This window comes from Muscardinus avellanarius, assembly GCF_963383645.1.
Source record: "Muscardinus avellanarius genome assembly, chromosome: 11".
Classification (NCBI taxonomy): domain Eukaryota; kingdom Metazoa; phylum Chordata; class Mammalia; order Rodentia; family Gliridae; genus Muscardinus; species Muscardinus avellanarius.
This window is the reverse complement of record NC_137797.1, coordinates 3,870,165-4,124,666: the sequence shown is the minus strand read 5'-3', so window position 1 is coordinate 4,124,666 and position 254,502 is coordinate 3,870,165. Positions and strand designations below refer to the sequence as shown.

The following is a 254,502-nucleotide window of genomic DNA, read 5'->3' as shown; positions in this document are numbered from 1 at the left end:
TAGGGCAGAGGGTATAGCTCGGAGGTAGAATGCCCCTGAGTTCCATCCCCAGACCTGAAAAAAAAAAAAAAAACACCAATCATTTAAAATAATTTAAGAGAAAACAAGAAACTTGGATAGCCATAGATCTACTGAGAAAATAAAATTCATAATTAAAACTTTCACCAGAAAGAAAATAAAAGAACATGTTAAAAAAAAAAAAAAAACACTCTTCAGCCTTAGCTAGCTTGAAAAATTCTGCCAAGAACTTAAAGAATTTTTTTGTGTGTGTATGTGTGGTACTGCAGATGGAACTCAGAGGCCTTCTACCTCTGGGCTACACTCCCAGTCACCTGTTTTTTATATTTTTATTTGGAAACAGGGTCTCTTAAGCCAGCAAGGCTGGCTTTGAACCTGTGTGATCCTCCTGTCTCCACCTCCCAAGCGTGGGGATTACAAGTGTGCACCACCATGCCTGGCTAAAGAATTAATTTCAATCCTATACACCTTCCACCATTTAGAGACAAAAATACTTTCATGAGCTAAGTATTCTGTGGCTGCCAAACTGCCAGTGTTACCCTGATACCATAAGCCAGACAAAGCTATTAAAAGAAAACTACAGACTGACATTCTCATGAACATAAATACAAAAATCAATTAGCAAGCTGAATTCAATAATATATGAGGCCTAAAGCACCATACTTGCTGGGCGTGGTGGCGCTCACTTGTAATCCCCACGCTTGGGAGGCGGAGACAGGAGGATTGCGCTGGTTCAGAGCCAGCCTCACTGGCTTAAGAGACCCTGTTTCCAAATAAAAAAGTATAAAATAGGTCTGGGAGTGTAGCCCGGAGGTAGAAGAGCTTCTAGGAACCCCAATACCACAAAAAAAAAAGCACCATACTTATCTCAGGAATGCAAGGTTGAGATAATATCTGAGTTACTTATTTCAGGAATGCAAGGTTGGTTTGACATTCAAAACCCAATAGATACAATTCTTGACAGTAACAGAATAAAAGAAGAAACCCATGATCATTTCAATAGTTGTAGAAGATAGCCTGACAAAATTCCACAGGATTTTACAGAACTCAAGGCTATGGGCCTGGGGGGGGGGGTGCTTCCAGCTTTCCCACATCAAGCCCAAGAGGCTCCCTGATTAGCCAGCATGAACTCCCTTTTTTGTATCCAAGGCCAACTAGCCTGGGTGCACCTCTTGGATATTAGGCTAGTTCTAGAGACTCATTCTATCCTGAAAACACTCCCTGTACTGTCTCCTCACCTTGCCTCTGGCTGTTCTTTCCACCTAAGGGGCTCCCCCCTTCTTTACCTTTGGAATTTCTCTCTAGCTTCCCTGAGGATTCTATCTTTGGCTTTCAGCAGACTGTCTATTTTTCAGAGGTTTCTGTTGTTGCTTTTTTTTCCCAAGTTATTTACCTTGATGGTGCGTCTTTAAGCAAGTTCTGTGATTCACTACTTTGGGAAAATTCTATTATTTCCTCTGCTCCATTTTTTCTCTTTTCTGCTGAGAGCCCAGCAGTAAACATGTTGTTACATCATTTGATATTGTCCCATAGTTCTTGCATGCTCTGAGTTTTCACTCTTTCTTCTTGGTGTTTTAGTTGGGCAATTTCTATTAACCTATTTTCAAGTTCACTGGCTGTTTTCTCTTACATGTGTCAAGGTGACCACTGTGTCCTCTGAAAGCATTCTGTACCTCTGTCATTTTTTCCTAGCATTTCCATCAGATCTTTCTGTCCCTTTCTCCACTAAAATCCCCATGTGTTTATGCATTCTGCATATCTTTTTCACTAGAGCCCTTCATATACTAATCATGCTTAAATCTCTTGATGGTTCTAACATTTGAGACATATCTGATTCTTGTTCAATTTCTCCGTGTGTGTGTGTGTGTGTGTGTGTGTGTGTGTGTGTGTTACTGGGGATGGAACCCAGAGGCATTCTACCTCTGAGCTATACCCCCAGCCCTATTTTTTATTCTTTATTTTGAAACAGGGTCTCACTGAGTTGCAAAGGGCCTCACCAAGTAGCCGAAGCAGTCTGCGAACCGCGATCCTCCTGTCTCAGCCTCCCAAATGCTGGGATTATAAGTGTATGCCACCACACCCGGCAAAAAAAAAAAAAAAAGACCTTTTGTTGCTGGGACTCTAGTGCTGGAAACTGACTCAATCTAGTCCGTAAATGACGTGGGTTTGGGTTTCGTAGTTAATACTGTAATCCTCAGGGCATCCCTGGCTTCGAATTTCTTGAGCATTGCCTTGCGTAGGTGTGAGATTTATTTGTCCAGACTGTTCTTGCAATCTGCTCCCACTCTGGGCAGCGGCGTGCAGCACAGCGCCAGCCCTCAGAGTGATGTGGTGTCCTCATCTTCCCATGAGGCCTCAGGCGTGGGCAGGCCGGGCCTCAGCTTTGCCAGGAATCCTGTCCCTTCCCCAGCTATAGGTGACCTCTAACAATAGTCTCAGGAGTTTACTGCACAGGTCCCAGGGTCCATTCCGCTTGCAACAGGTTTGCAGTGGAAAGATGTCTGCCCTTCCCCGCTGATTTAAGGTTTTCTTCCTATTAGGGAGGATCCAGGCAGATGGAGTCGGAGTGGCAGCCATTTCTTCTTCTTCCCAGTCTTCAAGGCCAGGCAGGCTTTCTCACCTTGGTCTCTGCCTTCAATCTTTCCCCAGCATCCAGTGAGTGCTGGTGAAGAGCCTAGAGGGGGTGGCAAACACCCCTTGTTTGTGTGGCTCCCAGGGGCTCTACACCTTCACCCTAGTGCACACTTAGTATATCTGGTATATAGTATTTCATCAAAACTTTCAGCTGAGCCCAGCGTGGTGTGCACACTTGTAATCCCGGTACTTGAGAAGCTGAGACAGGAGGATCATGATTTGTGGACACCACATCTACCTAGTGAGGCCTTCTGCAACTTAGACCCTGTTTCAAAATAAAGAATAATTTAAAAAATATAGAGAGCTGGGGAGTGTAGCTCGGAGGTAGAATGCGCCTGGGTTCCATTCCCAGTACCGAAAAAAAAAAAAAAAAAAAAAAACTTTCAGCTGAATTTGTATCTTCTTGATGGTCCTGGATTTCCTTAGGTGGCTGGCGAGGAGATCCCCGAGACCGCGGCTGAGGGTTGAGGAAAACTTCTAACTGGTAGATCATCCAGCTGTGTCTCTACCTGTGGAATTTCTGCTCACCTTTCCCAGTTCCAATACAGCCTCGTCCGCTGGCCCCTGGCTCCGTGCTGTGACCAGCTTCGGAACCCGGGGATGTGCTGTGCACCTGCTCCTAAACTCTTGGATCTGGGCAGCCCCGATGCAAACCTCGGAAGCACGCGTTCCGAATGGCCTTTACAGAAAGAAAATTCTACTTCGGGTAAGCTGGAACCTAATTCTACTGGCACTGGCCGTCCCGGACTCGCCCAGCACTGACCGCTCGCTTCCCCGCCGCCTCGAAGGTCAGCAGGGCTCCTCCGCCCGCCCGGACAGGAGCGGGGCCCTCCCAGATCCCGAGCGTCTTAAAGCCGCTGGCCCTCGCCGCCCTCACCAGGCTGGAAAAGCACCACCCACCCCACGCGCACTCACCGCTGCCGGCCGCCGCGCGTCCCACTGCGCCTGCGCGGCTCCGCCCCGCCCCGGCTCCGCCCCGCCCCCTACAGGCCCCGCCCCCGAACCTCCGCCTGGCGCTGGCGCGAGCATGGGCGGAGCTTCGCGGGCGACTTCCGCCTGTGTCACGTCCTTCCGGTGGCCGCCGGGCGCCCGGGGGAAGGAGTCCTGAGGCCGGGCGGAAGGCCTCGGGGCTTGGGGTCGGCCTGAAGGGCGTCTGCGTGTTCCCGGCCGCCGCCGGCGCGTGGCCCGCTTGGCCGAGGGCAGCGCGGTGACCCGGCGCGGCCGCCCTCGCGCGTCCCGGCCTGGCCAGCTCGCTGCGCCTGTGGGTCCCAGGCTGCCTGCCTCGCGCCCGGGAGGCGGCCCTGTCTGCCTGGTGTGGACGGGAGGGTTCAAAGCGAGCCCTGGCGCGGCCTGCGACCTTCCCAACGCGGCTTGACCTCAACACGTCACAGCGGCTGCCACGCCCCTGCTGGTCTCCTCCTCGCCCTCCTTCTACCCTTCGGGCCTCTGCAGTGGCCCCAGCACCGGCCACACCAGCTTCCATCGGCTCCATCCCTAGGGCTTGATCAGGCTGTTCCCTAGCCCTGAGATGCTTGCCCACTCCTGGACCTCCTGTTTATAGGAGGTACCATCCTGTGGGTTAGGAGTTGCTTTCCGAAGCCAGCGGGCCTGGGTCTGTGGGCTCCACCCTTGGTCGCTGAGACCTGTGCCTTGGGAGTGAAAGGGCTTGCTGCCCTTCTTCCGCAGTGGATTAAGGCTTTGCTCCAAGGGAGAGGAGAGCTGTCTCAGCTGCAGTGACCATTCTCCACCGTTCTGTGTCACCAGCCTGCAGTTGTCTCCGCCTCCCTCCGCCCACAGGCTTCCACGTGTCCTGTATGAGTGGGTCCCCTACCCACCCCAGGCCAGAAGAGGCACGCTCCTTCACTGCCAAGAGGTGCTGTGGCCTCAAACCACAGCTCACCCTTGATCTACCAAGCTAAAGTGGCCAAGATGCGTCAGACTGAGGCCTGGGACTCAACTCTTTGGGTATTGAAAAATATTATAGGAGGCAGTTCAGCAGTAATACTGGGGACTATCCCACTTAGACCTGGGCAGGAGTCTGATTTCATTACTAGTAGACTTGCTTATAGCAATAACTTGGTGAGGGTCTCTGCAACTTAGACCCTGTTTCGAAATAAAATCGGTCTGGAGGTGTAGCCCAGAGGCAGAATCCCCCTGGATTCAATCCCCAGTAACCTACACACACACACACACACACACACACACGATTACATACTTGAGTCAAAGATTGTTTTTGTAGTTTTCTAGATCTACTCCAAGATGGAACATTTTGAGGAGACATTTCAAATTTGACGTGTAACCCTCTGATCAGTGGTGGATCCCATGAATGCTAGCCCAGTTAAGACTTTTAGTTTAGACAAGTTAGGCATGAACTATAAAAAAGTGAATAATAATACCGAAAGAACAAATCATGCTCTTAAACAGAACAAAAAGTTAATTTTAAAATTGAGCTATTTGCATTTAGAAAACGCTTACCAAAAAGCCAAAAGGATTGAAGATATTTTAAACAAAAATGGTTTCACAAAAGAAACTGCTCATGAAAGAAGCTCTAACATGAGCAGCCTACTGCAGATTTCAGGTTCTTAAAATAATATAAAAAATGAGCCGGGCGTGGTGGGCACGCTTGTAAGCCCAGCATTGGGAGGCTAAGACAAGAGGATCACGGTTCACCGACAGCCTCGGCTACTTAGGCTCTTTGAAACTCAGTGAGATCCTGTTTCAAAATAAAAAATATAAAATAGGGCTGGGAGTATAGCTCAGAGGTAGAATGCCTCTGGTTTTCATCCCCAGTACTGAAATGTAAAAGAGGAGTGAGGCCTGGTGGCAGGCTTGTAATCCCTGCGCTTGGGAGGTAGAGACAGGCGGATCGCACTGGTTCAAAGCCAGCCTCACTGTTTTAAGAGACCCTGTTTCCAAATAAAAAATATAAAATAGGTCTGGGAATGTAGCCTGGAGGTAGAAGGGTTTCCAGGAACCCCAGTACCACCAAAAATAAAAATAAAAAATAAAAGAAGCCAGACAGGGTGGTGCACGCTTGTAATCCCAGCATTTGGGAGGCTGAGACAGGAGCCTCAGCTGTCCTCGGCTACTAAGTGAGGCTCTGTGCAACTCTGCAACTCAGTGTGACTCTGTTTCAAAGTAAAGAATAAAAATTAGGGCTGAGGTATATCCTGAAGGTAGAATGTCCCTGGTTTCCATCCCTAGTACTACAAAAAAAAATATATATATATATATTTTTTTTTGAGACACTATTATAAGAACTGTTAATTGTGAAGTAATTATATAATGAAAGACAAATTTTGTAATATTTTCTGCAATCATAATTTTATATGCACCTTCCTACTAATGTTTAAATGTGATATTCATGGTCCAATTCTTTTTTTGGGGGGAGGGGTCCTTCCTGGGACCCCTTCTGGGGATTGAACAGAGAGGCCTTATACCTCCAAACTATACTCCCAGCCCTTTTTAGTTTCTGTTATAAAACAGGGTCTTGCTAGGTTGCTGGTCTCAAACATGTGAACCTCCTGTCTCACCCTCTCAAGTACTGGGATTACAGGCATGCTCCACCATGCCCGGCTTCATGGTCCAACTCTGAATCTAAAATTTCAAAGAGTCTTATTCATAATTACAGTTGTGATTCCCTCGATAGAAAAAATTTCTCTAGTTGAAATAAAAATATCTACAAAGTATAATGACTTGGCATGTTATCTAATTTGGCATTATTGTCAATAAAACACAATTTTGAGAAAATACCATAGCAACACAATTTTGTATAAAGGGGAAAAAAGTAAGATTTATGGAATAAATACATAATGTGTGGGTTACAGAGGTCTTTATTACTCGTCCAAATAGAAGCAGCCTACCAATAAAATACCCAGAGATACACAATAGCAATTAAATTCAGTTATCTTCTGTATTTTGCCAGTTTTCAGCTACATAGAAACCAGAGATAGGTACATAATTTTTTTTGTCCTTAGGAAGGTGTGTTTGTCAAGGTAAGTGGATATAACAGTTATATAACTGTGAAACTGTATAACTTTTAAATATGTAAATACATGGAGATTAGTAGTCTTGCCCTGGGCTCCCCAGATGTTAGGGGTGGGCTTGCTAGAAAAAATAATTGTCCAAATACTGTGGTGATACTTATGAAGTATTGTGTAAATTTGTTCTTAAGGATTATCACAATATTAAACAAATATTGTACATCGTCTACCATCAGTGAGACTGAGAAAGGAGACCTGAGCATCAAAAGTGACTGGACGCAGATTAAAATCTAAAGTCTAAGAACTGCCAATAACACCAAAGGAAGCACATTCGCTTTCTGTTACTATAACAGATGCCTGAGATCATCAACTTAGAAAGAGGAAAGCTTAATTTGGGCTCATAATTTTTTTTTTTTTTTTTTTTTTTTGGTGGTACTGGTGTTCCTGGAAGCCCTTCTACCTCCGGCTACACTCCCAGACCTATTTTATATCTTTTATCTGGAAACAAGGTCTCTTAAGGCAGCGCGGCTGACTTTGAACCTGCGCGATCCTCCTGTCTCCGCCTCCCAAACGCGGGGATTACAAGCGTGCGCCACCACGCCCGGCTTGGCTCATAATTTTAAAGATTTCTGTCCATGATCGTTTGGTCCCATTGCTCTGGGCCAGGCATGGGTCAGTGTGAAACCACTCACCTCCTGGCTGGCTTCCTGCTATCCTTCAAGGACTAACGTCTTTCCACTAGGACCCGCCTCTTAAAGAGTCTGCCGCCTCCCTAAAGGACAAAACACACATGGGACTTTGGGGGACATTTAAGATCCAAACTACTGCAGAACCTCCGTCTTCTTTTCAGTGCACTCAGAAGGGCCCGGAGTGTGCTCCTGACTGCTGCCGGCTGTCCGGCCTGCAGTGTGTCTACCCTGTCCCCGCAAGTAGAGTGGGAAGAAAGGAGTCTCACGCGACTCCTGCAGAAATCGTTGTCCTGTCCTGTGGATGTGGCCTTCAAATGGAACCTGAAACCTAGGATGAGGTTTGCTTGGTCTTTCTTGGGACTCTGTCTTCTCGATAATGTCATAACTGGTATCTCTCTGTTTCTTAACTGTAGAAATTCTTGTCATTCGTTGCTCAGTTTAGTTAGAAGAAAGCCAACATGTGTGGGTAAAATCCTGTGACTGACGTATTTCTCTTTTTCCCCAAGGAGTGGAGAGTCTTGTCTTGTTCAGCAGCTGCCGCCCTGGTCTTTATCCCAGCCCTCTCTGGCAGTTGCCACACTCCTTTCTGGGCTGTGCCGTCAGCTGGACCCCCTGCCCTCCAGGACCCTCCGTTTCTAACTATGGCCCTTCCTGTTCACCAGTCTCTCTCCTGTGCAGCTCCTGGTTTAGAGGTGCTGTTGGTGCTGCCACAGGAAAGACTTGCTCCTGCCTCTGGTGCCCCTTCCTGGGAAAGGAGTCTAGCCAGTGAAACCTCAAGCTGGCACTTCAGCTGACTGCTAAATCTGGGGAGAATGCCTGGGTGCACCTGCACCCAGAGATCTGCCTCACCTGCAACAGTCTTTCCGCCTCTCTGGGCAGTGTTGCCTGCAGCTGGGGCTGAAACCCCACAGCCCACTGTTCAGTCGGCAAGTGTATCTGACCACACCACAGCGGCCTCTGTCAGTGAACAGTAGTCACCTTTCCCCATGTTTACTCTTTTTTTTTTTTTTTCAGTACTGGGGATGGAACTCACAGGGTCTCAGTGAGTTGCAAAGGGCCTTGCTAAGCAGCTGAGGCTGTCCGCAAACCGCAATCCTCCTGTCTCCACCTCCCGAATGCTGGGATGACAAGCGTGCAACACCACGCCCATCCCCCACGCTTACTCTTTTTCTCAGTCTGTTCAGAGTCGGGTGGTTGCAAAAGGTGCTTTCTAATGCTCCAGGCGGGCCAGGGGCCGGCAGGGGCCAGGCCGCTCCTGCGACCTCCCCACCAGGGGTATTGACCCCGCACCCACCTCCTGATGCTCACCTTGTGAGCAGCCTTGGGTGGGTCACTGCCACACTGCGTTTGCTCACCCAGCAAAGAGGGCTAAGCCTTGGGAGGCTGTGCCAGGAGGATCGCAGGTTCAAGGCTAGCCTCAGCAACTTTGCGAGACCCTGGTTCCAAATACAAAATAAAAGGAGGTCTGGGGATGTAGCCCAGAGGAGGAGGAGGAAGAAGAAGAAGGAGAAGAAAAGAAGGAGAATGAGAAGAAGGAGGAGAAAGAGAAAGAGGAGGAGGAGAAGGAGACAGCTAAGCCTGCCCCAGTTCTCCGGAGAAAAGGAGGGAATCAGGTGAGTGCAGAGGCCACAGGGTGTCATGCTACCGGCCATTCTGGGGCAGCCCAGTGGGCTGAGAGTGGCCACCCAGGGCTTCGGCTCCCCCTCCGCTGGTGAGGGCAGGCACCACACATATATTCCCTCCACACAGAAATCACCTCAGGTCTCACAGAAGAAATCTCACATTTAATTCTAATAAAACTTTAAGTGGCATCTACATAAAGGAACACGCTTCTGAGTAAAAGCAACAGCTGCCAGCCCTGGTTTCCCCAAACGATAAACCGCACTTTCCTTGTTCCTAAATAATGCACCATGCTAGAAATAACCAAATGCCCAAATCCCGGGTGGATATATTGCTATCTTCAATACATGTACATGTTCTATATTTCAACCTGAACCCATGTGCGCTGTTTTGTTAAGAAAAGCCGTGTCCCTTGGTTGGAAAGTGGTGTTAGTTTTACGTGGACTACAGTAGCCTGCAAGAGCAGGTGGGAATTGCCAGACTTGGGAGGCCTGGCTCCCGTCCTGCATTCCAGCTCAAGGGCAAGTCCCAGAACTCCCTGCAGGGTCCAGCAGGAGTGGGCGGGGAGGGGACAGCCCTGGTCCACCTTGGGGATTCCGGGGAAGGCCCAGGAGCCTGGGGCTCTGAGCGAGCAGAAGGCTGCGGCCTGGTAAGTGGACACTACCCCACCTGTCAGGTCCAGGGTGCGGGGTGGTTAGCTCTTTCCCTCGAATCTGGTTCTCAAAACTAGTGACTAACTCCTCCCAACTGCTGCAGGCACCCAAGAAAAGAGGGTATTCCCTGAACCTGGAGTCACAGAATCCACACTTAGAGTGGTACCACAGGCCCCCACACTGCGCTGCCACTCTCTCCAGACACCCTGCTCTCACGTCTGCCTTCCCAAGAGCAGGGCCCAGAGCGTGGACTACTCCCCCACGGGGGGTGTGCATCGTGAAGGCTGTGGGTAGAAAGCACGGCTGAGCCGCAGAACGTTCCTCAGTCCCACAGACTTTGCCTCTGGGAACCTCGTTGGTGGCCCTATCAAACAACAAGGTAAACCATCTTCTTCCCGTTGATGATTCTGGTCTTCAGCCCCAGGAAGCGGCGGCTGTTCTTCTCTGGCTGCCCATATAGCATATTGATGAAGAATTCCGGCTCATCTCTGGTCCTAGATCGCAGGGGCAGAAAGCTGAACACGGCCCTTAGTTTGCGGCACAGGTAGGCCATTGCGTCTACCTCCTCTGACGGCTCCTCGTACACGGGCTGTTTCATCTCCTCGTAGGCAGACAAGATGACTGCCTGAAACAAGTTGACCAAGATGCAGATCATCACCAGCATGAAAGACGAGAGGAAGAGGACACCCAGAGCCCGGTTACTGGAGAATTCAGTGTTCTGAAAGGCCAAGGCGCAGTAGGAGAAAACCGTCTGGGTGGCATGAATCAGGTTACGATAGTTCCATTCATGCTGACCAAATACCAGGTAGCCAAATGCCACGTACACAAAGAAATACACGGACACCACAAAGGCCATGTGGCAGATGCCAGGAAGAGCAGCCTGGATGGCCCTCTGAGCCAGGCGCACATCATAGAAGAATCTGGAATACCTGAGAGTCTTTAGAATGGTCAGAAATAACAGGAAAGCCAAGATTATCCGCATGGTGTGGTCTACTTGAGAAACCGCATGGAAGGGAATGAAGTCTTCGGGGTTGGACAAGTAAGAGCGAATCATACCCGCGGCCAACAGATGCTTGCCGACAAAGAACATAATCAGCACGGTAAATATGCACTTCAAAGCAAAGTTGAGCAGATTGTACACGCTTCTCACGTACGAGGTTTTCTCTTGCATAATTATGTAGCCCTCATCAACAACGTAGGCTACGAAGAAAATGAGAATGGCCGCGTACAGATAGACTTCTGCTGACGTTTCCCTGTTGAAGTCAGAGAGCGAGAAGGAGTGCGTGGATAGGCTGGAGTGGACGGCTCCAAACTGGGACACCTCGAAGGCGATGGAGATGCTGCAGAACAGGCTGACGTCTGGGCTGAACGTGGTGAGCTCCAGAATCACAGCCCACGTCTTCTCATCAAGCCAGTTGCTGTTTTGGAGTTCTTTGAGCCTCACTGTGGAATTAAATTGCTGCTCTTCCGGGAAAAAATAGAATACGTACCCTCCGGACCCATAAGTATTTAGCCGCCCATAGGAATGATAGACCCATCTTTTTTCTGGAGGCTTATAACTAAACCCATCGGTGTGCAGACTGGGTTGCATGCCAACTTCTTTCCAAAAGCTAGAATAGTTTTGTGTGTCCTCAGGGTCAATGCCATACACCGGGCGACAATGGATTTTTTCCATGACGCTGTTCTCTGCCGAGTTTTTAGCCGGTAGACATATTTTCTCGCCCAGTCTCGCTCTCACTTGCCTCAGGAGCGGAAGGCCGAGGATTTTAGAGGAGCTGTCGTAGAGGAAGCCCGGCTTCCGGTCGTTGTGGAGCAGAGGCAGGAGCACGCGGTGGAGCCACCCGTAAATGTCTGGCAGCTCCGTCAAGGCAGCGAGGCCCACGGAGAACTGCGCGCGCAGGAACTGGTTGTGGTAGAAGCTGTGGGTGAGGCGCAGCAGGGCGACCAGCAGCCCCAGCAGGGCCAGGAAGATGCAGTGGGTCAGGAGGCAGCTGAGGAACAGGACGGCTCTCCTCCTGATCCTCTTCTTCCTCTTGAATATTTGGATTTCGTCTTCCGAGAGGGGCTGGTACATCCTGGAGCCCCGGAGGACGGTGCGCTGGTGCAGCGGCTCCATTGCCTCCAGAGGCACCTCCACCTCGCTCAGCTTGATCTCGCCGGAGTGGAACTTGGCGGCCCAGGAAAGGTTTTTAGAGTACTTCGGATTCTTTGTCCTGAGGCCCGACCCGAGTATGATCTTAAAGGGCTGCACCAGGAAAACGGACTGGCAGAATGAGCAGAAGGATGCGAAGAGCCACTCCACCGATGTGTCGTGGCCGTAGGCCAGCCCGTGGAGGACAGTGAAGAATGACGACACGCTCGAAGTGGCGAGCACCAGGAGCCACGCCAGGCGCACACACCACGGCGGCTGGGCCAGCCGGGGCTTCGTTCCCGGCTGCTCAGTGTCCTCTTGCAAAGAGGGCTCCCCCGAGTGGACCTCTTGACCATCTTGTGCGTTTCTGTTACTGGCATCCTTATTGGCCCCGTTGGTCTTTGGGGCCTTGGTCTCTGCTTCCTTACTCTGGTGCCCTTGTCTAAAGGTGGGATGAAGAGAAGTCTTTGGGCGTCCAGGCTCTCTCTTCAAGGTGGGCTTTGCCGACTTCCCGGTGGGTGCCGTCTCCCTGATGGGTGCTGGCCTCCCGGCGGGTGCTGTCTCCTGGGTGTCTGCGGTCTCCCAGGTGCGTGCCCGTGCTACTTCCTGAGCGTGCCACTTGCTCAAACGCTCCTGCCAGTGGCCGGCTTCTTCCGACATCAGGGGCTGCTTTCGAGGAGCGGCTTCATCTAAATTTGCCTGTGGTTTCTTCTGCGAGTAGGTGAAGAAAAAAGTTATCAACAATTGAATAGGGAGTGTAATTAAGACACTTTGGATTCCTATTACCATGGACCTGGCATAGCGCCCCTCTCTGGTCTCAGTGCCATCCTGTTCTAGATTAAAGAACATAACGTTGCAGAGAAGGGAGCTGAGCAGCATTGCTAGGCAACAGGACAGTCTTTGGAGCCTGTTGAAAGGTTTGGGAACAACACTGGCAAAAACAGAGAACCATAAGTGGTTCTTCCCCAGCCCATAGGTTACGTCGATTAAGAAGAAATCCTTTCGTATCAGCGGCTCATCCGGGTGGAGAACATGAAACGTCTGGTCCAGCGTGGTGTCCACGCAAAGCCACTTCCGGCACATGAACAGCCAGACGTGTCTGCTGAATAGGCTCTCCACCTTGATTCTGCTCAGATACCAGCTCGGTGCCTCCCCCTCGCTGCTGAGCCACATGCGAACGGAGTGGATGTCCCCGAGGTCGCTTTTCGTTGTAAGCAGGAAAGTGTCGATGCTTCCTCGGCAGAGACTGGGAAGATGTGGATGGCTTAAACAATGCGTGTCACTGGTACCCTCTGTTCCACTAAGTTGGACGAAGACATTGGCCCTGGTCCCAGACCCCAAACGGCTCCCGGTAAAGACAGTGACCAGATAGCACATGCTATCATAAGGATCGTTATCAGGCAGACCTATCACGTGGTCCTGGAGAAACCGGTCCATCCGGTCCCTGTGCAAGGCCCAGAAAGCTAGGACCGTATAGATCAGCATAATGAGAAGCACGGCAAAGAGGGCCACAAGGTTCTGGTTGAGCTTCGTGATGGTGTATAGGCGCAGGTCCACCGGATTGGGAACCGCGATCACCTTGGCCGACAGGTAGCGGGTGTGCAGCCGGACCGACGTCAGTTCGATCATGCTCGGCTGCCGCCTGGCCCGCGCGGCGTTCCTGCAGACACAGTGCAGCTTGTTCCAGGTCGTCTTCTCGCCCAGCACACAGGTGTCCTCCCTCCAGTCACTCTGGACCCCGTACATGTCCAGGCAGTGCGCGCTGAACAGAGAGATGCTCACTAGCTTGTCACTGGGCTCCAGGACAAAACGAGGCGCCCGCAGAACCACGGCGATGGCACACCTGAGCGAGGGGTTGCGCTGAGCCACGACGTACAGCAGGGACGCGGGCAGGCAAAGCACGCGAGCGTCCCTCACCGTGCAGGCAGGGTCAAACAGGTTGTTCCAACTGTATTTGACCACTGGAGGGCGGTCATGAGGAACCAGAAAGGTGGCGACCAGGTCCTGGGGGGCCACCCGACTTCTGGCGTACACCAGTACCTTGAACAGGGTGTTCACGTCGGTCATGATGTGAACCAGCACCTCCCTGGATTTTCTGCCATCCACCTCGAAGCTAAACCCACCTGTCGTGGTCTTCAAGGACTCCTCTGGCTCGTTGCTGGGACCCACTGTGAGATTAAAAGTCACTGAGGGCATGTTCTTTCTGACGAGGTACACTTCTGCTACGTCCGGTGTGATCTCCATCACATCACCGTTATCCATGGCTCCCGTCATTCTGAACCCAACCACCTCTGCAGATGTGTTTTCTGGAAACCACGGAAAGGGGTCCTCTGAGAACTCACAAAACATCACAGAAACCGGAGCCTTTGCGGGCAGATCAGGAACCCTGCTCACGTTCAGCGCCGCGTGGAAACAGTTCCGACAGCGCATCTCATTTCTGAAGGCTTGGGTGATGTCCCACTTTTCAACCTTCGCCACGTACATGCTGAAACTGGGGGCTCTCAGCACAGTGGTCTCCTTCCCTGGTACCTTATTGGCCAGCACTGTGTCTGATAGAGATTCTACCACTTTGAAAGGGTCTTCGACCACTTCCTGTGGAGATAGCAGCTTAAGGATGTTTGACAAACTCGTTAGAATCCCAGTGCTCAAGATTTCTACTTGCTCAGAGCGAAAGCGTTTGTCTTTGTGCCGATACTCCTGCAGGGCTTGACTTGTTTGCCATATTCTCGCTGTGGCAAGCTTCCGAGCGACAGGGGTGAGTGTGGAGGCCTTCCGAGTCAACTCGGTGACGGCCATCACCACCTGGCCGATTTCCTCCAAAGTGCTTACCGGCAGCACGAAAGACTGGTTGACCAGATGTTCCCGCAGCTTGGCCACATCGTCTTGGAAAGTCTGTTTGGTTTTGATGCTATTCAAGACGGAAGCTACGACGTACATGAGGTAACCTGCGGGTAAGAAGTCCTGTTTTTGAAGCAGGGTGGACAGCAGTGAAGTCGGTCCTTGGGTGAAATTCTCTAACTGCCGCAACACAGTCCCTGAAGAGTTTCCGTGAGTGGGAGCCTGTACGGTGGCGTACAAAGTCACCTGAGAAAAAGCTCCCAGAGAGTCGTACACCTGGACGTATATCCTCAAGGAGTACTGATGCGCCAACACACCCACGGGGAGAAAGGAAGGGGGTATGGTAGACCCTGCCCCCCAGTACAGGATGGCCCCCAGTGTGTTCTCTTTGACCGAACTGATTTCACCAACACTATCCAAATCAGAAACAATTATTTTGTAGGTAAGAGGGACGTGCGTGTCCTTAAAGTCATTACACTGGATAACAAATTTGGTGAAAACTGCAATTCCCGTGGCTGGATTAATTTGGCATGTCCCGACATCAGGGCCGTGATTGACGGTAAAGGAGTAGTTGACGTTCAAGGCTGAGCCGCTCCAACTTGTGAGAGCCACAGAAACCCAAAACAGAGCTTCCAGAAAGTGCCTGAAGGCAAAAGCTTTCACTGACAAATAGACACCATTCCTCCCCGTCACCGTGTGCCCGGTCCAATCAAATGGCACCTCGTTACCTGCCGAGGATAAGATGGACCAGCTGTACAAATCTCTGCTGACACAGCCTGTGCAGTTGAGGAACAAAGAGAACCTGTCTGACGCGGCTAGAGTCCTAGCGCAGTTCTCCAAGCAAGAGATGTGAGCAGTGGGCTGCGGCCCCGGGAGCACGGCCACTGACTTATCAGAAAACGCTGACCTGTAGCCCTTCTCCACCACCATTCTGAAATGATACCTGCGGTTCCCTTTAAGAGTTTCTGGAGAGACTGCTAGTACAGGGCCAGACGCCCACGGCCAGTTCAGGTCGGCCTGTTCTGGGTGACAGACCTCCTTGCTGGGCACTGTAATTTGATCACCTTGGTAGTTTCCGGGATTTGTGGAACAGTACCAAGAAAAGAGGAGCCCCTCTGCCGGGTTGTCCGCCTCCGGGTCAGAGGACAGGGTTCCATTGAGAACCAGCTCTTCTGAGAAACGGATGGTTACATTAGCATCTCCAAGAAGAACGGCCTTCAGGGGCCTTCGAGTAACCCGCAGGTAGAGGGAATCTGAGGCTACGTGGGTAGATATTTGGGGTTCCGAGGGGACAACGGTCACCGTGAAGTTGAACAGGTACAGCCCCCAAGGCAGAGCGTGGGCTGGGATGCTCATGATGGAGGTGCTCGGCCCTAGGCAGGTGTTGATGTCCTTAGGCTGGGCCCTGGGCTCCTCCTTCACGGGCTCACGGGGTAGTTAGTACTGCCAGGACTGGGCGATGTTCCAGATAAACTCGCAGGCCAGATGGATGGCGGCGTTGAGCGAGGTCTCTTCCTTCCAGCCAGGAGCGCGGGGTCCTGGTCTCTGTTGATACTCACCCGCACCCTCAGGGGTCCCTCTGACAGGCCGCGGACGCCCCTGCGCTCTGCATGCGCTCCTCTGCGCCGGGCACCTGGTCCCGGCGGCGGCGGCGGGGCGGCGGGGGGTCCGGGCGGGGCTGCGGGGCGCGCGCGGGGGGCGGGCCGGGGCCGGCGAGGCCTGGGGCGCCGCTGGGGACGCCGGCCGGCCAAGCCAGAGCCCCGCGGGGAAGGCGGCCGGGCCCGAGCCCAGGCCCAGGCGGCGGAGCGGGAGCGGGAGCGCGGGCCCGGCCCCATGGCGCCGTCGGGAGGCTGCGCAGCCGCAGGGCGGGCGGCCCAACGGCCTGGGGCGGCGCGAGAGCCGCTGGACACTGGGGGCTCGGGCGGGAGGCCACCGGGTCCCCCAAGGAAACGGGTCACGGGGACCAGGAAGTCCAGAGACAGGCTGGGACAGCAGAGGGCCTGGGGACGGTGGGGCGTCGGGGACAGCGCTGCCCTTATTCTCAGGAATAAGGAGCAACAACAGCAAGTCACAGGACACAGGGAGGACAGAGGTGGCCGCTGGTGTCTCTAGGAAACCCAGGGCCAGGGGAGGCTGGGGCTGGGGTCTCAGGGACAGCAGGTGGGGCGCCCATCCCCACCTCTCGGGTCTCACTGGTGTGTGGCCGGCGTCCAGCACTGCTGCCGAGAGAGGTTAAGTCTGCTTAGTTCACTACTGACCCGCCAGAAAGGCTCCTTGGCAGAAATCTCACTTGGGATTTCTCCCAGTTACAAAACAACAGTCAGAAGGCACCGTGGACTCCTAAGGCCCAGGGAGGTGGGAGCCCAGGGGCATTCTACCTCTGAGCTACACCCCTACCCTTTTTTCCTTTTTTTTTTTTTTTTTTTTTTTTGGTACTGGGGGTGGAACCCAGGGGCATTCTACCTCCACGTTACACCCCCAGCCCTATTTTTTATTCTGCTTTTTTTTTTTTTTTGGCAGTTCTGGGAATGAAACCCAGGGACATTCTACCTCCAAGCAACACCCCCATCCCTATTTTTTATTCTTTATTTTGAAACAGGGTCTTACTGAGTCGCAGAGTGCCTCGGTAAGTAGCTGAGGCTGTCTGTGAACCTGGATCCTACTGTCTCAGCTTCCCAAGTACTGGGATTACAAGCATGTGCCAACATGCCTGGCCTGGTTCCTTCCTTCCTTCCTTCCTTCCTTCCTTCCTTCCTTCCTTCCTTCCTTCCTCCTTCCTTCCTTCCTCCTTCCTTCCTTTTGTGTGTGGTACTGGGGGTTGAGCCCACAGGCATTCTACCTCTGAGCTACACCCCCAGCCCTATTTTATTTTGAAGCAAAATCTCACTGGATTGGCGAGAGTGTCACTACTTGCTGAGGCTGTCCGTGAACCTGTGATCCTTCCGTCTCAGCCTCCCGAGTGCTGGGGTGACAGGTGTGTGTCACCACCCTGGCCTGACTCCGGGTTTCTTAACCTTCCTCTGCTTGCTGCTGCTTTCCGTGTGCAAACACTAAGGACAGATGTAAAGGCTAGAAGAAGGTGGCCTTGTGCAAACCAGAGAGCGGCCTCACCCAGAACTGTTATGTCATCAACTCTGGATTGGATTTCCAGCCTCCAGAATGTGAGAAATAGATGCTTCTGCCACCTAGTGTGCCATTCGGTAATAACAGCTGAGCTGACCAAGACAAGAGTTGGTCAAGGCTGGGTCCCAGTTGGGTTAGAGGAAGCCCCTACAGAGAAGCCTGGGGTCCTCCAGGACTTCAAGGTTCAGCCAAGGCTGAGCTGGAGAAGAGGTGGCGAGCAGGGAGGTCCGAGGAGGGCGGGGAGAGTGTTCCTAGGAGGGAGCGGCCCCTGCGCGAGGGAGATGGAGTGGGGAAAGTGGCCAGGGCACTTGGGAATGGGGAAGTCTTTGGTGTTCTAGACAAGGGCTGAGTCAGAAGTGGGGGGTGTAAGTTTGAGCGGGTGCAATCAGGGAGAACAGGAAGGAGACAAAGTGTTGTTGCCAATATACAACATTTTGGGTAAATGGGGAGACCCGGTGGAGCCAAGATGTAAGGGAATAGCTGGGCGTGGTGGCACATGCCTGTAATCTTAGTGCTTGGGAGGCTGAGACAGGAGGATCACAGATTTGAGGACAGCCTCAGCAATCTAAAGAGACCTATTTCTGTGTGTGTGCGGGCGGGGGGTGGGGGTTACTGGGGATTGAACCCAAGGCCATTCTACCTCCAAGCTACACCTCTAGCCCTATTTTATTTTTTTTATTTTGAAACAGGGTATCACTAAGTTGTGGAGGGCCTCACTAAATAGCTGAGGCTGGCTGCAAATTTGCAAGCCTCCTGTCTCAGTCTCCCAAGTACTGGGATTACGAGTGTGAGCTACCATGCCTGGCTAGAGAGATTTATTTTAAAACAAAACAAAAATAAATAAAAATTAAAAAGATTTGGGTTGGAGGTTGGAGGTAGAATGCCTCTGGGTCCAATCCTCAGTACCACAAAACAAAACAAAAAAAAAGCATGTACGAAGGTACCTGAAAGGAATGGTTGAGGGACATAGCATTTAATTTAAGATTATCCAAGATGAGCCGCGCATGGTGGCACACACTTGCAATCCCAGCATCGGGGAGGCTGAGAGAGGAGGATCGCAGTTTGTGGCCAGCCTCAGCTACTTAGTGAGGCCCTCTGCAACTCAGTGAGACCCTGTTTCAAAATAAAGAACAAAACATCAGGCCGGGGGTGCAGCTCGAAGGTAGAATGCCTCTGGGTCCCATCCCCAGTACTACAAAAAATAAAATAAAATAGAATAAAATAAAATAAAGAGTATCCAACATGTACACAAAGATATAAAAGAAAATAAAAACCACCCAAGGGCTTACCCCTAGTCAAAAGCCTCAGTGAACCTTCTACAAGCAAATCCCCTCCCCGTCCCTAGGTAACCACGAAGCCAGGTCTGGTGTCTACTGCTCTCATACATTTTTTATTGTTTCCATGCACAGGGATTGATGACTTAGCAATATCTCAATTTGCATGCTGCTAAACTTTCTGCAGGGCCTCCATTGCTGCGCATACTGAATGAACGGCGTCTGACAATCACCCGCCTCCATTCATGCGGCCTTAGTTACTCCACAAGCGCGTCGCTGTCTGCTGAGGCACCGGACTCCGATCCACTCCGTTGAGGGTGCTCACAGTTCTTTTCTATGTTTTTCTGTTACAAAGAACACGGAGAGGTGTCCTCAGATGGTTCCTTCCCCAACATAACCAGCGTGCTGGGGAAGCCGGTCTCCAATTTTAAGAAACATAATTCCTATCCCCTCGCCCCACACCCGGCTCATCCTGACTCACCGCGCAGGCCGGTTCTCTCCCACCCGCTGGATAGAAAGAAAGTGCTCCATTCACCAGCAGTGTAAAAGAAGAGCTCTTTTCTGTAAGTAACACGTCAAGGGCCCTGTAATAGTCAAAACTCTGACTCCTCTCCACTGGCTCCCCCACTTCAAGCTCTGGCCTGTGTCTTCTGCGCAGGTCACCTCTGACCCCGAGGTGGACACGAGGAAAGCGCCTAGTGGGGCACCGGCGTCGCTGATGTCACTGGGCTGCACTTGTCTTCGAGGCTGACTCCGAGAGGACGCTTGGGCCCCTCTGGGGTCTCTCTCCAGTGGTCCCTCCACGAGGCAGGACCTCCCTGGCATCCTTTAGCTCCGTGTGCGCAGGGCTTTGGTGCACCCCCTACAAGTCTATAACCCCTCCTCGGCTGAGGTTTCCTTCCCTGCAAGGCCACGCCGAGGCTGGAGGGCATATGGGCACCCTCGGCTCTGCTCAGCTGGGAGTGTGGCCTTCTCCAGCACACCCTGGGCTTCCGCTCATCCCACAGAACCACTGCCGCCGGTGGACACCAGCTGCTGGGCCCTAGCCTCTCCAGGGGCGAGAGCAGGGGTCTCAGGAGGCCCCTCCATTGGGCAGGGGCGAGGGAAGGCGAGGCAAAACACACTTTATACCTGGCACCTACGGTGGTCTCCAGAGACTCCTCCTGCTTCAGCCTCCGCCCTGGCACCCTGGAGATGGTGCCTGCACGGGTGACCAGGCCCCCGCTGCCTACTTCATTTGTACCAGCCAGATGTTGCCGGATTCTTCTCCAAAGTGACCACCGGGATGCGGGGAAACAACCCTGGGGCACTCAATTCAAGTGTGAAGTTTGAGGGAGGGAGACTGCACCCAGAGCTCATTAATTAAGACAAATACTCTACTGGGGTGATGCTCATGTAAGATGAACCATTTGAAAGTGTGGACACTCGGCACAGTGGTGCGCGCCTGCAATCCCAGGGCTTGGGAGGCTGGAAAGGAGGATCGCAGGTTTGAGGGCAGCATGTGGCAGCTTAGCGAGAGCCTGTTTCAAAATAAATAAACAGAAGCCGGGCGTGGTGGCGCACGCTTATAATCCCAGTGCTTGGGAGGCTGAGACAGGAGGATCGCACGGGTTCAAAGCCAGCCTCAGCTACTTAGTGACGCTCTCAGCAACTCAGTGAGACCCTGTTTCCAAATTAAATAAAAAATAGGTCTGGGAGTATAACCTGGAGGTAGAAAAGCCCCTGGGTTCTACCCCCAGTACCACAAAATAAACAAACAAACAAACAAACAAATAGATAGGCTGGGCATGGTGGTGCATACCTATAATCCGAGTACTTTGGAGGCTGAGACAGGAAGATCATAGGTTCAAGGCCAGCCTGAGCAGTGTAGTGAGACTTTCAGCAACCTAGTGAGACTCTGTTTCAATAACAAAAAATATAAAAATAAAAAGGGCTGGGGTGTAGCTTGGTGATAGAACACCCCTGGGTTGAGTCCCCAATACCACTACATAAATAAATTAACAAACGTGTACAAGTCAGGGATACTAAGTACATTTACAATGTTGCCCAGCCATCACCTCCATCTAGTTCCCAAACATCTTCATCAGCCCAAAAGGAAACCTTGTAACCATTAGCAGCCGCCTCAGCCCCACCTCGCCCAGGCCCTGGCCACCCACTGTCGCCTTCGGTCTCTGGGGATGGCTACCGCGGACAGTTCCTAGGAACAAGCAGTCACCTCGCCCGTGGCCCCGGGCCTGGCTTTTTGCAGCCAGCGACAGCACGATTGAACCTTCAAATCACCGAGCTCCCCAAGAGTGCCTCTTCCTTGGAGAAAGTCAACCAATGCAAATCATTTGTCCCTTTCTTTCTTTCTGTCTGTCTGTCTTTCTTTTCTTTTTTCTGTCCTGGAGATGGAACCCAGGGGCATTCGACCTCCGAGCTTCACCCCCTGCCCTATTTTTTATTCTTTATTTTGAACCTGGGTCTCACTGAGTTGCAGAGGGCCTCACTAAGTAGCTGAGGCTGGCCACGAACCTCGATCCTCCAGTCTCAGCCTCCCGAATGCTGGGATTCCAAGCTGCGCCACCACGCCCGGCTTCATTTGCCCATTTCTAACTGAGCTGTTTGTTATTTGCTGTCGAGTTACGAGGATTCTCTGTATATTCTGGACTGGACTCTTATCCAATAGGTGAGCAGCAGGCTCTCTCTCCCATTCTGTCCTTTGCCCTGTCTCTTTCCCAGTGTGCCCTTCCATGCAGAAAAGGAAGCCTACTTTGTTGTGTTGTTATTGGTTGTTCTTTTTGTGGCGTAACTAAGAATTCACTGCCAGATAAGGTCATGGAGACTGGAGATTCACCTCTTTTCTTTTTTTTGTGGTACTAGAGAGCGAACCCAGGTGCATTCTATCTCTAAGCTACACCCTCGGCCCTTTTTATTTTGAAACGGTCTCCCTAGGTTCCTGAGAATCTTGCTGTTTTGTGGCTGTCCTCAGAACTACAATCGTCCCGTCTCAGCCTCCTAAGTACTTGGATTATAATTGCCGGCCACCATGCCTGGCTCAAAATATCAACATTTTAAATGAAGACAAGATCGATCTTGTAGTTGGACTAATTCGTCTGTCGTTGCTTTCTAGGAGAAAGGCGAGGAGGGGTTAAATTAAATCAGAGCGTGGCCGCCCAGGCGAAGCAGGTTTGGGGCTGATGGCTGAGCTCCCCGTATCTGGATCCGTCACGTGGACGGAGATAACAGTCTTCCCCTACAAACCCGGGAGCAGGTGGGGACTAGGCCTAGGTTGGGCCGGGGAGGAGCGGGAAAGCCGAGCCCAGAGAGGCTAGGCTGGCCACAAAGGGCCCGCGTTCGGCGGGCGCCTGGCTTTCTGACGGTGGCTACATAAAACTTGAAGGTGACAGCTGTCCCAGGTCTCCCCTGCCTCCAGGAGACTCGGCTGCAGCCCCCTCCCAGGAGGCCCCAGCAGGGAGGAGGCTCTGGCGGGTGGTGGGCTGGGTGCGCTCGGGCCCGCTGCCCCAGCGGATGCCCAGGCGGGCGCCGCCTCCGAGGCTCACACCAAGAGAGGCCGGGGTGGGGGGGTTGGATTCCCGCAGCCCTGGGCAGGAGAGTCCGAGGATGCTCAATCCACAGGGCCGACGCACCTCGGACCCGGCTGGGGCGCGACCTCGGGGCGGGCCCGGGTCCCTGGGCGGGAACAAGCCTGTCCGGGACCCACCAATGAGCGGGCCCGAGAGCCCCGCCCCGGCCCCGCCCCCAGGCCACTGCCCCTCCCGGCTCCCGGAAGGCCGGCGCGGCCCCTGACCCGGACCCTGGACCTCCGCCTCGCCCACCATGGCTGCGTCCGCGCCGCTTCGCGACTGCCAGGTACTCGGAGGCCTGTCTGGCTGGGTCCCCCTTGGGCTCCCCGGTGGCCGGCGCCGGAAAGGGCCGGACTGGGCCTGCTGGAGGCTGGGGGTCAGGGGGGTTGGCCCTAGGTGCGCCAGAGCCTCGGAGGCTGCTCGTGGAGGGGACTTCAGGACCCTCCCGTGGGGTCCCCGCCAGGAAAACAAGTGGAGCCCATGGAGTTCCCCGGGAGAGCCCAGGACCTTCTGAAACTATTGGGCCTGGCTGGCACAGCAGGGGGCCCGCCTGGAAGGGAGGGTCTCTTCCCCTTGTCTAGGGAGACATCTGGGAATGGCAGCCTGAACCCATTTTGCAGAGGAGGAAGATGAAGGCCACACAGTCACCCAGTACCTTGCCCCAGGGGGCAGCCCTCTGCTGGCCGGGGGCATTGCCTCTGCCCAGGGGCATCAAGGCGCCGTGTGTCCCGACATCCCTTAGAGTGAACAAAGCCCACGGTGTTGAGAGGTCTCCAGGGGCCATCTGGGAAGTCTGAGTCCGTCACAGCGTGGAAGTTGAAGGGGCCCGAGTTGGTGGCGGCAGGCGTGTGCCCTCCCAGCCAGGTGGAGAGCCTCTTCCAAGCTGCACTTGGGCACCAGGCTCCTTCTCTCCCGGGCAGACCCCCTCCTTGAGATCAGGGACTCCCGCTTGCTGTCTGCTCCTGCTGGACACTTCAGATGACCCCCGTGGGTCCTCCCGAGCCCATTTGCAGAGGCAGCCCAGGGTCTGAGAGGGCGGGTTCTCCTGGAGCACCCCGTCCTCCCTGTGGAAGCAGCTGGGGTCTGACTCAGCTCTTCCTGGCTGCTCTACACTCCATGAGATCCACAAGTCCACGCGTGCGGGGCAAGGCCACATCGCACAGAAGCCCGATCGCTGGGCACGAGGAGACCCGCGGTGTGTGGGGCTTGGGGTTCGTGTGTGTTTGAGTTTGGGGTGCCCTGTGGAATAAGGTTCCTGATGTTTCTTTCTTGCTACATGTAGGCATGGAAGGATGCCGGGCTCCCACTCTCCACCCCAAGCAACGAGGCCTGCAAGCTGTTTGATGCTACACTGACCCAGGTATGTCTGCTGGGAGAAACTGTGGCCTTTCTGTGGGTTTTTAAAGTTGGTGAATAGCCGGGCGTGGTGGCGCACGCTTGTAATCCCCGCGCTTGGGAGGCTGAGACAGGAGGATCGCACAGGTTCGAAGCCAGCCTCAGTTACTTAGTGAGGCTCTCAGCAACTTAGTGAGACCCTGTTTCCAAATAAAAATATGAAATAGGTCTGGGAGTATAGCCCAGAGGTAGAAGGCTTCTGGGTTCCACCGCCAGTACCACACACACAAAAAAAATTAAAGTTAGTGACTGCTTTTTTTTTTTTTTTTTGTGGTACTGGTTCCTGGAAGCCCTTCTACCTCTGGGCTACACTCCCAGACCTATTTTATACTTTTATTTGGAAACAGGGTCTCTTAAGCCAGCCAGGCTGGCTTCGAACCTGCGCGATCCTCCTGTCTCCGCCTCCCAAGCGCGGGGATGACAAGCGTGCGCCATGGCACGTTGGTGAATGCTTTTTACATTAACTGTGACTTGAGCCTTTGGCGACAGTAGGAGCCAGCACTCTGCAGTGGACTCATCTCTGCCTGCCCGCAGCATGGCCGAGGGGGCCTCTGGACTCCCCCCTTGCTGTGTCCCAGGGGCACACAGAGGAGCGCAGAGGGTGCTGAGCCTACGCAGGTATCCTGCTGTGACCTGCCGAGGGTTTGATGTGGTCTCTGCCATTTGGGGCGTGGGCCTGAGGGCAGGGCCCACCTGGAAATACATGCTCCCGTGGTGGTTAGGCCAAGATCTCCCACTGACAACTTCTGCAACAGGGAAGATCCTGTAGTTTTAGAACTAGGCAGAGGCTTAGGAGTATGGTCTAACTGGTGTGTCTGAAGAGGGGGGGGAAACAGAGGTCCCGAGAATTGAGCTGACTTGAGTTGAAGGTTGTAATCCCAGCATTTGGAGGCTGATGCCAGGATCTGTATAGCTTCTGGTTAGCCTTGTGGTAGAAAGTGGAAGGGGGGAACCAAGGAGCTGGCCCGCTTTATAATGGCCTGGCTGACTAGTCTCCAGAGAAGGACAGCAGTTCTTCATAAAGACCAAGGCTAAGAGCAAAAAATGCCAAACTGGCAACCATGTGGATACACTGGCTCCACAATGAATGCTTACTGTGGTTTTTTAAATTTAATTTTTATTTTAAATCTACTTTTATTGGTGCATCATAGTCTTACTGTGTTATTTGAATTTTTTTTGATACTAGGGATTAAACCCAGGAGCATTCTACCTCCAAGATATAACCCCAGCCCCATTATTATTATTATTATTATTATTATTATTATTATTATTATTATTTTAGTACTAGGGATGGAAACCACGGGCATTCTACCTCTGAGCTACACCCACAACCCTATTTTTTATTTCTTTATTTTGAAACAGGGTCTCATTGAGTTGCAAAGAGCCTCACTAAGTAACTAAGGCTGTTCATGAATTGCGATTCTCCTGTCTCAGCCTCCCAAATTCTGGGATTACAGGCGTGCGCCACCATGCCTGGATTCCCAGCCCTATTTTTATTCTTTATTTTGAAACAGGGTCTCACTAAGTTGCAGAAGGCCTCACTAAGTAGCTGAGGCTGGCCGCAAACCTACGATCCTCCTGTCTCACTCAGCCTCCCAAATATTGGGATTACAAGAGTGCGCCACCACGCTCAGCTTATTTTAAATGTTTTAATTGATTTATTGATTATGGTGCTGGGGATTGAACCCAGCGGCTCTCACGTGCTTGGCAAACACTCTGCCACCTGCCTACACCCTCAGCCCTCTGTGGTTATTTTTAAGAGGGATGAGAAAGAGGTAGGGATTGTGGTGAGTGGCTGCAAGGCCCCTCCGTGGGCTGGCGCATGGTGGGCCACCGGTCAGGGAGGACCTGCCTTGCCTGCTTCTGTGTTGGAAATGGTCATCAGCCAAGAAAGCTCCTGGGGTCATGTGTCTTTAACCTCTTCTTAGGGGATCAACTAAGTGATGTTTTCTAGGAATGAAAAGTTAAATAAATAAAGTCCACCCCTCCAAAAAAATAAATAAAGCCCAGTGTTCTAGAAAAAAAAAAAAAGCCTGTGTGCTGGGGGTGTGGCTCGGTGGTAGCGCATATGCTTAGCCCCCAGCACCAAAAAAAAAAAAAAAAAGAAAAAAAGAAAAACAACCTGGATTTAGCCCTTGCCTTCATTATGGATTTAGCCCTTGCCTTCATTATTATGACCTAAGAAGTCCTTGAGGACAACGTAGTTGTGCCTTTTGATTTCAGTATGTAAAGTGGACCAATGACAAGAGCCTTGGTGGCATTGAGGGATGTCTGGCAAAGCTCAGAGCAGCAGACCCCACCTTTGGTGAGTTGTGTTCTCTGGGGCGAGGGGTCCAGCGCGCAGCTCCAGTCCGCTGTCTCGGTGGGCAGGGCCCGAGTGGCGGGGTGGGGGCTGGCATCTGTACCGAGGGGCGGGGCTCTCGTATGAAGGCCAACTTCTGTAAGAGGTTCTTTGCAAAAATGTTTTCTCTAATTACCATCAGTTTGGATCCCGCTTCTCAGATGAGGTTCTGTGAGCATAAGATGCAGACCCAAAGGTGTCTGACTCCAAGCCCAGTCCCTGGGACACCAGCGATGGCCACCACAGCCTTTGCTGGGACTAGGGAGCCTTGCGAGGGGAGGGTAAGACCATGGCCGAGGGCAGGCACACCTGCGAGGGCCGAGCCCCAGGTGGGGCCCAGTGTGGGGAGTTTCAGGGACTGGGCGGGGGCTCACAGGGACAGGATGGGCAGCGGGACCCCCTCCCTGCCTTCTCACACCACCCTGGGATAGAACAGAAAAGCTGAACCCAGCCTGTAGGGGCAGCCAGCAGCTAGGGTGGGCTCAGGCTGTCTGGGACCCGGCCGGGGCAGCAGCAGGGGCCACGTGGGTGGTCTTAGCACTGCAATTGCATCCTAGGCTCCAGGCCTGGGGCGGTGATGGGGTTTCACAGGCCGGTGGACACCCTGCCTCTGTCAAGGTGGGGGCTGGGCAGCCCAGAAGGGGCCAGGACCTGTACACCTGCCACGAGTCACACCCCACCCACTGTTGGCATGGGAGGGCAGCGGGACAGGGAGACGGGATCCTGTGTCCGTGCTCCAAGCCCTGGAAGCATCAGTCCCGAGTGGCACCCGTGAGCATGCCTTGGAGGCAGGGTGCTGGTCCTAGTAATGATGTTACCAGCCTGGGAGGCCACAAGCAGCCCCATCCAACTCTCTGTGTAGCAGGAGGTGCTTTGGGCATTGACACTCACAAAGATGTCGTATTGGAAAAGTAAGTGTAGCCGGGCGTGGTGACACACGCTTGTAATCCCAGCACTTGAGATTCTGAGACCGGAGGATGGTGGTTTGTGGACAGCCTCAGCTACTTAGCGAGGCCCTCTGCAACTCCGTGAGACCAGTTTCAAAACTAAAAAGATTAAAAAATAGGGCTTAGGGTGTAGCTCAGAGCTAGAATGCCCCTGGGTTCTATCCCAAGTACCAAAAAAAAAAAAAAATTAAAAAATATAATAGAGCCAGGCATGGTGGCACATGCTTGTAATCCCAGTGCTTGGGAGGCTGAGACAGGAGGATTGCACGGGTTTGAAGCCAGCCTCAGCTACTTAATGAGGCTCTCAACAACTTAGTGAGACCCTGTTTCTAAATAAATTATAAAATAGGGCTAGAGGAGTACCCTGGAGGTAGAAAACCCCTGGGTTCCACCCTCCAGTACCACCAAAATAAATAATAATAATAATAATAATAATAATAATAATAATAACAATAATAATAATAGAGCTGGGGCTGGAGTTCAGAAGTAGAGTGCCCCTGGGTTCCATCCCCAGTACCACCAAAAAAAAGAAAAGAAAAGAAAAAAGAAAGAAAGAAAGAAGAAAAGAAAAAAAAGAAAGAAAAGAAAAAAAAGGAGCATGGCTATCTTCAGGCATCTTGGCCAGGCTATGTTCTGATTTCCCGCGGGGGCCCAGCACACAGCTCACCTGCACACAGCCCGACTCTGGGATCCAGGCTATTTTAGTCTGGGCTTAGCCAGACTGTCCAAATCACCACTTGTTTTCCAACCTTCTGCCAGCCATGGGCCATGCCATTGCAAACGGCCTCGTGCTCATTGGCACTGGAAGCTCTGTGAGGCTGGACAAAGAGCTGGACCAGGCTGTGAAGACGATGGTGGAGCTCTCAAAAACCCAGCCGCTGACGGCGCGGGAGCAGCTGCACGTGTCCGCAGTGGAGACGTTTGCCAAGGGGTGAGGACCTCCCCAGGCTGGGGCCCGGCGCTCCCAGGCGGTGTGGGTGGTCCAGTGCCCTTGGGGAGGGGCAGCCCGGGAGTGAGTCTCCTCCAGCCTCATGAGACCCCCTGATTGAAAATCATTTCTCTATCTCAATTGAGTGCCAGATGTAGAAGTGGCCAGTACTCCCAGTTTAGTGTTCAAAGTGACTTATTTTATTAATAGATCGGTATTATTTTAATTAAAAACTGATGGGAGCTGGGGCATGCCTCCAATCCCAGTATTTGGGAGGCTGAGATGGGAGGATTACAGGTTTGAAGCCAGGCTCAAAAATTTAGTGAGGCTAGGCCGGGCGTGATGGCGCACGCTTGTAATCCCCGCGCTTGGGAGGCGGAGACAGGAGGATCGCGCAGGTTCGAAGCCAGCCGCGCTGGCGTAAGAGACCCTGTTTCAAAAATATAAAATAGGTCTGGGAGTGTAGCCCGGAGGTAGAAGGGCTTCCAGGAACCCCAGTACCACCAAAAAAAAAAAAAAAATTTAGTGAGGCTCTGTTTCAAAATAAAAAAATGAGCCAAGCTTGGTGGCGCACGCTTGTAATCCCAGTACTTGGGAGGATGAGACAGGAGGATCTAAGTTCGTGAACAGCCTCAGCTACTTGGTGATGCCCTTTGCAACTCAGTGAGACCCTTTTTCAATATAAAGAATAAAAAATAGGGCTGGGGCATAGCTCAGAGGTAGAATGCCCCTGGGTTCCAACCCCAGTACTGCCAAAAAATAAAAAAATAAAAAATGAAGCCGGGCGTGGTGGCGCACGCTTGTCATCCCCACACTTGGGAGGCTGAGACAGGAGGATCGCACAGGTTTGAAGCCAGCCTCTGCTGGCGTAGGAGACTCTCTTTCCAAATAAAATATAAAATAGGTCTGGGAGTGTAGCCCGGAGGTAGAAGACCCCTGGGTTCTATCCCCAGTATCAAAGAAATGAACAAACTGAAAGGACTACATTACAGAAATATCTAGAAGAGGAAAGCAGCGGAAGCCCTCACCATGCGCCTCCTGCCCCGACACTGCCAGTCGGCTCCCCTTCCCCGTGGCAGAGTGCAGAGAACCAGCTACCAGGGGAGAGTTGCGCTTTGGTCCACAGTTTGAGGTTTCTGTTCACATTTCCTGGGGCCTGTTGCTTTGGGGCTGGGGCAGGAGTGGGCGGGGTAGAGGCTGTTGCCTCCGGCAGCCAGGACCCAGGGAGACAGGGCTCTGTCTCTGGAGCTGTGTTAAGAGAGAAGACTGAGCCGGGCGTGGTGGCACCTGCCTGTGCTCCCAGTACTTGGGAGGCTGAGACGGGAGGGGTGCAGGTTCTTAGGCCAGCTTCAACAACTTAGCAAGGCTTTGTTTCAAAATAAAAAGTAAAATTAAAATAGGGCTGGGGATTTAGGTCAGAGGTGGAATGCCTCTGGGTTCTAGCTCCAGTAACACACACACACACACACACACACACACACACACACACACACACACAACTAAAGTCCCCAGAAGAAACTCTACCTCCAGACGCCTTCAGATAAGACATGAATACAGAAGGGTCCTACCTTATTCATAGAGCCTGGGGTCCCCATGTCCCCTCATAGGCACACTCCCAGGGACCCAGCTTCCTGCCACCAGGCCCCACCTCTTAAAGGTCCCGTGGCACCAGGGGCTGAGACTGAGCTCAGTGTGCAGGCCTTTGGGGGACACTCGGGGTGCACACGGCAGCAGCACCATTGTGAGCATGCGCACACAGCCTTCCGATCACGCCGCCTCCGTCCCATCGCTGGCCTCCTCTCTCCAGGGCAGCCCCTGTGTCTGCTCAAGCACAGGAGAGGTATCCTAAGGGGCTGGGTGACCTGAGCTGACGCACAGGGGCTCAGGGTTCAGGCCCTGAGACTGAGAAAGTCCTGGTGAGCCAGTGCAGGTGTGGGGTTGTCCAGCTGCCACCAGGCAATGGGGAGAACTAACTTTGGCAATTGGTTAAACCAGGATTTCAAATTCATTTTTATTTATTTATTTGGTACTGGAGATTGAACCCAAGGGCATTATGCCTCCAAGTTATACCCCCGGTCCTATTTTTTGTTTGCTTGTTTGTTTGTTTATTTTGAAACAGGGTCTTGTAACAGTTTGAGACGTCGAAGGTGGGTTCTTGTTCTTAGCTAGTTTAGAAGAAATAGCCAGAACGCTTCTGCTGCAAGCTTAAACAAAGTGTATCATTACAAAGGTAGAAAGAAGGGACAGAGCAGCAAAGCACTATGTCAGAGAAAATGTAGTGGAGTGCCTTGAAGGTATGACACTGCGGTTTGTGAATGCACACGTTCTTTATAAAAATTTACCATCTCCCTTTTTTTACACCATCTAGCCAATAATCTCTCCCCCCCAACCCCATGCAGACTCAGGCCGCCGGTCCTCTGTGCTGTGCAAGCCCTCTCTGTTCGTCTTCTCTGTTCATCCTCATAGGGACAGACAGGGCTGACATCATTGATAAAATGTGTTACTTGGTTAACAAGGTCAGGGGCTGAACGGTAGAAGCCTGCTTTGTCTTTGATTTTAGTTTTAAAACAGGCATTGTCAAGCCGGGCGTGGTGGCGTACGCTTGTCATCCCGGCGCTTGGGAGGCTGAGACAGGAGGATCACGCAGGTTCAAAGCCAGCCTCAGCTACTTAGTGAGGCTCTCAGCAACTCAGTGAGACCCTGTTTCCAAATAAAATATAAAACAGGTCTGGGAGTATAGCCTGGAGGTAGAAAGCCCCTGGGTCCCACCCTCAGTAAAACAAACAAACAAACAAACAAACAAACAAAACATGCATTGTCTACCTGTGTCCATGATGAGTTTTCAGCCCTTTTCTTTCTCTGTCTGCTAAAAGTTGCTTATTATTATTATTATTATTATTATTATTATTATTATTATTTGTGGGTCTGGGGATGGAACCCAGAGACATTTGACCTCTGAGCTACATCCCCTATTTTTTATTCTTTACTTTGAAACAGGGTCTTATTAAGTTGCAGAGGGCCTCACTAAGTAGCTGAGGCTGTATACGAACCATGATCCTCCTGTCTCAGCCTCCCAGATGCTGGGATTACAAACGTGCGCCACCACGTCTGGCTTAAAAGTTGCTTATTATGTTGGAAAAAAAAAACTTTCTTACAATTAAACAAAAGAAAGACACAGGAATATATTCTTTTATAGTATGAAGGTTTGGGGCTCTAACTATTTTGTGTAATTAGCAGTTACTATTGGGTTAACATAGTTTGTTTTTTCTCTTTAACTTTAACCTAAACTATTGCAAAAATCCATATAATTCTAGTGCTCAGCTGGGCTGACCGCCAACTCTTAGCTAACCAAGGTCAATCCTGGCTACAGCTCTTGGCTGACAGCTTAGAGGCAAAAGAAAGAGATTTTATTGTTCTGCCTAAGTATGAAAGCTTGATCTTATTACCAATTAATACAGCTCTTATCAAACATCAATACGGGCTCAATCCCCATCAGGTCTCACTAAGTTGTGGAGGGCCTCGGTGAACAGCTGAGGCTGGCCACAAACCTGCAGTCCTCCTGTCTCAGCCTCCCAAATACTGGGATTACACGTGTGTGCAGATACACCCGGCTCACCCCTGCCCTTTTTAATTTTTATTTTGAGAATGATTCTCACTAAGTTGCTGAGGGTTTGCTAGGTTGCTGAGGCTGGCCTTGAACCTGGTGGTCCTCCTATCTCAGCCTCCCGAGTACTGAGATTACAAGTGTGCATGCTACTTTTGTCAGGGTTTTCTTTCTTTCTTTCTTTCTTTCTTTCTTTCTTTCTTTCTTTCTTTCTTTCTTTCTTTCTTTCTTTCTTTCTTTCTCCCATGGTACTGAGGATTGAACTCAGAGGCATTCTACCTCCAAAGTACACTCCCAGCCCAATATTATTTATTTGGGAACAGGGTCTCACTAGGTTGCCTAGAGTCTCACTACTTGTTGAGGCTGTCCTCAAATCTGTGGTACTCCTATCTCAGCCTCCCAAGTACTAGGATTACAGGTGTGCGCCACCATGCCTGGCTAGGTTTTTCTATAATTAAAGTTGAAATAGAAGCTGGGCATGGTGGCACATGCTTGTAATCCTAGCATTTGGGATGCTGAGACAGGAGGATTGCAGTTTGAGGCCAGCCTCATCTACTAACTAGTGAGGCCCTTTGCAATTTAGTGAGACCCTGTTTCAAAAATAAAGAATAAAGCCGGGCGTGGTGGCGCACACTTGTAATCCCAGCACTTGGGAGACTGAGACAGGAGGATCGCACAGGTTCGAAGCCAGCCTCAGCTACTTAGTGAGGCTCTCAGCAACTTAGTGAGCCCCTGTTTCCAAATAAAATATAAAATAAGGGTTGGGGGTGTAGCCTGGAGGTAGAAAGCCCCTGGGTTCCACCCCTAGTACCAAAAAAAAAAAAAAAAAAAGAATTAAAAAATAGGGCTGGGGGTGTAGTTCAGAGGTAGAATACCCCTGGGTTCCATCCTCAGTACTGGAGAAAAGTTGAAATAGAGAGTAAAATTTCTCACTGGTTTTTCAATTTTCTGAGCTGCAGCCTAACAGAAATATACATATATATACATATATACACATACATATATATATATAATTATATATGCTACATATATACACATACATATATATAATTATATATGCTATGTATTTTAATATACATATAATTTTATGTATTATATATTTGTTGTATTATATATATGTAGGTGTGAAAACAATATATATATGCATGTGTGTGGTGCTGGGGATAGACGCCAGGGCCTCACATAGGGTAGCAAGCCCCGCCTCCCCAGCCCTTCCTGTAAACTCTAGCCAATTCAGAGCACACGGACTCAAGATGTCTTTCACCCCTTTGTGCGTGGACTTCCTGTTCAGCATGGCTGATCTCTCTCTCTTGGCTTCCAGGAACTTCCCCAAAGCCTGTGACCTGTGGGAACAGATTCTCCGAGACCACCCAACAGACATGCTGGCCCTGAAATTCTCCCATGATGCCTATTTTTACCTGGGCTACCAGGAACAGATGCGAGATTCTGTTGCTCGAATATACCCGTTCTGGACGCCCGACATCCCCCTTAGCAGGTGTGCGCTGCTTGGAAAACACATTCGTTCTGTTTCTCCATCTCTCCCTTCTGTCCTAGAAATATAGTCACTCTCTTGGCCTTGCCCTAAAAATAATGGACTACGCTTGCTCTTCTCCTAGTTCTTTTTTTTTTTTTTTTTGGTGGTACTGGGGTTCCTGGAAGCCCTTCTACCTCCAGGCTACACTCCCAGACCTATTTTTTTACATTTTTTATTTGGAAACAGGGTCTCCTAAGCCAGCGCACGCGGCTGGCTTCGAACCTGCGCGATCCTCCTGTCTCCGCCTCCCAAGCGCGGGGATTACAAGCGTGCGCCACCACGCCCGGCTCTCCTAGTTCTTTAAAGGGGAAAGGTTTTTCTTACTTTTTAAAATATATGTATTTATTTATTTATTTTGGTGCTGGGGATTGAACCCAGGGGCAGTCAACCTCTGAGCCACACCCCCAGCTCTATCTTTTTTTTATTTTTATTTTGAAACAGGGAAACAGGGTCACCCTAGGTTGATGAGTCTCACTGCTCGCTCAGGCTGTCCTCGAACCTGCGATTCTCCTGTCTCAGCCTCCCAAGTACTGGGATTACAAGTGTGCGCCGCCACGCCCGGCTTTTCTTCATTTGACCTTCATCCTGTGCTGTGACTGAGGCAGAACCGTTATGTATTAGTGTTGGATCTGAAGGCGGCCTAGAGGCAAAGTTCCTTCTTCTGGGAACTTTAGTCTTTTAACATCTTCAACTGATTGGATGAGGCCCACTCACATTATGAGCGTAATCTGTTTGACTCAAAGTCTAATAATTTTTTTTGCGGTACACCCCCAGCCCTATTTTTATTTTTTATTCTTTATTTTTGAAACAGGGTCTCCCTGAGTTGCAAAAAACAGGGCCTCACTACGTAGCTGAGGCTGTCTGCAAACCCAGATCCTCCTGTCTCAGCCTCCCAAATGCTGGGATTAGAAGCATGCGCCACCACGCCTGGCTCCAAGTCTAACGATTCAAATGGTAGTCACGTCTAAAACATTAATACGTTCACAGCAACACTAAGTCTGGCATTTGATGAAACCAGTGAGTGCCATGGCCCAGCCATGCTAACAGAAAATTAACCATCATGTAAACCCTAACTTGATGCACACAGTAAGCCTTCAGTAATTTTTTTAAAAAAGACATGTATCAGTCAGGCTTGGTGTCGCACGCTTGTAATCCCAGCATTTGAGAGGCTGAGGCAGGAGGATTGCAGTTCAGGACAGCCTCAGCTACTTAGGCCCTTTGCAACTCATTGAGACTGTTTCAAAATAAAGAATAAAAAAATAGGGCCGGGCTGTAGCTCGGAGATAGAATGCCCCTGGGTTCCATCCCCAGTAAGCAAACAAAGCAAAACTAAACAAAACACCTGTATGGAGTCAGGCATGCTGGCACACATCTGTAATCCCAGTACCTGGGAGGCTGAGGCAGGAGGATTACAGGCTCAGCGTTAGCCTCAACAACTTAGTGAGGCTCTCAGCAACTTAGCAAGACCCCGATTCCAAATAAAAAACATAATAGGGCAAAGGATATAGCCTGGCGGTAGAAGGCCCCTGGGTTCCTCCCCTAGTACCACAAAAAATAAACACATAAAATAGAAGATGCATATGGAAGCTGCTGCTCTAGAAGGCTGCCTTCACAGGTGACAAGGACTCTTGGCGGTGACGCTGACACCCGAGCCTTAGATAGAAACACCACTGCTCGGTCTTGCCTTCCCTAACCTGACAAGCCACGGGAGACAACACCGCTCTGGCGTCTGATCCTCCTGGGACTCGGTGCCCATGGCTACGGGGGAGGATGCAGGAGGAGCTGCTTCAGCACAGCGTCGTCAGTCCCTCCTGGGCCTGGGCTGGGAGAGAGTGAGCTAGACACACGGGGTCCCAGTGTCCCGGAGCCTGGGCCTGGGGAGCAGGGGCTGCCCTGTGGTGCACCTGCACCAGGCAGGAGACTTCAGAAGCAAAGGGGAAGCCATCAACAGCCTACGGGTCACCGAGCATCCCAGGCAGAGGGAGGGAGAGGGCCTTGTCATCCTCGGAGGAGACCCTGTGTTGTCGTCCGACAGGGTGCATGCTATTCAAGGAGGGACCTGCTGTGCAGACAGTGCTTAGCACGGGTTGGAGTGTGTATCAGTCTCTCAGGGATGCTGTAACAACCAACCGAGTGGCTTAAAGACACAAAATTTAGCCAGGCGTGGTGGCGCACGCTTGTCATCCCCGCGCTTGGGAGGCGGAGACAGGAGGATCACGCAGATTCGAAGCCAGCCGCGCTGGCTTAGGAGACCCTGTTTCTAAATAAAAATATAAAATGGGTCTGGGAGTGTAGCCCGGAGGTAGAAGGGTTTCCAGGAATCCCAGTACCACCAAAAAAAAAAAAAAAAAAGACACAAAATTTATTTACATGACCATTCTGGAGGCCAGAGGTCTGACTCGGGATGGATGGGGTCCGCTGTCTCCAAAGGTTCTAAAGCATCCCTCTGGGCCTCCTGGGACTTCTGGTGGTGGCTGGTACCCATCAGCACCCCTCATATCTGTATCCCTCTAAGTTACACCTGCGTTTCCACTTGTTATTTCCCCGTGTGTCTCTGCGACTTCATGTGACCTTCTATTAGGATGACCGCCATTGGATTAGGACCCACCTCATCTTCACCTGATGGTGTCTGCAGAGACCCTGTCCCCAAAGGCAGCCACATTAGTAGGTCCTGGGAGTTAGGGCTTCAGCTTATTCTGGGGGTACATCGAGCCTACTTCTTGTCCCTCTCTTTGTATTTTTTTATTTTCCGGTACTAGGGATGGAACCCAGGGGCATTCTATCTTTGAGCAACACCCCCAGCCCTGTTTTTTATTCTTTATTTTGAAACAAGGTCTCACTGAGTTGCAAAGGGCCTCACTCAGTAGCTGAGGCTGGCTTTGAACCTGTGCAGTCCTCCTGTCTCAGCCTCCCAAATACAGGGATTACAAGTGTCCGCCACCACGCCCAGCTCCTCTCTTTGTATTTTGAGATTTTTTTTTTCTCCTGTTTCTAGCTATGTGAAAGGCATCTATTCTTTTGGCTTAATGGAAACCAATTTCTACAATCAGGCAGAGAAACTCGCCAAAGAGGTATGTGAATCCTTCCCGGTGTGCCTGACCCTTCAGGGAGTGGCCATCGGGTGGGCACAGCGCACCAGGGCCACTCCCTGTGTGTGACCCAGGCAAGTCCCCACTCCGGGAGTGTCCCCAGAGATTCGGGGAGGCTCGTGTTGGTGCACTCAGCTGCCGGGGCAGGGCTTCCATGGGTCTGTCACTCGGCCATCTCTCTTGAAGTCCCCAGAGCTGAGTTCCTCAGCAAACAATGAGTGCACATCTGAAGGTGAGGACCAGGGGCCCTGGGAGGCTGGAGCTGCCTCCCTTGCTCGGGGTTGCCAGTATGATGGCTCTGAGCTCCCATCAGCACGGGAGGGCAGGATCCCCTGGTGGGAAGGAAGATGGAAACACGGATTCTTCTTCCTTGAACTTCATCTCCCTAGCATCGCTAAGGACCCCGGGGGTTTGGGAGTTGAGCGGCGATTTTAAACAAGGTCAGCCTCCATCGGGGCCCTGAGTTGACTCTGCTCCTCCTCATCCTCCTCCTGCCAGCGAGTCTGCCTCCTGGTCACTGTGCTTAGCAGGCGGAGGGCAGAGCCAGTGTGGCCCCAGGGCGCTTCCTGCCAGCCCCTAGCACGCGCTCGGAGCTCTACCTGGGGCGTGCTGGCTGGCACGGAGCCTAGGGTAGGCCCGAGTGACAGGCCTGCTGGAGGGGACTCGAGCTGGGGAGCCCCACTCTGCCACTTCTCTCCCTGCAGAGTGGAACCTGAGGCCCAGGGAGGACTGCCGCGCCCAGAGGGTGACCACTGTTCCTGGTGCAGGCCGGCACTGGCACTTCTCACACACTTGCCCACATTCCCACTCCCTGCCCACATCACACCAGACTCCTCGCTGCCCAGACCTGGGCAGAGGCTCCAAGAGGGTGGCTTCTTGGCCACCTTGAGCCGTGGCCTGGCTGAGCAGGCACCATTGGCCAGGTCCCTCAGGAGCCAGCGCAGCTGGTCCCTCGGGTTGGGTGGCGTCCATCTGGGCACCTGAGGGTCAGCAGATCCATCCAGAGGATGGGCAAAAGGTGGAGGCCCGGGCATGCCTCAGCAGGAGCAGAAGTAGGGGGCTCACCCCCATGCCAGTTGCTCCTGTTATGCCCACACTACGGGCCCCACACTCTGACCTGCACCCCAGCATCCCGTAGATGATGAGCTCAGCAAGAACGCTGGACTGTGACAATGTCCACCAGGCTTGCAGGAGGGAAGGGGTGGCCAGCACTGGGCAACACTGGGCTGTAGAGGCTTCCTGGGTGGCAGGAAGAGTGAAGGGTGGCTAGCGAGCCGGGCGGGGTGGCGCACGCTTGTAATCCTAGCCTTTGGGAGGCTGAGACAGGAGGATCACAGTTCACGGACAGCCTCAGCCACTTAGGGAGGCCCTTTGCAACTCAGTGAGACCCTGTTTCAAAATCAACATCAGCCGGGCGTGGTGGCGCACGCTTGTCATCCCCGCGCTTGGGAGGCAGAGACAGGAGGATCGCCGCAGGTTCGAAGCCAGCCGCGTGCGCTGGCTTAGGAGACCCTGTTTCCAATAAAAATGTAAAAATAGGTCTGGGAATGTAGCCCGGAGGTAGAAGGGCTTCCAGGAACCCCAGTACCACCAAAAAAAAAAAAAAAAAAAAAAAAAGAGTAAAAAATAAGGCTGGGAAGCCGGGTGTGGTGGCGCAAGCTTGTAATCCTCGTGCTTGGGAGGCTGAGACAGGAGGATTGCACAGGTTTGAAGCCAGCCTCAGCTACTTAGTGAGGCTCTCAGCAGCTTAGTGAGACCCTGTTTCCAAAATAAAATATAAAAAATAGGTCTGGGAGTGTAGCATAGAGGTAGAAGGGTTCCATCCTCAGTACCACCAAAAACAAAAACAAAAAACAAAAAAATAAGGCTGGGGATGTTGCTCAAAGGTAGAATGCCCCTGGATTACATCCCCAGTACTGCAATCAATCAATCAATAAATAAATAAATAGTCAAGGAAGCCGGGGAAGGAGGCTTGGGCTCTCCTGGGAACTCTGAGAGGGCTCCATGTGAGGGAAGAAGCCAGCTGACCCCTCAGAGATGGCGGGAGCCAGCGTGGGCAGCACTCCGTTCTAGCCGCAGACCTGCTCCCCTCTGGGCGGCAGCACCCAGCCACAGCATCCCCGCAGTGCCGCCCTGAAGCCTCTGCCCCGGAGCTCTGAGCACATGCGCTCTTCCTCCCGCCTCGCCACATGCAGCGGGCAGGCCCCTGACAGCTTCGCGGCCGAAGCAGGGAGCCATGCCCTGTTGGGAATGACCTCTTGCCAATTCCCCGCAGCAGTTGCCAGGGTAGAGGTGCTCGGAGCTCCAGATACCCGTGGAAGGTGAGGGAGGACTGGGTTGGCGAGGCTGGGGCCATGGCTTGGTGTGGGGACCTGGGCACCTCCAGTCCAGGGGACTGCTGTCAGTTTCTGGGCCAGCTCCGTGCCCGGGGCTCCGGAGGCGCTCAGCAACCATGAAGCGAATGAGTGGGTGAAGGGGCACTGCTAGCATGTGCGAGCCACTGTGTCCTGCCTGCCTCGCGGGTTGCCGTGACGCGCAGGGTCGTGGGAGCCCTCTCACCGTTAACAGCTGTGACGTCACGACGGGAGCCGTCATTGCACGGGTGTCAGTGGCCGCAGCCGCAAGCCACCAAAGCGCTCGATGGTCTATATTAACAGCCCCGGGAGGAGGGCAGCGTCTGTGTCCCTCCACCGGGGGGACACTGAGGCCACGCACAGCTGGGTGGCATGTTTCCGGTGTGAGCAGCATCCCGGAGGCTGTGGGGGCAGCGGCTGAGCCCTGGCTTTGGCAAAGCGCTTAGTCTCCCGGAGCCTCAGTTTCCCCATCTGTGAGCCGTGCATGGTGCCCTCCTTGGTGGGCGTGGAGGAAATGAGGCTGATCGTTGGAATTGTGATTATTCCAAGTCGGAGCCCAGCCCCCGTTAGCCAGGCATGGTGGTGCACGCCTGTTATCCAGTACTTGGGAGGCTGAGACATGAGGATAGCAGGCCAGCCTCAGCAACTTAGACTCTCAGCAACCTAGAGAAACCCTGTTTCAAAACAAAAAATAGAATAGGGCTCAAAGTGTAGCTGGGAGGTAGAATGCCCCTGAGTTCAATTTCTAGTACCTCCTCCTCCCCCCCCAAAAAAAGAGCCCAGGCCCCATGCTTGCTCTGCCCTGTCCAGCCCAGACCCTTGTATCCTTAGAGACAAAGTGTCACCATTCCGGGCACCCCAGCTCACCCAGTCATCTCCCCTCCTTTCCCCCGCCTGCATAGGCTTTATCTATCAACCCCACGGATGCGTGGTCGGTACACACCATCGCCCACATCCACGAGATGAGAGCGGAGGTTCAGGACGGGCTGGAGTTCATGCAGCGCTCCGAAGGCCACTGGAAGGTAGGGCTCTTGTCGGTGCGTCACCTGCGGGCCGGTTCGGGCTGCCGCCACGCGGCGTCACGGCCGTGGCGTGGTTCTCGGCCACGCTCAGCTCTCATCCATCTTGGAGTATTTCTGACAGCAGCATGCCCGGAGCCTCGGGGCTCTGCAACACCCACCAGCGCTCTGCAGGCAGAGCTAGAACTGATCTGGAAGTAAGGTATTTGGTTGCCAAAAGTACGGGTCAGATTTCGCTGGGGACTCCAGGCGTGGTGGCGCACACTTGTCATCCCAGCATTTGGGAGGCTGAGACAGGAGGATTGCAGATCAAGGCCAGCCTCAGCTACTACTTAGCGAGGCCCTCAGCAACTCAGTGAGACCCTGTTTCAAAATAAAGAAAAAAAATAGGGCTAGGGCTATAGCTTGGAGGTAGAATACCCCTGGGTTCGAGCCCCAGTACCACAGAAATTAATTAATTAATTAATTAATTAATTGCTGGGGGCTAAGAGCCTGGCAAGGTGAGACCGCCAGGCCCCCAGCTGCCCTGGGTTTTTGCCAGAATGGCCTCACGGAGAGTTTTGTTGTTTGTTATTTGCTTTTATGGTACTTAAGGATTGAACCCAGGGACATTTTACTCGGGAGCTGTTCCCCAGGCCCTTCTAACTTTAATTTTAATTTTTTTGAAACAGGGTCTTACTAGGTTGCTGAGAGTCGTCTTAAGCTGATGAGGCTGACCTCAAACCTGTGATCCTCCTGCCTCAGCCTCTTAAGTACTAGGATTATAGATCTGTACCTCTCACCCGGCTTTCAGGCACTGGTTTTTTTTTTTTTTTTTTGGCATGGAACCCAGAGGAATTTTACTTCTGAACTACATTTCCAGCCCAACTTTATATTTATTTATTTATTTATTTATTTATTTATTTATTTATTTATTTATTTTTGGTGGTACTGGGGTTCCTGGAAACCCTCCTACCTCCGGGCTATACTCCCAGACCTATTTTATACATTTTAAAAAATTTGGAAACAGGTTCTCTTAAGCCAGCGCGGCTGGCTTCGAACCTGCACGATCCTCCTGTCTCTGCCTTCCAAGCGTGGGGATTACAAGAGTGTGCCACCACACCCGGCTTATTTTTTGATTTATTTATTTATTTATTTATTTATTTATTTATTTATTTTGATGGTACTGGGGTTCCTGGAAACCCTTCTACCTCTGGGCTACACTCCCAGACCTATTTTATACTTTTTAAATTTGGAAACAGGGTCTCTTAAACCAGTGTGGCTGGCTTTGAACCTGCAAGATCCTCCTGTCTCCGCCTCCCAAGCGTGAGGATTACAAGCGTGCGCCACCACGCCTTGGCTTATTTTTTATTTTAAAACAAGGTCACACATCGGGTGTAGTGGTGCACATTTGTAACCCAGCATTCAGGAGGCTGAGACCGGAGGATGGCGGTTCACAGACAGCCTCAGCTACTTAGGCCCTTTGCAACTCAGTGAGACCCTGTTTCAAAATAAATTAAAAAAAAAAGGAATAAATTGGTTGAGGGTGTGGCTTGAAGGTAGAATGCCCCTGGGTTCAATCCCAGTACCACAAAAATAAATAAATACATAAAATAGGTCTGGGGGTGTAGGTTGGAAGTAGAATGCCCCTGAGTTCAAGTTCAGTCCTTAGCAACACATGCACACACACATACACACACACACACACACACGCACACACATGCACACACACGCACACACACGCGCACACACATGCACACACATACACACACGCACACACACATGCACACACACGCACACACATGCACACACACATGTACACACGCACACACACACACACACACGCGCGCGTTGCTCCCCTCAGAGCTGAGGGGGATTAGGTGTCGTGGAAGTGTCCAGCACAGGCTGGCCTGGGGTGGGCGCCTGGCAGAGCCGGTTCCCTGTCCTTGGAGGTGACACATTTTGCCTTAGTGCAGAATGGCACTTGTTTTGTTTTTCCGAGGTCTACCAGATATTTCTTTAGTCCCCTTGTTCTTTCCACAGGACTCTGATATGCTTGCTTGTCATAATTATTGGCACTGGGCTTTATACTTGATTGAGAAGGTAAGATGACCATCTCTTCGGGCTGTCTCCCCCAATACAGAGATCCAGAGGGAGGACTGTTGTCCAGTATTTGCTGGTGTCTCCCTTCTGGGACTGCCACCTCGCGTTGGCACAGGAAACAGGGTGGGGAGTCAGACAGGTGTATCGCAGGTTCAAGGCCAGCCTCGGCAACTTAGCAAGGCCCTCCGCAATCTGTTTCAAAATAATAAATATAAGGCCGGGTGTGGTGGCACACGCTTGTAATCCCCGCGCTTGGGAGGCAGAGACAGGAGGATTGCGCAGGTTCGAAGCCAGCCGCGTGTGCTGGCTTAGGAGACCCTGTTTCCAAATAAAAAAGTATAAAAAATAGGTCTGGGAGTGTAGCCCGGAGGTAGAAGGAACCCCAGTACCACCAAAAAAAAAAAAAAAAAATATATATATATATATATATATATATATATATATATATAAAAGGCTGGGGGTGTGTGGCTTAGAGGTAGAATGACCCTGGGTTCAATTCCCAGTACACCCCATACACACACAGCCAGGCAGGGGCCGCCTAAGACTGTTGTCCTGAGCCCCCCCCTTGGAAGCATGGGCTTTGGTGTGGCTGAGCTCAGCGCGGCCCCCCGCACCACATTCTGCCTCTCCTCGGTGGTAATCACAGCAACTTTATGTTTCCAGGGCGAGCACGAGGCCGCGTTGACCATTTACGATGACCACGTAAGTGTGCGCTGGTTCCAACCACGTCCAGTTTATCACAGCAGTCTGCATCCCTGATAGGTCTCCGGCCCCATCAGCATCGTCCCAGCCAGAAGGAACGGCAAGGCAGGAACGCGGCTTGCGCAAGGCCTCACAGGGCCGGCGTTGCCAACAGCCGTGAAATACCTTGGCATGTGGCGGGTACTGCGCCGGCTCTGTGTGCCTGCGGCTCTTGGCAGGGCCACGTGGCTCTGGTGACTGTCTCTGCAATCTCTACCTTAGCTTTTAGATTATTCTTTGGTAATAGAATTGGCCTATTCGTAGGATTTTTTAAAAATTGTGATAAAATGTGCATACCCTAAAATTAAGTTCCCGTTCGTCATGCTTCTGTCCCCACCCACACCTCCAGAACTTTACCTCTTCTTAAGCTGAAACTCCACGCCTCCCCCAGCCCCTGGGGATTTTTTTTTTTTTTCCAGCACTAAGGATTGAACTCAGGGGCATTCTATCTCTCCGAGCTATTTTATTTTATTTTTTTTTATTTTGAAACAGGGTCTTACTAAGTTGCGGAGAACCTCACTAAATGGGTGAGGCTGGGGGCAAACCAGGATCCTTCTTTCTCAGCCTCTCAAGTACTGGGATTATAAGCATGTACCACTGTGCCGGGCCTGGGTGTTGTTTTAAAAGGAAAAAAATGGGCCTGGACATGGTGGCACATGCTCGTAATCCCAGCATTCAGGAGGCTGACAGGAGGATCGTAGTTTGCAGACAGCCTCAGCTACTTAGCAAGGCCTTCTATAACCGTTTCAAAACTAAAAAAAAGCTGGGCATGGTGGCGCACGCTTGTAATCCCCATGCTTGGGAGGCTGAAACAGGAGGATCGCACGGGTTCGAAGCCAGCCTCAGCTACTTAGTGAGGCTCTCAGCAACTTAGTGAGACCCTGTTTCCAAATAAAATATAAAAAAGGTCTGGGAGTATAGCCCGGAGGTAGAAAGCCTCTGGGTTCCACCCCCAGTACCACCAAAAAAAAGATAAATAATAAAAGGAAAAAAAAAGTCCCAGTGAGGGCTTAGAAATAAAGCCTGGGACTATCGACGTGGTCATGATTTGGGGGTTGAACCAGAGAGAAAAATAACATTTTTTTTGGTGGTACTGGGGATGACCAAGGGGCCTCCTACCTCCAGGCTATACTCCCAGACCTATTTTATATTTTTATTTGGAAACAGGGTCTCTTAAGCCCCTGCGTGATCCTTTGTCTCCGCCTCCCAAGCGCGGGGATTACAAGCGTGCGCCACCACGCCCAGCTAATAGCAACATTTTTTGAAGGGATTTTTTTCCACATAGTCAGGACTTGAGAGGAAGAAAGAAGCTGGCTTGTGTTGTGTGCCGTGAGGCGTACACTCCATCACCTGAGCATAGCTGAATTTAGAAACAGGACCCAGCAAGACCCCCCCCCCCGCCCACGTGGTCTTTGAGCCTCGGGGCCTGGAGCGGGCCCTCCGTGCAGTGGGCTCCTGCAGGTCTTCCTGGTGCCCCTCTGGTGCCCTCAGCCATCTGAACTTCAGCGAGGGTGGCAGTCCGGATGGTCGGGGAGGTGGGAACGGAGCTGGTGGCTCGCATTAGCTGAGGGCTTGCTCTGTGCAGGCTGCATCCAGGGTTCCCACCGGCCGAGCTCGGCCATCCCTGTGGCCCCTGTTGGTCTGTTGGCCTTCAGAGCCCAGCCATGTGGCCCTTGTCTTTCAGATCCTCCCCAGCCTACAGGCCAGTGGCGCAATGCTGGACGTGGTGGACAGCTGCTCCATGCTCTACCGGCTGCAGATGGAAGGTAGGACAGCCCTGCCCTCCCCGGGCCGTCCTCCCCCGACAGCGAGGGGCAGTTCAGGTGGCAGGCTGGCAGAGGCGCTTTAGCCGAGGTCCTTGGGAGGAGTGGGCCGGCTGCTGCCTTGGGTGCGGCCGCACTGGGTCTTTTTGTGTGTTGAGGAGGCCGCAGGCTCTGCACCAGGTGGCATCTGCCGTTCCCACGGCCTGCCCGCCAGGCCCTCGGGCTCAGATGGTACCTAGCTATGTCTCCACACCGCCTTTCTTAGACCAGGGGAGGGAGAGTTTCCCAACTCTCTGGGATTGCAGTTTCTCAACCTTGTTACCCCGTGCTCTGTAGGTGACTGGGACGGGGCTGGCTGCGGCTTGGGGCTGTGGACAGCTTGCAGCTGCCCAATGCTAGCTGCTCCCCTAGGTCCCACAGAGCCAAAGCTGTAGCGTGCGCCTGGGCTAGGCTCTAGGTCAGTGGGACCACCTGAGGAGAGAGGCCTGGGCGGGACCCAGCATGTGAGTTGTTTCTGGGCTAAAAGGCTTCCTAGCAGTGGTGAACTGTGAGCCATGAAGAGTGGGTAGGGCTTGCCAGGCGGGCACACACCAAGGGTACAGCCTGTCCAAAGCTACCAGGGCGCGGAAGCCAGCAGCCAGTGAGGACAGATGCCAGGAGGGCAGGCTTGCTGTGGCCAGGCAGGGCAAGCAGAGGCGTAGTGCTGGGAGCTGGGGCTCCGCATGCGGGAAGTTCAGGGCAAGGAGTTTGACTTTTATCTGAGATGTGGGCCAGCCTGCCCAAAGGGCTCTGGAGCGTCTTAGCCCTGCCTTCGAGAGACTCCTCCCTCCCCATGGTGGAAGGGCTGAGCTCAGCATAGAGCCGAGAGCATCGAGGAGGCTGAGGAAATGGGGAGGAGGCTGGGGTCCCCGAGGAGGCTGCTGTGTACTTCAAGGAGGCTGCCACACTGGCCCGGCCTGGCTTAGAATGACAGAATCAGGGAGCTGAGACTGGCCCACCTGGTGTAGAACTGGGGGCTTGTGGAGACTGGGGAGGGCTGAGCCTCCATCCGAAACCCTGCTGCCATTCCCCTTTGGAGGCCGAGAGCGTGAACCCCACCTGGAACTCTTCAAGGGGCTTGAAGCACGAGCTGCCTCCTCGCAGAGAGGCTAGGCGGGGGCTGCAGGGCCACAGGGGGTGAGGAAGGCCTCCTTGCCTTGCTATGGGAGACGGAGACTCAAGAATGATGTCCAGAGCCGGGCGTGGGGGCTCACGCTTGTAATCCCAGCATTCGGGAGGCTGAGACAGGAGGATTGCACAGGTTCAAAACCCATCTCAGCTGGCTTAAGAGACCGTTTCCAAATAAAATATAAAATAGGCCCGGGAGTGTAGTCCAGAGGTAGAAGGCCCTGGGTTCCATCCTCAGTACCACCAAAAATAAATACATAAAAACTTTGGCAGTTTCTAAAATTTGCTTTCCACCGTATGTGTTTATTGCTCTTATAATCGAAGTTGACTCGAGCCAGGATCCAGGGTTCCTGCTCCCCCTACTGTCTGTCCTGCTTGGAGCAGGATCCTGTGGACTTCTGAGGGGTGCATGGGCGAAGGGTGCCCCAGCTCAGGGCATGTGCCCGGCCCCACGCCAAGCCCTGGGTCTCCTTCCTGTGTCCCCAGGGGTGTCTGTGGGCCAGCGGTGGCAGGACGTCGTGCCCGTGACCCAGAAGCACAGCCGAGACCACATCCTGCTGTTCAATGACGCGCACTTCCTGATGGCCTCCCTGGGTGCCCGGGACTCCCAGACCACTCGAGAGCTGCTGAGCACTCTGCAGGAGGCCAGCGAGTAGGTACAGGGCCGCCCCTCGCTGCTAGGAGGCTGAGGGACAAGGCCCTATTTGTGAGCACAGCTTTGGGGCTGCCCATGGAGGACTGCCTCCAGGGCGTGCCCATGTAGGAATGTCTTTTTTGGGTGTGTGTGGTACTGGGGATGAAACCCAGGGGCTTTCTACGTCCAAGTGACACCCCCAGACCTATTTTTTTATCCTTTATTTTGAAACAGGGTCTCACTGAGTTGCAAAGGCCTCACTAAGTAGCTGAGGCTTACCACGAACTGCGATCCTCCTGTCTCAGCCTCCCGAATGCTGGGGTTGCAAGCATGTGCCATCATGCCTGGTGGAATGTGTCTTGCGGGTGCAGGACCCCCAGTGGTGTCCCAAGCCGTTTCCCCAGGGTGGATGTGTGAGTCTCAGTGCCATTTTAGCTTCCCCTGAGACACAGTGGGGCCCTGGAGCCAGAGCCTCCTGCTGCTCACGGCCTCTGAGGAGGCCCTGGGCAAGGCGCTTCTCTGTCTGCCTTAGTTTCCCCATCTGTAAAGTCGAGAGGCCATCTGCCAGGGCTGGTGGGCGGAGGCACAAGCTGCCACTGTGCCCTCCGGTGGCAGTGGCACTCGGCTTCTGCTTGCAGTCCTCACCCTCTTAGGTCCATTCTGTTTCCCCCTCTTTACGGATGAGCAAACTGAGGGCCGCAGACCCGAGTCCAGAGCCCTGTCCTTTCCCTGGCTAGGCTGCCCCGCCTGTCTCTTCTCTGGGCAGAGCGTCTGCCCCACAGCTGTGAACAGCCCGGCTCTCAGAACGCTCGTGCGGGGGACTCGGGCCTGGAGGGTGGCACTGAGGCTCTGTCATGGTGGCAGGTCCCCAGGAGAGAACTGCCAGCACTTGCTGGCCCGAGACTTGGGGCTGCCGCTGTGCCAGGCCCTGGTGGAGGCCGAGGGCGGGAACCCTGACCGTGTGCTGGAGCTGCTCCTCCCCGTCCGCTACCGCATTGTCCAGCTTGGGGGCAGCAACGCCCAGGTGAGCTGTGCGGCGCCTGGCAGTCCGCCTCTCTCCATGGGGCACTGTGGTGCTGGTGCCCTAGGCCAGGCGGGCGTGCCCTTGGCTCTCAGCCCTCCCTGTCGTGTGTGTGTGTGTGTGTGTGTGGTGTCGGGAGGCCCCGGGGTGGCTCGAGTGGCCGTGGGCCGTGCTGTGTGGGGCTGGGGCTCACCCCTTACTGGGGTTACGGGTTGCAGGTTACGTTATGGGGGCCTCACGTGCCTGATTGATATCGCAGAGAGACGTCTTCAACCAGCTCCTGATTCACGCCGCCTTGAACTGCACCTCGGGTGCCCACAAGAACGTGGCCCGGTGAGCGCCTCACCCCTCCCACAGTGGGCACAGAAGGGGGCCCAGCATGGGATGGCCACTGGCCTCGGCAGGCTCCCTGTGGACTGGGCGCCTGGAGGCCACCACTCCCTTGGCCTGGGGTGAAGGGCCAAGGGCAGAAGGGATTTAGTTCTCCTTCCTTAGCTAGACTTGAAGAAGGAAGCCAGCCCCAACCCGGGCCCATCCCCAGCCTCCCTGCTGGCCCCCACATTAGCCAAACACATCCCGTTCTTGGGTGCCTGGGCCTCTGCCTGGGACATGCCATCTCCCTTCTCATGGCGGTGACCCGCTGTTCCTCTCGCCTCCTGTCTACTGTGCCGCGCCTCTGCTTGCTTTCTTCGTGCTAAGCCCCCCTCCCCACCGTTTTCCTGCTCGCTCTCCTGGCCCAGGCCCACCTGTGGCCTCCGATCCCTCTGTCCCTAGCCCTGGTTGCAGCAGGAGGACGAGCTGAGGTCCTGACCTGAGCTGCTGCTTGCTCCGAGGCGGACGAGGCCACAGTACCTCCCTACCCTGAGCCTTGGTGTTGACATCACCTCTAAGGCAGAATCAAAGTGCCGCCCAGGTTCTGCTCTGCTCTGGGCGGGGCCCATGCTGTACCACAGCCCGGTCTGCCTGTGTCCCTGCCCTGATGAGGCCAAGGGACCATCGGGCCCACATTCTTCTAGAAGGTCCCACAAAGGAACCTCTGTGCCTGTCTCACAGGAGCCTTCTGATGGAGCGCGACGCCTTGAAGCCCAACTCGCCCCTGACCGAGAGGCTCATCCGCAAGGCTGCAGCCCTCCACCTCATGCAGTGAGCCCTGGCCTGAGGAAGCTCAGCGCGGCCTCCACGGCGTCCATCAGCGGCCCCGGCCAGGGTTAGGAAGCAGCTAGGGCCTGCTTGTTAGGCTGTGAGGACGTAAGATTGGGTTATAAGCACAAGTCCCCCGAGCCAGCAGTTTTATAGAAAAGGGGACGCCGATGACCTTGAGGTGTAGTTCAGAATCGTCTAGTCCCTGGTAAGGGCCAGTCTGCATTTTAAGTAGTCAGAACCAAAGTGGCGCTGCTGACTCAGCCCGCCTTGCAAGTCGACCCCACTTCTGGGCCACTCACGGACTAGAAGGCAGGTGGAGGTGACCGGCTCGGGAGCCCCACACCGGGCTGTCCCTGGGATAACCCCCTTCATTTAATCTTTCTTATATTCTAGACAGGTCCTGCCGTCCCATTTTTCAGGAGACAGTACCGATGGGGGATGTGATCTGCCTGGGGTCATAGCTAACGGGAGGCGCGTTCCTCCTTCCTGGGAGAGGGGTTTCCACCTTGCCGCCCCTGGCCGCAGCCCACACTGTCCTCCTCACAGACGAACAAGCCCACAGAGCTGCTCCTTCTGTCTCTGGAGGGTCAAGCCTCCCCGACTCAGGCTTTCCCAGCTACACAGGGCACACGGCTTCCTCCGTCAACTGATTCTACGCATATGAACGCACACATTTGTGGGCTGTGGGCCTTGTGCTCAGGGCTGCGGTGTTGTGAACAGGCTCTGATGTGGGGCCCTGACAGGACCTGAGGCAGTCCCATAAATGATGCCCCGCCCCGCTTCCCAGCTGATAACCTGGCCCTGAACGTGTGAGCAGTCGTGCTGCCCTCGCCGCCAGAGGGGAGAGCTGAGTGCAAAGGCGTTTTTAACCTCCTCTCGTCCCTGCTGAGCTTCAGTGGGGAGTCACTGGAGCAGAGTGGGCAGGTCTCTTGCAAAGGAGTGAGGCCCCCAAACCCATCAGCTCCCACAGTTTGCTCAAGCTTGGGCACATTGCTGGGATTAAAATAAATCAACTGGTTCTTTGACTAACTCTGAGCATCTCCTATGTTTCAGGTCTGGGGCTTCTCCTTGAACTTGGGATGGGTGGGGGAGAAAGTCAAGAAAATGATTAATTCCAATAGGATTTCAGGAGAAGTCCTATCTCTACACAGAGCTAGGGACATGTTCCAAGGGGACCCTCCTTCCCTCTCCTGATTCCAAGCAAAGCAAGACTGGGCCAAGGAAGGAACTCTGGTCTCTCTTCCAGGAAGATTTCCACCCTCCAGGCCCTACAGGTTGCTGAGGGCGGCTTCTCTGTGCCCGGGAGCCCGTGGCACCTGCTGCTCTGTTGGCATCCTTCTCCCCTGCTGTCACCTCAAGTCAGGGGCGGCATCTGTGTCCCCCAGCATCACCCAGCACGTGGTCTGCACTGAATACCTGTCAGTGAAAGCAGGTGAATGAATGATGTATACATAAATGGAGGGGATCCTGGCATGCCTGCATACACCTGCAATCCCACTGCTTGGGAGGCTGAGAACGGAGGATCACAGGTTCAAGACCAGCCACAGCAACTGAGTGAGGCCCTAAAATAAAAGATCAAAAGAGAAAGTGAACAAAATAAAAAGTAAAACAGGGCTGAGGGTGTCGCTCAGAGGTGGGACGCCCCTGGGTTCCATCTCCCATGCCACAAATAAGAAAAGAAATGTACCTAAAACAGACAGGCAAACGATAAAAGCGAGTCCAAGAGAAGAATGGGGATAGGGTAGCAGCAAATCATTAATCATTGGTGCTGTTTACTGAGCACCTACTATGTGCTGACAAGATACAAGAGGTGCGGTGGCTCTTGCCCCTCGCCCCCCAGCAGACATCCCCGGGGCTGCAGGCATCTGACGCCGGGAGGCAGGGCTGGAGTGGGGCCAAGCGCTCCTGAGGTCTGGACCAGAGGACCTCCTGTCGCGATCTCACTTGGCTTGAGTCGGACAAGCCTGGCTCTTGTAAGCCCAGATGTAGTACACGCATCACTACCTGGCCGCCGTCAGGGGAGGGTGGCTGGAAGCTTGGAGCTCCTGGGCTGGCAGCCTGAGGGTTAGCAAAGCCCAGGAGAGGTGGATGGGTCACGACACAACCTGGACTCTTTCCAGCCCCTTTTTCGAACTCTCTCCTCCGGGAGCCAGCTCTAAGCTGGCTGTTTCTGGCAACCCAAGGGCTTGGAGCTGCACCTGGGTCACCATCGCCCTTCTCCAGTCAAGTAAGGTCCCAAGCAAAAGAAGGTATGCAACTCAGACGAAAGTTCAAGGTCAGAGGCTCAAGGTTAAAGGGCCCAGCACATCAAAGCGCGTCGGGCAGGCTAGACTCCTTTCAGCCAAGCTGCCTGACCTCCCCGCTACCCCAAACTCTCACGGACCCTGCCCGGCGACCTGCAGTGGCGTCGGGGCCAGAAGAGAGTCAGGCGGGCCCAAAGAAGCTCAGCGTCCCGGGACCCGGACTCGGACCGACGGACTTCCGGGTGGGCGTGTGTACGCTGTGCAGAGCCAATCCGCGGCCGGGCATGGAGGCAGTGCGCGTGCGCGCTGGACTAATTCCTGTCCTCTGTCTTGACTACAATTCCCATGGTGCATCGGGGGGCATCCTATTCAAACCAGCCAATCGGCGGCCAGCGCCGCCCGGCGCCGCGTTTAAACCCTCGGCGAGGGGCCCGCAGCGTCTTCCACCCGCGGGGTGAGGGCTGAGGGCGAGGGGTCGCGCCGGCCGGGCGGGGAGGGCTTCTGTGCGGCGCGGCGCCCGCTGTCCTCGCGTGGGGAGGACGCGTGCCCGGGCGGCTCTGCGGCCGACGAGGAGTGCCCCCGCCGCCCCGCGCCGCGGCCCGGGGACCCCCACGCTGCCCCTTTCTGGCCACGCTGCGGACCTCGCCCGACACCTGCTCTCTGTCTGCCCCCTTCTCCCTGCAGCGACCTCGGGCAGCTCCCTCCCGGGAAGGCGGCGACCAGCCCTCGGCCAGCCAGGCGGGAGCAGCAGAGATGGACGTTGCTAGGAAGGAAGGTGAGGCCTCGGTCCGCGGCGCCGCGGCTCGCCCATGGCGGTCGCCGGCCAGGGGCTCCGGCCCCTGTGAGAGCTGTCCATCACTCATCAGAGCTTTTCTTGCTCTCAGCACGCAGAAACATGATGCCTGCCTCTAGTTTCTGGTGTTCTGTCTCTCAGCGCGCGCGCGCACACACATACTCAATCTCTCTCTCTCTCTCTCTCTCTCTCTCTCTCTCTCTCTCTCTCTCTCTCTCTCTCTCCCCCCTCTCTCCTCTGTTCCATCACAGCAGGGATCTTATCAGTTTTATTTTTTGCCTCCCCGGTGCTGTGCCCTCACGCAGAGCCGATGTCCGGCTTGCCCCGTGTTTGGCTTTTATCACCGTCTTTAACCCTCCATTCCAGCGTCCGTCCTTGTCCTAACTCCTCCACTTAAGCTGCTCCTGCCACTCACTGGCCACATCTCTCGTCTCCCCTCCGCCCTGTTATAGCAGTCTGTCTTCTCTCCTATAGGGAACGTCTAAGACGCTCTTTGATTTCCTCTCCTCTCTGGCTAGGGTATCTCTGGCTGGTTTTAGGCTTCTCTCTGGAAGGCGATCTTCCCCTGGGCCTGGCCTGGGATGGCTTACACTTCTGAGGGGTCGTGGGCGTTCCGTGGCCTGCCACTCCATCTGCCCTGTGGAGATGCTTGTGTTTTTGTCTTGGGCATGTCTGTCCTCTGAGCTTTGGACTTGTGTCCTCCTCACCTATTAGGACTCTTCAGATGAATGTCTCATGCCTCCAATTCGGCAGGCTCCTCTCCATACCCATCCTTAACCTGTTCTTGTTTGTTTTCCCTTCAAAGTAAATGGCCCGCCCCTCTGTTTACCCAGCTGTCCGGGCATTGAGTACCAGTTACTGCCATTTCTACCTTCAGAATGGATTTTGGATCCTCCCCCCTCTCCCCCCTTTCGGTACTGAGGATGGAACCCAGGGGCATTATACAGCCCTGGCTTTTTTCTTTTCTTTTCTTTTTTAAGTATTTTTAATTTAGTGTATTTTTAGTGTTTTATTGAGTTGCGAAGGGCCTCGCTAAGTAGCTGAGGCTGTCTGTGAACCACGATCCTCCTGTCTCAGACTCTCAAATGCTGGGATTACAAGTGTGCATCACCACGCCGGCTCCTTTCCCTTCTTTCTAACCCCATCCAGATGCTGCCAATCTGAGCCCCCAAGCACACGTGCGCCTACTTGCCTAACCCTCACTTTGGCCAGTATGTGCATCAGTGACTTCAGTGGCTGTTGCTGCTCCTTTCTGAGACACGGTCCACAGCAGCTGGTAAATTATAACACTCCTCTGCTTAGAAGCGTTCAGCTTGCATTTTGGATAAAATAAAAGCTCCTTGCGGTGGGTGCAAGCCCTTAGAGTCCAGTCTGACTTAGTTCTGTGTCTTCAGCCTTGCTGCAGCCGCTGACCTCTGGCCAGTCTGTCAGACACATACTGTGTTTTTTTCTCAGAGGCACCCCACTTCTGTGCACCTCCGAAGGTGACATCGCGTACCTTAAACCTGCCTGGCACCAGTTCCTGCTGTAGGCTCCGTGTATTTGCAGGGTAATGAATCAGCCAGCCCAGGGCCAAGTGAAGCCCGTCACAGAGCCTGGGGTAGAAGGCTGCTTCCCTGACTCCTGGTCCACGGTTCTTTTTCCCATGCCAGACAGTTGAGTTTCTGAAAGTGACCTATAAAATTGGCTTCCCAGGTGCAGATTGTAAAAAGCAGTGGGTCCCTCTCGGTCCTCCAGCCACCTCCCCGGAGCATTTATCATCTCTGGACATGGTTGGTACAAATGCCAGCCGGCATGTGGAAGTACAGCTGCTTCCCTCTTCTCGCTTAGCGTACAGAACCCTGCCCTGCAGCTGGTTATTTATACTTAGGTGATCTTGATGATTGTTGTGCATCCTCAAAGAATGTTATGGAGCCGGGTGTGGTGCTGCGCGCTTGTAATCCCAACATTTGGGAGGCTGAGACTGGAGGATGGAGGTTCACAGACAGCCTCAGCTACTTAGTGAGGCCCTTTGCAACTCAGTGAGATTCTGTTTCAAAATAAATAATAATAATAAAAAACAAACAAACATGGCTGGGGGTGTAGCTCCGAGGTAGAGTGCCCCTAGATTTCATTCCCAGTACTGAAAAAAAAAATTGTGTTTCCTATGATGGAAGTGTGTAGCGTTCCGTTGTAGGGGTGAACTGTAATTTATTTCCTCTGCTGTAGGTAAACATTAGTTTGTGCTGAGTACCTTGCTCTTACAAATGAGGCTGCAATAAATAACTGTACACACACATCTATTTGCACGTTTGTGACTGGAGGATACATTCTCAGAAACGGGCTTGCTGGGCCAGAGGACGTACTTGCTTTTATTGTGATGGGTGCTGCTGAGCACCCTCTGCAGAGCTGAGTGACCTTTTTGCCTTGCCCAGTGACAAGTTAGAAGTTAGAAGTTACCTTTCTCCTTGTAGCTTTGCCTAGCAAGTGTTTGGATTTTTGCCAATCTTATAAAAGTGAGAAATGGAGTCTTAGTGAAAACTTAATTTCTCACTACTCATTTTTGAGCGAGGCTGACCTTCTTCTTTAAGATATATTTAAGAGCATTTTGCTTTATTGTCTGTAAATTTTCTTTCTTAGTCCTCTCTGGTTTTCCATTAGTTATTTATAATTCTTTGCAGTTTGTAGGCACCCTTCGTAAGTTAGACCTTTTTGAGATATGTCATAAATATAATTTTCTCTGCTTCTTGTTTCTTTTGACTTTGTTCCTTATGATTTTTGCCATGTAGAGATTTTATCTGTCTATCTCTGTTTGTGTATGTGCTGGGAATTGAACTGAGGGGCATTTTACCTCTGAATTACACCTTCAGCCCTATTTTTATGATTTTGAAACAAGGTCTAAGTTGCTGAAAGACTTGCTAAGTTGCTGGAGTTCTTGGAACCCATTACCCTCCTGTCTCAGCCTCTGGAATAATGGTGGATTATAGGTGTGCCCCGCCATGCCCAGCTGGTCTTTTCACTTGCTTATTGAGCCAGCATTACAGGTTTTCAGTATCATTGGGCATGCTTTGTAGAAATAAGTGGGCAGGTTTATTTTCTTCTGTTCCATGGAGCAATGTAAATAGTATTGAAATTAGATGTTCTTTAAAGATTTGACAAGATTATCCTATGAAACCAACTGGGATTTATTTTGTTTTATTATTTATTTATTTTTTGCTGGTCTGGAGATGGAACCCAGGGGCATTCGACCTCCAAGCTACACCCCTGCCCTATTTTTTTTTTTTTAATTCTTTATTTTGCCGGGCGTGGTGGCGCACGCTTGTAATCCCCGCACTTAGGAGGTGGAGACAGGAGGATTGCACTGGTTCAGAGCCAGCCTCGCTGGCTTAAGAGACCCTGTTTCCAAATAAAAATATAAAATAGGTCTGGGAGTGTAGCCCGGAGATAGAAAGGCTTCCAGGAACCCCAGTACCACCAAAAAAAAAAAATTTTTTTTAAGGTTTAAGCCAGTGGAGGCTGGCTTCGGACCTGTGTGATCCTCCTGTGTCCTCCTCCCAAGCGCGGGGATTACAAGCGTGCGCCACCACGCCCAGCTGGGCTTTGTTTATTTTAAAAGAATACATTTCTCCAGTTATATTAGAATAATTGAGCTACTAGGATTTATTTTCTTCTAGACTCAGTTTTATAAATAAATTCAGATAATTTAAATTAAAAAAAACCTAAGCAATAATTTCCTAGAAAATAACCCATTTCAGTTAGGTTCATAGGTTTATTTGCATGGAGCTGAGCAAACTAGCTTATGAGCCTTTGTTTCATTTTCGGAGCCGGGCATGGCAGCACACTCCCATGTGCTACCCATGTACTTGAGAGGCTCCAGGTTCCAGTCCAGCAACTTAGGCCTTTTTTTTTTTTTTTTTTTTTTTTTTGGTGGCACTGGGGTTCCTGGAAGCCCTTCTACCTCCGGGCAACACTCCCAGACCTATTTTATAATTTGGAAACAGGGTCTCTTAAGCCAGCGAGGTTGGCTCCGAACCAGCGCGATCCTCCTGTCTCCACCTCCCAAGCGCGGGGATTACAAGCGCGCGCCACCACGCCCGGACTAACTTAGGCCTTTTTTAAACATTAATAAAGTAGGGCTGGGTGAGTAGCTCAGAGGTAGAAGGCCCCGAGTTCAGCCCATAGTCCTCTTTTCCTAATTTCTTCTTTGGTGTGTATCTCTCTTCAATTTCATGTGTGCATCGGTGCTTTCTCCCTTGTTTTCTGTTTTGGGTGCTAGAGATCCAACTAGGGCTTTGCTCATACTGAGCATGTGCTCTACCCCGGACTCTGCCCCAGCCCTTCTGTAGTTCTTCATGATTAGGTAATTCAGACTAGTCAGCCGATTAATTAGGACCTAAGTAGGATATTTGTATAATTTCAAATTCTGTGTTTTTATTAAGTATGCTGCCTTGTTTATTAAGATCAAACAAGATATGATTTGTAAAAGTGTTACATAAACTTAAGGTACTGAAGTATCAGTTCAGTGCATTTATTTATTTATTTATTTATTTATTTGCAGTCTGGGGATGGAACCCAGGGGCATTCTACCTCTGAGCTACAGCCCCAGCCCTATTTTTTTTGGTGGTACTGGGGTTCCTGGAAACCCTTCTACCTCCAGGCTACACTCCTAAACCTATTTTTTATATTTTTATTTGTAAACAAGGTCTCTTAAGCCAGCAAGGCTGGCTTCGAACCTGCGTGATCCTCCTGTCTCCACCTCCCAAGCACAGGGATTATAAGCGTGCGCCACCACTCCCGGCATCCTATTTTTTATTCTTTACTTTGAAACAGCGTCTCACTGAGTTGCAAAGGGCCTCACTCAGTCGCTGAGGCTGGCTGTGAACTGCGATCCTCCTGTCTCAGCCTCCCAAATGCTGGGATTGCAGATGTGTGCCACCATGCCTGGCTCTTCATTGCATTTTAATAACTGCTAAGTGCGGAGGTTCTTAGTTGGACACTGGGAAGTAGGGGTGTAAGTTTGACGTTTGTGTCCTGGAGGTACGTTGAAGCCTCCTGGAGCCACAGGGAGTCCTGAGGCCCTTGTGTGTCCGGCTGGAGCAGCAGAGCAGTCAGGTCCTGGGACCCTGAGGGTTGGAGGAGGGGGTAGTTGCCCTCGGTGAGGGGTCCTCTGACCCGGGCCTGGATCTGACAGGGGGATCTGGGCAAGTAGACAGGGCCAGCAAAGGCTATGGCAGGGATGTGGGCGGGTGGGGTAGAGAGCACAATTTATCTGGGGGTTCAGGAACAATTCAGAGGAGTGATGGCTGTCAACAAATACGGAGTCATTTTGCATTTGAATAATACTTGAATTCATTGTTGACAGGTGAATAGGTGTTTTGTAGTTTGTAAAGGGGGAATTTAATTCCAGGGCAGCTGAGGCAGGTGGTATTCTTGAAAACAGTCTATACCTGAAAATGACTTGGCTCTTTTTGAAAAGCAGTTGAACGAATCAGTGAATGCATTTAGATTGTCACAGAAACAAGATTTTGTGCTTTTGGGTGGCTTAGCAAACTCAGAATGGCTGGTGTCATTTATAAAGAAAATGGAAAAAAAGATGATCTAGCGCTTCCTTTGAAAATACAACTAAATTCAAATAACGATACGCCTCGCTTTGGGGCCTCGCTTTTGGGGCTGCAATTTTGTAATGCCTCTGATGACTATAGAGACAGAGCTTCATCCCAGCCCTAAAATAACAAGTTTTGTTTTTTTTCTCCCCCAGACATTCTTTTGATTGATGAAAAATTTGACTTCGATCTCTCGTTGTCTTCTTCAAGGTAAAGAAATGCGTTTCCTTGGCTAGGGCACAACCACTTCCAGTAAAACCTTTCATTTGGATGCCAACATTATTAATCATTAATTAAGAATTCTTTTTCTTGAAAAATAGTGCAAATGAAGATGATGAAGTCTTTTTTGGACCTGTTGGGCATAAAGAAAGATGTATTGCCGCCAGCTTAGAATTAAATGATCAGATTCCCCAGCCACCTCTTGTGCTGGCCCCTGAGAGCCCCTGCACCCTGAGCCCGCTCACCGGGGAGAAGTTCGTGGAAGTGTACAAAGAAGCTCACCTGCTGGCCCTGCAGATAGAAAGCCACGGCAGGAACGAGGCGGCCCAGGCTGCCTCGCCCGAGGACCCTGGGAGCCAGAGCGTGGAGAGATTCATCCAGGAATCGCGATTAAAAATGAAACTCTTTGAGAAAGGACAGGAAATAGAGAAAAGTCCCAAGTCACTCAAAAGGGAGACATACTACCTGTCAGACAGCCCCTTTGATGGACGGCCACTCTTGGGGACCCGGCCCCCCTCGGGGGAGCCCCTGCCTCCAGCTCCTTCCCCAGCCCTGCCCAGTGCCTCTGCCCCTGCGGGTCCTGCCCTGGCAGAGGGGCTGCCACACTCGTCCTGTCCTCTGCGGGGGGAGCCAAGCACTGCCCACCCCCCGAATCAGGCATTGCCTCAGAAGAGGGTCACCAGCAAGTTGAAGCCGCCTCGAGCGTCATCCGTTAGAGGGAAGCCCCTTCCCGTAGCCTTAGAGAAGGTAGGTGGAAGCAGATGGCGCCATTCTTCCTGGGACCCAGATGCCCACTTCCAGCTTCACGGCTGCGCCCCGTCACCAAGGCCATGCGGGGAGGGGCTGGAGATGTAGGTCCTCTGAGGACCCAGCACCCAGGACTGGGAGTCATGGAGAAAGATGCGACCCTCTTCCAAAAGTTCCCTCCTCTGGGATAGCCGCTGGGCCTCTTCCTTGGTGGAGGCTGGCTTTACGTGGCTTTCTTCTCGGGCATTCAGTGGAGGGTGCGCTGTCCTGTGGCAGTAGACACGTGTGCCGTTGGGTGCAGCCGGCCAACCTGGCACACTGAGGGTTCTGGGGGCCGGCCTGGCAGGGGTGGACAGGGCCGACGTCAGATCAGGACCGCAGCGCCTTCCAGGTTTGTCTGAGCTGCTCTTGCTCAGGAGCGGGGAGGCTGCTCTGTAGAGGAGGTGCCAAGAGAGCGGGCAGGTTGGAGCCACCCTGCAGCCGTCTCAGCTTGGCCCTCCTGAGGGCCGCAGTGATGGGGAGGGACACTGTGGACTTGCTTTAGGTCAGGTGCATGCTCAGTAGCCAGCCAGGGCCTGGATTCCCTTTTTCCCATCTACACACACGTCTCCTGACAAGACCGTAATCAAAGACTGGAACCTTGGGTACGGGCTGGGGTCGTTCATGTAGCACCTTGGACATGGGGCGCGGTGTGTACACAGCAGCGTTACTCAAAGTAGCCAAAAAGTGAAGCCACCCCAGGTGTCTCAGCTGATGAGTGAGTAAATACAGGGGGTGTATACAGACAGTGGAGTTGTTTTTGCCGATAAAAAGAATCGAAGTAATGATAGCTGCTGTTGCACAGATGACCTTTGAATACATGCGTGGTGTCAGGGGAAGTCCTTCTAGCCTGTGATGATGGCTCCACAGCATAGCAGAAATGCTAACATCCACTGCCTGTCTAAAGTGGTTTAATGTTATGTGGAGGGCATCTCAGTTTTCAAAGTGCTGCAAAGGAAAGGAGTGAGCCGTGCCCTCGAGACTGAGAGTCTCCTGATCCGGCCTTATTGCCCCTGGTGGTTTTTGTGACTACGGAGCAGTTCAGTGAATGCCCTTATCCCTAAATGTCAGGAATGTATTCTTTGATTTTGTGGCAGAGAAAGTGGCTTCTAGCACTAGTCCAAGAGCGTTTATTGTAGTCGCACGGCTTCTGTGGCAGAGGAATGACAGTAATGAATGCATCTTTCTGAGCAGTGTTTTAGAGTTTGCAAAGCTACAGCTGTTTTCCTCGTCTCTCTAAAGCAAGGGTCTGACCGAGGACTACCTAGCTCTAGAGGCTTTCTCTCCCGTGAACCGTCTTCGCCGGTTCATTTCACGCTGATTTGAAGGAGTATGCGAAGTCCATAGTTCTCATCTTGGCCCTTTGGCGGCGGAGGGGAGCCAGAGTCTACTCCCCACTGGCTGCTGAGCTGAGCTGAGGCGCGTGGCGGCTTTGGGAGGAGAAGCAGTGCTTGGGGTCGCTTGCAATCGAAGCCTCATATCTCTGGACCTTGTAAAGACAAGACAGTTCTCACATTTCAAATTAAAAATTTCAGCTCAAGAAAGAGGTACCAGCTAGTCCGTCCAGAGCAAAACTGCTAAGTGAAAAGGAACCCCTCGGGGGTGTGCTCCCAGTCACACCCAGCGTGGCCGTGGGCGCTGCCAGCGTGTCAGCCGGCCGAGGCCACCGGGCCCAACGCAAGCCTTCGCTCCCTGTTCCCGTCAAGGTGAGGCCGCCAGGGCTGCGACGTCCAGGTGGGAACGAGGCAGTGGCTTTGTGTACAGATGGTGTGTCTTAACCATCTGTAAAATCAAGTTAGGAAAGCTGAAAACAGTCTACTAGAGGCCGCTTGGAAAGACGCCTGCCAAGGAGACAGGCCTGGCAGTGCGCGCGGGGCCGGCCCTGCCTCTGGGAGCCGTGCCGCCGAGCAGGGTCCGCGTCTCTGCCATCATGGGCAGAGGTGCTCCCGCACAGAGGACCCAGGCTGGCGTGCTCAGACCGCAGCTCCTCCCACCTGCTGGTCACTCTGCTCTGCCTCTGGGCCAGCTGAGCGGTGTGTAAGAATCACTGGCTGTCCGTGTTAGAGTTGCCAAGAGCAGCACGGACTCGGGGTCCGGGTTGGGGCCCCAGCCTTCCCCTCCGTGTTCCTCAAATAGAGTTTGGAAGACTGCAGTCTGGGCCACACAGATCTGTGGGTACAACCAACAGCAGACTGAAAACATTCAGAAAGAAAGTTGTGTACACCGAATGTGTACTGAATGGGTATTGGCTTTTTTTTTTTTTTGTCATTTCCTAAACGACGCAGTGTTGCAACTATTTACATAGCTTTGCTTTGCAGTAGGTATCGAAAGTCACCTGGAGATGATTTAAAGTGTACGGGAGCCGGGCCTGGTGGCGCACGCTTGTAATCCCAGTACTTAGGAGGCTGAGATAGGACGATCGCAGGTTCATGGCCAGCCTCAGCCACTTAGTAAAGCCCTCAAACTTAGTGAGCCCCTGTTTCAAAATAAAGAACAAAAAATAGGATTCTGCCAGGCGTGGTGGCACATGCTTATAATCCCCGTACTTGGGAGGCTGAGAAAGGAGGATCGCACAGATTCGGACCAGCCTCAGCTATTGAGTGAGGCTCTCAGCAACTTTAGTGAGACCCTGTTTCCAAATAAAATATAAAATAGGTCTTGGAGTATAGCCTGGAGGTAGAAAAGCCCCTGGGTTCCACTCCCAGTACCACACACACACACACACACACAAGGAATAGGACTGGGGGTATAGCTCAGAGGTGGAATACCCAGTACTATTAAATAAATAAATAAATAAATAAATAAATAAATAAAACAAGCACGTGCGTGTGCGTGTGTGCGTGCGTGTGTGTGTGCGTGTGTGTGTGTGTGTGCGCGTGTGTAGATGGAGGGTGCTTGAAGCTTACATGCAAATGCTATGCCATTTTACACAAGGACTTGGACATCCATGGATTTTGCCATCTGAAAGGATCCTGGAAATAATCCCCCATGGATACTGCTACCAAATTCAAGGTGGCAATTATTAAAATATTAAAAACTCTTTTTAAAACCCTACTTTTACAGAATTAAGTATGGATGGATAATTAAATCTTTTCTGGTTTTTCTGTTTACTTTTTATCTTTAGTTGGGACTAAAGAAGACCCTGTTGAAGCCACCTCGCTGTGCTGGCAGTCTCTCAAGAAAGTCCTCTTCCTCGGGGTCTGTGTCCAGTGGAACGTCCAGTGTGTGCGCATCCCCCGCAGCAGACACAGGTGAGCGGCCAGTGGCTCCTGCTCAAACCCTCACTGGCCAGATGGGCCTGCACCGCCGCCCGCTGAGACTGTTTATACAGACCTCTTGCCTCAGCAGGATGCTGGGGCCTTGCTCGGGGCTGGATGCTGTCACCATCCCTGCCCTTGTGTTTCCCTCCAGTAAGGAGTTGGGTGGCCTCCCATCCATGTGGTCAGAAAGTATGGGCATGCCCAGTGTCCAGACCCAGAAGGACGCCTGCACCGGCCTCGTGTCCTGCCATCTGGTACAGCTGCTTAGATAGGACTGCCGGGATCCTGTCCGGCGTTTGCCTGTGACCCCAGCCTGTGTGTGAATTCCCACTGCTAAACCCATTCAGGGTCAGGCTCCTTGTTTGCTTTGCACCCCAGGGCTGCCACCTAGTGGCAATAGGAAGAATTCCTTGTAGCCTGCGGGTGTTGGCTTTTCTGCCTTAGAACTAAATCCTCTTCATATTGTTTGCTCTGTGTGCTGGCTCCAGAGTCCAGTGCAGAGTGGTGAGGGTTTTGTTTATAAGACACAAAAAGCTTGAACTCTGGGACCAGGCTGATCTGATTTAGAATGTCACTTAGTGGTTAAGAAGTCTGTGTCTGGAAGTGACACACGCCTGTGATCTCCTAGCTCAGGAGGTGGAAGCGGGAGGGTCGCAAGTTCCAGATCAGCCTGGGCAACTTGGTGAGCCCTTGTCTCAAAAGTAAAGGGCTGTGGGTGGAGCTCAGTGGCAGAGCACGTGCACACAGCCCTGATGCAGCCCCAGGACCACGAGGGAAAGGGAGATCTGTGTCCTGGCCTTTACAAACCAAGGTGACAGTGGCTGTCGTGTGGGGTTCCTGTAAGCCCAGCGCCAGGCCCTTCTGTGGCTCATGTGTGTGTTCAGAAAAGGGAAGTGCTTGGCTGCCCCAGGATTGTGGGCCGTGCCTCACACCACTGATTCGGTACATCAGCATTGCCTGCTTGGGGCTCCCGGCGTTGCGTTCCTCTGTGTGTGCAGAAGTCGTGAGGGCCGGATGAAGCTGGTGGGGGAGCCGTGTACGGCTGATAGGCATTGTGCAAGCGTGAGCTTTGGCACTGGTGTTACCTTAGCATTCTCTAAGAACCTTTTCCAGATTGACTTATATACTGAGCCAGTACTTGAGAGCTAAGCAGTTTATTATCCTAGTTTATCTGCTGTTCCATTGTAATGGACTATGAACAGACCTCCTCCTCCTCGTAATTGAAAGGAATCAACCAGCAACAATTGTGTCCTCTCTCCCCACCGCACCCCGTGACCGTGAGGGACATGTTGGACTGTCTCCTTCCCTCTCCCAGTGAGGGTGGAGTTGTGCTGACAATACGAAGCCAGGAGAGTCCGAGCTTGTTAGCTGAGGACTAAGAACGTTCAGCCACGCCGGGCAGCCCGGTCGTGCGGTGTTAATGGCCGCCCGATGGAGGTCCAGAACCCTGCTCATGTGTCACAGGTTAGGTGGATGTGCTAGAGATGGCATGCCTCGTGTGCTTGCTAAACAGTGTCATGGTTTAAAAATAATGCTCGCTCCAGTGATATCCAGACTCCATATCTCCTCTCGCAGCTAAATCCAGTGACCCTGCAGGCGTTCCTGCCAGCAACTCTCGGCTTCTGCCAAGCACCTGCAAGTTGGGCAGAACGGGGCCCGCCGTACTGCGCCCGGCTCTGCCAGCGGCCCCTGCGGAGGCTAGGAGGCCCGAGCTACCCAAGGCGTCCGCCACGGCTCTGCCTACCCAGCCCCAGACCCCGGAAAGCGGGGGCCCGGGGCTGAACCCCGACTCTGCCTTGCCAACATCTCAAATGAGTAAAACTGGAAGCGTAAGAAGACGAGATTCCTATCTGAGTTCCAAGACAAAGGTTGGGCCTACCCCTACAGATTCCTCTACATTTCCTAGGTTTTCTGTTGGTAAGTAATAGATCCATTTTAATGTGTTTAAGATAGTGAAGACGTTCCTATTTTCAGTTTTGAAAGTTATTTGTGGGGAGATTCCGCCCTTGGCTGCCTCCTCTGACAGCCCCTGGGGTGTGCTCCGCGGGCCCCCGCTCTTGTGGTTGGGGTGGCTAGCCCTGGGGTCTAATCCCGCGTTCATCCCTGGGTGGGTCAAGGCACCAGGGCTGCTTTATGGTTTCCTCAGAAACTTATTAAGCTGGGTGTGGTGGCGCACGCTTGTAATCCCAGCATTTGGGAGGCTGAGACAAGAGGATTGTGGTTCGAGGACAGCCTCAGCTACTTAGTGAGGCCCTTTGCAACTCAGTGAGACCTGGTTTCAAAATAAAGGATAAAAAATAGGGCAGGGGGTGTAGCTTGGAGGTAGAATGTGCCCCTAGGTTCCATCCCCAGTACTGAAAAAAACCTTTTTATTATTTATATTGGCTGAGGCTTTCTTTGTGTTTATACTGCTTGGGATATTCTTTGATCTGTGGGTTATTTTTCATCAAATCCGGAAAAAGCTGGCCATGGTTTTTTCAAATATTTTTTCCTGTTTCTGCTCTATTTTTGGTGACTCCGTTGTTGTTATGGCGGTAGTGGTGGTACTGGGGATTGGACCAGCTGTGTTCTACTCTGGAGCTATACCCCCTAGTCCTATTTTACTTTTACTATTTTTTCCAGTACTAGGGGTGGAACCCAGGGGCATTCTACCTCTGAGCTACACTCCCAGACCTACTTTTACTCTTTACCTTGAAACCAGGTCTCACTGAGTTGCAGAGGGCCTCACTAAGTAGCTGAGGCTGTCCACGAACTACAATCCTCCTGTCTCAGCCTCCCGAATGCTGGGATTGCAAGCGTGTGCCACCACGCCGGCTTACTTTTTATTTTGAAACAGGGTCCCTCCTGTCTCAGCCCCCGAGTGCTGGGACTCCAGGTGCCGCCACGCCCGCTCCTGTGACCCTTGACTGCCTCGGGTGCACTGAAGCTCTGTCCTGGTCTTCTCGGCCTCAGTGTTCGGCTTGGACAGTGCCTTTCGTGTGTCTTCGGTGCCCTACATCTGTTCTTTTGCAGGGTCTAATGTGCAGTTAAGCACAGCCAGTTACTTTTCACTCCAGTGTTAACAGTTTTCCATTTACTTTTCTTGTCCTTCTGTTTTCCACTGCGTCCTTGAACATTTGAAATGGTTGTGTGCAACCTGTCCCTTGAAGTTCTGTCTTCCCTTTCATGTTGGGGTCTGTGTCTATAGCCCGCCCCCGCCCCGGCTTTGGTCACATTTTCCTGCTGCTGGATATTATCGTATTACATTTTTGAGTGTCTGGTTGTGTTCTTTCTTTAAGGAGCTGAGCTTTGGTTCAGTGGGCAGCGGACATGCAGATTGCCTTGCTGTCTCCCACGCTCCTGCTGACCCCTTCTCGGGCAGGGGAGCGCCCTGGGCCGTGGAGCGGGTCAGCCCCAGCAGGAGTGGCTCTGCGCCTGTCCAGCTTGCTCTCTGCACTCGGCTGCTCAGAGTGCGGCCACTGCCAGCGCCCAGCGAGCTCCGCTCTTTCCTCCCCAGCCTGCGCTTGCTTTGCCCAGCCCTTGCGTCTGCCCGTTAACCAGCCAAAGACTCAGATTCCTGGAGCGCTTTCCCTCTGTGGCTCCTTCCTTTCCAGCCCGAGCCTCGGGGCCTCCAGCCGCCCTACCTGGGGCTCGTCCCTGTGCCCTCTGGGCAGCGGTCCTGCTGCCTGCCTTGAGGTGCTCGGTGTCCGGCAGGTAGGAGCCGGGAGCTGGGGAGGGTTCGGGGAGGTAAAGTCAGTGCAGGAAGTGGAGCGCGGTCAGCTCTGTTCTGTAGGCAGTGGCTGTCACCGCAGGCCCTGGCCAGGATCATTTTGTCAGGAGTTAAGCTTCTGCAGAAGTTTAACAAGCAACAGGGACAAAGTTTATAAAGGAAAATGCAGACCAGGACTGATCGTGGTCTGCGATAGTGTGGGCCAGGAGCCCAGGCTGTGTAAGTGCAATGAGCAGGAGGCTGGCTGGCCTGCGCGGGGCGCCTGCTGCCTCAGCGCGGGCCAGCAGGCACATCGATGCTCTCTCGTTGAGCCAGTAAGTAGAGTCGTGTTTTCATGCAGATCCTCGGGGTGGGGTGAATTAGGGCTCACCAGTACTAGTCTGCCGCTTGTCTATAACCCCAGCAGTTTGGGAGGCTGAGACAGGAGAGTGTAGGTTTGAGGCCAGCCTCAGCAACTTAGTGAGATCCTGTTTGAAAATAAAAAATAAAATTGGGCTGGGGGTGCAGCTTGGAGAGGAATGCCTCTGGGTTCAACTCCCAGTACCACAGATTTTTCTTTTTTTTCAGTACTGGGGCCTTCTACCTCCGGGCTACACTCCCAGACCTATTTTATGTTTTATTTGGAAACAGGGTCTCACTTAGTTGCTGAGAGCCTCACTAAGTAGCTGAGGCTGGCTTCGAACCTGCGCGATCCTCCTGTCTCAGCCTCCCAAGCGCGGGGATTACAAGCGTGCGCCACCAAGCCCGGCTTAATGGTTAGTTTTTAGAAAAACTTAGTTTTCTTCTAACTATCGCCAACTTATCACAACATTTCTTTCCTAAGATTTGTTCTTCCTGTGCCTTCTATGACTCGCCTCTGCGACCTGCTTAACCTATACTTCTGCCCTACAGTTTCTCCTTTCCATTCTGGAACAACCCAGTGATTCTACTTCAGTACAGAAATTTTATTCTACTACACAACGTCCTTTCTCATTCACATAAAATTCTATCGCTTTTTACTTTCCTTACCTGAAGTACATCCCCATAACTTTCTTTGCATCTCTTCTCTTCTATTTCCCAGTTCCTTTCTAAACCTTTTTTAAAATTTCATTCTTAACATTTATATTTTGAAAAAGTCCTTTAAAAGCATCTCCAAATTTAGACAAAATTATAGTTTTTACAATTAAAATTACATGTGAAAAGCAGAGCATGCTGGGTGTGGTGGTACGTGCCTGCAGTCCAGTTCTTGGGAGGCTGAGACAATAGGTTTGCAGGTTCAAGAGAGACTCGGCAATTTAGCAAGACCGGGTTTAGCGAGACCGGGTTTCAAAACAAAAAATAAAAAGGGCTAGGGATATAGCTTGGAGGTAGAATGTACACACACACACACACACACACACACACACACACACACACACACACTTATTTTCTTAATATTCTTTGCATATAGAATTACATATGTTAATTGAAATTTTTAAGTCTTTATAATCTTAATTTCTAGAGAAGACTCAGGAAGAAAGCAGTATCAAGCTGTGTGCTGTGGACCAATCACTTATAAGAACGTGTTTGATAATTTCTGAAGACATGAGCTTCGTCTTAGAGAAAATAGTTGCCGTGTGGAATCAGACATTTATTAATAGACACAAGTACATATATTGTCCATGGAATTCAAGAAGCTTGAATGAACATGAATTTATTTTTTCCTTTTTTGTGGTGCTGAGGATTCAGCCTGGAGGCATTCTATCTCTGAGCTATACCACCCTTAGCTCTATTTTTTAAATTATTATTTTGAAACAGGGTCTTGTTAGGTCGATGAGAGCTTCACTACTTGCTAAGGCTGGTCTCAAACCTGTGCTCCTCCTGTCTCAGCCTCCCAAGTACTGGGATTACAGGTATGTGCCACCATGCCTGGCTGAGTAAGCTTGAGTTTATATTTAGCACTTGATGAAATGACTCAGATGTTTTTTTGAGTCCCTCTACTTAATTGAACATAACTCAAGATTTTAAATTCATGACATTTTCTTTATGAACGTTTATCCTGTTTATGTTCACCAGTGTATTTCCTTTCAACAGTTATATGTAGATGATTTATGAAAAACCTTAAAGTTCCAGTCCTGCGCTTGGTACACAGGGAGGAAGAGATTCTGTACTGTGCCGTGCCCTGCAGGTCCTTCTTAGGTCAAACTCAACCACCTTTGCAGTCCTGACAGTGGAGCCTGCCTCGTCACTCAACCCAGACTAAACGTAGACAACTCTTTTTTTCCTGTACTGGGGATTGAACCCAGGGACGTTCTACCCTCTGACCCACTGCTCACCACCTTGCGAGGTCACATAGAGAGGTGCTTTGTCAACTATAAAACAGCACATAAATAATATATTATTATCCTAGTAGTATCACAGGCCAAGAAAAGTAAGGCGTTTACAGCCTTTGCTGGTACCACAGCCTTTTTCTTTCTTTTTTTTTTTTTTTGTGGTACTGGGGGTGGAACCCAGGGGCTTTTCTACCTCTGGGCTATACTCTCAGACCATATATATATAATTATTTGGAAACAGGGTCTCACTAAGTTGCTGAGAGCCTCACTCAGTAGCTGAGGCTGGCTTCCAACCTGTGTGATCCTCCTGTCTCAGCCTCCCAAGTGCTGGGATGACAAGCGTGCGCCACCACGCCCGGCAATGGGCATGTTTTTAACTAGACTTGGGAGAGCCTGCTGTGGCAGCCGTGCTTCCTGGAGTCAGGAGCGGCTGGGGGAGGTGAAGAAGCTCTTTCTCCTCTGCGTCGCTAGTCAGGTAAAGCCCTCCCTTAGCTGCGGTTCTGTGGGGAGAGTTCAGGTGCCCTTTCCGGTCCCTGCCACTGGAAGGTTTGCTGGTGTGACCTGCCCGCCCTTCGGTCTGTGCGTCCTGGTGTCTCGTTAGAGCTGGGAGATTGGAGGTACGCAGCAGAGAGCTGCCCGTTCCCTAGATGGTGGGCCTCGCTCGGCCAGGTGTGTGTGAGCATGGTGGTTCTGGGCCTTGAGTCCAGGGGCATTCTGCCTCTGAGCTACACGCCCCGCCTCTTTTATTTTTTATTTTGAAACAGGGTCTCACCAAGTTGCAGAGGTCTTCAAGTTGTCAGGGCTAACTGCCAATTTGTGATCCTCCTGTCTCAGGCCGCATGCCTGGCTTCCTGACCTGTTTTTAACCAAAGGTGCACACTTCTCTCGGCCTTAGGAGAAGCCTCAGACGGCGCGACGCCACGGTTCTCACGGGTGCAGCGGCTGCAGTCGTGTGTGTCCGCTAGCAGGTACTGACGTTGGTTGCCTCCTCTCTTCCGTGCTATGGTCTGCTGGCTCCTCGAGCGCCCCTCACAGTGCGCCCCCAGTGCTGAGCTCCTGAGGTGGGCCAGCGGCTGCAGACCCCCACACATTGCAAACAGTGACTCCCAGTCCCATCTGGAGGGTGCTGAAACCCCTTCTGATTTGGTGGGTCTGGGTTGGAGCCCCATGTCTGGTGCTCCGTCTCCCCAAGTCCCTCCTTTGTGCCATGGGAGGAGAAACCAGCTTGGACAGTCACTGACTTGGGTGGGAATCCACCCTCTGGGTGTGTGGCCTAGTGCAGGTCCCTGGCCATACCTGACCTTGTTCCCTCATCTGCCAGTGGGATGGTAGCAAACCCAAAGGAGCAGGTACTGTGGAGTGTAAGAAACACACACCTGGGCATGACTCCGGTCCGTGCAGGAGTTGCTCAGACAGCGGCCTGACCCAAAGAGCCGTTCCTCCTATTGTATTTCCGCTCACTCCCCGAGGAGGGGCGTGGGCACAGTCCACGTCCTCTGGCACAGCACAGACCGCACACCAAGGCTCTGCCTGCACCTCAGAATCTCCTGTGGAGGAGGGAAGGGTGGTGGGGAGACCCCGACCCCTGGGCCCGCGTGTCTGGGCAGGGTCCTGGCACCGCCTGTGGCAGGGCAGGGCACTGTGCGGCCTTGTGGGCGAGCAGAGCGAGTGCCGGGCTGCACGCCGAGGAGCCGCCCCGGCTGGCGGCCGTCCTGTGCTGCCCCAGAGCCCGCGATGACTCTGGGCTCAGGCTCCTTCACGTGTGAACGCGTTGTGCCCGGGCAGACCAGAGGCTTCCCTTACAGCGTTCCAGAGGAGAGCCAGAGCCAGGCGGCCACTGCCGCCTTGCCCACCTCCGCTCCTTGGTTCCTCACCTGAAGAATTAGACTCCCGCCGCCAGGGTGACTTGCAGGGTCACATCTATCGCCATTTTTACTCATCTTCATTGGAGTTCATGGGTCGAGCTGGCAGAGTTGGCGATGGGGGGGGGGATCCGGATTTGGACAGGACAGGAGCTTGTTTTTCAGCTAATGTTATTTAAAGTTTGTCTTTAGACTCCCCCATACATATTTTTAAATTAATGTCTTAGAGTCAGCGTGGTAGCGCATGCCTGTGATCCTAGTTCTTAGAAGGCTGAGACAGAAGGATCACAGGTTTGAGGCCAGCCTCAGCAACATAGTGGTGAGACCCCTCAGCAACCTAGTAAGACCTCGTTTTAAAAAAATGAGCCGCGGTGGGCGCGCTGGTCATCCCCGCCCTTGGGGGGCGGACAGGAGGAGCGCAGGTTCGAGGCCAGCCTCAGCTACTTAGTGAAAACCTGTCTCCAAATAAAGTATAAAATAGGTCTAGGAGTATAGCCTGGAGGTAGAAAAGCCCCTGGGTTCCATCCCAGTAACACACACACGCACACACACACACGCACACACACGCACACACACACGCACGCACACACACGCACGCACACACACGCGCACACACACGCGCACGCACATGCACACACGCGCGCACACGCGCACACACGCACGCACACACACACGCACACACACACGCACAAACACACACGCATGCCAGGTGTGGTGGCGCAGGCCTGTACTAGCACTTGGGAGTCAGGGGATGGGATACTTGCAGGTTTGAAGCTGGTCTCAGTGAGACCATTTCCAAACAAAAATAAGATAGGGCTGCGGTTGTAGCTTTGAGGTAGGACGCCCCCGAGTTCCATCCCCAGTGCCACAAATAATAATAGTGAAAATAATATTGTCTTTGGGGCTACTATACCAAAAGGGTCATAGTCTGGGAGGCTTAAAGAACAGAGACTCGTCCCTCAAAGTTCTGGAGGCCAGGTTCTGGCTCAAGGCACCGGTAGGCTGTGCCTGGGGAGGGCCCACTGCGGCCCACAGGCGGCGGCCTGTCCTGGGGTCCACCTGGCGGTGGGTGAAGTGCTCTGGGGCCTCTTTGATAAGGGGCTGATTGCATTTGTGGCGGGGTAGCCTCCCAAGGCTCGCCTCCTCATACCATCACTTGGCCGGGGGTCAGCCTCCCCTAGGGAGGGGCGCAAACTCAGCCCGGCCTCTTCCCCAAGCTGCCTTAAGCCTGGGAGTCAGTGGGTACACAGTGAGGCCTGCCCACCCGCCTGCGCTGCACACTGACCCGGTCGTGGACCTCCTTAGGAAAAGGTGCCATCAAAAACGACGTTTTAGAGCTTTTGGCCCTCGCGTGAAGTGTTTCCAGGATGCCCTCGTGGGTGTGACCACATCTGATGGTTGTCTTCTAGTGTGGCCTGTGGGCAGGGGAGGCGGCACTCAGCCAGGAGCCTAAAGTCAGGGGGGGTGTCGGGGCAGCGCCCCGGCTTTGCTGCTGGCCTCCTCTGTTCACTCTGGCACTTCGTGCTGCAGTCACATGGGCGAAGTTCGCTTCACTTTACCTGGGCCATCTCTGCTCAAGACTCCGATTTTGTCTTTGCCAGGGTCACCCTGCACAGCACTCCTGCGAGGCGCTCATCAGGGCCAGCTCCGCAGAGCCCCTTGAGCGGCAGAGGAGCCCCCCGGAGCGTGCGGCGCCTGTCCGCGCTGCCCACGCCCAGCGGTGCCCTGAGGACTCCGAAAGGCCTGCCGGGGGCGCTGGCCTCCCCGCGCTGTGCGCCTGCGCGGCGGCTGGCTTCTGAGCCGAGGAAGAGCTCCGCCGGGAGGTGAGCGGGGAGGCCCCTGCAGCCGGGGAGAGAGGGAGCTGCGCCAGGCCTGACGACCAGATAGTTAGTTGCACACAGTTGCTGTCCTGTGCCAGTAGTTACAGTGCAAGTATAGAAGCTACTTCCAGAGCCTTATGAACCCTCGAGGCGGAAGGAAGATACTCCGTGCTAATTTGTGGATGTCCTGCTTTCCTTGGTTTCCTCAAGCGATTCAGTGTGGGGGCCTGCTGGGGTCGGCTGTCAGAGGAGGGGCTGAAGGCCAGAGTGGCCAGGCCCCGCCTGCGAGGGAGGGCTGGGCCGGCCTGCAGGCCCGCAGGGGAGGTGAGGTGGGGTGCTCGCTCCGCTCCCTGCTTAGTCACTGTAAAGAGAGGGGAGCTGGCGCTCGGTGAAACTAGGTGCTCACATTTCTTAAGCTGAAAGGAGTGCTGGGAGACGTTCAGTCTTACAGAGAGACCGAGGGCTGAGAGGCGCCGTCCCCACGGTTTGGTGGCTTTGACAAGCCGGTCCGAGGACGATAGCGCTCCATCGCAGGACGCCTCTCCAGAAACGATGTGCTCCCAGCTGCAGCCCAGTGAGTGCGCGTTCTCAGAAGTCTCCTCGTATGATCTCCTTTCTCCACAGAGCTGAGCCGGCCGCAGAGGGCAGCAGCCGGGCGGCCTGTGGGCAGCCAGGCCTGTCGCCCGGCCAGAGCTTTTCTCCTCCATCCTCCGTGCCTCAAGTCCTCCACTTTTCTCCAGAAAAGAGCGACTTTCCTTCCTCACAAGACTTCACCAAGGGCACAGTTCAAGCCGACCCGAAGCCGAGGGAAGACCCCCACCCTGGGGAGGTAGGCAGAGGCAGGCGCCGTTGACCAGCTGTCTGGTGTCTGGAGGGTCGTGGGTTCCTCAAGGCTGCACAGTAACCCCAGGACCGGACTCAGGGTCCTGCAGCACTTCACCCTGTGGCCCAAGGAGAGGGGCTCAGGATTTGGTATGCAGAGAAGAAAAGCAACCCCTTCCACCTGTTTGGCCAGGAGTCAGGAGGTGGGACAGGCGAGGCTGCTGGCTGTGGGTGGCACTGTGCAGGCCCTTCTGCAGGCCCAGGCTGGTGACCAGCGCCGTGTTGAACTGGCTTCCCACCTTCTCTGCTAGGCTCTCCTCATAGACCTGGGGCTGGACGAGCTCACCATCGCCCCCCAGGGGGCAAGCCAACCCCCCGCCCCAGCTAGCCTCCCTCTCATCGACCTCGGCGGCACGCCTGAAGCCAGCCAACCCCTGATCGACCTCATGATCAACACTCCAGGCACGGGCAGGAGCGGTGTGGCCAAAGCTTCACAGGCCGAGGGACAGGTGAGAAGTGTTGGGCTTGTGGCACCCTCGGCTGCTGTTCTGGGGCTGCTGCTCCTCTTCCAGACACAGGGTTGGAAGGCTCCTGTCCCAGTTACTCTTTTGTGTGTGTGTGGTGCAGGGGATTGAACCCCGGGGGTGTTTTACCTCTGAACTACACCCCCAGGCTTTGTTTTGAAACGGAGTCTTGCTAGGTTGTTGAGGTGGTCCTGGAACCTGGGGTACTCCTGTCTCAGCCTCCCAAGTACGGGGAGTGCAGGCGTGTTCCACCATGCCGGCTGGCCCAAGCTTGTCAAAGGTCACTCACTCAGCGCTGCTGAGGGTTGGCAGGGCTGTCGCCAGCTCCTCGTGCCCCGTGCCCACTGTAGGAGGCTCGAGGGCAGTGTGCGGCCCGTCACCTTCCAGGGTCTTAGGTGGTGGTCGAGGTTTCTCAGCACACCTGAACCGTGCACAGTGTGTTCCAGCACCGCGCAGTGGCTTGGCCCATGGGCCGCCGGCCTCCAGGCGGCTGCGCTCACCACCCGCTCTCTTCCAGCTGATCGACCTGAGCTCCCCTCTGATCCAGCTGAGCCCCGAGGCTGACAAGGAGAACGTGGACTCGCCGCTTCTCAAGTTCTGAGCAGGACAGCCTTTGCTCTGAGTCTGGGTTAAAAGAAAGTTGGTCCTAAAGTGGCTTTCAACCCTTAGAAGCAAATTGTGGAAGAAACTATTTTGATTTTTAAAAAAAAGGTCGCTCAGTGTGGACTGAGGGCGCTCCCGCCGGCGGCTTCCTCCCGCCTCCCATGAGGCCAGAGCACAGCGCTCGACGTGAAGAGCGTTGTTTTGAGTCTTTTGTGTGTAAAAGAGCACGCTGCTGTTTTTAAAGTCATGTGTGTATGAAAAGTTGAATATTTTAGATTTACATTGTAAAATGAAAGTTATTAAAGCATATAGTAAGGTGTTTTTTGAGCTTATCTTGATTTTCAAACGTGTATAGCTATTTTACCCAATTACTGTGTAAGACTTTAGTGTTATTTAAAAATAATTCTCAAGAGTCAGCGTAAGTACAAATTGGTGTAAATATAGGCCCTCAGCCCACCCCGTATACTGGCCCGGCGTCTGGGGGCCTCGGGGCCTGATGTCAACGGGCCCCAGCTGGCTCAGGCTCCACAGACCACACCTGAGGAGAGGCCGCTTTGGGCAGCTGGGCGCTGAGGGGAGATGTGAGGGATGTGCGAGGAGGGCCTGCCTCAAAGCCAGTGCCGAAGGCGCCGTGCCCTGCCCGCCTGCCAGGGCCTCTGCTGGGAGCCGACCCCAAGCTGCCTTCTCAGCCGGGCACCCACGGGAGCTAAGTGAGCCCAGGGGTGTTCAACCTCCAGCCCATGTCCCCTAGCCCCTTTTTATTTTGAAACAGTGAGTTGCAAAGTTGTTGAGGCTGTTCTTGAACCTGCGATCCTCCTGTCTCAGCCTCCTTTTCTAAAAACCAGCTGACCTGCGGACCACTAATGGTGCACGTCTAACTCTATGAAGAGATTGCTGTGTCCTTTCTCTGAAGCAGACAGATGTTCAGTATCTGGGCCCCGCTGAGGTGCCCCGCATCAGTGCTATTTCCTCTGTCCAGAGTGGAGGCAAGAGAGCTGGGCTGGGCTGAGCTCTGGGCTTCACATGGTGAATTGAAAACTTGGCGCCGGGCGTGAAGGGGCATGGGACTGTGTCGCTGTTGGCTGCACTTGTCCTGCCTTGACCAGTGTGCTGAAAGCCACCCGGCGAGCTGCAGCAGAGGACCCAGTGGGCAGCAAAGACTCCCAGAACCCTGAGGACCGACAAGGGTGTTCAGATGTCCTCTGGTTTGGCCCTTGTTTCACAGGGGGGAAAACAATCTGGAATTCATTCAACAAATACTGAGTTTCTGTTGAGGGGCAGGCTACATTTCCTTCTAGGTGTGGAGTATGAGCCTGCTGCATACCTGCTCTCCTGAGGCATGTTAGGTAGGGGAGAGACAGGAAACCCAGTCACCCGTGACAAACGAGGTCTTGGCTGTCTCCACGCACGCCCTTGGCCTGCGGCCTTTGTTTCCTGGCTCTTCTCACCCAGAGCTTCCCCACTCCTGTGGCCGGGCTCCCCTGGGGCAAGGTGCTGCTACGCTACAGGTGTACCTGAGCAGGACAGCAGTCATCTGGCTTTAATTCTTTGGACAGATGGGAGCAGGTCCTGTAAGCATCCCATCTTGGGTACTGCAGTCCTCTCCTTTCTGTCTCCAACTGCCGTCCCCACCGGCGCTGGCAGGTTTGACAGCTCTGACAGCTCTGTCTCCAGCCCGTCCTGCCCGGCTCCTCCCCAGCCTCCACATAGAGGGTTCAGAGAAGGCCCGGATGCAGAGTCTAACACACTCAGCGCTCAGGGGGGCTGGTGCTGCCACTTCCTCCTCCGAAGTGCATTGGACTTAGGCACAGCTTCCTGTGGATTTTACCATACCTTACTTTTTTTTTTTTTTTTTTTTTTTTTTTTTTGCGGGTCTGGGGATGGAACCCAGGGGCATTATAGCTCCAAGCTACACCCCAGCCCTATTTTTTGTTCTTTATTTTGAAACAGAGTCTCACTAAGTAGCCGAGGCTGTCCATGAACCGCGATCCTTCTATCTCAGCCCCCCGAATGCTGGGATTACAAGCGTGCGCCCCACGTCCGGCTGCGTATCTTACAGTTCTTGTGGAGCTAATGTCTCATCTCCATTTCTGAACTCCACGTGCCTGTCCTGTGGCAGGTGGTACCCGGGATGTGCTGCCTTTGCCATGGCTGGCCTGTCTGGATTGCATACAGTAGACTCCTGGAGCTACAGAGTAGCTAAAATATGTATTTACGAAGTCACAGCGATATCCCAACCCCCACCTCCTGTGTTGACCGCAGCACAATGAGCCCTGTTGGCTTGGGCAGGAAAACTGACCTGCCCACCACCTTGCGGAATGCTGCCCCGCCCATGGGAGGGCTGGTCCTCCAGGTGGCGCCACAGAATATCAGCTCTCCTCATCTCCAGGAAACGCAACGGCACTGCCGCCTGGTGGGTGTCTGATGCTTCCTTCTGAAACAGTGGGCATCTTCTAGTTTTCCACAGGTCCCGGTGCCTCCTTTCTTCCTGTCTTTTGGGGTGTGTGTCTGTCTGTCTGTCTGTCTACTGGGGACTGAACCTGTAGGTGCTACGAGGTCAAGTCAGACAAAGGAACAGGAAAGAGAAATGCCCCTCAACCACTGCCCTGACCCATGATGACGGCCACGAGCATGCCAGCCACTGCTCCTGCGCCCACGCCCTTCCTTGCTCCATAAAAGGCCCATAGCCTGTAAGGAGGTGGGCTTTCTGACTCTCCCGGGGGTTCTCCCCCTGTTCGGATGCCTCTTTCCTAAATGAAGCCTGTACCCTGCTGTCAGACTTGGCCCCCATGTACCTCAACAGAACCCAGGGGGCATTCTGCTTCTGAGCTACACTCCCAGCCCTTTTTAAATTTTATTTTGAAATGGGGTCTTGTGCTGGGCATGGTGGCACACACTTGTAATCCCAGCATTTGGGAGGCTGAGATAGGAGGATCATGGTTCTAAGCCTCAGCTAGTACTTAGTGAGGCCCTTTGCAGCTCAGTGAGATCCTGTTTCAAAATAAAGAATAAAAAATAGGGCTGGTGGTGTAGCTCAGAGGTAAATACCCCTGGGTTTCATCCCCAGTACTGAAAAAAAAAAAAAAGAAAAGAAAAAAGAAAACAGGGTCTTGTTAGGTTGCTGAGGGACTCACTAAATTGATGAGGCTGGTCTCAAACCTGTGATTCTCCCGTCTCAGCCTCCCAAGGACTGGGATTACAGGTGTATACCACCATGCTCAGGTTCAAATCTTATTTGAAATCAATTTAGTAGATTATACCAGCAATTTTGTAAGTGAAAAAAATAGTACCTGGCACGTTCTAAAATACTGGAGGTTACCCAGAAGCATTCTACTCCTGAGCTACCCACCCAGCCCTACCTTATTTTTTATTTATTTATTTATTTTGTGTGTAGAACTGGGGATGGAACCCAGGGGCCTTCTACCTCTAGGCTACATTCCCAGAACTATTTTTATTTTATTTTATTTGGAAACAGGGTCTCACTAAGTTGCTGAGGCTGGCTTCAAACCTGCCCGATCCTCCTGCCTCAGCCTCCCAAATACTGGGATTACAAGTGTGCACCACCACACCTGGCTTTATTTTTTAATTTTAACAGGGTCTTGCTAAGTTACTCAGGGACCTCGCTAAGTTGCTGAGGTCTCAAATCCACAATCCTCCTGTCTCAGGCTCTGAGGTACTGAGATTACAGGTGAGTGCTACCATGCCTGGCTGCATTCTTTGTACTTAAATGTGTCTGTGTAGTTAGCTGGACCACCATGTTAAATTTGATCAGAAAAATTGAGTCTATTTAAAGAATGCCTGTAGAGCCAGGCGTGGTGGCGCATACTGTAATCCCAGCGCTTGGGAGACAGGATCGCACAGGTTCGAAGCCAGCCTCAGCTACTTAGTGAGGCTCTCAGCAACTTAGTGAGACCCTGTTTCCAAATAAAGTATAAAATAGGTCTGGGAAAGTAGGTGTGCGAGTATGGCCCGGAGGTAGAAAAGCCCCTGGGTTTCACCCCCAACAACACACACACACACACACACACACACACACACACACACACACACACACACATGCCTGTATTGCGCACCTGCAAGATCTCAGCCTCTTTTGAGCCGCATCATCCTTGGCCTGGGCACGTGATGGCTGACACGCCTCCTTGCCCTGTCTCCTAACTGGGCCTGTCTAGGTCTTTCGCTTTCGACCATACTCCCTTCCTTCCCCACTCTTCTAGGTCCCGCACATGTGTCCACCTTCTAGGACGCTCCACCGGCCATCGGTCACTGGCCAGGTTCCTTGCACGTGGAGCAGCGCCAGCCTGTGGTCCCAAGGGAGCCCACACGTGGAACCGCAAGCTGCGGTTCCTTCTCAGGAAACGTCCCAAGAGGCAGAGCCCCTGAGTCCCACCCCACGCCCAGTCCCCCAGCAAAGACTACAGGCTATTACAAGTGCCTCCAGCGCGTTCTCCACAGAAGGCGGGCTCGCGGGCTGCTGCCTTCCTTTCTCGCTTACACGTGCTCACTCCGTGCAGATTTTGGCGTGAATGCGCCCCGGGGCCAGCGCTGTCCCTCCCTCCTGTCACTGCGCAGAGCCAGCCGGGCACAGAACGCGCCGTCGGGCCCCAGCGCAGTACGCGAGCGTCAAACCCGAGGCGGGGCCCTTGCGAGGCAGCGAGCTCGGGCACGATCCGGCGGTAGGAAGGGCGACTATGGGCCCCGGCAGTCGGGAAGGCGCCGGCCAGCGAAGCAGGCACGCCAGGCGCGCACCTGCTGTCCACTCAGCACCAAACTCAGCCCGGAGGCGACGGGCGGAACTCTGGGTGCGGGGAGGGCGTTTCCGGGCGGGCCGCCGCGGCCAGCGGGACTTCCGGCACGGCCCGGAAGTGACCCCGGCGGCCGGCGGTGGAGGGCAGCGCGCGGATGCTGGCGGCGCGGCACGTCGTGTGCGCCCTGTCCGGCGGCGTGGACAGCGCCGTGGCCGCGCTGCTGCTGAAGCGCAGAGGTGAGGCGGCCGCCGGTCCGCGCTCTGCGGCTCCCCGCGCCGGTGCAGCTGCGCCCGGGAGCCGCCCGTCCCCGCTCGCTGGCGTCCGCGCTCCGGCCAGCCGGCTCCCCGGCCCGCGGCCTCTGCAGACCCGAGGCCCTCGCTCGCCAGGCGCCTGGCCTGGGTCCCCAGTCGCTGGATGGAGACTCCCCAAGCGCGTGCAGCTTTTCTCGGCGGCCGAGCGGGGCCGCGCGGGCCCTCGGGGGCGGCGCTGTGCTTAGCTGCCTTCCTAGACTCCTCCGTCTGCGTGGCCCCATTCACACAGCACTGATGGAGCCATCGACGGCCCCAGCCTCGCGGGGCGACTGCAAGGGCTTCCTAATTCCCTGGAAGTTACCCCAGTGCTCAATGCATGTGGTCCTCGGAAAGGGTGGTGGGTGTCAGAGGATTATCGCCAGCCATAACTATTGAGAGAGGTTCAGTAAAAAGTGAAGGGTCCGCAACCCGATCCTTGTTTTTCTTTTTTTGTGGATTAAACTCGGGGGAGGGGGGCATTCTACCTCTGGGACACTACACCGCTAGCCCTTTGGGTTTTTGTTTGTTTGTTTTGCTACTAGGAATGGAACCTAGGGGGCATTCTACCTCTGAGCTATACCCCCAACCTACTTTTTATTTTTTATTTATTTATTTATTTTTTTGTGGTACTGAGGATGGAACCCAGGGGCTTCCTACCTCCGGGCTATACTTCCAGACCTTTTTTCTATTTGGAAACAGGGTCTCACCAAGTTGCTGAGCCTCACTAAGTAGCTGAGGCCGGCTTTGAACCTGTGCGATCCTCCTGTCTCAGCCTTCCAAGCGTGGGGATTACAAGCATCAGCCACCACGTCCAGCTTTTATTCATTATTTTGAAATAGGGTCCCACTAAGTAGCTGAGGCTGGCCGCCAACCTCCATCCTCCAGTCGCAGCCTCCCAAGTACTGGGATTACAGGCGTGCACCACCATGCCAGGCTACCAGCTCTTCTTCTTCTTCTTCTTTTTTTTTTTTTTTTTTTTTTTTCCTTTTTGAAACAGGGTCTCACTAAGTTGTGGAGAGCCTCACTAAGTGGCTGGCCAAGTATTGGGATTACAGGCTGTGCCACCATGCCTGACTGTTGATCCTTATTTTAACTGGAGAACCAAGGCCACTATCCTACGGGTGGAGGTGTTTGAGCTGAGGCTGAGGAAGAGCAGTGTTTTCACTTAGCAAAGAATTGGAGGCTGGAGAGGAGCAAACCCTTGAGGCACAAGCAGAAGTGCAGAGGTGTATAAATGTTGGCTGGTCTGACCAGAGCAGTTTGCAGAGGGTTGGGCCCCAACCATGGAAACTTTTTTCATAGTAGAGACAACAGACTGTTGGGTAGGTAATTCAAAGCCCTTTAAGGCTTCTAATGAGGGGCATGATGAGGTGTTTGGGTGCTTTGGAGGGGCTCCTTGCTTTAGTGAGTTGCATGGGAGCTGAGCTGAGCCCAGTGTGCTTACTTCTGTAACAGAAGCAGGGCCCTGGACGCAGAGGAGGGACGGCCTGTGGGTGTGGCATTTTCATTTTGGCAAAGGTTTGTCGACAAATCCCTGTTTTGAGGAGTACTGCTTTAAGACCTCTTTAAGGACAGTGTCCTGCCTTTTTGTGTGTTCAGCCTACCTACATGGACATGTCAGCTGGGTGTGGTGGGACACATCTATAATCCTAGTACTGGGAAGCTGAGACTGGAGGTTCACAGATTTGAGGTCAGTCTTAGCAATTTAATGCCTTTGGCAGCTTAGTGAGACCCAGTTTCCAAACATAACAGCAAAGAGGCGAGGCGTACAGTTCGGAGGTGAAATACCCCTGGGTTCAACTCTCAGTACCACAAACAAACTAAAAGAAACACTTCTCATCCAGGGTAGGTGCCTGTGTAGTTTGCTAAGATAGCACAGGACCAGGGTCAGCCTTTTGATATTGGATGGGATATTTGTCACAAGAGAAAGGGATAAGCTGGATCATAAAGTATGTAGGTGGAAGAGCCCTTTTAATAAAATACCTAAATATTGGAGCTTAGTTTTTAGTGCTGGGATTGAAGCAGGGCCTTGTGTATACTAAGCATGAGCTCTAGACCAGTGAGGTATGTTTCCAGCTAGACAAAATGTCCTGAATTTTAATCATCTTTATATCTGAAAACTTAAAACTCAAGCTTTGGGGGCGGGCACTAGGAATTGAACCAGGGGCTCTTACCTCTGAGCTACATTCCCAGCCCCATTTTATTTTGCCAAGGGTCTTGCTAAGTTGCTGAGGCTGGCCTTCAACCTAAAATCCTCCTGTGTCAGCCTCCCAAGTAGAATGTAAGTCTTAATAACTGGGAATAACCTTTGAAATGAATTTACTTTCTGATAACTCATGATTTGTATTTTTTTTTTTTTTTTGGTGGTACTGGGGTTCCTGGAAGCCCTTCTACGTCCAGACTACACTCCCAGACCTATTTTTATATTTTTATTTGGAAACGGTCTCTTAAGCCAGCGAGGCTGGCTCCGAACCAGCGCGATCCTCCTGTCTCCGCCTCCCAAGCACAGGGATTACAAGTGTGCGCCACCACGCCTGGCCTGATGGTTTATATTTGCACTGAGAAATTTCTTTGGGTTGGGCATGGTAACATATGCCTGTAATCCCAGCATCTGAGAGGCTGAGGCATAACTCAGTGAGACCCTGTTTCAGAACAAATCAGAAGGGCTGGGTATAGCGGAGTGATAGAGTGTCCTGGATTCAATCTCTAGTACCACAAAAGGAGGGTGGGAAGGAGCGTGGGCTGATCTTCCAGCTGTTCAGCACATTTGTGCTTCGTCCGTTCTTTGTGCCAGATGTCATGCTGCTACACGGGTGGGACACAAAGATGAGGAAAGTCCATCTTCTCACCTGGAGGATTCGGGCGAGCCGGGGTGTGTCACGCTGCCGGCCTCAGCGTGCAGCAGGGGCAGGGGAGGCAGTGCCCAGAGGGCTGGCATTCAGCCATAAACAGCCCTGCAGGCCTGGTGCAAGCCGGGCCGCACACTGGGGACAGCTCGGAGCACAGGGATGGCCACGTTTTTTACCCCAGGTTGATGCTCTCTAATTTCCCTTTCTTCCTCCCCCAGGTTACCAAGTGACAGGAGTGTTTATGAAAAACTGGGACTCGCTGGATGAGCATGGCGTTTGCACTGCTGACAGGGACTGTGAAGATGCGTACAGAGTGTGCCAGATCTTAGACATCCCTTTCCACCAGGTGTCCTATGTGAAGGAATATTGGAACGACGTGTTCAGGTCAGTGCAGGTGTAGCACGGAGAAGCCTCTGGGCACGCAGAGGCCATTTGCCACACCAGTGTTGCAGTGGTGCCACGGCCGTGTGGGCGCGCGCTGCCCGGGACCCGCCTCCTCTTGTTATTTTGCCACCTGCCCGAGTCTCTTTCAGACCCTTGGAACCTTGATGTGCTCCTGCTGCTAGGTTAGGCTGGGGAGCTCGCTAGGCTGAGGTGTCCTCAGCAGGGTTAGGAGGCAGGTATTAGTGCCTGGGACCTCTGTGAGTCAGTGATGGGGGATTGGAGAGAAAAACTTGTGTGACACACAGCCTTGTGCTGCTTGAAAACAAGAAAGGACAGTCAGAAATTCATGAAACCTGATACTGTCCCCACAGTTCTTAGGCGTTTGCTGTATACTAGACCCCGCCTCCTCTGGGGACGTGCACAGCATGGCTGTTCTGTAGGAACTTGCAGTGTGGGTTATCTTCAGGAAAGGTGCTAGTACTGGTGAGTGGCGGGGCAGAGTGCCTCAGGCCGAGGAGGGAGAGATCTGCTGTGTGGAGCGTGCTCGGAGACAGCAGGGAAGAGGAGGGGTGCAAGCAAGCGCCCCAAAGGCGGGCTTAGAAGAAGCAGGGAGCAGAGAAGACCTTGCATGTGGTACAAGAGCAGCAGTGAAGACAGGTGCCCATTGCTTCTTTCAGGGACGCAGTGAGGCCTGGCCCCTTGTTCCCGCGGAGGAAGGTGCTGGGCGTCCGTGGCGAGGCTGGCTTCGCTGGCTCCTGCGTGGCCGTCTGAGATAGCAGGCTGCGCACACTGCGCGGTGCCCTCCCCCGGATCTCGACTACTTCCTACGGGACCTTGGGCAGTTTACTTGACATTTTAAGCCTGCTTTCCCATCTGTAGAATAAGAATAATGCTAATGCTTCCGCGGGGCACTGTAGGAATTGAGATTGCATACAAAATTCTAGCGCAAGGCCTCGTAGGTTTGTAAGTATTCAAAAGCGTAGTTGTCATTAATTTCATTATTGAGAAACCGAATCTCAGCCGTGTGTAGGGTGAATTGTGGGAGAAAACCAGAGGCAGAGCGTGGAAGGAGGCTGCCACCAGAGATCTGGATGTGAGGTAGTTTACAGTTTAAGGACTCGACAGTTTTTTTTTTTATGGTACTGGGGTTGGAACCCATGGCTTTCTACCCCCGGGCTACACTCCCAGACCTATATTATACTTTATTTGGAAACAGGGTCTCACTAAGTTGCTGAGAGCCTCACTAAGTAGCTGAGGCTGGCTTCGAACCCGTGCCATTGTCCTATCTCAGCCTCCCAAGCACGGGGATGACAAGCGTGCGCCACCACGCCCGGCTTTTTACTTGACAATTTTCAACAATTAAAAACAGTGGAAAGAGGATAATGTCAAGGGTTACTGCAAATCTGGAGCAGGACATGCTCATGAACTGGTGGGGAGGGTGGGAGACGGGGACCGAGGTACAAGGCCCCGTCCTCTGCAGGTTTATTTACATCACACAGCCTTTTTGATTAGCATTATTTTTTAAAGCTCTTGTTGATGAATAGAGAGCTTTAGGTTAAATGAGACATTATTACATATACAAAAAATAGACTCCATTTTAAACTGCTGCACGGGATGAGTCTCCCAGGACTGTGAGTCTGCCCACATCTGGTCAGCCTGTTAAGACAGAGATCCACCAAGCTGGGAAGGCTGGCCACTTGGGCATCAGGAGGTGGCTAGTTCTAGCAGTGAGTGTTAGTTACATTCCAAGGTTTTCTTGACATGTTGGCCCGGTGGCCCTGGTCCCCAGGCTGGGATGCCTCCTAGAGCCCTGGCTCCTAATTCTCAGTGATTTTATTCGTGCTGTGACTCAGGCATACACTCTGAGTCGTCCTGTGTCCTTCCCGGCAGGAGTGCAGTGCCCTCTCTCCCCCAGCCCACGTCCTCTGTGGGTCTGTGTGACGGCAGGTAGTATCTGAACACTGTACTCCTGGTCCAGAGCGTTAGTTGTCATAGCATTGGATGGATGCTCTGATAGCATCAGTCAGCACACTCTGAATAAGTGTCTGAGGAGAACTTGGGAAATGGCTCGGTACCAAGTTCTGTGTTGCAGAAACGTCTGCTGTGTTAAGCTGGGTGTGGTGGCGCATGCTTGTAATCCCAGCATTGGGGAGGCTGAGACAGGAGGCTCACGGTTTGAGGACAGCCTCAGCTACTCCTTAGACCCTTTGCAACTCAGTGAGACCCTGTTTCAAAATAAAGAATAAAAAATAGGGCAAGGGGTGTAGCTTGGAGGTAGAATGCCCCTGGGTTCCATCCCCAGTACCATAAAAAAAATAAGAAAAGGAAAAAAGAGATCCCTTGCTACACAAGTAAGTTAGCTAGTTTAGTTTTCAAGGAATGATTCACATTAACAAACTGAAAGCCCTTTTGCTTTTATTGCAGTGACTTTTTGAATGAGTATGAAAAGGGGAGGACCCCCAACCCCGACATAGTGTGCAACAAGCGCGTCAAGTTCGGTTGCCTTTTCCACTACGCTGTGGATAATCTTGGTAAGGAACTGATTTGTTTGTTTGCTTTTAAAAATCATAGACTTTCAGGGCTGGCCAGACACCAGAACCTTATTAGCGGTTTCATGTTTCAGAAGAAGAAGGAGCAGTGACGACAGTGGTATTTGTGTTTCACAAGCTAAGAGTTTCCTGGCAAAGTGCAGAGGTAGGGGAGAGGGGGCCTCTGTTCACAGGCCCCTTCACCGAGGACAGGCCGCACCTCCCGCAAGGAGAGAGTGTCGGGTCCCCAGCCAAAGGGCCGGGGAGGGTGACAGTGCTTCAGGAGGAGAGAGCTGGAAGGCGAGGTCCCAGTGCTGTCCTTAGTAACCTTAACGAGGTAGGATCAGGCAGAAAGGGGGAGTGTGTGAAAAACACAAGCACAAGTTACCGGAGTACCAGGGGGTTAGATCCTCAGAGAAGTGCCAAAGACAGCACAGCTTCTAAAGGCCTGGCTAGGGTCAGAACTCGAGGTGGAGCTGGCCGACTGCTCAGAGAGCACCAGGCCAGGAGCCCAGGGGCCTGAGTGTCCTCGGGTCACACTAGCGCTGACAGGAAGACTGGAATGCAGGAGCCACAGCAGGGAGTGTTACCCAGAGACCAGAGCACACCTCGCCTCTGACATGCATTTGTCTAGGTCCAGAAAAGCTACAGGCTCTCAGGGCCGGTGTGTGATCTGCACCTGGGGTATAGGGCTCCTGTGCAGCAGCCCCTCTCCTCTCCAGCAGGGGCCGCTGTGCCCCCCTGGAGTCAGCTCTGCTCAGAGCAGCCTGCTCCCAGAAGTGAGTATGCTTTGGGGAAGTCTCAGGAGCCCTCATTGGTGGCCCAGGAGACTCGGGTTTAGTCCCTTTTGTCCTAGTCCTCCTGACACCTTTGTTCTTGTCCAGAGTGAGTTCCCGCTTTGTCCTGAGTGTAGGTGGGTGGTCCACCTGGTTCTGGATCTGTGGTCCCTGCTGTGCTTGGGCTTGAAGCCGTCTTAGCGGCCTGTTTAGAAGACACTTCATGGTCGAGGCCTGCTGCCAGCTTGCCTGCCCTCTGAGGCTGCAGATCTTGTCTGCTCCTGAAGCTCCCTGTCTTGATTCTGTCTGTGTACTGGCATCCCATCCTCTCTGTTGAAACTTCCTGATGCTGAGTGGCTTGATTACACCCCCTCTGGCTGCTGCTCCTGCCCCCAGCCTTGAGGTAACCATAGTGAACTTCTGAAGTTCCCGATTCTGGGCTCTCAGCGCGCTCCGTCTCATTGTGGCTCCCGCCATCCACGGCCACGTCCCAGGACGCTCTGACGCAGCAGTCGGCGTGGTCGGTAGCAACACACGTTGCTACGTAGTATGCAGAAACAGCGTACAAGTGACTTAAAGCCGGGACTGGTGACGGGAGTGAAAGAAGAAACAAAGACAGAAACTCAGGTTTACGTTTGACGGGTGGGCTTATGCCAGAAATGTAACGTGGATCCAGGGCAGTTCGCTAACAGTGTTGAGTAATTAACCCTCCTGGCTCCAGGTTGGGAGGAGCCAGTTGGTTGCCATTCGTGCATGGAAGATCTGGGGATTTTAGGTACTTCCAGCTGACCACGCCTGTGCTCAGTGTCTGTTGTAACCAGTGCAGACTGAGCTGGCCTGTGAGCCCTCCATGGTGTGCCCTGCCTGTGCCCGGCTTTTTGTATTATATCCTGGGAAAGCGACAGACTAGTAGGATGTGGATTGATTTTGGTTCCCGGGTGACTGTTCATGTGACTTGGGTCATAGTAGCAGTGGTCAGCCTTGCTTGAGGACTGTTTGCCTCGTGTGGGCCAGAGGGTGGGGCAGGGTTTGCGGAATGGTTTCCCTGGGAGCAGACATTCACAGCTGGCTGGGAAGGAGCACCTCCTTTGTAGCTCCTTGCCAGCGCTGCATCCTAGGACCCCTGGGTGGGTAGGTGTCTCTCAGGATGCTTTGGAAGGCATTTCTACAGTGCCTGCTTCCAAGCCTGAATTAGCTGCATGAACAAACAGTGCGACTTGGACTGAAGCGTGAAGCCTCGTCTGAAATGTTAGGGCTTCTCCTGGAAGGACCCTCCACTCGCGGCACCAGTGTTTGTTTTTGAGGAAGTGCTATTTGAGGGAAACGTCCTCTCTTGGGAAACCTGTCAAGATGTAGCAGTGTGCTGCCAGGGGCCCTTATCAAGTCCATGCGCAGCCGCCCACCCTCACATGTCCCCTGCTTCACGTGAGCACAGCCAGTCTGCGGCTGAAGCGCTCGGTCAGCTATGCATCTCCCAGTGAAAGCACCCTATGATACTGGACGTCTGAAATTGTCACACTGTGGAAAGTAAGGACTAATGTGTACTTTGTAGGTTCTTTGACTTTTTGTATTATATAGACAGAAGAAATTTGTTGAATGGCCCTTTGCTGTAATAAAAATAATTTGAAAGTACTAAACAGTAAAAAAAATGCTTTTCTCCTGGTTCAGGGCCTCCCAGGCACTCTCCCCCATCAAGCCTGCCTGCCTGCTTTTACTGGAGTTAAACCCAGGGCCATTCTACTTCCGAGCTACATACCCGGTGCTTTTTATTCTTTATTTTGAAGCAGAGTGCCGCTGAGTTGCTGAGGGTCCTGCTAAATTGCTGAGGCTGTCCTTCAAACTGCAGTCCTCCTGCCTCCGCTTCCCAATGCTGGGGATCACAGGCATGTGCCGCCGCCCGGCTTCCTGCCTGCTATCTCGTGCCCATGATGACAGCCGTGGCACTGCAGCCCACTTCGGATCCCCTCGCTGTTGAGCGTTTTGCGTGTGTCCAGGTTTTCCTTAGTATCATAAGAAACTGAAATGAAAGTTTTTCCCCAGTATTGGAGATTGAGGTCAGGGCACTTTACCACTGAGGTACATCCCCAGCCCTTTTACAGTTTATTTATTTTGCAACAAGGTCTCGCTAAGTTGCTGAGGCTTAAACTTCCATCCTTCTTCCTCAGCCTCCTGACTAGCTGGGATTACTGCTGTCTGGCTGGAATGAGCTTTGTGCGTTTAAGTCTATGTATGTATCTCATTATGTCTTTGAGCTAGAATGGACAGATACCGAGTTTTGAAAGGCTCTTAAAGATAGAGTAGAGCATTGTAGCAAGGTTCTGACAGCTTAAGTTCATAACGGAAGGCAGGCGGTCCACAGGGCTCACAGGGGCCTCCATCCCGAGGTCCGTGTGGAGCGGGGTGTGCGGCCGGCGGCCTAGGACTGCAGGGCTGCCTGCTGCTTCGCCGCACAGCTCCAGCTGAGCGAGCCCTGGAGTTCACGGCTCGGATTGGATCCTTGTGTCTTACCCCACAGGGGCAGATGCGGTTGCCACTGGCCACTACGCACGGACCTCCCTGGAAGATGAAGAGGTCTTCCAGCAGAAGCAAGTGCAGAGGCCGGAAGGGCTCTTCAGAAATCGCTTTGAAGTGAGGAATCGTAAGTTTGAGTGCCCAGTCACACCCGGTTCTTTGTGAGCCCAGTAAGCGTTGCCCAGTAAGCGTTTTTGAAGGACGGCAGGAGCTGGGTCGGAGTGCACCGCCTCCCCGCTGTACATTCCACGCTGGCCTGGTGTGGGGCCACACCGGAAGGTGCAGTGGCCAGCGGGATCATCCCCGGAGGCCTGTGGGTAGGCAGTAAGAGATGTCCCACTCAGGTGCCAGGGCAAGGGCGGGGGAAACTAAACCAGTTCTAGGCATTGTATGTTGGTAATTTGAATATTCCAGAAACACTCGGAGGACATTGACAGTAATGAGTGGAGTGCTGCAGGTTTACAAGGCCTTTGTAGCATCTGGGCTTCAAGGCTTAGCTTTAGTGTGACAACCAGGGGCCTGCCTTGAGCACACAGGACTCAAGGCCAGTTCATGCCACCGCGTAGAGACACGTGTACAGAATAGTTCTCAAATGTCAAAAAGCGTGTGTGAATCCTTCCCGGAATAACGCAAATTCTGGACTGAGCTGGGAGTGCCGGCTTGTCCTGGTGTGCTTGCACATGTTAGAAGAGTGAGAAGCGGCTCAGTCCGTGCTCGTGCAGGGCTCCGCCTGCCATGGCCTCGTTGAAGTTCCGGCGGCCTGCAGCCTGCCCTCCCCGGTCACCTGGTGTCTCGGAGTTCAGGCCTTGGAGCCTTGTTCCCTCCATGCCCGACCGGAGGACGTGGTCTCCAGAGCGGGATACATGTCCACCGGGCACCTCTTTGCAGCCGACGGAGGTTGCATGCTCTCACCTCATTTTCTAGAGGAGGAAACTGAGCCGTGGGTGAGGTCACTGACCCAGGGACCCAGGAGGCAGAGCTGGCTCCCTTGTCCCCAGTGCCAGTCACAGAGCCCACGAAGGCAGCAGCGGCCCGGGGTAGTGCACACTGTCAGGGCGCCCGGCCCGGCCTTGTGGAGGGCCTCGGGCAGCCCCCGCTGTCGCCTGCCGCTGCTGGCTCTGGCTGTGCTTGGCCGCTCCCGCCTGCCTGCTCTTCCCCCGGTGCTCCCGCTCCCAGCACACTCACCTGGGAGCTCCTGTCCACAAGGATCCGGGGACTTGTGACTGACTGCACAGCCCGTGCATTGGGAGCCCCCGGGGATCTCGCTGTCAGACGGACGGTCACTTCCTGTTCTGTCTGCAGCAGGTGCCACTGGCCAGGCAGAGCGGGCAGGGGTGGAAATGAGGCTTCTGGCGCGAGCATGCGGCCAGGTGCTGGCTGCCTTCTCTCCTCCATAGTAGGGCCACCATTATTGCCAACTTCCTTTATACAAAATCATATACTTCTAGTTTTTTGTTTTTTCCAGTACTGGGGATGGAACCCAGGGGCAAGGTACCTCCAAGGTACACTCCCAGCCCTATTTTTTAGTCTTTTTATTTATTGTGTGTGTGTGTGTGTGTGTGTGTGTGTGTGTGTGTGTGGTACTGGGAACCCAGGGGCATTCTACCTCTGAGCTACACCCCCAGCCCTATTTTGTATTTGTTTTTTTATGTAGTACTGGGAATGGAAGCCAGGGGCTTTTCTACCTCCGGGCTATACTCCCAAGACCTGTTTTATATTTCATTTGAAAACAGTGTCTCACTAAGTTGCTAAGAGCCTTACTAAGTAGCTGGGGCTGGCTTTGAACCTGTGCCATCTTCCTGTCTCAGCCTCCCAAGCGCTGGGATTACAAGCATGCGGCACCACGCCCAGCCTTAGTCTTTTTATTTTTGAAACAAGGTCTCACTGGGTTGCGAAGGGCCTTGCTGAGTGGCTGAGGCTGTCCGCAAACATTGATCCTCTGGTCTCAGCCTCTCGAATTCTGGGATTACAAGTGTGCACCACCAGGCCCAGCCTACTTTTTCTTCTAAAATAATTCAGAACTAGAAGAAAATAGAATTGCTCCAATATTTGCAGACCTTTGTACTCACGTGCATTCTTTGATAGGACATTCAAGCTCTGTTTAGTTTGAAACAAAAACTTGCGTTTGGGTAGGGAGTCTGCTCCCTGCACTGCTGGCTGGGCTCGGTCTTGACCAGTGTTGGTTCACCTGCTACCGTGGGGCAGGACCGCGAGGGCCGGGCTCAGCGTCCAGCTCCGCCGTTCTCACCTGCATCATCTGCTTTGAGTCAGTTTAATTCCTGTCCATAAGGTGGGGATAATTCTGCCTCACGGAGCTGATCTGAGAAGCCCCAGGTGGACATGGTAGCCGCACTGCCCGCACATGCCCTGGGCCACACCATTCCCATGCAGTGTTGTTTGAGCCTGCCGTGTATGTGTGGCATGCGCCGTGATTCTCGGGTGTCTCTGAGTGCCGGGCACAAGGGTGGGTGGGAGAGCGGTGCTGCCGGTGTTCTGATCGCTCCACGCTCACAGGGCCTGTCCTGGAAGGTGCGCAGCGGGACCCTCAGACCAGTGCCACTCACATGTGTCCCGCTGCCAGAAGCGATTCTTAAGTCCAGTAGAGAGAATGTTAGAGCACCGCAGCGGGCAGCCTGTGGATGTCGGCTGGGACCCCACGCAAGGAAGTGTGTCTGAAAGGAGGTGTCCCGAGGAGTGAGCCCGGCAGCGCCCAGGCGGGGCCGTCTGAGCCTGCCTGCCGTCTTGCATCCGTGTGGTCACTAGGAAATGCACGCCCGACACTGGTTCGGTGGGATTTCCTTAAGTTGCTGTCTTGTCCAGTTGCCCAAATTTGGCTAGCTTTATTTTACATTTTACTAACATGTTTTTCATGTGATATTTCATCTTTGAAAATTGTACGATTAAAATTATGAATTGAGCTGGGCGTGGTGGCGCACGCTTATAATCCCCGCGCTTGGGAGGCGGAGACAGGAGGATCGCGCAGGTTTGAAGCCAGCCGTGCTGGCTCAAGAGACCCTGTTTCCAAATTAAAAAGTATAAAAAATAGGTCTGGGAGTGTAGCCCGGAGGTAGAAGGGTTTCCAGGAACCCCAGTACCACCAAAAAAAAAAAATTATGATTTGGGCAAGGTATGATGGTGCACACTTGTAATCCCAGGACTCAGGAGGCTAAGACAGGAGGATCGCAGGTTCACGGCCAGCCTCAGCAACTTAATGAGACCCAGTTTTCAAAAGCCCCTCCGTTCAATTTCTAGTGCCAAAAATTTTAAACAAGAATGAGTTGGGATAAATTTTCCTAATCATAAAATGTACCTTCCCAGTGCTTTTTTATGGCAGTTAAATTAGGGGCCGGGATTTCCCTACATGTCCCTGCTGGTCTTTTTTCAGTAGTATGCTGTTGATTCATTTTGCTCTGACAGACCAGAGTTAAGTAAGCAGAAGGACGTGGTTACGGCAAAGTGTCATTATCTTCATTCTTGCAACGTCTTTTGTTCTTTACTCTTGGCAGCGGTAAAACTTCTCCAAGCAGCTGACAGCTTTAAAGACCAGACCTTCTTTCTCAGCCAGGTTTCCCAGGATGCCCTGAGAAGAACCATCTTCCCTCTGGGGGGATTAACAAAAGATTTTGTAAAGAAAATAGCTGCTGAGAATAGACTCCATCATGTGCTTCAGAAGAAGGAGGTAGGGGCGAGGAGTTGGCCTTTCATTTGATTTCCATCCGTGGTGGCCAGGGCAGCAGGGCTGGGGCCCAGAGGCCTTCCCAGGACCCCAGTCAGGCGGAGCCTGGCCGCACAGCCGGAGCAGTTGCCGCTGCACTGATCGTCGGGCGGCGAGGCCTGTCTTCCCCCTCCTTCCTCTGCTGCCCCGGCAGCCGCGGGCCTGGCACTGGCCCCGCAGGCAGGAGTGCTGTGGCCATCGGCACAGAGCTGCCCTCATCTGGCACCAGCAGTCCTCCTGTGGTGCCTTGGTGCAAGGGCCTGTGCTGCTGCACCTGCAGAGACAGCGGCAGGCAAACAGCTCCACTCCTGCCCTCGAGAGACATCTTGTTACAACCTAGAGACACCTGGGGGTGCAGGGCCAGGGTCCTGAGAGGGAGGGTGCCAAGAAAGGCCTCTGGCTAGCTGGGCATGGTGGTATACACCTATAATCCCAGTACTTGGGAGGCTGAGACAGGAGGAGCATGAGGTCCAAGGGCAGCCTCGGCAACATAGTAACCTCTCGGCAACCTAGCAAAAAGTAAAACAGGCTACAGGTGTAGCTTGGAAGTAGAATGCTCTCTAGTTCAATCCCCAGTACCATAAAACATAAAAAAGAAAGAAAGGCCCCTGAGGCCTAAAGCCTGGATGGGTTAGTGCCAGGTCGGCCTGGAGGAGGCGTCCATGTGGAGGGCAGTGTGTGCACGGGCCCGAGCCAAGAGCCAGGGGCCTTGGCGTGACTGGGGTGAAGCCTGTGGGCAGGCTGGGCCTGCGGCAGGGTGCTGCAGGGCGGGCCTCCTGCACCCAGCAGACATGGGTGCTGCCAAAGCCCAGCCTCGTCAGTGGCTTAGCTGGAGTCACTACTGTGTATCAGCAAGTCTTCCCCGAGAGGACACCCGTCACCCCTACACTCCGCATCTCCCTTCCTTAGTTTCCGGTGCTTGCTTCTTGGTAGGGGAGGAGAGCTACTGAGACGAATGGGGCTGGTCCCTGCCCTCCTCGCCTGCACCCCGAGGGACACTGTCCTGAGAGTCCGTGCCGCAGGCCGGCCTGCTGTGCGCAGTGCAGCGGGGCCTCATTCCGTCCGGGCCTGGCTCTCCTGATTTCTGGTCCTGGCTCTTCCCCAGGGTGGAGCAGCTTTCATTTTCTTTCCTGAGGCAGGTCCACTTAGATGTCAGTGCTGCAGTGGTGGAAGCCTGTCCACAACTGTGTTCTGAGCACCTAAGCCCGGGAGAGATAGGACAGGAAGACAGTCTTTAAGTTCCTTTTGCTTGCTGGAGGGCGCAGGCCCCGGTCCAGAGTGGTGGTAGCAAGGCAGCTGGCCCTGGGTCCTCTGCGGTGCAGCCACCTCCCGGCCCAGGCCCTCCCGCCGTCCGCCTGGCTCATGGCGGCCTCCTCTTGTTTCAGAGCATGGGGATCTGCTTTGTTGGCAAACGAAATTTCGAGCACTTCATTCTTCAGGTGAGTGTTCTCTGACGTAGGGTGGGTCAAGTGTCTGCTCCAGACCTGGCTCTTCAGTACAATGTGGTGTTCGTCTTCTAGTACTTGCAGCCTCGGCCTGGCAATTTTATTTCTGTCGAAGACAACAGGATTCTGGGAACACATAAAGGTGAGTGTTGGCCCTGGCTCTACAGTCGTGGGAACTAGAGACAAGGCAGCTTAGTCCCTCCCACTCTTCCAGGGAGCCCTGCGGGGCGGGCTGGGGTGACTGCGCGGCCCAGGATACGAGCAGTCACAGAGTAGGGTCTGTGCCTGCCACAGTGCCATCTCCTTTGGACTCTGGGTTTGACAGAAAGTTTCACGGGTTCAGGTTTGACAGACCGCCTGGAGAGAGTGGAGCTACGGGACACTCTGCTGAATAGGAGGGCTGCTGTCCCTCTGGCAGGGTGCTGCCCACACTCTCACTGACGTTTACTGGGCAGGCCACTGTGGCCTGTGCTGGACACGGGAGGGCAGGGACAGTCACTGTGCTCACGGCCTGCCGCAGGGACGTTGTGGGCTGATGGGGATGTGCCTCCCAGTGTGTGACGCCAGGCGGCTCCCCGAGTACTGTGGCTCACACCTGTGCCGGAGACCTGGGACTCCTGGGCGGTCTCTGCCCTGTACCTCCTTCCAGGGGAGATGAGCGGTGGTCCTGATGTGTGTGGGGTCGGGGGAGAGCAGCCCTGGTGCAGGTGGCGTGCAACAGCAGGCGCTGGCCCTCCTTGGACAGGGATGGCCCTCGGAGCTCAGCAAGACGGCCATGGCCTGAGACAGGCCTGGGGCTGCCGCTTGTGCCAGGCTCTGCCCAGGCTCCTCGAGGGAGAGAAGGGCACAGCTTGTGTTCAGGCCTGGCTCAGGAGCCGGAGCAGCACAGCGCTCAAGCAAGCACGTGCCTCTGTAGTCTGCTTCGGACACTCGGGTCCCTGGTGCCTGGCCAACGCCTGCTGCTCCCGCCACACTTGCACATGAAGGCCGTGATGTTGGGACTTGGCCCCTAGCCTCACAGAGAAACTTCCCACAGGCTGGTTCCTGTATACCCTGGGCCAGAGAGCCAAGATAGGTGGCCTGAGAGAGCCGTGGTACGTGGTGGAGAAGGACGGTACCAAGGGTGACGTGCTCGTGGTGAGTGGGCTGTCCTCTACGTGGGCTGCTCTGTCTGGCAGAGCCATGGGGGGTGTGGGACCAGGGTCAGTCAACAGAGCACCTGGGCTGTCCTTCGCAGCTTCCTGGGACTGACCAAACTATAGATATGCTTACCTGAGATTAGAAAAGGATGAGGCTCAGATTGAGTCACTTAAAATGCCCTGTGTGGAGGAGGGCCAGGACAGAGCTGCTGGTGGGAAGGCCCCAGAAGTTCTTGGGTTGAGATAGGCAGCCGAGCCAGGACCCAGCTGGGTCCCTGGCCTATGGCCTCGCTCCAGAGCAGAGCTTCTCAGGATAGCCTGCCCTCCCCCAGGGGACATGGCAGTGTGTCCAGGTATTTTGTTGTCCTGCTCGAGTGGGGGCAGGAGCTGCAGACATCCCACCCATGCACACAGACAGCCCTGCCCCAACAGGCTCGGCACGTCCAAATCACAGCACGCCGGTTGACAAACCCTGCATCGTGCTGGCACGGACGCGGGGCCCCTAGACACACGAAGGGCCAGCGACCTCGCTGCCCAGGAGACAGCTTCTGTTGGGAGCTGTGTGAAGAGCTGGAGAGTGCAAAGTGTTTGTGTGACTTGGCTTGAGGGTCGTCATGAGGCCAGAAGGGCCTTGTACCGCCTGATCCCAGCACCTGCTGCACGCCGCAGGCCCCTGCGGGGTATGGGGGGCGCTTGGTCCCCCTGGGAGGGCCAAGGCTGTGTGGAGCAGAGGTTAGGGGACGGAGCTGGTGGAAACGAGTCCCAGAACCAGCCCTGTGGGGCGACGGAACCCCGGCCAAGCCAGCGAGCCCAGGCCTTGCTTCCCTCCCCATTCGCTGCTATGGATTCCTAGGGGAGTGGCTGGCCGTGGCCCGGGAACAGAAAGCCAGGTCCTCAGAACGGAGCTGGCAGGCAGGGCAGCCTTGCCCGGGGGAGGAGTCCCACCCTTCCTCTTGCCTGGCACTTGACAAGTTACCTGCCCTGCACCTGGGTGGCCTCATCCACAGCGCAAGGGGGCAAAGGCCCCAGGATGGCTCAGCGCATCTCCTCAGGGAACCTGAGCCTGGACAGTGTCCGAATCACTCGATCATGGCCATTAATGACGCACAGTGAGGTGGGCTTGGCACAAGGGCCCCTCTCTTGGGGCTCGGAGGCACCACGGCCTTCACGTTTCTCCTGGCAGGCCCCCCGGACAGACCACCCCGCCCTATACAGGGACCTGCTGCGGACCAACCGTGTGCACTGGATCGCCGAGGAGCCGCCCGCTGCCCTGGTCCGGGACAAGATGATGGAGTGCCACTTCCGATTCCGGCACCAGATGCCGCTAGGTGACTTGGGCAGAGGGGCCCCTTGGGGCTGAGGTCCCCAGGGGTCAGAGAGATGAGCCTCTCAGGCAGGCAAGCCCCCATTGTGAGATTAGGCAACCTTCGAAACGCCCTCGTCCTGCCTGAGGGGCGGGTGCAGCAGGGGCTCCATGACGAGGGTCAGGCACGTGAGCGGGGTCGGGTCTGAGACGCCTGTGCCCCGCTCCAAGGCCCCTCTCTTCCACAGTGCCCTGTGTGCTGACCCTCAACCAGGACGGCACTGTGTGGGTGACGGCTGTGAAGGCTGTGCGGGCCCTCACCCTGGGGCAGGTGAGTGGGGGGTGAGGCCTCGGCATGGCGGTCTGCGTGAGGTCCCTCCCTGGTCAGCTCTGTTTTGGAGGGGCTGAAACACTGAGTCCAGCCCTCCCGGCACCCTGGCTCCCGCCCTTGCGCCCACAGCACTGGTCAACTGCGCGGAGGACGTGCCCCAGCCTCACGCAGGCCCCTCCTTTCCAGTTTGCCGTGTTCTACAAAGGGGACGAGTGTCTGGGCAGCGGGAAGATCCTGCGCTTGGGGCCGTCGGCCCACACCCTCCAGAAGGGCAAGGACAGGGCCGGCGTGGCTCCCGGAGGCTCCAGGGAAGGCCCGGGCGGTGGGCCAAACCTGCGTCCACCCCCCGGCAGAGGCTGAGCAGAACCCGCCGGCCAGCTGGCGCACAGGCCACTGACGGGCCGGGCACTGCCTGCAGAGCCCGAAGCGGCCCCAGAAGGGCCCGTTGTCCCGTGGAGCTCCAGAGGGCAAGAGTCTGCAGTGCTGGGACGGTCGAGAGCTGTCTGGAGCCCCTCCACGTCCACCCCAGGAGGACCCCGTGAGCACGCTGCGGGGCCTGCCGCGCCTCGTGGGCTGCAGGGGCAGCGTTGAATAAAGGTCTGTTTGCTCAAGGCGTCTGGCCGCTGTGTCCTGGGCCCCGGGAGGCCTGGGTGGGCTCTTTCAGGGTTCCTCGCCCGCCCTCTGATTGGAAGCGCAGGCCTAAGAGAAGGACCACAGGAGCCCAGCCTGGCCTTCCCTCCTGGAGCGCCAGCCAGCCCTCCCCGCCAGTGGCCTCTAGGTGGCGCCCGCCCTGGAGAAGGCCGTGTCTCCTGGTAGGCCTGGCTGTGCGCTGAGCTAGAGCCATGCTGTGGTGTTCACCACCAGGCCTCCAAGCACACACAGGTGTACGGAGGGAGCCTTTGGTGTGGGGTGTTGTGGGGATTTCCTCTGGAGCCATATGGCAGGCCTGGGGAAGGGGCCTGTGGGCTCGAGTGAGGGATGGTGGGGTGTGTGCCACAGTGCAGGTGACTGGGACTTTGGGGGAAACCCACTTTCTGGACCAAGGAAAAGGACCCTAGGAGTTGGAGAGCGAGGTGACTCCCAGGAGTAAGGGCCAAGAGGCTGACCCTGAATTCTCCACCTGTATCAACCAGGCCCAGCCCTGTGCTGGTACAAGCCATACGTGCCCCGCTTGGTTGCATGCGCAGACCCAAGACAGCACCACCGAGGCCTGGCCACGGGAGCTGGCATTAGAACTCACCGCTCGCAGGGGAGATAGTCAGTGGTCAGAACCTAGTCGCGTTACTTGCTGCTGAAACAGACCCAATGCTTGAAGTAAGGGTGTTGACCCAGGCCTCGCAGAAGGCTGGCGGAAGAGCCTGGCTGACCTACTCAGCAGACAGGACCAGGGCAGTGCCAAGGGGGCCGGGGTGGACTCCAGCCCCAAGGTAACCCAGTGTGCGGTTACTAAGGAGGTGCAGCACCTGGTGGCTCCCCGGGAGGGGAAGGTGAACGAGGAACCCAACTTCAAACTCTAACAACAAAGAGTTTGAGCAAAACTTACCTGATGGGCCCGATAGTGGACTGGAGACGACCGAGGAAAGAATGAGCCAACTTGACGACCTCACCGGAGGAAAGAACAAGGGACTGACAAGCGCAGGCCACGGCTGCTGCCAGCAGCTCTGCGTCCTCGCAGCACCAAAGGAGGGGAGGGTGACTGGGGCGGGACAACATGGCGTGCACCTGTGACTCCAGTGCTTGGAAGCTGAGACAGCAGGGTCACAGGTTCGAGGCCAGCCTCAGCAACTTAGCAAGGCCCTGTTTCAAAATTTTAAAAAGCAATGGCTAAAATGTTCCCAAATTTGGTGGAAGATAAACAGATTTAAGGACATCAGGAGAACCTCGGTAGGGCCTCCCATCCATCTTGAGCCACTCTGAGGAGAATGGAGAGAACGTTCGGGCACATTGCTCCACAGGCCTGTCCTCGGCACCCCACAAGTACCCATGCCCTGTAAACGTCCCCTCCATACTGGCTCAGGGAGGGGCGCAGGGCAGGTGGTGTGGACAGGAAGCCGCACGACGAGGTACAAATTCAAAGGTTTAATTTATTGTCGACTTCTCACTTGTGTGCTTTCCAGTGTTGAACATTAATAAATACACATTTGTTAAAAATCTCCAGTGTCTAAGCCCTCGTAAAATCTTAAGTCATAAAATAGGTTTACATTTTTCCTGTCTTTTTGACAGTTGTTTTTTGGTAAGAGTTCCGGTTCAGTTAAGAGCTGCACCTCCAGGGCAAGACGCAGCGGCGACTGACAGCAGTGACGGGCCTGGGCGGGACCTGGCCACAACGCGAGGCCCTCGTCGGCTGGCCCGGGACAGAGGCCCGCGTCATGCAGCCTGGGAGCCTGCATCTGCGCCACCCTCCTCATACTTAAGATTTCGATATTTGGAAGCAGCTGTGCTGATTGTGTATTTGGGCACCTGGTTTGAAGAACAAAGCAAATGCTGGAATAAGACTCGTCTGGGTAATTCTGGCTCCATTCCGCAGCCCCCAGCGGGACAGGCACAGACGGTCCTTCGTGCGATTCCAAAGACAGTTTGGTAACCGTTGAAGTGCGGCCACGGCTTTGTCCCTTCGCACAATTGGCCACTTGAAGCAAAATAGCGTGACTGGTCAGACGCGGTGGCACCCCAGCCTTCTCAGAGGCCCGGAGTCCAAAAGAGCTGGAAATTGGCAGGAAGGAATGTGACACTGGAGACCTCATGGCTCGTCTGAATCAGGAACGTGTGAACATGGAGCGGGAGCTGGAGGACAAAGAATTCCCCGCCTGCAGGACCAGGCTGACTGGGCAGGGGTCCAGGGAGGCCCTGCGGGGCCTGGAGAGCGGCCAGCACCAGGGTGAGGTGGGGAGCGCTCGGAGGCCTGGGGTACGGCAGCAGCGTTCCACAGCAACCCTAGCAGACCCCTCGAGCGGGCCGGCCCAGTGGCCCGTCCATCTGCGGTGCTGAGCTGGTGGGAGCCAGGACACGTCGAGGCCAGTGGAAAATGGCAATGCCCTTGCTGGCCAGCTGAAAGTGGCTCAGGAACGTGCAAGGCCTCCGTCTTGGCACACTGAAGCACTCGGCTCTGACCTTCTGGGACACCAGCTGCACCTGCATATCCCAGGTTCAAGTAAACCGTGCTCCTCATCAGGCAGCAGGAGAGATTCTTCCGCACGCCTCCCCGCGTCAACAAAATAGTAACATGCAAGATATACACAGGGTGTTGTCTTCTCCAAGTCCAGGACATATATATATATATATATATATGTATGTATGTATGTATGTATGTATGTATGTATGTATATATAAAAACAGCATTTACACCTTTTCAACGTAGTAATTCACTTTTAGACGGGGTGCCTTTGGAAAAGGCCTGTCAGGACTGCTGGCCACGGGCCTGCACTACCGGGACGTCCACGGGGCGCTGGCCCTCAGTCTGTGCTTGCTCTGCTGGCTCGTGGCTGGAGCAGCACGTGGGCTCGGCTCTGCTGCAGTTTGAGGACCCAGCTGCTGGTCCGGAGGCATGTCTCCCTTGCAATCTGGCTGCGGCTTTGGCACGTGTCAGTCTTTGGCCCAGCCCCGGGGAGGGCCCCGGGCTTCGTGTCGGGACCACCCGTTGTAGAGCTGCTTCTACAGGCACCTTCACGCCCCGGGCCTGCTTCACTGCACAGGCAGTAGCCCCTCGGGGCTGAGATCCAGGTGCCCAACGACGTGGCGGCCTGTGTGGGGTGGCAGGCTGGCCTCACGGTTTCCTGATGGTTCAAATTGAAGTTTCGTTACTGCCTCTGCGAGTGGGAAGAAGCCATCGAGCAGGTGGAGGGTCAGTGAGGGCCCAGCTGGGCAGGATCCAAGGTCACACAGGATGGGCAGGAGGGACGCGGCGGGCCCTACCCTGGCCCCAAGGCCCCAAGGGCTGAGGCTACTTACTCAGAGTCAGAGCCTTTGGCCTGGGCGCTCCCCGTGCACACATTCATGGCCACCCCGTTTAGGTGCTCACGGGCCGGCTCCCGCCGTGGGGTCTTGACGGTGATGACGCAGTCGGGCCCGCGGACCCCATCGCCAGAGCCCAGGGAGGATGTGCGTGAGGACGCGGGGCTCCGCTCACGGTCGGCCAGCTTCTCCCGCAGCCGGCACCTGAAGGGCTGCTCTGGCAGCCGTGGAGGGTAGGTGACTTTGTTTTTCAAGATACCTGGGCAGGTGGAGATGCCACAAGGTCACACCAGGCTGGCAGACCCCGTGTGCCTGGACTCCGAGGGATGGCCCCAGCAAGCCTCGCTCAGCACTCTTCTCTGGTTCCCAGTCCAGGTGGCTGGGCCACTGTTCCCCTCTGACCTGCCAGGACCCTCCAGCACCTCGCTCCACAGGGCCCCTCCCCGCTCCCACCCCTGGACAAGGGACCGCTCCCCCGTGGGCACCCCCAGGCACCTTTCCTCTGCTCCGAGGGCTGGCTGCTGAGCACAGCCACAGCCCTGGCCAGGCCCCCGCCCCGCTCTGGAGGCGGGTCGCTGCAGTGACCGCCCAGCTCCTGCTGGTGCAGCTCCACGCTGACCTTGGTCTCCACCCTCAGGTGCGGCTCGGCGCCCGCCTCCTCACTGTCACTCCCGGCCAGGCTCTCCTCAGGCCAGCCGGCCGGGACGTGGTTGGGCAGAGCATCCCCTGGGACACAAGAGCAAGCCTCAGTGCAGCCCACTTACAGCTTCGCCCTAAGGCTCGTGTGGACCGAGAGTGGCCTCAGCCCGCCACTTTCCAGCATGCAGGCTGGCAGGAGGATGTCGCTCTCTGGATGTGAAGGCCTGGGGCCCAGAGCAAGGCCCTGGGTGGCGCCCTGGACGTGCTGCCTGCCCTAGGTTTCCTGCCTTGCTCTCAGGTGGCAAGGGCCCTTCCAGGCTGGAGGTCCCACCCGCTGCCTGAGCAGGCAGGCAGAGAATCCAGCCTCAGCTGCCGCCCACAGCCTGGCCTGCCTGCCGCATCCCCGCTGCTCACCTTTGGGGGTGCTGTGGACAGGGCCCAGGGCTGGGTCCCATTTGTCCCCCGCCTCCACGCCGTCGTCATCCTCGCTGTCCGAAGAGCGCGAGGACGCGTAGGAGCTGCTCTGCTCGTCCAGAGACAGCTCACTGTCTGAGTCCGAGTCAGGGCCTGCAGGGTGGACAGGCAGGAGGTCACACCACCAGTCCCTCTCCAGTGGCCCAGGGGTGACCCAGGTGTGCCCACCAGGGGAGCCATACCGTGGGGTTTCTTGGAGCTCCTGGGGATAAAGGAGGACTCTGGCTCCCCATGGCCGCCGCGCACCGGCCCGGAGGACACGCTGAGCTTCTGCGCCCCTTCGTCCCTAGAGGGGAGGGGTGGGCTCAGCTCTGAGGACACGATGGCCCAGGAAAGTTACTGAGCTCTCTCCGAGAGCACACAGCCTTGCCAGGGGTGTGGCAGCTGGGAACCGTCCCCACGGGGGCCCCGGCCCCCCTCGTGGGCCCTGCAGCCCACCTGGTGGTGCTGTCCAGCGAGGCGGTGGACTCGCCCAGGGCTGTGCGCAGCATGTCAGGTCCCTCGCTGTACGTGTTGTTGCAGTTGAGGGAGCGCTGGGGGGCAGGTTATCCGTGAGTAGAGGGCAGTGGTCCCCAGCCAGCCCGGGCCAGCAGCCTGGCCATGCCCTGCCCAACATGCAGGAGGGCCAGCACAGAACTGGGACCCTCTGCTGAAAACAAGCCTCTGGAGGTGGGGGGGCGCCTACACCCCCAGGCGCCCTGCTGCTTGTGGCCCCGGGGTCCTCCCCACTCTGGCCCCTTGTTCTCCCTGAGCGGGGAGGGTCGTGCTAAGACTGGACAGAGGCTCTAGCAGGCTCATTTTGTCCTTTTCCTGGGGGGCCTCAGGAGCTGCACCATGCTGCGACAGCTGTGGACGTGACGGTCGCGGAGCTCAGCTCCATGACTAGTCCTCACGGCCCAACCTGGCCCGCGGTGCTTGGCGCCCCTACCGTCAGCAGGGTGGCCCTGGTGGTGGCCGAGTCGTCCAGGTGTGGCTTCTTCCCGGCAAGCGCTGCCCTCAGGTGCTTCCGGAGCTCTCTGTTGAAGGCGCAGTGGAACAGGAGGACGAAGAGGCCCTGGAGGGAGGTGGGCGGTCAGCCCGGTGTAGCCCGCAGGGTCCCCAGTGCTGCTACCGGCATGGCTGTCTGCCACGGCCGAGTGCACAGCGAGCCAGGCCGGTTTGGCCTGGGGTGCCCCACGGCCCACACCAGGCCTCTCTGCCTGCAGTCAGGGAGCCCCAAAAGTGGCCTGGATGGGCCAGCGGCAGTGTGGCCCACCCCATGCCACAGCCTCCGGGGTCCCCTCCTACAGTCCTGTGGGTTTGGGGTCCCTAAGCTCATGAGGCAGCCCTCGGAGTGAACTTAAATGGCCACTCCTTGCTGGGGACACTGGGACTAGTGCCAGCCTGGTAGTGGCAGGGAGGGGGCGTCCCTGTCCCTAAGGCTCCTCGGCCCATCCCACTGTGGCCGGCCCAGTGGGATAGTGGCCATGGTGCAGCCCTGGGGCAGCGGCTGGCCCAAGCAGGAGACCACCAGGTGATCCCCACACCTACCTGCAGGCAGCTGAAGGCCGCGAAGAGGTAGTGGAAGCCCAGGGAGTCGCTGTTCACCGCCAGCAGCCCCAGCAGCCAGGTGGCGCTGATGAGCAGCAGCAGGAGGAAGGCCGTCCTCAGCAGGGGCCTGCAGGGGACAGCAGTGAGTCCTCGGCCCACAGCCCTCACTCCTCACACAGGAACCGGGATTGCTGTGCCCACCTCTGCCCCAGCTCCCACCTCTGCCCCAGCTCCCCGGTTGCTGCCCTGACGCCTGCTCTGCCAGCCTGGCACGCTTGTGTGCACGTCTGTGTGTGCCTGTTCCTACGCTGCTCGCCCTGAGACCCAGCACATGACTCCCTGCTCTGCCTCAGCTTCCCCACCTGTGAAACGATGTCAGTGGCAGAGTCCTCATGGCTGGGGAGGGGCTCCACTTGCTCACGTGACACCCCGCCTCTGGGCTGAGGCCCCATCGCCCTTCCCACACCTGTAGCAGGTGCTCTGCTCCCTTCTGGTGGGGGCTGCACCCCTCCTGCGCATCGCCCCTTCATGCTCCCCAGCCCGGCCCCATCTCTGCTCAGTCAGGTCCGCAGCCCCCAGGCCACCCTCGGGAGCCCTCTGCCAGCCTGCCTGCTTGACCCCAGGCTCCTGCACACACTGCCGACTCTTCCCGCCGTCCCACCTGCTGCTGTGGCGTGTCACGGGTCTCCCCGCCCCTCAACCCTGGAGCCTTGAGGGTTCCCTCCACATCTTAGGCTAAACCTCTTTCTAGGGGTTCCCCACTCCCAACACCTGGCACCACCGTCAGCACCAACCAGAACGTCCACCTGCTCACTCACCCTGCCAGCCCAGCCTGGTGTTTCCAGGTGCCCAGTATTGTGATGTGCCTGACCCGAGTGTGGGGCCCTCTCCCCTGTGCGCACCCCGCAGCCTGCTCCAGGGCTAGAGCACCCCACAGCCCCGCTCCGCTCAGCTACTTCACCCCAAGGACTGCAGCTCCTGCGTCAGAAGCCTTTCCTGAGATGCTGCCCTACCTCCTGGGCCAGGCTTCCTCCCGGGCAGGTGCGTGGCTCCAGGGCCTGAGCTGCTGCCACAGGGCTCTGCCCACACATGCGCTGGACATCAGGGTCTCAGGGCCCAGCTGGGTGAGGTGGGCGGGGCCGGCTCAGCATAAGGTCCCACCCAAACCCAGGCAGGGTCAGCTCCAACTTACACAACCCCCTTTCTTTCATAGTAATGGTGTTTTCTTTGGCAGGAAACCTTTGCAGATAGGACAAAAATGATGGTATTGATCTAGGAAAAAAAACAAAATAGAGTCAAGGGGTCAGCTTTTCTGTCTTGTCCTTGCAGACCCCCCTAAGAGCCCAACACTTCTGCAGGTCATCCGGGGCCAGGGCAGGGTGGTGGCAGAGGACATTGGGCCCCAGGCCTGCTGGCCGAGGCCTCAGCCAGCCGCTCCCAGACTGTGTGTGGGGGACCCTCCTGGGGGTTGGCCACACAGTGGTCTTCAGGGCAGGTGAAATGTTACCTGGAGTCCATGGATCGAGGACCAGGCCCCAGAGCAACGGGGAGGCCTTGATGGCCGTCACCAGGAGCCCTGGCCCACCCCCGCCACTCGGAGGAGGTGGTGACCCTCGCTAGCCCCAGCACCCCTTTTCAGCTGATGCACCTCAGGCTACCCAGGCTCTGGTGTCCCTGAGAAAGGCAGGTTCTGCAAGGCCCTGGCACTCACAATTATGACCATCCCGATGGGTCCCGCGAAGCTCCAGATCAGGGTGTCGTGAAGGGAGAGCCAGCAGAAATCGGGGTTTCCATAGCCCTGGGGGTCCAGGCCGACCGCTAGCCCTGGACACATGGGGAGACAAGGAGAGTGAGGGCCACATACCCACACGGCCTCCCACCCACCCGAGGCAGAGGGCCCCAGGAGGGAGAGCAAGGAGCCCTAAGGCACAGCCAACGAGGAGGCCCGGGGAGCCGCCCAGGGCCTGCGCCACCCAGAGGCCGGAGCAGAGCCAAGGCTGCCGGCCACCATGAAACAGCCACAGAGAGCGAGGCGGCCGGGACGCAGCCAAAGTGCATGGGAGCGCCCTGAGGCAGACCCGAGCGACAGTGTCATCTACAGTGCTGTGTCCGAGTGGGTGGGCAGACAGGTGCCACACACCTTGAGACATACCACATGTGCACACACAGCACCTATGTGTACACACGTGCCACCCACACATGTACATGTACACCTGCACACATACCACACACATACATGTCTGTACACATACCACCCACGTGTGTACACATACACCACCCACATGTGCAGAGCACCCACACACATACATACATGCACATGCCTGTACATAGCACCCACATGTATGCATGTACACACACCTGTACACACACTACCCACACATGTACATGTCGCCTGTGCACTAGTGTCTTCCTGACACTGGGCACCAGGATAGGTAAGGACTGCCTGTCCACTCAGTGTGCCCCTGGGAGTGTCCTAGGTGCACCCTGGCTGAGCAGGGTGCAGGGCGCCCCCTAGCCCTGGCCTGGGTTGTTTCTTACCCACCCTGTGTCCTCATGGAAATCATGTCTTCATCTTGGCTGGGTTTTTGGGGGGTAATAGAGATTGAACCTGGGACAATCTACCTCCAAGATATATCCCCAGTCTTTTTTATTTTTAATTTTGAAGCAGGGTCTTGCTAAGTTGCTGAGGCCAACCTCAAACCTGCGATCCTCTATCTCAGCTTCTCAAGTACCAGATCACAGGTATGTGCCACTGTGCCTGGCTTCTCCTGTAAGTCCTAAAAGATTGCGTCCCCTGCTGCTTCAGATGTTCCTATGATTCCCCACTGCTCTCAGGAGACAGGCCCCCGAGGGCCTGTCCCTTGCCAGTCCCCAGGAAGCCATGCTCCCCATTGGGGTCCCCCTCACCCACACACTGCCCCTGTTCTCTGAGAAGCCCTGAAGTCTGCTCCAGGAGGGAGCAGGTCCCCAGCCCCTGTGCCCCTGCAGTACAGGATCTGCCCATGGACCTCGACTTGGGGGCTGTCACTTAGCAGCCCTCTGCTCCGAGGGGAGAGAGGACAGAGGCTCTGCCGTCCTCCTCAAGGCCGCCCCAGGCCTGGAGTAGAACAGACACGGCCTGCTGCTGGGTTAGCAGGAAGTGTGTGTACACCCCCGGGTCCTGGAGGGCCTTGGCCGTGGAGGCCTGGCTGAGGAAAGAGACCAGGAACACGGCCTGTGAGGACCCACCTGCGCTGGACCCCAGGGTGCAGTGGGACAGCGACCCCAGCACTGAGCCCCGAGGCCCAGCGGCCTGACCACCCCAAAACAGTGCGCATCTGCCGAGGTTCCCCAAGGACCACTGGAAACCCCGTAGCAAGACACATAAATGTTTTTTTTAAAAAAACTGATTTTTTCTAGACCAAGTTAGAAATATAAAATAAATACTCAGATTTGGATTCCAAAGCCTTCTGGAAGGCAGTGGCGTTTCACACGTGCAACTCGACAGAGGCTGCGGGGGAGGTCCCTTCCATCTGAGGCACCAAGGTGGCTTAGACACAGATCTAAAAGGAATCTAAAAAGACCACTTTCTGGAACATGCTTCCTAAGGTGGCTTAGACACAGATCTAAAAGGAGTCTAAAAAGACCACTTTCTGGAACATGCTTCCTCCCGCTCTCTCAGAACACCTGCTCTGGGCATGCGTGTTACTTCTCTCACATGAGAAGGAAGTGGCCACTGGCCAGAGGTGGCACTGCCCGCAGGCCACCCTGCCCTCGCTTTGGTGCAGTGAAAACATCCCTAGTGGCCTGGAGTGGAGGGGACACCAGAAGCCCCTGTGTCCAAGGGGCTGTGGGGCCAGGGCAAGGGGCCAAGCAGCTCAGAGATAAACAGACTGTCACCGTGGACACCGGGCAGCAGGAATTCCTCTCCCCAGCACCTCTGGCCTCAGACACACACGGGGCCGGGTTCCTGGAACTACTTGGTGAAGAGGGGGCAGGCTCCTCCTACCACGAACAGAAGTGGGGAGCTCCCAACAGGAAACATGGACTTTCTGATTTGAAGTGGAGGAGGTGCTGCTGTTCATTCATTCACAGGCTCACCCACTGGTCGGTCCATCCATCCATCCATCCATCCATCCATCCATCCATCCATCCATCCACTCACTGACCTGCCCTCCCTACCCACCCACTCACCCATCCATCCACTTATCCATCCACTTATCCATCCATCCATCCATCCATCCATCCATCCATCCATCCATCCACTCACTGACCTACCCTCCCTACCCACCCACTGACCCATCCATCCATCCATCCATCTGCTCACCATCTACTGACCCACTCCTCCATCCATCTGCCCATCCTCCCTTTCCGCTCACTTCTGAATCCCCCAGTCACCCAGTTGTAGAATGGAATGTCATCTGTTAGGTGCTACCGACAGAACCCTGCAGAGACCTGGGCCCAGCTCTGGAGGAGCTCACATCTGGCCAAAGATGCATCTTCCTGGTGGGCACTGACCACCCTCGCCCATGTGTGCCGACAAACGTGTGGGTCAAGAGGGAAAAAGCAGGCAGCCTGCTCGCCCGCCCTGCCATCGGAGTGCTGGCTCCTGCCGAGCTGCAGTGGCTGGACGTCTGCATCCCGACGTGGGCCACCTCGGCACCCTCACCTGTGACGATGGCTGGGAGGCCCCAGCCCACCACGTAGTAGAACCTCATGGGCCCCGCGTCGATGTTGCGCACCTCGGTCAGCATGCGGTAGACGTGTAAGCTCTCCACCAGCGTCCAGGCAAAGGTGCTCATGTAGGTGTAGTGGAGGAGGATGGCGACCACCGTGCAGAGGAACTGTGCAGAGAAGGCACCGCTCAGTGCACGCCCCGCGGCGCTGGGGACACTGCACAGATACTGCTTGGAAAGGCAGCAGAAAAATGGTCCTGGGGAGGGGGTCACAGCACTCTGCAGATATGAGGGTCTCCAGTGTCTGCAAGAGGGCAGACACTTGGTTTCTCCACCTGATTCACCAGGAGCCACGGAGGGCCCACGATCACTGTGTGTCAGACTCCCAACATGGAACTGGGGACCCTAACCCTAACCCCCATCTGTGGGCCTGCCCAAGCAGCCCTCCTCAGCCTAGCCACCGACGAGTGCGGCTCAGGGATGAGGAATGGGCAGAGCATCTCGTTTATAAAAGTGAGATTTGGGAATAACATTTTTGAGTAATGGTTTCAAATTTTTAAATATCAGTATTGCACTTAAAGTTGGAAAAAGGACTGTGAAGCTAGTCCTGCTCAGGTGCCCAGCACTGCTGACCCCACATGGTCTCCATGGCCCAGGGGGCGTGGCCAGAGGGACGGCGGAGCTTCATACAGTGACTTCACTGGCCAAGAAGAACAAGGGCCTTATGTTTTCTGTTGAAAAGGGAATAGAACAGGGGCCAGAAGCCAGGTCAGGGGTGCATGCTGTAATCCCAGCAACTCAGGAGGCTGAGGCAAGAGGAACAGCAAGTTTAAGGCCAACGTGGGCAGCTTAGCAAGACCTGTCTAAATAAATAAATAAATAAATAGGGCTGGAGGTGCATAACGAGCCATAGAGCTCCCTTGGGTTCAGTCCACAGTATCTCAATAAATAAATATGCAACAGTGATCTGGTTTGGGTGTGGCATGTCCCCCAAAGCTCATGTGTTGGGAGCACTGCAGCAAGGCTCAGCGGTGGCCCGGCTGGAGGGGACGGTCCATGAGGCAGGGACCTGGAAACTGTGTATCCCCAGGCCCCTCCTCTCACTGTCTGCTTTCTCCTCTCAGGACTGAGAGCGACTTTCTTCTCCAGGCACCCTACCTCTGTGGTTTCTGCCTAGAAGCTGGTCAGCCCTGGGCTGTATCTCTGACTGAGCCAAATAAACTTTTGCTCCTCTAAGTTGAGCTTGTCAGGGATTTATGTCACAGTAAAGGAGATTGGGACCACTGCAACAAGAACAGCGATGAAGCAGCTGTTCTCATGTCTGAACTCAGCTGGGCAATGCCGTGTGGGGAGAGCTGGCATCCTCAAGGCGGCTGAGAGACAGCAGCCTCCTGGGAGCAGAAGGTGGGTGAGCCAGCCCTTCTGCTGGACACAGAGGTGGTGGGAGGCCACGAAGACGATGGATGGGAGGATCCAGGGACACTGGGCCCACAGGCATTCAGCCTCTGAGGCCATCAGCACAAATCGAGCCCCACATGTTCTAGAATGGGACTTGAAAGTATGGCCCAGAGCAGCTTCACATGGGCCTCTGGGAGGCCCAGTCCTGGCCATGGCCCGCAAGGCCAGCCAGCTGGGAGATGGTAGAAGGTATCCCTGGAGGTGCAGGAAGCTGGACTAGGCAGGGGAGAGAGATGAGCTCTGAAGAGAGAAGAAGTAGGAAGATGCCATACCTAAAAAAGCCCTGCCCATGGCTACATCTGCAGCTAAGCCAGGCCACTGGCCATCCACAGCCAATTCCTGCCTTAACCACACCCACACCCACAGCTAGGCACACTACTGGCCACACCCATAACCAAGCCCCATCCCAGCCACACCCATAGGTCCTTGATCACACCCACAGCCAAGCCCCACCCTGCCCACATCCATAGCTAAGCCCTGCCCATGGCCACACCCACACTCAAGGGCGGCCATGGTCACACCCACAGCTAGACACACTATTGGCCACACCCACAACCAAGCCCCGCCCTGCCCACACCCATAGCTAAGCCCTGCCCCTGGCCACACCCACAGCCGAGCCCTGCGGCTGGAACCCACATCCCAAACTCCCAGCCTCCCATCAGCCCAACTTCCTGGGGATCTGTGTTTTCCCCAAAGAGCCCCCATCTTTAACAGACACAGGAAGGTAGGAGGTTGGCACCACCCCTCGCAATGGTGGCTGTGGTCAGCAGGTCAGCGTGCCCCAAGGGGAGGTCAACAGCTCAGGCTGGTGGGGCCACAGCGGGGGGGGGGGGGGGGGGGGGGGCCTCTTCCTGCCCAGTCAGCCTCCAGGGCCAGGTGCTTTCCAGAAAGAAACCCCGGAGGTGTGGGAGGGAACCTGCTGGCACCACCGGCTGTCAGAACAGAGCAGGAAGCAACGCAGGAGAGGCTTGGGTTGGACTGGGGACTTTGCCTGTGCTGGGAAGCCGGCTGGCCATGTGGGGCAAGCCCAGGGGGGTGAGCCTCAGAGCACCCACCCCGCTTCCTGAGCTTCCTGAGTGGAAGGCGGAGCTGGCTTAGGAAGAGGAAGAGGCTCCGAAAATGGGCCGGCCCGCTGCTTCCAGTAATGCAAACAGCCCACAAAACCACCTGTGAAAAAGTGCTGGGGATAGAGTTTTTTGACTTGGGGAGGTGGTGTGTGCTCAAAACCCGCAGTATTTAGTTGCAAGGAGCGGCTGCCACTGGCTGGCTCGACTCTCCGTCTTACTCAGAAGCCCTTGAAGGGTTTGGAAACGACTCCCACAGCCTCCTGTGGGAGCTTCTGCCTGTCTGGTGCGCTGAGAACATGTACACGGTGAAGGTGAGCCTGCCCAGTGCGAAGGAGCCACGGCTGCCTCGCCGGAGCAGGGGGCGGACTCTCCCTCGGGAGCCCGCTGCAGCCCAGGCCCTTGCTCAGCATGGGGGCACATGCTTCATCCCAGCGCTTGACAGGCTGAGACAGGAGGATCATAGGTTCACGGCCAGCCTCAGCTATGCAGTGAGGCCCTCGGCAACTCAGTGAGACTCTGTTTCCAAATAAAGAATAAAAAATCAGGCTGAGGCGTGGCTCGGAGGTGGAACACCCCTGGGTTCCGTCCCCAGCACCACTAACTAACTAAATGACTAAATAAATAAATTATAGCCGTGGGAGGATGTGCCCAGTTTATATGCAAATACTGCCTCGTTTTCTATCAGGGCCTGGCCCCTCCTCTGATGACCTGGTGTCTGTGGGCTGCCGGAACCAGTCCCTGTGGATACTGAGGTGGGTCTGTGGCAGCGGCTCTAGGACCCTGGGCGGGGGTAAGACAACAGTGTGTCCACGGCAGCGTCAGCAGCTGGAAAGGCTCCTGCCTCAGACTGGACGCTGTGACGGCCGGATGGGGTCTAGGTCAGGGTGAGCGGTGTGCGTGTGTGTGTGAGCATGGCCGATACCAGGGATTGAACCCAGGGGCACGCCACCTCTGAGCCGCGCTCCCAGCCCTTTTCATTCTGAAACAAGGTCTCGCTAAGTTGCTGGCCTCAAGTCCGTGATCCTCCTGTCTCAGTCTCCCAAGAACTGGGATCACAGGTACATGCTACCGTGCCTGGCTAAGGGGCCAGATCAGGGCAACCTCTGAAATCCCTGGAGCCCACTCTGTGAGGCGCACGGGGACAGGCGTGGCGGGGTGGGGGGCGGAGGGCCTCACCGGGTTCTCCGTCTGGTTGATCCCGACCAGGAAGATGAGCTGAGAGAAGAAGAGGGCCGCGATGAGGTTCTTGTGGATGCCGTGCAGGTTGGAGCGCAGGGTCCGGGCCAGGGCGAGCAGGAGGAAGGCCAGCAGCAGGGCCGCCAGGGACAAGGACACGGCGGCGTAAGTGATGATCTTCAGGGGCAGGACCTCCCCGTGCTGCGGGCGGGTGGAAAGGGAGGAGAAGGTAAGGCCCGGCTCCGAATGCGATTCTGCGCCACAGAGACAGACAAGTGACCGAAGACCCCAGGAACCGGTGTGACCTGAGCGAGTCCCCGGGGTGGCACAGACAAGAGCAAAACCGAATGAGGTCTGCGGTGCTTGGCAAAGCGCAGGCGTGCCGGCAGGGCCACGGACCCTGGGACGTGACACCACCAAATGGTTTCGTGCTTAAATGGTCCGCTTTGTGTAATTCATATTTTGCCACGTTAGAAACAAATAAAACAAAAACAGCTGGCTGTGTTGGTACATGGCTGTAATCCCAATATCTAAAACAAGAGGATCGTAGGTTCAAGGCCCGTCTCGGCAACTTAGTGAGGCCCTCAGCAACCTAGCAAGACCTGGTTTCAAAATAAAAATAAAATACGGCTGAGGGTTTGGCAGGGCTCAATTCCCAGTATATCAAAACAACCATAAGTTGGTTTATGAGTTTTTTTTAAACCTCACACATAAGTCCTGTTGCCAGAAGACGTTAAGCTTGTCACCCCAAATCCCGAGCTGGAGAGACGTGCCTGGGATTGGTTTGTGCAAAGGGCACCCATTTCGCTGCAGGAGCCTGCAGGACCTCCTGTGTTTTTATTTTGGCGACAACCACTACCACCATAAATTCCTTCTTTTGTTTAAAACATCACTCCCTCTTTACAAAGAAAACGAGTAAGATGGGTAACTGGCATCTGCTACGTGGCAGGGATTCTCACGCACCTGCCAATGCATTATTACACAGAATGCTTACGCCGATCCTCTGAGGACGTTACCAGCCTTGTCCTCATCTGACAAGAGGAACCGCGCCTTTGAGAGGCCGGATAACCTGCCCGTGGTCACCCAGCTGGACGGGTGGGCCTCTGGGCTCCGGCGACTGGGGACCAACACGACGCTTCACGTACACAAGCGTCTTCTGGCAGGTGCACGCTTCCTACTGGCCCTGTCTGGCCGTCTGCGTGAAGCTTCTGTGATTATCAGGAGCGTTTCAGCTCGGTGCCAGCCGCTCTGGCTCTGTAAGGGCTCAGGTTACACTGACTTTTTTGGGGGGTTACTGGGGACTGAACCCAGGGAGATTCTACCTTGAGCTCCACCCCCAGCCCTGTTTTTTTTATTCTTTATTTTGAAACAGGGTCTCACTGAGTTGCAAAGGGCCTCATTAAGTAGCCGAGGCTGGTGGTGAACCATGATCTTCCCGTATCAGCCTCCCCAATGCTGGGATTACAAGCGTGCGCCACCATGTCCGGCCTACACTGACTTGTTTTTTAAATTTCCAGAGCATTATCTTCTTTCTCTCCTTTTCTGTCCCTTCCCTCCCTTCCTTACTTTCTTTTTCTTTTCTTTTTTTTATTTTCTTGGCACTGGGGATTGAACCTAAGGGCATTCTACCACTGAGCTATACTCCTAGTCCTGTTTTAATTTTACTTTTTAAATGTTGAAATAGGATCTCTCTAAGTTCCTGAGGCTGGCCTCGAACCTGCGATCCTTCTGTCTCAGTCTCCTAAGTACTGGAATTACAGGCACGGACGCCACCGTGCCCGGTTCTTGCCATTCATTTCCTGTGAGCAATGGACGTGTCTTTTTCTCTGCATTGTGGTAAAATAACACAGCTGAGACTTGTCATCCTAGCGCCCCTGAGCGCACCGCTCAGTGGTGAGTAGGCTGGCGCTGAGGTCGCCTCCTGGGCTTCTGCCTAGCACCCTGGCAGTCTCAGCATTTCAACACGAGCCCCAGCTCTCCAGCACCTTCTAGAAGGTGCTGCCTGGGATGTAGAATTGTGAGCTTGGGGCTGCCCACAGGGGTCCTGGGAAGCCGGGATGGGGCAGGCGGAGAGGCTGAGTGGTCAGAGCTGCTCCTCCATGGGCCCCAGGTCAGTCCCCCACTAGCCGGGGCTTTGAGGCCCCCGTACTGCCCAGCTCCCCGGACTGAGAGGCACCCCTAACCTCACTCCATCTAGATCAAGACAACTAATAATTACCCCAGGCCAGGCCCTAGAGCTACCTACTTAAAAGTGCCACCTGCCACAGCCACTGGGCTGTCGCTTCAGTGGCACCCCGCAGAGCCGCTGTCCCCTCGCCCCGTCACCTGAGGAAGGGTGCCTGGGGTTGACTCATGCATCCAAGATGGTGTAGCTCGCCCTTGGCAGGGATGAGGCTGGCTCCTGGGCCACGGCCCAGCCCCAGGAGGTGACAGCCGAGCGGCCCAGGGCCTCTGCCTGCTAGACGTCAGCTAGCGTCCCACAGGCACTGGCCCAGGCTGGCCTCAGACCACCTTCTTGCCTTGATAGTAGAGGCTGGGCAGGCCCTCCCAGCTGCTCCTCTCAGGACAGGGCCCCGTGGACCGCACCGCCACTGACGGCTCAGCCCCCAGCTGCTTGAGACCCACTGGCTGAGCATGGCCGCCCTCTGTCCTTGGGGCCAGAGAGTGCCCTGGGGAGCTATTCCCTGCACACCGGGCTCTCGGTCTTCCTAACACTCAGAGCACATGCAGAAATGACATCGCCTAACAGCTGGCGGTGGCCCTGCTCTAGACGGGGTGACACTCTAGGGGCCTCTGGGTCTGCTGATTGTTTTTTCTTTTTCTTCCTTGTACTGGGGATTAAACACGGGGGTGTTCTACCTCTGAGCTACACCCCGGCCCTATTTTTTAATTCTTTATTTTGAAACAGGGTCTCATTGAGTTGCAAAAGGCCTCACTGAGTAGTAGCTGAGGCTGCCCTTGAACTGCGATCCTCAGCCTCCCAAATGCTGGGATTATAAGTGTACACCCCCACACCTGGCTCATTCTTCTTCTGAGCTATGCCCATGGCCCTTTTAATTCTTTATTTTTGAAACAGGGTTTAAGTTATTGCACACTGGCCTCAAACCACTGGTCCTCCTGTCTCAGTCTCCCAAGCCTGGTATTATAGGTATGTGCCACTGAGCCCAGCTTTCAACGTAGTTTTTTGGGGTGTTTTTGGTACTGTGCATGGAACCCAGGGGTATTTTAGCTTTGAGCTATATCCCCCAGCCCTTTTTCTTTTCTGTCTTTTTTTTTTTTTTTTTTTTTTGCAGTACCAGGGATGGAACCCAGGGACATTCTACCCCTGAGCTACACCCCCAGCCCTATTTTTCATTCTTTATTTTCAAACAGGGTTTCACTGAGTTGCACAGGGCCTCACTAAGTAGTAGCTGAGGCTGTCTGCGAACCACGATCCTCCTGTCTCAGGCTCCTGAATGCTGGGATTACAAGCATGCGCCACCACGCCTGGCCTTTTTATTTCTTATATTCAAACAGGGTCTCGCTAAATTGCTGAGGCTGACCTCAAACTGGTACAGGATCCTCCTATCTCAGCTTCCCAAGTGCTGCGATTACAGGTGTGCACCACCAAGCCTGGCTCTAAAACAGTTTCATCAGTGCATTGGGCTGTCTAAGCGCTTGGACACATGGTTTGTAGGTGTGGGCTCAGGGGCTAGGCTGGTTTCGAGTTTCCACGAGACCACGTCGCGGGCACACCGGCCAGCAGGGCAGTGTGGCCCGGGAGTGCCCACCTCGCGTCTGGAGACGTCCATGAGCACCGCGCAGCTGGCCGCGTGGCTGCACTGGCACACCACGTGGCTCTGGTTCCTGGACAGGAGCTCGCAGCCCTTGGCCGACCAGCCTCCGGTCCCACCGATGCTGCGGAGAAGAGGGGAAGGGTGAGCTGGTTCCCTCCTCCCGGGAGATGGCCGCGGACAGCAGCCTTTGCCCAGCCCGAGGTCTCCACGGCCGTCCGCACCCTGCCGGGCCTTGGCGGATGCTGGGGGTCGTCGCTCAGTGCCGAGGCTCTCTACTCACCCACCTTCTGACTGCACCGCCGCCCGGCCACGAGGACCACGGCCTACAGCCACGTGGCGCCAGGTGGACACACGCTCCTACCTCTGGTGTCTGGCCAGGCTCGCCAGAACCGCTCAAGTTCAAGTTTGGCATGTAGATGAACAGAATCCCCCATGGAGGAGTGGCCGCCGCCAGAAGCCCTGTCCGTGCCAAAGCTCCAACTTCGCTCCCAGCCTTCCTGTGCGTCCTGGCACTTTCAGAACTAACATCCCACGCCCCCCACACTTTCATCTACAGATTGCGCAATGTTTTACGGGTGCTGTCGGGAAGCCAGGGCCCCATTATTTAGCCCTGCCTCACTGATGGGAAGCCCCAAATAGCGAGCTGTTACGAGAGCCTGCCTTCCCGGCTCTGGGAAAGTCGCGGAACCTCTCTGATCCTCGGTTTACTTGTCTGTAAAATGGGATGTGCTGGTTAATACGCTTGCACAGAGCGCTCAGATCTGGGAATAATAGGGGTGACTTAAAGCGGGGTTGCCAGCTAATTGTTGGATACAAACAAGTGACCAAGGACAGCCTGCCGAGCCCCATCGCCGCCGGGCCACACGGCAGACGCCAGCACCGTCTTGAAAGGGGCTCCTCACTCTCTCCTTTGTAAGCCGAGTGTTTATTATACCGCAGACACTGGGCTGGTTGCTCATTAACTAGGTGTTAAGCACAGAGCAGAGAAGCAAGCCGCGGGCTCCTGCCCAGCGGAACGCACGCCCCCGTAACGAGCCTGCTCGCCCGGCAGGCCGGCACCTGGCACCCAGCACGGCCCCCACGTGGTGGCCGTCCACTAAATCCACAGAAGCCACCATGCGAGGGGCATAGGAACTCTCTACAAGGCAGCATTCAGGTCCTGTCTCAAGCAAGGAGCAGAGGTTGGCTGTGGTCTGGACACAGGTGGCGAGGCCCTGTCCTTGGCTCTCCCCAGCCTGGGTGCAGCAGCCATGTTTTAGGTTTAAAACTGTGCCAAGCCTGATGATGAGGACCGTCCCCGCACATGCCCCATCCCTCCGGGTCCTTCTACCCGGAGACAGCGAAACTGAAGACAAGCAGAGAGAAAGCGAGGGCCCTGCGGGAGGGCCGAAGAGAGCTGCCACACCAGCGCGGCGCTGCCTCCAAGCCAGGCTCCGTGCGACAGGCAGAAAGCACGGCCCGCGCCCTCACAAGCCACACAAGAGCCTCTCCTTAGCACGCAGCAAGGCTGAGGTCCGGGACCCGTTTGGAAGTTCGCACTCTCAGGGAAGGGTCCTCGGCCAGCTGCTGAGTCCTGTCTCTGTGTTAGTGACCAGCCCTTGCCTGGCTGGCTCTAATGTCAGCCAGCCAATACCCGGCTGGCTCTAATGTCGGCTTCCTCGAGGGACCCCTGGGGGTGTGCACGGATGCATGTCTCCCAGTGTGCACATGTGCGTGTCTGTCAGCGTACATGTCTGTTTTTCTGTGTTCATGTCTGTCTCTGCGCGCACGTCTCGCGTCTCTGTCCATGCCTCGGTGTCCTGGCATATATGTCTCTGCGCCTGAGTACATGGTTCCGTGCACATGTGCACACATGTGCGGGAGGCTCTGGCTGGCTCCAGAGGCAGGGCAGGAGGAGAAGCCTCCTGTCCCTGTCACAGGGGCTGGAGGGGAGACCACAGCCCAGGAACACCAGTCCCGCCAGCAGAGCTTTGGGCCTCGCCAAGGCCCTTGCCGAGACCCGCAGGGCTGCTGCAAAACGGCAACCCCCCGCTCTGGTCACACTTACTCAAGGGAGTGGTTCCAGAACACGCAGACAGGCTTGGTTCGCTCCTCGGTTTCCAGCAGGGCAAACTCCACCAGGATGGGCCTCTCCAGGGGGCGTGGGAGCGGAGCCCCCTCGCTGTACACCACGGCGCTCACCACCGGCGTGTTGATGACAGGCCGGTTAGGCAGCCTGCGAGGGGCACAGGCTGTCAGGTGGCCTTCGTTACACCCGCGTCCCACCCACAGGCACAGGGATCCGACGGGCAACCGAGTCTCTGCCCCTGAGCACGGGCCAGGGCTTGGCCTCTGCATCCTCGGAGCACTTGGAGACGGGTCACCTCTGGGCCAAGGGGGGCTTCAGAAACTAAAAAAGCATCAGGAAAACGCTTTTGGGTTGCGGGGCAGGAGCTCAGCGTGTGGCCTGTCGGGGCTCGGAAGCCCTGGGACAACAGTCATGTTTTCCAGCCAGTACTGGCTGAGCGGCTTTGGTGCTGGGCCACAGCGGGTAGAGGCACTCACAGGGGCCATGACGGCCTGAGGCTGAGCCCACGGAGGCCAGGCTGGAGCACACTGCATCGGGGCACTGCGCCCAGGTGAGCCTACCTGAGCCCGCTGGTGCGTGGTATCCCAGGGCACCACCTGGCCAGCCCAGATCTCTGTCCAAGTGACACCACAGTGCAGGGTCTCTGTCCTCGGCCAGGGTTATGGTGTTTCATAAAGACAGAGGGTGAGCCGGGCTTGGTAGCACAGGCTTAAAATCCCAGTACTTAGGAGGCTGAGACAGGAGGGTTGCAGGTTTGCAGCCAGCCTCAGCTACTTAGCGAGGCCCTCCCAACTTAGTGAGACCTTGTTTCGAAATTAAGAATAAAAAATAGGTCTGAGGGTGTAGCTTAGGGGTAGGATAGAACGCCCCTGGGTTCAATCCCCAGTTCCGCAAAATAATAAAAAAAAAAATAAATAAAGACAGAGGGTGTGACAGGTGTGGTGGCACAGGCCTATAATTCCAGTACTTGGGACGCTGAGACAAGGAGGATCGCAAGTTCGAAGCCAGCCTCAGCAACATAATGAGACCCTATTTCCAAACAGAAAATAAAACAAGGCTGGGATGTACTTTGGAATTAGAATGCCCCTGGGCTCAATTCCCAGTATCAAAATATAAATAAAAGGCAGAAGGGCCCAGGATTTCGTGCAGAAGCGGTCCTCATCAAGCCTTACCGGAGGCTGCGGCGATCAGGGTCATAGTGCTCAGGTAGGAGCTGGCCCAGGGTCCTGTAAATGACAACCAGGGCAACAGCGAACTGGCTGGGGTCATCCGGGTGCCTCCTTCGCCTGCTGACCGGGTCCTGCCTCTCCACTGCAGGGCCTGGATGCATGGTTTGCGGGGTGGCCTTCCGGCTGGTGGGCCTCATCACAGGGCTTTCTGTAACGCAAGCACAGGGTGTGAGGACTCGAGCCACGAGCACTGCATTCCCATCGGGACACCTCCTACTCAAGTAAGTGCTACTTAAACCCAGCAGATGTCCAATGGGAAGCAGCAATGGTGGTCCCCAAAACACTAAACACACAGAATTGCGTGATAGTCCAGAGGGTCCGCTCTTGCCACATATTCAAAAGAGCTGAAAACAGGATCTCGAAGAGATTTGCTTACCCCGTTCATAGCACAACTCATAACAGCCCAAAGTGGAAGCAACCCAAGTGTCCGTCAACAGGATGGACACGCGATGTGGTCCGTCCAACCAGGGAGGACCATTCCGCCTTGAAAAGGAAGGACACCTGACGCGTGCGTGCCACACGTGGGTGAACCTGGAGGCCTTTCTGCTCCGTGAAATAAGCCTGTCGCAAAATGCCAGCCACTGTGGTCCCACTCACACGAGGGAGCCGGAGCAGTAGCGCTCAGGGGGAGTGGTGGTGCCCGGGGCAGGGCTGGAGGGCTTGGCATCTAACTGGGCTTAGCTATGGACTTGCAAGATGACCGGCGTCCTGGAGACAGCGCGCAGGCCAGCGTGAATGCCCTCAAACACCACTGGACTGGATGTTAAGAAGGTAAAGGTGGTAACTTTTTATTCTATATGCATCTCATGTCCCACGCAGGGCCTGGCTGGAGAGCTGTAGGAGGAGACGGGCGACAGTCCATGGGGTCTGAGTTCCATACTCTGATCTCAAGTGAATCATGGCCGAGTTTTCAGTTGTAAGAGGAGATGTGAGGACCTCGTGAGTAAGTACATACTTGGGGCGCACGTGCTTACGATATCGTACCACTGGCCAGAGCACTGCCAGGAGGTGCTGGAGACCCAGGCTCAAACCTGACCTTTCAGCTCCTGGGCTGGGTAGGCGGGAAGGGGACGGGAAGCTGCCCGCATGGGGAAAGGGGGGACTGTTTCCTAGGTCAGGGGGTGGCGGGAGGGTCCCCCTGTGCGCTGGGTGGACCCCTGGATAAAGTGCCACACCCCCACAGGGCTGGGGAGTCGGGCGTGTGGCCGTCCCTAGGAGGGGAAGCAAGTATTGAGTGCCCCTCAGCATCAGTGGCTCCTACCTTCATGCTTGGGGCTCAGAACCCACGGACAGGGGTGACCAGAGGCCACCGTGGGAGCGGATCCATGACAGGTCACAGAGACAGAGCCCGTGTCTAAGGGATATGCACACATACATGCACATGAGGAGAATCAGGTACCCATGTACACAGGAACACACACCTGTATACACGCACATTCACATAATCATCGCTGTTAATAGCCACGGATAAACATAAAACACATCAGGGGAGATACGAATGGATCTGAAATCGTTTGGAAGATGAGGTCAGTATCAAGTGTGGTCCTACCTCAGAGGCAGGTACTCAGTTTTTTAAGACACTTGAACTGACCGATGAAATTAGTTGCAGAACACATTTCAAACTTTCTGTGGTCTAAATGGAGAGCTCAGCTCTTCAAGTCTATCTGTGAGTGTGTGGTACTGGGGGTGGAACCCGCGGCTGCTCAGTCTCTGAGCTATACCCCCAGCCTTTTCTATTTTTTATTTTGAAACAAGGCCTCCCTAAATAACCCAGGTTGGCCCAGATCTTCCTGTCTCAGTCTCCCAAGTGCTGGGGTTACAGGCATGTACTGCTGCTCCAGACTCAATGCATACCTTTTCTTTGTACTGGGAATTGATTCCAGGGGGCACTCTACCTCCAAGCTACACCTCTATCTCATTCATTCATTCATTCATTCATTCATTCATTCATTTTTGTGGTGCTGGAATGGAACCCAGGGGCCTTCTACCTCCAAGCTACACCTCCAGCCCTTTTTTTTTTTTTTTTTTTGGTGGTACTGGGGTTCCTGGAAACCCTTCTACCTCTGGGCTACACTCCCAGACCTATTTTTTATACTTTTTTATCTTTGGAAACAGGGTCTCTTAAGCCAGCGTGGCTGGCTTCGAACCTGCGCGATCCTCCTGTCTCTGCCTCCCAAGCGTGGGGATTACAAGCGTGCGCCACCACGCCCGCTCCAGACCTATTTTTATTCTTTTATTTTTGAAACAAGGTCTCACTGAGTGGCAAAGGGCCTCACTAAGTAGCTGAGGCTGTTTGCGAACCGTGATCCTCCTGTCTCAGCCTCCCAAATGCTGGGATTACAAGTGTGTGCCACCATGCCCCACCTTCTATTTTTTATTTTGAAATAAAATTGCTGAGGGTAGCCTCAAACCTGCGATCCTCCTGTCTCAGCCTCCAGGTACTGGGATCACAGTATGTGCTGCTGCACCCGGCTCATGTGGCCTTTATTTGAGGTTTGGGTGCCGGTGTGGGTCTGTGAAGAACTTCCAGGATAACTCCAACCCATCTCATCTGCTAAACCAGGATCCTGGGACCTGGGTCTGCATGTAGGTGGCGCTCTGGATTTTGGGAAGGCTTCTGAAATCCTATCTACACACAGGCCCAGGCCTTTCCCTGCACGTGAGAGTAACCTAGCTCACACAGAGTTCCCAACGCTGTCTCGTCCACCGTAACACAAATCACAGGACCCGAGTAAGAATCCAGCTGCATGACCGGCAGGCCGGCCATGCCTGATGTTCAGTGCTGACCACGGGGGACCTGCCGGGCCTCAGGAGGCCTTCTGCTCCCTGCTCCCTTCCGGGGGCCTCTCAGCAGGCCACCTCCCTCGAGGAAAGGCAGGAGAGCCCCAAGACAATAGGTTTCTAGACAGTTTTACCTCTTTTCTCGGGTGGTTTGAAGACGTCGGCTGGGAAGGACACGGAGGACTCCAACTCCCTCGGGAACTCGTCCTGAATGTCCTGGAAGCGCGGCACCCTGGCGCCGGTGAAGTTGAACTTGTCGAAGACGTCAACTGCAAGAACTGCGGGGAACAGTCCTTTAATCATACGCGGCTCCCAGAGCCTTCTGGAACCCGCGCCGCCTTCCCAGTGACCACAGCTGTCCTTTCAACACTGACGGACCATCTCTAGGAGAAAAGCAACTTCTCCCTTCGTGTAACTTTTAAACCTGTGGAGTCACAGGCAACCTGCCAGCGGAGGCGTGGGAAGGCGGCCATCTGACACGAGGGCGACACCGGCGAAGCGTCTCATTCACGTCTCCACGGGGGAGGGCCGAGGGCCAGGCGGGGCTGCAGGCGTCATGCAGCGCCCCCAGCCCCACCCCAGGGACCCGTCATCTCCCTCCAGCCCTCCTAGGGGGCAGAGACAGAGCCCGGGCAGGCGCAGGGATACCCCTGAAGCTGCCAGGCCATCCCTCAGCCGACATTGGCCACCCCCGTGCTGAGGGGTCTGATGACAGTGAGGCCGGGTCACACCTACAAGTACCGGGGACACCCCCAGGTGACCTGCCCAGGTCAGCGCTCCCCCAGGTTGGCCCCCCTCGGCCACCTGCAGGAGCAAGGGCCAGTGAGATGCCTGGAATGTGTGCAGGGTGTAAGTGGCGCTGAGGGTCAATGGCCGCCGACCTCGCCCTGGTTCAAGGAGCCCTCCACTGGGGTGGCCGGGCTTGGGGTAGGAACGGCTTAGACCATCCTGATTCCACTATTACTCTACCTGAAGAAGCCCGACCTGTTAAGCCGCCAGCCCCACCCACAGGGCATGTCCTGGCCTTGGGCGACGTGGCCCATAGTATTGGTGCTGTGGATGCTCCGGTCCCAGCCCAGGAAGATGGGAAAGCCTGTGCCTGTCTCCCTGTGCCCTGCCTCTGCTCTCTTCTGCAGTGGGCCTGGACGGCTCTGCTCTACCCACTCCAGCCAGGGCCCGCGCTGCCCACGGGAGCCTTATACCTGGGTGTCCACAGGCCCGAAGGCCACAGAGTAACACCTCTCCCCAACAGCTCCTATGTTGGCCCCCGGCAGAGCATGCAAAGACCCACAATGGCTGGCCAGCTCCCCCCCCCCCAACAACCTGGGAGACAGCAGCCAAAGGCTGAGCTGGGCCACGGCCCCGCCTGTGGCTTTTGGGTGAGTACCCAGGCCTGCACACCCAGTGGCCAGCTCCTGCTCCACACTGGCTTACAGCTCTTTTTTTTTTTGCTGTACTAGGCATGGAATCCAGGGGCATTGTACCTGAGCTACACCCCCAGCCCTATATTTTTAGCCTTTTTTAAAAAAGCGTCTAAGTTGCAGAGGGCCTCGCTAAGTAGCTGAGGCTGACCGTAAACCATAATCCTCCGGTCTCAGCCTCCCAAATGCTGGGATTACAAGCGTGCGCACACGCCCGGCTAGCGCGCAGGTCTTACTCATGTTGTCGGTGACGATGACAAAGGGCCTCAGGTACGTCCTCCGCAGGTTGCGCGCCACGGTGCTGAAGTAGGCCTCGAAGCGCCTCAGCAGCTGTGCCGCCCCGGCCTCACTCCGCTGGATCTGCTCCCACGAGGCCCTGGTGGCCGGGGCCAGGAGGGCACTGCCCGCGTGGACAACATCCTGGTCAGACAGATGGACAACGCTCAGGAGGCTCAGCCGCGCGGAAGAAGCAGACTACCTTCCAGAAGGCTGTCAGCACGCCAGGACCAAGGTGGGTCAGAGTCGGGGGCAGTAATGGGGGATGGCCAAGCCTCAGAGGCTGGGGACTGGCAGGAGGGCGCCCTGCTGGGTTTCACGGTGTGCGCCGCCTGAGGTGCCAGGTGAGACACACAGTAACGAGCCCTGGTGCTTCAAAACCCCAGCCCCAAAGGTTAGGCTCTGCCAGGATGGGCACACGCTCAGCGGGGTGGAACACGTGCGGCTGGTTACTTGGTAACACCGTGTCCATGCATGGTGGGGCTTACAGAAACCCACGAGCGGCACGTCACAGGTCATGGGCTATGCCCAGGGCTGGCTCAGAATCCAAGGGGGAGAGAAAACTTATTTGCAAAGAATCAAAAATGGAGAGCAAGCTGGGTGCTGTGGCACCTGCCTGTGTTCCTAGTACTTGGGAAACTGAGACGAGAGGCTCTCAGGTCCAAGGCCAGCCTCAGCAACTTAGTGAAACCTGTTTTGAAATAAAAAGGATTTGGGTATAGCTCAGAGATAGAATGCCCCTGGGGGCAGTTTTCCGTATTAAAAAAAAAAAAAAAAAGGCCGGGCATGGTGGCACACACTTGTTAGCTTGCAATCCCAGCATTTGGGAGGCAGAGACAGGAGGATCGCAGTTCTTGGACAGCCTCAGCTACTTAGTGAGGCCCTCTGCAACTCAGTAAGATTCTGTTTCAAAGTAAAGAATAAAAAATAGGGCTGGGGGTGTAGCTCAGAGGTAGAATACCCCTGGGTTCCATCCCCAGTGCCACCAAAAAAAAAAAAAAAAAAAAAAAAGGAAGAAAGGAAGGAAGGAAGGAAGGAAGGAAGGAAGGAAGGAAGGAAGGAAGGAAGGAAGGAGAACCAATTCCAGTGGCCCAAGGCCAGGAGGCCTCACCTCCGTCCAGGTGCTCTGAGTGGACGGGGCCCCTGGAGGCTCAAAAGCCTGGAGAGGGGACGCCACAGCAGTTCACAGATGTCAGAACAAAGGAGCACAGCTCACCAAGTACTCCAAGCTCTGCTTACTCAAGGCAATCGCTTAAACAAAAATGCCAGAGAAGGCCCTTGCGGGCGACTGGAGCATCCTGGGCCCGCCACTTCTAAGCTGTGCCCTCAGAGGAGCCCCTAGCTCTCTGGGCCTCAGCTTCCTTTTCTGTGAAATGAGTGGATAACGGTACCACAGTGTGGGGAGAATGCTCCGAAGTCACGTAAACCACACAGGACGCTGTGCTCTGAGTGGCCCTGGCCGCCAGTGGTCGGTGCTGCTGCCACGGCCGGGGTCTGCACCTGCCCTCAGGGCGCTCCCCAACACCACAGTGCAGCCAGCCACCGGGGCCCACCTCGCACTTGGGAATGAAGTGCTACCCGGATGATACCCAACGCCTCAGACCCGGCCTCTCCTCCTACCTCGTGGAAGGTGGCTTCACGGGTGGCCGCCAGGTCGAAGCCCTGCTGCCGGCTCTCGTGCTGCAGGACCTGGGCTAGCAACTGGTAGGCCGTGCGCACGTCGTTGCCGAAGAGTGTGCCGCCGTGCCGCGTGGCGTTCCGCAGGGCCTTCACCAGCCGCAGGGACCTGTCCCCGTCCATCCGCGTCTCGTTGCGGCTCAGCTTCTCGTTCTGAAAAGGGGGAAGCAGTAACGCCATCGGCGAACCCACTCTGGCTGACTCCAGTCCTTCCTGTTATTCAAAAATTCGGGACTTTCTGGTGGAAATTTCCTTATCAGAAAGGAACTTGAAGCTGGGCGTGGTGGCGCACGCTTGGAAGGTCGCGGTATACGGACAGCCTCCGCTACTTAGTGAGGCCCTCCGCAACTCAGTGAGACCCTGTTTCAAAATAAAGAATAAAAAATAGGGCTGGAGGTGTCGCTTGGAGGTAGAATGCCCAGGGTTCCACCCCCTGTACTGCAAAAAAGAAGGAAAAAAAAGTCCCGAAGCTTGGAATGACCCTGGACTGCTAACTGTGGCATCAGGAAAATGGAGGACCTAAGAACACTTGGAGAAGACGTCACGCCAAGGTGGCCAAAGAACGAAATAATAACAAGAGGCAAGGTAAGTGGGCGTGGTGGCACACGCCTGTGTTCTCAGTACGTAGGAGGCTGAAACAGGAGGAATGCAGGTCTGAGGCCAAACTCAGCAACTTAGGCCCTCAGCAAGTTATCAAGACTGTTTTAAAATGAAAAATAAAGCCAGGCGTGGTGGTGCATACTTGTAATCCCAGCATTCGGAAGGCTGAGATGGGAGGATCGAAGTTCGCAGATAGCCTTGGCTACTTAGCGGGACCCTCCACAACTTAGTGAGACCCTGTTTCAAATAAAGAATAAAAAATAGGGCAGGAGGTATAGTTTGGAGGTTGAATGCCCCTGGGTTCCATCCCCAGACTCTCCCCCCCCCAAAAAAAAGATATAAAATGAAAAAAAAAGGGTTGGGGGTATAGCTTAGAGGTAGAAACACCCCAGGGTTCAATCTTCAGTACACACACACACACACACACACACACACACACAGAAAAAAGAAGAGGACAGGTTACGGGATGAGTAATAAACCCAGGGATTTTGCATTTCACAACCCAAAACAGAGCTGGGTCCCAAGCGCAGAGCCGGGCACTGGGGTGACCACCTCACAGGCCCCCGCACGGCTGAGTCACGTGACAGACCTGGCCACACCTGAGGCCTGCACGCCTGCCTAAGTGAGCTCACCGGGCCTCCATGACCTCTCCCTCCCCAGAACCCTGCCTGACACCAAATGTGCCCCCCACACACACTCTCACACACACACACACACACACACTCTCTCACACACATACACACACCCTGAACCTGCTCCTGAGGTCCCGGCCTACCATGACTTTGAGGTCCACGAAGGAGCCGGTGGTACAGTTGAAGAGCTCTGGGGGCAGCCAGCCCTTCTCCCCGCTGCAGTGCCGAACCGCGTTCCCTAGGGGATGAGAACGGGGTGTTAGGCAACGCGTTTAGCGCCGCAACCGGGATGAACTCCAGCCCCAGCAGCGAGGCGCGGGTCCGCCATGACACTGCCATGACGCCGACCTACTTCTTCCAAGCCGGTGTCACGTGCACAATGGCTGATACCTCACCCAGCAAATGGGAATGAACACCCGGGCAAGCCGGTGAGGAAAGAAACCAGCAGAGTCACGTGCCGAGCGCCAGCGACTGCCACCCCCACCTCCCAGGTCGAGCCGGACAGCGGGGTCACACACGATGCCACCGATGTTCTCAGTATGCCCAGCAGCTGTTTTATTGTTTGCCATTAAGGACGCAGTTGACATATTTCTCCCCAACACTTTGCCTAAAAATATTTTTTTTCAACACAAACCATTCTGAGTGTTCTGTTACCTGGAGCTGTTAGCCTGCCTCGGGCTGGCTTCCTACCCAGGGATGCCAGCGGCCAGGGCACTTACCCACAGATCCCTTGGGGCAAGGCACAGCAGCCGGCTGTCCGAACTTGGTCTGCGGCCACCAGATGCCGGCCTCGAACGCCCTGGGACAGCCGTTGTAGATCACTGGGGGATGGAGGAAGAGGCCGTTAGGCCTGGAGTGCCTGTGCCCTCCTCCCTCCAGCCAAGAACCACACCCGCACCTGCCCGCCAGCTCTGACCCACGTTCCTCCTCAAAGGCCAGGCTTCCAGAAAGAGAACGCAGCCCGAGGCCGCCAGAGCCCCCATGGCCAGGGGCGTGCAGCCCCGCCACGGCATACTCCGGCCAGCAGCCCGTCCCCGCAATCTGACTGGAAAGGGTCGAGGGCAACCCGGACCTTCACAGCCAAGCGTGGTGACCTCGGCAAAGGGGTTGTCGCAGCGGTTGCACTGGCGGCCGATGACGCCGGGCTTGCAGGCACACTGCCCGGTGTCCATGTCGCAGGCGCGGCTGTGGGAGCCGTGGGGGAAGCAGTCGCAGGGCAGGCAGGCGTCCTGGGCTGGGGGCTTATAATAATTCTCCTGAGAAAGCCAGACCCATGCAGACAAGACTCACCAGGCTGGAGAGGCCCCCGGTCCCCTCAGTGCACAGGCCAGGGACCACCACTCAGAGACCACCACCTCGACTACCAGGCCTCTGCTGCTGTCCTCTGCCTGTGCCCTCCATCAGCGTGGGCTGCCTCCCAGGGCCTCCCGGTGCCAGAGCCAAGAGCGTCTCCCAAACAGAGCCCCTTCCCGTTTCTTTTCCAATCCTCATCCCGGGCACCGTCATATTTGGTTTAAAGAGAATCAGAGATTCAAATGGAGGTTAATATGTCAGGATGGGCTTGTGCTCGTTGTAAAGGTAGTGGTGCACGCCTGTAATCCCAGTGCTTGGGAGGCTGAGACAGGAAGATGGCAGGTTTGAGGCTAGCCTCAGCAACTCAGCAACCCTGTTTCAAAGTAAAAAATAGACCCAGGCGTGGTGGCACATGCTTGCAATCCCAGAATTTGGGAGGCGGAGGCCGGAGGATTATGATTCATGGACAGCCTCCACTACTTAGTGAGGCCCCTTGCAACACAGTGAGACCCTATTTCAAAAATAAAGAATAGCTGGGGATGATGGCGCACGCTTGTAATCCCCGCTCTTGGGAGGCTGAGACAGGAGGATCGCACAGGTTTGAAGCCAGCCTCAGCTACTGAGTGAGGCTCTCAGCAACTTTGTGAGACCCTGTTTCCAAATAAAATATAAAATAGGTCTGGGAATATAGCCTTGAGGTAGAAAGTCACTGGGTTCCACCCCCACTACCACCATAAATAAATAAATAAATAAAATAAATAAATAAATAATTGGGGCAGGAGGTGTAGCTTGGAGGTCGAATGTCCCTGGTTTCCATCCCTAGACCCGCAAAATAAGTAAATAAACAATAAATAAATAAATATAAATAAATAAAAATTGCTGGGGTAAAGCTTGGAGGTGGAATGCCCTGGGTTCATTCTTCACTATTAATAATAATAATAATAATAATAATAATAATAATAATAATAATAGGGGCGGGCGTGGTGGCGCACACTTGTAATCCCAGCTCTTGGGAGGCTGAGACAGGAGGATCGCACAGGTTTGAAGCCAGCCTCAGCTACTTAGTGAGGCTTTCAGCAACTCAGTGAGACCCTGTTTCCAAATAAAGTATAAAATAGGTCTGGGAGTATAGCCCGGAGGTAGAAGGCCCCTGGGTTCCATCCCCAGTACCACACAAAAAATAATAATGATGATAACAATTGTGACATGCTCTAAGTGACCAATGTGTCCAGCAGGCAGCGGGCGGGGAACGGTCAAGGGCTTTGGGTTTGCAGAGTCCTGGGCTCACGTCTAGCTCTCTGTGTACCGGCCACTTCACCATGGCTGGTCACTCAGCCCCAGGCGCCCAGGCGCCCTCTAGAGCGGGGCTGGGTGGTGATGGGCAGCTCCCTGCACCCGAGGCTGTGCAGCGTGGCAAAGTAAACTTCCCAACAGAGGAGGTGTAGCCTCATGAGAAGCTGTAGGACAAGACACCTGTGCTCCACCCCTGGGGCCGAGGCAGGTGACTGTCATCTCTGCAGTTCTTTCTTGTACTTTATTAAAGTGCCAAGCACTGACGACTGCGCCACTGGAGCCACTCTTTCTTTTACGTTCTATAGCTTTTGATGAAAAAAAAAATTGAAGGTACATATGTTTCAAACACCGTGTCTGCCCATGTCCCTCGTCCCAGGCCACCGCGAAGGCTGCCTGTCACCCCGGTGCCCAGGGCGGCCTGACCCCATCCTTGGCAGCCATGATCTCCACTCGAGCTTTCCAGGAAACAAGACCTGTCACCTTGTTGGAACAGCCATGGAGCACTTGGGACAGACTGAGGTTATGGGGAAGCACGGCAGGGAGCCCCAGGGACCATCTTCCATCTTCCCTCCCTGGGTTGGGAAGGGTGTCACCTGCCGGCCCTGTTGGCGTCCAAACTGAGCAGCTGCCGGTACCCAGACCCGGCGCTCGGGGTCACGCCACGGGCAGCTCAGTGGCAGTCACCAACAACAGGACGCTGAAGGTCCGCGACAGCCCGAGGCTGGGGAACTGGCGCTCCTTTAACTCAGACTGAGAACCCGGGGGCAAAGCCGAGATTGGGACTGGGTGCTCCGCGCTGCTGAATCAGGACTAGACACCGAGATGGGGTAGGCCCAAGGGGCGCTATTTTATTGTGTGTGTGTGTGTGTGTGTGTGTGTGTGTGTGTGCATGTGTGGTACTCAGGATGCAACCCAGGGCCCTGCAGTGCTTGGTCGGCACTCCGCTACCGAGCTACACCCCAGCCCTGGATATTTTTAAAAAATTTTTAAAATTTCTGTCATCCTTGAGCACCAAGTGGTCAAGACCAGGATGGCACATACACCCACCACATCTGTACATGAGGCAGGTACACGTGTGGGTAAGGGTGTATTGCATATGCAGGTGTTAGTGTGTGAATAAGTACACATGTGTGAAATGGGACAGGCACGGGTCTTTGTATGCGTGAGCGTGCGGTATGTGTGTAGATGCACGCTTTTTTCTATGGAGGCGTGTGCACAGCGCGTGGCGTGGTGTCTCCCTGGGCCTGGGCCTGGGCCGGGGTGGAGGAGGTGGCCTGGTCCCCGGGGCGGCCTCACCTTGCACTGACACTGGCCGTTGGTCTTGTTACAGTCGGGGTCGAAGCCTTGGCTGACAGCGCAGTGACAGGGGCCGCAGACGGGGTTCCCCCACCAACCGCGGGGGCACGGAAGGTCAATTCTGTTAGGAAAATGAGACGGCAGAAAGCTTGTGAAACCATTTGTGGGCCAGGCCTCCTGTCCCGGCCAGGAAGCAGGGAGCTGGCTGTTTCCCAGGGTATCTCCTCCAAGTTTTCCCGGGCCAAGTCTTACTACACCCGGAGAGAGGTGTGTGGTGAGCGTCTTCTCGTGGGATCAGGAGCCCAAGGACGGGCTCTGCAGGAACACTGCGAGCTGGGCGGGGTCGACAAGCACAGAGCAAGAGGCTCTGCTCAGCTGGGGCTGGCACCTACGGGCCCCTGGGCCATGACAGTCCTCAGCACCCAGGACAACGAGGCATGACGGCACCACTCCAGAGGGGCCGGTGTGGGCTTGTGACGAGCCAGGCGCCCCCACCCCGGGGCAGGCGGCTGACCAGCCAGGACCACACGCCTGTGCGCCACACTCCATATACTGTGCAGTCGGCCCCACAGAGGCCCAGAGGACACGCCGCTTTCCAGCCTAACTCCACCAGAACCCGGGGACAGGTCAGAAAACCTCATACGGAGGAAGCAATCCATAAACGACACGGTCTTCCTGGCTGTCACAGGACCCACGTCCCCGGGCACAGGGACCCTGCCCATGTGAATCATGTGTGTTTCTGGGGTAGAAACACGGTCCACGGGTGGGTTGAGATGCTCAGCTGGATTCTGACTCCGTTTACGTCAAATGTGAACACAGATCAAAGATGCCCTCGTTAGGCAGAATGGTGCTTACCGCTGGGTCAAATGACTGAGAGGCGCGGCGCAGGAGGGGAGGCCCTGGGCGGCCTGTGAGGGGGACGGGGCGCCTACCTGTGCTCGCAGTACGGCCCGTAGTGGCCGGGCCCGCACTCGCAGGCATAGCCCCGCGGGGAGCTGGGGGAGCGCACACACGCCGCCACGTGCTTGCAGGGGTTCAGGTGGCATGCGTCCACACACTTCCTCCCGAAGTACCCTAGGGGACAGGGTTAGGGTGAGGTTAGGGTTCCCCAACCTGCCAGCACCCCACAATGACACTTTTCCTCCTCAAGGAGGGGTACCAGAGAGGGTGCCCCTACGTCACAGAAAACACCCAACATGCAGCGGGCCAGACCTGGAAACACGGGGGCTGTCTAGCCAGCCCACCTGGGGACACCCCAGGACACACGGGAAACAGGTACCCAATGACTCTGGCACCCCTCAAAGCCAGAGGTGACACGTGCACGCCCCATTTCAAATAGCTGTGCTTTCCACTAATTCTTTTGTTAATCTCAGGGTGCGTTGAGAGGATAAAGTGGTAACATTCCCTGCACCCCAAAGAAGAGACTCGGGGATGGGTCTTACAAAGAGCGGGCACGCTGACAGACACCTCAGGGCTCCACAGATCTGCAGAGGTCTCAGGGGAGCTGAGCCCCGGCTTAGCCCCGGGTGCCCCAGGAACGAGGGGCCCCACCTTTGTCGCAGACGCAGGAGTAGCCGTCCCAGCTGTCGCGGCAGCGGCTGTGCGGAGGGCAGGGGCTAGAGGAGCACGGGTCCTCCACGTCACAGCCGTCCTTCACCCTGACCTTGAGCGCCTCGTTCATGTCCAGCGTGGCGATGTTGGTGGACGTCTCCCCCATTCTTACTCCCTACGTCAAAACAGGGGTAGCTGGACTCAGCCCCAGAGCATTGGGGCTGGAGGAACCCCAATGGTAAATGGGGGCTAAGGGAGCCCCAGATTCTCTCTGGTCTCTTGAGAAGCCAGGTGCTGAGCTGAGCTGGTGGGGCAGCTCTCCTCCTCCCAGCAGCCTGGGCGGCCAGAGTCCTGGGCAATGGGTTTAGAGACCTACTACACCAGATTGCTTGGGGAGGGCAGTCCCCTGCTGCGGGGCGTGGCGAAGCTTCTCTATAAACAGCGGCCTCCATGGCTCCTGGAGCCCTTGCTCAGGGGACAAGCACAGAGACCATGTGGATAAACTACAGGACTGGACCACATGGGGGCTCTGGAACCCTGACAGAGCAGGGAGCCGCAGAGGAGGTGGATCTAGGCGGGGGTCGGAGTTACTAAGGTCGGGACGCCTGTGAGACAGATTACTAATTGCCTGAAAACTAACCAGCTGCGCCTCTGGCAGCCCTGAGCCACCCAGCACGGGGTGGAGGTTCCAAGCCCAGCCTACCTGCATGCAGCCCCGGAAACCACGGTGCACGGACACTTTGTCTTCAGAGATGCCCCCGAGGACGATGCTCCTCAGCTTCAACCCGGGAAGCTGGTTGCCGATCTGTACGGTGTTCTGTGCAAAGAGGTGTGTGTGGGGGGGCTTTTGGCGGCCAAGAACTGCACCCTATTCTATGCCAAGGGGCTTTCTGGGGCTACGACCACCATCCTGCACCTCATTCTGTGTGGAGAGTGGAAGCTCGGGGATTCACGGCCACTGTTCTGGGTAGATCTTCCTGCTGGTAGGAAGGTGCCTAACAGCTAAAGCGTGGTCGTTTCAACAAACTCCCCAGGGCCTGAGGACACGTGGCCTCCACAGAGAAGGCTGGCACACTGGGCGTTCTCGGGCAGTGTGTGCTGGGCGAGTGACTGAGGCGGTCAGTGTGGGACACGGGTCACCTGCCACCCCTATCCTGGGACCCCACTAATCGAGCCACAGTATGTGGGTGAGTGTGGTCAGCCAGGCAGAGGGGGACGCGGCACCAGCCAGCACTGTGGGAACCTGAGGAAGCCTCAGCCTGCTCCCAGTCCCAGGAAGGTGAGCACCGGCACGTGGCGGCTGGATCGTCTCGGATGTGGTATAAGATGAGCCAAGGCTGCGAGGGCCCTTAGGAACCACGAGTGGTTCCGTAGTGTGCTGGCATCTTGCAAAGGGCCAGTTACCCAGCTGTGGACTGTGGAAGCACAGTGCGGTAGAGTGGGGTCCAGTGGGCTGGCAGGTGCAGCTGCCCGGTGTCCCCAGCCCTGCTGGGACCGGGCACCCACTCATTCTCCTTCCCTCACTGTCTGCCAACAGGGCATGTTGTTTTTCTTTTTTTGGGGGAGGACTAAGGATTGGACTTACTTCTGAGCTATACCTCCCCGCTACTTATTTATTTATTTACTTATTTATTTGCTGAACTGGAAATTGAACCCAGGGGTGTTCTACCTCCGAGATACACCCCCAGCCCAATGTTTTATTCTTTTTTTTTTTTTTTTTTTTTTGCAGTACTAGGGATAGAACCCAGGGACATTGTACCTCTGAGCTACACCCCCAGCCCTATTTTTTAGTCCTTTTTATTTTTGAAACAGGGTCTCACTGAGTTGTGAAGGGCCTCCCTAAGTAGCTGAGGCTGTCCGTGAACCACGATCCTCCAGTCTCCACCTCCCGAATCTGGGATTACAAGCATGCGCCACCACACCCAGCTCCATTTCTTATTTTTTATTTTGAAACAGGGTCTAAGTTGTAGAGGGCCTCACTAAGTAGCTGGGGCTGGCCGCAAACCTACGATCCTCCTGTCTAAGCCTCCCAAGTATTGGGGTTACAGACATATGCCACCACGCCCAGCAACCCTTTTATTTATTTATTTATTTATTTGTTTGTTTGTTTGTTTTTATTTTTTGGTGGTTCTGCGGTTCTTGGACACCCTTCTACCTTGGGGCTACACTTCCAGACCTATTTTATTTTTTAAAATTTGGAAACAGGGTCTCTTAACCCAGCGCGGCTGGCTTCGAACCTGTGCGATCCTCCTGTCTCTGTCTCCCAAGCGTGGGGATTACAAGTGTGCGCCACTACGCCCGGAAACCCTTTTTATTTTGAAACAGGGTCTCATTAAATTGCCAAGGCTGACCTCAAACCTATGATCCTCTTGTCTCATTGTCTCAGCCTCCCAAGTACTGGGACTCCAGGTGTGGGTCACTGGAAACACCCACTTCCCAACTGCAGGAGCTGGCGACCTGGACGGCAGGGAGGTCAGATGCCCGTGACCTCAGCAAGATGTGGACTGTGAAACCCAAACTTGGGGGCCCAGAAAGCGCTTCCCTAAGCCTACAAGGTCTCTGCCAGCCCTGGTGCACCGAGGGGCACTGTGTTTTAGGGCCTGACGATGGGGGTCTGTTCCAGAGAGCGCAGGTGCCCACTCACCTGGTCCATGCCGTAGTCCAAGGTCATGACCGCCAGGTACTTGATGTCTTTGCCCTCCTTGGCACTCTTTAGCTCTATCAGCAGGTGGTGCCACTCTCCATCGGCCACGCGGGCCCGGGACAGCCGCATGGATGCCACGTCTGAGGAGCCGTGGGCCACCTCGAACTGGACGGAGTTGTTCAGGATCTGCGGGGCAGGGAGAGTCACGGTGACCAGTTAGCGCATCGATGGCAAAACGGAAAACTCTTTGCAAGTTCTTATAATGAAGCCGCGCAAGCAGGCTTATGACATGGTACTGGATCAGGGATGAGCTTAGAAATGAGGCGGCCGGGCGTGGCGGTGCATGTCTCTAATTCCAAAACTCGGGAGGCCGAGACAAGAGGATCGCATATTCGGGGCCACCTCAGAGGTAGAATGCCCCTGGGTTCCATCCCCAGTACCAAAGGAAAAAAAATAAGCCAAGTGCCAGCTTGTTGAGATGCAGTCCACCATGTTTAATGTTATGTAAGAAAAATGACTGCCAGCATCTACTCGCCGGTGACCGTGTTTTACAGTTAAGAAGCCAGGGCAACACTGAGCTCATATTTGTACCCAGAGGATGAGGTAGCTTGGGCCAACCCTCCTCCTGAGAACACCCAGGAAAGTGGACGAGCAGATGGCGTCTGTCTGCAGCGCCGGAGGGACTTGAGGACAGAGAGTTGTGTGGCCCGGGCCAGGGAGAAGAGCTTAGTGTTAGCCTCCCCTGGGTTGCCAGGTGATTCTGGAAGACACGGTTGAGTCTGGAAAGCTGAGCAGGGCTCTCCAGGTTCACAGGGCTAGAAATGAGTCCAGGGCCTGCCAAGGTGGACGGGTGGACAAGCATCCTCAGTCCTTTGGCTTCAGGTTGGACCCTAAAAATGGCTAAATGCTACGCGCAAACTGGAAACAGGTGGAATCTCTGGCAGGAACGGGCGCCCAGCTGGTTCGCCTCGGTCTGATATGACACCCCCGTCCTCGTGTCCCGTGCTCTCTAGCTCTCTAGACTCTCAGCACGAGGTCCGGCAGTCACTGTAAGGTGATCAAGGGCAAAACAGAGAGACAAGGCAGTGGACATCAAAGCCACGAGATGCAAGGGGGAGAGGGAGGAGTCAGAAGGGGGCCCGACAAGAAGCACCGGGCCCAGGCTTCGAAACAGCAATGGCGGCTGCAGAACTTTCCAAGAACCGGTCAGATGACTGTTCGGCTCTTGTTTCTGGCTTTGCTACATTTCATGCATGGAAAGCCAAGCTACCATTTTGTTTGTTTGGTTGGGGTTGTGACGGTGCTGGGGATGAACCTGAGGTGTATGTGCTGGGTGAGCGCTCCACTGCTGAGATCACCCCCAGCCCTACTGTGTGCAAATACATGTCAGATGCCGGGCATGGGGCGCACGCTTGTAATCCCAGCATTTGGGAGGCTGAGACTGAAGGATCGCGGTTTGTGGGTAACCTCAGCTACTTAGGGAGGCTCTTCACAACTCAGTGAGACTCTGTTTCAAAAATAAAAGACTAAGGCCAGGCGTGGTGGCGCACGCTTGTAATCCACGTGCTTGGGAGGCGGAGACAGGAGGATCGCGCAGGTTCGAAGCCAGCCGCGCTAGCGTAAGAGTCCCTGTTTCAAAAATATAAAATAGGTCTGGGAGTGTAGCCCGGAGGTAGAAGGGCTTCCAGGAACCCCAATACCACCAAAAAAAAAAAAAAAACAACTAAATAAATAAAAAATAAAATAAAAGACTAGCCGGGCGTGGTTAGCACACGCTTATAATCCCAGCGCTTGGGAGGCAGAGACAGGAGGAAGGATCGCACAAGTTCAAAGCCAGCCTCAGCTACTTAGTGAGGCTCTTAGCAACTTAGTGAGAACCTGTTTCCGAATAAAATATATAATAGGTGTGGGAGTATAGCCCGGAGATAGAAAGCCCCTGGGTTCCACCTCCAGTAACACACACACACACACACACACACACACACACACACACACACACAAGAAATAAAAATAAAAGGCTAAAAAATAGGGCAGGGGTATAGCTTGGAGGTAGAATGCAAATGGGTTCCATCCCTAGTACTGAAAAAAGGGCAAAATAAAAATGAATAAATTTCAGAAAATTCAGAAAACAGGATTGTTACTAACTGAAGATAGTCATAACTAGAGATAACTGGAAGTTGGAGGCAGATGAAGATGAAAACACAGACAAGCACGTTGTGTTGGTAAATGCCTACAAGCACAACACTTGAGAGGCTAAGACAAGAGGATCACAGGTTCAAGCAACTTAGCTAGGCTCTCGGCAAGCTAGCTGAAACAACAACTAAGACTTTCACATGAGCGAGAGGTAGAGCTCAGAGGGAGAAAGCTCTGGGTTTGATGACGAGGACCCCAAAACAACGTAGCTGTTAACATACTGCTTAAAAGAGGCACACCTGAAATATATGGATATAAAAAAGGATAGAAGACAGGCCGAGAAATGGCCACCAAAAGCAAGCTGGCATCCTGGTGTCAAAATGAGACGAGCAGACCTCAAGGCATCATCGTTACTAAAGATAAGGGGGGCTCTCATGGTCACAACAGAGCCAATTTGCCAGGAAGATAAAACTAATTCTAAATTTGAATGTGCCTAATAATGGAACTTCAAAATCCTAAAAGCAAACATCAACAGATTTCTAAAAGAATACAGAAATCCAAAAATCTACAAAATTGGAGGGTTTCTTTTTGTGGTGCTGGGGGTGGAACCCAGGGGCATTCTACCTCCAAGCTACAGCCCCAGCTCTATTTTTTATTCTTTATTTTGAAACGGGCTAGGTTGCAGAGGGCCCAAGTAGCCGAGGCTGGCCATGAACCTGCAATCCTCCCGTCTCTGCCTCCCAAACACTGGGATTACAAGCATGTGCCACCACGCCCAGCTTCAAAGTGGGAGATTTTTAACTCACTTGTTTTAGTAATTGGGAGAAACAGACAAAAAGCTAGGAATGGCAGAGGATATTTGAGCCCCACAGTTAGTAAACTTCCCATTCTTAATCATAGAGAATTCTCTGCCTAACGACAAGAGACCACACATTCTTTTCAAGTACACAGGGAACATTCACAAAACCGACTCGTTCTGGGCTGCAAAGCAAGTGTAGACATATTTCAAAGGTGTGAAATCATACAGCGTAAGTTCCCTGGGCTGCAGTTATGCTAGAAACAATACCAAAGTGATTTGCTAGAAAATTCCCCATGCTTGCTAACTCAGAAATGGCCCACAGGTCTTAGGTGAATTCATGATAGAAAAATGAGAAAATAACTCTCAATGGAAATATAAAGGTAATATAATTAGTACTATATATATTTTTTTCAGAACTGGGGATGAAACCCAGGGGCACTGAACCTCCAAGCTACACCCCCAGCCCTATTTTTTTTTTTTATTCTTTACTTTGAAACAAGGTCTCACTGAGTTGCAGAGGGCCTTGCTAAGTAGATGAGGGTGTTGGAGAACCAGGATCCTCCTGTCTCAGCCTCCCAAATGCTGGGATTACAAGCGTGTGCCACCACACCTGGCTAGTACTGTATTTGTTATTTATTTATTTATTAATTATTTATTGATTTGTGGTACTAGGGTTCCTGGACACCCTTCTACCTCTGGGCTACACTCCCAGACCTATTTTATACTTTTTTATTTGGAAACAGGGTCTCTTAATCCAGCGCGGCTGGCTTCAAACCTGCGCGATCCTCCTGTCTCCGCCTCCCAAGCGCGGGGATGACAAGCGTGCCCACCACGCCCGGCTAGAACTGTATTCTGATTGTTGGTCTCCACTGATAGTTGGATTCAAAAGATAACTTTTCACCTTTCTACACTTATTTCCTTTTGTTCTACAGAAGTGTCCCTGGCCATTCTTCACGGAGACTCCAAAGAAAGCAGGTCTGCAATAAAAGCGAGGTTATGGTGACAGACACGTCGCTATCTGCGGAATCAACGAGGCCCAGGTTGCAGCTGCCTCCCCCCTTAGGCTGCCGCTGGGCTTAGGAGGGGCACTCGACAATGGCCGGGTGATCCTACTTCACAATGCGGGTGGATTTGGGGCGCCTGAGAGCAATTACCCAAATTGTTTGGGCTGAGGGACGATGCCACGGGGCGGGACGGGCAAGCAAGAACACCCAAAAGGTTACACCAGACCTGGGGACTGTGCCGGGGGCCTTCAGGGTGCTTGCTGGGGTCTGCAGGATCCCCCCAAGGCCATGCAGCCTTCTGCAAAGGGGCTTGTGGCCATCTCTGGCAACCCCTCCCACCTCTTTTTTTTTTTATTAAGGTGTGAACTCCAGAGCATTATACTTCTGAGTTTCACCCACAGCTCTATTTTATTTTGAAACAGGGTCTCACTAAGTTGTTGAGGCTGGCCTCAAACCTGCGATTCTCCTGGCAATCTTAGCCTCCCAAGTACTGGGATTACAGGCGTGAACCGCCACACCCGGCTAAAAACCCTTCATTTCTGGATGAGGTGCCCACACGTAATCACCCCATCAACAGGGTGTCTGAGCGGCTCCTGCTAGGGCGTACTTTTTTCCTACAGAATCCACCGCCAAAAGAGAACTCACAAGCTCCAATTGCCCCCCTGGCCTGCAAGCAGCCAATTTAATTTGTTCTAACAGCAAAATAACAACACAGTAAATGCATCCCCAGGGCAGAGCTATGCTTCTAGGTTTGGGGCCGAGTGATTTTCGGGGCTGCGGGGGAAACTCGCAAGGCTACAGCTAATGAGGGAGAGGCGGTGACAGCTGAGATTATCCCTGACACACAGGCCAAGCCTGCCAGACGGCGAGCGAGCGGGCCTGTGCTGGAAAACACCCGAGCCGTGAGCGGGGCACAGGAGGAGGCGCCTCGTTGGCTGTGCGAGCAGATCTCCCCCGCCGCCCTCTGGCCGGGAGCGGGGAGGCTCTGGGCACCCGCGTTGCCCCCTTCCCCTCCTCACCATGTGGACCCTCTGCGGGGGCAGTGGGAGGGGTGTTGAGGAACCCCCTCACGACCGAGCCCTGGGGCGTAGACCAGTCTCTTGGCCTTGGACTTCCCGTGCAGATGGAGCAGGGTGCGGTCACTTCTTAAGATCCGTTTCACCACTGAGCACCTGCGACCTCCCTCCAAACTCCAGACTGGGAATGGGGAACAAGAATCCCAGGGCGGGGGCGATGGAACTCCTGAGGACACGCAGGGCAGTGGGGACGGCGGAGGGGCCGGCGCCCGTTCCAGGAGGAAACTCTCAACCTGGAGCTGCAACATCGGAGCCAGCTGCCCTGGATGGCAGTGTGGGCCCAGCGTGGCCAGGCCCCAGGGAGAGAAGAAGGGACCCAGGCTCACGTGGGTGGACACAGCCAAGGACCTGCCTGGGTCCCATCACAGGCATGCCTGGACAGACACCCAGAGACACGCACAGGCACACAGATGTGCACCCAGGCACAGACACACATGCTAGTGTGCACACACACAGAGACATAAGGGTGTGCACATGTGTGTGAACACAGATACCCCACATGAACACATACGTGCACAGAGATGTACACACACACACTCACAGTCAGGCTCACACAGAGCACAGGCACACACACGTGTAGGCTGGCGTGTGCCCAGACACAGACACGCACGTGCAGGTATGCACATACAGAGACATATACACAGATATGCACAGATATGCACACACACGTGTACATAGACACCCCACACATGAATACATGCACACACTCACACACACACTCACATGCAGAGAAACCCACATGTACCCACACAGACATACTTGAAAGAAAGCCTAGAAGAAAGAAAGGACCCTGTTCCGGAATTCCTTCCAATCAGGACGGGAGCGCCGTGCTGAGGTCCTGCACAGGATGCCCGAGCGAAAGGTGAACCAGGCCTCAGAAGAGACTCAAGCAGGCGTCCTACGAGGGACGATGCCGGGGGCTCTGGAGGCTCCACCCTGATCAGGGACGGGTCTATGGCTGCAGATGAAACCGTCTGCTGGTGACGGAACAGGACACGAGCCAGGGGCCTGGCCTCCCCCTGCCCCGCACGCAAGGTCCCAGCGCCGGCTGCCTGGGCACAAGAGCATCTGCAGTACTTCAAAACCCCAGGAGAGGCAGGGGTTCCTCCAGTGAGGAGGCGAGAGGAGGAGGCGCCCGCCAGAGGAGAAGTGGCCGCTGTCTGCAGGCGAGAGGAGCTTGGCACTGTTTATCCGTGAGGCACCTCCAGTGCTTGGAAAATGTGAGGGAAACCATTTGTAACACGAGATACGCAAGAGAATGAAGAGCATTAAAGTCATCTGTTAGAGGAGTTCAGGAAGCTGGGCGCAGCACCACACGCCTGTAATGCCAGTACTTGAAGACTGAAACAGCAGGATCACAGGTTTGAGGGCAGCCTCACCATCTTAGAGACACCCGGCAACCTAGCAAGACTGTTTCCAAATAAAAGACCAAGGAGGGCTGGGAGTGTAGCTTGGAGGTAGAATGCCCCTGGGTTCAAAAAGCACTCTTAACCAATTGATGAGGTAGAATAGAAGAAATAAAATAATAGGTTGAAAAGAGATGAACTGGGAAGAAAAGAGAAATATAATTTAAAAATCCTACAGGGTGTGTTCTGTCCTAGGTAGACGTCTCAATGAGCCAGACCCTTCATCACAATGGCCCCCAACGAAGGTCTTGAGATGCAAAGGGCCCAGGAGGAGGACGGCAAGGGCCGGACGCCAGCCGCCCACCACCCCTCGTAGGCAAAGAGAACCTGAGGACGGAGAGGAAAGCCAGGCATCGCTGTGGGACTCCACCCACTGGCACAAGGAGGTTCTAGAAAAGAACTGAAAAGCCACAAAGACGCTCTTGCTCGGATGCTCTCCACCTCTTGAGATGGCCCGCCTTTCCCCGAATCCCTCACTTTCCTAAACAAAACCTGTCTTTTCTCTGATTGGCCGTGCTGAAATTCTATTCTGCCAAAGCTAAGAACCCTACAGGACCATCATGTTTCCCAGTGACACAATGTTTCAGACCAAACAGTAAAGACCAAAAGGAGGAACATGCCTGGGTTCCAGGTGCACAGCCTGGGCCTGGAACCTCCTAGTGCATCAGCCTTCCTGACAGCAGACTGCAGAACTGCCACCAGCCAGCCGGCTTTACGGCTTATATGAGGCGGCTGTCCACCTGCTGGTGTTCCTCCTTCAGCCCTGGAATGCCCATTAACCCGGCCAGAAAAGGGGCCCCATCCAGAGCTCTGTCTAAAATTCATCTTGGGTGACTAAGCTGGGGCCGCCCAGCCCTGTGGCCACAGGCCCCACCTCGCAGCTGTAGGGTACAAAGGGCTGGAAAGGAAGCCCGTGAGAACGCTGCACACCGCCCGGTGCGTCCCCTCCCTAAATGGACGCTGCACACCGCCCGGTGCGTCCCCTCCCTAAATGGACGCTGCACACCGCCCGGTGCGTCCCCTCCCTAAATGGACGCTGCACACCGCCCGGTGCGTCCCCTCCCTAAATGGACGCTGCACACCGCCCGGTGCGTCCCCTCCCTAAATGGACGCTGCACACCGCCCGGTGCGTCCCCTCCCTAAATGGACGCTGCACACCGCCCGGTGCGTCCCCTCCCTAAATGGACGCTGCACACCGCCCGGTGCGTCCCCTCCCTAAATGGACGCTGCACACCGCCCGGTGCGTCCCCTCCCTAAATGGACGCTGCACACCGCCCGGTGCGTCCCCTCCCTAAATGGACGCTGCACACCGCCCGGTGCGTCCCCTCCCTAAATGGACGCTGCACACCGCCCGGTGCGTCCCCTCCCTAAATGGACGCTGCACACCGCCCGGTGCGTCCCCTCCCTAAATGGACGCTGCACACCGCCCGGTGCGTCCCCTCCCTAAATGGACGCTGCACACCGCCCGGTGCGTCCCCTCCCTAAATGGACGCTGCACACCGCCCGGTGCGTCCCCTCCCTAAATGGACGCTGCACACCGCCCGGTGCGTCCCCTCCCTAAATGGACGCTGCACACCGCCCGGTGCGTCCCCTCCCTAAATGGACGCTGCACACCGCCCGGTGCGTCCCCTCCCTAAATGGACGCTGCACACCGCCCGGTGCGTCCCCTCCCTAAATGGACGCTGCACACCGCCCGGTGCGTCCCCTCCCTAAATGGACGCTGCACACCGCCCGGTGCGTCCCCTCCCTAAATGGACGCTGCACACCGCCCGGTGCGTCCCCTCCCTAAATGGACGCTGCACACCGCCCGGTGCGTCCCCTCCCTAAATGGACGCTGCACACCGCCCGGTGCGTCCCCTCCCTAAATGGACGCTGCACACCGCCCGGTGCGTCCCCTCCCTAAATGGACGCTGCACACCGCCCGGTGCGTCCCCTCCCTAAATGGACGCTGCACACCGCCCGGTGCGTCCCCTCCCTAAATGGACGCTGCACACCGCCCGGTGCGTCCCCTCCCTAAATGGACGCTGCACACCGCCCGGTGCGTCCCCTCCCTAAATGGACGCTGCACACCGCCCGGTGCGTCCCCTCCCTAAATGGACGCTGCACACCGCCCGGTGCGTCCCCTCCCTAAATGGACGCTGCACACCGCCCGGTGCGTCCCCTCCCTAAATGGACGCTGCACACCGCCCGGTGCGTCCCCTCCCTAAATGGACGCTGCACACCGCCCGGTGCGTCCCCTCCCTAAATGGACGCTGCACACCGCCCGGTGCGTCCCCTCCCTAAATGGACGCTGCACACCGCCCGGTGCGTCCCCTCCCTAAATGGACGCTGCACACCGCCCGGTGCGTCCCCTCCCTAAATGGACGCTGCACACCGCCCGGTGCGTCCCCTCCCTAAATGGACGCTGCACACCGCCCGGTGCGTCCCCTCCCTAAATGGACGCTGCACACCGCCCGGTGCGTCCCCTCCCTAAATGGACGCTGCACACCGCCCGGTGCGTCCCCTCCCTAAATGGACGCTGCACACCGCCCGGTGCGTCCCCTCCCTAAATGGACGCTGCACACCGCCCGGTGCGTCCCCTCCCTAAATGGACGCTGCACACCGCCCGGTGCGTCCCCTCCCTAAATGGACGCTGCACACCGCCCGGTGCGTCCCCTCCCTAAATGGCACGACTGTGCTGCAGCTGGAGAAGGCCGCTCACATTTCCCTTTCCTCACGGCCCCCTTTTCCGTTCTAGCTGGAGAGCCCCAGGGCGGGCTGGGAGGAGGTGGGGTGAGTGGTAGGCGCCCTTGGAGGCGCCCCGGGAAGCCCCCACGCCTGGTTCCCTCTCTTAGGCACCTGCCTCCCTGCGAGTGCCCGGGCGGCGGGCGGCCCCACTCACCTGGAGATGGAGCCTGGAGGACGTGCCGGCGGTGGCCTCCATCAACACGCCATCCTCCTTCCGGGTCCGGAACATGAGCCCCAGGTACCAGGGCACGGAGATGGTGATGTCCAGGTCACTCCAGGACACGATACTCTCGCCACTGAAGCGCTGGGGGTGGGGCATGGCTGTGGACACAGGCCGGGGACCTCAGAAGCCTCCCCAGGGCAGGAGGGACTCTGAGCATCTTTTTTAGCTGCAGGAGATGGGGTCAGCCCCGGAGGCAGATCCTGGTCCTTCTCATTTTCACACAAAGCCCACCTTGGGCGTGCATCTGTAGTGTCAGACCCTCCGAATGTAGCGGCCTGACCCTGGGACACAGTCATTCCTGGGGAGAAGTCATTCCTGGAAAAGTGTCAAGGCCTGAGGCCTTCCATCCATCCAAGGAGCGGAAAGGGGGCCTCATGGTGGACAAGAAGCAGAGGGGCTGGCTCAGGATCTGGGACCCGAGGGAAGGGCTGTCAACCCAGCTGACCTGCAGGGCTGGGGCCCGGGGAGAGGAGCTGGGTCCCAGAGGGCAGCCCGTTGGTGGGGACAGCATGAGCCTACAGTGAATGTAGCACACGTGTGTTTGTGCACACACAGCCCAGCCCACCGTGACACGCCTAGGCACACACATGACGTGCACAGAGGTGGAAGAGCCGCCGTGTAACAGAGCACTACCAGATCATGACGGGGCCGTGGAGGCAGGGATGGGGTGGGGCAGACTGCGCCATCTTGAGAACCCATGGGGCAGGCAAAGCCGAAAGCCAGAGGACTAGCCAACCACGCCAAGCTCTGCTTACCGGCAGCCCCACTCTAATCCTGCCACGTGAGGCCCCGCAGTCTCTGCATAAGACCTTAGAGACTGCACAGGGGTGGGGGGGGGGGGCACACCCAGTGGACAGAGCAGGGAGGCGGCAGAGCATGGTGAGCCTCAGGGGCGCGCGGGCCACGGTTAAGGAGCCCTGGTTCCAGGACCTAAGGGGCAGAAACTTTCTAGCCCAGCTGGCCATCTCAATGGGCTGCGGCTGAAGGACAGGTGCTGCCTCATGTCCCTTGGGTTTGGGGGCCAGTGGGTGGCTACAGAAACTTCAACCTGCTGGGGCGAGCTGAGAACCTGGGGTGTTGGGGCTGGGGCACCCCAAGCCGATCCCACTCAACTCCAGCCCTTGTGGTTTTGAGAGCATCTGTGTATATGTGTGTGTGTAAGTGTTACAGGGGTTTCTACCTCTGAGCTACACCCCTGCCCTGCTTTATTCTTTATTTTGAAACAGTCTAAATCGCCGAGGACTCACTACGATGCTTGGGCTGGCCTTGAACCTGCAATCCTCTTGTCTCAACCCCACACCCCAAGTATTGGGATTACAGGCATGTGCCAGCTAAGAGCGCCAATTTTAAAAATGAGAATGCCTGCTTAATAGTGTGTAGCTGTCTTATGGGTGGTTTCGAACCTCCCAGCATCTGTCACTCATACAGATGCAGGGGCGGCAGAGGACTGAGGGTTGTACCTGCCTAGGACACAGTCCAGTGGAGGAGTGGCTGGCTGGAGGGCCCTGGGGAAGGCAATCTGGGCCTGGGAACTGCCCGCCCACGGCCTACCTTGCCCCGTGACCCTCAGTGCTCAGAGTAGGAGCTACGTCCCGCTTGGCTGCTTCCAGGCGCTGAGCCCTGGCTTCAATCCCCCCCACCCCGCTCCGGCCATCCTATGGGGTGGCGGCCCGCGTGTCTCCTCCGGGCCATCGTGGTGGGGGCTGCGACAGCACCCCCTCACCTTGCTCGCAGTTCTTCCCGCCAAATCGAAGGGGACACGCACACAGGTAGGTGTTCCATCTGTTGACACAGGTGCCCCCGTTCTGGCACCAGATGCCATCACAAAAGTTCTTCTGCGCAGCGCAGCCTGGAAAAGAGCGCACAGGCCTCGGTGCGGGGAAGGCCAGAGGAGCCCTGGAGCCATGTGGGCGGAAGGAAAAGGGCCTGGCGCTCCCGGCCATGGTGAGAGCGTGGGGCTAGGTGGTGGGGCGCGCTCTGTCCACTCCCAGAGGCTCAGTCTTCAGGCCGCTGCAGCAGCTGGCCTGTCCATCCGGCGACACGCTCAAACCCCTGGGAGCGTGGCCCCGTTTGCCCAATGGTCAGCTCAGCAGCCATCCCCGCGCGGCCCAGGGACCGAGTGCAGCGCATCGATGAGCCCAGGCTCAGGGCTGCTCCCAGGAGCTGCCCGCGACCGGGAACAGGTTTCTAGGGGAAAGATGGCTCCCCAGGGACATGGCCGCGACCCTCCCCCCAAACACCCCCGGGCCCCACGCACCTGCCCTGGTCCCGTTGTTGGCGATGAATCCAGCCATGTCCACGTTCCTGCCATCGATGGACAGGTTTTGCATGCAGCCCACGAACTGCCGGTTCTGCACGGGGAAGTCTTCCGGCAGGTTGGGGACGCCGCCCAGTAGCAGCGGGCCTGTCAGATCCAGGGACCTGGGGGGCAGAGCCACCTCAGTGACAACAGGCGGTGACGGCAGCCAGGCCCGGCCTCAGCCTCTGCCCGGAAACGCCTAGCAACCAGGCAGGCGGATCCAGAGGCTGGCGACCATAGGTCAGAACAAAGGCGGCCCTGCTTCTGGGCCACCACGGACCCTCACAGCCCGCCGGTCCTCGGTTTCCTCGTGCCTGCATGGCTTCCTGACAAACCGGCTCTTCCCGGTTAACCGGTGAGCACGTGCTGAGCCGCGCCTGCCCTGGTAGGTCAGTGGCTGAGATGGTGAGAGACCTCAACGCCAAACGGGGACTCGACCTCCCCCGGCCGCTGAGGCCCCCCAGGAGAGAGAGGTAAGCAGCCAGAGCCCTGGCTCCACCCTGTCAGCTACACGGCCCAGGCAGAGCTCTAACCGCCAGCAGGCTTCCAAGAGCAGAACAGTCAGGTGGGGTTGGGTAAAGTGGTGGTTGATCACGCTGAGGGCGTATCAACCAGATCGCCGGGAGAGACAGGTGCCCAGTGTGACTGTCCAGGGCGTCCCAGCACGCCGCTCACGTGTACGTGGCCACGAGTCCACGACAAGTCCACTGGGTTATAGAAAGGTCAGAACGGGAGCCAGGCGTGGTGGCGCACGCTTTTAACCCCAGCACTCGGGAGGCTGAGACCTGAGGATCGCGGTTCGCGGACACCCTCAGCTACTAAATAAAGAATAAAAAACTGGGTAGGGGTTGTAGCTCGGAGGTCAAATGCCTCTGGGTTCCATCCCTAGACCCGCAAAAAAAAAAAAAAAAAAAAAAAAAAAAAAAAAAAAAAAAAAAAAAGAAGAAGAAGAAGAAGAAAGGAAAAAAAGAAAAGAAAGATCAGAATGGCCACACCAGGACTTCTTTGTCCCTGGTTAGAACGAGCATTAGGGAATCTCGGGCCAGCAAGGAGACATGGCCACCTCTGCCCAATGGAGTCTGGGAGGCCAGGACTGGACCTTGCTGGGACGATGTGATGCCACAGAGACGGAGCGGGGTGGCCGCTGGGTCAGCAAGCTGCTGTCACAGCTCTGGGCTGTCCTGGCCACTCTTCTGACAGGTACTGCTAAGGGGATTCATTCTAGAAGGTTCTAACACATCATGGGTGGGGAATCTGCTGCTGGGCTGGGTGGGGGCACCATGGGGCTGTCCTGGCCTTCCCAGGGGCCCGGGGGTGGGGGGAGTGCCCGGGCCCTCCTGAAAGGCTCACTTCTTGGAACCGCTCTGCGTGCCCTGGGCGGCGCAGCTGTAGTTCCCGACGTAGCTTCCGAAGTGCACGGCCACCGCAGTATCGCAGTCGTCCACGGTCACCACGGCCACCTTCTCTCCGGATGGCCCGTGGGGCAGGCCCAGGCGGCCGATGTTGGGCTGTGGGGAGAGAGACCGCAGAACACGTCAGCACGGCCTCCCTCGGCACCCTGGGTGGGACCCTGGGGCACAGCACCCTGAGGAGAGGAGGGGACATGGGGCTGCCCAGAGTTCACGTCCTCTCCAGAACCTCGGTGGCCTTATTGCAAATGGGGCTGCTAGAGTCAGGAGGCGCCCAAGGGGAGGTGGCCCAGGCCAAGATGACTGGTGTCTGTGTGAGAAGACAGGGACACAGAGAGAATGTCGGGTGACAAGCGGGGGAGGTCGGAGTGGCTGTGTGATGGCCAAGGACCGCCAGCCGCCACCCCACCGGCTGGGGAGAGGCAGGAAGGAGCCCCGCCCGCCGCCACCGAGCCTCCAGAAGCAGGTTCTGCCCACACCTCGGCCTGACTTCGCTCCCAGGTGGGGAGAAGGTCTAAGGGCTGCGCCCAGCTGGGCTCATCACTGTGGCCCCAGAACTGTACACACCGTCCACACCCCAGCGGGCTCCCATCCTGAGCCTCCTGGCTGGGCTGGCAACCCCGTCGGAGTCCCGGGGTGGGACACAGGACGCTGCTGAAGACAGCACGCGGCTCCCTGTCCAGGCCAGGAGCCCAGCCACGCCCCAGGTGCCCACAGTCCCTCTGATACTCTGCTTTCTTCACCACGCAACACCCTCCTCCCCTTAACTGGCCTGGAGTCGACCGCCCTGTGTCCCCACACCAAGCCTATCCGCCCCTGTCACGGCTCCCTGCCGTGGCTCCTGGAAGACGCTCCCTACTGCTATCCAGGGTTGTGCCCTCTTTCCCAGGGCGGCCCTCGCCAGTCTTGGGCCCCTCTCAGGACCCTGGGGATGGCCACCAGAGGTCCTCAGGCACCCTGCCTCAGGAGAAGGAGCGGCTACTTTGCACCCACCAGCCACAGAACAAGCGGGCAGCTAGGAGGCTGGGCCCTGCGCCTAGCAGCCGGGTCTCCTCCATCCTCTGCACACCTGACACCAAGGCCTGAATTCAATGGTGGCTACAGAGAGAACTGAGCTTGAAGGCAGAGCCACTAGGCCTCAGGCGCGGCACGGGACAAGCAGTGCTCCTTCCTCCCCCAGCCTTAAAAACGATGGGCCAAGCTGGGCACAGAGGCGCTGTCCATGGTCCAGCACCCAGGAGGCGGAGCTGGGAGGACCGCTGGGCCCAGGAGTTTGAGGCCAGCCTGGGCAACACAGCAAGGCCTTGTCTCCCAACCCGGGCCTTTGGTGGTGCGTGGTGGAGCACACCTGTGATCCCAGTACTTGGGAGGTTGAGACAGGGGCATCGCAAGTTCAAGGCCAGCCATAGCAACTTAGACTCTATGTCCAAATTAAAAAATAAAATAGGGTTGGGGGGTATAGCTCAGAAGTAAACCGTCCTGGGTTTAATCTCTGTTGCGTGGCACACACCTGCATGGCTGTGTGTGGACGCCCAGCTAAGCATTCTACTCTGCCTCGTCCAATCAGCTGACCTCAACAAGGCCCACCACTGTGCCTCCGTTTCTCTGTGTACGAGATAAGAACTGATGTCGGAACACCCGACCTCTCTGGGTTAGAGGGACTTTGAGGCTGATATCAACACAAGACACGGCAGCCTCTCCTCGGTAGATCCCAGGGAGGCTGCTCCCATGCCCGCTGCCCTCGCTCAGGGAGAATCTTTTAATCAGCAGATGAAATCACCAGGTCTGAGAAGCGACTTCCTTAGGGTTTTACCTTTGCATTAGGACAGAGCTAGTTGAGTATAAAAAATAACCTGTTTTCTTGCTCTGTAAACAGCGGGCTGCTCTGGAAACCTGTGGACGTGCCCATCAGGGATGCCTAAGTGTTAGGTCCCGTCCTGAAGGATGTGAGCTCCGTATTATCTCCACAGCATATAATTTGCATTTTTGGGGATGGGCGTGAGGCCTCGGGAGGAAGGACATAATTAGCGCCTACATGGGGAGGCTCTAGTGCACAAGCTGCTATTTACAAAACTGCAACTGGTCAGCAGCGCTAGGGATCGAGCACAAGCAACCAGGGAAAAGACTGGGGAGCCGGGCGTGGGGGCGCACTGCCATCCCAGCACTTGGGAGGCTGAGACAGGAGGAGCACAGGTTCAAGGCCAGCCTCGGCTACTTAGTGAGGCCCTCTGCAATGTAGTGAAACCCCGTTTCAAAATAAAGAATAACAAATAGGGCTAGGGGTGTAGCTGGGAGGTAGAATGCCCCTGGGTTCAATCCCCAGGACAAAGAAAGAAAGAGAGAGAAGAAGGAAGGGAGGAAGAACGGCAAGAGAGCCGAAAAGGGACCTGCACAAAAGCCGCCTCGTGCACACTCGCAGCGGCACTGCTCAGGGCTCCATGGAGCGGAAACAACCCACAAGCCCACCAACAGACGAATGGGGAGAGAAATTGTGGTCCAGCTGCAACACAATGAAATACCATTCAGCCGTGAAAAGGCGTGAGGAACCAACTGACGCCCGGCACCATGTGGGTGGACCCTGGGGCAGGGTAGAGCGAAAGGGACCGGACAAGGCCACGCACTGGACCCCACGCACCAGCGCTGGCCAGAGCGGACCTGTCCACAGAGCAGAGAGGCACGCCGTTGGTTGCCAGGGGCTGGGCGGGGGCAGGAGAGACTGCTAACAGCTTGGAGCACTCTTTGGGGGTGGTGAACAGAGTTCAAATCCAGAGGCGGGTGCTGGTGTAATGCAAACAGGGCTGCTTTACTCAGAGCCCGGAGGGTGAGCACCTACTCCCTCCACCTGCCGCCTGCCCTGCTCCCAGGACACCTCCTGGGGCGGGAAAGCACGGAGCCTCCGGCTTGCTCTTTCTGGCATCTGAGAACCGCGCAGGGCCACTGCGCCCCTCCACAGGGCCGGAGCAGGTTACGATGCACTAGCCGTCACTGGGTCCCCTCCGCGTTTCCCCTGCGTGCAGGCCCCTCTCTACTGGCTCTGACTCAGAGCTCCAAGCAGCCACGGGGAATTTTTGTGCACAAAAGCCCTTGGTGCTCCCAAAGTGCTCACGTTTCTGCAGCCTTTTAACGTGCTGCAGACAATTCTGCCTGAGAGCCTGTGGGGTACGGTTACAGCCCGGGAGGCTGCGGGGGACACCCAGGAAACCAGACACCGGGAGGGCGAGCCTGGGGACGAGAATGGATTCGCGCTCGGTGTCAGGGATGATTAACCGACGCTGCTATCAAAGCCTTCGCAGATGGCTGGATTCCTGGAATGTTCAGAAAGAGTCAAGCGCAGCACTGAGCGTTGACTGCACCGTCATTCCTCCAACACCGTGGGGTGACCGCGCCCTGGACGGGGCACCGGGGACGGGCTCTCCCAGAGGCCACCAGAGGGCGGGGGCTCAGTAGGCGGGTCCCAGGGAGAAGGTGCATCCTGACACACACCCCTCTCCACTCCCAAGGCCCCCACAGCAGGGCTCCGTTGGGGTGCATGTCCGAGGTGACCTCCCTGGGCCACGTGGGCCTGGGTGCCACCCCTGCCCACCACCCCCGCCCCTGGCACTCAGTCTGTGTGAAGGGAAGTTCTCCCTAAGGCCATAAGACTGGACGGGAGGAGCCTAGTGGCGGAGGCTAGAATTTCAGGCCGGTCCTGGGTTCTCCTTAAGGTCCTCCTGTGATCTCCCCACAGAACACAAGTCCCCACAGCACCACAGAATCCCAGGGCCAGTGACGGGGCCGCGAGTCCGGGCGAGATGAGTGGGCACCCACCTCAGGTCTGCTGCGCTCCGGTACCGCCATTACGGAAACTCAGTAAGCGTTTGGGGGCCCGAGAGCCACGCGGCTAGGCAGCTTCCGCACTGGGGTGAGGCTGCCCTGGCCTGTCCGGAATCCAGCACAGTTTGGGGTTTGAAGTTTTTTCATGAGAAAATAACTGAGAATAGTGCTGGCCCTGGAGGTGGGTGGCAGTCCCCAGGGCCACTCTGGCTGCGTCGGCCACCCACTGGCCGGGCCTGCACACAGCATGGACCACCTCACCCGCTTTCCTCAGTCAACCAGGTCAGCCGCCCGCGCTCAGGACCTCGCAAACTGAGCTATACTATACACGGCACGGCGGTGCACGCCCAGAATCCCCGCAACCCAGGAAGTTGGGGTAAGAGGATCGCGAGTTCAGGGCCAAGCTAGGCAACTCAGTGATGCCTACCTCAGTGGAAAAGCGGGTGGTGGCGTTGAAGCTTGGGTAAAGCGCTTGCCTGGCATATGTAAAGCCCGGCGCTCAGTACTAAGCACACAAAGTACGCTATAGTTATTTCTCTTGAATTTCACAAAAAACAAGAGTCCAGGCTAGGCGTGGTGGCGCACGCTTGTTATCCTAGTACTTGGAAGGCTGGGACAGGAGGATCCCAGGATCGCGGTCAGCCTCAGCTACTTAGAGAGGCCCTGTTGCAACTTAGTGAGACCCTGTTTTCAAATGAAGACTAAAAAATAGGGCTGAGGGTGTAGCTCGGAGGTAGAATGCCCCTGGGTTCAATCCTCAGTTCCACAGAAAAACAAACAAACAAAACAACAACAACAAAAAAAAAAAAAACAAGAGCCCAGCCCTTTCTGGAGCTCCTCCCATAAGACGGGGCAGTGTGTATCTTGGGAAGGTACTGCCGCCCCTGGAGGCTGTGTTCAGTTCTGCACGGGAAAGGGTCCCGAGGACGTCTCTCAAGTGAGGCAGACCTCCAACTCAGGCTGTGGGGGTCCCTAGTACCATGGCAGAAAGTGACCCCTGCCCCCAGTACTGGGCACTGAGCCCAGGGCATTCTACCTCCGAGCTACATTCTCAGCCTACTTTATCACTTTTTAAAAAAAATTGGAAAAAGGATCTCACTAGCTGAGAGCCTCACTAAGTTGCAGAGGCTGACCTTGAACCTGCAGTCCTCCTGTCGCAGCCTCCCAAGTACTGGGATTACAGGTGTGCGCCACCACGCCGGGCTGCAGAAAGGGATTTAAGGGCAGGTCAAGTGACGTGCGGGACTGACTTTCAGAGAAAGCAGCAATATCTGGGAGGCGGAGACAGGAGGTCGCAGGTTCGAAGACAGCCTCAGCAAGTAGTGAGACGCAGCAGCCTAGCAAGACTGTTTCAAAAATAAAAGAAAATAGGCGGGCGTGGTGGGCACGCTTGCAATCCCCGCGCTTGGGAGGCGGAGACAGGAGGATTGCGCAGGTTCGGAGCCAGCCTCACTGGCTTAAGAGACCCTGTTTCCAAATAAAAAATATAAAATAGGTCTGGGAGTGTAGCCCAGAGATAGAAGGGCTTCCAGGAACCCCAGTACCACCAAAAAAAAAAAAATAGGGGTGGGGTACGTGTAGCTTGGAGGTAGAATGTCTCTGGGTTCAATCTCCAGTAACACACACACACACACACACACACACACACACACACACACTGTATTTATTATTATTATTATTATTATTATTATTATTATTATTATTATTATTATTATTTTGTACTGGGGTTTGTAGCACCCAGAGGCATTCTTCCTCAAAGCTACACCCTCACTCCCTTTACTTATTTATTTACTTACTTATTTTGTGGCACTAGGGATTGAACCCCAGGACATTCTACCTCTGAGCAGCCCTATTTTATTGTTTGTTTTGGAACAGGGACTCACTAAGTTGCTAAGAGTTTTGCAACAGTTGCCTGAGTCTGGCCTTGAACCTCCAATCCTCCTGCCTCAGCCTCCCGATTAGGATTAGGGGCATGTGCCACCGTGCCTGGCTAGCATGGCATAGTTATACATGTAAAATTAAAATCTATGGTGTACAGACATGATCCAAGAGAGGATTTTTTAAGTCTTTTGTGTTGGTTACCTGATATACTGACCGTTACCTACAAAGGGTTGTTTTCCTGTTTGTTTCTGGTGAAAAAAATCTCTGTTAACTTCCCCGTCGAGGGGGGGGCTTCTGCTTTGTGATTTTTGAACAGTGCTCCAGTTGTGTAACACTGAGGGCTTTACCAGGAGTGTGGTATACAGAAGAAGTCATCACATCCTAAAAACGAACTATAAAAACTTTTATTTGTTCAGCACAAGCACTTGTCGGATCTGTTTGTCAGGAGAGAGGTTATCTATGGGCCTGAGGATAAGGTCTGATAATTGACTGAACGGTGTTGCTTATGATGAAAACATGCGGAGGCAAAACTTAGATCTGGGGTTTTATTTTTTTTTTATTTATTTATTTTTTTTGGTGGTACTGGGGTTCCTGGAAGCCCTTCTTCCTCCGGGCTACACTCCCAGACCTATTTTATATTTTTGAAACAGGGTCTCTTACGCCAGCGCGGCTGGCTTCGAACCTGCGCCATCCTCCTGTCTCCGCCTCCCAAGCGCGGGGATTACAAGCGTGCCCACCACGCCCGGCTAGATCTGGGGTTTTAAATCAAGTGAAAGTATAATTTAAATCTGAAGTTTTAAATATGGCCCCTCTTGTGGTGTCCCATATGTCTCCTTTCTACTTATTCTCCCCAACTCTTTTGGGGGTGTTAGGAATTGAACTCAAGGGTTTAATATGCCCCCAGCCCTTTTTATTTTTTATTTTGAAACAGGTTCTTGCTAAGTTGCTGAGGGTCTAGCTAAATTTCAGAGGCTGTTTTTTTGTTTTCTTTTCTTTTTCTTTTTTTTTTTTTTTTTGCGGGTCTGGGAATGGAACCCTGGGGCATTTGACCTCCGAGCCACACCCACACCCCCTACCCTATTTTTATTCTTTATTTTGAAACAGGGTCTTGTTAAGTTGCAGAGGGCCTCACTAAGTAGCTGAGGCTGTCCGCGAACCGCAATCCTCTGGTTTCGGCCTCCCAAATGCTGGGATTACAAGCGTGCGCCACCACGCCCAGCTTCAGAGGCTGTTCTTGACTCTGGAATCCTCCTGTCTCAGCCTCCCAAGTACTGGGATTCTAGGTATGTGCCACCATGCCTGGATTCCACCTATCCTTATGGAATTCTTCTAAGTGACCATGGTCCCACTGGGCCATCAGGCTGCTGGCCGACCACCGAGAGGGACCAGCTGAGTTATCCCTAGTTGAACAACAGCCCCGACTCCCTCCACAGAGCCCTGGCTGAGTGAGTGGCCAGTGCCCTGACTCCGTCACCTGCCAGCAACCCAGACAGGTAACACACTAATGCTAAGCCCAGGCACGCTCTTCTGAAAAGTGGTTCCCGGCAAAAATGCGAGCTCGGCTATCCCAGTGGGCACCAGGCAAGCTCAGAAATCAGAGCGAGCGCCATGGGTGAAAAGCAGGCATCCCTTTAGCACGGCCACACGCCCAGGAACACGCAACCTGCGAGGGCCGGGGGTCCCACAGTCACCCCGCTCACCTGTCATACAGATGCTCACCCTCACATGCACACACGCAGACACACGACTTTGTGCACGTGTAAGAGCTGCACATCCTCTAACACACTCTTTACAAAGCCCTGGCTGGCTCCTGTCAGGGCCTTGCAGGGCCCCGGCTGTCCTGAGTCTGGGCGGCCACAGAGAGACGCAAGCCCTTCCCTTGACCAGCTCTCTGAGCAGCACGCCCTCCCTCCTCTGCACACCACCGAACGGTGGCTCAGAGCCTGTGCAAGGGGGAGGCTGGCTTGGAGGGACAGAGGTGGCAAGGCCAGGGGAGAGGGAGTCGGGACCCGGGGGCACGAAGCATCCCTGAGTAGCACACGAGGGCCACTGGGTGCACCCGTGGAGGACAGGTGCTGGGGCCACGGCTCAGCCCCGCTCTGGCCCCCGCTGCCTCAGTTTCCCCACCTCTTCCTCTCAGCGCAGTGGGGGTCACATAGGGTAATGTATCCCGCACCAGGTGGGTGTCAGTCAATGGGTGGGTGTCGCCCCGGTGCTGGGGCAGCAGAGACCAGGACAGGGCGGCCTGGGGAGGGCAGCAGGGGCCAGCACACCGCCCCAGGAGTGCGTGCGAAGGGTGGGCCGGGAAGAGGAGACAGCCGCCGCCCGGCAGGCAGGAAGCTGCCCGGCCCTGGTGACTTTCCACAACAGGGTTATGGGACACAAGGGACCTGCCCGTTTCCATGGCAAGTGACTTTCTGCCAACTGACAGAAGGAAGGAAAACCGGGAGATATACCCCCACCCGCCACCCCCACCCCCCACCAGGCTGAGGGTGCCCCCCGGGCGGGCTCCACCGCGGGGCACACCGTCACCTCTCTCACGGCTCCCCAGCCACTTGAGGCCCCCTGGCTGGCTCTGGTTACCTGCCACGCTCACCTTCAAGGAAGCCATTTCGCATTCCAAGCGGAGATGAAGGATAAGGGTGGTTTCAGACACCATCCCAGGACCCACTGGGGGTCCGCGGAATGCGCCGGCATGGAGGCATGGACACTCGATAGTTACAGAACACCTGCCAGGCCCAGAGGGAGCGGCTGCCCGCGCAGGAAACATCCCAGGAAAGAAACACCAATTCACACTCCGCCTGGGGGCTCAGACCCGGACAACGGGCTTTCATGGTAACTAGACCCCTGGGGTCTATAAACACCAGGCTCCCTTCCTGGGCGCGGGGCTCCTGTGCAGAGGCGGCCAGCGTAAGGAGCCCACGTAGCTGTCTTCTTGGTCATAAAGGTTTTATGTACTTCCCAATGCTCAACGCACAGCTCGGGCGTTTAGTTTCTTCACCCTGTGTGCTCTGTAAATCTCACTTATAGAAACAGGAAATTCGTAAAAGAAAAATCACAATCGATTCCTACCCTGAGCCCTGGCTGGCTCTGCGCTCTTCGTAGCTCAGAAGGGCATAAACGGGCACAGAGCCGCCTCGGCTCGTGTCTGTCTTCCCACAGGTCCCCACCCTGTGCCCACACTCTGAGCAGAGGGGTCGCTGTCCTGTCCCCCAATCCCGGTGTCCACTCTTGCCTGGGGGCTGCCCAGCTCCCAAGCGCCATCCTCAGAGCTCTGAGAGGCAGGCCGGCCACAGGACTCAGATGGTAACACCGGCAAGTGTGGCAGGAGGGGACCTGAAAGGCCCTGGAGCTCGGGCGCAGGCCTTGGTGTGGCTGAGAATACCCCATGCACACAAACAGCCAGAGCCCCGCAGCCACCCTAACGCCCCGGACCTGTGAGCGAGGCCGTCCTAGAGCACGCCCCCAGCTGAACACTGGCCACGCCATGGCGTTACAAAGAGTAATGGGATAATGGATATCTGAGTTTTTGTTTTTGTTTTTTTTTCCCCCCGGTACTGAGGATTGAACCCAGAAGCATTCTGTCTCCAAGCTACATCCCTGGCCCTATTTTTTATTCTTTATTTTGTTTGTTTTTGTGGTACTGGGAATGGAACTCAGGGGCATTCACCTCCGAGCTACACCCCTGGTCCTATTTTTTATTTTATTCTTTATTTTGAAACAGGATTTCACTACACTGCTGACGACCTCACTAAGTTGCTGAGGCTGACTGTGAACCTGCAATCCTCCTGTCTCAGCCTCCCAAGTACAAGCGTGAGCCACCACGCCCGGCAATATCTGGTGTTTTGAGTCACCACGCCATGGGCAGAGTGTGATCTACTTTAAACAAGTTGGTAGGTATTATTTACAGGCGTGGTTTTTATTTTTTTGGAGAGAGTAGGGATACCCTTTGGAAAAACAGCATGTATACACTAGCATATTTTTGTTTATCTTTAAAGGTTCTTTTCATTAAATGTTTTATTTTGAAAGCAGGATATGAGGGCATATGCTTGTAACCTGGTACTTGGGAGGCTGAGACAGGAGGATCATAGGTTTGAGGTCAGCCTCAGCAACTTAGCAATGCCCTCAGCAACTTCGTGAAACCCTATTTCAAAATGAAAAATAAAATAGGGCTAGAGGTATAGCTCAGAGGTAAAATATCCTTGGGCTCAATTCCTAATAACACACACACACACAAAAAAAAATTTTTTTTGAGATCATTTAAATTGTACATTCAATTATATAAAGCAAAAGAGAGATTCTGTGCACCTCTACCTGGTTGGGATCTATGTATACATATATTTTGGAGTAGCTTTAAAAGTTCTTTTCATTGCCGGGCGTGGTGGCGCACGCTTGTAGTCCCAGCGCTTGGGAGGCTGAGACAGGAGGATCGCACAGGTTCGAAGCCAGCCTCAGCTACTTAGTGAGGCTCTCAGAAACTTAGTGAGACCCTGTTTCCGAATAAAATATAAAATAGGCCTGGGAGTACAGCCCGGAGGTAGAGAGCCCCTGGGTTCCACCCCTAGTGCCACCAAAAAAACAAAAAACAAAAACAAAAAAAATAAATAAAAGTCCTTTTCATTGAATGTTTTATTTTGAAAGCAGAGCACAGTAGCATAGCCCCAGTACTTGGGAGGCTGATCACAGGTTCAAGACCAGCCTCATCAACTTAGCGAGGCCCTCACAACTTCATGAGACCCTGTGAGACCCGACTTAGTGAGACCCAAGCCTGGATGTGCGCACTGGTACGGTCTGAGATGTTCCCTTGACACCAGGGCCCTGCAGTTCTTTTACAGCTGCACCCCCTTTCCTGCCAGCGCCAGCCTCACCCCCACACACTGCCCATACCTGCTCCAGCACGCCCCCTGCCCCCATGCGCCACGCTGTCCAAGTCAGGCGCACACCTCCGCAGCAGGCCAGGAGGCCGTCCTGGGAGCTCTGGCGGGCACAGCTGGCTCCAGGGGAGTCTCTCTGACCCCTGGCCAAGGCAGGCGGGAGCTGTTGTTTTCCCCAGGGTCCTATTAAATAGCCGCTCACTGATACGCGTGTCCTAACCCCTGCTGCTGTGGACCACGAGCAAGGCCAGGGTGTAGGTGTCACTCATCAGAGGGCGGTGAGATGCTTGTGAAGACCGGGGCTCAGCAGCGGCCGCCCTCCAACATCCTCCAGGGTACATCCCTCCAGGGAGGGCGGTGCCACAGACAGGGCACTGCTCCCTGATACTATGCACACCCCGGGGGCTGCAGGGTGACGGCGAGCAGCAGATACATAAGCCTGATGGCAGACCTGAGCTTCCAGTGCAAAGAAATAACTTCCAAAAGCTCAAAACCTTTTCCACCAGGCGCTGATGGCTGGAACAGCTAACCGTCTTTCACAAAGGATTCAGGAAAAGCGCAGGTCTGTCATGAGGCAGTGACCATAAATGCCCAAATCTCCCCAGGGGCTGGGCGGGGCTCGTCTAACAGACCCTCCTGGAACTGCGTTCAGCTCCTCACGCTCTTTGGTTCAGTGTCATCAAGCAGGAAGAGAAAGTAAACTGGCTTTGCCTGCTCCCTGCAGGGGAGGCACTGGAGGGGCTGCCTGCCTCTGGCTTCTAGGTGGCTGCAACCAGAGGGGAGCCAGCAAGAGGTTAGAGGAGAGGGGCGCCAGGAGGCCCCCACCCTCCCCAGGTGGCTTCTGTCACACCCCTCTCTCCGTGTGCCTCCAGGACCAAGGGTCACCACGACTCTGCTGGTGCTGCGGTCAACCAGGGGTCGGCACTGCCCTCACCCTGCCGGGCCCTCCTGCAAGTCCTGTTTGTGTGCTCCATCCGCCTCCCATGGGGACCGTGACCCATAATCCAGCCTGGTGGCTCGATGCCCCCACAAGCCCTGGCTCAGCGGAGGGGTGTCCCTGAAGCTTCCTACTCCGGGCAGACAAGGGCTTGGTGCAGGAGCCCACTCTGTGAGGCTACACCTGATGTGCCCTGGACGGAGCCCGAGCACCACAGGTGGAAACGTGGGCTCAGGGAAGGCAGGAGCGTCAGGGTGGGACGTGGCCACCATCAACCCGACCTTCTATTCCCTCCTGGCTGGAAGGCTAGTGGCTGAATTTCCAAACACATTTCATTACTAATCCAAAATAGACCCAGGCATGCTCAGGAAGAGCTGAAGCCTGGGGCGGGAGGGGTCTGTACCCTGAACCCTCAAAGCCAGAGCCTGGGCCCAGCCCTGAGCCCGCACAGCTGGATTCCCAGCGAGCTCTCCGCGTCACGGCTCACCAACGCCTCTTCCCTCAGCACCTCCTCCGTCCCTGCCTGTCCTCGTCCCCAGCGCCTTCCCTGGGAGTCTGAGGCCACCTGCCTCGGCTGCCAGCACAGGACCCACTAAGGCACTGGTGAGCATGGAGGCCCAGCAAGGACAGCAACCTGTCCTGGCAGATCCTTGGCGGAGCTGCCTTTGCTTATGGTGCCGGGGCATCCTGGCCTGGGCCCGGCGGCCCTTCTTCCTTCTCTCAGAGTGGCCCGACGCACAGCCTGACAGCCCCACCCGGGCCCCGCAGCCACAAAGAACATCCCTGCACCTGGGTTTGCAGAAGCCCCCAGCCCTGAGACGGACACGTAGAACCAACAGGCCCTGCCACGGGCAGGCAGAGGCGCGTAATCTCTGCTCCCTCGGCCCTGTTGTGTGGTCCGCCTCCACCACGGAATGGAGGCCTAGCGAAAACTGGCAGGATTCCTCCATAAAATAACCTCGGGCGAGAGGGGAAGGCGAGGCCAAGCCTAGTCCTGTGCTCGAGGTGGTGTTCTCGGAGCTGCTGAAAGGCCCTGGAACCGGAAGCGCGGCTTCCAGCAACCCACCTCCACCTGCTGCTCTTCTCAGAGCACTGGGCCCCTCTTTCCTGTGGAACATTCCAGGGGGCCTTCGGCAACGTGAGCCCAGCGCACTGTCTGGAACTACCTCAAAGATGCAGACAGCCGGAGGCCCCTTGCTAATGCCCTAGTGCTCAGAGAGGGCCAAAGCTGGTGGGCAGAGATGTGGAAGGTACTGCTTTGGGTTCCCGCTCAACGGCGGGAAGCCTGGTTGCTCCGGACATTGCCAGATGTTTCCAGAGGTGCTCTGATGGGAAGACCAACACCTACTCAACCTCCCTTACTCCACCACCACCCCAGCAGGAACTGGCAGCCTTAGATATGTGTTTCTGAGACAAGCAAGAGGGAAAACCCAAGCCGGGCATGGTGGTGCACGCCTGAATACCAGCATTTGGGAGGCTGTGACAGGAGGACGCAATTCAAAGATGGCCTCAGCAACTTAGTGAGACTTTGTTTCAAAATAAAGAATAAAAATAAAAAAATAAAAATAGGACTGGGATATAGCTGGGAGGTAGACTGTCCCTGGGTTCAACCTCTAGTACAGCCAAAAAAAAAAGGAAGGAAGGACACATGGGGGTCCTGGGGATACCAAAAAAGGATACCCCAAAAGAAGTGGGACCTGTTCTCCAGAGCAGCTGAATTGGATTGAGAATCCGAGACAGCTGCTGGGGAAGGCATGGACACGGATGGACGGATGGACGTATAGACGGATGGATGCCATGGGAAGAGCCAGACAGCGATTTGCAAATCACGGCCCAGGAGGGGAGACGGGAGGGAGCCACACAGGAGCTAGCTGCCTCCGCTGCTTCCCCCAGGGCCGCTGGGGGCTGCCACCCGGGGGGAAAGCAGGCAGCAGCCTTCACACTAGTAGTTAAGTGTTCCCAGAAGCCATTGGGGGTGCCACTCGTAAGACGGTCCCTCACACAGGACCACGAGGCCAGGGGACATGGGGCGTGGCCCCACCCCCACTCCTCAGTGACCCTGTTGGCATGAGAACTGTCCCGAGGGCCGAGGGGCCTGTGCTGGCCCAGACCCGGCTTCTGCCAACGCTCATCCTTCCTCAAAGTCACCAGCAAGCACCGAGTTCCCAGGACCCAGCGACCCTGGACCCCGGCCAGAGTCCTAGATGGCCGCAGAACCTGCATGGGGCCGGCCTGGCTGAGCGACAGGCGGCTCCACCACGGCTGGGAGACCTGGTAAGTAAGAGCGGTGGCCACCGTGCAGGTAACCACTTCTTGGAGCCCAACCGGGAGACAAAGGGACGTCCAGCACAGAGGTGAGAGGCAGGCCGGGCAGGCAGAGGTTAAGGATGGCACAGCGTCCGCAGGCCCTTTGCTAAGACGTGGACACCACCCCAGGGTGCCAAAGAATGCAGTGGATGGAAATTCAGAAAACACCCTCCATGGTCTAGTTCCTGCAGAGGAGGGAGCACCCTGGACCGCCGGCCCAGCCTAGCCCTGGTCCTGCATTAGCCATGGACACTGCGAATCATCAAGGGCCTGGGCAGCCTTGGGGGGCACAGCTTCCCAGGGAGGAGAAAGTGCTTGGCAAAATCACCGCCCAGGAAACCAAGGCTTTTTTGTTTGTTTGTTTGTTTGTTTGGGCACTAGAGATTGACCTCGGGCATTCTACCTCCAAGTTACACCCCCTATCATCTCTATTTTATTTGGAAACAGGATCCCATTTAGTTGTTAAAACTGACTTTACACCTGAGATCCTCTGTCTCAGCCTCCCAAGTACTGGGATTACAGGCCTGCGCCACCTCACCAGGCTCCAAACAAGGATTTTGGATGCAAAAAAGGGGTTTCCTATGCAAAAAAAAAAAAAAAAATTCCCTGACAGAAGCCTATAATCCCAGCTACTTGAGAGGCTGAGGCAGGAGGATTGCAAGTTCCCTGCCAACCTTTGCAAAGCTTAGCAAGACTCTATCTCAAAATAAAAATAAATAAATAAAAAGGGCTGGGATGTAGCTCAGTGGTACAGCACCCCTGGGTTCCATCCCCAATACCATACATACACAGGAAAGCACGTTTCCTTACAAGACAATAACTATAAGTTGACACACACTCCGGGGGCCCAGGCCTTCGGCACAGCCTTGGGAATGGTCCCCTCTCCAGCTACACCCAGGTGCCAGTGGACAGTTCGGGTTGAGTCTGAGCGGCCTGAAGTCTAGCCAATAACACTCCAGCGGTGGCAGCGACGATGAGCAGACCCTTTCTGGGTCCCCGCCCCAGCGCAGTGTACTTCTGCGCCCTGCCGAGCTCCCTGGGCTCCGAGGCCCTCCAGACGCGTATCATGTGCTATGTTTTCAAGTTTCAGAGCACAGGGGTCTCCAGATGGAGCATCTGCGGCGCCGTCGCGGCCCCGTGCCGGGGGACTGCGCGCCTTACCTTGTTGTAGTACTGCACCTGCACCGAGTGCCAGCGCCCGTCACTCACGCCTCCGGGGACCTGCGGCGCCACCGTGGTTGTGGTCTCACCTGCACACGGGAGGGAGAGCCAGAGAGACACAGGTGAGCGGGACCAACAACCGCAGACCTGGCTTGGAGGCTGCTGGAAAGGCTGCGTCTTTCAGAGGTGACGCATGAACTTCTCCTTCATCAAGGAAACTTCACGAGGCCTTCTGCCCACACCCTGGGACACAGGCTCTCCCAGGAAAAGAGAAACCCTGCGGCCCAGGGCCTGGGGCGCCGTCCTCGGCACACTGACTCAGCCACCCTGCCCGTCCGAACCTAGGCCCAGGTCATCCCTCCCAAGGCATCCGGCCCCCAGGCACATTTCCCAGGGCCCATTTCTACATTTTCTTTTTAGATTACAAAAGTATTCTTGTTCTTTTTTGTGTGTGTGTGACACTGAGGATGGAATCCAGGGGCCTTCTACCTCCGAGCTACACCCCCAGCCCTATTTTTTTATTCTTTATTTTGAAACAGGATCTCACTAAATTGCAAAGGCCTCACTAAGTAGCTAAGGCTGGCGGTGAACCTCGATCCTCCTGCCTCAGCCTCCCAAATGCTGGGATTACAAGCGTGCGCCACCACACCAGCTTTGGTCATGTTTTTTTTAATACAAAAAAGGCAAAACTGTGCCCAGAAGGAAAGCTTCTTCACTTAGTATGCAGCATGTGCTGTGGTGGGTGGGCAGAGCACCCTTCTCTCCAAACACCACACCGCAGACACCAAGCCCACACGGATCTCTGCCTCCTCCTGGGTCACTTGATGACAGCAGAGACGCTGCCCCGCATTTGCGAGGCCCTTTAGCCACCGGACAGCAGGCTGCTGTGCGGGCCTGGAGCGCGTCTCCTGCACATGGCGGTTGTGAGGTACTTAGGCCGTTATTCCCGAGAGGTCTCGCGTCCCCAGGGTCAGGGTGGTGCCAGGAGACTGCATTCTGTGAACCTCCTTGGGGGTTCTGAACACAGTCCTGGCTCAGCAGCAGCTGGGAAGGAGTTTCGCAGGCACAAAAAGATAAAGTGGAGAAGCACCTGGTCCCAGGGAAGGGAATGCCACTCCCAGGGACCTGGCCGGCTACGGCCACCTCTCCTGCCACAGTCAAGTGGTGTTGTGGGTGTCCCCAGTTCTTCATTCCACATGGAAACCAAGTCCCAACATTTAATATGACTGTAAATCAAAGCGCCAGGGCTCTAGGGTGGGAGCTCCTGTGAACTATCTTAGGGAACTTCCAGGTCAAGGAGGAACAGGCGTAATTCACCCTAAAAATCATCTGCTATAATTTGGATCTGAATGTTCCCCAGGCCCATGTGTTGAAGTCCTGGCCACAGCCACTGTGCTCTTGGGAGGTGGGGGAACCTTCAGGATGTGAGACCCAGCGGGAGGAAGTTGGGTCACTGGGGGTGTGCCCTTGAAGGGGATGATGGGCCCCCGGCCCCTCTTCTCTGCTTCCCGGCCCCCATGGGCTAAGCAGCTTCTTCCGCCACGTTCTCATGACACAGTGAGTTGCCTCCACACAGGCCCAAGAGCAACGGGCCAACCAACTCTGGACCGGAGCCTCTGAACCTGAGAGTATAAGCCCACCTTTCTTCTTTTTATGTTGTTTACCTCAGGTATTTTGCCATAGTAACAAAAAGCTGACTAACACATCATTTATGCCAGAAAAACACAGACAAGAATGGCTGAAATCCTTTTGGCTAAACGGCCAGGTCTAACAATCAGGATATTTCTTGTACAGCTTTGTCAGCCTTTTTAATCTACAAGGATGGAGATACAGCTCTGTGGCAGAGCACTTGCCTAGCATGTAGAAGGCCCTGGATTCAATCCCCAGCACCACACAAACAAAAAGAAATTCATCTGCAGAGGTGCCACACTTTAATGCTTTCCCAATCTGGGGAAGCAGGAGCCGTTCCGCAGCACGAGCCCTACCTGCTGAGAAGGTGAGCTGCACCTGCTCGTCCACGATCTCCAGGGCGATGAAGTCGTGCTTTTCATTGAAGCGGCCGTTGTAGAGCAGCAGGGCATTCCTCTCTTGGGTGGCAAACCTGCGGGGCAGTGGAAGCACGTCACACACAGACCCCGGGGCCCAGGGGCTGCTGCAGGTGACACGCTTCACCAAGGAGGACTCTGGGGCTGCAGCTCAGGGATGACCTGGCACCAGCACTCTGTCTTCATGCCGGAAGTTGATGGCCCGTGCCACCTGATTAGCAACCCAGAGCCATGGGGGAGTGCGGTGAGGATGACTCAAGAACCCATTTCTTGGGCACAATGATCCAGAAGTATCGACTTCCAGTGGTTTGGACAGAGAACCCAGGCAGCACATCTTTCACGACTGGAAACAGAGTCCGTGTATGCATGTAGGCGCCTGCTCCAACAGGTCCCTCCACCCCCGCCCCGCCACCACCCTCCAGTTACACTGGTGTCTTTGCATCCCAACACAGGTTGAAAGGACCCCAGGCCTTTGCACCTGCTGCCTCCCTGCCTGTTACAGTGTTCCCTGGATCTGCAGATCCCTCAGGGGGGGGTCAATCCAAATGTACTCCCCCTTACTGATATTTTTATGATACTGGGGATTGAACAGGGGCATTCTACATCCGAGGTACACCCCCAGCCCTATTTTTATTCATTATTTTGAAACAGGGTCTCATTGAGTTGCAAAGGGCCTCACTAAGTAGCTGAGGCTGCCCTTGAACCATGATCCTCCAGTCTCAGCCTCCCGAGTGCTGGGATTAGAAGTGTGCCCACCACGTCCGGCTGCCCTTACTGATTTTAGCTTCATTGCACCTCCCATCCCTCTCACTGGATCACATCACTCATTTCTAATATTATCCTGCTTGATTTTTATTTACAGAAAAGTCTGATCCTAAAGAGGGCGATCGACTCTCATTCTCTACTGCATCCCCGAGCCCCAAGAGGGTGCGGCCCGGCCCCGTGCTCAGTGAGGAGTGGCGAATAGAGTGGAGGGAGACGGGAACGCATGAACAAGTGCGAGGACATGAGCAGAGCCGTCCTAGGCATCCAAACAGCAAAAAGCCACCTGCTCCAACAAAACAGACCCATCTTCCCAGAAACCCCTTCCCACGGCGGCCTGGAGGAAGCCGGCTCCCAGCCCCCAGCGTCCCTGCAGGGCCTCAGGAACGCCACGCCTCCCCGCACCCCCATGTGGAGGAGCTGGCAACCCCTGCGCGAACTTGGGCCTGGCTGATGGCCGGCCGGATGCCCACCACCGGGGCCCACGGCGGAGGGCCTTTCCTCTGCCCGGCCCTGTTGATGGCGCCGCGGTAGGACGCTCTCAGAAGCAGCCTCCACCCCTTGCTTCAGCCCTTCCTCGAATTAGCAAAATCCACAGGTGCTGGCCACACCTTGAGTGCTGTCTTTTAATGTCAGCTAGAACCAAGGACAGGCACTAAAGTAATGGACACACATGCACACACACACACACACACATGCCTGTACATGCACACACGCGCACACGCGCACACACACAGACACCCCACGGGGCCTGGGTGTGGAGGACACCGGGAGGAGGGCTCCACAGTAAGATGAGGCCGTTTCTGACATTCGGCCCCAGCTCGCTCCCCAGGCTTCTCTTTGGACCAACAGGAGCTGGCACGGCGCTGGGCCTAGCGGCCCTGCCAGCCCATCCGCTCGAGAGGGAGAGGGAAAGAGGGGCCGCGGCCGAGGGGAAGGTGGGGACGAGGCCCGCAGATGCAGAAAGGCTGGATGACAGAAACCCAGGCTCCGAGACAAAGAACAGAGCACAGAGGCAAGAGGCTGCTGGGATGGGCCGCGGGGAGCCAGGCGCTTGGCAAACAACTGAGAAACCGAGAAGGGCCGGGAGCGGGGCCACCTGAGAGGAACGCGCCCACCAGCCCGCCCTGTCCAGGGGGATGAGAGGCCCTAAGTCTCCGGGCGTCCATCCCGCAGGCGCCCCGCAGCACCCGGACCGCGACTGCGCTGCGATGATTCTGAAAGGACTCCTAGACTTCGCTTCAGAGTCCGTCACACTGAAGGGTGGGGAAGGGTCCATCAGCTGTTGTCCCATTACAATTAACTTAGAAAAACTAAGCCCCCAGCAGTTGGCGTGGCCTGCCTTAGGAGGCGTTCATTACAGGTTTTTTTGTTGTTGTTGTTTTGTTTTTTTGGTTTTTTTTGCAGTACCAGGGATGGAACCCAGGGCATTGTACCTCTGAGCTACACTCCCAGCCCTGTTTTTAGCCTTTTTATTCTTTGAATTGGGGTCTCACTGAGTTGCGAAGGGCCTCACTAGGTAGCTGAGGCTGTCCGCGAACCGTGATCCTCCGGTCTCTGCTTCCCGATCACAAGTGTGCGCCACCACGCCCGCCTTACGCGTTGTTATTTGTTACCTGTTCTCTGTGTCAGGAGCCAACAGACTCCGCGGTCGGCTTCCGGCACGTGCCCGTGTGCACCCTCTGGCCATGCAAGGCCAGCAGGCTCCAGCGGGGACGCGCTCCTGCAGCTCCTGAGCCGAGTGGCCACTGAGGGCTGCCAGCCACACTAGGTGGCAGGCAGCCATCACTATTGTGTACCCAAGCCAAACGCTCCAAACCCAGACCTATCACACGCCACAGTCCACCTGCCGGGGAATATGGGGTTCTTGGATACAAGGGGTGCTCAGAAGCCCTGTGCTTTCATTCTCAAGCCATGCAGGACACAGCGTAGCCAGGAAGGCCTCCAACCCAGGCCCTCATTTGGAGGCCTGTGCCACAGGGCTGGCAAGCAGAATAATGATGTGGGACCCGGCCGTGCCCGGCCCAGCACGCCACCGTGCCCGGGCGTGGCCCCGCCACCTTGCAAAAAGGGGACAGGGTGGGGGCGACAGGAACAGCAGGTGCCCACGCTGCACGTCCGCGGCCGTCACACCAAGGCCCCAGCAGGAATCGGTGTTCTCCCACTTTGCCAGCGAGGCCTCTTCTCCACACTGAGGAGGTGAGCGCTGGCGGGGCTGCACCCCCGCTCTGGGCACAAGACCCCGGGAGAGACATCGCTCTGCCAGTCCTGGGCTCCTCAGTGCACCTGGAGGATGGAGGTGTCCCCGGAGGACAGGGCACACGGTGCTCCTGTGGGACAGGACAGTCCTCCTCCACCCTGGCACAAAACCAGACAGGAAACACACCCTTCTTTACTAACCCTTGAAAATGAAAATGGTGGAGTGTGTGTGTGTGTGTGTGCGTGCGTGTGTGTGTGTGTGTGTGTGTGGTCCTGGGGATGGAACCCAGGGGCATTCTACCTCCCAGCTACACTCCCGGCCCTATATTCTATTTTTAATCTTGAAACAGGGTCTCATAGAGTTGCAAAGGGCCTCACTAAGTAGCTGATCCTCCTGGATCCTCCTGTCTCAGCCTCCCAAATTCTGGGATTACAAACACACTTGGCTGGAAATGAGAGATTCTTAAACCTTAATTAACCCAGTACTTGGGAGGCTGAGATGGGAGAATATCAGGTTTGCGACCAGCCTCAGCGACTTGGGGAGGCCCTCAATGAAATAAAACAGGGCTGGGGCGTGTAGCTTGGATTCAGTCTCTAGTAACACACACACACACACACACACACACACACACACACACACACACACACTATCCCCCCATATATACACACACACTGGGGGTGTGGCTTGGATTCAGTCTCCAGTAACATACACACAGGCATGAACCCCACCCAAACTTAATTAAGTCTAAATTCCCAGGTGGGGGTATAAAAATAGTAGCTTAAAAACTTAAATTGACCTGTGGGCCCCCATCACGTCAAGGCCAAGTCGGGAGAGATGGGGGTGGAGCGGGAAGCCAGTGCTTAGCTACACCCGGGCCGCTCCGGAGCCTGCCGGCCCTGCACTCTGGCCTCTGGAGGCCAGCAGAGCCCGCGGCGCTGGGCGGGCGGCAGAGGGCCCCACCCCGGCACTCACGCGAGGCTGACGGTGAAGCGGAAGCGCTGGCGCAGGCCTCGGAAGGTCACGAAGGACTGGGGCGGGAAGCTCCGGGTGCTGACCTCGCAGTAGGGCCGCTGGTACTCGCCGGGGGGACACACGCAGTGGAAGCCGCCGATGAGCAGGTTCACGCAGGTGCCCCCGTTTTTGCACACGCCGTTGGCACAGCGGCCCGAGCGGGCATTCACTTGGCAGTGCTCCCCTGCAGAGTGGGCGAGAAACAGAGGTGAGAGGAGGCCGAGAGGGAGCCAGCTTCGTCCGGAGGGGAGGGACCCGGCTCAGGCTGTGAGGCCTGGCAGCTGGCACTCAGCCTCGGGAGCCCGCCACGCTGGCCTGGTCTACACAGGCTCCGCCTGGCTTGCAAAGCACAGCTTCCCTCTGCATCTTCACAGGGCAGAGACCAAGAAGGGCATGGTGGCACATGCCTTAACTCAGTGCATAGGAGGCTGAGAGACAGGAGGACGGCAGGTTCGAGGCCAGCCTCAGCAACTTAGTGAGGCCCTACACAACTTAGTGAGATCCTGTTTCCACATTAAAAGTAAAAAGGGTTTGGGGTGTCGCTCAGAAGTAGAACACCCCTGGGTTCAATCCCCAGTACCAAAAAGTAAGAAATAAAGAAGGAAGAAAAGAAGGGGTGAGAACATCCCCATCACGGGGTCCGCTCTTGTGGCCCCATTTAACCTTACTGACCTTTTTATAAAGTCTCCCCAGGGCCCCAGCCTGTGAATCTGGGTGTGACCGCATTTGTTCTATAGCCGACCCCGCACAAGACAACGGGGACAGAGAGGCGTGGATAGGACGGCACATTTCACTGTCAGTTTTTGTAAACAGAAAAGAAAGGAATCCAATTGAAACTGAGTACTGTGGTGGAGCCTGGACACCCTCCAGCATGGAGGCTCTGGAGGCCTGGTCGCTGAAGACTCTTCACTGAGCCCTGCACTCACTCTGACACCCTGTGACACCCCTCGGCCAGGAGCCACGTCGGGCAAAGCCGCTGTGTGTACCACAGCGGCCACACCAACAGCGGCTTGGGGGCAGGCATCGCTGACCTCCGCTCACCCAGCCCAGCATGCCCCTGTGTCCAGTTACGGCTCCCGCGAAGGCCCTGCACAGCCCAGCCAGCCCCTGCATCCAGGTGTGGCTCCTGGGAAGGCCCTGTACAGCCCAGCCTGCCCCTGCGTCCAGGTGTGGCTCCCAGGAAGGCCCTGCACAGCCCAGCCTGCCCCTGCGTCCAGGTGTGGCTCCCGGGAAGGCCCTGCACAGCCCAGCCTGCCCCTGCGTCCAGTTATGGCTCCCAGAAGGCCCTGCACAGCCCAGCCCGCCACTACGTCCAGGTGTGACTCCCGGGAAGGCCCTGCACAGCCCAGCCCGCCCCTGCGTCCAGGTGTGACTCCCAGAAGGCCCTGCACAGCCCAGCCTGCCCCTGGGTCCAGGTGTGACTCCCGGGAAGGCCTTGAACAGCCCAGCCCACCCCTGCGTCCAGGTGTGGCTCCCGGGAAGGCCCTGCACAGCCCAGCATGCCCCTGCGTCCAGTTATGGCTCCCAGGAAGGCCCTGCACAGCCCAGCCCACCCCTGGGTCCAGGTGTGACTCCCCAAAAGGCCCTGCACAGCCCGGCCTCCTCAGCTCTCCCAGCCAGGATCAGCCTGGAGCTGAGTCTCAACTAGGCTGCACCCCGGAGTGCTGTCCTGGGCGAGCCAAGGTCCATCTGCTCTGACCCCTCCGAAACCAAGCAGGTGTGCCTGGACGGCCTGCTGCTCAGTGTCACCATGGGGGGGTCACCGAACCAGACCCCACAGCGCAGGCACCAGGGCAGGACCAGGCTCAGGTCAAGGGGTGCTTCCCCCCCTCCCCTGCTCTGCAGGCAGGAGCCACCCCAGGAGAAATGGGCCAGCACTGCCCACCCCGCTCAGGGCTAAGGGAAGGGAAGAGACCCATGGACCAGCCCTAGACCCTCCTCTGGAGTTCTTTGACTTCTCCACCCACCGGCTCATTGCCAAGGCTCTGATCACCACAGCTGCCGGCCTGGCCACCCTGCAGGGGGTTCTGTGTGAACACGCTCACACACGTGTAACTCCCCCTGCAAACACTCCTAACTTCATACACCCATTCACAGCCTAACAGGCGTACACACTTACAGACACCCGCATCCACATGTAACCCCCGCACCCTCACACATGTGTGCATTCACACACTTCTGTGCATGCATACACCTGCTCACACCCAAGGTCTCACATGCACGTCCACACACCCACACGCTCACACCCTTGCTGACCCTCAGTCATACACATGCATCCTTGCACAAGCTACGCCACTTACACACGCAGACACACTCATGAATGCCCACCCCCTACACGCTCTCACACCTCCACGTGCACACTGCACGCTCCTGGCCTCCTCTCAGGAGCCTTTGTGAATTCCTGCAATTGATTTGATGTTTGTAGCTTAAGATAAACTCCCCCCCTTTACACACCGCAAGTGTTCTACCTAAAAACACGAGAGTGCTTGCTCTGCGGTGTTCTGGGGAAGCCTGCGGTAGCCAAGCACAGTGCTTTCTGGAAAAAAAGGCTACCCTGGGGGGAGAGCGGGATGAGGACAGAGGAAGGCCCGGCCGCCCTCCCACAGCTCCTCTGGCCAGGATCATGGGAGAGTCAAACTGGCCCAGGAACAGCAAGCCTGGCCCTGGCCTACCAGGCCCCGACGCCCTGTCCTGCCCGGGCCTTGCAATGTGGGTGCTGCGTCCCCCCTTGAGCACCGGGCTCCCCTCTGCAACCGCAGCCCAGGATCTCTAAGGATCCCACAGGAAGCAGGCGGCCAAGGGGGAGCCGTCCCTCCACGCTGCAGGACGGGCTGGGGCTCACGGCGGGCACTCCTGCTTACAGACCGGGCCCCCGAAGCGGGGACAACAGATGCTCCTTCTGGGGGCCAGGGAGAACGCTTCCTGCCCCTCCCAGCTTGGGGGGCCCAGTGCTCCCTGACCTGTGGCCATACCACGCCAGTCTCTGCTCCGTGCTAACATGGCCCCTTTCCTTGGAGTGCCAAGCCCCTCTCTCCTTTCTCTTACAAAGATACCGGACCTTGGATCTGGGGTCCATCTTAAGTCTGGATGATTTTATCTTGTGTCTGAACCTATCACAAGACCCTATTTCCAACCGAGGCCACATTTTAAGGTTCCCACAGACACCGATTTGGGGCTCTGACTTAATCCATCGTGACAGCCTTCTGAATTGTTCTAGGATTGCAGTGGTGACTGTGGACTCTGCAAACGCGGGGCCCATCCCAGGAGCGCGGCTTCCCGAGGGGTCTCCCAGGCTGCGGCTCCTCTGCCTGCGGGACGCATTCCTCCCGACTGTACTCCTCCCCTCCAGCCCACAGGAGCCGCAGCGCAGGGGCCCAGGCCAGCCTTCCACCTGCAGCTCCGACCTCCACAGCCCCTCTCCACTGGGCCCCAGCCGCCATCTACCATGAGTCCAGGGAGGCAGGCCTGGGGTCTGAGAGCCGCCCTGCCTCCCCACACCCCTTGCTCGCCCTTGACGCCCCCTACCATTTCCCTCACCCCACTGCACCTTCCTTTCTCCCCCACAGCATCCTGATCACCGACCCTGCATCTGCCCCACAGGACAGATGTGTGGAGCAGAAAGCTGGTCAGTCCCACTGGCTTAGAACCCCGCTGTTCCTGGGAGCCCCCACCCCACCCCAGCCTGGCCTCAAGAACAGGCCCAGACCCATCTGCAACATACCCGCCCGCCCTAGCCGACCTCACCACCTCCCTCTACCACGGCTGCCCAGATCCAGCCAGTGACCAAAGATGGCCCCATGGCACCCCCAGATGTCCAGTGTTATCCACAATGGAACCCAACAGCGTCCACCCTGAAGCTCTCTCTCCTGGTCTCTGTGTGTGCCTTCTGGGGCCCAAAGGCCACCCTGTGTCCTTCCCCATGCCTTTCCCGAGTGAAGCATGCACCTGTGGAAGCTTCGGGACCTCTTGAACAGGTCCTGCGTGCCAGGACACAGCACCCAGGGTCTCTCCTTTCTGGAAAGGACTCGTCCCAGATCCATGCGCCCCACTGCTCACGTGGCTGTTCAATTCTGTCCATCTCCCCAGGCCCTGTGGAGGAGCCCAGGTCCATAGCAAGCTCTGGGAAATGCTTGTGGGATGAAGTCATAAAATGCCTGGGCTTCCCCAGCTCTCAGGCAGTGATTAATGCTTGCCCTCAATCCATGAAGTCACAAAACCTAGATAACGCACGCACGTACTGGATTCAAACAGCAAGGAACCCACATTGATGTAATGAATTATATTGTTGTTATTTTGTGGTACTGAGCACTGAACCTGGGGGGGATATCTCTGAGCTACACTCCTAACCTTATTTCATTTTCTGTTTTGAAACAGAGTCTTATTAAGTTACTAAAGCTGTCCTCAAATCTGAGATCCTCTTGTCTCAGCTTCCCAAAGACTAGGATTATAGGTGTGTCCCACTGCTCCCAGTTATGAAAAATCAATTTTAAAGTTGAACATGGCCTTTTTATTTATTTATTTTTTGGTGGGTCTGAGGATGGAACCCAGGGGCATTCGACCTCCGAGCTATACCCCCTGCCCTATTTTTATTATTTAATTTGAGACAGGGTCTCACTAAGTTGCGGAGGGCCTCGCTAAGTAGCTGAGGGCTGGCTGCGAACAGTAATCCTCCAGTCTCAGCCTCCAGAATGCTGGGATTACAAGCGTGCCCCACCACGCCCGGCTAAACATGGCCATTTTACATAAGGCAGCATGACCTGTGAGCATCTGGGCTGCACGTGAACAGGTCAGCCTGGGGTGGGGCCCCATCTCAGGGTCCTGGTGCCTTCGTCCAGGCGGACTCCGGTCCCCAGGGGCAGGTCAGCCGCGATGCTCTGTGTAAGGACAGCCTCCCACGGCTGCTGCTCAGGCCGCCCCATGATCCACTAACACTTCTCCTTCAGTGTACCCTCTGAACAGCGGGGTGGGGTGGCGAGGGCCCCGCCAGCCCCGGGGGGCCCAATTCACAGCCTTTGCAAACACGCCCATACGGCCAACTTGGTAGTGGTGAGCGCAGAGCTGAGAAGGCCGCACCTGATGGTTTTCAATTCTGAAAATCATCTTATTTAGGAATATCATCTGAGTCAAACCGAGGAGCCCTGTTTTAAATGTTCTCACCCAACCCTTATTATAAAGGTTCTCGGGGCTGCAAGGTATCAAGATGTAGCCTCATCTTTCCTTCCCTAGGGTTTCCCATTCACAATAACCTTGGCACTGCTCCCCTGCCGTCTGGGCACTCCGCGTGGATTCAAATGCTGGCTGAGTCATTCTCAGCCTGGGAGCACGCCCCGCCTCCTTCCTACCTGCATCCCCAGGACAGCTGCCAGCTCCACCGCCCACGCCGAGGATAAGGTTCACGCGGGCAACCTGAGAGCTAACTCAATAATGAATGGGCACGCCACCCGGTCCTCTCACGGGGACACAGGCCTCGGCCTCTGGTCATGGCTGCAAATGCAAAGCCCCAAACAGAAATGTTGGGAAGGAAGGGTCTTGCAGGAAAACACTCGTAACGACAAAAGCCACAGCTCCCGGGACCACGCCCGCCCAGCCCCACAGCACCACCAACATCCCTGTCACCAGGCACCTGCTGCACACCAGGTTGGGAATGAGGGATGAGGGGACACTGGCACTGTCGGAACCACCAACCCCGGACCTAAGGGCTGCGGGGCCCCTAAAGAGGCCCAAGCCCACGGGGCCTAAGCAACTGGCTGGCCTGCAACAGGTAGGAGCTGGAAGGTGGGTGAGCACCCTGTGGGGACCGTGGGGGAGGAAGGAATGGCCTTAGCCTGTTTATGGAGGCACAGGCAGGGGCAGGGAGAGAGAGGCGGGGAGGGGGAGTCACATCACATCCAGAAGGAGGGAGGTGTGCTGTGAACCTGCAAGAACAGGCCTGGGAAATCACTCCTGGAGCGGCAGGCTAGGCCCAGCACAGAGTGGCCCAGTACAGATACCAGGGCAGCAAGGGGCCGGGACGCGCCCCAGGAGGGAAGGGAATGTAAACGTTTGCCAACCTAAGTTTTTAAGTAAATAAAAAGACAATTCCTTTCTCATCTGAGAAAGAGCTCAGGGCCTTGAACTAGAAAAACCAGAATTTCCAAAGGCAGCGAGAGAAAGACTTGGGCGTAAAAGAAACCTGGACGGCCAGGAGCTGAGGCAGAACTGAAGATCAACATGGAACGCAGAGGGAGGATGGAGGCAGCAGAGGAGCCAGAAGTCAGGTCGCTAAACACAAGCCTCAACCCAAGGGCAGCCTGGAGCCCACAGAGAGCACGGCCGCGGCCTGGAAGTCAGGACACGGCAAGGGACGGCCTGTCTGAACGAGGAGGACACAGCCAAGCACAGCTCGAGGCGGGTGCTCCGGGGAACACGCCATGAAAAGGGAGGTGTGCCCACCTCTGTCCATCCAGCCTTCCCCATGCCCACCATTCACTCCTTCATCAAACACCCAGCCCTCCTTCCATTCACTTACCCACCTACCATCCATCCATGTATCAGTCCAACCATCCTCCAGCCACCTGCCCAGACCATCCGTCTACCTACCCACCCACCCATTCACCCACCGTCCATCTCTCCACTCCCACCCACCATCTATCCTATCCATTGAATCCATCCAAATATCCATACAACCATCTCTCCTCTACCCATCCATCTACCCACCCATCCACCTGTCCATCCATCTACCCACCCACCAACCTGTCCATTTATCTACCCACCCACCCACCTGTCCATCCATCTACCCACCCACCCACCTGTCCATCCATCTACCCACCCACCCACCTGTTCATCCAACTATCTACCCACCCACCCACCTGTCCATCTATCTACTCACCCACCCACCTGTCCATCCATCTACTCACCCACCCACCTGTCCATCCAACTATCTACCCACCCACCCACCTGTCCATCCATCTACTCACCCACCCACCTGTCCATCCATCTACTCACCCACCCACCCACCTGTCCATCCATCTACTCACCCACCCACCCACCTGTCCATCCATCTACTCACCCACCCACCCACCTGTCCATCCATCTACCCACCCACCCACCTGTCCATCCATCTACTCACCCACCCACCCACCTGTCCATCCATCTACTCACCCACCCACCTGTCCATCCATCTACTCACCCACCCACCCACCTGTCCATCCATCTACCCACCCACCCACCTGTCCATCCATCTACCCACCCACCCACCTGTCCATCCATCTACTCACCCACCCACCTGTCCATCCATCTACCCACCCACCTGTCCATCCATCTACCCACCCACCTACCTGTCCATCCATCTACCCACCCACCCATATATCATCTACTCACAAATCTACTCATCTGTCCACCATCCATTCATCTACCCATCCTTCCATCTGCCTCTCACCTAACCATTCCTCCTTCCATCCACCCATCCCTCCATCCAACTACCCACCTAACCATTCAACTGTCCATCCAACCCTTTATCCATCTGCCTACCCACCTGACCATCCCTCCATCCATCCACTCACCCATCATTCAACCATACATCTAGCAAATGGCCCTGCGTGAGCACTGGCGTTACACGCATGAAAAAGGCAATCTGTACTTTTATGGAGTCCCTGACTAGGTAAAAATGTTAAATCTTCAGGAAAATTGAAACTATGTGTGAAGAAGTTGGGCAGAACACTAATGGGGGCGCTAAGAAGAAGTGTGGGTATTGAGGCAGGGGGAGGGGCCGGTCAGGCTCAGGCTCAGCCAGGGACACCCACCAGGGACCCACTGAGATCCCTGTAGGTGGGTGCAGATGCGGCTGCGTCCCAACCTGGGCTCTGCCCACCCCAGTGCACTCTAACCCAGCCAGAGAGAGCCGCCATCGCGCAGCAGGAGCACGCTCACGCACACCGACGCACACACATGGGTGACAGCTCTCACTGTGGGGCAGGCCAAGGTGGAGTCCCAGTCCACTCTCGTCCTGCTGCACTCCACGCCCGCGAGGCCCGCCCCACACAGGCCGCACAGCAAAGCCCCAGGCAGTGGCCTGGCCAAGGTCACAGAGAGCAGCCACGGTCCCCATGGCATGCAGCCCGGGACAGAAGCACGAACAACAGAGGCCCTCGCCACAGGCCCTTGGTGGAGCAGCAGACTGCAGGAGAGGATGTGCTGCTGCTGGCCCACTCTGCAAGGCAGGCTGACGCACAGACAGACGCACGGCCAGGAAGGGCCAGTGCTCAGGCCGCTGCCCTGTCCTCTGGCCATCACCAGGCTGCACCTTGAGCCAAGGAAATGCTGGGGCCACTCCACAGCGGAGCTCTATTCTGACTGGTCAGTGTGAGCCCCAGAAAAGCTCCCCACAAGGCAGGCCTCAACCAGTAGAGGAAGCCCAGAGAGGGTAATAACTTAGCTGGGTCACACCGCCTCCAGGATAGAGCGGCGGTGCACTCCCAAAGTGCACTGCGGGAAGTGAACTCACACGGCAGACCAAGGCATGGGCGCCCCTAACACCAAGCCTCTGGGGCGCTGCTACCAGGGACAGCGTCCTGAGCAAACTCTTGACCAGTGCCTCAGTTTCCCTGGCTGTAAATCCTGGCCTGGAGGCAGGGATTCCTGGCCTGCTTGCCTGGAGGCCAGGCGTGGAACCTAGGAGGCTGTGCTGGGCAGAGGGGCTCCTGCTGTTGAGGCCTGAGGCTGCTGCTAGCGCTCCTGCTCCCCTGCCCTCCGCAGGCTGCTGCCCCCTTACCCTGGCAAGCTTCCAGCTTTGTTTGGCTTGCTGGCCATGAGTCTCTCCCTGGACCCCGTCCCAGGCAGCCCAGGCCTCCCCACCTGGCAGCGTAATGAGGAAAGGCCTCCGGCAAGGGCCCCACACCTGGCCCGCACCCATGGAAGCCCCAAGCCCCGAGGCCAGGAGAGGCCAGCGGCTGCACTTGTCCTGGTTGGCCGCCTCGATGACTTCACCATCGCCTTTGAAGCCAATTCCCAGAAATCCAGACACACCCATATTTTAAAAATATAAATTAAAAAATGCATTCCAGTGGCAAAGAACCACGATTCCACCCACATGCTGTTTCTGACTCACAGAAGACACCTGCTCGGTTGGGGGGGGCTGCTGAACACCAGTGACGGGAGAGATTTTAACTCCCCTGGCACTCAACGCAGCGCCAAAGCTGACAGTTCTAGAACAAGGGCCCAGCTAACTCCAGCCTGGATTTCAATGGGGTCATCGCCCCCAGGAAAAGGCGCTGTCCCAACCTCCCTCGTGGGGTGGGGAGACCAGAAATGACCACTCTGTACTGAGCCCCAGGTGGCCCCAAAAGACAAGCCCACCTCCAGGTTCCTAGAGCCCGTGACGGAATCAGGTGCCCAAGATGAGAAAATCCTTTTTTATTTTTTTTTTTCAGTACTGGGGATTGAACCCAGGGGCATTCTGCCTCTGAGCTATACCCCCAACCTTTTTAAAATTTTGAAACAGGGTCTCATTAAGTTGCAGAGGACCTAAGTTGCTAAGGCTGGTCTCAAACCTGCAATCCTCCTGTCTCAGCCTCCCAAATACTAGTATTATAGGCACGTACCACCATGCACGCCTGGGGAGAAAGTCTTTATTACCCAGGTGGGCCCTGTGCAGCCACGTGGAACGTGGAGCTTTCTTAGGTTTAAATGAACGTTTTAAAAGAATCTTAAATGAGGGCTGTTGTTAAGGGTTCTACCAGAGAGACGATCAGTAGCACACTTCGTACAAAAAGCAGAATACCTGTGTACAGAGTGAGACCGACCGGCAGACAGACAGACAAGAGAGACAGGGAGAGAGCGACAGCTTCAGTGCACTGAGTCCCCAGGGTCTGCATGCGCAGGCAGGGCGGGGCCAGGCAGGCGGCAGCAGGTGGAAGCGCTGGGGCAGGAGGTGACATCGCAGTCTACGGATGGAATTTCCTGGTCACTGCCCAGGCTGGACCATGGCAGGAGGGGCAGGCCTGCTGCTGCTGAGCAGGAGAAGACCGGGGCAGGCACCAGCCAGGCAGCCTGGACGTTAGCAGTGAGTAAGCCCGACGTGCAACAGCAGCGGGTCCAGGCTTGGCAGGAATGCCCAGCAGCACCGCCATCACCCCCAAGAAAAGCAGCTTGGCACCCACGCTTCCAACTCCCTTCCCATGGTGGGCCGGCGGGAAAGACTGCTCCTTGGCACAGGGCCATGTGCAGAAAATGGAGCACAAACTACTAACCCATTGTTTAGAGTCAGGGCAGCAGCCAAACTGCCCCGCGTTAGCACAGCAAACGCTAGCAGAGAAGTCTCCCTCTCCCTGCCCAACAGCCAGCGGGCTGCAACAGAAACGGGGCTCTGGCTCAGGGCAGGACAGAGGGTGCTGTCAGCACCAGGGAAAGGATGCAGGAGGGGTGACCAGCAGCGGTGGGCTCTGGGGTGACCACTCAGACGCCTCTAGCCAGTCCTGATGGCCAGAACGCCACACCAGGGCCAGAAAAACAGCAAGAATAGCCAAGCCCGCCATGCGCAGAAGGAAGAGGCCTGCGCGCCCAGGCATCCCACCTGCAAGGGTTCACTGAGCACTGAGTGGGTGCCAGGGATGGGGAGGGGGCGTCCAAAGTCATGGTTGACAGATGGACCCCCAACACGCCCCCTTCCTCGTCCCTGAAGCCTGAGGAGGTGGGACCTCGCACTGCAGGAGGCACGTCTCCAAGAAGTGAAGCTGCCCTGGGTTCCTGGGTAGGCCAGGTTACCCGGGTTACCGAGCAGGCCAGAGCCAGCCCGAGGGTGCTGTGACAAGAGGAGGGAGAAGGTCAGGTCAGACACGTAAGGACGAAAGCAGAGGCTGCAGTGACGTGGGGAAGGGCCAGGAGCCCAGGATGCATGTGGCTCCAGAAGCCGGAAAAGAAAAGCCAGGCAGGACGGCGCACGTCTGTAATCCCAATCCCTGGGCAGCTAAAACAGGAAGGCTGCAGGCTCTCTGCCTGCACCAGCAATTTAGTGAACCCCTGTTTCAAAATTAAAACAGAAATAGGGCTGGGGGTGTATGTAGCCAGGAAGTAGAATGCTCCTGGGTTTGATAATTCCCATTAGAAAATAAAATAAAATAAAATAAGTGAAAAGAAATTCTCTAGAAGGAAGCAGCCCTACCGAGACATGTGCTCTCCAGAAGGGTAAATCCAGGAGGACAAATCTGTGCTGCTCAAGCCCTCACTGTTGGGATTCTATTGCAGCAGCTGGAAGCTTGAGGTGGGGAGACAGCACCTGCCAGGACCCGCCAGGCAGCTGCCTCTCCCGGGGCCCAGGGTAAAGACAGTGAGGGGTTCCCAGCGTGAGCTCAGGCCACCTCTGTGACCACAGTCACACCCTCTGCTGTAGACTCCTGGCGGGCTAGGTGGCCCCGGGGAACCCTCCCCTCTAGGTTTAGATCCTTCAGAGGAGAGAGCAGCTCGAGAACCTGCCTCCCAGCAGACACTCAACAAGCAAGCCGGCAAGAAGCCCCAAGAGCCCTAAGTGGGGTGATGGTAATCCCAGAGTGACACACGCAGTCCTCCTTCACACCTTGGACCTGGACCGTATTTGGAAATAGGTTACTGCAGGTGAGATCAAGTTAAGATGATGTCATAATGGACTCAGGAGGGGCCTGTTGTCCTTATGAGAAGAGAGGAATGTGGACAGAGGCAGGGAGAACGAACCAGGAAGACGCAGGCAGAGCCCGGATCACGCAGCCATACGCCAAGGACACCTGGAGCCCCCGGAAGCTCGGAGGCCCAGGGAGAGCCTCCCTGGGGGCCTGCACAGGACGTACCTTGCTGGTACTTTGATCCTAAATTTCTGGCTTCCAGATTGCAACACAAAAGGCTTCAGTTGTTTTAAGTAACCTAGCTGGTAGCACAGGTTGAATATCTCTTCTCCAAAATACTTGGGAACAGAGGTACTTAGGAGTTAGGGGTTTTTTTGGAATATTTTCACATACACAATGAGATATCCTTGGGGATGGGAGCCAAGCCTGACCATAAAATTCATTCACATTTCATGCATACCATTTACACACAGCCAAAAGGTAATCTTATACAGTATTTTTAATTCACTTGAATTTTGACCGAGAGGTCACGTGTAGAATTCCCCACTGTGATACCGACCCAAAGGCTTTGGATCTGGGATTTGGGAGGCTCAAACTGTATTTTGTAACGGCAGCCGCAGGAAGCCACAGGAGGATGTGGGCCAGCCTGACGCTCAATAACTGCATGGCTGTACCTGACACCCAGCCCAGGAAACTCATTCTGTTTAACCAAAGTCCCAGGTTTGGGAGAAATTTTTCATGGATGAGACTGGGAGTTCCTGGACAAATCTGTCTACACCGCAGTCCTGTGGTACATGACAGAGTGGAGTTAAAGTCACCCAGAAGAGCCACAGTACTCTAGAGAACCCAGATGTCACGACAAAGACTCTTTAGAAAGAGTCAAACAGAAAAGACCCGCAGGAAGAGAGAAAAACTTGAACCTCAAATATCTCAAATGTGCATTCTCCCAAGAAAGGATTCTGTGGCTGCCTTACCTGAGATGTTAATTACAGGCTGTGCAGTAATTTTCACTTTAAATGATAATTACCTCTTGAGGTTAAGGACCAGATTCAGCTTCACTCTGAGCGCTTTGCAGCGGGCTGAGGGTTACAGGCTGCAGTAAGCTCAGGCCTGGGCAGTCCGTGGTCAGTGGACATCACTCCACGGACGACAGCACAGCCCGGAACGCACGCGGCACTTTCAGTCCAACCTGAAGGGGCAGCGTTTTCAGCTTGGGGTCATTTCGTGTGTCAATGTATCACCTGGTATAGAAACACCAGGACCCTGATAAACCACCTCCAGACACAGCCAAGGGTTAGAAGGACGTCTATAATTACAACAGGATGGGAGAAAGGCTAGGATTTATTTTAAAACTTTTACCATGAGCAGACTGGTAGTTAGACATTTTTATCAACCATTTCTCTGGCCTTGAACCTACACAAAATGTCTGCTCTCTGGGAGGACTTCCAGGGGATCAGGGCCTTTAGAGGGAATAGTTGGGGGTCCTGCCATTGGGGGAGTTGTTCAAAACTCAAAGTCAGCACCACCCAGGACCCAGAGCACTGGTCTACACCAATTAGCTCCCCTCTGAGGAGCACCCAGCAGTGCTCAAAGCCCAGCTGATGCAGTGCCGATGCCTGCCCGGGGACAGCGGCCGGCTCTCTCAGAAGCCATGTGAACCCCAGTGGCAGGGATTTGCTGAAACACGCTCTGAATGCAGACAAGCGGATCCAGGGTCCTAAAATCAAGGGTCAAGTTCATTCTTGAGCTCCTAACAAAGACCGGGACCATGAGGACCTGGGGCACAAGGTCACCTTTACCCAGACTCAGGCAAAGGCCCAGGTCAGGCTGCCCTCTGGCCAAGCTGAGTTTGAGAGGCCCAGCCCCTCCCTGTGGTGACATCAAAGGCGGCACTCCGGACCACATCCATGGAGTGCAATCACCTGCACCCAGGTCCCCTCCGGTGGAGAAAGCGGTGGGAAGAGAAACTGCCATGGGCTGCTAAATGAGGGCCCGGCCTGGTCGCCGCACACCTGCAGTGCAGGGAAGGACCCAGGAGGCAGGCAGGGGTCCTTCTCCCAGCTTGAAGCCAAAAGCAACAGAGACGCCCCTGTCCCTGACCACAGCGCAAGGTGAATGGCGGATCCAAGGCCCTGCCCCGGCACGCACAGGGAACAGGACTGTTCTCCGCAACCCCCCCACACACACACTCCTGTGGACACAGACCCTGGGGGCGCTGGCTGTGTGGCAGCCAAGGGAGGTGACTGCCCTCGAGTGCTGCAGCCCACAGGTGGGTGACTGGACTTTTTTTCCCCCTAGTATTCTAGAGACTGGGCCCCGGGGCATTTTTTACTATTATTTTTCATTTTCACAAAGGGTCATGCTAAGTCATCGAGGGTCTCACAACGTTGCTGAGGCTGGCCTTGAACCTGTGGGCCCCTTCTATCTCAGTTTCCTAAACCCTGGCTTTCTAGGTGTACACCACTGCACCAGCTGCATCTAGACTTTGAACCAGAGCGCCAGCCATCCTGGGTAGGCTTGTACCCGGCCCAGAGGGGACCCAGTGCCCATTTTTAGCAGCACTTAGTAAGGGTTCACAGGGCAGGAAAGACAGAAGGAAACCCAGTAGATGACAGTGATCCTCGTGCAGTGGACAGAAGAAACAGCAGGGCAGACAAAATCACTAGGACTTTGGGGACAGATTAAACATGGGGGTCAGCACAACGGGGCAAAAAGACCCAGGATCGGAGCTGGGAGCATATGCTGGAGACGCCCACTGTACACCCAGATGAGGACGCAGAAGAGGCAGACACGGGAGGCCGGAGCTGGGGAGGTCAGTCTCCCCGGGGCAGCTAGCACGAGATACCTGATCCTGTCCCAGTTATTTGCCCTGGTGTTGGAACAGCTGTCACTGCACAGTCCCCACCACTGGGGTTGTCACAGACACGTGGAGAGGCTGAAGTGCAGCCAGGGTGCCAGGTGCCCTCGGCTACCATCAGTCTTACCAGTAAGGGGCGAGCAATCACACTTGTGTGGAGGGGGAAGGATGGACCCAGAAGGAGAAGTAGGATCCAAACCAGGTCCTGAGGCTGGCTCCCGGGGCCAATCAGACGCGTTCCTACTAAACTCCTGGGCGGTGTTTAAGAGTAAGCGAAGCCCTGCCCCCACCCTCCCAGCACAAGCCATCCGCGCTAACTGCCCATCACACTCCACCTCTGAGCACTGGTGGCCAGCAGCAAAGGTGCTTTTACAAAACACAAATAAATGAAGAAAGAAAAAATAGCAAGTAAACAGGTAAACCCAGACACTCGCTTCAGAGAGCTCAGGGGCTGGCGCGCTCACACGCAGAAGCCAGGGCAGCGGCATGGGCAGCGGGCCCGGCGCAGGGGCTCTCTGGGCCGATGCTGCGGGCAGCGCCCTGTGCTGTGTAGGCTGCCAAGCTGCGTCCCCAGCCTCCACCTGCTGGCACCTCCCCGGGCTCTGACATCGAAACGGCTTCATTGACGGCCAATGACTTCATTGACGGCCAATGGCGCTGTCTGATGTCCCCAGGGGCAAGGTCACCCCAGCCAAGAGCTTTGGGGCAGAATGCTCTCATGACCAGTTCCTCAGTTTCTCCTCTTAGAGAAGGGGGCCATGGAGCACACATGAGAATTGCATGAGAAAATACATATAGAATCATCTAGAATGGTAACCAGCATGACACGTTCAATAAACTCTAGTCGTTGTTGCCCCCAGGGACACGGGCAGGGAGACAGACTCCCACACCAAGGAAAGCAGGATAAGCAAGGCGCACGGGAGGCTTCAAGGGGGCGCGGGGATTGCATCCGAGGAGGTGGAAAAACCTTCTAGAACCTTCCTATGCAGAGGATAGGTGAGGCAGAGAGGGGCACATGATGGACAAGTGGACAGGAGGGAGTGTCTGTCTGTCTTTCTTTTTTTCTTTCTTTAATCTTCCTTTCTTTCCCAGGCTTAAAGAACCTACCTTCCTTCCTTCCTTCCTTCCTAGCTGTACTGGGAACTGAACCCAGGGGCATTTACCTCTGAGCTACAACCCCAGTCCTATTTTATCTGGTTTTTTTTTTTTTTTTTTTTTTTGGTGGTACTGGGGTTCTTGGAAGTCCTTATACCTTCGGGTTATACTCCCAGACCTATTTTATTTTTGGAAGCATGGTCTCTTAAGCCAGCGCGGCTGGCTTCGAACCTGCGCGATCCTCCTGCCTCCGCCTCCCAAGCTCGGGGATTACATGCGTGCACCACCACGCCTGGCATATCTGTTATTATTTTAAACAGGGTCTTGCTAGGTTCAGGGCCTCTCTAAATTGCTGAGGCTGACCTTGAACTTGTAATCATTCTGTCTCAGCCTCCTAAGTGTCAGATTACAGGCGTGTGCTACCCTGCCAGATCCTACAAACTTCCCTTTCAGGAAGGCCACTTCTGAGAGCAGAAAGAACTTTGAATGGGGCCGGGTGTGGTGACACACACTTATAATCCCAGCATTCAGGAGGCTGAGATAGGAGGACTGTAGTTCATGGACAGCCTCAGCTACTTAGCAAGGCTCACTGAACTCAGTGAGACCCAGTTTCAAGAATAAAAAGACTAAAAAAAAAAAAAAAAAAATAGGCTGGGATGTACCTCAGAGGTAGAATGCCCCTGGGTTCCATCTCCAGTACCACAAAAAACAACAAGAAAACAAAAAAAACTCTGAATGGGGACCAAGCTCCTTAAAGAATTTAACAAAAACCCAAACTAGTGTTTATAAAAACAAAAGACTGCCGGTGTAATCACCACCGCGCTTTGGAGGCGGAGACAGGAGGACCGCGCAGGTTCGAGACCCTGTTTCCAAATAAAAATATAAAAAATAGGTCTGGGAGTGTAGCCCGGAAGTAGAAGGGTTTCCAGGTACTCCAGTACCACCCAAAAAAAAAAAAAAAAAAAAAAGACGACTGAGGCTGAGAAGAGAGAAACAAGCCCTCGTTTGCACTCGTTGTTCTGGAACACCGGCGGGAGATGTGGGGAGACTTCACTATACATCTAAAAGGCCCTCACCTTTGGTTCTGGTCCTTGTTCCTTTCAAGAGTGGGACAGTTGCTAACTCCAGCCACCATCCCAGCACACCAGAGTTTGATCTGCAGGGATACACCGTGAAGGGGCCAGCAGCCCTCTTACCCCTGCAAGGACCAGGGCTCCCATGTGCCCTGGGGCAGGGGACGTCCCTAAGGCCGAGATGGATTCCAAAGTGCAGAAAGACTGTCAGGTGCATTTTCTCCAGTATCAAATTCAGGGAGCTTTTCCGCAAATGAATTACAGCCTTCCCCTCTGTGGCTCCTGGGGTCTCCTGTCCTGCAACACAGGAAGCCAGAGGTTTCCAGCGCCCCTGGGCCGATTCCAGCCCCACAGCCGCGAGGCCTGGGGCTCGGCTTACCAGCAAGCAGGTAATGAAAGGCAGGGCTGACAGAATGGCTTTCATCATGAATACTAGAGAGCAATTACCTCTGCGCAGAAAACCCAGCCGTCAAAGGAGGAGTGGGAGCAAGGGAGGAAGAGGACCAGGCAGAATCATCAGGCTTAATTAGTCTTATCTCAGGGGAAATACGGATGAAGTTTTCAGGACCCAAAGAGCTCCTGCCCATCGCTGCGTCTCGGTGGGTCTTATTGGCGATGACAGACTTGGCTGTTTCTTGGTCATTATTCTTCTAAAAAATGACTCTCAGGATGAAAAGGAAACCTGAGAATTTCTGAAGCCAACTGACTCCCCCCAGTGGGCCAGCCTGCCTCTGGAGAGATCTGGGGGTCCACGGGTCCCTCGTGGCCTCGGCTCAACCGCCCTGTTGCAGCCCCGAGCTCTCTATATCCTGCCTGTCTCCAACAGGCCATCCCAGGAGGCCTGGTCTCAACCCCGAGTTCTGTGCCCTCCTGCGGAAGGGGGGTGCTGGCCGGGTCACCTCAACCAACGAGAGCCGTGTGCATATTTAACCTGGGCCACCCCCCATGGGCCAGCCAGGTCTGACTGCACACTGGCATACAGCAAGCGCTCAGTAGGTGTGTGGTACCAATGACCACATACCAGCCGATTCCCGGAGGCCCCAGTGCTGTCCCCAGCAGTTGGTGAAGCACCCCATCTGGGCCATGAGGCAGGAGGGGTGGGCGATCGGAGCGTGGCTGGTACAGCCCACCTGGCACTTCCCATACGGCAGAGATGCCAGAGCAAAACCACAAGTGGGAAAGGACAGAGGGGTGCCGCTGCCCGAGCCCCCCAGTCCAGAGCAGGGAGAGGAGCCCCGTGGCTCAGGGGTGGCTGCCAGGGGAGGGGTCTCCTGAACCTTTGCCTTCTTTCCTGCTCTTTGGAGAGCTGGAAATTGAGGATCATCACTCGGCACGACAGGAGAAGAGGGTCTGGGTCCTGCTGGCTGCCAGCCACGGCCGGGCTGGGGTGCTCAGAACACAGGAAGAGCAATCCGAGCCCCCGCTCCCGCCCCACACTGCAGATAATAACCAACCTGGGAACAGACAAAGTCGGCTCAGCCCGTCTCGCCAGGCTGCCGGCGGTCCACGGCGGCCTCCCTCCTCTCCTGACACACAGAACCTCGGGCAGGTATCCTTGCTCTGTGCTTCCGACTCTGGTTTACTCTCTTCCTGCTCCATGAGCACCTGCTAATCCCTCCAGCTCTTCTCCTAAGCTCCATGCACCTGAACTATGTGCTGGATAAAACTCCCTCTCTAGCAGGGAGCAATTTCTCAGGTGTTTATACCAAACTGGTGAATCATGGGCACAGCCGATAGGAGCTCAAAGCTGTCTGGTATAAATCAATTAGGCTCTGTCCCGCCTAATCCCCAGGGAGCGCTCCCAAAAGACAGACTACCCACCAACAGGAACACCGCAAACTCATTTTTCAAATGGGTCGTGGTTTTATGGAATGGGCGATCAAAGACCAGGGCAAGATTTGTAGCCCAGAAGTGGAGAGCATGCTTTTGTACCGCTCTCGGGCTGGCTCTTCATGTTTAAAAAGAGCCGTTGGCAGTATTCAAAATAATTTATCTTTGTGATTAGTCAGGACGTGTTGGAGTAAGCGTATCTTCAGAGGCGGGAAAGTGAGTCATTTTCCAGAGTGACACACGGCATGAAAGCAACGGGCTTCATCTCTCGGAACAGAAATGATTAATGGCGCAGGACTTCTACCCCGTCCCAGTTCGCCCTAGCCAACTCAGCTCGCCTTTCTTTTTCTTTTTCTTTTTTTGGCACTGGACACTGAACCCGGGATCGTTCTATCTCCAAGCTACATCTCCAGCCCTATTTTATTTTGAAACACAGTCTTGCTGAGTTGCTGAAGCTGGCTTCAAACCTGCAATTCTCCTGTCTCAGTCTCCTAAGTACTGGGATCACAGGCATGCATCACTGCCCCTATATTACAGTGCTTGTGTTTTAAAACCACTTAGAAGCAGCGCTGAGAAGCCCTCAGTTATCTTAGGCGGGTCTGCGGCCTCTCCTCCCATTCTCCTTGAAGTGGTGACTTGAGTCTCACAGGGTAGGTGAATGAGACCGCAGAGCCTGGCAGGAAGTGGCCATCCCCTGTGCCCAGCAGCTGAGCCACGTGTCACTTCTGAGACCATCTCAAGGTGCACGGAGCCAACACCTGGGCCCAGCACCCACCCTTATGTATTTATTTTGGAGGAGAGATGGGTACTGGAAATTGAACTCAGGAGTGTTCTATTTCTGAGCCACACCTCCAGAACAATTTTTTTTTTTTAATTTGGAATCTCACAAAGTTGCTGGGAGCCTCATTAAGTTGCTGTCCTCGAACCTGCGATCCTTCCATCACGGCCTCCCAAGTACAGCTGTACACCACCACGCCCAGCTAGCATCTATCCTTGGACCACATCCCCCAAGAGGGGAGGAAGCGGACAGAAGAAGTCACAGAAACCCCCTTCCCAGCTCCGCAGCTGGAGACAGTGTTCCAAGGGAAGACGGGCCCCACGAGCCCCACACCTACCGGTGAAGTCTTCAAAGCACTCGCAGGTGTAGCCGCCCTCGCGGCTCCGGCAGCGGCCGTTGGCGCCACAGGGGCTGGAGTAGCAGAGGTCGATCTCCGTCTCACAGTAGTCGCCGGTGAAGCCGGGCGGGCAGCGGCAGCGCAGGCCGTTGACCGGGTGGATGGGCCGGAAGAGCACGGTGCTGGAGCTGACAAAGGGCGCGGAGCTGTCGAAGCGCAGCACCGACACGCACTTCATGTAGTTCTCGCAGGGCTCCCGCAGGCAGATGTTGTCGTCGAACGGCAGCACGCGCTGGGCGGAGATGGTGGCCAGCAGCGTCCGGTTGAGGTAGATCTGCTCCTGCAGGTCCTCCGAGGGGAAGAACCGGCCGCGACCGCCGCCGGGCAATAGCGCCGAGAAGGTAACGTTGAGGATATTGGAGCTGACGTCCGTGTCATTCTGGATGTTGAAGACGAAGACGTCGTCCTTGGTGGTGGACAGCACCGTGGCCACCCCCTCCACGAAGAGGGCCAGCAGCGGGGACAGGAACTTCTCCTGGGACATGTTCTCCAGGCGCACGGTGATGCTGTTGGTCAGCATGTCTTCCGTGATGATGGTGACCCGCAGGGTACACAGGGCCGTGACACTGTGGATGCCATCTGTGGGCAGGAGGAGAGACGGGGTCACTTGATGCCTATGGGAGTCGGGTCCTGCTGGCCCCACCTTGGCAGTGGCCTGGATGCACTCAGCAAAGCAGAAGCCACTGGGCAGCCCCGCTCCCCATTCCCTCCCCTGACCTCCTACTTCCCAGCCACTGCTGCCCACGCCTCCTAAGCCTAGCCCCTGCACGTCCTCTCCTGCTCAGAAGCCATCAGTGCCCCCAGCCCACAGAGCCGGGCATGCAGGACCACCAGGTTCAGCTCCTGGCCACCCAGCCTCCCTGGGGTTTCGGCACCTCACTTCAGCCACAAGAGCAGAGTTCTGCTCTGTTCCACCCAGGCACCAGGACACTCACCCCACCCCAATCTCCCCTCTGCCCAGCACATCTTCCCATATCGTCCCCAGCCCAGCCTAAACCCCAAAATGTCCAGCAGGCCTCACAGTGCTGCCAGGGGAACGGACCCCCAGGGGTGACGTGCTGATGGCTGGACTTCCCTCGGCCGTAAGCTATTCACCTAGCAATGTGTGATTCACGCTACTGTAAAAAGGTACCCGAGATGACACTGTAGCGTGGCCAGCTCAAGTAAACAAGTCATAGGGAGAAGTTCTCAGGGTTCTGGATATTTTTTGGGGGGGAGGTGTTGAACCCAGGGCATTCTACCCCAAGCCCTATTTATTATTATTATTATTATTATTATTATTATTTATTATATTTTTAAACAAGGTCTCACTAATTTGCTGAAAGTCTTCCTAGATTGCTGAGGCTGCCCTTGAACATGCCATCCTCCTATCTCAACCTCCCAAGTACTGGGATTATAGGCATGTGCCATGGTGCCCACAGGTTCTCAAGATTCTGAGATCAAAAAAGAAGATTCTGGCTTAAAGTGGAGCATAATACTGGTTTCAAGCCCAGGAGCAGAGGAGAGAGATGTGCAAGGAACTAGCTGTAGGGGTCCCTGGGAAGGCCATGCTGACTGGTCACTCCTGGACACAGGGCAGCAGAAGGGAGCACTGCCCAGTTAGCCTGCACCTGCCTCCCAGGCCCTGGCTCAGACCTGAGAAAAACCTGCAATGTTTGCGTCCTTCTGGGCACAGCCTGCATCCTGAAGACCCGGGAATTTTCCTCTACCTTATCCCAACCCCACAGGGTGCCCTGCCTGTGGCTCTGACCTCAGAGCCTCCACCCCAATTTTCAAGCAGGCAAAGACCCTCTCTGGTCCCCCTTGGAGCCTCTGACCCTGGCAGAAGCCAGCCAGGGAACTGGAGAGGGACAGAGCCCCTCCCTCTTGTTTCTGGGACCTGTGAGAAAGTCCTGGAATCATGAAGAAGATGATGTCAAATGACAAGACCCAGAGGCCTTCTTGCGACTCTTCCCCTAGCACATCCCACCAAGGCACGGCAGCACATGCACAAGGAGCCCTGGAAGCAGCAAGAGTGATGGGTGGAAGCCTGAGACTGCGCTTCCGGGCACCTGGGGCTACAGCCATTCCTAGAAGGGACCTCATGTCAATAGCCTATAACACCATGAAGGAATTTCGCACTGCTCTACAGTCACAACTGCACCAGGTACTTTGATGATCACAGCAAACCTAAGATTCCACAACAAGCAATATAATGACCCCCTTCTATTTTCTTGGTACTGGGGATTGACCCCAGGGGCATTCTACCTATGAGCTACACCTTAACCCTTTTTATTTTTATTTGTAAACAGGGTCTCACTAAGTTGCTGAGGCTGGCCTTGAACCTGTGATCCTCTTGTCTTGGGCTTGCCAAGTACAGGTGTGCACCACCATACCCAGCTCATCATTCTCACATATTACAGGTGGGAAAAACTGAGATGCAGAGAAGAAATATTGCACATCCAAAGACACACCCTCTTTTGGGGGAAGCCCAGCTTTTACCTCAATAACCACACAGGTCATGTGGACAGTCCCAAGCCACAATGAGCATGACCCTCACAGTTCCATTTAGTCCTTGAGGGAAAAGTATGCAAGGCTAAATGTAGAAAATGAAAGTGATGTGTGTGCAGCCACAGGGCAGGAGGGCACCTCTACCCAGCACAAGCCCCAGACGGGCAAGGCTACAAGACTCTCAGCCCTGTCTACAACCTCCAAGCGCTCCAGGGAGGGGAGCCCACAGCCTGGAGGACACCCACAGCTCAGAATGCAGGGCTGGTGGCCACAGTGAGGAACAAGGACACGTGAGCGTAGAAGGAAGTCATGGGGCAGGAAGGACAGTGTGTGAAGACCTCACGAGCGTCTGCTCCTCCGCTCCCGGCCTGTGGCCAACTCCCCATCCATCCAGAGGTGGCGTCCATCTCAGCCCCAGTCAGCTTCATCTTACAGAACGTGGCACAAGAGATTTCTGGGCTCCCAGTCCAAGCAGCAAGAGGGATGGGAGGTTCTCCCTCCTTGCTGTGGTGCTCAAAGGCCACACTGGGAAGGCCATGCTGGGAGGCGGGGCTGGGGAGGCCATGATGAGGCCATGCTGGGGAGAACAGGAGCTCTGGTCCAGAGCCCCAGCCCACAGAGGCCCAGACGCAGGCCATCCAGGGTCCTGCAACTGCAGCCACCCCAGAGGAGGGCCCACACCTCACAAAGCAGAAGTAAGACACCCACGGGCGTGACCCACGCTGTGGGCAGGTAACACGGTGAGTCTCTGAAGCCCCTGCATTCTGGCTTTTTATTTTTTTGCAGCCCCAGATAATCAAGCAGAGATAAACATTTGACCTAAGAGAACCATCGGCACAAAAACTTATATTAGGACATTGAATTCCACTCTCCATCATCTGAAACATCAGCAGAGGCTGGAGGTCTCTAGACAATGCTTAGGACCAGAAGTATTTTGATTTTCAGATGTTTTGGGGTTTGGAAATATTTATATGTATCTAATGAGATATCTTGAGAATGGGCCCAAGGCTAAATATGAGATTAATTCATGTGTCATAGCCAAGATTTTTAGTATATCTGTGTGTTGCTATGACTCCTCACATAAGCTCAGGGGCAGGATTTTCAACTCGTAGCACCATGCTGATACTCAAAAGTTTCAGATTTGGGAGTATTTTGGATTTCAGATTAGGAATGTTCAGCTTGTAGGTCACGAGGGACTAAACCGTGCCCCCCAAACTTCAGATGCTGAAGTCCTAACCCCAGTGTGGTGGATTTATTTTATTTTTATTTTTTTTTATTTTTGGTGGTACTGGGAGTGGAACCCAGCAGCTTTTCTACCTCCTGGAAACAGGGTCTCACTAAGTTGCTGAGAGCCGCACTAAGTAGCTGAGGCTGTGCGATCCTCCTGTCTCAGCCTCCCAAGCGCTGGGATTACAAGCGTGCGCCACCACACCCGGCCCAGTGTGGTGGATTTAGAAACAAGAGGTGAGATGGGATTGGGAGAGGGGGATTTGCATCCTTAAGAGAAGAGACCTCAGAGAGAATGGTCTCCCCCTCTCCCAAGGAGGACACAGCGAGAGTCCAAAGCCCACTCAGCAGAACCTGGCTGTGCCGGCATCTAGCCTCATCCTTGGTCCAGCCTTCCAGCCCCCAGAGCTGTGAGAACAGGAATACCCCGCAGACACAGTCCATGGTTCTTATGGTGGCCCTGGATGGTCAATATACACTAATGCAATTTATTGATCTACTTATTTATACTGGGGATTGAACTCAGGGGCATTCTGCCTCCAAGCTATACACCCAGTCAAATTCTACTCTATTCTATTCTTTTGAAACAAGGTCTCATTAGGTTGCTGAGTCTCACCATTTGCTGAAGTAATCCTTGATCTTTTATTATTATTATTATTATTATTATTATTATTATTACAGTACCGGGGATGGAACGCAGGCACATTCTACCTCTGAGCTACACCTCCAGCCCTATTTCTTATTCTTTATTTTGAAACAGGTCTCAATGAATTGTGAAGGGCCTCACTAAGTAGCTGAGGCTGTCCTTGAACAGTAATCCTCCAGTCTTAGCCTCCTGAATCCTGGGATTACAAGCGTTTGCCACCACGCCTGACTATAATCCTCGATCTTGCGATCCACCTATCTCAGCCTCTCAATTACTGGGAGTATAGGCATGCACCACTATGCTCAGCTTAATTTATTGTTATTATTTTTTCTTTTGTTGTACAGGGAATTGAACCCAGAGGCATTCTACCTGTCTGAGCTACATTCAAAGGACTATTTTATTTATTTATTTATTTGTTTGTTTGTTTGTTTGTTTGTTTATTTTTGCAGTACTGGGGATGGACTCCAGGGATATTATAACTCTGAGCTACACCCCGAGCCCTATTTTTTTTCTTTGAAACAGGGTCTCTCTGAGTTGCAAAGGGCCCAAGTAGCCGAGGCTGGCCTCAACCACGATTCTCCTGCTTCAACCTCCCAAATGCTGGATTACAAACATGCGCCACCACGCCCAGCTCATTTTTTATTTCAAAACAGGGTCTCTCACTAAATTGCTGGGGCTGGGGAATTACAACAAAACTGGGATCCCGGGATTACAGACAAGCGCCACCACGCCTGGCTTCATTAATGCAATTTAAGTAAGTTTGCATGGTAAGCCACATGGTAAACAACCTTAAAATAAGTTAACATGTTTGCCTTATGCAATGCTCATAAATTAATTTTATATGCCATATTCCTCCGTTTACATGTTCTTTTGCCAAACATAAATTTTAAAACTTGATTACCCTAAGTTTAAGCAATTGTCCTTCTGGAAGCCTAAACACACATACACTAAGAGTGTGGAAATTACCCAAACACCCATCACCTCGGAAATGGTTTAGCAAATAACAGTCGGGCACACAAAGGAGCCTGGGCTGCAGATAAATGAGTCTGAGGGAGGCCAAGGCGGGAGGCCAGCAGTGTGCGGTAACGCGGGTAACTTAGTGAGACCCTGTTTCAAAATTTAAAAAAAAAGGGGGGCTGGGGGTGTAGCTCAGAGGTAGCATGCCCCTGGGTTCCATCCCCAGTACCTTAAAAAAAAAAAAGGAAAAAAGGAAAGAAATTAGTCTGAAATATGTACAAATAAAATAAACATTAAAATAATGTGAACGTATCATCCCATTTGGTGAGGGGGAAGCCGTATTCATGCACACACAGCTGTGTGTATGTACAAAACTTTCTTAAGAACGCAGTGAACCCCCTGCAAGCAGCCGATTCTAGGAGGTAGAAGAACTTGGGTGGCAGAGAAAAAAGCATCTTCTATCTTATTGCTCATTTTGTGATGCTTGAATTTTTCACAAGCATGTACTATTCCTCTGTCTGTCTGTCTGTCTGTCTCTCATACTAGGGATTGAACCCAGAGTCTCACACATGCTAGGAGAGTGCTCTAGCAACGCTCTCCATCCCCAAAACACAAAACACTCAGAGAAGGGTCTCACTAAGCTCCAGGCTGGCCTTGAACTTGTGACCCCCGTCTCTGTCTTCAGAATCGCTGGGATTACAGGTCTGTGCCACTGCACCCAGCGTCTGTTCTGGTTTCTAGAAATAGAGTGCTTTTCTGCAACAAGAGGAAAAAAGCAAAAATCTCAAGCAAACCCCAATTTTAGCACCCCGTGGGGTCCTTCTGCCTACCTGGAGGCTTCTGAGAGAGGTGCTTCTCTCAGACACCAAGCCTGAGCCCCAGGGGCCTCCTGCCCAGCGCACTCACCCCACGCCCTGCTGTCCTTCATCCCCACCTGCCTAACACCAGCCATCCTCCAGGTTGAACCCGGCAACACCTCCTCCAGGAAGCCTGGGAATTGGCCAAGTCCCAGGAACAGCCGCTTCCTTCCCCCGTGTCCCTGCACCCAGCCCAGTGTGTGCCCCGCAGAGGCCCTCAGCACACATCTACCCAGGGAGAGGGTCTGGGCCTGCTCCTGGGCCCTGCTATCGGTATCCCAAGACTCGTGAGGCCCTTGGTTTCTCAGTGGGCACAGATGTCCTGAGGCTCGGGTGACACCTGCCGCTACAGGAGGCCATGGTTGGTCCTCACCGTCTCCTCTCTCCCTCCTCAGCCCCCACGTCTCCCTCGCCCTCTCTCTGGAGTGTCTGACCTCCAGGAAGTGGCGGCCTCTGGGGCCCTGCAGAGACACAGGAGGCAAAGGTTCCTCCTGAGAAGCAGCCCCTCCTCTCCACACCTCCCCCCTCCAGGCCAGGTGACTCCTGGCGACACATGAACGTGTCCACATAACAATCCGAGCTCCCAGGCTGGCCAGCGCCCAGCTCCCTGCTCTCCCGCAGAGCAACAAAACTTCTACTGGAGTCGTTTTCACCCCCACCTCCATCTTGTCCCCTTCCCGGTTCCCCTAAAGCAGCCCCAGTCTGGCCTGCAGCCCAGCACAGTCACAATGACTACCTGGTGCCCAAGGTCAGGGCCCAGGTCGCTGATCAGCCACGCTTGACCACTCAAATCTGTTCCCAGCTTCCAAGACCCTCACTCACCTGGCTGCTCCAATGAGACACTGCATCCCCTCCTCCCCTGGACCCTGATGTCCCCACGAGGCTTCACCGGTCATCTGTCTCTGCCTGGTGACCCCATGGGGCCCCAGGTCCTAAAACAAAGGCTTCCAACCTTGTGTTTCCAACCCCACCCTCTGCCTGAACTCCAGACACAACAAACAGCTCATACCTGGAAGCTGTCACAGACACATCGACCTGCAGTGCCCTTGGGGGTCAGAGTGCACCCCAAGCCCGCACGGCCCTGGTCTCAGCCAGCTCTGGGGAAGACATCCCGGGACTTCTGTTGGTGCTTTTCTCACTGTCTCAACATCCGAACCATCAGCAAACCCAGGTCACAGCTCCAAAGAGACTCGACCACACCACTCATGGGAGCTCAAAGACGGGGGCAACCAGAGTGTCCCCTGCTGGAGAAATGGATTAGAATACACGACCTTGGCTGGACATGGTAGGACATGCTTGTAATCCCGGCATTTGAGAGGCCGAGATAGGAGGATCTCGACTCACAGACAGCCTCTGCTACTTAGCGAGCCCTTCACAAGTCAATGAGATCCTGTTTCAAAAAAATAAAAAGACTAAAAAATAGGGCTGGGGGTATAGCTCAGAGGTAGAATGTCCCTGGGTTCCATCCCCAGACTGCCAAAAAAATAAAAAAATAAAAAAAAAGGAAAAGGAAAAAAAAAACACACGGAGCTGCAGTGTCACAAACCAAACTTGAGAGGCTGACCAGAGGCCCTAAGGTTCGAGACCAGCCTCTGCAACTTAGTGAGACCCTATTTCTCAACAGGGCCCCGCCCTCTGCACATCCCTACCCTTGCCGCAGGTGTCATGCTGTGGGCTGTCCCTGCCCTGCCTGCCCTCAGGGCTGCTGCTGGATAAACTCTCATGGGGGCCGAGGGCCGGCAGTGGAGGCTCCCACGCCGCTCTTCCACCCCATCCCTGACAGGTGCACAAACATCAAGAGACTCCATTTTTCCACAGAGCTGGTTTTTTTTTTTTTTTTTTTGGTAGCGGTTTGACTTTTATTTTGCAAAGGCCCATTACAATAACACAGGTAGGGTACTGTTTGCTTTCTGGTGGGAACTGTTCTTTTATCCTAAACCACACATGGATTTGTTAGTTCTGGCCCAGGATGCACAGGCCACACTGGCTCGGCTAGAAGCCCGGGCTGTCTCGGGTGCACTGGGCTCTCCAGCCGCAGGGGTGGCTGGGGCTCCGGCACTCGGTCCTGTGGGTCGCCCAGGAAGGCAGAGCACGGCAGGGGCAGGACACCCCACAACCAGGAGCCGCAACCCAGGGATGTGTACCTGCCCTTGGGCACGAAGCAGGATGCGGCCATCAGCACTGAATGTCAGCAAGCGTTATCACTCTGGTAAACACAGCCCGCACCTTCTGTGACCCCGGAGCTAATGTTTTTCAGGAGCGTGGACTGTCTAGATGCCCAGGGGCTGGGAGATTTGCTGTAGGCATGCGGGTTGGACATGTGAACCAACCTGAAACCTCACCAGCCTTAGGACAGGAACCAAATGCCATCGACAGGCTGTCCCCGAGCCACCCCCGATCAAACAGAATGGCCACAACCCCGAGGCTAACGGAGGCGGTCTAGATAACAGGAACTCGGGAGGAAAAACAGTGCTCTTGCACACAAAACAAAAAAACCACTTGCACTGGGTCCGGAACACTCTCGGCACTGTGTTCTCAGTGCTGATGGTGGCTCTGTCACAAGGATTGTTTTAAATAAACCCTCCACTTTCGGACAGATGTACGTAAAAATTGGGAAGAGAGTAAGCGGTTCTGATGGGGAATGTGCAGGTATTGGGAAATGGCTTTGGTACTAATTTCAAAACGTATTGGAAAATAGCTTTGGTGCAGTGCAGGCACTCGGGCAGGGAGGGGAGGCAGCTGTTACCCTCCAGAGTTCCAGGCACCAAAAGTGAGTAACAATAACACAAAAGAGTTGTAGCCCAGGGCCTTTGTATTTTAAAGACAATTTTACATGATAAATAACTTACGGCAGATAGGCTAAAACTCCCCAAGAATGGGGAAGATGGTGGCAGATAAGCTAAAACTCCCCAAGAATGGGGAAGATGGTACAGGCCTTCCTCAAAGGAGACAGATACCATGGGACCCCTGATTTGATAAAGGCTTGGGCCTATATCTACAAGAAGTCTTGGTCAAGCAGGGTGTAAGATAAGTAAATCCTCATAATCATATCAAAAGACTTGGACTGCAGAAAATGGGTGGATCCATACCTATGTCAGGTCAGGAAGACTATTGGTTAAGCGGGCCGGGCGTGGTGGCGCACGCTTGTAATCCCCGTGCTTGGGAGGCAGAGACAAGAGGATGGCGCAGGTTCGAAGCCAGCCACGCTGGCTTAAGAGACCTTGTTTCCAAATAAAATATATATATATATATATATATATATATATATATATATATATATATATATATATATATATATAAAAGGTCTGGGAGTGTAGCCCAGAGGTAGAAGGGCTTCCAGGAACCCCAGTACCACCACCACCACTAATAATAATAATAATAATAATAATAATAATAAATCTTTATAAAAATTGCCTTATATTCAAAACCTCAGTGTCTTACATTCAAGGCACTCCACTACATCTATCTCTCTGACATAGTGCATTAATAATTTGTCCTTTTCTCCCTACCTTTGTAATAATAAAATTGCTTCCGCTTGCAGCACAGTTCCGGCTATTCTTTTCTAAAGTGGCTAAGAACAAGAACCCGCAGCTCCATCTCACACTGTTAGAAGCTCCCCAAGACCAACTTTGGCTCCTCCAGGGCCAAGGGGGCTGAACATGGCTGTCCGGGTTACAAAGGCCCAGCCCACGGCAGTGATGGACAGGTGAGAGGGAGGAGGTGGCGGAGCGGATGGGAGGTCAGGCGGGCTTCTGTCACACAGCCAGGCCGCTGGAGGAGCTGCCCCAAATACCGCAGTCTAGGGGAACCCTCCGCTCTCTGATCACCAACACCCATGAGATCCTGTGATCAGAGCAGCTCCTACAGTGGCTGCAGCCATGTCCAAAGGGTGCCTGCACTGGCAGCAGACTTGAGACAAAGGCTGTGCCCTGACCCTGGTCCGTCCCTTGCCAGGCGGGAGGGCCGCAGCAGCTCCCAAAGCCAGGTGACTCTGAAGTGGCTGTCTGCCTTTATCTCTGTGGCCTTGTTTCTTTGAAGCCAGACTGAGGCCAGACTGAGGCCAGACGACAGGTGTGACATTTGGCTCCTGCTCCCCGAGGGCGTCTGGTGTCTCTCTTTTCAGGGAAACAGGCTGAGTCTGGAGCCTGCGCATCAGAGGGACAGGTGCAGAGAGCTTTCGGGATGGGGGGGCGCATAGCTAGCGAGGGCCTGCCTCTCCTGCCGACCCAGCCAACTAGAGTCCTGCACACAAGGTGAGGACGCAGTACTCAGGCCGGCCTAGGCAAGACGTGCTCACTACACGCCTGCCCGGCCTGCCGCGCCAGAGGGGCAGCGCAGCTCTGCAAGGGCCGAAGTGTGGACCACCATCCCTCCTCCTCATCCAGGCTCCGGTGAGTAGCAAGGAGGGTCCCCACGGCAGCCATGCACCCTGAGCTTCTCCTCATTGGGGTTTTTTTTTTTTTCTTTCTTTCAGTACTGGGGATGGAACCCAGGGGCATTCTACCTCTGAACTACACCCTCCCTCAGCTCTACTTTTTTATTCTTTATTTTGAAACAGAGTCTGAGTTGCAAAGGGACTCATTAAATAGTTGAGGCTGTCTGTAAACCATGATCCTCCTGTCTCAGCCTCCCAAATGCTGGAATGACAAGCATGGCTGCCACGCTCCGCTCTCCTCATTTGGAACCCAAGTCCACACTACATATATACACATATGTACATATGCATATATGTACACACACACACACACACACACACACACACACATAGCACTTTGGTGGTACTAGACATTGAACCCAGAGGCATGCTATCTCTGAACTAGACCTCGACCCCTATTTTTTTTTTTTAAACAAGACCTTGCTAGGTCACGGAGAGCCTCACTACATAGCTGAGGCTGTCACTGAGCCTTCGATCCTCCTGTCTCAGCCTCCCAAGCACTAGGATTAAAGGCGTGCGCCACCACAGCTAGCTTTACATGAATATATTTTGGGGAGTAGCGAGGATCAACCCAGAGGCATTCTGCCTCTGGGTCTTAACGCCAGCTCATTTTATTTTTATTTTTATTTTGAAACAGGGTCTCACTAAGTTGCTGAGGCTGGCCTCCAACCTGCAATTCTCTCTCAGCCTCCCAAATATCGGGATTACAGGCAAGCGCCATAGTGCCCGACTTCACACCCTGTCTCCCACTGGTCCACCGGATCTTGGGACGGCCCAAGCACTGGGACCCAGGCAGCCGCATCAGCCCTGCCACCCAGGACCTGGTCCAGGCCCCAAACCCAGCGCCTTCTGTCTCCCACACTCATCCGTGCTCAGCCCTGACTCCTGTCCTCTTCTGGGGGCAGTGATACTCCCCAAGGAAATTCTCCCCCTATGATATGGACTCCCCACCCTGAGGACTGTTCAGGCCACTCTTTTATTTACCTAAAATCACTTTAGTCCTGATCCCCCATCCCTTCTCCACCTGTGACCATCTTTGTAGCTGCCCCTAACCCCACGGAGGCAGCCAGGGATCCATGGGGGCTACCAGCATGTCTGCGCTGGGAGCTTCCTCCACTGGACCACCTCTCCGATGCTGCAGCTGCCCTGGCAAAGCCACCTGCTAGATGCTAGACACCTGCCTGCTGTGGCCTTCTAGAGCCATCGGTACTTACAATCTACTCTGTACCAGCTCCCCTGTGCTTGTCCAAACCTCAACCCTCTCACTTAAGTGTGAAAACGAACACCCAATACATAGAAACCTCACCTGGAGCACCCCCACCGCTGGCTCTGAGATAACAAATGACACCCACCCTGCAGGTGACAGGAGACTCCTGAACCCAGGACAGCTGCCTGGCCAAGGCTGCCCCACTCCTGAGAATCTTTGTGGCAGCCCTAGACTGAGCCCTCCAGCACCAGCTGCCCCGAACCGAGTGTCCTAGGCTCCATGACACAGCCCCCAGGCACAGAGACTCTTCAGGAGACAAAACTGCCCCATCAGCCCAGAGCAACAGGCGCACCTGCTCCTGCATCCCCAGCCTGCTACCACGGGGCCTCCTGCCACAACCGCGGCACAGGAGCCCACAGGCAAGAACTGAGCACACCACAAGCCCCTGCTGTGGCACAGAGCCCCACACACGCTGCAACAGGGACTTGAGAGCGACTTGCGGAAAGCGGATGGCCACCTGTCACCCTGAGCTCCACCAGGTACCTGTACTTCCCACAGGGCCCCGACGGTCACACGCATTCCCCACAGATCTCTACCAGTCACCCACGCTCTTCACAGGGCCCCGACGGTCACTCACTTTCTGCACAGAGCTTCCAAGTCACCCACACTCTGCACAAAGCTGTGCAAGTCACCCACATTCTGCACAGGGCTCCACCAGTTACCCACATTCTGGAGAGGGCCACGGAAGCCCAGCAGGGAGTCTGAGTGCCGGGAGGGACTTCGAGGAACCTTAAGATGAGGTGCCCAGGGATTTCCAGGATCTGGCCCCAGGCTCAGGAGCAAATCACCCTCATCCCGACCCCCTGCTCCCTCCTGAGGTACACGGGTCGGCTGTTCCTGGGTGCAAGCCTTACCTGGCCCATCTGTGGGGGGCTGGTATAGGGCACCAGCCCCGTCTGTAGCACAGGGGAAAACACGTTAACACGAAGCCCACAGCACCTGGAAGACGCGTCCTGCTACCACCTCTATTAGCACCTCAACATCAAATCATTAAGACTTCCTACCTGTGATGTCCACAGTCCCGAGAAGCCCGGTGGGAAAGAACAAATCCAACCCAGAAGCCGGGCTGCAGGGGCCCCGGGAATGGCCTGTGAACTGCTGGGAACAGTGAGCCCCTCCTACCACAGCTGAATGAAAATGGCCAGGCAGGCACGTGAGTGTGTAAGGAATGAGCACTGTCACGCGCCTCCTAAGAACTACTCCAGGTAGCGTGGAGCATCCGTAATCCCAGTACGTGGAGGCTGAGACACGAGGATTGCAGGGTCAAGGACAACCTCAGCCATTTAAAGAGACTCTCAACAACCCGGTGAGACCTTGTTTCAAAATAAAAAATAAGCCGGGCTGGGGGTATAACTTGGAGGTAGAACATCCCCAGGTTCCAACCCTAGTACCAAAACAAAACAGAAAACTGCTAGAGCCTTCAATACACATAATCATTCAGGCGGCGGTGTGGCTCTGTGGTGGAGTGTTTGTCCAGCATGCCTGAGGCCCTGGCTTTGACACTATCACCACCAAAAAAAAAAAAAAAAAAAAAATCTACGATTACTCTGGATAGATATAAAATGTCCCCTAAAGAGCGCATTGATTAGTATTAGGAGCTGATTTAACGGAGTCGTGGGGGTTGTAATCCCAGCGGTGGTAAATTCATTATAATACATTTATCTGGATGGAGACCAATGCCAGTGGAGTGTGTTTTCTGGGGATGTGGCCTTGGAGATCGTATGTAGGGTCCCCCACCTCTCGCTCGCTTCTGGCCCCCATGACGTGAAGAGCGCAGAGCCCGTGCTCTCCCCCCCCCTCTCCGCCTCCCACCACCATGCTCTGAGATCCGTGGTCCCGGCCTCACATGGACTGAACCTGAAACCACAAGAAAATAAGTATCTTTTCCTCTAAGTTCCATGATCAGTCTTTTAGATTATAGCTGCCAGAATGCTGACTGGAACAGCAATCATTCATATAAAATATGCCACTTTACCTCACTGCATCGCTCTGTTTCCAAGACTTATTTACCTTATTTCCTTCCTCCCTTCCAACTGTAAAGTTCTAGAAGTGACAAGGATTTATTCTCTCACCAGCCATGGGGGAGGTTGTGGAGAAGCAACATCCCCTGTCAGTACCAGATGAGTCAAGAAGGTCACTTTCTAGAAAGTTCTCAACTTCTGGTAGCAGAAGAAACCTTAAAAAGGAAGTCCTGACATCTGCTACCATGAGAATGGACCTTGAAGATGTCGGGCTCAATGAATGAGCCCGACACAGAAGGACAACCCTTGCCAGTCCACGTCATGAGGTGCCCTTCCTTCGCTCTCCCTTCCCTCCATCCTTCCCGCCTTTGCCTGTTTCCTTCCTTCTTGGAATTGAACCCAGGGACATTCTACCTCTGAGCCACACCATCAGCCCTTTCTACTTTTTTTCCAAACATGGTCTCACTAAGTTCCTGAGAGTCCTGCTACGTTGCTGAGTCTGGCCTTGAACCTGTGATCCTCCTGTCTCCGCCTCTCAGGAGCAGGGATTACAGGCATGCACCATCATGCCTGGCTTGTATGAAGTTTCTAGAGGAGTCAGAGACAAAAAGTCAGGCAGGGGCTGCCAGGGACTGGGGAGAGGAGTTAGTGTTTAATAGGAACAGCGTCCTTTTACGAGACGACAGGGCAGAGAGTTGAGCGGACGGTAGCCCTGGATGCAGTGTGGATGTGGTTAATGCCCCCACCTGTCCAAGTAACGATGGCTGAAGTGGCTGGGCGTGGTGGCGCACGCTTGTAATCCCAGCTCTTAGGAGGCTGAGACAGGAGGATCGCACAGGTTCGAAGCCAGCCTCAGCTACTTACTGAGGCTCTCAGCAACTTAGTGAGACCCTGTTTCCAAATAAAATATAAAACAGGTCTGGGAGTATAGCCCGGAGTTAGAAAGCCCCTGGGTTCCACCCCCAGTACCACACACACACGCACAAAAAAAGGTTGAAGTGGCAAGTTTTCTGTCACATAAAGGCCACAAGTAAAAAAAAAAAAAAAGAAAAGAAATGAAGCGAACATCCCTGAAGCCTCCTCCCCTTGCCTCCCACCCCCACGCCGCCGACAGTAAAGTCGCGCCATCTTTAAGAACATCGATTCAGAAACATCCTCTCCTGACTTCCTGTGTAAAGCGCAGGTCCTGCCCCAAGGCGGAAGTTACGAATTGAGTTCAGGACTCACACCATCAACGATTCCGTGAGGAACATCGCCTGTCATGGCTGTGCTTCACAGAACCTTCCAGAAGCCTGAAATCACAATAGGGGCCCTACCCCACTGTGGCCGGCCCAAAAGAGGCTGCAGAAGGTTTGGGCTAAGACAGAAAGCAAGTGTAATCTTGTCAAGAGAAAGAACTTTCATTTAAGAGATAAGTGTTGGCCAGACGTGGTGGTGCATGCCTGTAATCCCAGCACTTGGGAGGCGGAGACAGGAAGATCTTAGGTTAGAGGCCAGGAGTTCAGTAACTTAGTGAGAGCCTGTTTCAAAATAAAAAGGACAGGGGGTATAGCTCGGAGGTAGAATGACCCTCAGTTCAATCCTCATTATCATAAAAATAAATAAATAAAATAATGGAGTTAAGTGATGATTTCTGGTTCCTCAAAAGCTAAAACGCATCTGGGTGTGATGGCGCACGCCTGTCGTCCCAGTACTTGGGAGGCGGAGACAGGAGGATTGCAGGTTTGAGATCAGCGTGTGGTAAGTAGTGAGACCCTACTTCAAAATGAAACAGGACCAGGAGTATAACTTAGAGGAAGAACATCCCTGGGTTCAATCCCCAGTTCCACAAAGAAAAAAGGAAAATTAAATAAAAACTTGAATGTAGAATGAACATGTCCCAGAATTCCACTCCCACGTGCAATTTAAAGGAACTGAAAATGCGCGCACACAAAAACTTGTACACAAATGCTCACAGCAATATTACTCATGAGGGCCCCAAAGCAGAAACCCAAATACCCACTAACAGAGGAAGGCTAGGCCCATCCGGACGATGGGTGTCTTCGCCCATAACTGTATTTGCCTATAAAAAGGGATCGAAGCGCTGGCCCGTGCCAGTGTGGAGGAGACAAAGAGATCCCCACGGAAGAAGCCACGCACAAGGGGCCTCGGTCCAAAGTGTGCAGAAGAGGCAGATTCAGAGGCACAGGGGATGGGTGGGGGTGACCAGCGCCTTCGCCTCCCCCGTTTCTAGGTGATAAGAATGTTGTAGAACTGGTCAGAGGGGTGGTGATTGCACAACACTGAGACTGTGCTACACACGACCCAGTCATTCACTCTGTGTGTGTGTGTGTGTGTGTGTGTGTGTGTGTGTGTGTATGCGTGCTGGGAATTGGACCCAGGGGCGTTTTACCTCTAAGCTACACCCCAACCCCCACCTTTAAAAAAAAAAAAAACAGGGTCTTGCTAAGTTGCTGAGGATGTCTTTGAACCTGGGATCCTCTGTCTCGGCCTCCCAGGTGTTAGGACTACAGGTGTGCGCAGCCGCCGCACCCGGCTGAATCCTTCACTTGAGATTTATCTTCAGTGAATCGTATCTCCATTTTTTTTAGAAGGAAAAAAAGGACTGCGGCTCAGTAGGCATGTTTTATTTCAGCGTGAGATTATTCAATAGGATAAAGACCACTTTAAAAGGTATTTGAAGAATGACGTCCTTAAACCCAGCTGGGGAAGGAAGTCTCGGGAGATAAACTGTCGTGGGAGGCAAAGCCGCCTTCTACTTCACAAAGAGCCGGGGAGTGCCTTCGAACCTCTGAGGTACCAAACCCATTCCCCACGAAGACGTCGAGTTACCAGCTCAGGTACAGCCCAAACCACCGCAGTCTGTTTATATAATAAACTAAACATTGTGCAAGGAGCCATTCCACCTGTGGGTCTGAGCGCCACAGAGAAGACACGCCAGCTGCCCGGCTTCCAACCCGCTCACACCCAGCGCTGCGTCTGGAACCTTCTGCCGTCCCTTTGCGGTTTGATTTTAAGAACTCTTGAACAATAAGTAGAATTCATTTGGGGAACAGGAATCCAAAGTCTGATTGCACTGTGCGCCTCGCTGAGGGGCGTCAATTGATAAACAAGTCCACAACACAGCTGTCTGAGGACCACAGAGAGAGAGCCGTAGCTGAAGGGTCTTGGTTTCCCAGCAGGGTCTCTCCACAGCATTGGGACATTGGGGCTGGGTAACTGAGCGGGACGTTGGTTCCCCCCAGGGCCTCCGCAACATCTCTGGCCTCTATCCACCAGATGCCAAGGACCCCAACAACCAAAAAATATCTTCAGACATTGACCCTGGCTGCTGGGGGCAGAACTGTGCCCAGCGGACAACCCTGTCCTCAGAAACAACACACAGCAGGACGCAGTGGCTCACACCTGTAATCCCAGTACTTGGGAGCCTGCGACCAGAGGACTGCAGGTTGGAGACCAGCCCCAGCAATTTAGTAAGACTCGGCAACCCAGAGAGGCCCTGTTTCAAAATAAAAAACTAGGATAGGAGTGTAGCTTAGAGAAAGAATGCCCCTGAGTTCGAGCCTCAGCTTAAAAAAAAAAAAAAGAAAAGAAAGAAAGAAAGAGAAAAAAATAAAGGAAGATTCTGGATTCTTCTAGCCTGAGGCTGTTGGTGGGTACCTGGAGCCTGTGCACAGCTGGGCTCGGGGGGGTCCTGGCTCAGCACCCCGGCTGCTGTGGGCCAGCCCAGGACCTCCCGGCAGCACTGTCTGGAGCTTCCTTCTGCCCACTGAGCCCCAAATGTGGCGCTGGCTGGGCCTGCGGGGAGCCTGTCCAGCCTCCCTCCTCCCTTCCAAAGCCACAAAGCCCACCACTCTGCCCTGTCCCAGGAACAGAGCCAAGTTCCCCAAGGCAAAGATTAAACAACAATACAGGTTTGAGAGAACAGGCAAGCGCCTCCTTCTCCAAGATGACGCCATTCAACGTGACAATGTGGCCCGGAGCACCTGCCAAGAGAGGGCCATATGCTCCCCAGCCCGGCCAGCCGCCATCAGCCCAAAGGGAGATGAACCGCAAAGACGAGGGCTTTTAACACACACACCAACCCAGCCGGGCCCTGCAGGCCTCGGGCTGAGGCCCCTCAGAGTGCTGAGGGGCTCCGTGTCCCCTGCTTCTCAGGAGCCAGATGGTACGCGCTGGGCTCCTTGCCCAGCCACAGACAGGCTGAGGATCCTCTGCAGGAAACCCCTGGGCCCAGGCGGTTGTGGAATCCAGAATCCTTGGCCTTTGGAAGAGTGGATGGGGACACATGTCTCCAGATCCGGTGATAAAGCCCAGAGTCACCTTTCTGCAGCCACCCGAGAGGATGCCAGGCCGAGAATGGAGGCCACCAGCGCTCTCCTTTGGTCTGGGTCATGTTCTGCTGCCGAAGGAATTTTCGCAAAACTCCCTTTGGTTGCAGAGCGTGTGGATTGGGGAATAACAGCTCTTCGGGGTGGCCGTGGACAGCACGCTCTGCGTGCTCTTGGGAGCTAACCCCACAGGCCAGAGTCAAGACAAGGAGCCAAGGAAAATAACGCAGGAGAGGGAGCGGCACACCGACGGCCGGGGACAGGAGGTCCTGCACACGTGCCCTTCTCCCCCAAGTCACACACGTGTGTTATAGTATCTCATGTATTTGGATTATTTCAAAACAATGATAAATTCTTTAAATGCACTAGAGGGTGGAACGGAAGATGACGGGTGGGAAGAAGGCAGCAGGGTCAAGGTTTCTGGCTTGAATGGGGGATACTGTTCCTGGAGATGGGAAACTCGGGAAGGAGGCGGGTGGTCCACCTGTGTGGGTGAACGGGAGGGGTTTTGCTATAGCTTAAAAAAGTGGCCACCGACGCTTGGACAGCCTCCCACCAACAGGTGAGGCCCCTGCATCCTCTTCCCTTCCAATCTAGGTGGGCTTGGGGAGGCCACCAAGACAGGAGGGCCAGCACGTCGCCTTGCGACTCCCAAGGCTGGGATCCCGCTGGGCTCTCTGGGGGTGCTCCCCCTGGGAACCCGGCAGCCAGGCTGGAACAGCCCGGGTGCACAGAGGGGCCACTCAGGAGCTGCAGTCCAGACCAGGCTCCAAACATGAGCCAAGCATGCTCTAGACCGGGGGCTTGTCTGGACATTTCTATAAGGGACCCAACAGAAAAGAATGCTTGGCCACAGGGTCCAAGCAGCGTGTTGAGCCAACTGTGAATGGAGTGGCCATGTGTCAATAAAACATTACTTAGGGAGGCTAAGACAGGAGGATCATGGGTTCAAGGCCAGTCTCAATGACTTAGCAAGGCCCGCAGCAACTCAGTGAGCATCTATTTCAAAATAAAAAAGGCCGGGCGCAGTGGGCACGCTTGTCATCCCCGCGCTCGGGAGGCGGAGACAGGAGGATCGCGCAGGTTCGAAGCCAGCCGCGCGCGCTGGCTTAGGAGACCCTGTTTCCATATAAAAATGTAAAAATAGGTCTGGGAGTGTAGCCCGGAGGTAGAAGGGCTTCCAGGAACCCCAGTACCACCAATAAATAATAAATAAATAAGGACGTGAGGTGTGGCTCAGAGGTAGAATTCCCCTGTGTTTAACCCCCCAGTATCAAACATCACTTAGGAAAACGAGGCAGCCAGATTTTACCCATGGGCCAGAGCTACCAACTTCTGTTCTAGATGCTTCTGCCACGAGCCATTCCAGCTTGCCTGCCATTCAAGTCATGTATCTGAAGCCTCAAAGGCTGCACAGCAGACACAGGTGTGTCACGCTGTCGTGGGCGTGGCTGTTACTCAGCGAGCGCGGACTGGGACAAGCTGTTTGAAGCGCGGGGGCATGGGCTTCTGGGTCATTTGTCTGCGCACAGAGCCTGATCCGGGCAAAGGCTGAGGTCCAGTCAGGTAGGAGCCCAGGGCTGTGGGGTGGGCAAGACCCCTCAGGGAGAGGGAAGAGACAAGACATTGGCACCACGGAGCCTCGGCATGGAAGGGCGGGGAGGCACGAGCTGCCCAGAACCAGACAGCCAAGGGGTGCAAGGCAGAGAAGAGGGTGCTTCAGGAGCCAGGGCGGTCACCTGGGAACCCCAAGACACCAGGCGGTGCGGAGCAGCAGCCACCGGATCTGCTCACAAGCGCCTCCCCGGGGGCAGGGCGGTCCCACTCTGCCACCCACTTCCTGTACGGCCTTGGGCAAACCACGCAAGGTCTCCGTGCCTCAGTTTCCCCAACAGTAAACCAAGGTGCTTGGTTTCCTGCCTCCTTGAGTCCTGGGAGGCTCGCGAGAGCCCCTGGGGCATTGTCTTGGCCTATTAGTGCTTCTGCCCCCAGCGGGGCAGACGAGATTCCGCCACCACAGGGATGAAGGCCCCAGTGAGGCTCAGGGACCGCGCCAGGACACACAACCATCGGGGATGCAGTTCTCACCCTCCGATGGCGCAGTGAGGCCTGGCGGCCTCCATGTGTCTGTTGGCTGTCCTCCTGAAACACTTTTCCCAGAGCACAGGCCTCCGGATGACAGGGAGTTGGGAGGCTTTCTGCTGCGATTTTGACCTCTGTAAGAGCAAAGTTGTGACCACAGAGGTGACGGCCCGTCCATCCGCAGGTGAGGGAGTACAACTGCCATGACACACAACTCTGCGTGTCCCAGGTCCCCAGACCCTATCCGGGGGATAGAGACGGGACTAAGGAGGGGACAGGGTGGCCACACAGCCCATTAGCCCTGGCTGCTCAGCCCCCAGGGGACAAGGACAGTCCTCCAGCCCGGCCCTGCCCAGCTCATGGCAGCCGCTGGCCCTCCTTCTGTGTCAGGAGGAACAGCCGACGGGGACATGAGGGGCTCTCCTCAGGGACCCTGATGTCTCCCTACCTAGGGGCACTTGACATTCTTCCAGAATGATTGCATTGAGACCTCTTTAAATGCAAACATTACTCAGAGGCTGAGGTCAGCCGTGACCCAGTGGTGGGACGAGGTCTGAGACGCTGGGGTGTGAGCCTGGCCGTGCCCCCACCCAGGTGCTGGGGAGACCGAGCGGCGACCGGGTGAACACCTGCCCAGCCCCTCCGTCCTGGGGCTGACTCCTCGGCCTCGTTTCTCCCAGGGAGCCGGCCCTCCAGGCTGGTGAGGACCACACAGGAGGTCCTGGGGAGCAGATCAAATATTGGCCCAGGCGTCGACTAATTTGTAACTTGCGTCACTACCGCTCAGCACAGAAGAGCGGGGATTCTTTTTCTAGTTAAATATTTGCTAAGAAAATTCCAGTCCTAAATTTTAAGAGCCTGATTTAGCGTGACGTTAGGAGAGTAAGACACAAGCCTGTTTGAGATGATTAACTAGAGACTCCCGGGAAGGAAAAGAGAAAAGATGACAGCGCCCCACCGCCAACAAAATGCAAATTTTAGCATCCTTTCTTTTGTCTTTTCGGGGCTAAAATGGCTTTTTCCGTGGCTGAGCATTCTACCTCTTTCACTCCTTCTTCCCCACCTCCAGACAGTGGGATTCGTTCCCAGTATCCACAGATGGGAATAAAAACCTTCCCTGCCTCACGCTGGTCCCTCTACCCACCATCCTTCATGTCACGTGGGCCCCGTGAGCCCCAGGCTCCGCGACCCGGGCTTTCCTCAGCCCGCTCTCTTCTCCTGAACCGTCCTGTGCTGCGGTGCTGAGCAGAGGCACTCCGCCCTCCGTGTGGAGCAGGAGCTGCCCAAGCTGGTCAGCAGCTCGGCCTGGCTCCTTATCCAGGAGAATTGCAAGCCAGGAGAAAACAATCTGGCAGCTGACATGTCCCCTTACACAGCTCACTGCCTAAGTGGCGCTAAGCCATGTCTCAAAGAGGGGGCGCCCCCACCAGCCTCCCTTCCCTGTGCACCTGGACGGGCAAGTTTCACGTGGCAACGCCCGCCTGCAGCGGGACCGTCTGCACGGCCCCGCGATGGTCCGCTTGGTGGCCGCCAGCACCCACTCCACAGGGGCGCAGAGGGGCCCTTGCCGCTCCCGGGAGGGGGTTCCTTCTGCTCAGCGATTCTGCAGGTCTCCTTTCGCTGTAACATCGGTGCCGGCCCATGCTCCTCGGTTCCTGATGCGCTCCAAGGCCCCGGGTGGGATTTAGAGCTGCCCACAGGGGGCTCCACACAGCACAGTCCCTGGGCTGCATCCTGGCCCACGCTGCGCCCTCCTGCCAGCCCATCCCCTGCCCGCCACCTGGCTCAAGGAGACCTGGGCACTGTACACACCTTTGCTGGGCACCTGCGAGAGGCCAGCGTGTCCCCCGCCCTCCCGCCTCCTAATGCCACTCACACCCACACCCGAGGGCTTCCGGAGGTCCCCAGGAGACACCGGCTCCAAATGGTTCCCGTGGCGCCTAAAGCCCGGTCTGAACAGATGGGAGAGGTTAATCTAATATCAAATATCCTGTGACTGAGTGATCAAGGGGTGACTTAACAGTAACAAACTGGATTTCCCCCTCAGAGCACCCCAAGGGTCCTCAAAAGGTCGCAGGGTTCTCCCAGTAATTACCGCCGCTGCCCACATGCATGATTCAGCCATAAATAAAAATTATTTGGTGTAAAGTCTCTTTAAAGATTCTAATCTGCAGCCTAAACTCAAAGAAACTCTAATTAGAAGTGTCGTCACTCATTAATTCAACAAATATCTGCAGCCCTCTGTGTGCCAGGCTCAGCTCTTGGGTGCCAAGAGGGAAAACCACCGTCTTGCCCTCGAGGGGTATGCAGCCTGGCGGGCGACAGACAGGACAGTTACAGGGCGCAAGTGCTGGGAGGGTGGGGCCAGGCTGGGGGAGGGGCGCGGGGAGGGTGTCCGGAGCACAGATGGGCTGGAGGGAGGGGTGTCAGATGAAGGGGGTATCCAAGCTGGGGGAGGGGCGTCCAGGGGACGGGTAAGGTGTGGGGGAGGGGTGTCCAGGGTGCAGGGGGCTGTGGGTGTGGGGAGGGCATCAGGAGGGGTGTCCAGGCTAGGGAAGGGGTGTGCGGGGCAGGGTCCAAGGGAGGGGTAAGGTACGAGGAAGGGGTGTCTAGGATGTCAGATCGGGGGATCATGGGGAGGGTTATACAGAGTGTCAGATCTGGGGGATCGTGGAGGAGTGGTATCCGGGATGAGTGGGCTGTGGGAGACTAGTTCCAGCGTGCTGATGGGGGGTGGCATGTCCTTGGTTTCAGCTAGTGGCAGCACAGGCGAGGGGCATCAAAGGTGGGGCTGCTTCTAGGTGCAGACAGAGCTGTGGTCAGCACCCGCTGGGGCTGGAAATCCACCCTGCCGTTTTCTGATCCTCTGGACATTTGGAGCCCATGGCTTGTGCAGTTTGACACAGGCTGGCGTGGTGCTGCTGGGCGGAGGATGGCACAGGTGTGCACACAGCACGTGGTGTGCGTGGGCATGAATGTGCTCACGCCCGTGTGCACACACACGTGTATGAGCGATTTTCTGAGATGGCGGCTTGGAGCAACAGGCTCTGGATGCAGCACAGGCCTGGAGACCACACAGCCCCTCACGGTCCACTCAAGGGACACAGAAGAGCCTGACCCCGACTTCCCAGGGGAAACTCCCCGGAAACAGCATTTTCTGCAAAATCAGCAGGTGTTTAGCAGAACAGAAACAGGACCCCAGAGTGGGGTACACCCAGCTCTGAGAGGGGGTGGGCCAGCCCGGACTGTGGTTACCCGTCTCTCCTCTCTCTCACCTCAGACTCAAGGACAATGAAGGATAGCCAGCCTGGCCCTGTGGAAGCCAGCCCCTCCCAGGACCTCCACTTCCTCCTCTGCGGTGGGAACCCACCTGCGTGCCCCCCACCCAGGGCTGCAGGCCAGGAGCGGCTTCCTGAGCGGCACGAGCTGGTCCACCCAGTGCATCTCCCCAGGCAGAAGCCAGTCTCAGACGCAGGGGCCCTGCATCCTAGTTTCTATCTCACAGACAGAGAAAGGGATGTCCCAGGACCTGGAGGAGGCAGTAGCTGAGCCGTGGGGGAAGCCAGGGCTCCTAGGAGCCCCATCTAGGGCCTCCAGCCAAAGGCTGCTGTTCTCAAAGTCGTGCTACAATGACAAACAGAGAAGACTGTGCATTCTAAGGCCATAGTTACTATACTCAAAAAGGCACCTTCCCAACGTGACCCGGGAGGGAGATACACTGAACGCAGCTGACGGCGAAGGGCCTCCACGCTGCAGTGTGCACACACAGGAAGGAGAGGCACTGTAAAGACAGAAAGGCCTGCAAAACTGGGCCTGCAGCCCCTGCACCGGCCTGTCCTCAGGCACAGAAGGGGTTTCTGGCAGCATGGCCATGCCTAAGAGCAGCCCAAGACCCAGGTGCTCCAGAGGGTCCAGAGGCAAGCCTCACTGTCCCTGCGTCACAGAGCAGGCTTCTGAGCGTCCAGAGGGGACGTGCCCAGGCCACCTGGCTCACTAATGAGGAGCTGAATGCAAACCCAGGACTCCAGGCCCTGGGACCAACCACACCCCATGGCCCCTTGCGCAAAGGATTCTCCCAGTAAGCTCAGCGCACTAGAGTCAGGACACACACTCAGCACAAAGGAGGCATCAGGCGAAACTCAGGCCCTGCATTCCCTCCAAAGTGCCCCGCCTGGACAGCGGAGGCCTTCTGAACCCATCACTCTTTCCTGTGTGAGGCCTGTGTGTCAGAGGGCACGGCAGCATCCCGTGGCTCCACCCACTAGGGGCCAACAGCAGCACCTCCCCATAGTGTGACAACCAGAACATCCCAGGAGCATGTCCGGGGGGGGGGGAGGGGCACCCCCATCTGGGAACCACTATGCTAAAAAAAACCCTGCCAGGAAGTAACTTTTAACAGCACTTGAGAGGCGGAGACAGGAGGATCCAGGTTCACAGCCAGCCGCAGCTACTTAGTGAGGCCCTCTGCAACTCAGTGAGACCCTGTTTCAAAATAAAGAATAAAAAGTAGGGCTGGGGGTGTAGCTTGGAGGTAGAATGTCCCTGGGTTCTATCCCCAGTACTGCAAAAAAGAAAAAAGAAGAAGAAGGAGGGGGAGGAGGAGGGGGAGGAGGAGAGCAGGAGGAGGAGGAGGAGGAGGAGGAGGAGAGCAGGAGGAGGAGGAGAGCAGGAGGAGGAGGAGGAGGAGGAGGAGAGAAGAAAAGAGTAAGTTTTAAAAGTTTTTCGTATAGACTAACCAAAAGGAAAAAAAAAAAAATCAAAAGTCACTGTATTCTCTTTAATATTTGCAGGTGAGCAATGTCTCTCTAGGCTTTGCTCTATTTACCAGCACCTGGCAGGTGCCCAGTAAGGGGCGAGGAAAGGTTGCATTAAAACGCACGTCAGTGTTATAGTGCAGGCCTGTAATCCTGGTACTTGGGAGGCTAAAATAGGAGGATTGCTAGTTTTCAGCCAACCTCAGAGGCAAAGCCCTTAGCAACTTAGACCCTGTTTCAAAATAAAAAAATAAAATAGAAGCTGGGCATGGCAGCGCACGCTTGTAATCCCAGCATTCGGGAGGCTGAGACTGGAGAATCACAGCTCACAGACAGCCTCAGCTACTTAGTGAGGCCCTCTGCAACTCAGTGAGACCCTGTTTCAAAATAAAGAATTTTTAAAAAAAAGGGCTGGGGGTGTAGTTTGGAGGTAAAATGTCTGTGGATTCAATCCCCAGCATCACCAAAATAAATAGATTACTTAATTAATTAATTAAAATAGAGCTGGAGGTGTAGCTCCAAGGTAGAATACCACTGGGTTCAATCCTTAATACCACACACACACAAAATAAAACACGCGCGGGAGAAACCACTGTCATGACAACAGGATGACACCTTGCAAGTAGAAGACACCCCTGGTCAGGTGCTGTGACCAATGGCGGCCCTTGCCACTCCAGGGCCTCCCGGGGGCCAGGCAGACCAGGGTTCAGGCCCCTGCTCCCAGGAATGAAGCCGATCTCCACGCTCACACATTAGCTTCATTTCAAAACACAAGTTCCACTTCTCATTAGAAAAGTCTGCTTGAAAGCGAGTCGGCCCCTGGAGTTCTTAGCGACACGTTTGTGCCGTATTTACATAAATTCACAATGGAGAGCGTACGGACGGTTCACGCGGCGATGCAGCCCGGCTTCAACTTCCAGCTCGACATCTTCTTGGCCCCGCTCCAGCCGTGCGCACAAATTACCTCTTTCTTTCTCCTTTCCATGAAAATGTACCCCTTTGTCTTAAAAACCAGTAGCTAGCCTTGCTTGGACTTGGAGGTACTTTCCTCCGGATCAGAAATGTGCACTTGGAAACCGGACAAAGGATTAAACGGCAGACAAAAAGGGCATGAAAAACATTTAAAACTTCTTTGGGGAGAACAGACATCTGCAGGAGAAGAAACCAGCCCAGCTCCCTCTCTTTCGTATGGGTACGGTCCTCACCTCCTCCTGGCTGGGTGTATCGCTCATATGCAGGGAAAAGGAAACGCTGGCGACTCCTCTGACTTGTTAGGTACCAGTGTGATCAACTGGCAGAGGCTGGTTGGTCATCTCCTGGCATCTGGGTGCCCAGCTATAGCCACCACTTGAGACCCTGACGGTGGGGCTGGCTCGCTGTGGCTCTGGGCAGCTCCACTGAGCTCTCACAGAGACAAGACCATGTAGACCCCATGCCAGCTGGTGCAAACCCGGGGCTCACACCCTGCATCAGTTAAGCCCCAGGTGACTCATGTTTTCAGGCACGTCTCAGATATAAGACAGCAGCAGGGAGCAGCCCCCATCCGCTGCGCTCACTGTGGCCTTTTCGTGGGGGTGACGTCCAACTCAGAGTAGTGTTGACACCCCTCCAGGGTAGGTACGTGGTGCTGCTGGGAGGTTGTTTTATCCATGGGGTCTCAGCTAAAAAAGATAAAATGCATCTCCAATCACAAAGCGAGTGTCTGAGCGGACAACCTGCGGCAGGCGCTCCTTTGACAGGACGGGGTCAGGAGAGGCAAACCTGGCGCAGAAGCACATCTCAGCCAAGTCACCAAGCGGAGGCAGAGGCCATGCCTTGCTTGTTGCCATGGCGACCCCAGAGGCAGCGTGGCTGCAGTTCTCAAGGTACACCAGCCCCGCAGCGAGGGCCGGTGGAGAGAGGCTCCAGCAACTGCGGTTGGCAGCTGGGATACCGTAAGACGACTGCTGCGGTACGATTCTTCACATCCAACTCCCAACTGTGGAAAACACGCCACGGTGCGTCGTGCTGCCTGCGAGTGTTTTCTGGGACTGCAGTGACTGGTTCTGGCATTCTTTGCAAATCCTTCCTGCCTGTGTTAGGAGCAGAAAGGATCTACTGGGCTAGAAAAGCAGGCAGGTCGAGGCTAACAGGCTGTCAACAGAAGTAACTCACAGATAACCGCATTCAACAGTGCAGACAGAGCCCATCATAAACAGGCTGTAAACTCTGGGGCTCAGACCACATTCCCCATGGCAACCACAAGATCAATTGATGGTTAGGTACACCCATCACTAAGCCATAGCATGTTTCTGTGAGGGGTGTGTGTGTGGAGGGTGGTACACGGAGAGCTCATGTGCCCTGAGATCACTATAGAAAGAAATAAGGAGCCCCGTGTGGTGGCGCACGCTTGTAATCCCAGTGCTTGGGAGGCTGACACAGGAGGACCGCGCAGGTTCTTGGCCAGCCTCAGCTACTTAGCGAGGCTCTCAGCAACTTAGTGAGACCCTGTTTCAAAAGGAAGAATAAAAACAGGGCTGGAGGTGTAGCTCAGAGGTAGAATGCCCCTGGGTTCAATCTCCAGTGTCACAAAAAAAGAAAGAAAATAGAAAAAGCCAAAGGCCAGATACCGAGCACCTGTCCAGAGCCCAGAGCCAGTGCAGACCCCAGGTCACTAGTACCTGTGGCAGAACCCAACTTAACTCTCTAGAGGAAGACAACAGCATCCTAGGCCTCCTGTTATTCCTAAAATTATGAAAATACAATGTCTAGTACATAAAAAAAAAAACAGGCACACAAAGAGACAACTGAAATGTCACCCAGACAGCAGGAAACAACCGCAGAGGAGTGACAAAACACAGGCACAAGAACCGCTGCCTCGGTGGTCGACGCGGCCAGAGGCGGCCGACAGCTTCTCTAGAGAGCAGGCCACATAGACAGAACAAGAAGCGCAGGAGACCACCCACAGGGAATTCTACAGTGGAACACAGAATAATAAGCTAAAAACCAGGTGTGTTATTTCATCCTTTCCGATATTTCTCTTTTCACTGGCATGGCGGCACACACCTGTAATCCTAGTACTTGGGAAGCCGTAACAGGAGGATCGCAGGTTCACAGCCAGCCTCAGCGACTTCGCGAGGCCCTTCTCAACTTGGCGAGACCCTTGTTTGTCTGTTTTGAAATAGGGTCTCACTAAGTTGCAGAGGGCCTCACTAAGCAGCTGAGGCTGGCTGCAAACCTGCAATCTTCTTGTCTCGGCTTCCTAAGTATTAGGATTATAAGTGTGCACTGCCAGGCCTGGCAAGACTGCTTTAAAATTTAAAAAAAAAAAAAAATTAACAACATAGGGCTAGGGAGTTAGCTTGGAGGCAGAATGTCCCTGAGTTCAATCTCCAGTACGTAAATAAATATCTTTTTCCTTCATTGGCTAAGATTACTAATACAATGCCGTGGACCTAGGAGTCAATAAAAGTCTGGCAAGTACTAGAAGCCAAATGAGTTCCACCTGAGTAGTGAGTAACGTCAATCTCACAAGCTGCCATAGTGAGCTAGCTTCAGCCCCACCACTGCCGGGGCAAGGGTCAGCCCCTGGACTTCCTGTCGGGAAACCCTTATCCTGAGGGGGCGGGAAACGCCGGACCACAAAATCGGAGAGATGAAATAACCAAAAGGAAGGAGTAAAACCTCCATTACTTGGAATCGGTACGGCAGTTTTCCTCAAAGTCCATTGGGAGGTTAGTTTAATTGAAGAGCTTGATACGGAGACTGGGTACAAAATCAGCACAGCATCAGCGTCGCCAGGTATGGTAGTGCAGCCTGTGATCCCACTACTTGGAAGCTGAGACGGAAGGGTCACAGGTTCGAGGCCAGCCCCAGCAAGTGAAGGAAGATCCTGTTTCAAAATAAAATAAAAACTAAAAACACGGCCAGGCGTGGTGGCGCACACTTGTAATCCCTGCCCTCGGGAGGCTGAGACAGGAGGATCACGCAGGTTCGAAGCCAGCCTCAGCTATTTAGTGAGGCTCTCAGCAACTTAGTGAGACCCTGTTTCCAAATTAAAAATATATATAAAATAGGTCTGGGAGAGCTGGCTGTGGTGGCGCATGCTTATAATCCCCGCACTTGGGAGGCAGAGACAGGAGGATCACGCAGTTTCGAAGCCAGCCACATGCGCTGGCTTAGGAGACCCTGTTTCCAAATAAAAATGTAAAAAAAAAATAGGTCTGGGAGTGTAGCCCGGAGGTAGAAGGGCTTCCAGGAACCCCAATACCACCAAAAATAATAATAATAATAATAATAATAATAATAATAATAATAGGTCTGGCGTATAGCCCAAAGTTGTAGAAAGCCCCTGGGTTCCACGCCTAATACCACCAAAAAAAAAAAAAAAACACCTAAAAACGGCTGGGCTGTAGTTCAGAGATAGAATGCCCCTGAGTTCAATCCCCAGTAACACACACACACACACACACACACACACACACACACACACACACTCAATGCTTTTTTAACAAGATTAAAAATGATTTTTTTTATTTTTTGTGGTTATAGGGATTGAACCCAGGAACATTCTTCTAAACACACTCCAAACCCTATTTTATTTTTTTATTTTGAAACCAGGTCTCGCTAAGTTGCTGAGGCTGGCCTCAAACCTGCCATCCTGCTGTCTCCAACTCCCAAGTACTGGGATTCCAGGTGTACCTCTGCACCAGATCTCCTCCCTTCTCTTAAAAGGACTTGCCATTGGATTTAGGGTCCACCCTAATCCAGGATGACCTCATCTCTGCACCTTGAGCTTTAATATATTTGCAAAGACCTTTTTTCCAAATAAAGTCACATTTACAGGTTCTGGATAGACATCATCTTTTTTTGGGGGGGCACTATTCAACCCACGACTAAAGTAACCTGTAGAGCCAGGCGCAGTGACACACCCTGTCATCTTAGTACCTGGGAGGCTGAGACAAGAGAACCACAGGTTGGAGGCAGCCTCGTTCATTTGATGAACAACTCAGTGAGACCCTGTTTCAAAAAAAAAAAAAAAAAAAACAGGGCTAAGGGTGCAGCTCAGAGGCAAAATGCCCCTGGTTTTAATCCCCAGTACAAAAACAAAACAAAACACATAAACACAATGTCATTCCCATGTGGATTCCTACAGGATTTTCTCTTTTAATTCAATAGATCTTTATAATGTATTTATTAAGCTAACACAGAAATCAGCAGCCGTAAGAATAACCAGGAGAACCGTGAGAAACAACGCCAGGAAGAAACGTACTCCACTGACTTTCAGAATGTGCTGGAATGGAAAGTCATTCAGATAGTGCGGATAAGAACAGACAGCAGGAGGGTGCGGAGAGGCCGCGACTGCGGCTGTGGAATGCGGTGTGAGATAAACGGGACTCTTAAGTCAAAGATACTGAAATACCGAAATCCCATCACCTGGGAGGCTATGACAGGAGGATCGTGGTTGGTTCAAGGTCAGCAACTTAAGACCCTGTTTCAAAATAAAAAGGGCTGGGAGTGTAGCTCAGAAGTAGAGTAGTAGAGTGTCCCTGGGTTCAAACCCTAGTACCAAACAAAATACACACACACACCAATAAATAAATGGGAAACTAAACCTTCACATATTAGCCCACATTACTCAATAAATTAAAGAGAATCCCATAATGGAGAGATAAACCTCTAAAAACACTAAGACATGAGAGTTTGATGCTCTGGGTTCGGGAATACTAACCCCCAAACTAAAAGGAATCCGCACTAATACTGGGTGAACGCTGGGCGTGGTGGCACACGCCTGTAATCCCAGTACTTGGGAGGCTGAAACAGGAGGATCGCAGGTTTGTGGCCAGCCTCAGCAACTCAGCGAGGCCCCCACAACTTGGCGAGACCTTGTTTCCAAATAAAAAATAAGTCTGGGGGTGTAGCTCAAAAGTAGAATGCCCCCTGAGTTCAATCCCTGGTACCACAATAAATAAGATAAATACATAAATAAATAAACCCAGCCGCCATCGCAGGGTCTTGGTGTTGTCACCTACTGTGGAGGCTGCTTGCCTGCATGTTCCTGGACCATTCCCAGCATTCTCTGCTTTCCCATCTGAGAATCCCAAATGCCAGGTACTGACTCAGGCCGGGCTCCCTCTGGATTCTTTTTTGGTGGTACTGGGGTTCCTGGAAACCCTTCTAGCTCAGGGTTACACTCCCAGACCTATTTTATATATTTTTTATTTGGAAACAGGGTCTCTTAAGCCAGCGCGGCTGGCTTCGAACCTGCGCAATCCTCCTGTCTCCGCCTCCCAAGCGCGGGGATCACAAGTGTGCGCCACCACGCCTGGCGATCCCTCTGGATTCTTCCAACTTATATGGTCTGAACTCCCCCCAACAAATGCCTGCAAATTCCGGTCCCCACATCGTGCCTCCCCCTCTGAACGCACCAGGCCCCGCGGTGACCCCAGCGCCCGGTGGCCTCCCTCCAGCACCCTGGGCCCGCCTCTCCACCCCAGGGCGCCTCCCCACCAGCCCAGCACACGGGCTCATGCCTTCCAGTGGGAAAGCGGGACCCACAGGAAGGCCAGCACCCCGCAGGACCCGGTGCTCGTCCTCCAGTGCGCTAACCAGGCCCTTTCATGGGAGGCTGCTGACAGCCCCTTCCCCCAAGGCCCCAGATTACATTTACAGCGGTGGCGGTAACCATGGAAACCAGCAGCCCCTCCCGGGCTGGGGATGGTTGATGGGTAACCAGGGGGACAATGCCAGTGGCAGGGCTTATTCAAATGACTGGACTGGCTGAATGGGGGCCGGGCACAAAGGCCACTGGCAAGAAACCGGCAGGCTGCAGGCGCATCCAAGGGGCGTAAATGACACCCATAACCTGTCACAAAAGAACAGAGGCGCGCTGGCCCCTGCGGCCCACACCTGCGCTTGCATCTCCCGTGGAGTCACAGCACGGCTCAGCAGGCCTTCGCTTGTCTGCCATTTTTCTTAAAATGCGTTTATTTATTTACTTATATGCTTAGAATTGAAAATTGAACCCAGGGGCATTCTACCTCCAAGCTATACCCCCACCAGACTTTTTTCTCTTTTCACTAAGTTGCTGAGGCTGGCCTCAAACCTGCGTTCTCCTCTCTCAGCCTCTCAAGTACTGGGATTACAGGCGTGCACCACCACGCCTGTCCTTAAAATGTGCATTATAACAATTACTTGGTCTGGGGGACTCGTGAACCTTCGCCTAGTCTCTAAACGGAACTCATGAGCACGTCCTGCAGCCCTGGCTCAGGGACCAGAGTGGCTGGCCACTTACTAAGTTACGTCCCGTTTGTCACCTGGAGGGTGCATCGGCAGAGCCCCCAGGGGCACACCTGGCGGGCGCTGCTCGGGGAGAGCCGGGAACCAGACCCCGGTTCCTGTCCCATTCTAAAAGTCCTATTAAGACCCGCCCCCATAATGGAACTAAAATGTTGCTTTTCAAGATGGAATGTCACAAAGCACTTTGCTATCTGGACATCCCAGATGAGAAGCAACGAAATACACGCTGCACAAACACGGAGGCCGACACGCACAGAGAAACTTCCGAATGTTTTCCACCCTCTGGCACCGTGATGGACGTCCTTTACTTGAAGGGCAAAGGAAGATCGGGAGGCGGTGAGGAGGAAGGCCTGCGTGGCCACGGCGACGTGTGACTCCCCTTATTCTGAAGGCACAGAGGGAGAGAGAACGGTACGATCTCGCGAGAGCACCCCACAGAAAACGGGACTTTACGGAGAAATCAGTGATAGAAATCACAAGCGGCCAGCTCTGACCGCCATGCCTATCGAACACCTGTGGGATAGGTCCATCGCCCTTCCGTCACATGATGATGTAAGGTGCCCGCAGGCTGAGCGACAAGCCCGGAGTCGCCAGGCAAGCGACACCCAACCCTGCTGCCATATCCCCATGACCTCTCTCTCTCTCTCTCTCTCTCTTTTTCTCTCAGTAGGTACTGGTGATTGGACATTCTACCTCTCAGGTACCTAGAGCTACACCCTCAGCCCTATATTATTTTTTATTTTGAAACAGAGTCTCGCCAAGTTGCTGAGGCTGACGTCGAACCTGCGATCTTCCTTTCTCAGTCTCCCAAGTACTGGGATTACAGGTATGCAGTTACACTGTGCCTGGGCCTCTGCCTTCCCCCCGCCTCTTATTTATTTATTTATTTATTTATTTATTTATTTATTGGTGGTACGGATTGAACTGTGTACATTCTACTTCTGAGCTATACTCCAACCCCTTTTTTAATTCGTTGTTATGAGACAAGGTTTCACTACGTTGCTGAGGCAGGCCTCAAACCTGTGGTCCTCCTGTCTCGGCCTTCCAAGTGGTCTCATTCCAGGTGTGCATCACCGTGCCTTGAATCTTAACTTTGAATATGGAACTGACTGGGCCCAAATCAGGAACAAGATGCTCTTAAGGAGCTAAGAAGGAACTCAGGTCGAGTGCCCCTTATCTAGAATCCTGAAACGCTCCAGTATCCAAACCTCATTAACTGCTATGCCGGTGTTAGAAAAGTTTTAATTTGGGAGAGTTTTGATTCAGAGATTTTCAGATTTGGGGTGTTCAACCAGTAATGTATATGCAAATATTTCAAAATCTGACAAACTCCCAGGTCTGAAACACTGCGATCCGGGCACTTTTGGCAAAGGATGCCCTGGCTGTAAGGGGAGAACTGACTACACCGGGCAGCGGCTCCTGGCGGGGACCTGCAGCCCAGGGCGCTCCGAGCGGGAGGGTCCGCTCCCAAGGCCCCTCTGGAGCACACCCTGCCCGCCCGCCCTGGAGGCGTCACCACGCAGCGGGGTGGGGGTCCTTCCTGGTGGTAAAGTGGCCTTGGATGGGTGAGTCTCAGCTGAGCAGTACCATGCGGGTGCGGGCAGGACCTGAGACCCCAGCAGGCTCTGAGCCCGCACCCCGAGAACGGCGACACGTAGGAGTCAACCTGCCGCTGCTGCTGAGGAAACTGGCACTGTGTGCTGCCCGGCCAGCCAGGGGACAGCTGGAGCCCGAGCTCAGCATCCGCCACGCTCTCCTGACAGATTCCCACGACCACAGGACAGCAGTCCTGAATGCCGGGCCGCCCGGCGGGGAGTCAGCCTGTGGCTCCTCTGCCCTCTGTCCCTCGAGGTGCAGAAGGGAGGCGTCCGACAGCCATCCTGCTCCCAGGACCGCCGGAGCCTACTGAGACCTGCCGGAGAACGGAATTAACCGTGAGCTAACGGACCGCATCGGCCCCAACAAGGAGCCAGCGACCAGAGGCTGACCTGGTGTTTCTCATGACCATTGATTCAGGGAGGGTGGGGGGAGACCGGGCATTAAACCCAGAGGCATTCTGTCTCTGAGCTACACCCTCATCTCTTTTTTTTTTTTTTCCAATACTGGAGATGGAATCCAGAAGATTCTACCTCCGAGCTACACCCCCAGCCCTATTTTTAGTCTTTATTTTGAAACAGGGTCTCACTGAGTTGCAAAGGGTCTAAGTAGTAGCTGAGGCTGGCTGCAAACCCTGATGCTCCTGTCTCCTGTCTCAGCCTCCCAAATGCTAGGATTACAAGCGTGCACCACCACGCCCGGCTCGCCCTCATCCCTTTTTTATTTATTTATTTTTTAAGTTACTGAACACCTGAGTTGCTGAGGCTGTCCTCGAACCTTCGATCCTCCTATCTCAGCCTCTCAAGCATATGCTGCGGTACCTGGCGCAACTGTTTATTCTTTCATTTAACCCTCTGAGGACAGAACTACTGTCCTGTTTTGTATTTATTTATTTATTGGTAGTATTGGGAATTGTGGATTAAACCCAGGGACATCCCTCCAAGCCACCCCCAAGCCCTTTTTGTTTTGAAACAGGGTCTTGCTAGATTGCTGAGTCTCCCGAAATTGCTGACACACTGATCTGCAGCCTGCTGTCCTCCTGTCTCAGCCTCCCAAGTATTGGGATTAAAGGTATGTGCTACCACACCCAGCTTATCCCTACTTTATTTATTAATATTTCTGTGGCGCTAGGGGTAAAAACACCACTGAGCTACACCATCAGACCTCCAGTCTCCTTCTTTTCTTTCTTTCTCTCTCTCTCTTTTTTTTATTTTGGTACTAGGTATTGAACCCAGGGTTATTATACCTCTGAGTTATGCCCTATGGTGTTTTGCTTTGTGTGTGTGTGTGTGTGTGTGTGTGTGTGTGTGTGTGTGTGTGTGTAATACTGGGAGTTAAATCCAGGGGCATTCTATCTCTGAGCTACAGCCCTTATTTCATTTTTTATTTGAAAACAGGGTCTCACTAGATTGCTGAGGCTGGTCTCGAACCAGTGATCCTCTTGTCTCAGCCTCCCAAATCCTGGGATTACAGACATAACCCCACACCTGGCTACCTCTAGCCCTTTTTAATATTTACTTTGACACAGGACCTCCCTAAATTGCTGAGGCCTTGAACTGCAATCTTCTGTCTCAGCCTCCCAACTGGCTGGGATTCTAGGCATGTGCCGCCGCGTCTGGCTGCCGTCCCTATCTTAAAGAGTACAACTAAGAACTCAAAATAAAGCAAGGTCACACAGACAAGGAAAAATAAAAAACACTGGCTTCCCACGACAAAAATCACCGAAGACTTACACAGCAAGAAGACCATCAAGGTAAAGGAGAAATACGCCACACACACACAAACACACACACACACACACACACACACACACACACACACACGCCACAAGTCAAACAACCCTAATACATAAGGAGAAATGTAAGTCCATAAGAAATAAGCAATCTGACTGCAAAAGTAGACTGCCAGTTCACAGAAAGCGCAGAAACAGCCGAGAAGCAACAAAGGCGGCCGCTGTCCTTAAAGAGACACACGCAAGCCAAAACCGGAAGACACGCCAGGCGTGGTGCTGCACACCCGTGAGCCCAGTACGGGGCATACTGAGGTAGGAGGATCACAGGTTCGAGGCCAGCCTGGGCAACTCAGCAAGACCATGTCTCAAAATAAAAAAAAATAAAATAAAAGAAGGTGTAGCTCAGTGGCAGGGTGCCCCTGAATTTGATTCCCAGTGCCACACCACAAACAAAAAATTTTAATAAAAAGAAATGAGAAATAAACCGACAGTACGGGGTGCTGGCTGGATACACGGCATTACATCCATGCAGTGGAAAACAGAACCCGGATGAAGGAGAACAAGGCAAGTCTTCCTCTGCTGCGACGGCAAGTCCTCGACGCCACGTTTCCAGAAAGCAAGTTGCGCCTGGAAGCAGTTGGGAAAACAAGGATCGGCCCCGTGTGTGCACACCCGTGGGAAAGTGCAGGGAGGACCAGGCGGGCTCAATCTCGGCTTCATGCACTCCTGGAATTTTTACAAGGTTGCCCTATCCTTTTGATTAATAAATACAAGCTCCTTAAGAGTTATTTGTGGGCCGGGCATAGTGGTACACTCTTGTAATCTCAGCATTTGGCAGGTGGAGTCCGGAGGATCGCGGTTCGCGGACAGCCTCAGCTACTGAGCGAGGCCCTTCACAACTCAGCGAGACCCTGTTTCAAAAACAAAAAGACTAAAAACTAGGACTGGGGGGGGGGGTGTATCTCAGATGTAGAATGCCCTTGGATTCTATCACCAGCACCGCAAAAAAAAAAAAAAAAAAAAAAAGATTTAATTTCCGTGTGTGTGTGTGTGTGTGTGTGTGTGTGTGTGTGTGTAGTTAGCACTGGAGATCAAACCCAGGGGTGTCCTACCTGAGTTACATCCCCAGTCCTATTTTATTTTTTAATTTGAAACAGGGTCTCCCTGAATTAAAGAGGCTGGCCGTGAACCTGCTACCCTATCTCAGCCTCCCAAGGACTGGGATTACATGCATACATCACTGCACCCAGATTTAAGGATTTTTTTTAAATAAAGTAAGTTATAAAAGGGTGCAGCAGCGCACATCTGTGATTTATACTTGGGAGGCTTAGACAGGAGAATCACAGGTTTGCAACCAGACTCAGCAACTTGGCAAGGCCCTCCACAACTTAGTGAGACCCTGTTTCCAAAGAAAAAAAATTGCGGCCAGGCGTGGTAATGCACTCTCATAACCCCAGTACTTGGGAGACTGAGGCCGGAGGATCACAGGTTCATGGCCAGCCTCGACTACTTAGTGAGACCCTCTGCAACTTAGTGAGACCCTGTTTCAAAATAAAATAAGGATACCAGGTGTGGGGGCACATGCTTGTAATCCCAGTACTTGGGAGGCTAAGACAAGAGGATTACACAGGTTAGAAGCCAGCCTCGGCTACTTAGTGAGACCTTGTTTCCCAATAAAATATAAAATAGGTCTGGAAGTGTAGCCCGGAGTTAGAAAGTCCCTGGGTTCCATCCCCAGTACCACAAAAACTAAAATTAAATTAAAATTATAATTAAAAAATAAATAAAATAGGGCTGGGGGTGTATCTCAGAGGTGGAATGCCCCTGGGTTCCATCCCCAGTAAAACAATAAATAAATAAATAAATAATAAATAAATAAATAAATAAATAAATAAATTCCCAGTATTTAGAAGGCTGAGGCAGGAGGATCACAGGTTCACAGCCAGCCTCAGCAACTTGGGCTTTCCACAACTTAGTAAGACCCTGTTTCAAAATAAAAAGAATAAAACAGGGCTGGAGGTAGAGCTTAGAGGTAGGATGGTCCTGGGTTTCATTCCCAGGACCATGAGTCAATAAGATAAGATAGGGCTCGGGGTCGAGCTTGGAAACAGAATAACCTCCGGGCTTCATCCCCAATACCCCAATAAAAAAAATTAATTAAATAAGCTAGGTATGGTGGCTCACACCTGTCATCCCTGTACTCCAGAAGCTGAGACAGGAGGCTTGCAGGTTCACAGCCAGCCTCAGCAGCAGGGCCCTCTGCAACTTTGTGAGATCCTATTTCAAGATAAAACATTTAAAAAATAGGGCTGGGTGTAGCTCAGAGGTCGAATGCCCCTGGGTTCAATCCCCAGTACCACAAAAAGTAAAAATAAAAGTGAATAAATAAAATAAGCCTATTCTGCCCAGTCTTGCCTTCCCCACAAAAGGCATCACTGACCACTGGTGGGTTCTGGAAGGTTCTGCCCAACACTTCCAAGCATGGCGCCCGCGTGGCGTGGTGCTGGTGAGCCGCAGCCCTGCCGGCCCCAGCGGGGGTCTCCGGTCCTCACTCTCTGATGCCCTCACGTCCCTCCGCACCCTCAGCCCAGGCCCCTCTGCTCATCAGAGGCCAAGTGTCCAGCCGACCACTCAGGTGGCCCCTGCCGCTCCCCGAGTCCCAGCACTGGAATCCTCGCCATTTCCAAGACCATCTCTTCAGGGGATGCTTCTGGAACACCCACAATGAAGTTCTGGAGCAGGTTCTAGAAGCACAGGTGGTGAGACGGGCTGCAAGGGGGCCACAGGTCTCTAGGGCACCACCCACCTCCAGGAAGACACTGCGCCTCTCAGGGGAGACGCCAAGGGGGACGGCGGCCACAGGGAGGGCGCTCACCCTGCCGCTGGGAGCCCCTGTGCACACGGGGTGTACTTTCTTTCCATGCACATAAAAAGCACCAACAGAGTCACAGCAGCTTGGGGCACCCAGGAGCCAGAGAGGCCACAGGTGCGGGGCACAGCCCTCCTCGCCCATTCTAGGGCCCGCTGAAGACTGGGGGAGACCACCAGCTGCCAAAGGCCAGTCCCCAGCGCCCCTTCAGCAGGTAAACATGTCCTCCCCCGCACAGCCAGGCGGGAGCCCTACAATCGGAACCCAACCTCGAGGAGCGGGAGGTTCAGCGGCACCAACGCCTCTCGTGGGCCCTCCTGGGACATGCCCCGGGAACCCCAACACACCGCTCCCAAGTCAGGCCCAACTGTCTGCCCACCCACCCCCAGCTCCAGCCCCAGCCCCAGAAAGAAGCCATCTGGTCTCCATGGTTGTCCTGGGAGGTCGTGGACCTGCAAGTGGCAGCAGGGCGCTGGGGACGCGCAGGGTCAGCAGCCGGCTCCTGCCTGGACGGCTTCCAGGCTCAAAGGAAGTGGCTTTGAAAGCTCAAAAGGCTTTCAAAACGCCCATGTGTGGCTCAAAGCTCAAAGGACAGGCCACCCTGCAGCAGGAGGGGCCCTGAGCCCGGGCGCCTGGCCCAGGAGGAATCCCTGGCCATACCTCCTGTGGCTCCTAGAGCCGGGCCTTGCCCACAGCCTCGCTTACCCTCACAGCATCCCCTGTACAGACTCCTGCGCCACGCAGGAGTCCCGTCCAGTCTCTGTCCAGACACCCACCTGCAGGTGGCCCACGGGCATGTACGGAGGTGACAGTCCTGACCCCAGGAAGCCTTCCCAGCACCCCTGACCAGGACCCTCTCTTGCCTGGCGTGGCCTTCACCTCTGGCCACAGTGGCAGGCTGGCCGGGGCACTGACCATCCTGCTGGGCAGAAGCTTCCGGCAAGCCTGCTCTTGGACACTGTGTGGGGAGCAGGTGCTCATGGGCTCTGTCAGGAGAAGCTAAGAGGGAGGGGAGGGCCACCAGGCGGCCCACTCTCTGCACCGTCTGCTCCCTGCGGCCTGCCCTCCTGCCCTCCTGCAAGAGCCCTTTTGTGTATGACAATTCCCACCAGCCCAACCTCTCCCTGCTCCAGGACCTCACCTACTTGCTAAATTCCAGCTGCCCCAGTGGCCCCTTCCAACTGGCCTCCCTCCCTCTTTCTCTCAGTGTGGAGACTTCCCTGGATCTGGGACAGAGATGACCGAGGGGATGCTGGGCTCAGCAGTCAGCTAGCTGTGCCCGTTCTTGCCGCAAACACTGTCACCTCCCTATTTTGGCCCTGGTGGGAAAACACAGGGCTCAGACTTCTCAATTTTAAAGGTGTTACCATGTGAAACGGCCTCTGAATGTCAGAATGTCTCCTTCCTTGTCAACAAAATCCCCAGCGCCTATGCTGGGTAAAGCCCTGGGTGGAGCCGGGTGCAGTGGCGCACGCTTGTAATCCCAGTACTCGAGAGGCTGAGACAGGAGGATCCAGGTTCGCAGCCAGCCTCAGCTACTTAGTGAGGCCCTCCACAACTTAGTGGGACCCTGTTTCAAAAATAAAGAATAAAAAAATAGGGCTGAGGAGGTGAAATGCCCCTGGGTTCAATCCCCCGTACCACAAAAACAAATAAAAAATAAAGGGCTGGGTGGATGCAGACACTTTGTGGTCCCCATGACCAAGTCCTAGAAGGGGACAGAGCCAGCCAGAGTCACAGATGCCATGGACTGGGTGTATAGACTCGTGACCCCCGTGCCCAGGCACCCTTAAGGTGGGTCTCATCACACCCTCTTGTGGAGGAGAGGGGGCTGGAGAGGCAGGTGGCAGGTACCCCAAAACACATGGGCTCCCCTTGCCCAAGATCCACAGGCCTCAGCCCTCTCTGGCCCCACTGATCACTCGGCTCTCACAGTGTGACAAGCCTCAGTCACTCCCACTGGCCAGGGACCCTCTTGCTGGGACCCTTGGAGATCTCCCCGGGGCCTCCTGGGTGCTAGGGTCTCTGCCAAGAATGGTGGCAGCCTACCCCCCAGGCAGCCATCACCATGGGGTGGGGGTTGGGGTTCCAGGGGCATCTGGTAAAGTCAGAGGAGTTCTGGGTTCTCACTGCTAGGCGGCAGGCGCCGACAGAGGCGGGGATGCTGTCAATATCCTGAGGTGCCCAGGACGGCCCGCCACAGAGAACAACCCGGCTGAGGGGGACCCTGCTCCAGGAGGACACAGGAATGTGGGTAGTGGGATGAGGGGTGTCTATGAGCTCCCAAGAAGGGAAGCCAGGAGGAGGGGGCTGGCCGGGGGTCAGGCAGGGAGAATATAATTAGGTCTTTTCCAGCAAAGGAACAGCTTGACCTAGGCTCCGCTTTGTAGAACTGCCATTGTATAACCTCCTGTGTGCTTGTATTTTTGTAAACAGCATTTCCTGGAAACTGAATGCCAGCTCCTCCCCGGGCATCCCCTTCAGCCAATGGCGTAAAGATTGTGAGGCCAAGCTTCCACCAATAGGAGCACAGCACAGGAGCGCCACGCTGACAATAAAACCAGCAGTTTTCCTCCAGGTTCACCTGGCCTACCTAACCTGACTGGTGCAGGATCCCTTTTTGCAAAAACTCGCCTTGCTGAGCCACTTTCGAATATGTGTCCTTTCTTCGTGTATGTGTTGCCGAGGCAAGTACTGCGTCTTTTCTTTGAACACCATGGAAGTGTGTCCATTACTGAATATGTTGGGACCCACCCATCCAGGGACCCAGCAAGCCCTGTCCTCCACTCGGCCCGACACGCACTCCTGGAGCTGAGCAGACAGAGCTGGGGTTCCCTGCCTCCTTGGGCACGCCCGACTTCCCGTCTAGCATAGTTGAGGGCCTCACAGCCCTGGGCGTGAGCTGGGGAGCAGAGGGGACCCCGTACTCCCACTGTGGAGACAGAGACAGTACCAGGGGAGGTGGACGCAGAAAATGCAGAGGCAGAGCGCTGTCTCTAAAACTAGCGAGCAGGGCTTGCTCTGAATCCTCTGCATCCAGAGGACGGGGAGAGCCCACACGGCACCCTCGGAGTCCATCTCTGGCCCATCGAGGTGACCTCAGAAAGCCGAGGTCTTCCAGGGTGGATGAATGATTTGTGTGGTTTTCTGAAGTGAGGCACCTAGGCTCCAGCACGTCGGGAAAGGATATTTTCAGCTGCTGGACTCATGGCAGCCCCTTTCCAGGGAGGTAATTAAAGTGAGCCCTACACACAACAGTCCTTCAGGGCCCCATTGTCCCAGGACAAAGGGCCGGCTCTTCAATGTGAGGCCCCAGTGGCGTCTCCAATGAGCGCACAGGCCCGTTGCTATGACGACCCCTGCACCCTCCTGCCAGGGCCTGGAGGACAGAGTTTCAGACCCGCAGAGAAGGGGCCACACTGCCACCCTGGAGGACTGGGAGGGGGCCAGCGGCTGCAGACACGTGTCCTGTGAATGTCCAGAGCCCAGAAGAATTGCCACTTAGCACAGACCACAGGCCGATGGCGGGAGCGGGTGGGGGCTCCCCGCTTGTTTCTCCTGTTGCCAGAGCTTTTAGAAGGTGAGCACCCTTATCTTTGTAAATAGAGCACACACCAAACTATTTTGATTCTGAAAAGCAACTCCAGGCACCCACAATCAAGCTCTAAAAATGAAAAAATACAATGTGTCTGCTTTCTTCATCTTGTCTCCACTTGTTTCCAGATGTTTTCCCCAAGGTGGACGCTGAAGAGGGAAGGAAAGATGCAATACGGGGAACACAGGCACCTGGAGCCCACGGGTGCTCCCGTGACCGAAGGGCAGACCAGCCGCATCCTGTGGGTCCCACACCGGCCGGCTGCTCCCAGAAGCCCGGAGTTGCTGCTACGCCTGCTCACCCCAAGGCTCTCAAATCCCACCAGTGAGGGGAAGCATCCGGCTCCCCCAAACAGCACAGCACGAGCACACCTCCTTCCGCCCTGTCCGCAGTGCAAGGGCAACTCTGCTGTCTGTCTGGGGCACACTGTCCTTTACTCATTTTTACCTTGACCTCGGGCCCGGTGCCCAGTGTAGAAAGCTGTGAGATCCAGGACCTGAGACTCGGGGCACTGGGGCCAGGGCTCCGCTGTGCCACAACCCGCTGGGGCCACAGGTGTGATGCCCCCAGGTGATGGGCAAGGGCGCGGAGGGTCCTGGCCGGGAGCTCCGGGCGTGGGCAGCCCGAGGCTTGCTCTTTTCCTGCTGACATGCGCCAGTGGTCCTGAGAGCAGCTCTTGGTAATTAGACACAATTACCCACCTCTCTGCTCACTGCTCAGCCCTGCGAGCCACACAGGGCCGTCCCTGCCCGGGCTACAGAGCCACCTGAATTCCCCACCTCCGGAGTCAGCTCTTCAACTCTGTCAGGAGCCCCGGCATCCTGCTCCTGTCTCCCGGGGAGATAGGCAAGGCACCGGAAGTCATGCAAGTCCTGGGTCCCCTGAAATGACAGGAGCCCCGCCCCCGCCCAGGGCCCCTGCTGCCAGGAGCTCAGGTGTGATAACACGGCCACCAAGGTACAGGGCACGCTCTGCCCGGTGTCTGCCACCCGCACAGTGCGTGGTGTCGAGTGTCTGGCATCCCAATAATCTAGACTGGGAGCAGAGGCCCCTGAGGCTGGGGCCACCACCACAGCTGCTCCCCAAGGCACACCGCAGGGGCCAAGGCGCCTGGGGACAGGGTCACCCGGGGTCAGCACTGCAGCGCGCACCCAGGAGGCACTGGAGGAAGGCATCGTCTAACAGCTGACTTTAGTCCTCTAAACAGCAGACACCAGGAGAGGATGGGCATCCATGATCACTTCTAACAAAAATAATCCATACACGGGGCATAATGGTACACAATTGTAATCCCGGCACCCAGGAGGCTGAGACAGGACCCAGGAGGCTGAGACAGGAGGACCGCAGGTCCAATGACGGCTTCAGCAAGTAATAGGACTCTCAGCAACCTAGTGAGACCCTGCTTAGAAGTTAAAAATAAAGCCAGGTGTGGAGGTGCACACCTGGAATCCTAGTACTAGGGAGGCTAAGACTGCAGGATCAGAGGTTCAAAGCCAGCCACAGCAACTCAGTGAGGCTCGCATCAACTCATTGAGACTCTGTTTTCAAACAAACAAACAAACAAACAAACATAAATAAATAAATAAATAAATAAATAAGGCTGGAAGCCAGGTTTGGTGGTGTACGCTTGTAATCCCAGCACTTGGGAAGCTGAGACAGGAGGATTGAGCGGTATAAGGTTTGCAAGTTCTACAGACACGCGAGATCATCCATGCAGGTGCCATAAGTCTTTTATTAGTCCAGCCCACTTGTCCCAGGCAGCTCCCTCCCCACCCCCGTGTCGCGGGTGCGGGTTGGGGGGGAAGTGTGTGGAAGAGAGCCTTCCACGAGTGCAGGAATCTCTCTGTCTCGCAAGCTTCTTCTTCTTCTGGATCGCTCCGTCCCCCTTTTTATCAAAGGGGAGTGGCTTTCCGTGGGAAAATCCTGGACCTTGGAGGGTAAGGAGGCGGGTCTCCCTGCCTTCTGGCTTCCAGCCCCGCCCCTGCCCCGTATGAGGGGGGAGGGTCCAGAACCTAACAAGCAGGTTTGAAGCCAGCCTCAGCTACTTAGTGACACTCTCAGCAACTTAGTGAGACCCTATTTCCAAATAAAATATTAAAAATAGGTCTGGGAGTGTAGCCCAGGGATAGAAAGCCCCTGGGTTCCGTCCCCAGTAACACACACACACACACACACACACACACACACACACACACACACTTAGGACTGGAGGTCTAGCTAAGGAGATAGAATTATCCTGGGTTCAATCCTCAGCACCACGATAGATAGATAGATAGATAGATAGATAGATAGATAGATAGATAAAATAGGGCTGCTGATGCAGCTCAGAGGTAGAACATCCCTGGGTTCAGTCCTCAGTACCACATACAAAAATTGTGTAAATGTGCAGGGAGATTAAAACTCCAGGTTGAAAAGCAGCCCCCAGGTGGTACCCTGAGTTTCCAGGCTGCTAGACCAGCCCGCAAGCCTGTGCACACTGGTGTCACTGGTGGTGAACTGCCACCCCTCGGGCCAATGCTACAATATTTCTACGGTCATTTTTAGAAGCAAAGACGTGTCCTAATTCGCCTTCAGCCTGTGCCCTGAAAAGGGGGGCCTGACCCCATGGGGCATACACCGGGCCAGCCGTCCCTCACCTGTGCGGAGGGCATCCTGCTCAATTCTGCTGCTGTCCGACTGGAAGCCACGGGCCGTTACTGATGCGCTCTGAGGATAACGACCTGCTGATATCTGCCCCAGCGCCTTGCTCTTCTGGCCACATTTCTCCTGCCTCCAAGCCCCAGTGGGGACAAGTCCCTGGTTGGAATCGCCTCTGACCTGAGCCAGAGGAGGGAGGGGAGGCCAGGGCTCCTCCAGCAGCTTCTTGTCTCACCCCCACTGCAGCCTGTGTGACCCTGAAGTCCTGGGGGTCACGTGTAAGCAGGACCCCGATGGTCCAGCCACTGGAGGCCCGGGGAGGCCCAAGCCATCCTCTCTGGTTGAGAGCCTGATGTTGGGGAAGGAGTATCTGGGAGCCTGAGAACCCTCAACAGCATCTGCATCCTCACTGGACCCCCACAATGGTACAACTAGCCCCTTCCTCGCCAGACTGACTCTGCAGCCCCTCTAAACCAAAGATAGCCAGCCCCATGGGAGACGCCCCTCCCCCACCCTGGGCACTTGGCCCACCGCTCAGCTGTGTAGCTACAGGGACAGTCCTGAGGAACCACCAGCCTGTCCCACCCCTAGTCAGACACTCAAGCACAAGTCACTGAAAGAAAAGCCCCTCCCCCAGGGATGCTGCCTGCACCCCAGCCTGGCGTGAACATGCAGACCTGCTCCAGGCCACGACCCCAGGCTCTACGCCTGCCCACCAAGGTGGCTCTGTCTTAGACACCCGCCCTCCTGGGGTGGAGAACTTGGGCCAGCCCCTTCTGGAGGCTGCACCCCATAGCTGGGGTCTGGAACTGTACCCAGCAGCTGGGGCCTGGGCTGACCACCCCTCAGGGCAGCAGCAGGAAGAGCCCAAAGTCACACTCCTAGCACAAAGGACAGGCGGAAGAGCCGATGTCACCTGCTGGTCAGCCCTCCTGCCAAAGTAGAACCCTGGCCCCTGTGCACCAGCTCCAGCCCCAACTTATCAGTGCCCCAAGGCCCGCGGGCCCCACCTGGGTCCTCGTGGGGTTGGTTGGCCGGGCCAAAACAGTGGGGACCACAGGCTAAGGTTATTTTCCAGGGCCAGCTGGCAGCAGACACTCCCAAGCCAGGTGTCTCACTAAGATAAGAGGGTGGCTCACCTTAAACACGCTCAGTTAAAGCCTTTAAACAGGAAACAAAGCAGCATGCAGACCACGGCACTCTGATGGGGGCGGGGAGGCCCGAGCCCAGCATAGTGGTCAAGGGTGCAAGTCGGGGCTGGCACAGATAGGCATCTGGGAGCCAGGACCAGGGCTCGGGCCTCCGCCTACACAGCCCTCAGAGCTGGGGGTGCCAGGCACAGACCTAGCCAGGCTTCCCAAGTCCTGTGCAGGCCGCCAGCGGGCAGGTACCTGAGTGCGCAAGTATCAAGCTCCTGACAGCCAGCACCGGACGGCCCGCCCCTGCGACGGCACCAACTCCGAGGGCTTCTAAAGAGGGTTGCACTGCTCCCCGGGGTGGCTGGACAGGTATAGATATGTAACAGTGCAGAGTTGTCACTGTGCTTTCTGTTTATTCTCTCAAAGAAAGGAGGTTTTGGGAGAGGATGCTGGGTAAATTGTGGGGGGGTACTAGGGATGGAACCCAGGGGCATTCTACCTCTGAGCTACACTCCCAGCCCTATTTTTTATTCTTTATTTTGAAACAGGGTCTCATTGAGTTGCCAAGGGCCTCACTAAGTAGCTGAGGCTCTCTGCGAACCTGGACCCTCCTGTCTCAGCCTCCCAATGCTGAATGAAAAGCGTGCCCACCACGCTGGCTTTTATTTATTTGTTTTTAGGAAGCAGTAAAGTCAAATAAGTTTGGGAACCTCTGACCACGCAGCCATTCTGCAGGTTCCTGACACTGACCAGGAATGAAAAACCTTCTAAATGTCCGTACTCTCTGTTCTAATACCAAGAACATGCCTAAGAAGGAAGAACAGAAAACCAGACCATCTGAGACTAGGAATCCCAGCAAGAGCTAAGTCAGTCTCAGCACAACCACACGGAGAGGTGCTGGCCATGCACAGTCACTGGACCACCTGTGATGGACTTACGTAAAAGAGCCACACCATAAGCTGGTGTGGTGGCACACACTCGTAATCTCAGTACTTGGGAGGCTGAGACAGGAGGGTCACAGGTTCAAAACCAGCCTCAGCAACTTACGAAGGCTCTCTGCAACTTAGAAAGCTTTAAAATACAAGCATAAAATAGGGTTGGCAGTGTAACTCAGTGGTAGAAGTTCCCTGGGTTCCATCCCCAGTACCACACACAAAAAAAGGGTCAAGTCATAAAACAGTTTATCCAAGGTAATATGACTGAAAACACACCCCCATATGAATACGGACACAGAAAAAAAAATCGGCTACGATACACCACATTCGTAATTATCATTCCTGGGTGTTAAGATTACAGGTCTGCCTTCTTATCTTGTCAGGTTAATTGTAGGAAAGTTAGTAAATATGTTATTACAAGATGCCAGATACGTCTCCACGCTCAGCCCTGCTCGGCCGTCGGTGCTCCTCTCTGCAGAGTGGGAGGCTGGAACCTGGACACTTTATCTCCTGTGCTTCATCCTGACCTTCAGGTTCCAACCAGGTCGTTGCAGTGGGAGCTTGATGCTTGGAGGAAGGATGATGCCACTGCCGCTGCGGTGGCTTCAGGACAGCACTGGAAACAGGCTTTAGGGCCAGTGAGGAGGTGGGCCACAGGGCTCTGGCAGATGTAGGCCCTGGAGGTGGGGAGAGGCATCAGGGACCGAAATCTGTTGTGCCTCAGCTGTTTCCCTACATTAATCTCCTTTCTGCATGAAACACCTAGCATGGCCTCTGTTTTCCCAACAGAACACTGACAGTGAATAAAATGAGCTCTTCCAAAAAGCAGAGGAGCGTCCAGAACACCTGGGTGAAGGGGATCTTCCTGTATCAAGCAAAGCACGAAGACACACACCCCTCCTGGGCAGCACACCTGCCTGATCCCAGCAACCCTCGAGAGCACAGGCGTGATAGGGCAGGTAAGGCCCAGCTCCAGGAGGGGGAAGGTGCCGGGGTCCCAGAAGCACACCTTAAGATGGGCTGCCGGAAGCGATGGGAGGGAAAGGTGAGGCAGGATGCCCACAAACCACGCAAGAGGCGGCAGGGACAGGACTTGAGCCCAGAGGTCCATTCTACAGCAAATGTGGCTCAGGGGGCTGGAGGAGCCCCAGGTGCAGAGACTTCCACACTGGGCCAGGCTCCACAGCAATGGACCGCCACTCCAGGGGGGAGAGGGGGGCTGGGACAGAAGACCAGGCAGGGGCAGAGAGAAGATTAAAGGCCTGAGGCCCAGGAACACCTGCTGCACCCGAGTGGGTGGGAGCGGGGGCCGGAGGAGGGTACAGGGCCAGACACCTTGGGCTCGGACCTAGGCTCAGACCATAGGCCCGAGGGCTCAGGCAGGGTCCAGGGTGGCCGTATGGAGGTGCCACAGAGAGAGACAGTCAGGGCTGGGGTTTGTCCAGAATGTTCCTTTCAGCACTCAGAAGCCCCTCAGTCCAGGCAAGCTGGTGACTCTGTGGTCTGGGGCGGGGGAGGCCGGGTAGTTCATTCTGTCGCTCCTGGGTCCCTCACAGGCAGGGTCTGGACCCTGGGCTGCAGCCTGCCCCAAGTGTCTCAAACACAGTGCAGTCTTTGGGGATTTTTGTTTGGGTTTTGGTACTGGGGAAGGAACCCCAGAGTATTCTACCTCTGAGCTACACCCCCGGCCCTATTAAAGTTTTTATTTTGAGTCTGTGTGTGTGTGTGTGTGTGTGTGTGTGTGTGTGTATGTGTGTTTTGCTGGGGATCAAAACCAGGGGTGTTCTTCCTCTGAACTATAACCCCCAGACCTATTTTATATTTTGTTTTGAAGCAGAATCTCATTAAGTTGCTGAGGCCGGCCTTGAACCTGTGATCCTCCTGTGTCAGCCTCCCCAAGTACTGAGATGACGTGCATGTGCCCCCATGCTTGCCTATCAGAACCTTCAATCATGGCCTCCCTTCCTGAGTGCTCTCGACGCCACTGAAGTGGACGCTCTCAAATAGCCGAGAGGTGCGGCTAGAGCTCAGCAGACCGCACTTTAAAACACAACCACAAGCCGAGGGTGGTGGCACACACTTGTAATCCCAGCATTTGGGAGGCTGAGACAGGAGGATCGCTGTTCCAGGACAATCTCAGCTACCTAGGGAGGCCCTTTGCAACTCAGTAAGAGCCTGTTTCAAAATAAGGAATAAAAAAAAACAGGGCTGGGGGTGTAGCTTGGAGATAGAATGCCTCTAAGTTCCATTCCCCATACTGCAAAAAAAAAAAAAAATAGGCTGGGGGTGTAGCTTGGAGCTGGAATGCCCCTGAGTTCCAGTGTGGAAAAAAAAAAATCTCTGGACTCGCACTCAGAGGTGTGACAGGAAGCTGCGACAGCTGTTGCACCCCTGCAGGTGAGGGTCAGCAGGACAGGTGGCCGGACAGGGCTGACCCCCTCATAACAGCTTCCCAACACCCTGCAGCTGGTCCACTCAGGCTCACCCACCGAAGTCCACGTGAGGCCCCATCACAGCTGACTCGATTGTGAGGTGCCCTTTTGTTTTTTCAAGCAGGTTAAAAGGGACAGACGAGCAGGGCATTGTGGGCACGCTTGTCATCCCAGCATCCGGGAGGCTGAGACCGGAGGATCACAGTTCAGGGACAGCCTCAGCTACTTAGTGAGGCCCTGTTTCAAAATAAAGAATAAAAAAGAGGGCAGGGGGTGTAGTTCAGAGGTCAAATGCCCTTAGGTTCCATCCCCAAACCCGCAAAAAAAAAAAAAAAAAAAGGGGACAGACAGAGCCAGGCGGCACACGCTTGTCATCCCCACGCTTGGGAGGCTGAGACAGGAGGATCACACTGTTTCGAAGCCAACCTCAGCTACTTAGTGAGGCTCTCAGCAACTTAGCGAGACCCTGTTTCCAAATAAAATATAAAATAGGTCTGGGAGTATAGCCCGGAGGTAGAAAGTCCCTGGGTTCCACTCCCAGTATCACCAAAAACAAACAAACAAAAAAAAGGGACGGACAGACCCAGAAAGCTGAGCTCAACCATGTCAGACATTGAAGACAGAGAGACCCGCTGGTGGCGGCCTAGGAGAGGAATCCAGGGCGTCCTGGCATCTGGCAAGGCGGGCTTTCACCCCAAGGATGGCCGCACACAGGGATGAAAGCACTGCCCAGCCCCACCGCCTCAGCTCCCCCAGATACAGAGAGCTACCAGATATGTCTGGTTCCTAAGGGTACCTGGCAAAATCTTCACATGGTTCATGTTTGCTTCTGGCTCAAAAGAATACCAGGTGGATGAAGAACCAAAAAATAAATTGGGGGAAAATAGAATTCCTGCTGCAAACCTAACGGAGGTCCCAAACCATCCCAGGACCCGGGTGTCCCAATCCTAGAGCCACCAGCTTCCTGCTACACGGCCTCCATGGCCTGGTCCTCCCCCCCCTTAAAAACGGGACTCCATCAAGCCCCGCCACTTCCTCTTTAACACAGGCAGCGTCCTGGAGACAGAACCAGAACTGCACACCTCGGCTTCTCGCCTGCAGACACGCCAAGCACGCCATAACTCAGCGCGCTGGACTTCCTGCCCGTACACACACAGCCCTGACCCCTGCCGCCACGTGCCGGGCACAGGAAGCTGCTCAGAACAATAAACCTGAGAATTTTCCATTCTCTCTTCCTTGAAGGTAGGGGCCCTTTCAATTATGCAGGAGCATTTCCCTTAGGATTGGAGAGGAGATCCCCACAGCTGTGTGGTCCCTTAGCTTCGAGACACAGGGGAGAGGGCGCACTGTTGTTGAGTCGGATATAAAATGTCCTCAGTGGTGTTTGGGCTGATGTCACTGAGTCCTGAGGGTTGGAATCCCAGCAGTGGGCAAACCCATCCTAATGGATTCGCCTGGGCGGTACCAGGAGGCCGGCAGGGTGTGGCTGGAGGTGGTCTCTGGGGGTGCAGCCTTGGGGGTTATATAAAGGGCTCCTCCTGCTCACGCAGGCGCTTACTCTCTCCCCCTTCCGACCTCCATGATGTGAGAAGCGCAGCTCCTGTGCTCGCCCTCTCTCCATCCCCGACCGCCATGTCCTGAGATCTGCGGTCCCGGCCTCACATGGACTGAGCTCAAAACCTTAAGAAAAGAAATCTTCCTTCCTCTGAGTTATGTGGTCGGGTATTTAGATTCTGGCCACAAGAATACTGACAGATACAACTGCTGCCTAAAACCTGCCTGACACACCTCGCTCCCTCTCTGTTGCCACAAGCTGCACCGTCCTCTCCCTAGAGACAACATGGCCCCAGCATCCGATCATTTCATAAGTTATTTACGGAGTGGGGAGCCTGTGGGGCACAATCGACAGAGACCTCACCCTACGTCACACTCCATCTATTCAGGACAAACTGTCCCTGGCATCAGTGACATCCTAACCAGGGAGACAGTGCCGCTGTCTCAGGTGTCCAGGGCTTTGCTGAGAATAGGCTCGGCGTGTGGTCCAGACGTTCCTCTTCCTGCATCCGGACACTGCCTCTCCATCTTCATCTTCTGAGATGTCGAGCCAAATTGCTTACATGTATCACAATGCCAATAAAAACATGCCTGAACCAGCAAGCACACCCAGCATCTTAGAACCCAAATCTAGGTCTCTGAGGGAGGGAGCCGGGGACAGCAACCCCCTGCAGAGAGAGAGGCCCAATCTGCGGATCCTCCTTGCTGGCCACCATTGCTTTCTCCCCACGAGGTGGATCCCCAACTTGCCTCTCTTCCTGGGCTGGGCTGTGAGCACTTGGGACACCCAGGGGCCCCAGGACCCTGCCCCTAAGATGAGAAGTCCAAGGTGCTGCAGACAACTCAGGGACACCTGGCCTACACAGCTACCTCCATATGGTCTCTCTCCAGGGTGTGTGTGATGTGTGGTATGACCCTTTTTTTTGCCTATTTTTCTTTTTGTGTGTGCATGTGGTACTAGGTATTGAACCCAGGGGTTCTAACTCCAACTTATACCTGCAGCCCTGTTTTATTTTTATTTTGAGGTAGAGTCTCACTAAGTTGCTGAGGCTGACCTGGAACCTGCAATCCCCATCTCAGCATCCCGAGGACTGGGATTACAGGCATGCACCACCTGCCTCGGCTCTCTGCCCAGTTTTGAGTCGGGCTGTTTTCTTGTTGGGTTGTACAAGTTCCCTGTATACTCTATATATTAATCCCTTACCAGATACACGATTTATAAGTGGTTCAAAACAGTTTTAAAATGAGATAATTTCTCAGCACCTGTAATGTACATGGGAGAGAAGAGAGTTTCCCAAATCACAGCCCTCCCCTGCTGCACTTGGGCTTTTCCAATCCTTGACCCAGAAAAGGCCAGGAGCTGGGGAGGGGGGAGGGTCCAGGAAGATGACCATCCCCAAGCACCAGGCAACGGGCAGGGGGCAGTGAGGAGGGGCAACTCAGGCCTCCAAGGTGCCTGGATACCTGCGACCACCCTGCACCCAGGGTCACAAAGATGGCAGCCGTGTGTGAGGGGTTCCGTTTCTGACACAGCTTCATGCTGATGGTGAGATCGACTCACCGGTCACAGTTACTGCCTTCCAAGAGTTCTTATCTCCCAATGTTAACACAGCACATGCGTTTATTTGACTTGGTTGCTGTTTGTTTACCTTAGAGTGTCATTTAGATTAGATATGAAAGAAGCCCTGGAACTGTTAAAAAAAGGAAAAAAGATACAGACTGAGCATGAAAACAGACAATTAAAAAGGAAAATGTGGATGGACAGATGGGTGGATGGATGGACGGACGGACGGACGGACGGACGGACGGATGGACGGGTGGATGGATGGGTTGGTGGGTGGGTGGGTGGGTGGATGGATGGATGGACGGGTGGACGGATGGACGGGTGGACGGATGGGTGGGTGGATGGACGGACGGACGGACGGACGGACGGGTGGATGGATGGGTTGGTGGGTGGGTGGGTGGATGGATGGATGGACGGGTGGACGGATGGACGGGTGGACGGATGGGTGGGTGGGTGGGTGGGTGGACGGGTGGATAGATGGATGGGTGGGTGGATGGATGGATGGATGGATGGACAGATGGACGGATGAATGGATGGACGTACAGATGGATGGATGGATGAATGGGTGGATGGATAGATGGGTGGGTGGGTGAGTGGGCGGGTGGATGGGGAGGGCAAAGGGCGGCTCCCTGTTGGTGGGATCTGGGCTCTCCTCTTGGCACAGGCTCCTGGCATGGTGTCTGCCTCCCTTGCCCCCAGGAGCCTTGCTGACCCTGGATGCCACCCCACTTGGAGGCCCTCTGCTCCCTGCACCAGGGGCCGCCTGCCAGGACCCCCTTATCCAGTGTGTGCCCCTCCCCCCCGCAGTATGGCAGCAGCCCTCCACAACCAGCGGGGATCAGGCTTGCTGAGCATGGGGCTTCAAGCCCTTCTGCTCCCAGGGATGCAGCCACCCACACTGAGTTCCCACGCCCAGAACACCAAGCCTGTGTCCCCGGGCCTCGGGCTGTGGCAGCAGCCTCGCCACTGGTGGGCAGTGGAGGCCAAAGGCGGCAGTGGGCACTGTGGTTACAGAACTCAGCCCCCAGGCCTGGACCTGGCTCTGTGAGCCTTCCAACTCGCTTTGCCTGTGCAACGGCTTCTGTGAGCTGATGCAGGGTGACCCCAAGCAGGTTCCGCCCCACATGCTGCCTGGCTCCACAGCAGCCTCCCCACCGCAGCCCTCCCAGGGCCCCCGCTGACCACCTGACCACGGGGGCCACAGGGACGGAGGTGGGGGTGCAGAGGCTGGGCAGGGCGGGTTCCCAGGAGGCAGGAAGTCACGCCATGCTGGGCAGGGGTGAGCTGGAGGGCAGAGAGAGGAGAAGGCAAAGGCGGCAGCCAGGCAAGCGTGCAGAAGACAGCCTGGCCCACGCTGGGGGCGCGCCTCAGGTGGCTGCAGAGGAAAAGCCAGGCAAGAAGCCGGGCGTGGTGGGCACGCTTGTAATCCCAGCATTCGGGAGGCTAAGACAGGAGGATCACAGTTCACGGACAGCCTCAGCTATTTAGTGAGACCCTCTGCAACTCAGGGAGACCATGTTTCAAAAAATAAAAAAGACTAAAAATAGGGCTGGGGGTGTAGCTCAGAGGTAGAATGCCCCTAGGCTCCATCCCCAGTACCGTAAGAAAAAAAAAAGCAAGACAAGCAGACTTAGCAGAGAACACCCAGAACACCCATCACCTGACCCACTGCCTTGCTGTCTCAGTAGGGGGAGAAACAGGCAGGGAGAAGTGGAGGGGGTTTGGACACAGGGTCTCAGGTCATAAGGGCCCAGTCCTTAACCACGCAGGGGCCAGCCACCTACACACCTCTGACAATCTGAGAGCAATCCACTGTGTCCTGTCCACCTTCAGCTGGACCACACACACCCCCAAGCTAACACAACACCCAGGGCCCAGCCTCCTTCAAACTGAGCCATCCAGCCGGGCCTGGTGGCACACGCTTGTAATCCCAGCATTCAGGAGGCTGAGACAAGAGGATCAGGTTCACAGACAGCCTCAGCTACTTAGTGAGGCCCTTTGCAACTCAGTGAGACACTGTTTCAAAATAAAGAATAAAAATAGGGCTGGGGGTGTAGCTCGGAGGTAGAATGCCCCTGGGTTCCATCCCCAGCCAGCAAAAAAAAAAAAAAAAAGCCATCCCGGCCCCTACCCCAGCCTCTTGGCCTCGGCCTCCCAGGTCAATAAGGTGACTGCACCAAGATCCCCTCTGCCTAGGGGACCGTCCTGATAGCTAGGCCCCTGCTGAGCACTAAGAGGCCCTCAGGACAGCCAGCCCTGCTGCCCTGGCATGCTGAGGGCCAGGTGGGGGTGGAGACAGACAGACACAGAGAAAGAGGGACCTGGGCAGTGACGCCAGCGGCCCCATCACACTGCCCCATGGCACCCCAGCCCCCATGCCAGCGTACCTCGGGCTGTGCCTCCACTAACCCTCACAGCACACCCACAGAGGGTGCCCATTAGCCCAGCTCCACTAGGGAACCTAAGGCTCAGAGATGCAGCCCTCAAGGCCAGGATGGGGAAGAAAGCAAAAAGCAGGAGCCACACACCATGCCCAAGCACCTGCTCCCTGTCCCAGGCCGGGGGGGCAGTGACAAAGGCCATCCTGTCCCCCTCCCAGGAAGCCCTCACATACCACACACAGACTGGGGGTGAAGTGATCCGATGGGGATGGGGGAGGGAAGATACACAGCTACATCCCAGGCAACTACATCCCCAGCCAGAGGGGGCTCAGGAACAACCCCAACACCCCAACAGAGCAGCCCCTTGGCTGTCAGGAAACCAGGCCCCAAATCCAGAGGCAGAAACAGGGGGCGGAGGCCAGGCGCGGCGCCTCGTCACCCTCCAACGCTTGAGGTCTCCGTGGATGACCCGCAGCTGCAGCCTCTCTCGGAACTCCATTTCCTGGTTGGAAAAATGCAGCTATCATCACCTGGTGGAAAAACTGTGGGAGCCAAGGCTCACCTGGTCACCGCAAGTTCACGCTTGTTAGCGGCACCCCAGGAGGAAGCCACTTCCAGAGAGCCTGTGCCCCCCAGGGCAGCACAGCACCTGTCCCAACGGCCCCCAGCCGTGGACCGCCACACACCGCGCGCTGACATCCTGACGTCCGTCCACCCACAGACGAACGCCGTGGACTCCGTACAGGCCAGGGGGGCGCCCCTGTCCTTAGAAGGCAAACCTGTAGCATGGCGTACAATCTCAGGCCCCGAAGGCCCCCAGGCTTCAAGGTCCCTGCGTGCCCCAGCACGCTCCCCACTACCACCGGAGGGTTAGAACAGTGCATTGGGGTGGCTGGGGAGTATGCTTTCCTACAGAGCCTGCCTGTAAAGGAGACGAGAGAGAGAGAGAGAGAGAGAGAGAGAGAGAGAGAGAGAGAGAGAGAGAGAGATGGGGCCGGGGAGCATGCAAACAGCAGCCCTGGTCTCTTCCAGGACTCCGGAGTAACTATGGTAAAGGCCTAGTGTGGGCTCTTCCCAGCTTCGGAACGTCCCATCCAGAAGGCGAGCTGATCACCGAGGCACCTGTGGGTTCTAGCCTGAAGCAAACGACGGGGACCCAGCTGCGGAGTTCCCCTGGAGGCCCACCCCGTCCCTGAGGCCCTCGCCCCAGCACAGGGGTTGGGGGCACCTCTGTGAGTGCCCCCTGGCTCCTTACTAGAATAATCCACAAATATTTGCTGAGCAGCTACCGTGAGCCAGCCCAGGCCTCACGGGGAAGGCAGGGGCCCTCATTCTCCATGAAGGAACAGCCCCTAACCCAAGTCTGTGCCTCGAACCTTAGAGCTGGGACCCCAAACCTTTCCAAAACGGAAGGTCAGAGAAGGCTGAGTTTAAAAGGGCCACTTACACTAGGCATGGTGGCACATGCCTGTAATCCCAGGATTTGGGAGGCTGAGACAGGAGGATGCAGGTTCAAGGCCAGCCTCCCCTCTCCCTTAGTGAGGCCCTCAGCAATTTAGCAAGACCTTGTTTCAAATAAAAAAAATAATAAAAAAATAGAGCTGGGATATAGCTCAGAGGTAGAACACCCTGGCTTCAATCCCTAGTACCGCCACCAAAAGAGGGGGCGCCATTTGCCACATCCAACTCCCAACATGCAGGAATCTGATTCTGGGCATCGACAGGACCTGTGTTTGGGATACAGGACCAAGAAAAAACTTAGAAAACTATTTTCCCCCAAGGCTGTGAGCTGAAAAGATCGTGCCAAACCTAAGAGAGTTTTCCACACGCTCTGCCCCGCAAGATTAAATCTACCTCTGTTTGAGTTTAAGTGCTGGCAGAAACGAAGGCCCGTGGCACCCGGCCACACACCACGCCCAGCAGAGACGCTGCTGCCAGGGCCCCACCTTCCACCCAGCCCGGTCGGTCCCCACGGGTGCTGCTACCGGGTATCACACGGACAGGATTTGAGTCAGCTCAAACCCAACCAGGCTCTGCGACGAGGCAGCAGGGCCTGGACAGCCTTCTAGAGCCACCAAAGGCCGGGCATGGGTGCATGCATGTAATTCCAGTGCTTGGGAGCCATGACAGGAGGGTCGTAGGTTCAAGGTCAGCCTCAGCAACTTATTGAGACCCTCAGCCACTTAGTCAGAACCTGTTTCAAAATAAAAAGACCTGGGGACAGCCAGGGATGGGGGCTCACGCTTGTTAATCCCAGCATTTGGGAGGCTGAGACAGGAGGATCACAGGTTCACAGACAGCCTCAGCTACTTAGGGCTTAGGGCTGGGGGTGTCACTCAGAGGTAGAATGGCCTGGGTTCTGGGTTCCATCCTCAGTACAGAAAAAAAAAAAAAAAAGACTGGGGTTGTAACTCAAAGGTAGAATACCCCTGGGTTCAATTCCCAGTACCCCAAAACAAAAACAAAAACAGCCGGGCGTAGTGGTGCACCCTTGTCATCACGCTTGTAATCCCCGCGCTTGGGAGGCGGAGACAGGAGGATCGCACAGGTTCAAAGCCAGCCGCGCTGGCTTAAGAGACCCTGTTTCCAAAAATAGAAAAGTATAAAATAGGTCTGGGAGTGTAGCCTGGAGGTAGAAGGGCTTCCAGGAACCCCCAGTACCACCAAAAAACAAAACAAAACAAAACAAACAAACAACTCCACATCACAAAACAAATACAAAAACAAAACTCAAAACAGGGCTAAGGGTATAGCTCAGAGGTTGAATGCCCCTGGGTTCAATCCCCAGTACAAAAATAAATAAACTCACCAAGAACACAGGCTGCTTCCCGGTGTGACGTGAAAGTCCCTCCTGCCCGGCTCCAGCCCTGGGCCGAGAGGTCCTTCCCACACTCCCGCCTGCCTGCCGTTTGACCTGGTGTTGGGGAGGGCACCTGGCCCTGGTGCGTCCAGGTCCCCCAGCAGCCCCACCCAGCCTCCCAGGCCCTGCTCCTCGGCCTCTGACCCTCCAGCTCCCAGGACTTGACAAGAAGCAGCAGCTGTCCCGGGCACCATCTGTATAGAGCTGGGCCACAGCCACCCCAGCTCCCAGTGACCCCGAAAGGTGATGGACAGGTGTCACCCTGGAGAGACAGGACGGCAGGATGCCTGCACATGCTCACCTGAGACCTCGGTGCAACTTCAGCTCGGCCTCAGCCTTGTCTCTGGGCCGTGAGACACCCCACACTCTTCCCGCTAGCTCCTTCTGCTCCGGCTCTCACAGGGGCACCAAGGACTCGCCCTGGGCTGGCCCGTCACATCTCTGTCCTGGGCTCCCTGATGCCAGCCACAGGCAGCCCGTTTCGGGACCCCACAGCCCAGGGCCTTCCCTCCCGCTGTCACACAGGCCCACGGAGGCCACGGCTCCTCCAGGGTGGGCCGCGGCCCAGCCTAACTGCCCACATCCCCTGCTGCACGGCACTGCTGACTCCCAAGCTGGTGGCCTGTGCCCGCCCCTGGTCTGCTCAGCTCTGAGATAGCAGTGACGCCAGTACTGTCCACATCATGGGCGACAGAGGGAGAATTAAATGCACCCAGACTGCCGGGCGTGGTGGCGCACGCTGGTAATCCCGGCGCTTGGGAGGCGGAGACAGGAGGATCGTGCAGGTTCAAAGCCAGCTGCACTGGCTTAAGAGACCCTGTTTCCACATAAAAAAGTATAAAAACAGGCACTGGGAGTGTAGCCCAGAGGTAGAAGGGTTTCCAGGAACCCCAGTAAGACCAAAAAATAAAACCGTACCCGGGTAGAGCCTGCGGGGTTCCCAGCACACGGAGCACATCATCGCCACCACATCCGACCACCTGACCTAGGGAATGCTCTGCCCACCTGCGTCCCGTGGTCTTCCCCCGAGGACCAGGCCCGGCCGCCCCTTTCCTTCCACGCTCTGTTCTCACGGCCCAGAGACCAGCCGACCACTGACCGCAGCTCAGATGAGGGTGCCCAAACCTCTCAGCAGGGCCTGCGGAACCCTCCATGGTGAGCCCTCTCCAGACCCGAGGGTCCCACCACCCTGGCCTCCCCTCAACCACACACTCCGCACAGCCACACTGGTCAAGACAGTCCCCGCCCCTCCCCTGCCCCTGAACTTGACTCCGTGTTCATTACTGCCTCTCTCCACCGATGCCCAGGAGGTCACAGGCCACAGTGGCTCTCAAGGGCTCGTGCACAGTAGGTGCTCAATAAATTAATAACCTAGCACTGTAACCCCAGTACTTGGGAGGAGGATCGAGGGTTCCTGCAGGTAAAGCTCAAGGCAGAATGGCCCTGGGTTCAAGTCCTAGTAACACACATGGACGCGTGCGTGGGATGGAACCCAGGGCCATTCTACCTCCAAGCGACACCCCCAGCCCTATATTTTATTATTTATTTTGAAACAGGGCCTCACTAAGTAGCTGAGGCTGTCTGAGAACCACGATCTTCCAGTCTCAGCCTCCCAAATGCTGGGATTACAAGCGTGGGCTACCTCGCCCAGCTACTCCTCAGCTTCTTAAGGTCTGAACAAGCAGTTCTCCAGGGTTATCAGAGGGCTTGCAGTTAACTAGTTGCCCAAAGTGTCCAACTCGTCCGGGAAGCTTTCTGTTCCTGGGGAAATTCAGTTCCGCCCCTGAAGAACTGAAGCCGGCTCTGGCCTTTGCTGACTGGGTTTCAGGGAAACATAACACCCGCATCCAGGTGACGCCCGGTACAGCAGCCAGTCCGGCTTCCTTGTGCCCAAGCTTCTATTTAAAGTCACCACAAGATCCTGCATTTGACTAGGCAAATACCTGTTTAAATTTTATCAGGCTTACACGACTGCATACCCCCTATTTCCCTCTAAAGTCAACCCTGAAAAGGTTACTCAATCTCACTGTTTTGCTGAGTCCCAGTATTTTCGGACACGTTTGAATGACTCATCAGCCAATCATTTGCACCCTACAAATGCTCCTTTTCCCACGTCCTTGGGCCCAACACACGCGAGAGGAGGGGCCTTCCCAGCAGCTGCCAAGTGTCTTGATTCACAGCTTAGGCCCTGCACCCACAGGCACGCACATGTTCCAGGTGGACTGAAACATCAAGGTTCCTGAAAGACTAACGTCTGCGAAGCATTCCCGGGCTGTCCCATTGGGTCATTACCCACCCCTGCTTTGAAAAGTACAAAGAGGTTTCTCCAACGTTTCTAAGGAAAAGTCCCATCCCAGAACTGAAAATCTCATTCAAACACTATCATGGATTGGGAGGCCGGGATAGGGGGATCATAGGTTTGTGGCCAGCCTCAGCTACTCAGAGAGCCCTCCACGACTTGGTGAGACCCTGTTTCAAAATAAAGAATATAAAAATAGGGCTGGGGTTGTAGCTCGGAGGTAGAATTTTCCTGGGTTCCATTCCCAGTACCACAAACAACAACAACAACAACAACAACAACAACAATAAAATAAAATGAACATCTTAGCTGGGTAGGGTGGCCCATGCCTGTAATGCCAGTACTTGGGAGGCTGAGATAAGAGAATTGCAGGTTCGAGGACAGCCTCAGCAATATAGCAAGACTTTTGGCAACCTAGTGAGCCCCTGTTTCAAAACAAAACAAAAATAAATAAATAAAAAGGGCTGGGGTGTTGCTCAGAGGTAGAATTCCCCTGGGTTCGATCTCCAGTACCAAAAACATTAATTTATTAATTAACTAATGAAATAAACATCATTATGGCTTCATGGCATTCAAAAGTGACAGCAATTTGGGTTTTACTATATCCACAGACTTCAAACATTCTTCACAAAGCGTTTTGTCCTCCAGGGGCTACAAAACCATCAATACTATGGGCTCCCGGTGGACCTCACTAGGCAAGCCAGGCCGCCCCAGGTGCCGCCCCAGGCGCGGCGTCCAGCCGGCTCCTGGGCTGGACCTGGCTGAGCGGCCTTTCCCTTTCGCACAGCACCTCCAGGGCAGTAATAGCGCATCAAAGGCTTTAGGGTACGGCTGTAAAGCTGCGGAGCCAATTACACTCCATTGAAAACAGCTTCTACTTGAATCAACAGCCTTCCCACGCCGTTCCTCAATAAAACCCCAGTCCACCTCCAGTGGACTCCCCTGGGCTTGGCTTGGCTTTGAGTGCACACGGGGCTCTGCGCATGGACCTGCAGGTCTTAGCGTCCACGTGAGTTGCTTCTGGGGGGCAGCCATGGAGTCGGTGGTCTGAGGGGCACGCAATATCCAAATAAGGACGTCATGCGGGGCTCTGAGCTGGCCCTGGATTATCCACCCTCGAAACTCATTCCCCTCAACTTCCCCTTAAGTGAGAAGGGGGTGCGGAGGGCTGGTTGTTCCATCCCTATCAGGTGCCCCTGCTCACTGGCTGCGCGGGCCTGAGAGTTACTTAACACCTCCGCCCCTCCGGTTCTTCACCTGTAAACCTCCAGTTAAGAGGAACAAGGAGCCGGGCGGGCGCGGTGGCGCACGCTTGTCATCCCAGCATTCGGGAGGCTGGGACAGGAGGATGGTGGTTCACGGACAGCCTCAGCTACTTAGTGAGGCCCTTTGCAACTCAGTGAGAGCCTGTTTCAAAATGAAAGAATAAAAAATAGGGCTGGGGGTGTAGCTCAGAGGTAGAATGCCCCTGGGCTCCATCCCCAGTACCATACAAAGAAAAAGAAGAAGGGACAGTTGGCGCACAAGAGCTCAGAGAGCTGCTCATAGTTCAGAGACCAGCCAAAGGCCAGCATTAGCCCACAGAGGGGTCCACGCAGGCGGCCTGATTTGCACAAGAGTGTGTCAGCCGGTGACCCACACCTAGCCGTCCTCAGCAGTGGCCCAGGCTGTGGCCTCCAGGCGAGACAGCCTTTGGTAACTAGTCTCCTAGGACGGGGTCCATGCGGATGCTGCCACCCACTCAGGCAGTACTCCACACCCAGAAGCCTCAGACACCCGAATGCCCCTGCCCCCCACGTGCACCTGCTCCCACTAAGGCTCTGTATCCCCGGGAAAATCTAAACCTACTCTTTTGCCAAGTTTTGACTCAGGCCTGCTTCCCCACTCAGCTCTATCTAGCAGACAAAGAGTATGTATAAGGGGGAAAAGACCCCTAACTCTGGTTCACAAGGTCCCCAAGCCCCAGCGCCATCTGCTCTACCGTTTCCCAGCCTCAACAGTGAGCAATCACTAACGCGTGGACGAGGCTGCCGCGTCACTTCAATACCGAGCCTGTAAGACCCAGCTCCTACGAGGCCCAGAGCCTACAACTGGGTCCTGAACCGGTCGCTGCCCAGCCCTCAGTGTGGACAAATCACAGCCAAGGGAAAAACTACTCCAACTGTTGACTTTCCAATTCTCCTCCTCTGCAACATTGTATCCCAGGTAGTTATCACCTCAGGACTCCTGGAAACAGACTTAGCCCACAGAAGTCCTTGGGGGCAGTATTTCAGTGTCATAAATAAGACCGCCAGCAGGCACCAGCTGACCACACCCCCAGGCAGATGGACAGACAGACCACCTGGAGAGCTACCGGGGGTTCCTTAGTTGTCCCCAACCCTGCCCGATCCTTCTGTCTCCTTGGAGTCTCCCCATCCTCACACCCGCTGCTGTCCCTGTCGCCAGCACCCAGGCCAGCCCTGGGGTGGGTGCAGGGGTCTGCAGCGAGGGGGTCCACCCCTTGCTGCCAAGCCTCTGGCGGCCAAGATCTTCCTCCCTGCTGCTGCCGCGGCCCCAAAGCGAGCAGGCAAGCTCCGTTCTCACAGTTGGGCGGCCCCTGAAGTAACTCCCAAATTACAAGCCCACATCCAGGAGCTAGAGCCAAGATCAAACAGGGCTATGCTTTTCAAAGAGCTACCCAGAGACAGCACACACGAGCCGATTGTTATTATTATCCAGAGACAGGAAAGCCAGACCAAGGGACACCAGCCCCATTACGGGGTGACTCAGGAACCAGCCGGCAATTTCCAACGGTCCCACCCAGGAACTAATTGGCACATGGAGTGGGCAGTGACCTTTGATCCTTGAAGACAACTGTGTGCATGCAGCAGGTGACCCAAGAACACCACCGAGCAAACCAGACGACCCGGATAAGTCCTGAGGCCAGGTTTTACCGGGCGCGACTCGGGGAAACGCACCAGAAAGGCCCTCACTTGAACCTGAAGACGCCCGGGCCTGCTCCCTGCAAAACTGCTGAGGGCAGCGGCACAGGGCCGCGCCCCCTGCTTGGCCTGGGTGGGGGACACGCCCCCAACACGCAGCCAGGGGCAGCAAACGCCCGAGGAGTCGCCTGGGTCCTGCCCGAACGCGCCCCAGCATGCCCGGCGGGGGCCCTTGGCCGCCCTGCAGCTCCTCCCTCCCCAGGCCGCTCACTCACCAGAAACAGACACCTCCATGAGCGCCTCCAGCGGCCGGTTGTTGTCTAGGTCCCGGCTGAGCTGCAGCTCCCCCGTGGAGGGGTCCAGCAGCAGCAGGCGCAGCTCGTTGCCCTGCAGGAAGGTGTAGTTGAGGCTGTCGGACAGGTCGGGGTCGTGGGCCGGGATGCGGCCGATCACACCGCTGGGGAAACTATTGGACTTGTTGGTGACGTAGTTGTTGAAAAGGATCTGGAAGTCGGGCAGCTCGGGAGGGTTGTCGTTCTGGTCCAGGAGGTGGATGTGCACGGTGGCCCGGCTCACCAGCGGCGCCGACGTGGCCTGCACCACCAGCACGTAGTCCCGCCGGACCTCAAAGTCCAGCTCCGCCAGGGCTCGCAGGTCCCCGCTGAGCAGGTCCAGCTGGAAGACCTCCGGCACGTTGCCTTCGACGATCTGATACATGATCTGCGCGTTGGGGCCCTCGTCGGGGTCGCTGGCCCGAATCCTCGCCACCACCGACCCCACGGGGCTGTTCTCCTCGACATACAGTTCCAGCTCGTCCTTCTCAAACACGGGGGGGTTGTCGTTAATGTCCAAGACGGTCACCTGGATCTCCACCGAGGCGCTGAGGGGCGCCGGGCTGCCCCGGTCCACAGCCAGGGCCCGAAGGTTGTACAGGGCCACGTTCTCGCGGTCCAGCCGGCGCTGGGTGCGGATCACGCCAGAGGTGGGCTCGATGTAGAAGTCCCCGTACCCATCGTCCCCACCCTGGAAGGTGTACAGCAGGCGGCCGTTGGGGCCCGAGTCCCGGTCGGTGGCCGAGACCTGGAGGACGCTGGTGGACGGGGGCGCGTCCTCGAAGACGGAGCCCTGGTAGAAATCTCGCAGAAACCTGGGCGCGTTGTCGTTGACGTCCAAGACGAGGATCTCCAGGGAGGTGGTATCCGACTTCTGAGGGATGCCGTTGTCCCTGGCCGTGATGGCCAGAGTGTAGGCGGCCTGGTCCTCATAGTCCAGCTCCGTCATGGTGTAGATGGTGCCGGAGTCGGGGTCAAGGCGGAACTGCGGCACCGGGTCCTCCAACACGTAGGTGATGCGGGCGTTTTCGCCCGTGTCCTCGTCGGTGGCGCTGATGGTGGCGACGGAGGTGCCCACGGGCCGGTCCTCGCTGACACTCACCGTGTAGTGGGAGCTCTGGAAGACCGGCCGGTGGGTGTTGGCGTCCGTGACGTTGATGAACACCTGCGCGGTGTGCGAGCGCGTGCCGTCGGAGGCGGTCACCGCCAGCACGTACTGCCGCTCCTGCTTGTAGTCGAGCGGCAGCGCCAGGGTGATGAGGCCGCCGCCGCTCTGGCTGCTGAGCGCGAAGCGGTTGCGCGTGTTGCCCCCGGTGAGCTGGTAGGTGATCACGCTGTTGGCGTCGCGGTCGCGCGCCCGCAGGGTCAGCACGCTGCTCCCCACGGCCGCGTCCTCGTTCAGGCGCAGCTCGTAGGCGGGCTGCGTGAACACCGGGTCGTTGTCGTTGACGTCCAGCACGGTGATGGACACGCTGGCCGAGGAGCTCATGGGCGGCGAGCCGTGGTCCACCGCCTCCACGCCGAAGCTGTAGCGCTCCACCTCCTCGCGGTCCAGCTCCGCGCACACCGTGATCCAGCCCGAGCTGTTGTGGATCTGGAAGGGGAAGTCGGGCGTGGAGGCGGGGTCCTCGGCCGCGCCGGCCGTGTCCACCAGGCGGTAGCGCAGACGCGCGTTCTCGCCGGAGTCTGCGTCCACCGCCTGAATGTGCAGCACCGAGTGGCCCAGGGGCGCGTTCTCCAGCACCGCGGCCTGGAAGGGGCTGCTCACGAAGATGGGCCCGTTGTCGTTCACGTCCAGCACCTGCACGGAGACCAGCCCCGAGGAATTGATGAGCGGGGGCCGGCCGCCGTCCTGCGCCTTGATGCGCAGCGTGTACTCCCGGATGGCCTCGAAGTCCAGCGGGTTGATGACGTCCAGGCGGCCGCTCAGCGAGTGCAGGTAGAACTGCCCCTTGAGGTTCCCGCTGACGATGCTGTACTGGATGGCCGCGTTCTGGCCCTGGTCGCGGTCGGTGGCCTGCACGCGCAGCACCGCCGTGTTGACCGCCACGTCCTCGGGCACCCGCACCACGTACCGCTTCTCGCTGAACTGCGGGTAGTTGTCGTTCTCGTCCTCCACCGCGATGTGCACGGTGGCCGTGGCGCTGAGCGGCCCGGGGTTGCGGCCCTGGTCGTTGGCCTCCACCAGCAGCTGGTACTCGGCCGCCTCCTCGCGGTCCAGCGCCGCCCGCGTGCGCACCACGCCCGAGCGCGCGTCGATCTCGAACACGCCGCCCGCGCCCCGCAGCAGGCGGTAGCGCAGGTCGGCGTTGGACGGCGCGTCGCCGTCGGTGGCGCGGATGGTCAGCACCTCGGCGCCCACCTCCAGGTTCTCGCGCACGCGCTCGCGGTACTCGGACTGCTCGAACGCCGGGCTGTGGTCGTTGGTGTCGCTGACCGTGACGGTGAGGTAGGTGGCGGCCGAGCGGCGCGGCGCGGCGCGGTCCACGGCGCTGACCTTGAGCACGTGCGTGTCCTTGGCCTCGCGGTCCAGCGCGCGGGCCGTGCGCACCGCGCCGGTGGCCGGGTCGATGGCGAAGAAGCCGCGGGAGCGCTCGTCGAACAGCGCCTCCATCTGGTAGGTCAGGCGGCCCGGCCCGCCCGCGCCGGGGTCGTGCGCGCGCAGCTCGATGACCGCGGTGCCCGCGGGCTCGTTCTCGGGCACGGACACCTGGTAGCTGGGCAGCGGGAACTGCGGGGCGGCGCCGCCGCTGCCCGCGCCCCGCCGGGCCCTCCGCGCGGCCGCCGCCGCCGGCGCCAGGTCCGCCCGCACGGCCACCCGCACGGCCACCCGCACGGCGCGGGGCGCTCTCCGCGGGGCGCACGGCGGGCGCGGGCGGCGGGGCGCGGGGCGGGCCAGGCTCAGCGCCGTCGGGGCGCCGCGGGCGGCCGGGCGGACCTGCGGCGGCGGCCGGCGCCCCCCCGGGCGCGCGCAGCCCCCCGGCCCCGCGCCCGGCCCGCGCCCCCCGCGGCTCACGTCCGCGGCGTCGGGCCAGCCGCGCCCGAGGGCCCCGAGGGCCAGGCCGCCGGCCCCGCCGGGCACGCGCAGCTCCCGGGCGGCCGCTCGCGGCCCGAGCCCCGGCAGCGCGGCGGCGGCGGCCAGGAGCACCAGCGCGGGCAGCACGGGCGGCGGCGGCGAGCGCGCCATGGCCCCGAGCCCCAGCCCGAGCCGGGCGCCGCGGCACAGTCCATGCGCCCCGCGCGGCCCCGCATGCGCCCCGCGCCCCGCACCCCCGGGGGCGCCGGCGGGGGCGCCGGGGGCCGCGCGCCCGGCCTCCCCCGCAGCTTCCACTTCGAGGGCACTTTGCGAAAGTTTGTGAAGTCGGTTTCAAGATGGCTCCTCCGGCGTCCCGGGAGGGCGCCGCGCATCCACCTGCGGCGGCGGCGGCGGCTCCCGAGGCTCCAGGTGGCCGGCGCGGGCTGTGCGGCGGGCGTGGGAGCCGCCGGGCGGGCGGGCGGGCGGGGGCCGCGCAGGGAGCGGCGGGGCGGGGCGGGGCGCTCGGCCCGCGCCCCCTCCGCCGCGCCCCCTCCGCCGCGCCCGCCCCGCCCCCGGCCCCGCCCCGCCCCGGCCCGCCCCGCCCCGGCCCGGCGGCTCATTGTTCGGCCCCGGGGGGAGCCGCCGGAGGTGCGCGCCGGGATGATCGCTATGGAGACGCGGGCCCCCCCGGCCTCCCCGGGGGGCGGGGCCGGGCGGCCGGCGGGGGGTGGCTCCGCTCCCGCGGGGCCCAGCGCGCCCGAGCCTCGCACCCTGCTGGGCCGGCCCGACCCGAGCCGCCGAGCCCGCCACCCCGGCGCGGACCCCGACGGAGACGCCCCGCGCTCCCGATTCGGAGTTGCGGCCCGGGGGCTGGGGACCAGTGAGGCCGAAATGCGTGACCCGACACAGAGCTCCCTTCACCGCAAGACCAAATGCACACCTAGCCGAAATCAGCCCCACTTAGTCGGAAGGCAGCATGTAAAGGGAAAATAATAGTAACACCCTGGTTGACTTTCTGGATTTGGAAGGGCCAGCCAAGGCGAGCTGGTTTGGTGCGGGGACCGGGAATCCGGTCGGTCCCCAGGAGCTACTGGCTGCTCCAGAGTGCGGACCCTGGAGGTGACTGGAGCGGACCGCCACCTGGCGAGGTGGGGTTGAACTGGGCGACAGCCCCCCACCCAGGGAGATCTTAGATCTTTCAGGCTGGAGACACACAAGCCCACCCTCCCGCAGGAACGTCGGGGAGGAGAGCCTTACACCTAAGAGACATCCCTGCCCCAGACTCCTGGGCAAGGGCTGTGGGGGGGGGGGTAATACTTTGCAGAACTTCTCCCCCACCCCCGCCGGGTTTTGTAACATCCCCCCTCCTGTGAGGCACTGGGACTGTGCTCCCCCCTGTACTGTGGAAGCCGACCCCCCCCCACCTCCCAGTGGTATTGGGGGCCTGGAGAAGGCCCCTCCTGGGCCCAGGCTGAGCAGTGGGGACGGAAGGACCCCTGGGAAGGCCTTGAATTCTCCAGCAGAGCCTGGGCTTCCTGGCCAGGGAGGAGCTAGGGCCGCAGGTCCTAGCTGAAGCCAGAAGGAAGGGCCCCTTTGGTCTCAGGCGGCCCCTTTAGTGTGGCATACATTATATATTAGGCGCTGTCTTAACCTAAAAGACAGAGTCCCTTTGGAAGCTTTTAATTCTGGGAGTTTCCACTGGCAAGTCCCCTTTGGGAAATGGGGGTAGGACAGAGTGAGGAGGAGAAAGGCCTGGTCCTAAATGTGACAGGCCCCGGCACTCCCAGCCTGCATGCACTTGGACTCCCCTGGGCAGGGCCTGAAACTAGAAGTCCAGGAAGCAAAAGGCAGGGCAGGGGCCCCAGGATGCAGGGGACCCAGGAGAGGGGTTGCTGGAGAACCCCAGGGAGCTTTGCGATAGGGCTTTAAATAGGGTGGGTTGGGTTTAAATAAACAGCTCGAGTGCAGCGGTGGATTCGGGTGTGGACATGCTTTCCTTGGAAGCAGACACCTGCACACAGCAGGGTACCCACGGGGACTGCCCTGCTTCCTGGTCCCAGGCGGCAGGCAGGGAACCCGGGGGTAACCTCACTAACAGGGTGTCTGCGAAGGCCCCCAAGGCAGAAGGTGATTCCTTCACCCACAGCCATGAGCAAGCCCAAGCCCCCGTGGGGTCAGGCCCAAGCCCCTGTGGGGTCAAGCCCAAACCCCCGTGGGGTCTGGCCGCTTAGAAGATGAACCGGAGGCCGAAGGTGGGTGGGCGTGGGCTCAGGGGGCTGGGCCAGGACGGACACGCCTGCACCTGCAGGCCATGGACTCCGCAGACCTCACAATCTGAACTAAACCCACCTGCTTCACACTCTCCCCCGGCACGTGT

The 254,502-nt window shown here is 55.3% G+C and overlaps 5 protein-coding genes across 5 annotated transcripts; 3 read left to right on the top strand and 2 right to left on the bottom strand.

The window, feature by feature from the left end:
* Positions 1-9,964: 9,964 nt before the first annotated feature.
* On the bottom strand, positions 9,965-15,922 carry PKDREJ (polycystin family receptor for egg jelly; the record flags this gene model as incomplete). The annotated part of the gene is made up of 1 exon (XM_080704755.1): positions 9,965-15,922. One exon carries the CDS (start codon positions 15,920-15,922, stop codon positions 9,965-9,967), a length of 5,958 nt encoding a protein of 1,985 aa, XP_080560881.1.
* Positions 15,923-22,782: 6,860 nt separating this feature from the next.
* Positions 22,783-48,295, top strand: TTC38 (tetratricopeptide repeat domain 38; the record flags this gene model as incomplete). The annotated part of the gene is made up of 14 exons (XM_080706226.1): positions 22,783-22,815; positions 23,812-23,889; positions 26,148-26,229; positions 27,972-28,143; positions 33,066-33,239; positions 36,274-36,349; positions 39,624-39,743; positions 41,763-41,822; positions 42,486-42,524; positions 44,248-44,329; positions 45,980-46,145; positions 46,992-47,151; positions 47,408-47,481; positions 48,202-48,295. The coding sequence occupies 14 exons, from the start codon at positions 22,783-22,785 to the stop codon at positions 48,293-48,295; spliced, it is 1,410 nt and encodes a 469-aa protein (XP_080562352.1).
* Positions 48,296-50,879: 2,584 nt separating this feature from the next.
* On the top strand, positions 50,880-72,803 carry GTSE1 (G2 and S-phase expressed 1; the record flags this gene model as incomplete). Its single annotated transcript, XM_080704754.1, has 16 exons — positions 50,880-50,988; positions 51,073-51,309; positions 57,065-57,119; positions 57,230-57,875; positions 59,450-59,620; positions 61,039-61,428; positions 61,803-61,856; positions 62,923-63,091; positions 64,671-64,867; positions 67,599-67,649; positions 67,721-67,791; positions 68,047-68,142; positions 70,638-70,859; positions 71,481-71,685; positions 71,990-72,187; positions 72,720-72,803. 16 exons carry the CDS (start codon positions 50,880-50,882, stop codon positions 72,801-72,803), a joined length of 2,955 nt encoding a protein of 984 aa, XP_080560880.1.
* Positions 72,804-77,707: 4,904 nt separating this feature from the next.
* Positions 77,708-98,523, top strand: TRMU (tRNA mitochondrial 2-thiouridylase; the record flags this gene model as incomplete). Its single annotated transcript, XM_080704753.1, has 16 exons — positions 77,708-77,789; positions 80,911-81,076; positions 83,501-83,607; positions 86,896-87,018; positions 90,398-90,570; positions 91,992-92,045; positions 92,127-92,193; positions 93,088-93,188; positions 94,374-94,518; positions 94,742-94,824; positions 95,011-95,146; positions 95,289-95,392; positions 95,603-95,636; positions 97,508-97,702; positions 98,226-98,318; positions 98,423-98,523. 16 exons carry the CDS (start codon positions 77,708-77,710, stop codon positions 98,521-98,523), a joined length of 1,764 nt encoding a protein of 587 aa, XP_080560879.1.
* An 82-nt stretch (positions 98,524-98,605) lies between these two features.
* On the bottom strand, positions 98,606-252,296 carry CELSR1 (cadherin EGF LAG seven-pass G-type receptor 1; the record flags this gene model as incomplete). Its single annotated transcript, XM_080704752.1, has 35 exons — positions 98,606-98,630; positions 98,773-99,034; positions 99,271-99,501; positions 99,829-99,981; positions 100,071-100,174; positions 100,327-100,421; positions 100,817-100,942; positions 101,419-101,545; positions 102,611-102,690; positions 103,130-103,242; positions 106,067-106,241; positions 109,775-109,975; positions 113,545-113,671; positions 115,598-115,765; positions 116,791-116,995; positions 119,763-119,906; positions 121,286-121,469; positions 122,946-123,155; positions 124,378-124,472; positions 124,954-125,055; positions 125,307-125,490; positions 128,117-128,237; positions 129,049-129,190; positions 129,668-129,842; positions 130,371-130,484; positions 132,312-132,497; positions 141,611-141,777; positions 143,403-143,528; positions 143,937-144,100; positions 145,329-145,486; positions 160,361-160,449; positions 162,346-162,461; positions 166,340-166,562; positions 185,919-186,557; positions 249,053-252,296. 35 exons carry the CDS (start codon positions 252,294-252,296, stop codon positions 98,606-98,608), a joined length of 8,775 nt encoding a protein of 2,924 aa, XP_080560878.1.
* Positions 252,297-254,502: the final 2,206 nt, after the last annotated feature.